At 38.8% G+C, this 243,793-nt stretch overlaps 3 protein-coding genes across 12 annotated transcripts; 1 reads left to right on the plus strand and 2 right to left on the minus strand.

The window, feature by feature from the left end:
- Positions 1-3,913: 3,913 nt before the first annotated feature.
- DERA (deoxyribose-phosphate aldolase) lies at positions 3,914-59,658 on the minus strand. Of its 3 annotated transcripts, XM_082764284.1 has the most exons (10): positions 57,804-58,505; positions 56,862-56,951; positions 49,965-50,062; positions 45,739-45,886; positions 44,184-44,279; positions 42,556-42,690; positions 35,121-35,249; positions 12,066-12,178; positions 8,327-8,476; positions 3,914-6,599 (listed from the first exon to the last, which is right to left on the minus strand). In XM_082764284.1, the coding sequence occupies exons 4-10, from the start codon at positions 45,803-45,805 to the stop codon at positions 6,543-6,545; spliced, it is 747 nt and encodes a 248-aa protein (XP_082620410.1). In that variant the 5' UTR covers positions 45,806-45,886; positions 49,965-50,062; positions 56,862-56,951; positions 57,804-58,505; the 3' UTR covers positions 3,914-6,542. The 3 variants fall into 3 exon arrangements, with proteins under 3 accessions (XP_082620410.1, XP_082620409.1, XP_082620411.1); XM_082764283.1 differs by lacking the exons at positions 56,862-56,951; positions 57,804-58,505 and adding an exon at positions 59,563-59,658 and having other exon boundaries at positions 3,915-6,599; XM_082764285.1 differs by lacking the exons at positions 3,914-6,599; positions 8,327-8,476; positions 12,066-12,178; positions 56,862-56,951; positions 57,804-58,505 and adding exons at positions 31,486-31,810; positions 59,563-59,658.
- Positions 59,659-61,024: 1,366 nt separating this feature from the next.
- Positions 61,025-70,384, minus strand: STRAP (serine/threonine kinase receptor associated protein). Of its 2 annotated transcripts, none has more exons than XM_082751898.1 (10): positions 70,097-70,384; positions 68,984-69,119; positions 68,133-68,214; positions 67,798-67,870; positions 67,134-67,230; positions 65,097-65,234; positions 64,382-64,518; positions 62,894-63,043; positions 62,304-62,369; positions 61,025-61,962 (listed from the first exon to the last, which is right to left on the minus strand). In XM_082751898.1, exons 1-10 carry the CDS (start codon positions 70,206-70,208, stop codon positions 61,901-61,903), a joined length of 1,053 nt encoding a protein of 350 aa, XP_082608024.1. In that variant the 5' UTR covers positions 70,209-70,384; the 3' UTR covers positions 61,025-61,900. The 2 variants fall into 2 exon arrangements, with proteins under 2 accessions (XP_082608024.1, XP_082608023.1); XM_082751897.1 differs by having other exon boundaries at positions 61,025-61,965; positions 70,097-70,382.
- A 37,404-nt stretch (positions 70,385-107,788) lies between these two features.
- EPS8 (EGFR pathway substrate 8, signaling adaptor) lies at positions 107,789-240,203 on the plus strand. Of its 7 annotated transcripts, none has more exons than XM_082768327.1 (22): positions 107,789-107,912; positions 144,999-145,057; positions 186,999-187,089; positions 188,175-188,248; positions 196,883-196,950; positions 198,908-199,069; positions 199,237-199,386; positions 201,618-201,700; positions 202,589-202,725; positions 204,090-204,163; positions 205,236-205,362; positions 205,727-205,815; positions 209,538-209,612; positions 210,210-210,358; positions 212,672-212,855; positions 216,973-217,106; positions 220,931-221,042; positions 221,924-222,067; positions 229,241-229,478; positions 232,931-233,111; positions 233,544-233,673; positions 238,791-240,203. In XM_082768327.1, the coding sequence occupies exons 3-22, from the start codon at positions 187,028-187,030 to the stop codon at positions 238,902-238,904; spliced, it is 2,487 nt and encodes an 828-aa protein (XP_082624453.1). In that variant the 5' UTR covers positions 107,789-107,912; positions 144,999-145,057; positions 186,999-187,027; the 3' UTR covers positions 238,905-240,203. The 7 variants fall into 7 exon arrangements, 6 of the variants coding, with proteins under 6 accessions (XP_082624453.1, XP_082624451.1, XP_082624450.1 ...); XR_014318202.1 differs by lacking the exons at positions 107,789-107,912; positions 144,999-145,057 and adding an exon at positions 108,099-108,472 and having other exon boundaries at positions 238,791-239,104; positions 239,137-240,203; XM_082768325.1 differs by lacking the exon at positions 107,789-107,912 and adding an exon at positions 108,099-108,472.
- Positions 240,204-243,793: the final 3,590 nt, after the last annotated feature.

Below are 243,793 nucleotides of genomic sequence, written 5' to 3' on the forward strand. Positions count from 1 at the left end.
AGGCTCATATTGAAATGGTAGCCAAAGATATCTGTAATTTCTGAATAGTCAAGAGACTCTTCCTGCAAGCTGAGGCATTAGTCATAGCTTGCAGGGCTTTTTTTTCACCCCCTTTTCAAACCTCCATCCCACGCTAAGGAATAAAGGAGCAAACCATCTAAAGATTATCCTTGTTTCATTAGCAAATCTGAACAAGACAAACTACCCATGCTAGCATGCCAAGAAATACCGTGGCTCCCAGTCCAGTTTCAGCACATCTTCAAGGTGTTTATTTAAAGCTTCTTGAGCTTTAAACAGGTATAGGCCAGGTCAATTTTCAGACCACAAACTTCAAGGAGCCCTTATAAAGCACGACTAGCAGAGGAGACTTGGTATGGCACTGTTTTACAGGGTGGCACTTGTATTTTCATGGATACTTGCCATCTGCAAGGACCAGTGTGGTCTGGCAGCCACATGGGGAAAAATGTTTGTGTAGATGTTCCCTGCTCTGCTGTCATCAAACACTGAAACAGCTTGTCTAAAAGGGTTGAAGAAACCAGAACAAAGTCCTTGGTGCCTAGATCTATAGTTAGAAGGGCATTACTGGATAATGTGATCCTACCAGATTGTAAGGTTTGTTTTTTTAAAACATTAGAGGACTTGCCAACCCTGAAGGGACTGAAAGGAGGATGAAGAGGAAGAAACTACCTGGATATGCAGCACTGCAGATTAAAGCTCGAAGTCCCAGAGCTCAGCACATGCCTTGCATCTGTGTAACATCCCTGCTGCTTCTGGGCTTCACCCTGAGAATTGCTCAAGCACTGTGTACCACCAAACATCCCCCCTGCACTCACATTAGGCTTCTCTTTATGTTCAGAGGGAAACAACAAAAGTTCCCCTTTTCCTTTACAGCTCTTTCACTTTCCGCCTAATGAAGGTGGAATATAAAATGTTGAAGGAAAAAGCAGTTTTTCCCCTACAGTAGAATTTCCTTTTCAGTTATTTTTAATCTGACATCTGTTTTAACATGCACTCATACACTACATTTATTTTAATTTTTTCCCTCCCTTGTGTTTTATTATTTACCTCCTGTTCCAAAGAGATCACAAAAGATTATACTTCCGTGAAGCAGTAACAGTGGTAGCAATGATCTCTCTTACTTGTGACTTCTCTTTTCACCCGTTTTCCCTTTGTCTACATCTTGCTGTCACTGCCCTCCCAGAGGCCTTGTTACAGTCGCTACCAGACGGGGCGATGGCATTCACGTTTTTTGGAATTGGACAGATTTGTGCTAACTAGAACACAAAGCCTTTCTTGTTCAGAGCCCAGATAGTCACACTTTGTTCTAGTTTTGCTCAGGCCTTTCAGTACATGAGAGCAAGAAACCCCACTCTGCCTCAGATGATGCCTGTGCTTTGAAGAAAGCCCAAGACTGCTGAACGCTGCAGAAAGCAGCCAATGCTGAGATGTGGCAGCCTTTAGCCAGAGTTGTGATGTGACACCAAATGTTTCATTTCCCTTGGAAATGAAGGTAACATCCTTAATCAACTTATGTGTGATTAAATTAAATGATGGAGAATGTAAGTTCTCCAGCTTCTCCTCAGAAGCTGGTTGCCTAGCTCTGAGCATTAGGGGCAAAAAAGTATTCTCGATGGACCAGTAATTGCTATAGACAGATTTAGCACCTCCCAGTCCTGCAGCCAGGCTGGTGACCCTTGGGGCATCTTCTCAGTCAGTAACACCTTAGGCTGGCTTGTCCAGCTGGCAGGCACAGCAGTGTGTCTTGTCAGACACCTCCTGCAGCGCATCTGCTCTCTGGGCTGCGACAGCAACAGCAAGCCGTAAACTGTGGGATAACCAACCCAGCCTTGGCCCTGACCTTCGCTGAGACATGGGAATTAACTTGGTTTGTTGGTTTGCTCATTTGTTTGATGGTTCCAACTAGTAAATAGGAGATAACTCACGTAAGTCTTTGCATTCAAACAGATCTCATGCTATTAAGTGAAATGGAAAATTGAGCTTATCAAGCTTTCCCAATTTTCTGGGCAAAGCATCATTCATTTGGGGGTTTGGCTTTATACAACACCGTACTGTAGAGAAATGACACTTCTACTAGCAGAGCCTGAAAAGCTCCTTTGTCTAGTCCTCCCACAGAGAAAGCAAGACTTACAAAAACAAGTGTAATAAATTTCAGTATCACTTCCTTGGGTTGTTAACATCCATTAAAAGTCCTTTGTTTTCATTTTGTTTAAGGAAGTAGTTCCAAACTGATGCTTTTCAGTTCAGTGTTTTCAAATGTTCCCTACGAACCAGGAGATCTAAAACCGTTATGCTTCAAGAAAGCTCTGCTTCCAGAAGACCATATTTCTGCAATTTCCAAGAATTAGCAATCCACAAGATGTCCCTAGTGCTCAAACCAGAGCCACTTAAAACTACTAGACACAATAGAAATGGTTAGAGCATCTTGTGGGCACTCCTTCTATCGATGTTAAATTGTATTAAAGGATATTACAATAACTGTGTCACAGTTTCTGTTGCTCTGTTGTTATTGTAGGTCTCACAGAAAGTGATGGAGCTGTAACCTGTACAGAATATTATGAAGGGTCTCCACAATATAGTTGGATGGAGCCTGATGGTCACCCATCACTTACTTACTCTTCCTTTTAAGGATGTGCAAGGACTGTAACCTTTTTTGATGCTTCTTTCTTTCTTTCTAAGTCTTACTGCCCCTCAACTTACAGTTCAGGCTCTCTAGGATTCTAATAAAAATGGTCAATTAGTAATTTCAGTTATGATGTCTTTGCATATTATAAATACTTTTATCCTTGGTTGCCCTATTAAATAAGAACTGACCAGATGGACATTTCCCCATCGTTTTCTCCTGGGTAGGTTGCATCTAATTAAAAGCAATTCCCTCCCTCTACTCCTACTGCACACTTTATATATCATCCAGATGTCAGCACTGGTAATTTCAGCAAAAGCACACCGAGATTTGGATAAAAGTTGCTGTTTCTATTTTTTTTCCCCCAGAGGAGGCAGGGAGCCAAAGTTCCAACTGAGCAAAATAAAATTAAAAGTAGATCAGCTCTTTCTGTCTCAGTAGCATGTGCTGAAGTATATAATGTATGTTCTCTGCTTCAGAAAGGAAATGAAAGAATGAACTTATACTACCAATGAAATAAAGATATCAAAGTATTACTTGCCCCAGCTGATATGCATGCTTCACATATAATTACTATTTAATATCTTTGTTTCCTACAAACAAGAAAAAAGCTTACCCTTTTTCCCAATTCCCTCTTCTTGTAAATAAGTTGATGCAGAATATTCTAGATTTGCAGTTTCTACTTGACTTTCTTCTCAAATTTATTCTCTTCTTTGTGAAGTGAAGTAGTTAACAAAATGAAGCTATTTAAAAACCTAAATGAATAAATGTTATAAAAATAATTAGTATACTAGACTGACTCGCACAAAACATATGTTATACTCTGAAATATATTTAGATGGGAGTGCATAATTGCCTATTCTTTTTCTAATGGCCTGAAGCAGAGTGCTAAATCTGAACTTTTCTCAAAGTCTATTCAGCCATGGTGCACTGCCCCCTCCCTGGTTACTGATTTCAGGTCCCCACCACCTTTCACATGCTTTGTGCAGCAGATACAGCCAGCTGCAGTAGTCCAGATAAAGTCTCAATTCTTCTTTGACAAAGGGAAATAAATAGCAGCAAACAGGCAGCCACGATGGGAAAGACGGAAGCGACAGCAGTGGCAGAGCTGGTCAGGGCGAAGGGCAGCATTACAAGCACAAGCCCAGAAGACCACACGGAGAGCACCTCCAGATCCCTGTGGGTGCAGGCATACGTCCTGCTGCCAGCCTCCGACGTGAGCATCTCTCTCATGGGGCCAGTGCTAGAATGAGCACCAACACTCCCATGGCCCTGCCCAGACTCTCTCCACCCATGCACCCATGGGCTCAGGAGCCACACTCGGACAGGCACAGCCGTCAGGTATGTTGCAGGAGTGCCACTCTCCAGCCCTGCCTCTGCCTCCTGGGTGGACCTTGGACTTGTGCTGCTGGACTTTGTAATGCTGAGTCATCTACTTATTCCTCAGGAAAACAAAACAAAACAAAACAAAAAAGAACAAAAAACAAACAAACAAGCAAATAAAAACCACCCCAAATCAGAATCATCTTTATTAGAATATGCTTACAGATTCTGCTACTTCCCTCCTCTCCCTTCCTCCCCCTCCCCCCCCAAAAAAAAAGAGAAAAAATATCACAGGTTTCAACACAAAAGATGCTTGAACAATTTTACTAGGAATCCAGTTTCTTCCAAAACACTGGATGGCTTAAAGCTGCGCAGTATTTTAAATTGTTGTATTTGTAACAAAAAAGGAAGCGACTATCAGATTTTCAGAAAGCCAGACCTTTCCATGTGCAGAATGAACCTCTTCCCACTGAAGCAAACCTACAGCAAGAGTCCATGTGCACATCAAACAGATAGGGAAAGGTAGGCAAAGGGGTGCATCAACAAAAATACAAATTCTGCTATCAATTTTGCTAATCAACTCATAGGTCCCATGAAAAATGGGAGGATGTATCCACAGGTACTCACATTAAATAGGAGGCATGGTTGGACCTTCCTCAATTTTAAGAAACATTAGAGTCCTTCCTCTAGAAACCAAATCATATCTACAGAATAGTTTCTATGTTAACACTAAATGTCTAAAGGACAATCAACCACAAAAAAAAGTGAACTTTGCAAGTGAGGTGACTCTTTCTATGACAGAAGCATTGAAGTACAGTGTAAACATTGACATGACTGGAACTGAACAGCAGCAAAATCCCTGTGACATGGCTGGGAGGGCATGACAGAGGGCAGGTCTGGCAGGCAGCTGATGGGAGGTGACTTTGTACAACAGACTCCACATTACTGGAAGTTCAGCAGCAGAGTTTTACTTTAAACACGCAAACAGGGACTGGACTTTTTCCTTCCAGAAACTTTTGGTGAGACCACAAGGCAAATCCCGTGGCAAAGGAAGGCAACTTCCCCTGAAAACAAACGTGAAAACAGCCACAGCTCAGTCTACTGAGCCCTCATTTGCTGTGTTGAGACCTAAACCAGAAAAAGCTTGAGAGCCTTGGGTGAACTACTTACTGGGAAATGAAGGCCTATTTTTAGTACTAAGCACGGCATATAGGATTATGATTTCTGTATATGTTGCTTCTCTGTTCTTTTTTCCTGCTCAGTTTTCCTATCTGTCCAATGTGTTTTATAGAGCAGTAGTGACTCAGGTGGTTTAACCAGATAAATAACTGAGTTATTATCTTTATGAAGTCAAGATCTCTTTGTAATAAATGTACCTCGTAGCTTGATTTACAGCAAAATCCTCCTCTTACTTCCCTGATGAGACCTACTTAAGTCAGTGAGACTAGTCATGATGATAAGATAATTAAGTTTTTAGTACAACTCTGGTTAGTGAGGAGAATGCAGCTCTGAAGTAATGAATCTACTAGCTCCAGTCTGATATTCAAAAGGTGTTGATAATTTAGGCATTACTCTTAATGTGCTCTGAGAAAAGTATTCTTTCATTAAAGCTGTAAACCCTGCATAGGCCACAATTCTTTTAAATTAAAGAAATGCTTTCAGAATGGCAAAGCTGAAGTTCAGACAGCATAGCAGTGACACCTGCAAACTGACAGTCAAACCCCCCTACATTAAAATGCAAAGATTTGCATGAATGTGTTTAAAAATGACAGGAGACAGGAATGGGAGCTTCTAAGCAAGTTAGACTAAAATTTTTAAGAGTGAAATGCCTAAAAATAGGCCCCTGAATGCATAGTTAGGCACCTATATAGAGGCTGCTTGATTTTCAGTTGTTCTGATCACCCAGAGCTCCCATTAACTTCAGGAGCAACTGTGGATACTCAGCTGTTCTAGAAATCAAGCCACCTTTATTCAAGGGTCTAAATATGGATGTCTGTGCCCAGGTTTGGGGGGAAAGAATAAAAAATAAAAGAAAAAGGTTTTTGTTACCAAGATTTTATAAAAGAAAGAAATAACCAAGTTTCATTTTCTCAGGTTACAATGCTTGAAATTGAATCAACATAACAATTAATAGTGCCACATATCTGTGCAGAAGATTTAGTCAGAGGTGAATGGAAAGCTGTTCCAAGATCTGTAGCTCTTAATTAGCAATCTGAAACATTAGTTAGATATTTCATATTCTGAGACTGCAAAGTGTTACCAGGCCACCTAAATCTTTTTCATAGTATTTCAGTGTTGCCATTAATAAGCTTTTCAGGCTGGTCTGAGGAAGACTTTGCAAGATTAACTTTGCAAATCTGTAAGTATTAACTATTTAACTGTTTCTGAATTACCATTTTTTCTACTTTTGGATCAAGTACAACCAGCAGACTTGAGCATATTTTTAAATACTATAAAATATGAAGAAGGGAGAATTAGGCCTTTAATTCTGTCAAACGCACTCGCTTGTCAGAAGACTTCTGAATGCTGTTTTTTTTAAAGACCTCTTTTAAAAAATAATCCTGAGTTGATTTTGCATTTAAGCCATTGCCAGGTCATGCTGAAGTGCATAAGAGCCAGTCACATGGTGGAAAATCTGCAAGAAGAAAGAAAATTCATGATGGAATTACACATGACTATAAATTTCCAAGTGCCATAGAAGTAATAAATTAAAGGCATGTCAGATGAAGATGATGGATATTTATTTGTGTGCGTGTGTTCATAAAATATGATGTAGTATACCTTCATATACTTGTTTATAGGATCTGAACTAAGGGCTCTTGTTGCCTTCCTTGGAAAAAAAAGTAAAAACTCCTGTTTTTAAATAAGCTTTCAAAAACAGACAAGTAGGAGACAATGCTTTACTCTCACTGTAATCTGATTTTGATGATTTTAGTATTATTTCTAATATTCAAAGTATTCAAAATTGTTTATGCTTTTATATGGTTCATTTCATTTTCTTTACTGTACTGCCTTAGGGCAGGAGGTTTCTCCATTTTCTGTGTTTTGCTTTTTTATATATTTCTTTTAGTGAATATAATGAATGGCACATTTTATGATACATGTTTTTAGATGGCAGAGTATAGCAGAGCTTTGGTCATGATTGGGGTCTTCGTGCAATCCCTGGCAGACAAAAGGATGCCACCCTTAAGAAATCAGAACAAGCTGTGTCACATACAGTGGCTGTCTTGTAAGACCCAGCAGTGATGGCAGTGGCAACACAAAAGCTCACACTGCTTAACCAGGGACATGATTTTAGGTCAAGTGAGAGGCAGAGACAGGCTGGCAGTGAAGGAAGCCAGTATTATCCTCAAAGCAAGAGGGAACCTGTGGGTTTCAAAAGTCTCACAAATATTCACCCAGCATCCTTCAGCTGTTATATTTTTCTTAAGACATGTCAGTATTTCAGTTGCTAGAAAAAATATGGGCAGAGGACTTAAGTTTTTTTCTCCTTCAGCCTCTTTACACAGCTCTGTTCTCCCACCAGCAGCAACAGCACAAGGGCTCCCAAACCATTTTCTTGGTTAGAGCTACTGTCACCTCATCTCCTGGGCTTAATGAGCATGACAGTGAAGTTCAGCAGCCCTAATGGTATAGTCCGTCCTATGAAGCTATGCCATTTCAATTACGTTGTATTCTTTGGGGTAGATCCCCTACTACAGTGAGGCAGGTCACAGGGCAGATAGGTCAGAATCTTTCTTCCTACTGGGAACTACACATTGTCACTGAACTACTGGGAACTACACTATTTGTCTGCCAGGAAACACAGTGATCTGCCTGAACAAAAATAAAAGCAATTACAAAAATGAGGCTTTGTAGGAAACAATTGCTTTTTCTTCCCCAGGAAATAATCAATATGTTAAAACTTCTCCATCAGCAGTACCATATGCAGAATGAGACGTGACTTTCTTCACAGCACGGAAATACACTGTGAACAGTTGTGACAGTGACACAAAGGGTCCGTACAGTATTCTGAGAGCCAGCTGAACTGGCAACAGACAGAAGTGCAGGGGAATGCACTACCATGTATTCTTAAAAGACTCTACATATGTACAAACTGAGCTCCTTTGCCTACCGCATTGTGAGACCGGCCCAGACAATTGTCCGCTGCCCAGAATACCAGATTCCCAGGAGCTGGCAATGACAGGCCAAATTTAAAACAATACTGGGCTGGAAGTGAACTTGTCATTAATAATGCATTAGATGTATGTTCTGTTACCTTCTAAACAGCATCAAAAAGTATATTCTGCAAAAACAGTAAGCTGGCACGTTTAGAAAGATAACACTTTCTCTTCCACAGTCTGAAAATTGTTAGCAACTAACCTGTTTCTCAATATCTTCCAACAAACTACTAGCACCCAGGCGAAAGAGCTCTGGCTTTAGCCACTCCACTCCCAGTTCGTCCTTCACCAGCATAAGCCAAGTAATAGCTTCTTTTGCTGTCCGAATACCCCCAGCAGGTTTAAATCCAACCTTTATAAAGAAAAAAAGAAATGCAATATACATTTTCATTCATCACAGCCCCAGAAGAGCAATCAGCATTTGTACACCAGCAGTCTAAATGTGCCTGTGGTGTATATAGCACATTCTGTTCGGTAAGTATCTGACTGCAAACAGCGTTAGGTCTGGACTAGTGCTGAGAGTCATCAGGCCTCAGTCCTCACTGTGAAAGACAGAACTTTTGCCCTGAAGGGAAGCAAGGCAGGGAGTAATACTTTTGACACCTCTACACTTTCTCAGGAGCTGGGTTTGAGAGAACTTTGCCCATAACACATACTAGGACAAGCAATGTAGGCAGAGCCAGGGATATCTGCATATCACCTACTGCCTGTGTTGCAATCTAATTCAAATAAATCACACCAAATATACATGCAGTAGTGTAACACCAACAATACTGAAATCAGGCATGTGATGCAGCTGACTTGTGTGAAGAGCAGCAGGAGAGATCTGTACTTTATAAAAAGCCTGTGTGCCACAGTTACACATGATTGGGCTGTAAATTCAAACTTATTTGGAGCATTTTCACTAAAATTTTCCAAATTTCAAATGTTAAATTATGTCTGTCTTTACCAGAAATTGAAATTGTTTTACAGGAACTGCAAAACTTCTCTCCCACCACACAATGGCTAAGCTTTCAGACACTACATGAGAGAAGTGTCATACTTGGTCAGGTGAACTGCCATGTATGAAAAACCTATCTTTAAGGTAGAGCATGCCTTGAAATCCATGAACCCATGAACCAACACTGAGGTGACCAGATGTGCACCCCTAATGCCAATCTTGGTTAAGTGCTATCTATACACATCTCATTCTAAGACAGAGGTTGTGATGCACAGTTACCAAAAGCCTGGTCAAAAATTTTATTGCTTGCATTAGCTCAAATGTTGGCAAGCAGCAGTTTCTTTTAAATTCATGAAAAATAAGAATTGGAAAAAAAGTGTTTCTTCATTAAAGAAGAAAATCTGCATATATACAATAGCACATAGTGATGCTTTCTACATTTCCCTCTCCCTCACATCTTTACTTTGGGTAGTCCTTCACTTTAGCCTCCTTCTGTAAGAATTATTGTTCTGGTTACTGTATATACATTCCTAAAACCTCAATGCATCGATGACTTCTTTGTACCTTATAGATATGATAGTAGAATCAAAAAGTATCTGTCATTTTAAATATGTTTGGCAATTTTTATAGGAATTTCAGGACAAACACACATAGAATAAATCCTTCTCTAACACTGAAGCATTGTGATAACAGCATATTTCCAATAAGATTATAAAGAACTATAACAGGAAAGGCTTGATAAATCCAAAACACAAAGACTGTGTTTTTGTGGATGGATGGATGCATGCATAAATGTATGCATACATCTGTTAACATTAGATTTCCAAAAGGAATTTAAACCACAGCAACTGGAAAAACATCTTCTAGACAATAAATTAAAATAGCGGGACTGTGTTTTCCCTCAGGAAGAGAAATCCTAATCAAATTCAAATTTAGATTTCTTCCTAGAAATATTACAGCTCTTTGAGGTAATCTGTGGGAAAAACAAGTAAAATACAGTTAATAAGGCAATTAAAGCACCAAGCAAAATTCCTTTCCCTTTTTTGCAAATTCTGAAAGCTCTTTTCTTTGGGGAAAAAAAAAAAAAAAAAAAAAAAAAAAGCTGACAAAGAAAAGCCTGTCTTCTCCCCCCATTTACCATCTTTCCAAATGGGGCATCTGACTGCCATAAAAACGCAAAAAGGAAGGGGGGTTATTTAATTCAAGAGTGGTATAAAGTCCAGCTACCACTTCCCTGCTGTTTCACAGTATTTCATTATTTTGCTTAATAAGTTCATCTCCTCAAGAATTTTCTCTTCACCTTATATTATTAAAAGTAATAAGTTTTTCTGGATTGGGGGTTTTCCCAACAGAAAAACCAATTTATGTATGTCCTTCAATAATGACAGGAAAAGATTATTTCCCATTATATTGCACACTTTTCATATCACCACCGCAGCTTATCATTCAATAAATGTTACTCTGCAACTTGTTCCTTTCCTCGAAGAAGTTTAATTTCTGTATTAACCTGTTTTTCCCAGCCAACGCCTTGCTAGAAAGCATTCCTACAGCAGCAAAATTAGTTTGTTAAAGATACCATTTAGAAATCTCTTGTCACTGATAATATTGTCTTCAGTTAATAAAGCACATGAAGTCAGTTTACATCTAATTCTCTGACATACACAGACATAAGCACTCATTCTTAATAACATATTTTATACCATGAATACACCCTTTTAAAGCAAAAGGTGAATTCAATATTTATATCCAATTATTATATGTACAACACTCTGCAGATGCGGCAGAGCCAACCACAGCTCCTGTATGCAGCACCTGTGCCGAGGCGAGTCACCTGGCCCAAGGGATCTGCCTCAGGTTGGCAGCAATGATGCTCCTGAAGAAGCAAGACTATCCAAGATGCTGGAGTTGTTCCATGTCAGAGAGAGATGCAGACTAGGGAAGGTAGGGGTGAAGACAGCCCAAGGATCCAAGCTGGCCTCATCTAGACATCTACAGAGAGGAGAGGGACACACATCTATCCTGCTGTCACCTGGTCCCTCAAGATCCAACAGCCCCTGAAGCTATCTCAGAGCTATCCCTCTATCCCACTGGTCGTCCCATGTCCTAACATTACACCTCGAAATGCCATCTGCAGAAGGGGCAGAAGGGTAAGCTGGAGAGGACAGAAAGTGACCCAGAAGTGGGGAGAGGGTCTTAGCTAAAAATACAGTCACCTTCCCCGAGGCCTCAGGAGACAACAAAGCCTACTGCTGTACATCTGCACCAGATCTAACTGGCGACATCACTTGTCCCCAGGATATGGGAGGCAAGAACTGTCTTAAGCCTTCCTGGAGAACCTCCTCTTTTCTCCCTGCTCCTCACTGCCACTGACCTCCCTTGACAGTGACCTGAGGGATAAATGGTGTAACGCTCTCTCAGCTGCTGTCCTGCTCTCCCTCCACCTCAGACAACAGGATCCAACTGGATCTGCCTTCTTGTTCCTTTGGAAAGCCTCTCTGGCTTCCAAGAAAAGAAAAGATCAAAATTTACTCTTTGGGTTGCCAGAACAAAGCCAGAAAATAGAGCTGTGTACACTGAATGGACTCTTGGTGGCTATACATTTGTATAGCTCCAATGAGGTTTATAGGAGCATGCCAATCACTGTCAGCTTGAGATTTATGGAGATGACGATTTAAATATCTTAAATGGTGAAACAGAACTCAAAACCAAATGCAACACAGGATGTATCAAGACTGCGTGAGCTTTTAGGGAATTAACTGACATTTAATCAAGGGAGGGAAGGCAACGGTGTCTTTTGGTTTGGGACTTTTGGTTTTTTAATTATTAGCAAATGGAAAGAGGAATACATGAGAGAAGTTCCACTTCCCATTACCTACTGCTCTATAGCCATGGAAGATAACATATGCAAATTTATACATTCTGCATTTTGAAAGCGTTCCAGTCTTATTTTCTTCTGAGTAAACCTGTTTGGTCTATCTTTAGAAAGGTCACAAGAATGTACCTTGTTGCCGGTTTGCCAGTAGAATTCTTTAATGGCTCGCATCATGACTACTCCGACTGGAAGGGTTGCATTTTCCACTTCCTTTCCTGTAGATGTCTTTATAAAATCAGAACCTTAAAGGAAGTAAAAAGGTGCATGATAGTTTTAGAATAAGCCACTGTGCACATATGTAGTTCATGCCCTCCAAGGATGTCCTCATCCTTCACAGCAATTATGAAGCATCCCTTTACACGTCCCTGTGGTGTTGATATTAACCTTGCACCAGCTGAGGCTGGAACAGGAAGGTGAGTTACCCATCCGGTTTCTGAGCAACTCAGACTTCCCAGGGTCTAAATGAACACCTCAGCTTTTAATCCTTTGCTCTAGCTATCGCACTAACAATCTCTTCAGGACAGTCCAATATAGTATATGTTCCCGTATGCACATTCAATATATACACGTGTTACATCTGCTACACACACAAAAAAGAAAGATATCAGATTAACCACAATAAAGAAAATGATTTCCTCTAAACAAATGTTGCATATAAACTAACATTTTAATACTTCCACAAGGATCTTTCTGAATAAAAACAATTTCCATCAGATTTGTAATTTCAGTTTGCATCCATTTAGTCTCATATTTGACAGTCTAGTATCATATCTCCTGCAGCTGTTTAAAGTGGAAGGAAAGAAATCCCATGTGTGTTTATGAAACCAGATGTGTAATACTGTAAATAGGGGAAAAAGTCCTTTCATTTGTATTTTATGATTGTAACATTGCAAATTACTATACTTAAAGCCATTGCCTGATATAATACAGTAACAAGGTCAAAAATTCTTATTTAAAGAAGGAGAGTTAGCCTTGGCTTAATTTTTATGTTTTCTCATTTTTATACAATATTCCTCACTGTCTCTCCTGAATAGTTGTGAAGTGTTCTTGTACATTCTTGCTGTTTCAGTTTGACTTAAAATGAATCCAGGAGCACAGTATTATGAAAAGCTAAGAAACTAAAAACAACAACAACAACAACAAATGCCTTGCAGTGTATGATCCTGCACTGACAGAACACAATGACAAAACTTCTTTAATTGCATTAGGGCATACTTCACTCCTGGGAACCTACTTAGAAAAGGTGTACTGTGGGATCATTAATTATCAAAAGTAATCGGGAGGAGAAGAGGGCTAATTCAAACACAGTGTAGTAGTGCATCATCCACTTAAGTCAATTGGAACTGCATCTGCTTCCACTTCAGATTTGGCTTAGGGTCCACTTTGTCTCTTATTTGAATGATGATGCCTCTGTGACATCCCCTAGAGTAAGAAAGGGAACTTTCACTACTGGCTGAAAGTAAGGAGTTGCCTAGACTACGTTTTTGACCGTGTGCTGCGGCATGCTCCAGAGACCTGTCTTTCTGATGAAGGCTGGCACACAGCTAGGTTTGAACCTGTTGGGAAGTTGAGACAAAGCCAGGCATGCTTCAGTGTCCTGTAGTTTAAATATAATTGAACTGTATCACTAACATTGTCTCCTCTAAGACCATGGCTCTTTCTGTAGGCTTCCCACCTAGGCATTGGTGTTTTAAGTTGCACCACCCTATGACATTTCCCATTCGAAAAAGAAGCAACTACTCAGGAAACAAGTTCTAACTCCAGCAAAGTTGCAGTTTGAAAAAGAGACAATTAAGAGTTGATTGAGCTTTACAAAGAACTGAGCACATATGAGAGATAGTTGAGTTATATATTTCAGAGCTACTCCCTTTCAGAGAGACAGTGTGGACATCTGATAGTCATGTTAAAACAAATAATAGTGGAAGTGAAACTTTAACAATGCCAAATTATATTTTTAATTTCCCTTTTAAAATGTAGCACTTAAAGTCCTTCAGCGCGATACTTTTCATTTTTTCTAGTATAAGGTAAGTCAAAGCTTTTATAAGTCTTATAATTACAAGTCTCTATGGTACAGTTTCATTAAAAACTTTCATTAAACAACAGCTGCCCTTGTATATGGTCTTCTAATCAATTTGGTCAAACAGAATGACTTCTAATCAGCTGTTGATAAAAATAGAAGATGAAATTTTAATTCTAATAGATTAACCACAAACTCAAGATAGTCTTCAAAATCCATCTAGCTCTATTCTCCAGTGGATTTAACGACTATTCAGCAACTCATTACTAAATAGAACAAGATGAACATTTTCCAGTTCATTAAAGAAATGTACTATGTATTTTTGCATTGTCCTCATGATTCGTTACAGGGAGTCTTAATTACAAGATAATGGATAATGGTTATTAAATGCAGACTCCAGTAATGAAGCTCTATTCATTTGCAAGCCTCAGAGACTGCAAAGAGGGGAAAATAAAATTACTAGCTTCAAAAGATTAACGGATCAAATTATTATTCAATTTTGAAAATCTCATTCAGACTTCATAGAAACAAGAAGAGATTAAAAACTAGTATTAGTACAAAAGTAGTGCATTTATATATTTATTTTTAAATAATATCTTAAGGCTATTACCAGAATAATCAGCTTTAGATGTGATTATTAGACAAACATACAGCCAATTTAGTAGCATCCTCTAACAATGAAAACAATACATTTTTATTTCCCGAACAAATTCTATTTATGATACAAGAGCTTCCTTGCAGGACTCCAGGCAGCCTCTCACAGAACTCAGAAGATGCACGCTAACAGAGAGCACCACAATGTACGTATTATTAGCGTGTAGATTTCAGTAATGAAAAGGGGGATTTAAAAATCAACTACAGCCATAAAAAGCAGCTCATTAAGTAGAATTTATGCCAGCCTTGTAATAATAAAAAGTGTTTCATCAATTCTATTTCTTACTCATGTTTTCAAAAACAAGTTTAAGGAACGAAGTTCAGCAGGAGTATCATCTGGAAATTTAGGTGATGATTTAGAAACCAAAATTTATCATGCATCTTCTCATCTTCCTATGAATGTGTACATGCAAATATCAAGGGTGATATTAAAATACATCCTGGGTCACTTTCCTCTTCCTTAGGGTATGTTACCTCACATTCACCGAAAAATTAAGTCAAACTTAAAAAATGAGTTTATCAGTGTAGACTTGTAGACCAGTGAGCCTGGAAAAGGCCACACTTTTTACTCTTTTCCAGCGTGTGACCACAGTAACGTACTACCTTACAAGGCAGTGAGTCAGGCACGACTCATTGAATCACTAAAGAGTTCAGACATCAAAGCCCTTTGAAACACAGCAGCATTAGATGCCTGTTTCAGCTTGGCTTGCTGCAAACCCAGTAACCCACCTGCATGGAATGCTTTACAGCACCAAGGCCCAGCAAACGTTGCTTTCGTGTAATTGGAGACAGAAATCTGTATAAACCAGAAGAAATGTGACCATTGCCAGTCTGTACATAGAAACCAAGTTCTCTGCACAGTTGAGAGCCAGGCCACTTGGGTTGTGGTCACATGTGTTGTGACATGAGCTGGAGTATTTTTTTAAGATACTAAACCCCTCTTCCTTTGCTCTCTCACCCTTCACACACATTTCAGCCACTGCACTCAACCAAAGGCCATTTAAAACAAGCCAGTTGAATTTGCACATGCTAAATTAAAAGCTGTGCCTTCATAGCTTGTTGTGTGAATCCACACCTAGAGATTAAGATGAAGCCCATTAAATTTATCTATCCTAGATACTTATATGGCCCTATTTAATGTTGTACCTGAGTGTAGTGCTGAGGCATACAGAAAAGGAGCGAGTTACCCAAGGCTTCTCGGCAAGCATTTGGCAGGGTAGGAATTGAACGTCCTGGTCTCCTGAAGGCCAGAATAGAGCTGGCACAACTGGCCTAACCCATTGTTATTCCCTCTGTCATCTCAGAACACCACAAAGCTTCCCAGTCCACGTAAAAATGAAGCACAGCACGAAAACCAGAGAATGTTATTTAGATTAGAGCATCCAGGAAACGAATTATGGTTCCATAATTAAGCAATAAGCAATAATAAGCAGTATAGCAATCGTGGAGTAATCACAACCTTTTGGTTGTGAAGTGCTTCAAATGCCCTTGGGGAATGATTATCTCCTGATAACTACTGACTCTGTGTTGTTGCCTTACTCTTAATGAAGAGCAAAGATACGTCTGGCAGTTCTAAACAATAGTTCAGAGACAGGCGCTTGCAGAGGGACAATTATGCCATACTACCTTGTACATACTTGCAATGAGCAGAAATGTATCTTGGTTGCTGCAACTCAGATAAACCAATATATAGCAGCACGGGGTGAACACATGCCCACAAGACTTCTAGTAGTACTGGCAGAGAGTCATGCTGTTGAGGGCACCTGCATAAGCCCCTGCTGTTTGTACTGGAAAAGTAGCAATGATAAAATAATACATTATCAAATATGCATAAAGTTGCATAAGCAACCCATCTTTTTATTTGTATGAGTACCTAAAATAGGGGTCTTAAGATTCACACGTGGTTACCCCGACTAGGGGCTACCAGGCTATCAACTCACTGAAAATGAGAGGCAGGGCAAGATACAAAAGGCTAATGAAGTAGCTAATTCTTGTTAGCTGAGGCATTGTAATAGTCCCCCTACATGTCCTACAACTCCAGCTGCAATATGAAAGACATTTCCTTCCAGCTTAACTTTGCTATTGAGGAGAAGAGAATACACATCCGTGACAACTCACTTGAGCAGTAGCTCACTGAGTAGCTTGAACTCCATCACACATGGCTACACTGCCAGACCACTTATTTAGGTACCTATACATGTTTTCATATGCTGGTGTCAAGCTACCATTTTTGAAATTCCTGGCTTATAACTTGGTATTTTGTGAACTTTTTATTTTTTCCAATTCTTTTCTGAAAAGTACCTGTATGAGGAAAAAAAAATTGCACCATGGAGCTCCACGTTTAAAGTCTGTTTACAAATAAGACAACCTTTATAATGACCCATCCTATCATCTCAGCTTCGTTTTCAAGACTAGAAATGGATGCTTCTTTTCTTGTACACCATCTCTGGTAATAGGCGATCTGCAGGCCAAATGATGCCCTTAGGAACACTTACGCACACACACAAAGGGACAAATTATTAAGTCCATACTTATGCAAAATTCCCTGTAGATGATCTCTGAAAGAATTCAGCATTGCTGAATTATGCATAGCTTGCTAATGCACTATTATAGTGTCTACCACAGGTCTCCATAGGATACTATTACTTAATTAGTATTAGTTTCTTGTGTGTTCATTTAAAATGTGTTTCTCGAGAAGGTTCAAAAGAAAGATCCACACCACCTTCTGTCACTCTGATATATATAAAAACAACTTCTGTTGTTTTTAGAACATTTCTTCCATTCCAATTCCTACTGTACACGGTGAAAGGGAAAAATAATTAACTGACATGTGACATGCTCCAATCTCAAAGGCCACAGCTGGGATTCTCGTCAGTGGTGGCTCTTGGCTTTGGCTTCAAACTACACTAAAACATACGAAAAAGATGCTCCCAGTTCCCTCCCATATTGCCAGGCTGGAATATGGCACAGGTGCAGGAGCAGTGCAGGCAGTTGTGCACCACTGCACAGTCATTCCTTGTCCTCTCCAAAGAAGAAGCAGCAGGACATTTTCCCAAGACCAACTACTGGGACCACATGGAAACTTAAGGAATCCCTATATTGTTTTCTGCTTGTTAAATTTCATGCTTCTTTACTGAGATTTTCATTTATACTTATTCAAAAACGTGTACCGTGCATTACACTCCAGGGCTTTACAGTAATGACCTATATTAACCTTATTTTGTTTTGCAGATGGCAATACTGAAATTGGTTAAGCAGTTTGCCTAATGACACATGACAAGCTAAAGGTAGAAAGAATAAATAAATCAATATATCCCAACACCTAATGGCAACTTTGCAATTATCACTGAGAAAAAAAATATACCTTTCCTCTCAGCTTATCCAGTCATAATGCTGTTATCCTTTACAGACAACAGTGTGGTTTGCCACTTGCCTCTGGTTTTGAGCAAGACACAAAATACCAAAATACTTGAAGAGCCAAAGAACCACAAACAACCTCCCACCCCCCAGAAAAATCCCCAAAATAAAATCTTTCACAAACTACACTGCAAAGCTGGAAACAGGATGGTGTTACTGATGAGGTAGGCATAGCACTGCATAAAATCTAGTGGAAGTGCACTGCAGCGCAGGAAAGCACAGAGCAGCAGACCCGCTCCCTCTCATTGCCACCATCATCTTCACTGTTACACTGAGGTGACCTACAAAAAAGGCAGTCACATCTTTCAACACCTCATTCCCACTCTTTGCTGCAAAGATAGCGATGGCTGAATTCTGCAGCTCACCCTAACATCCAGAAGTCATAAATTGCATAAAAAAGCTAAAGGTTATAAAATAACACATTGTCTCTGTATGAGGACGTTGACGTAGCCAGGGGCTATGAGGGGGAAGGTGACCTTTCCCTGCTCTGGCAGAGTGTTAGTATCACACATTCAGCAGCTACAGGTACGATGGGTGTTTGAGAAGGAACCACTGCATTCATTCTCATCACTTTATCCGTGACACACTGGTTGCTGCTAAAACAAGTTGCTGTTCCATTACAAAGCCACATAAAGGTTGGCCTCTCTTTTCAGATGAGATGCAGGCACTCAGGTTTTCAACACCCAGCCATGTGCTTGTACTGAGCTGAGCTGAAAAAAAAGTGGGAGAAGCTAGATTTGATTTGAAAATCTCACCCATTAAGCTTCCTCTACAAACATTGAATTGTATTGCATCATTTACTTGTTCACACTTAAAATAATCTAAACAACATTAAACTATCCTAAACTGTGATATAATTAAAACAGTAATGTTCTAGATCAGGCTTTTTCCCTGCTGGCATTCCTGGCTTTGGATCAATACATCTTAGTCTCACAAAATGTTGTCTAGTACATGACACAATAAAAATTGTGGCTAAAGCCCTGATATATCTACCAGTAATAGTGCTATGACTTGGAAGTAAATAATAAATATGCATGACTGTTTGGAATCACAGCACTACATGGCATATCGCATACCTTATTTTAGCAACCAGATTTAGTTTTGTGCTTTTTAATGTTGATAGCAACTCTGAAACAAATATGTTAACATTATATGTCAGTACACTTACATATTGTCTATTAGCTTGTAACAAAATTACTCAAATTGAAAAAGAGCTGCTTAAAATCCATTTGGAGATACTCCATACTGAACAAAGCAACTGGAAAATTAGTCTACTTTATCAAGATTAGAAGGTACTATGAATTTTAAGGATTTAAAATAAAATACATAATAGAGCCAAAATCATGATACTTCAATGTCATTTTGAGTGTTTTTCAACACTTCATGATAAAAGCAGTTTAAGATTCTGTTCCGACTCTAACCCAGAGGAAGGCGCAATTGATTTTTGAGATTTAAAAGTCATGTCTTAATGCCACAGTCAGAATCTGTCCAGCATTCAATTCTCCAGTTCAGCCTTCTCTTTGCCATGCAGAGGACAAACAGCCAGCATCAGCTGCTCATCCATACTGTCTCCTACATATAAGGAGGCAGCTAGCACAGGCAGAGGCTTCTGTAGAGCTTTTTCTGCACTGGGGAGATTTCCAGTACCAAAAGAACTTCCCAAGAGCATTTTGGGGCCAATGTCCTCCCTTTGGATTTGCATGATAAACACGAAGTGCCTGATCTCACCAGTCTCCAGTCTGTAATGCCTTTGTTTCCTCCTGGCTTTAAGAAATGGTATAGAATAGGTTACTTACAGACTTAAATAGCAAGCTGAACCTACCCCTTTCAGTAATCACGTGATTACTAGGAAAATGTTATGTACTTGGCTTAGTTTTTATGACACTTGAAATTCTTCAATACAATAAATTTATGAGCATGTAGACTCTGCCACCACAGAAGGTGTTGTTCTCCTTCTGATGCAACAAATACCAAAAGAGGAACACGCTGGAAGGCCTTAGTTACCAACAATGTAGTGTATTTCAAGGCAGAGTTGTTAAAATGGCAAGTGTCACCAGCTATTATTTCTTTCTCAATTACTATTATTTTTATAATATTACATTTAATATAAGGAGGTTGCTACCCCTCAGAGTTCTTCATTCTTCTCTTCCCACGTTGATAATTTGATATCTGGCAAAACTGCAAAGACCCATATGTGTAGGCCACAGCGTGGGGGGAGTTTCCAGTTGCTAACGGATGTTTTCACCACTGTCAGGAGGGCTGTCAGTTTTGGTATTCAGGGTGGCCTGAATATCAAAAAGCTTGCCACCCTAACAAACAACAGCAACAAACTGGCTGTGCAACCACACTCTGAGCAGAAAGCACCTCTCTGTTGGGGGAAAGAAATATAAGCTTCTGGTTGTTTTGTTTTGTTTTGTTTTTAAGAAGTCTTCTCTTCCCCCCAACCTCCTCCCTCAGTTGTATTATTAATGATGCTTACATTGCAAAATTACAATTTTATTTCAAAGGGATGCTTTATGAAGGTATGTTGGTGATAAACTGTCAGACTTTTTTAGCATAAGGATCTACTGAGAGCTACCTTTAAAAAAACAAAGAAAATCCAAAGAACCCTTAGGCACCACCAGAAATAGGCAGCAACTTATAAAAAGGTATTTAACATGCCAGAGCATTGTTTTTCATCCTCCCCTTTTCAACCACCTGTGTCCTGATCTGGTCAGAGACTGCAAATACAGTGAGCATCTCAAACCAAAAGTACCAAAAATCTGGTTAAATAACTGACTGGTTTTTGGTTAAAAAAACTGATACAGAAATGTGCATTTGGCTAGTCCACTGTCAAAAAGAAGATATTTTAATCTTCAAATCCACATGCTATATGTTTTACTTTTTTTTTCCCCAAAACCTACACTAAAAATATGTTATCATTTTGTATATTGTCATTTCATCCCTCTTACTGAAATACTGGGAATGAAAGAAATCATGTATCAAACTCTCTTTGTGCTAGACGTACATATACTCACAGGTATTATTGGAGAGTTATTAAATGTCACTATTCATTGAGACATGACATTTAATGTCTTTCTTACAAAAGAAAAAAAAAATCTGGCTAAAGTTTGTATCTTTGCATGGAAATATTTTAGAGCCTTACTATGATACCAATGGCTTCTTCATCCACGCTTACCAAAAATGTATTGTCTTCCCTCTCCATATGTGCTTGGTCCTAAGCACGCTCAGTTTGTATCACACAGAAGATAACAGCAAACAAAGCTACCCAAGGCTGAACCCCAGAGAAATAGATATTTGACTTGGTAGACACTAAGCCAGTAAACTCAAAGCCTTGAAGGATCAACGCTTTCAATTATGACTTCTAATGATATCTAAACTGTTATTAATGTTTTTTTGCAGTGACTCAAATTATTCTGTTAAGAGTGGGATCATGAGACATGCTACCATGTTTTTTTGTTTCCATACTTATTCTAAAAGAAAACTACGAAAGTTTAAACATGATCTGTATTTTTTTTAATAGAAGGTGCTTTTAATTAAGTAAATTTGAACCATGCTATGAGACTAAAATTCAGGACATTTAACAACCTATCACTTGGCTCTTCTCCCCATCATCTGTGTAGAGATGTACATAGTTCCATAAAGCAGCTACTTTTCAAAGTTACTGAATCACAACTGAAGTCACAAGGAATTGTGTGTGCTCAGCATTTCTTTACATCAAATCAGATATACGTATATTTATATATTTACATTGAAAAGCACCAGTCTGAAGCTCAGCATAGCACTGCTGCATGTATCTTGTCCATCAACTAACCACAATATCCTCTTTGCTAGCCATCTTCTTGTGCTTTTAAGGCACCCAGACATTAGCCCAAATCAGAGATCGATTGTCTCCATTTAGCTACATATCTTTTCAAGCATCAAACTGACTGAGTTAAAAAAAAAAAAAAGGCTACTAGTAACAGGAGGCTGTTGTTAACCAGCAAGCTCAGGTGGGTCCGTGTGTATAGAGATCAGAAGAAGATGCTGCTGCTGCATGCTGTTTGATTCTCCAATGTGAATTTATAAAGGGAGGTGGAAAGTGCAATATCAAGGAAATTATCAAGAATTAAAAGATTAAATTCCCAGGAACCAATGAAGTCAAAGAAAAATGGAATATGGATTCAGCCCTAAAAAGATAAAATTATTTAACAACTTATTAAAACAGTTCATCATCGTAATTAAAATCCAAGTGCCTACAAGGAAGTTGCACAAGAAAGGTAATTATTTATGAGGAGACTTTTAAAAGCCATTTATTGTGAATTTGGGAGAGAATCAGTCTGAAAGAGTTGGTAGTAAAAAGAAATTGTTTGTTTATTCATAAAACTTATTTTGGTCTAGCAAACCACTCAGAATCCCTAACATCTGCTCAACGGCAGCTGTAAGTAACATTAGGAACACTCAGCCAATTTATATCTTTCCTTTTTATTAAAAAATAAACAGGTATTTTTAAATTATTCACAAGTAAATTAACATAAAAATCAGTGCTGTAGCAACTCACATTTTGTGGAAAGGAGTCTGCAAGCTTTGTATAATCACGATGATCTAAACCTTTCTACGTTTCACTGACTACTTTAGTCTTTATGTGATGTCCCACCTAATTTAGCAAATGAAAACGTAGAAAACCTACAAGCCGTATCAGTCACAGCTATGAATAATACAGAACGCATCACTGATGCCTCAAATGCTGTATTAGCTGCCTCCTTCCAACTTGAACAGATTCTAGTCTTACCTTCCCTTTGCCTTCCACCATTTAAAACCTTCCCTCGTGCAGTCTCAGCTCTTCTCTTACTTCTGTCTTTCATGAAACAGACCTTACAATAACCTCAACTGGCACAACTGTTTGCTGAATTATTGCCAAGTAGGGAAATGTTAGTAATTAATAATTCTTTGTAATGAAAATCTGTAGCATTTCTATATGTACATTGCTAAGTGCTCTGCATGTTCCTGTGTATTGCAAAAAAATAGTGTACAAAAGGCACAGGAACCCCGTCATCCCTCAAGATTTCTCTGTACCCAACACACTTAAAAAAAAAAAAAAAAAAAAAAGCCTCTCTTGAACATTTCAGCAGAAAAATTCATTGCATCCTTCCTCTAGGTTTCTCTCATGCATTCAGTTCTTACTTCCTAATAGGAGCAACTCTCTGCAGATGAACTCATCAAGTAGTTCAAAAGCATGGAGTAGCTATGTTTATTTTACCAGGATTTTTTTGGTTTTACTTTTAAGCTGCAAACCAGCATTTCTGCAGTACACTCTGGAGACAGTTAGTTTACAGCTAAGTAAGCTGTAATTCTAACCCAGGCACTGGAAATCACTGGAAATGGCATAGCTACAACAGCACTGAGTCCATCCAGCTGAAGGTCCCCGAGGAGCCTGCCTTGAGGCTGCAACTGCGCTACAACTGTAACTGAGCAAACTGCTCTGAAGCTAAATCTGGTTACAGTCAGAGAAGCTGCAAACAGTACCTGATTACAACAGGAATATAACCAGTTAGCTATCAACAGCTTGTGCATGGTGTCTTGTTACCAGAGCACCGCACAAAAATCCTGCCCCTCTCCTCTTGCTGGGGACTAGAGGTCATGAGAAATGTGGCACCCGCTTCCATCACACCCCACCAAGCTGCTTTCTCATCGTGGGGCTTGGGTTCATTTCAAAGCTCCATTTATGTGTAAGGCTTTGCATTTTCTTTCAGCTATCTACATGTCCATTTTCCAGGACCAGTGGGAAGAAGGCTTTTGAAGATGCATGATTCATAATTTTGTTTTGCATAATTTAAGTCTAATGTGCTGCATGGAATATGGAACATTGCCATTTGTTTCCATTCTGGTCCTTTAGAGATGAATTAACAAATCTTGATAAATGACAAAATTTTACTTCTGCAATGTTTGGGATAAACTGATAAGTTGGACATTGGATTGGCAGTGTAGCTGCAAAGGTGACAGAAGGAAGACTTTTTGTTTATAAAAATGTCCTGGCACAGTCAAGGAGGAAGTTTTTCTACATTTCAGATTTACTGAGAACTCAACTTGAGAAATCAGCTGCAGTTGTACACTGCAGGGAAAGTCACTCTATAGCACAAGTGCTAGAGGGGGAGAAACATCAAAGGTGCAACAGACAATCAGATGTCAGATCCCTGTTGACTTGCCATGAAGACTATGGACTTTACTATCTTCTTTGTCTTTGAAAACTTCCCTCAAAAGCAGGGCTTTTACAAGAAGCTCTGGAATGCTGCTGCAGTTCGGTTACAAAATAGGCATGGTCAAAAACTAGAAACTGACTTATATGAGAGATGATAAAATTAAAAACCATCATTTCAAAAAAGGAATGCAAACTAAATAAACAAAACAGAAATGTTTCCCAGAGGTTGAAATTCCAAAGTATCGTGTCAAAGAAAGTACATGGTTTGCACTTTGGTAACACGAATCAAAGGAGCATAGAAAACCCAGGAGACAGACTCTAAATAATCAAAGTACCTACCAAGGAAGTCCAGGTCCCTTCACAACTCACCAAAAATACTGCAAGCAAACACTGGGGCAAGCTGGGAAAAACCATGAAGTGCTCTTTCCAAACACCAGTGAAATAAGCACATTCCTGAAGAATATTGTCATATTCCAATAGAAATATTTTCCTTTGAAAAAAAAAGATCGAGAAACCCTACTAAGATAAACTTTTGAATTGCAGTTAAAAACTTATAAGGAAGGGAAACTGTTAAATATAAGCTTAAATATTTGCAATTGAATAATCAATCCTGTTTAGCTCAGTACGGAACATGCTTGTAGTGACACACAATGCAGCAGCTAGCTTGGGTATTCAGCCTGTTCCTCTGAACTTAATGAAGTAACACCTGGAAATACAGTGTCAGCACTATTAAAATGTGATTTGTAAAAGTTAGTTCATATCTTTATACTGATCTCAGTATTTTTAAGATCCACTTTATTGGTAAGGAAACTACCCATAATCTCCTTAGGACTAATTTGTTTGATATGATTAATTTCTCTCCCATTTTAATGTCTCAGTATGGAACTCACTTGTGTTTTGTGTCCACCTCTTGGTACACTGCTTTGTTTTTCACTGCATTCCTGTTCCTTATGAGTAAATAGGTTTGTTCAAATGAGCATCTAAAGAGTTTCAAAATGGCCTCTTGATGTTCAAGATCACATATTCCTGGTGTATTTTTCCATTCAACATCTTTCTGTTTAGAAGTCTAATTTCACATTCTGCTATGATAGGCATATGCTTCAAAATAATTTCAGATCAGATCAGCCTGATCACAAGGCCATGCCACCCTAAAAGCAACACAAAAATCCCAGGACCTGTAACTGTAAAAGCATGCTGAGTTTATTTCCACATCTATATTAAGTTGCTGTTAAGGGACTGAATATTCTAACTGGTGTTCCTACTTGCAATCTCTTAAAAGATACTTTAATATTTCATAAGACAATTTTGTATAATTGATAGATACGGTAAATTAAATATTTATTTCTATTTTTCACTTGTTTAGTAGAATTTAACACCTGCTCCTAACACAATAAAAAAACAACCTGAAATATCAGAGAAATAAATAGTACCCTGTACATCTATTGATTTTACATAATATTTCCATGTTTTAAAATTACATTCTCTCGAACCATTACCTTCAATACCGGAGCTTCACAGATGCAAAGTTTTTTGCTATGAAGCCGTGTTATTTTGATGGCATGTTTGACTAGAACTATTCACTGTGCAACGATTTCTGAATCTGAAGCGATATGAAACTTCAAAAGTTTTAACTCAAATTCTAACAAATTATTTAACATAGAAACAAGGTTTCATTCATGGGGAAAATTAACGCAACAGGGGTGCTTTCTCACCTCTCTGCATCAGTTGTTGTAAATTGAAAGTATACCATTTAGATATTCCTTAATTAACATGCTCTGCAAAGATCTCGACTATCAGCAAAAGAAAAACACTATTCAGGCATTTAGGATAGTTTGTTAATAGAAGGCTGACCCCTCCCAGCAGTATGTCACACTGGCAGTACATGCCTACTCACTGTAACCTATTTCACACCAGTTTCAGAGGTTGAAGCACAAAGAATAGCCACTTTCTTATAAGTCAAGTAGCAGAAATCCTTGCAGACTAGGGTTCAAACCCTTAAAATACACCACAGGACAATGGAAGCCCACAGCACCTGTCCATGCTTTGAAGACCTGTGTTAAAGAAAGAATAACTTGTTGTATGATCCTCACTGATCCCGCTGTCTCTGTCTTCTCTGAGATCCAGTGACAAGTCCTGGGGAGATACCAGACTCCTTCTCCTCCACACTTTCTTGTAGGGGCATGTTGCTCATTCCACTGTGCTCAGTGAAGGGAGAGCACCAAAGCATAGTAAAACAGACATACAGGAGGCATAGCAACCCTCCTCCATTTAGAAGAATGTTTTGTGTGGAGTGCTGTGAAAACAGCTGAAGGAAGGTGACCTCCCCGCTGCTAGACAGTGCCAGTCAGTTGTGCAGTGCATGGTACCATCACTCTCAAGTACCATGGCAAGCTCTGCCAGCTCCTGCCTCCACTGTCACTTCCAGGACTGGCTCTGATAATCAGAAGCTCTCTCCAGAAAATTTCCAAAATTTCTCTTGCTCAAACTTCTCCATTTCAGTTGTGACTAAGGGTATTCCATTTTTATGCACAAACAAAGGAAAAATTCTGCCTTCTAATGAGAGGAATATGTTTCTGCTTCTATCTTAATTTACTAGACATCACGGAGGTCCTATGAAATGCTCAACATCAATTTTATGCATGGAAAAAAACAGAGAAGTTAACTGAGTCGTCAAAGATGATGGCAAGCTAGGAATCATTCTGCTATTTCAAACAATCCTAGCCATCTTCTGGTTTCCTGACCCAACCATGTTATTCTGTTGAGAGGTGCTTGGAAATAGCACAGTTTCTCTTTATAAGTGGGGAATGGGTGGCAGGAAAGTAAAGCAGTATTGTGGATAACACAAAATCAAACAAACAGGTATATTAAGAGCAGGTTGTCAACTGTTTTTGCATCGGTATGTCTTCTTTGACTTGAATAGAGGCTTTATATTGCTATTTCTGATTACAGAACACCATTACTAGAATAGGCCTTTCACAAAATTAGCAAACCGAGTCATCAGGCATCCTGGTATGGCAAATATGAACAACCCCACACAACCATCTCCCCTAGATATGGCTGTATATGCAAGCACATGGTTCAGTAAGCATGTAAGTAAATGTATAACAAAATGTGGCATTGCATGCATATCTGGGTTTCTACCTTAAACCACAAACAAATGAGGCTTTACTGTATGCACTACAACTCTGTTGTCCCCTCAAAGATCCTATGTACTTCAACATTTCTGTTTCTCTTGTATATTACTTCTAACCTCTACTTACCCATACAGTATTCTGTTGCTCTTTTGACTTTACTGAGAAGATTTTCCATTAGAGTCCACCCAAGTGTTTCTTAACCATTCCTTCACATTCCTTCATTTCTGACTCCCTATACATACATAATGGAGTTCAAGACAGATTTTTAAGTCTCATTTTGCATTCCTTCCAGATCTGCTTTATTCAAGACCAATACTGTTTTTGTGTTACTACTCTTTGTGTGGACCCTCATCAGTAATCCAGACCTGAGGATATTGTGATTGTATTGTTAGAACTTTTCAACTCCAAGCTTATCTATCACGCCTACATTATTTCTAGTGATTAGCTGCACTATCACTGTTAAGCTTGTAGGCAATTACATCGTTTAAGGGAGCATCCTTGTACTGTCTTTCTGAACACGCAGCTATCTGCATTTTTATACTACCGGCTTTTTTCTTCTTCTCTTTTCTCCCCACTCTGTACCAGAATAAATCGAGTCACTTGTTCCTGTGCAGATCTCTTTTATATAGATTATATTTAAAGACTTTCCATGTTGCCAAGAACATCTTCTGATCTAACTGCTAATCCAAACTCTTTTTTATTCTATAACAACATTCAAACTTTTGAGGCAGACTGTGTTACTCTGCAGTGCTCTGTATCTTGTTTTTTCCACAGCATGTTTTATGCTTGTTCCTTGCACTGAACTTTCAGTGATGTTAACCAGAGCTGTGAACATGCAGAACGACTGCAGACTATACAGAATGTGAGACATCTGCTGCAGCAAACAGACGGTAAAGTTATCAACAACCTTAGTGTTAATTAATGTCCCAATGAGTCTCATACAGCAGCCATACTGCGACCATTTCTACATTCCAAGGCAGTAACCAAGGCTGTACTCCTCAACATACCTGCAACACTGCATCTTCACAATGCAACGTGCTGAAGCAGTTCCAACTCTGCAAGTTCAAATTTATCTAAGTTCAAAATTTAGATTTGAACTTAGTTCAACTTTGAACAAGTTCAAATTATCTAAAAATTCTGAAGGAAGGCTTTGGACAAACGAGGTACTGTTTGCATGTGTTCACACAGAAGAGGGCCAATGCAAACATCGTATTATGCACTCAGTAAATTGAAAGAAATTCAGAAACGTGCTCGTGCCCATGCTAGGATCTAATCTGTACCACCAGAAGATCTCAGTCAAAGCATATTGGGAGTATTCTCTACCATTTGATAGCACAGGTGGAAGAACTCTCTCCACACTGTGCTTTGTTCTCTGAAGACAAGCAGTCAATGCAAGAACACACTGCATTTCAACATCTACCTTTTCCTTCCAGTCAAGCCAGAACAGCAAGAAATCCATCTTGCACCTTGGACTCACTCAGAGTCCTGCTTCATTCCTTCGAGAAAGGAATCACCACCAGACTGTGACTGAGAAAGCCTTAGTCACCAGTCAGACGATCAGTCCTCTTCCCATATATTCAGAAGAGTAAGGACTTACTAGTTTGCCCCCGGCTCTACACCAGTAAATCTAAACATCATCAGTCACCCTGGAAAGCACTCAAAGCCAGTTCACGTCTGTAGAAAGGAATTGACAGTTTTAACCTGGTCTGCTTTTAGAACACGACAGCCACACTTTACTCCTCATTTCTGACTGTCCCTTTACAGGGCAAAGTGTGTCTTTTACTAATACACAGCAAACTCAATACAGTTGGTTGTGTTTCGGATGCATAAAATGAGACACAGATTGGAATCTTGTTTCGTATCTGCTGCCCAGCCTCCTGCCGTGCTTTGCCTTTTATTTGCTCTGGGCTCTAATAACTACCTTGTTAGTATCAAATTACAGCTGAAGCTGTGGACAAATAATTAAATCAAACTTGTTTTTAAGCATAATGCAGCTCAAATGCTACTGAATAGGGCCCTCAACTTCTGGTACGAGCATGGGATTTAAAGCCAGGAACTCACAACTGATCACAGCTTAACTTTTGACTTGTCTGTTATGATCTTTATCTCATACTTTACAGAGCTATTGTGAGATTTATTCTGCTAAAGTCTGTGTGTACATGTACTTTGAAGATGCAAAGTGCAATCTAAGTGCTAAGTATTATTACTTATTCAGTAGTCTTGTTTCCTACATTAGTAGCATCTGCACGAAGCATGCCTAGATTTTCAATCAAATTTTGCTAGTTTGGTCTCCTCTCTTCTTTTTCATGAAACATTTGCTTGGTAGAACCTTTGCTTTGGACCATGACAGTCCACGTCCAGCAGCAGGAAGTGCATTCCTAACACTTAGAAGGCTGCTAGCATGTTTAAAGTCATACCATCTAACCTGGCTCCAAACAAATCTTTGCAAGATAGTGTTATAGCAACAGTTATTGGTACCTCAGAATTTGCGTTCACATTACCCATGCTAAAAATGTGTCTGCATTAATATTATCTGCAGTATATGTATCTTATTTAGAGATGGGCTAAAAACTTTGTGTAGCTTGGCATTATTCTGTGAAGTTCCACACCACATTTCTTGGACTCTCCCTTTAATCATTAAAGTGTTACAACTTTTCTTAAGTCAGGACTAGCCTCGTGTGTGGTGGGATGTTCTGGTCTTCAGGATTTTTGAGGAAACCTCTTCAAGCGGTACTCCTGTGTCTTGAGTTTTCTTAGGGGGAACCCTTGTGCCACTTATTCTCTGCTTTTAGAGACAAAGATTGAGTATGACAGCCCTCAGCTAGTCTCCCCCTGGATCTAAGCAAAGCCAGCCTATTTGTGAAAATGATTTATGGAAATGAGTGTGTACTAACTGGAACCACTGCAATAAGGTAGGTTGAAGCTTGGCAGGACTGATAGCAGGTTCTCCTAAGAACTGCAAAGCACATTGCTTCTTCACCGTTTAGCTCTATTATTTCTGCTCACTTTGGAATTAACAGTATCACAGGATCTACAAATTTCTGTGGGCAGATTCCACGTTTTAATTTTCTTCTTCTAAAGAAGGTTGCTTCAACCATCTTTCGATACTTTTTACAGGCTTCTTTGTGCTAGAGACTCTAGACATTAGTTTGCTTTAGCAATAAATCATTCACTTTCTAAATTCAATTTTTATAAGACTCAGTATCTCCACTTATTTGAGTAACTGCTTAATGACCTACAAAAAATTATTTGAAACCCATATGTTTAGTAGAGCTGCAGAAGAGTATACATCACTCCTTCCTGATCTTTACATAGGTACTTGTTTAGTTATTTATAATGAAAACAAATATCTTTCATATGTCACTGTTGTATTTCCATCAGCTTCCCAAAGAATGAGGTAAAGTGAGATGTACTGTGGAGACCAGCTTTGACAGCTAAAAATGACAGAGGAAGTTTTCACTTTCAATGCAAAGTATATTTATTTAGTTACTTCCACCACCTCTCCTCCATTTGTATACCTTAATGAATACAAATTCTTATATAGAACAATTAAGTTTTTGTAATTAGGTAATCTGGTTAAAACATCATTTTCCAAAATACAAACCTTAACTGAAATATGCAATTCAGTCATCCACATCTTTACTCAACCTTTCCCTTCCCACTTCAAATTTATCATCTTCCCCCTCCTTGTCTGACTTCTTTGGCAGTCTTTTTTTTTTTTTTCCAACACAAACATAAAGGCTTCTCTGCAATAATAAAACTGTGTACAAGACCTGTTTTTTATTTCCTTTTCTCTCTTTTTTTTTTTTTTTTTTTTTTAAGGCACCAAGGTGAAGAAACATAGTGTATATGTAGATCCCACTGGTACTGGGGAACCAGGCACTCCTATTTGTGTTCCTCAGAACTGTTTCTTCCAAGAGGCTCCAAAGATGCAGATTTGAGTGTTTTCTGTAGAAATGAACCTGACTCACACAAGTGTACACAAGACGTTGAAAACTACTGATTAGTTTGCTCTGCTCACTGTCTGGAAACTTTCTGGTAGAATCGAAGATGCAGTGAGTTACCCTTGGGAAGCTCAAGCACTCAGACTCACCATCAACACCTCAAGAAGCTCAAATAGTGGCAGTGCACATTACACAAAATGACCAAAAAAATCCCCGATTCATTGCTAAGAACTGATCTCAGTCAGCTTTCTGAAAAAAATGTGCTCCTTTGGTAGTCACACAGAGCCACGGATGTGCAGTCCTTACCTTTTCCACTATCTCCTCTTTAGCACTGCAAGAATTATTCTTGCCAGCTGACTCACTGTCCTTAGAGGGCTGTCAGCCTCTTCCAGCAGCACTCAGAAATAGATACTTAAATATTCCAGAAGAATTTTTAGCACGTCAGTCAAGTTGGTAAAGGGTTGGTTAGAAGAATTTAAGAGAACTGGGTGCCTGTTCCCATTCTGATGTCCTTCTCCCTATGTACTGCGCTAGAGAAGGAAGAAAAAGTAGACATGGTACTTCAGAGATACGGTTTCAGACACGGGAGGAGCCTAATAGAGGCCAATGATTATATTTACTTCAAATAGATACAGGTTATTACTGTATTCGCTGTGAAGCCACTCTTTTTTCCCCCCAAAGTTCTGGCAGGTGCAAGGATTAGCAACTTATACACAGGCATGTTGTACAAAGCACATTTTCTACAGCTGACCCCTTCCATCAGTGCACGGCTGGGATCTGTATGTCTTGCTGGGCTCAGGAGCTCACTGGGGTTTCCACCAAGTCCTGCAAGGACTGGGCTTCAGAGTACAGCTACAGACGTGGCCTATGCTATCACTTTTGAGCACAGACGTGTGCAGGCACACTGCCCCAGCCTGAGCGTGGCCCTTACTGTTATCTTAAAATCATAGCATTATCTTAAAAAAAAACAGTGGAGGGGCACACCTTTTACCTTTTACCTTTTGCCATACTTTTTCAAGTCAGTTATAGAATCATCTGTGCAGCTGGCTTCTCCAGTGGCTGAAGCCCCACTTGCTACCTGAATCAGACTAAATATATCATGCTGTTCTTCCCAGCACACACCCATCATTCCTCAAATCAGCATAAGGAAGCCTGTACACAAATTTTGAAAAGTTACTCGGGAGAGGAGACATCTGCATTGCATTCCCTGCTCAGTTAATTGCTTTGTGCAAAGCAGAGCAACTTTATCAGGAGGGACCGAAAACCTTAATGGCAAATACACTGTAAAATTCACCTTTGTGTGTGAGAACAACCATGGAGTGCCCAGGTGCCAGACATCCCAGGGAAGCTTTTTAACCATGGAGCTAGTGCTAAATCAGCACTGTGACACCTTCCTGTCCCCAACCTTCTGAGTTTCACAAATGAGACAGATGGGAAAAAAATATGTATTTTAATAAATGTTGCAACACAGATCAGTGCTTCAGGACCTAGGTGAGAGTGTGCATGCCCAGCAACAGTAATGTAAATATCAGTACAGATAGGATTTTGTGCTCCCTACACGATAGACTTGCATTATGTGCTGCACAGTGAAAACAGTTTAAGGATTACAAGCCATGTCCTCAGCTGCACAGATACAACCGTATACAAGGCAGGTCAGTAAACCAAATTGTTGAGGGGGTGGCAATTAGAAAAAAAAAAAAAAAAAAATCAAAGCTAGTTACCCCTTTCTGACGTAATTTGTATCAGTATTAATTTGATAACTCAGTTTACTGTGCAGCATGATGAGCACTTCTAACACCATAGCTGAAGGAGCAGCAAATTTGCAGACAAGTACGGGAACAAGTGGCCAGAGGTAGCAAGAACTTCTAAAGTAAGTTTTGCATTTGAATCCAATATACTACATAACTAATTTCTCCACATAAAATTAATCACTAGATTCAGGGTTATCAGAGGTGTTCTTTTTTACATTCAAATGAAAGTTCCCTGGACCTGACATATCCACTAGATCAGCTGCATTTTTCCTTTCTTTCTTTCTTTTAAATCATAACAGCAGCTACAAAAATATATGGACACTAAAGCTAGAAACTAAACCTACCATGCCAAATTACTTTCTCCCCAAAATATTACACATATGCATATCAAACAAACTTCATCTGGAATTTGAGTTTCTCAGCAGTTCTGACAAGTCAGAATCTGAAAATCTGGCCTTCAATACATATGTGTAGAACAAAAATACATTCTTATTTTTACACTTACAAAGAAAAAGCAAGAGACTGAAATAAGAAAATTACTGCAAATGCTATACAGATAAGTATCTTATAAAATGAGTAACTATGCAAGGAAAAATCATTAACAACAGGGCCATCTGCTGTATTTCAAGAAAATTACACCAGCAAAAAATCTGAAAACATTCTAATGCTTTACAAACTGAATTCATCAGTACCGTATGTTACAAAAAGTGATGATAATTATTAGTATATTAGTTTAAATGACAGGAAATATTTTTCTTATACCTCTTCTAATTAAAAGCAGTATTTGCTAGCATAATACTGATACTCTGTACCTAAGGATACTAATTGACATAGCAGTATAAAATGCCTCCCATTCCATTTGAAGTAGATAAGCATAGTGTTGTGGAAGGAGACAGTGAGGTCAGCAGCAAGTTGAATACTTATTTAAATACTGGAAAAACACTCAGATGACTTTTCTTGTTCTAAAATAAGAATAAATCCTAGGTCTGAAGAGCTTACACTAGGAAAAAAAATCAACGCAAAAAAGAGGGAAAATTTAGTTAGAAGACGGACTAACCCAGTGGTTCTTAGCACTTCTTTACATTTCTCTCTGTCAATATTCATGAGGTACCCTATTTCAAATGTGGTGGAAGAAGCAGGTCTCTAGAATGGCATCCAAAGAACGTTTTGCATCTTGGATCTTTGCATCTTTACAGTGAAAAAACTGTATTAAACCACAGCCCTGAAATCTTGTTTAAACTAAGTAAAATTGTACCAGCACTGGTCCAAAGTTGCAGAGGAATATACTGCTATAAACCTAGGCTCAGGTGGGTGCTTTGTTCCGTTCAGAGTCTGCAATGGATACAGCTATGCAAAAAGTAAGACCTACAACCTATATACAGCCCCTAGAAACTCCATCCTGCTCACGGGAATGTGTTTCTTAGCTGAAAGGTTCAGGATAAAATACAGGCATGCTCCTAAACATCAAGAGATGTAATTTAGTTTTCAAAGGCAGGGAAGACTGAACACCAATTAATAGTGAGTGCCCCAATCTTGAGTGGTCTGGTTATAACCTAGCACATTCCCACACCTGCTGTAGCACGTGGTGTTCTTCCCCTTGCTGCATTTCCAGCATAGTTGGGTACCCAAATCACACTCTCAGAGAGGTAGTTAGAAGTGATCACAAACCAGAAGGGGAGTTTTCAGTGGAATCTTCACAGAGAAATTCCCACTGCATTTAAAAGAGGTTCACAAGCCACCTGCCTACCACGCTACATCTGTATGCTCACCAACACTACCTGGAAAATCTACCTCAAATGTATGTGCCCTTATTAAACATCCCACGGATCAGACATTTGACAACATTATTTTTCCTACAAATCTTGTCGTTTAGCAGTTTTAAGTGTTATTTAACATTTCATGCCGTTTTTGTAGGTTATACAAAACAAGTGACACTTCATTACTACACCTGCAACTTCAGTAATTGCTGCATATTAGTTTTTGCCGACTATAGGCAAAACTAAACTTTCACGACTAGAATTTTTTAGGCTTCATGAATAATATAGCAAAGACATTCTTAGCTTAAAAAGAAGAACACACATATATTTACCTGCCATCATAGCTATCATGCTGGCTTTGTAGACATTAGCAAGGGACCCCAGTTCACCCGTCGCTAGGATTGTTTTCATGTGAGCTTCTCCACAGGCCTCACGGCACTGGCGGATCTCCTCATAGAGACCTGTGGATAAAAGCATTTGAAAATGATCAAAGTTGGCTGAGAGACATTTTCAAGTATGGCTGTAATTTCCACTTCTGGATTAATTTCCAATCTTATAATTAGTCATAGCACTCAAGAACTTAAGTTTTGTAAGTTCAATAAATTACATGACTGGAGGTAATTAACAATGCCACACAGTTTCAGACTTAACTTAATAGCTATTAATGTCGTTTCTCTCAAAACTAAGAATGTGCACAGTATGCCAAACACTCATGAATACATCAGGAGAGGAAAAAAAATGCTATGATATTCAAGATTGATTTTAAAACAGCTTTTTCAGCAATAAATTCAGTACTAAACTGAATCAGTACTCAGAGAAAGTTATGCTTTCCTGTGCACATCATGACACCATGCTCCCTGCCCCCTTCAGCCATCCATACCAAAGGGCTCAGCCTACAAGACAACAAAGGTGTGACCGATTTGTCTAATTACGGACCTCAGTGCCACTCGAGGTGCCCTGACCTATCCCCCTCTGGCTTCCAGCTGCTGCTCCTGGAGGCACCACGTCTGCATTAGGTCCTGTTGTACCTCCCGGAACCATGGGGCAGTCTCAGGGTCGGTCAGGGACTTAGATGCCTGTGTTTAGGTACCCGAATCCCACAGAAGCTTCTTGAAAATATGAGTTTCCTGAAAATATGCAGCCTAATCAACACAGGCTGCTAACACGCCTGGTGAGGAGAGCCTGAGGCCTGAGATAGCACCTTCATGGATCAGTGACTGCACAGCTCGGTGTTCACGAACCATCTCAGGTCACTGCACTGCCCGGGGGTGACCGAGGACATGGACTTACTGCACTTTTTCAAAAAAGTTTAGAACTCGCATACCTGGTCAGGAAATGCAATGTGGGGAGCACAGGAAAACCCTCCCACCCTTCTAAGCAAAATTCAACTGTTCTCCCCACAAAACTGTAAGCACAGGAAGATTAAAGGAGCTAGAAGTAATTGAAATGTAAGTGCTAGAAGCTGACCACTTGGGGATGATTAGTGTTAGTGGTGGGCAAATGCAGCTCTTACAGTGTACAGTCAACATTTCCAGAATCTGAATTAGAAAAAAAAGAAAAAAAAAAAAGATATAAAACAAGCAAACAGGATCCTTTGTAAGAGAGTGCTTTACACAAACTATACTTAATCTTCAAACACACACAAAAAAAAATAATCAAAAAGTTAATTTATAGGACGTAAAAATATGGCTTTTAACAAATCCATCTTGCTAAAAAATGTCCATGACCAATTTTTTTCAGCAATGTCGGCTTTCTTTTCCCCTCAGTCCTCAAGCAGGACCTGGAGCCATACAGGAAGATGCGCCATCCTGCTGCATGGCTGGACCTCCCCTCCACCTGCTATGCTGCCGAATGCTATTGATGCTGCTGGCACACCAGGCAGCCGGGGCTGGGATCACTGCGGTGGTCCACCGAGACACGCTACACACATTAGTAGACAACTGGCTAATGCACTTAGCAAGTCCCTTTATAGACACGAGGTTTCACCTTGTTTCTCAGTGTGTACCAAAGGTGTGAATTAATCAGTACTAGCATGCAGTCTAACATGTTTTATTGATCAATTGATGATACTCCAGAAACCTTCTACATCAAATCAAGTCTCAAAAAGGAAATACAAAGAACCTGTGCTATTTTCTTGTGCATTTGATAACACTGCTCATGTTAGATCCAAATGCAGTCTCTTTTTGTGGAATGACTCTTTCCCAAAGCCTTTGGAAAGCCAGAAAAAGCAGCTTTCATGTTCTAGTTATGGTAACAACAAGAAAAGATTCAAGTTTTCTCTACCTTTAAGATACACTGCCAAAAAAATGTCAAAACAAAATCAACAAAATGTACATTTAGGTTGGATTCCATGAAAAGGAATTATATCCCCCTAACTGTTTTTCACTGAAGTTAGTACTGCAGCTACTAAACTCTCCCTATTGTTGGAAAGTACTTTTATATGCAATTAGTGCCAAGATCATTTGAAGAGTCTTACTGTCTGATAGCATGCATCAACCCACAGACCGTAACAACTCAGGATCTTCAATCATCTGTGTCTATCAGGTTAGACGAGGTGGTAGAACAGTAGGTATGTTTTAATGGGGCCGGTGTGTAGGTAATAAATACTGTTCTCTATTCACAGACCAATTATTGCAAACAGTATCTGGCACCCATAGGACATTCTCAGCCTTACTGTAAAAGCAGAAATAGAAATGCAACTACCTCTGGGACACAGAAAATTAAGCAGACTGCGAACCCTAGTCCCAGGTCAAAGAGTGACTGCTTTGATACTGAACAAGTGCAAAAACTCCTACTCTTTTCAAAAATAAAAAGTTTCAGTACTTAGTCAGATTTAAAGCAAAAGACTGATAGCTTGATCATCCTGAAATTTCCCGTCAAATGTCTGAAGTGTGGTTGGAGTTAATCACACTTGAATATGCACTCACTGTTTCAAGAAGTCCTGGGCTGCCTGTAGGACAGTCGAGGCTGCCAAAAACAAACCATGTAACTACTCAGTTCTTTCTAGCTCAGTGCAGGAGAAGCACTGGACACTGGTTCTTGGACCTGTGCAGAACACCAGTAGTAGCCGGCACAGCAGATGGAGCTGCTCTGTAGTGTCAGGTTGTACTGGGTCTGGCTGGAATGTTAACTTTCCCGGCAGCAGCCCATACAGTGCCGTACTCTGTACTTGTAGCTGGAAGAGCAGTGTTATCACACCAGTGTTGTGACCAATCAAAGGGATATTCCATACCATGTGGTGTCACACTCAGCAATAAAAGGTGGAAACAGGAAGAAGAGGGGGGGGGGAGGGGGGGGGCTCTCGTTGAGAAGACGTTGGTCCATCTCTCGAACACCGGCTGCGTGCGTTGAGGCCTTGCGTCAAGGACGTGGTCAATCATCGCTCATTTGTGGGAAGTAGAGAGTAATTTCTTTCCTCTGCACTTCCATATAACTTTCATTTATTTTGTTTGTTTGTTTTCCTCCCTTCTTTTTATTTTTCCCTTTTTCCCCTCCCTTTTTCCCCTTTCCCTTTTATTTCCCCTTAGTTAAATTGTTTAGTTCATGGTAGTCTTTATTTAATTATTATAATTATTTCCCTTTAATTAAATTATCCTTATCTCAACCCGTGAGTTGTTCTTTGCTTTACTTCTCCCCCTCCTCATTTAAAGGAGGGGGAGTGAGAGAGTGGTTGTGGGGTTTAGCTGCCCAGCACGGTAAAACCACCACACAGTAGTGTCTGCTGTAGTGTCAGAAAGCTTTTAGGATAAATCCTTATCACAGAAAACCACGCAGGCATATATATTCAACTGTGAGCTAAGACCACCATCAAAGGGTTGCAAGCTATTCTTCCTCTGTCTGTTAAAAACAGTGGAAAATAATCAAGAGCTCTCAAACCAAATGGTCAATACTGTGTAGTATCTTGAATATGGCATTAACGCTATCCATATTAAATGAAGTCTAAGTCTTAACCAGGAAAAACAAAACCAAAAAAAAACACAAAACCAAACCAAACACATACACACACACACAGAGAAAGCAAACCAAAACCAAACCAAAACCACACACTAAGGAAGCCAACTTACATGTATAATATTTAGGGTCAGATGATCACTGATGTAGCGTGTAATACCTCTGCTGATTTAGCAGTTAAAAATACGTGACAAGAATATTTCTACTTTGCACCCATTTATTTAACGTATCTTACTGTTTTTATGAACTTTAAATCTGCTTTTATTTTATGAATTTATAGAATTTAGATTAAAAAACAAAACAAAACAGATTTGATAGGAAAGAAAAAATAATTTCATAGCTTTGGTTTTAATTCTGCTGTTGGAGAAGACAACAGTTGGAAGGTGCTTTCTTTTTTTTTTTTTGGTAAGTTTTCCTGTATTTCCAACTATTAAGTAAAAGCATTCTATTGATATTTAGCAGCTATTAAGTACACCAGAGAAAATGTGCATCTCCCTTCATTTCTTTCAAGCAAGCACCTTTACCAATTAATGTTAGCTATAATCTGCCCCAGATTATCTATGTGATCTTTCCTCTTTGGTCTAATACATTTGTTCTGAAGTCACACAATAAAGGGAATAATCTGTATCTTCTACACAGAACATGAAAATGTTAAAGGAAGAAAAAAAAACAGCTTAAATTTTTATGAAACAGCTCTTCTCCAAAACTGGTAATAAAGGCACTTTTTTTTTTTTCTTTTTAATTCATTTTATTTGTTGTTTTCAACTAGTCAGTCACATTGACTGATGTTAAGGGTAGAAACTGAGATAAGAAGGGAAGATGTTTCAATTTCTGTTAGACCAAAGATCAAGGTAATCATGTTAGGAAACTGGAAAATGAGCTGGAATCCCTTCTGTCTTGCACATTAATGGCAGGTTTGTTAACAAAATGACAAGCGCAAGGCTATCAGCACAACACGACTCTATCAGTTCTGCTCTCAGCCACATATGTGCAACTCCAGGCTCCAGTGATTCACATGAAACTGAAAACAGGATTTGGCTTCAAGAGTCTGAGCTGCTGCTGACAATGTAAGAAAGAAATTGTGCAAATAGACTTTGAGGTCCCAAATCAGCTTACAAATCTAGAAAATAGTAAATCCAACTATAGTATTTCAGAACAACATGTGCAATCCTTTTCAAGCCTCTGGATCAGGCAGTGTATCTTTTCTGTGTAGTTTATAGAGTATACAGCACAGAAGGTGTCCCCAGTTCCTGAACAAAGCCTCTGAACTCATGATTGAATAGTTATTAGCAAGGATTGAAAGGCAACCTTCAGAAAGGGGTTATATCTATCTATTTCATGGATGCAGCCATGCTAAAACTTCTTAGTGTATATTTCCTTTGTTTCTTTTTTTGTACGAAACTTTGATTGACACAGAGCAAATATAAACCGTTATCAATGGTTAGCAAGAATTTGGAAGCCACTGACACCACTGGCAGTTGTGGTATGTCCAGTTGTTTGCTAAAAACTGGAACTAGAAGTAACACTGGGGCAACTCCGACAGTTTTGAAAGTACAGCAACTCCAACATATGTATGGAACACATACCAGTTTCTTTCAGTAATTTGCTGGTCAACTTCATCACACTTTACATACAGCCTACACATCCTGTGGTTAAAGACACTATCTAAATTCTGATTTTTAATCTTAATTCATACTTTGTCAAGTAATACAACACAATGGTTGAGAAAACTATTGTAAAATATTATTGCTCTAAAAGCTAATAGCTTGTAAAAGGTATATACATATAAGCTCATAAACTTAAATCTCATTTATGGTTATTTTCCAACCTAAACTAGCTGCCCAATAAAGCTGTTGTCGTGTTCAGCACTATTAAAAACCTCTTAACAACTACCTCATAAAGAACAGACCTAAAAAGTATGTCCTGAATTTCATAAAGAGCCCCAATAATAAGAAGAACTGCTTTAAAAAAGTTGATATAATTGAATGTACACTAAAATATTTAATAGCCACACAAGCTTTTGAAACAAATCACAAAGCAACACTATTCTATCATGGCTACCCCAATTATGGCACAGATTAGAACAGCAACTAGAAATATATGAACAGTAAGATAAAGCACTCTACCAGCTGAATATTCTTGTCAATAGTATCTGATGTTCCAAAGAATGACAACATGAGAAAATAACCATAACAGTGTACTAACTAGTGTTTTAAGTATAAGCAAACAATTTGCCATAACTGCAAGGCAGCTAGAGTTTACAAAGTACCTTGAATCCAGTCATAGCTACAGCACTAGACATTCTTTTTCAATTTTACATATTAAACGGATCCAGCCTAGAGCCTGCATTTGCAATTGACTGTATGCACTAAGTTTATGACCTCTGCTCTGTGTTACTTGCACTTAACAGCAGTTAGTACCTCAAAGTCTGAAGCATGGTGACCACAGTTTTGTCAGAAATTTATGTAAAACAATTGCTGGCAGACTTTATCAGACACAAGTTCAAGTTGATGTTCAAGTCCAGTTTTCTGATCTTTTTTCAGTGTTGCTCAAAGATCATTGACTGTGGTCATTTTGTACCTACTCTGTAAGTCTCCCCACTGGAAGGCATCTCCTGGAGCGGAAACATGCTTGGAACTGCGAGTATGGACCACTACAAGATATAGGCACAGCACAGGAAGATGTACATACAACCTTCCTGCTAGCTGACACAGAGTTTGAACCATTGTTATGTCTTGCTTAAAACTGCTCAGTCACCTAGTCTCCACCTTCCAGAAGTTCCTGAGGCTGTACCTGAACTTAAAATAAATGCTCTAAAAGAAACAAATGACTGAAAATGCCTGTCCTCAAGAAGCCAAACGTTTGTAAAGCTACATGTATTTATGGGCAAAGGGATAGAGATGATAGATACAAAAGAGGTCAACATGAGTGAGTGGAAACCAGGATATCAGTCTTGAAGACACAGATGCAGTAACTTGCTTTTTTGTTCAATTCTAACTGCTAACTGAAAGAAGACAAAAATCAGAAAATATCTGTTACCATGATGACTGCATTTCCTTAACCAAACCCATGTACCACGTGTCCTTTATGGAGTCTTCCAATCACACAGGCTATTACAGTACTGCATTATACAACTAAATGGAAAATTCATTCCAAGACAATGATGTGTTTACCTTCACACTGAGATTAGTTGTAGAAGCATTGTCAGCACTTAAGGCAAACCATTCACAGTACATTAAGGACACAATTAGAGCAAAAACCATCTTCTGCATTATTGTTCTAACTAATTAGTTGTAGTCTACAGAACAGGAACATCAAAATAATATGAATAGTCAATATGTACCCTCAACTTTCAGGGAAAACCACTAAAATACATATTTTTGGTCAAATATTTAAATATGTATATTTAACAAGATATTTAGAGTCTCAGCCCTTTGGGGAGGGGGGGGGCTAACAAAACAGTTCAAAGACTACAGCATTCACTTTTTTTCCATTTCACTTGCTTTTTTTTTTTTTTAACTCCTACATGCAAAATCCTCAAAGACATAGAAGAAATGGACCTGAATTTTCAAAACATGAGGTCATACTGAATGTCCAACCTGACAAAACTTGTAACAACATTATTTTCAAAAATTCTGACCATTTGTCATAACACTGGTTTTATATAGCTCAGTGCCCTGGATTACACAGTCACTCTTTGGGGAGGGACCAAGTTATTCAAGCACTGATGTGGAAACTGGGGGAAGAGACAAAGAAAGAGCTCACACACACATGCGCGCGCATACAAGTTTAGGTTCCTTGCCTGAGGAGACTTACTTTCCCACTGGCCACTCAGCACCAGGCTCCTGCTAATGACGATGTCGATCTCTCTGGCACCATATTGCACAGCTAGCTTTATTTCAGCCAGTTTGGTTTCTAGAGGAGTTTGTCCAGATGGAAACCCAGCAGCCACTAGCAAGGATGCAGGAGGAAGAAAGTTTGTTTCATAAATTCAACATAAAATTTGCACTAAAGAATGCAACAAAGAATTTGAAAGCTTTTCTTTTTTTTAAAAATTAAATGTCTATCACAACTCAAAAATCTAAAGGCAGCTCATGTTACTGTCTCCATACACAATAAGCATTATCTTCCCCCAAGGAACTGATGTCCAGCAAGATACTACAACCACTTCTTGCAAAAAGGTCTCTTTCACATGCCTTAAATTTTTCCAAAATGTCCTACACAAGCAAAATATCTATGGCCTCCAGCAGAATTGAACAAACAAGGAGAGAACTCATACATGAAGCAACACATCTTATTAAAATTCTCTCCAATTCTTTTAAGAAGCGTTTTAAGTTTAACTCCCAGTAATACATTTAACAGCTAAATCACAATATGGTAAAAACTTTTTAATGTGGCCTACTTAGGATTTCCTTTATGATGTTTAAGTACAAAATCTAAAGTCAATTTGGAAATGCAAGAAACAACGGCTGTCAGAGATTCTCTCTGACACAAATAGATATGGTATTTATTTTTCCCTACACAATGAAAAAACGAAAAGAAAGCACAGAAAACATGGATCTTAGCATAAAACACCTGATCTAACTTCAAAGTTAACCCCTGCTTTGAGCAGGAGGCTGGACTAGATGACACCCAGAGCTCCTTTCCTACATGCATAATTCTGTGATCCTATTTCTTGCTTATTGTAGATTCAGGACTTGTCTCTCATGTGGTGACTGGAGAAGAACTGGTTCTATTAGATTTATGAGTACAAGTCCTGAACCTGCAGGCTGCTCAGCAAGCAATAACCCTTGCCTCTTCACACAGCTTCACTGAATTCAGCTTGTAGTATTACACTTAAAAGCAAAAAAAAAAAAAAAAAAAAAATGATGGGGGAAACAAAACAAATCACACAACCCAAAACTTGCATTAGAACTCCCAAAATGATTACTGTAGTTCTATTATTATTAGCAGTTACTTATTGTCTACTGATTCTTTGTTCAGCACACTATCTCAATTTCTTTTGTTCAGGCGAGGGGAACACTGTCAGGGAACAAGCTGCCCCGAGAAGCTGTGGATGCCCCATCCCTGGAAGTTCCAAGGTTGGATAGGGCTTTGAGCAACCTGGTCTAATGGAAGGTGTCCCTCCCCATGACAGGGGGGTTGAAACCAGATGATCTTTAAGGTTCCTTCCAACCCAAACCATTCTGTGATTCTATGATTCTGTATCTTAAGGGCCTTTCTGACAAACTTCCAGCAAAACAGACTTGGCATTCCTGATATGCTTGAAGTTGAAGCAAAACAAAAGATAACAACTACCAGAAGCAAATCCTTCTCTCTGTTCCTTTCCTTCCACCTAACTTCCACCTTACTCTCTGGAGAAAAAGCAAATAGAAACTTCCAGATTTTTCTACATATTTTATAGCATAGAAAGATTTAATTTTCAATTTTAAAATAAAACTTACCTGAAGCTACTGGTATGTTGCAACCAGCAGCCTTTAAGGAATTAACAGCATCAGCGACCCTTGCAGGATATACACAAACTGCTGCAACGGTAATACCTGCAAGAGACACAGTTCACTTCTTCATATGTGCATTTCCACCTTCTCTAGTGCAATCCATATAACAAGCACATGTGTATTGTTTGCATCTCCTACTTTTGTATTTTCATGAGGACCTTAAGCATCTACACTAGGGATATCTGTTTTATTGTTCATGCAGTTCAGGTGATTCTGCATATCGTTACCACATTCATGTTTCTTCACGTGACCTTGGGAATAAGTTTGCATTAGCAGGAGTTCAAGCTACAAGATTTTTATTGACAGGTTCACTGTTTAATGCCATACAGTAAAGACATTCTCAGTCAATAGGATACTATGAGAGAAACTGTTGCCAAGCTCCATTCTTACCTGTTGACCCAGCAGCAACTGAGCAGTCTTTATGTTAACGCAGTTCTACTGCATTTTTAGTTAAAATGCTATTCTTTCAAAGTCTTAGATAATTGGTCTCATATTAAATATTTCAGCCATCTGAAGAGTCCATAAATCTAGATAGCCTATCTTTGATATTTCACATATATGGCTAGAAACCAGACATCTGATCTCCCATTTTGGTTTTATACCATATGACTCTAATTGGTGGACAAAGGCCCACATAAAACAACTGAAATATTTCAATAGTAGAAGCATGCCGTGCATGTCACCAAGTTCATTCTTTTTGCTAGATCATCATAAGGCCAACATAGCAGGACAAAAGTCAAACAGCATTTGCTGACACACCGGTGATTGTATCTGGAAAAATTCTACTCAGATTTAAAGTGGTTTTCTATTGAGTCTTCGTTTGCTCTGAATTTGTATTGGGTTCAATCTTGGGTGTAACATTCGAACTTCAGACAGAGCCTGCTTGAGTAATGTCAGTGAAAGCTTTACCACTAGTTTGTAAGTGCTGTCTTCTTTCCTTTCAACTCTGTTGACTTAGCTGGGAATTTTGTGTGTGTATACATGGTACACACACAACCACATACATATCATGTATACATGATACACACACAACCACATACACTCACTAAAGGACTGATTCCTTAAAGCAGACTGGGCTGCAAAGATGTCTCCTATCATAATTACTCAAACAAGCAGGTAACAGATAATACTTTCTGAAGGAGAAATAACATGCTTACAAGAGTGGAATGCATCTTTTCCAACAGGCAGAGTAGCAGACTTGCAAACTTGGTAGTAACACAGAGCAACATCATCTAAGTGTGAAATCCAAAGTCACATGAACATCCTCCCTTCTCCAGTTTAGAAAGGACATCAGCAGATTAATGGAATATTCAATTAGTTACACCTTAATGCACTGTTATTAAAACACATACACTGAAGTTATACCACTTACAGCTTCAAAATCAAATTTGCTCATTATGTACCATAACTTAAAGTGTTTCCCTGACTCCATGCTTTACTGAAAATTTAAAAAAATATCAAGGAAATAGTTTTTCTACAAACAGAACAAAAATGACCATACCTTTATCATGCATATCCATGGCTTTCAGCAGATCCTCTCTGATGGGATGCTTAGCTTTGAAACACATTCTGTGAACATTTGAAGGAGTATCGTCACCTGAGAGAGTGGTAAGGTCTATACATGTGACAGCTTTCAGCAGCCAAGCAGCCTGCAAAGAGAGCGAAGGAAGGAATACAGTATCTCAGTTTATGCTTCCAAAGCCAAACTGACTTAAAGGATCCAGGAATCCAAAGCCTAGCTCTCACTCTAAGAATCAGGAAACGTATGGCATGTAATATGGAGGATGTGCAAAGAATGGTTTATGACAGACAGGGATGGCAGAAATTTTCATGTCTTAAGCAATATCTAATAGTACAGAAAGGATTTGGAATCAGAAGTCAGCTTTTTTGGTGTAAAAGCTAACTACCTAACAGGACTCTAAGAATCATACAACATTTTTAACTGGACAAAAAACATTTAGTTTCAAATCTAATTCTCTAAAACAAAGACAAAACCATCACCTATGTGAACAACCTTACTGTTTCAGTATGTTCCATGCTATGCAGTTCGCCTGTATCTTTAAAGCTGGTATGCATGGTAAATTATACATGTGCTTAAGAAGCAGCACAGGTTTGCAAACACAAATAACCAGATGAGTGTACATGTCAGCAATTTGTACACTTGCACATTTTTATGTCTGTTCTGCTGTGAGAGTGAAACATGGAAGCAATGGGAGGTAAGAACCCATGTTTCTTAAAACAGGATCTATACACCAGATATTTCCACTTTCTGTTATGTGAATCTGAGATAAAATATATATAAATTGTAATTATTTGGAAAAAAAAAAAAAACAAAAAAACAGCATAAGAGCTAAATTACAGGGCTAAGGCAGCATTTAGTTGAAAATGCAACAGAATATTAAAAGACGTATTGATCAGAGCACTGAACAAAAGCAAAACCAAAAAATTTTCAAGCTTTGTTGTTGAACAAAAATTGAACTTGAAACATTGTTTTGAAGTATTTGTTAAAGGTCTTCCAGTAAATTCTCATTTACAGTAATAGCTTCACTAAAAGTAGACATCTTTTGGTTGGCACTTGTTCAACAAGGGGAGAGGTTGCAGTAGCAAAATCTATACAGCAATATCACAGGCAATGCCTCCCTGACCATTCTGCTGTATGACATGATTTGTCAATATCTGCAGCAAAACTTCTTGCTTCTGCATGGAGGTATTACTGCGCAAATCTTAAGAGGCAGGCCAGCCTACAGACCTGTGCCACTTTGCTAATGGGAGTCTCCTTTCTAAACTTGTAGTAAGTATTTGTAGTGGGTTTACGTGGCAAGGTTTTGGTAGCAGGGGGCTATAGGGGTGGTTTCTGTGAGAAAGATCTAGAAGCTGCCCCATGTTTGGGAAGGGCCCCATTGTTTTCCAGATCTGAGCCAATAAGCGATGTTGTTTGCGCCTCTGTGAGAGCATATTTAAGACAGGGAAAAAAACGCTGCGCCAGACAGCAGCCAGGAGAGTCAAGGGAGTGAGAAACAGCCTGCAGGTGCCAAGGTCAGTGTAGAGGGAGGGGGAGAGGTGCTCCAGGCGCCAGAGCAGAAGTCCCCTGCGGCCTGTGGTGAGGACCATGGTGAAGCAGGATGTCCCCCTGCAGCCCATGGAGTACCACGGTGGAGCAGGGTTCCACGCTGCAGCCCGTGGAGGAGACCACGGTGGAGCAGGTGGCCCTTTACCGACGGAGGCTGCCGCCTGTGGAAGACCCCTGCCGGAGCAGATTCCAGGCCGGACCTGTAGCCCGTGGAGAGGAGACCACGCAGGAGCAGGTGACCCGGCAGGAGCCGCTGCCCGTAGGGGAGCCAGGTTGGAGCAGTTTGCTCCTCAGGGATGGACCCCGTGGTACAGACCCATATCTGGAGCAGTTCTGGAAGAGCTGCTGCCTGTGGGAAGCCCACGCCGGATCAGTTCATCAAGGACTGCATCCCGTGGGTGGGACCCCACAGCACTGGGGACAAGAGTGACCGAGAAGGAGCGGCAGAGAAGAAGTGCTGTAGACTGACCATAACCCCCATCCCCCCGTTTCCCTGCGCCGCTCGGGGGGAGGAGGTGGAAGAGGGCGGATGGGGGGGAAGGTGCTTTTGGTTTGCTTTTTTCCTTTGTTTTCTCACTTCTCTTGTTTGTTAGTTGTAGGCAATAAATCTTACCATCTCCTTATGCCAAGTCTGTTTTGCCCGTTACAATAATTATTGCGTGATTTTCTCGTCCTTATCTCAATCCTTGAGCCCTTTTTTACATATTTTCTCCCCATTCCTCTTTGAGGAGGGGGAGTGAGAGAGCGGCTGTGGTGGAGCTCGGCTGCCCACTCGAGCAGAACCACGACAGTATTACACCAAAAGCTGCTTTAGGGTTAGTAGAATGAGTAATGAGCTGTTACTGGCCTCTGTTAGTCTAAGCTTGACTGCTTGTTTCTAAGTGATTTCTACTTTTCCCCTATAATACTTTAGAAATGTTTTTCACTGTAAATGGTTTAAAGTATCTCTTCCTTGGATGCTTTTATCCTTCATTCAAAGGATTTTTTGTCTCATCTATCATGACATAAATCATAAAGTCATTAAGACAGGTGTAGCACGGGAGTTCCATGAACTAGTATGAACTTCATTTTTTTAAAGGGATTTTTAAAACATGTATCTTAAAATGCAGTATCTGAAGATAGCCAAGGTTACAGAATACCTTCTGGATCTTCTCACTGACAGTATAATGTCCAAACTCAGAAACACTGAATTGCTAAGTTTAGTATCAAGTAGGAAACTCAGGAAATGCTGAGCTAATCTCCAATCTTTAGTAGCTTATGTCTATCTTTTTATTTACTCATAACGTTCAAAGCACAGACTTCCAGGTTCATCTAATAGGCAGGAAGTTACTCGCTAGCAACTTATAGTAGGATCTTACGCAGTTCCCTCAAATTGTCACCGAACCATGGTCTACAAGATTTGTGCTCATCCTGAAGGTAGCTTCGGCCAACCCAGAATGGCTGCCTGACACACTAAGCTCAGAATGTCAACTATTTTGAGGATTTTCTTGAAAAAATAGGTATAATTAAGTGATTCTTGCTTTGTTCTAATGAGTGGCATTATCAATATTTCTCCTTGTTTGTTCTGCTTGCAGCACAGTTGTTTGGTGAACCTGGAATCAGCTTGTCCTTTGGACACCAGTTACAGCCCCACAGCTGAGAGCTCACTGGGAGCTCTGGGTCTACTCCATGGCATTTCTCAGCCTCTGCCTTTGGCTGAACACTGCCAAAGTGCTTATGGCACTCCTGCATCCAACGCTGCCTGCCAGAGCTGTCAGTAAGGCGGCAGAAGCCAGCACGTGGCCATGCCTTACTTGCTCTGCTTGGCAGCATTTGCTTACCTTGCTGAACTGACAGTTTTGCATTTTGATTCCCATCTACGAATTGAAGAAGCCAAAACATGCACCAGGTCAGTATCTGTCATTTCTGCCAGCAGGGCAGCAGAGGCTGACGGTAACTGCCAAGCCCCTCTAAACGTGTGTTCAATGAATACAAGACAGCCTTGTACAAAAGTTAATTTGCACCACTGGCTTTACAAGTCGCTTACGTGCATGAATGTATTTTATAGTAAGATGGACAATAACTGATTGTTTACCGTATCTTAGCAGTTGAGAAGTCAGCCCCCATAATGTACGTGGCCTCTTTTCTTCTTTTTCTCCCTGCCTTTCACCACCACCACCACCCCCCTTCCAAGTCTCATAGCCAGTTAGGATTTTTGAGTTTTAGGCAAGCAGTATGTAAGCAAAGAAATCACACATGTTGGGCATGTTTAAGTAAACAACAATCATCCAGGTAGGTCAAACTTGACAGGGACCACGACCATATCTTACAGCTTTAAAATTAAAAAATAAGAAGGCTGTGTGCAAGGAAGTCTGTCTGGGAAACAGAATAAATGTGGTGGGATAGTAATATACAATTTAATCCACTCATGAATAAAGATGACTGAAATTCATTTGCGGTTTTGCCACTCATGAGTTATAAGGTTTTTAACTTGTTTGGATAAACGCGTCACCTTATTCCATCCCATCATCATCAAATACAAATTATTAAAATAAGACACGGACAAGCACATCTTTTAAGTTTACATGCATCTTGAGCAAAATTCAATATTGCAGCCTAGAGAGGGAGAGTGACTGCTTTAAAAATACAGGAACAGAATGCATAAAAAGAGCACTTACTTGCCAATTACCTTTCACAGTTCTCCATTTCTGAATTTGTTCTGCATGCCTCACAACTGCAGGTTGGTTCACATATACTTTTGAGATCCAGCCAAGTTCTGGGGTGGGAGGAAAAAGAAAAAAAAGTCTCTCATCTATTTCTGTGTTATTTAATGTACCGCGTGGGAATTTGGATGAAAGTTGTAGCTTTGTTTGTGTCCTCTGAAGAGCACGTTGTGCTTTCATATCCTTTAAAGGGTTTGCACACTTCTCACCGTCCAAAACATCATACTACTAACTTCAGTCAGGGGATCTGTGAACTGGATGTTTCACACAGCATGTTTTCTTTGCTGTTAAAACTTAATTAACTTAAAGCTGGTGAGAGATGCTATGTTTCCAGTCCTGAACTGTGAAGTTTATTACACACATAGTAGACAAGAACACACCAAACAGCCTTCTCCCATTGCTTGCTAATTTACTGCTTGATTCCAGAGTACGGTAACATTTATTCAATCCTTTGCTTCTCTGCCTGCAACCAGGATCCAATGGCATTGTGTGTGTGTGTACCTTTGATTATAGGATCTCTATCCCACATGGCACCAAAAACTCTGTACAGACCTCTGTGTAATAATGCATTTAGGTTGTTTTTGTCTAGAGCTACTTTCACTGAATTTGCTACTAGGAGCTGGCTAGCTACAAGTCTCCAAATGTAGAGAATTCCTGGGCAGCACATCTATCTGCCTGGAAGCTGCTGAGATGTATGCCTGCCTCAGAAGTGTTCACCTTGCCAAGCACCCCAGGGGACTTGTTTCCCCATCTTCCATCTGTGAATTTCTTCAGATGCCCACTGCAGACAGTCTGGCTCACAATTTCAATGAGTTTCAGAATCCATAAACAATAACCAAGTCACAGAAAAGTGGATGCTCAACATTTACATAATAATGAAACTGTCCAAAACCAGAAGCACTAAAAAATGGTTACCTCTTAATGAAGGGTAACTGATAATGGAGAATTGATAGTTCAGGGCCTTGCATCTTGAAATTTCTGCTTAGTATGATAAACTAGAGGTGCAAATTTGAATGTTAATAAACACACTCAAATCCTCCTGCTCACAGAAGGATACAGGTAAAGGAAAATGAAACATCTTTAAAATCTCCCGTATTCCAAAACATAATTAATTCTTCTAAATATTATTCATATAACAAAACTATGAATATACTCTGAAGACAATATTAACGATCATCAACCACTAACCGTCAATAAATCAACCCCATCAGTGGCAATCATCGATTACCATCACCAGTTAAGGACTGTATATGGACACCTGTTCAGATATTAAGAGATAATAATTCTGGGTAATTGATTAATTATTAATCAATCAATTAATTTATTAAGTACTTCTCATCTCTGGGAGTATTCTTTCTTGCTGTATTAAGCTTGCATTAAAAAAAAAAAAAAAAAAAAAAAAAAAAAGCAGTTAGTCAAAATCATTAATTTCATACAGAAATCTTGTCCTGAGTTTTTTCTTCATAATTTTTAGTTTTAGTAACATATAAAAGCGCAGGACCAATACACCAGCCAAAATATGTGTAAATACAAGCTTGTTTTCCTAATGGGACTTACAGAAAACACTGGAGAAACCAATTTACAGTAGAGATGACTCAGTTGAAATGCAGGACAAAGGCATGAAAAAATTGGACTAAGCCTTGTTCTGTAAGTCACCTTGCGACTGCTTTTCTATTACCACCTATAAGTAATAACATAAGCCGTACCTGCAGGCAGGGTCAAAATGTTGACCAGAGGAAGTAAACAAAAGAAGGAATTTTAGGATTTCTAGTATCAGTCATTGTATGGTGAAAAAGGAGGAGCTAGCGAAGTTACAAACCTCTGTAACAACAAACCCTCATTAACTCTCTCAGTTTGAAAAGCCACAGGCTAATTCATTGTCTCAAATGCAAGCAGCTCATCTGGCACATAGAATGCAGCCGAGAAGAGCTATAGCTACAATACTTACGGCTAGATTGTTCCTTCTTTATGAATGTCAATAAATGTAAACCACAAACACGGACAGCTGAAATGTAAGCTACATCTTCTGCAGTTGCTTTAAGGTCAAGTCTCCTGGGTGATCAGCAGAGAACATAAAACTCTTCCCATGGGGCCACCATAGGCGATACTTGCCAAAGCCCATTGGAAAATATAAATGAATACACAGACAAATAAAGGAAACACAAACTCTGTGTAGTGATTCTCCTACTGTGTGCCAAGTGTTCAGGTGAAATCATTTAACCATATTCCAATTTGTCATGGTAACTTTTGAACTCTCCTGAGCATACATGATCTTTCAGCTCCTTTGGAAAATATGATAAAGTCAAAGAAGCCAGTTTACATGAGAAACTCAGCTTCTAACTCTCTAATAAGGATCCAGAAGCTTCAGTTAATCTACTCTAACCCATTCTTTCTACCTTACGGAAGACAGCCAAGAAATCAGACTTACTCTAAAAGCTACCTTATACACAAGAGTTTGGAAGAATACGAAGACAGCATCCACTTTGTTAAATATGGAAAATTTTCAACCTCTTGGCTACTGGAGCATAAACCTGATTTTAAGTGATAGAACAGCAGTTGCCTCCATGGGGAGGTTAACACTTTGTTACTTATTATTTGGAGAGGATTTAATCTAATATATCTTGTGCTGGACTACTAGAGACATACCGTTACTATATCTGGCCCTACCTGACCTTTGGGCATAGCTTCTCAGAAGGTCTGAGAAATCTGTGCAAGAAATGAAGTCCTGCACATTAGATTAGGTTAAAGGAAATAATCGAGGGTAATGCTTTTCGGGCAGTGGTGGGAGAAGTAATGTTTAAGAAATTCACAATCAATGTGAAAAAAGAGGTGGAAGAATAGTGGAAGTGAAATAAGCCACTAATTTGTTAACTCATATTCACCCATTGCTGCTTTTAAAGGAGTGGGTACCTGAAAGATGATATGCTTATTCTTATGGTCCATTAAAAAAACAAAACAAAACAAACAAACAAACAAAACCTCTGTTCAGAACCAAAAAGCCCCATATGTAAAATTTAGTTTTACCTGATCTCCTCAGAGTGGGAAATCACATGAGAAAGTCACCATATGCCAGCTCATCAGCAATATGCACACTCGGTTCTGTGCAGTACAATGAAAGACACTGGCTTAAACCCTTCGGTCTCACCATGCAATACATTTTACCTTCTGTTTTTAATATCTCGAGACCAGTCATGAAGGTAGCTGACACACGGTAACCCAATCTAATTTTTGTGTCTGAGATTTTCGTTTCCTTGAAAGACCACAGAATTTGGACGCCTGAGTCTTTTTTGAATGTGGGACATTAAACTGTGCACAGCTTAAAAAAAATAAAAAGCTTAAAAAAAAGAATATCAGAACTCCATGCAAAATATTAGGCAACTTACAAAGAGAAATAAAAACGCTGTAATAAAAAGAATGCAAGGCAAAGAAGGACAAAGGTTCTAGTAATATGCAGCAGCAGATGGAGACTCCTATCTGACACAGATCTTTTATTCAAGCCCACTTCTCCATTAATTAAAGCAGCGGGCAACTGAAAACAAGTATGTCTCAGTGTAATTGTCTCTAAATAGATTTTCAAAGTTTGCTGTGTGAGACCTCACTAGATTTTTAAATATAAGTGTCTCTATTCAGAAAAATCACTTACAACGCCAGCTTTTTTCTTCAATTAAAAAAAATCAGAATAAAACCATTATTTGAAATAGAACTGACCGCCTTTGGATTCTGCCCCTCCTCCACTCCCCCAAGCTTTATGATTTAGTATCTGGCTAAGAAAAACTATATTTAATTAGGCTCATTAACCTTGCAGTGTGAACACGTCTTTTTTTTTTTTTTTTTTAAATAAGTCATCTGCTAGTCATCTGCACAGTCATGTGGCTTCAGGGATAAAAGTAATTAAAGCAGTTACACTATAGCTAATTAGCCAATATTCTGTAATCACTCTTCAAGTTTACTTTTTCCTCTGAAGACATTTGAAAAAATCATATTCAACATCTTAACAGGAAATTCATCTCCTCCCTTTGAAGAACATGACTCCAAAAATACCAAGCATTTCCTCAGAAAACAATAAATAAAACCACTTCATTAGTATAATTACATAAATATCTAAGATATCTAACACATTCCTCATGGAAAGAAAAAAAAAAAAAAAAAGACTAAGCTTTTCAGAAGCTTTGGAAAATGTGTAGCTGTTACCCTTCAGATGGCGAAACAGAAAGCTAAAGAATGCCTGAGGCTGTAGTTTCACAAGCATTTCAAAGCAGTGCTGTCCCCAAAAGAAGCTGCCCCCCCAACTGTTTATTTCCTTTTCTGTGCCAGAAACAGCATGTGTGCTCCTGCTCTTACCATGAACACATGATAAAATGGGTAAGGAAAGTGATGAAAGCTATTATTTCTGGAGAAGCTAATGTGAAACTGTGTCCTGAACCTTCAGTGGAGAAATGAGGTATTCAGTTGAACATGGGCTGAATCCAGCTGGCCATGCAAAGTCTAAGAAAAACACTGAAGAGAGAGAAAAAAATCCAGGATCAGGTCATATTATACAACAGATTTGTTACCAAATAAGCTGTTTAGGGCTTGGGGGGTTTTCAGCTTCTTTGACATAGAAGCTGAAATCACTTTCCCATAGTAACTCTTGCCAGAGACCGATGTTATTTTCAGACAGGTCCTTCTTATATGGGAGAAGTTCAGTCTGCAAGTCATCAGCATTCAGGTACACAAAGGAGGACACCAAGGCACGAGCTCTGAACTAGAAATAAGCTCTACTGGCTCGCGATATTGGTAAGATCATATCATCTTGGCTATGGATCAGATGAAATGGCTCACAGCATCCTCCAAAGCACTTTGAAAACTGCTGATGAGCCTTTTCTCAGAAGGTTGGCAGCTCCACGAGCTGCAGAACAGTGGGAGCTTGCTTTCCTGCAGATCTCAGTCTTCTGCTTCCACCCTGCCTATGAAGACCTCTCCTTACCCCAGTAGCCCAGCTGTCCTGTTCTGGTCCTTATGACTATGCAGTAAGACGGGACATTATTACTTGGATAAAGCCGAGAAAAAAAAAAAAAAGTTGTAACGAGAAGCCACATAATTGCTGAGCTGTGCCTGCCTTTCACTCAGAGCAACTACTTTGGTCATTCTGCCCAGTGATTTAGATATTTCTGAGATATCTATCTTTCTTTCAAATTACAGCTGTCTAGCAGATTCAGTGTTAGAGAGGAAACAGTGAAGGAACAGAACCACTGTACAGGCTAAAACCAGCTATTAATATATTAGAACAGAATTATGCTGTCTTGAAAAGGGATGCAATGCTTCATTATCTAAATGCCACCTACCATCGGGCTAGCTCTCATATGTAAATGGCTCAGAAATACCAACTATAATTAAAAATATCAATTTAAACATAACAAATATATTTCTGGGCCCTTCATCTAGAGGGACTGAGCAACATGGATAGATTTTTTTTTTAATAGTCCAAGAACATACTTGGCAAAACAAGTGTAATAAATTATTCATTATTCAAATATATATGTGTGTGTGTGTGTATATACACACACAACAAAAAATAATCAAAGAATGATTTGGGCTGGGTGGTCTCTATCATCCAGTCTTTCATCCAACCTCCTGCTCACAGCAGGGCCAAATCTGAGCTCAGACCATGTTTCTCAGGACTTTATCCAATGGCGTTTTGAGAGCCCCCGAGGATGGAGACTGCACAGACTCTGGGCAACCTGCCCCACTGCCTGACTGTCCTGCATGAAGTTTTTCTTCATATCCAGTCTGAACTTCTCTGTCTGAGGACAAGTCTGTTGTCTTACTTCATCTCATCACGCAAGCCAAGAGCCTGTCTCTGCTTTCTTGATGCCCTCTCAACAGGGATGAGCAGGCTGTTGTTAGTACCCCTGAAGCCACCTCCTCACCAGCTTAACTCAACCCAGCTCCCTCAGCCTCTCCTCACAGGGCAGGTGCTCCAGGCCCAAGCTGTCTTGGCAGCCCTCTGCTGAACTTGTGCCAGCTTGTCAATTTAGTGACGTCTACAATCTTTATAAGCACCAAGTCTCTCACCTCCTCTAGGTTACTGAAAAAAGGTTAAACAAGATGGGCACCTGGCGAAACACCTGTATCACTCTACCTAGTACCAGCCTCAAAGGTTTTTACCCATTCAGGTATCTACCTACCCAAATGCCCCAACTTGGATACAATAATTTTGCAAGAGATAGCTTCAAAAGCCTTGATAAAGTTGAAATAAATGACATTCACTGCTCTCCCCTTGTCAACATAACCAGTCATTTTACTATAGAAGGCAATTAGGTTGGTCAAGCTTGACTCACCCCTTATAATAAAATAAATTGCAAAACTGTATTTTTTTCAACTGGCAATCAATTCCACTGTTGATCTGCCACATGACCTTGGGTCATTGTTCAGGCCATTCCCTGCTGAGCTGCCCGAAGGAAAATTTGTACCTAGGCACAAGTTCAGGATGCACAAGATGCATTATCTGCTGAGCTTTAAACGTCCTAATTGTCATTTTCTGCCTCTACCCAAGGTTATGGGACATCTTTCTCCATGACTTCTGAAGCTGCTGCATCAAAATTACATCTGAAGGGAACAGAAAAAACATGTGGCAGATGCCTACATCCCTGCAGTTAAACCCAAGGAGTACACTACTTAGCTTACACTACAAAGCAAATGCTCATTTACGTTTCTCACTATTTTGTTCTGAAGTGGCATTAAAAAGTTGCATCTGATGCTTTTCTGAAAAGTGATAAAGTACAAAGCACCTGGTCCATTATACTCAAGTGCCCTTAAGAGCAGAACAGGAGAGGCAGATTCCTTTCAGCCCTCATAGTCATCACGACATACCTGAGTATAAAAGAATGCTTCCGCAGACAGTCCCTGTGGAATGACAAACTTGCAAAAGTTCTTATCCACCTTCTTTATATGATTGCCTCACTGAAAATATATCAGAAATGCCAGTACATTAGACTAGTGATCCTCTGACTAGTTCATTCAAATCTGTGCCTTTATCTGCTTCAGATGTACCTATTCTTTTTAACAAGTAAACTCCTACTTCTACTGAGGAACAGTGATACGAAGAAAGAAAGGATTAATTAAGGCTTTTTACAAAAATGTATTTATTTTACTGGAAAAAATTCACATGGGGAAGCATTATATGCAATGATTTAAGAACAGTTTAGTTTGCCATTCGTGAATAAATAAGATGCTCTCTAACAGTGGCATCCAAAACACACTTCATAAATAATGACATCAGGTATTGAACAAAGAAATAACAGAAGCACAGAAAATAATTCAAATGAAATAAAGTATTTTTTAAGTAAAAGATATTTTACCACTAGGTGTCCCTATTAGCAAACACCTATAATGTTACAGAAAGCTCTGCAAGATATGGAGCAAATCATTTGAATTACTGTTAGAGCTGCTGCTGCAAGCAGGCAAAACCTTCAAAAGCTAACATGTAAAGTCACAGAAGCAGCGTGTATAGCTAGCAACCATGAAAGATAAAGGCAAGGGCTTAACACACCGCTTTTGACTCCTGTTACCAGTGAAGGTACTACACTTAAAATACAATACAGCAACTTACTTAAGATAATAGTACTAAAGTATTTCAGATGTGTATTTACTTGGAGACTAAATGGCAGGGAGATTTTCTCCCTTGAAGTGCCAGCATAAGTCAGCAAGCAGTTAGAAACACCCCCTGCAAGGCAACACCCTGCACCTCCAACCTGGGTTATTTTGACCACAGCTGATTTAAAGAAATCACTGGGAGGGGATGGCAACAAGTACCTGTGGATAAACTGGGGGCAGTGGCCTTCCCAGGTGAATAAATTGCAACTGGAATAGGCCGTGTAGTGCAGCCCTGAAGACATTCATCCCACCGTGTTCTCCCTTAATCTTGCACACAAGTTAACCCTATCTCTTGGGCAGTGGCATTACAGGAAGAGAAAATTACAAAAAATACATGGAAAGATTACAAAAATCAAAGATTATTTTAGTGGGTGCATAAACTAAAGACTATGCTTTGCTGGTTAGTTGTACACTGAGTACTTTTTCTTTTCTTTTCCCTATGGTTGTACAGCAAGATCCAGCCAAAAGATATCGAGGTCACCTGTCTCTACCAGTGATTTCATACTTGGCAGCATTGTCTTCCTTACGACTACTCCTCTCGCTTGGATGACAACTGTTTAATAAAACTGAACTGACTTTAGATTCAAGTTTATGGAGTTCCTGCACATGAAGGTAATTAACTGTAGGACTAAATTTACTGTAAGAAGTACAACACATGCCTAGTTTACAATAGCTGGAGCGCATGTGCAAAATTGCATGCTTTTTTTTTGTAACAGAGACAGAAGTTTTGCCACTGCATTATTAACACATTTGTGTCAGCAAAAAATATAATGTTCAGATGGTTATGCTTGAAAGAAACTTAAGCAGCCTAAGGATAAGGACATCAGAGAGCAACATGAGAGCTCACTTGTAGGAGCTGCACATCAGTCACTGCAGACAATGAAAACAGAGTTAGCTTCAACTTGTCCACAGGTTAATCATTCAAACTGCACACTAACTCTGTAAAAACGCCTGCCCTTGTGCTAGAGAGAGGAGTACAACCCCATGACCCTGTGCTGCACGGCCTCCTGCACTCTGCTTGCGCTGATTGAGATCTCCTCTTCCTCTGCTTCCACAACACCGCCCCTGTATCTCCTCCACTTAATTTACATCTCCTGCCACTGACCAAGTTATCACACCCTTCCAGGTGGCCGTAAAGGGGCCAGTCACCTCAACTCACTCCACCACTGCAGTTGGGTTTAGCTACACGGAGAAGTCAGAGAGCCAGGGCCACTTCCCTTTCCCAAGAAGATGTATTCAGCAGCCAGCAGAATACAAGTTCCAACTGGGGAGTGGCAAGGAAACCTTTATTGGAGGATCTCTGTCTTATCTGGGGTACTGCCACCTTTCTGGACCGAAGATCACCTGCAAACATCAGGAAAAGCCTGGTCAGCCTCCAGAGAGCAAGTGACAAATATGGAAAGGCAAAGTCCCGGGTTTCAAATCAAAAGTATTTTGAAACTCTTGGGGGAGAGAAAGAGAGAAGAGAACAACAGCAACAAAAGGTTTCGCTCAGTCAGAGCCTGGAAGGGGCACAGGAGGGGACCCAGCCCGACTGCATGCCATGTCCACACGTCCCACGGGCTCTGCTGTGCCCCGAGCCCCTCCAGGCAGGCAAGCAGGGCGCTGCGTGAGGGCAACCACCACCACCTTTTCGTACACTTGAAACAAGCGTGCTCGGAAAGCCTGACCGGCACCGGGCGCACAGCCCGGCTGCTCCGCGCCCCTCCGCCACGGGGCCCCGCTTCCCGCTGGGGGGGATCAGGGGGAGCCTCGAAGCCCCCGAGACGCGACGGGAGGCAGCCGGGACGGGAAGCAGCCCCACGGAGCCCACAGCCTGGGGGGGGGAGACTCCCGCTGCGGAGGCCCGAGGCCGGGCCGCCGCCGCCCCGCGTTGTCTCTCCCCGGCCCGGCCTTCCCCGCGGGCCCAGACCCTTACCCAGCTCGGTGCCCGGGTTTCTGGCCGCCATCCCCGCGCTACCGGCGGCTCTCCAGCCCGCCTGAGGCCTCCCCGGTCCCGCCCCGCACCGGCAGGAAGCGGCGGGGACAGCGGGCGGGCGGCTCCGGGCCGCGCCGTGCCCTGCCCCGGCGAGGCGGTGAGCCCGGGGAGCAGAGGGGGGAAGCCTGACTGCCCCCCATTTTTTAAGAGGCGCAGGCAGATGCCGCCACGCTGCCCCCGGTAGCCGGGCCACCGGCACGAAGCCCACCCGTGCCTAGGCAAGCCCCCAGCCGGGGCACCGAGACCACCGCCCCTTTGCTTTGTGTTACCCGCACAGCGGCCCCCACAAGGAGTCCGGCCAGCTCCGAGTTCAAAGTACAGTTCATGCTCCTCCAACACTTACAGAACATGCTCTATATAAACTTACCAACTTCGTAAAGCTTTCTGTTAACACCTGGCAAAATGAAAATCTAGAAACAAAGCCCCTGACAACACCACGAGTTTTACGGTTTTCCCCTACAGTTGCAACAGTGCAAATGCAGGAAAAAGAAGTATAAAGCATTATCAGTATCAAGACATCTTGCAACTTTAGCCCTACTCATTCACTGCTAGAAAAGAAACCATCAACTACAACAGCATCTTGTAAAGCTGTGAAGGGTCACAGCTCTTAGATTTGAGAATGCTGTTCCAGAGTTCCCTCTGAAGTGCTGAGCAGCCTACTTGAAACAGCACAAAGACCACTCTCTGTAAGAAGTTTCACTACAGCAGGGATAGAGCTCCTTGTTTTAAATGCACTTTTCAACTGGTAAAGTAAGCTTCTGGGTTGAAGCACAAGATTTGGAATCATCATAAGCCTTAACAGAATTAAGAGATGACTAAATCAAACTATTAGCTGTAAAGCAGATGAGTACTCATTCAGATAAATCTCAGTAAATATTTCAAAGTTATCTTTGGAGTTGTCACTGAACTAACACACCTTTGATTACACCATAATTTACTAAGAAACCAAGACTCATTTTATCATTCTTTATTATTCCCCATGTTACTGTTTCCACCTCCGCCACAGTAGACTTGGAGCTGGAAGGGACTTTTGGAGACCTACTGAATCGTAGGCCCCCGCATGAGCATGCAAAGCTTCATCAGGGCCAAATCCAGTCGGGTTTTCAGTGTCTTCAAGAAGGGAGCCTCTACATCCTTCCCAGCGTTTGACTGCCCTCACTGTGAGAGTATTTTCTCTATATAGAATTACCACTGTACAATTTATATCCAAGTTTTCACATGTTAAGCTTCAATTTTAACGTTTTTTTTTTTTTTTAGCTTTACTGGTAATCCTTTGGACACAAATCCTAAAGAAAGTAAGAACAAGAACCCACCTAAATGTACCTACGTAACATTTCTCCTTTTCACACAGAGCATGTTTTGTAAACCTTTTAGTATAACACCAAAGGAAGTGACAAGTGGAAGAATGGCAATATTTTCTTTAATGAAGAAAATATGATTTTGACCTGGAGAGAGTAACTTTTTTTTAATCCAGTTTAGAGGACTAAACCCAAGCTTTACACAGATTCATAGCCAACCTCTGAAATTTCTGTGTACAACCAAGTATTTCAGGCAGCACATTTAGTTTAGTAGTTTTCAATGCTTTTGATTTTAGACTCACTTTTACATTCAAACTTCAAAGAATAAAATAACACAAGGCTTACACATCAAGAACTTGCCACTCTCTGTACTGAACACTAAAACGTTCTTATTGCTTTCCCTCTGTATAGTACAAAAAAACAGATGTTAGAAAGGATTACACAATTAACTTGGCTGCTTTTCTATTCCATGAACCCAAGGCTAAAGAGTAAGATAGGAGTTTTGAGAGGCATTTTATTTAGACAACTGAAAACAGTTAAACATTCAGAAGCAGTGTACAATGAAACAAAAACCCAACCAAATACTTTTAGTACATTAATCCCCCTTCTTTTCAACTAAAGCCAAATCTTTCAGTTTTCAAGAAGAAAAAAAAAGGTAAAAGCCATTATATTTCTTCTCCATAATAAAGAAAACACACTACAATGAGTCTAATTGAAATTGGAGAGACTGGATCTTGGTTTGCACGCTTCTTTCGAAAGACAGTAGGCAGTTATGCTAAAAAGACAGCAAAACTCTACTACTTGTCTTCTTTTTTTGGATACTCAGTTCTCTTACAGACAACACCTAGCCACTTCCACCGCATTCTCATCAATTACTGCCCATCTTTGCCTTACGTAGAGAGCGCACTCTGGAAGGCTGCTGTTCACTGCTCACTTGATTTAGTCTTGTATGTCCATATGTTGCAAAACAGTTGAGATAATCACGCCTTAACTTCAGGAGTTGAGCTGTACACTGTATCTGAGTTTTCAGAGGCAACTTCTTCTGCTATGAAACAAAGAGGGTATTATTTAATTTCACCTTACCTATATAAACCAAAGAAATGCTGCAGCACCTGTTTTAAAGACCAGTTTGGTTTGTTTTCCCATTTAACCTGATTCAGTTATTCTACCACATCTGTTCAGTCTGCAGGCTGACAAAGCTCTAGTCACCAGCCCGACACTTATAGTCATTTTCAGAAAAATGCACTTCGATATCTTCTGAGAGGAGTGAAAAGTGACAGAAGGTACTTGGAGAAAACTAACTCTCCCATCCTAAAGAACTCTACCATCTCGACTCATCTTTTAACACCTAGCTGAGTGGAACTTGGCAGTTCAGTGCATTACCTATTTCCTCCTCTGCAGTTCCTGGAAGACTGGTCCTTGCTTTTGCTGCTTCTGCATTCTCCTCTTCTGCAGAGAGGAGAAAAAATAGTTAATACCTTCACTTACCCGACCAACATAAATCATATAAAAAAAAAAAACAAAAACACAACACTGTAGTGTTGAGGAGAACAAGCTGGGTAAGCAATTCCATGAATTGTTACTTCCTTCCAGTTTTCTAGAGAACCGAAGTGCAATATGAAATAAGCCTATTATAGACACTTCCTTCTAGAGATTCTTTTGTCCTCAAGTATTCAGAAAAGTACTTCATACCTCTTGTTCTTTAACATCAAAATATGAGACCATTTGCTTAGTTAGACACAAAGGGTCTATATTCATCGAGCTTAAAGATTTGAAATTAATTGATTAAATGACAGCTACAAAAGCAAAACCTTAAATCCAACCAACGTGAGGGGCTAAGAAGACCCTCAAGTGATAGTACAGATACTGTACAAAATTCAGATGTTATATACCACTTGAGATGTTACTGCTAGGTATTACCTAAGAATTGAATATGAAACAGCTAGTTTTACCACAAAAACAAACGCACTTACCAGGAACTACACACTTCCAAAGACCATAGGTTTTCCCTACTGTTGTCTGCCACAGCCTTAGCGTACCATCCTCTGAACCACTGGCATATAATTCTCCATCAGGGCTAAATCTCACACAGTGAATTGGACCAAAGTGTCCTTTGTAAGATTCTGGAAAAACATAATTTCAAGTATCAGTCAACAGCAGAAGTTAACTGGTAAAGACTGATAATAAGAAGAAAACAGAAGTATTGATGGGGGCACTTTCCCAGTATTTTATTCTGATGCAAAACAAAGCATCTTGCTTGCATAAGAAACAGTGTGACCAGCAGGGCTAGGGAGGTGATCGTCCCCCTGTACTCGGCTCTGGTGAGGCCACACCTCAAGTACTGTGTTCAGTTTTGGGCCCCTCGCTACAGGAAGGACATCGAGGTGCTTGAGCGGGTGCAGAGAAGGGCGACGAAGCTGGTGAGGGGCCTGGAGAACAAGTCCTACGAGGAGCGGCTGAGGGAGCTGGGCTTGTTCAGCCTGGAGAAAAGGAGGTTCAGGGGTGACCTTATTGCTCTTTACAGATACCTTAAAGGAGGCTGTAGCGAGGTGGGGGTTGGTCTATTCTTCCACGTGCCTGGTGACAGGACGAGGGGAATGGGCTTAAGTTGCGCCAGGGGAGTTTTAGGTTAGATGTTAGGAAGAACTTCTTTACTGAAAGGGTTGTGAGGCATTGGAACAGGCTGCCCAGGGAAGTGGTGGAGTCACCATCCCTGGAAGTCTTTCTAAAAGACTTTCATCTAAAAGACGTTTAGATGTAGAGCTTAGAGATATGGTTTAGTGGGGACTGTTAGTGTTAGGTCAGAGGTTGGACTCGATGATCTTGAGGTCTCTTCCAACCTAGAAATTCTGTGATTCTGTGAAAGTTTAGAATAACTGGTATCCCAGTGATTTAATATTAATATAGGATATTAATGCTATGCTAAACAATAAAACAGGTGCTTAAATCAAATTCAAGGCAGAAGTACAAAACAAGCCAGTAGCATAGAGTATACAATTTTGTTCCTTCAACCACTCACTGTGCATACATCTGTTTTTATGAGGATAGGATTAACGGACAAAGTTAAAAATACACTTAAAAACCCGTATTTGGCCAACACTAAGAAGAACACAAACGTATTACATTTTTCACACAACCAAGTAGCTGTGACTCATTTGACATAATGAATGCCATAGAAGACACTTAAGTTAACATACAGCAGTATGGAATGACTTAACTTTTTTTTTCCCAATAGGTACAAAGAGCTGTTTAATGAGGGTTTTAATTAGATCTAGAACAATAACATTAGATATACGTTAGATGTACTGAGAAAAATAACTCTTAAATGACTACATACTTTTTCATTGTCTTGCACAGCAAGCTATGCTAAGACCTCGTATAATAGTCTCATCTATTAGCCTCCGTCATTAATCTAATACTTACGTCACAACTCATTTTTCTATTATAAAAGGCAAACATACCTAATTCTTCTCCTGTGTTATAGTCGTATTTATAGAGTTTAAAATCTTCACCACCTGCAACCAAACATTCTTTCTCCGGGTGAAGTGATGCAGAATTGATTGTAGCAGGTGCTTCAAATGATTTAATCTGCTCTAGACTGAGGGAGAATTTTTGTGTTAAATAAAGGTCCTGAAAGCAAAGAAACTGATTCTACAAATCACAACTGCTTTTAAGAAAAACAGAAGACACCCACACAGTTTCCAAAACAAGTTTTAGTACCTGCAAGTCAAGTCCATCAAGTTAAGAAACTAGTTCATAGAAACAACTAGAATAAGTAAGACAAAAGGCTCACAGATTCAGAACTACTTACTGAAATATGCTTAAGAGTGTAACATGCTTTCTTAAAGACATCACAAAGGTTGTATAAATAACAACCTAGTTCCCTGAAAAGCTCACTAAACGGAAGCCTGGATGAAGCTCTTATTTAATGACAATTACAGTTGGTTTGAACTATGAAAATGGCACCGAACCTTTACAGCCTAGCATCCATCCCACAGGTAGTTAGGAACCTCTATTTTAGAGAAGGATAGTGGTTTTACACTTCTTCTGACAAGATTGCAAGCGAAGATATCAATGCACATCAGTTCTGCCGCTTTCATATTTCGGCCCTGTACTAGTTTTACCCACAATCAAACCCATTACTCAACCTGTGAAAATCCTGTGTTTTGTACTCACGTTTCTGCACTATGAAAAGCAATAGTCTTCCCATAGGTTATCACAAGTATCTGTCCTTCTGGAACATACTCCATGCTGCTCACTGACATTGCAACATTTAGTGCCTTCACTTCAGTCATAGTACTCCGGTCCCAGAGGCTTAACAGGAAACAGAAACACAAGGCAGACTCTCAGATTACTTCAGCAAATCATACAGCTTTTATCCCCATCTGTGGGAAGCTGTGGTTTAAAACCAAACAAAACAAAACAAAAAAAAAAAAAACAAACAAAAAAAAACAACAACAACACAAAACACACCTAATAAAGAAAGCCTGTGGTTTGATTCCACAGGGACCTTTGATTTTCAGTGGCATTCTTTGCTTTGCCTAGCTTTACATAGGTGAGAATTAAGGCATGGTTGCATTAAAATACTACTTTTGAAACTTCATGCAACAGTAAATGGTCCACATATCATTCAACCATTCAAGGGTTCTCTTACGAGACTAAAAACCTTATTATACATCTCCTGAAAAATAGTTTTCTAGAAGCAATGACTGAATATTCCATTCTGCCTTTTTAACTCAGAACACAGAGAGGTACTAATAGCAGTTTACCCAAATAACAGACTCACTTAATATAAAATTTTACCTAGGCATGCCAGAGATATCTAAACAGAAAACAAATTAAATTGTGACATAAGAAAATTCATAAATTGAGTGACCTCCACATTTCTATTTCTAAAATCTAAAGTAGAATTTAGATTTTAGATTTAGATTTAGATTTTTTTTTTTAGATTTTTTTTTTAGATTTAGATTTTTTTTTTTTTTTTTAATAGAATTTAGATTTCTATATCTAAAATCTAAAGTAGAATTTCTAAAGTAGAAAAAGAAAAAAAGGCAAGCATCTGGTCTGGTCTATCTTGAACATGAGGAAGGCAGGGGGCTTATAAAAAAAGATGGAGAACAGCTTTTTTGCTCAGACAGAAAATGACAGGACAAGAGGGGATGATTTTAAACCAAAAGAAGGGAGATTTAGCTTAGAGGTTTGGAGAAAATTCTTCACTCAGAGGGTGGTGAAGCACTGGCACGGAGAAGCTGTGGATGCCCCATCCCTAGAGGTGTTCAAGGCCAGGTTGGATGAGGCCCTGAGCAACCTGATCTAGTGGGTGGTCTAGGGGGGTTTTTATGATCTTTGAGGTCCCTTCCAATCCAAACCATTCTATGGTATGAAAACTGAAAAGCAATGGAGCCAATAAGGAGACTACATTTAGACTGTACCCGTGACTTCAACCCTCCCCTCCTTCTTTCCACAAACCCAGATTATTTCTCTGTGTTATAGATATTAGAATGATAAAACAACTAGGAATGAGATGATGCTGGTCACATTAAATAGAAAGCTGAAAAAGCAGCAAGGTGTATCTCCCATCTAGACAGCAATGTTTGAGGAAGGGTCTGACAAAAGGTCTGGAATTGCTTACCCAGCTTTCCTCACCACCGCAGCCAGGTTTGTCTACATTTCCATACATTTACCAATCCAGCATTAAGGAAACAAAACATTTAACCATGACCAGGAAGCCATCTTAAAGACATGAAAGCCTTCACAACTTACTGGCACAGCACAGAATGAAAGCTACTATCTGTCTATCACCAGAGCACTGATTCCAAATAGGCTTCCCAGTCTTTTATGCCAGACCCTGGCTAGCTCACACCTCATGCTGAGGTATTGCTGCCTTTTCTTCCATAACCAAGCCTTGAAAGATTCACATGTATTCACAATACTCATAATGAGTATTTTCTAGGATTATGAAAGACAAATTCAATCTGCTGTTCAGTTGTCAAAGACCACCTCTTACTGTCAGTGAGGACATGTTCATGGGGTAAATCAGAATTATTTGGATAATTATGTCTCTAACAACATAAAAGCATTTCGTTAGGCATGCAACCTAGGATCAAATCACCTGTGTTACTGATATCCTTTACCAGAAGGCAAAACGATCCTCTGATGGACCTTATGATAATAAACGAGCTTCTTCAAAAACTCAAAGTTATTTTTTCTTACCGAACAGTTTTATCGTCAGCTGAAAGAATCTGTTTGTCATCACTGCTCCATAAAGCCTTTTTAATGCCAGAAGTATGCCCACTGACAACATCAGGTTCTTAAAATAAAATAAAAGTATTTCAGTACATGTAAACACCAAAAATGACACCATGCAGCACTTTAGGAGCTCCAGTAATCTACACAGGCTTCTATTTATCAGAAACTGTAAAATTACTTCAAACACCTCTGACTTTATTTACAGGTCTTATTCCAGAAACAGAAAAACACACAAGTTGGTTAAGTTTAGACTATCCGATTGTCTCAACTTGAAAAGCTTCCCCATGTTTAAAACCGGTGCTATCTAGCTTTTTGTCAATCTTCAGTAGGTCAGTGTTGATATGAATTTAAACACTGTTTTAAAGACATGGAAACTTCTTTTCTTTCAGATGACTGAATTTAATTACCTACTCCCAATACGTCTGTGTTGAACTGAAACATGCTATCCTTGAAGCCCACTATAGATAACCTCTACTTCACTTGTAAAAGGATAAATTTAAAGATAATCTGTATCTTAGTACATCAAAGTGTTAAATGTTTGTAAAACAACGCTCGACTCTGTCTTTTGTGCTTCTGTGAATTTCAGAAGTTGTGTTTAATTTAAAAAAAGTTCTAAATGAAGACTTACCTGCTTCTGGCTTGCTCAAATCATAGATGCGCAACAATTTATCTTGTCCACCTGTTAACAGATAATTGCTATCCTGAAATAGAAGTTATAAAGTGTCAACTCTATTTTGAATTGAAATACCAGACTTCATCCATGAGTCTTAAAATAACCATTCTTTCTCTCACACAGTGTTTAAAACATCTATTAAATTTAAGCTTTGATCTTACAAACTAGAAGCTGTATGCTAGATTATTTGCCTATTAAAATACACACGTAAAAAGAAGAAAAGTAACTAATACCAAAACATACCCAAGAGCTTACCTCTCTGTTGAGTAAGCTATGAAAGTTTTTCATACCTGTGTAAAATCCACGCTTTTGACTATGTGTTTGTGAGCCAATGTGATTAGTTCGTCTCCTGACACAGCATCCCATACTTTGCTGAATGACAAGAAAAAACATTTACATTTTAGTAGCACCAGGATAAAACAGCTTAGACAGTCAAATTACCCCGTTTTTCCTATCCTACTTAATCTTTCCTGATGCTATTGTTACTTTTTTTAAAAAATAATGAACACTACATTACAATGAATTACAATACAGTCAGTAAGTATACCTCATGTTATTACTAAAGCTTTTTTTTTTTGTACTATACCACCATTTTCCTCCACCAGCTTCTTCAAGTGAATGCAGACTAAGTAGCATTTTATTTTAAGACAAACAAATGCAGTTCTCTGCAACTTTTACAGATTGGCCTGTATTATCCAGATTCAACCTGTCAAATATATTAATATAGACTGCAAACAGTTCAAACAAAGAAAAAAAACAACAACGAATTCATTGGTGTTTTTGCAAGTGTTCTTGAAAGAAAAAGTGTTTAACTGGTAGACACAAAAATCATTTTTTCAACTCTTTCTGGCATAACTACAGTACTAGAGTTTATAATTGAACAGAAATGTTACTCTTGCAAAGCAGTACAGTAATTAAGCATATTTGTCAAGAAGCAATAGTAGTTGTTCAGCATGACAGAATTAGCTATAGCTGCTTGCAAGCAGCTAAAATTCTTGGTTTTAATTTAGCTACTCATAAGCAAGCTAATAGTTTACTAAAAAACAACAAATGAACCAGTAACTTACTACAGCTGTATGTCACAAAAATGTGCTATTGCCTAAAATCAATATACAGACTTTAAAAGCAGTTAAGCACTTACGCTGTAAAATCTGCTGCTGCTGTAGCTGCTTTTGTGGCATCCTTGTTCAAAGTAGCACCCCAAACAGCACCTTTATGGCCTAGAAATGTGCCAATCCAGTCTCCTGTGTCGCCCTGACGTAGCATAGGCTTACCATCTTCACAAAAACAAAACCATTATTCAGGTAACAGGATAAAAAATGGAACTGTTTTAAGAAAAGATTCCCTTGCATGAAACAGAATGAAATTGGCAATGGACTGGCCTCCCTTACTGGCAGCACACTTAAGTTATGGACCCATTCTTTGTAAAATGGTTTAGCTGAAGAAATTAAGTATACAGCTGCACCTCCTGCATGTACCTAAAACTATGGATATTGGAATACTATTCCAGATGAGATACAAGTTTTCTTTTGGTTTTGTTTCTACAGTAGAAGGGTGATGGGTAAGACTGCCCAAATTCTCATCAGGCAGAGCAGTTCCTTTGATTTTGGTGGGATTTTCAGACAGTATGCAAAAAGGAGCATTTTGTTTATAACCGGAGGCATTTAAAACGTATCCAGAGATGTTGCAAAAATAAAAGAGGCTTGGAAAACCTTTCTTGTGATTATGTTTTCCAGGAGGCTATCAAAATATTATTCGCACGCAAATCAATACAGATGACGATGAAGCACTCCAAGGCGGAGAGGAATGTCCTTTTAAACACATGTATACATCCAGAAGATCTAAATCTACACGTATGAAGTGAAAATGCCCCTCACAAACGAGCAGAAGAGATGTCTCACGGGGAAGGAGGTGGACATCACCGCTCTGTTTGTAGGAAGGCAGCCGCCTTGGCTGAAAGGGAGCAGACTTTAAAGGCTGCAGGACAGGCGCACATGCAGTAGAAAGAGGCAGCTTCAGACCAGTATTTTTGAGTCATCCCTTCCCCTCCCTCCCCAACCAAACGAACGGGGGCTCGGGCACCCCGCAGGCTACGCTTACAGCCGAGCCCCCGGCTGGCCGCCCGCCTCGCCCTCCTCCTCCCCTTCTCCCCCTCGCAGGGAGGCGGCGGGGCCGGGCGCGGCCTGCGAGCACAGGGGGGCCCGGGGGACTCCGTCCCTCCCCGGGGGGCTCCGTCCCCGCCGCCCTCGCTCACCCTTGCAGGCGCTGATGAGGAAGTACCCGTAGGGGGTGACGCCGCTGAAGGCCAGGTCCACCACGGGCCGCGTGTGCCCGGAGCACGTCAGCGGGGTCTGCCTCATGGCCATGGCGGCGGCGGCGGCGGCGGGCGGGCGGCTGAGGAGGAGGAGGAGGAGGAGGAGGAGGAGGAGGAGGCGACAGCAGCAACAGCGGGGAGGGTGCAGGCGGCGGGGAGGCCGCGGGGGGGAGGCGGCGGCGGGGCGCGGGTCCCCTCGGGCCGGCCGCGGTGCTGCTGCTGCTGCTGCTGCTGCTGCTGCTGCTGGCGGCGGCGGCGAGGGAAATGACGCCGCGGAAGCTCCGTGGGGCCGGAAATGGCGGCGGGGGCCGCTAGGGGGAGCGGTTGACGTGGAGGCCGGCGCCGTGTCCGCCGAGGGGGTGGCCCCGGCTCCTGCTCGGTGTGGGAGGAGGGGGCCCGCGGGCGTCCCTAGGGTTGTTGTGGGGTGGTTGGGGGCTACTGAAACCGGGCCGCACGTCCCCGCAGCCCGTTTCCAGGCGGTTCTCGGTGCCCCCACCGGTGCTCCTCTGCTCCTTGCAGGCTCCACCACCAACAGCGAACCAGTCCTGCCGAAAGCAGGCGCAAACCATCAAAGTTTGGGGCGACTGCACTCACCCACTGTTGCTCTGTGAAGCACAGGCACTGTTTTCCCGTGTCTGACCGCCTGGTGTTCCCATTTGTCACCCCAGACTGCTTACAGCCACAGGCTACCCACATCAACCTTTTCCAGATTTCAGATATTTTTTTTTTTATTTTTTTTTCTTAGTGATACCACCATCTCACTGTGCTTTGATGCAGGCCTGTAGCTGAATCTAGCCAATATGCAGCTACAGTCTATAGTTGTGGGGCATTTCAATGCATCTCTGAAAGATTTAAAAGTAGCATTTAAAGTAATATTTAATTGGAATCCCCAAAATTTGTTTCTCTTGATAAGACTCGTTGTGACCAAAGAACTTTCTGTATTTTATCCCATCCTTAGGAATACCTTCGGAGATTAATGTATAAATATTTTTTATTAAAGTCACTAAAACTTCAAAACTTCCATACAATTTTATTATACAACAACATTTCCAAAATGCCAAGGTATATTAGCATGCTAAACTTCACATGTATGTTCTCTGTCTGTCCTATTCCTTGCCATGTCTTTTTACTTTGTAACTGGTCTGCTCTGGTCCTCAGTAGGGTCTTTTTTCACCAAAAGGTACATTTATGGGAATGGGTCAGAGACTAGGGGAAAAGACGGTAGGTGGAGATCCTTTATCTAAGCTTATATTTTAAACAGAACTAAACAAAAGATTTTGTTACTCTAACATTTTTCAAAGGCTAATGTAAATGCAAAATTCCACCACCTAGTTAGCAAAGCTGCTTGGGTTTGTGTTTTAAAACACTGTTCTGGTAGTTGATGATATAAAGTTTTTGAGTGGAAAAATAAAAAGCTAAGGGTCGGTAAAAAGAAAAGCTTAACATTAAATTTAAGTTACCTACTTAAAATTCAGTACTGAGGATGCTGAGCTGTGGTTAGGAAAGTTTAGTTTTAGTGATTTCATAGCTTTGATTGATTTCATCTTCCACAAAATTGGAGTGCAATTTTCCACCTTCACAAAGCTACAATATGACATCTTAGGGAGCTGTAAAAAATTATAACAAGCAGACAAAGGCAAAAATATTTCCAATTTGCTGAAAAGTAGATGTAAGTCAAAAAAGGAGAAAAACATGGAGATATGAAACCTGTAAAATCTACTAGGCCTAGCAAAACTGTGCATGCATTCCTAAAAACATTAAATAGGTTAATATTTATTTTTGAAGGAAGTTCTTCATATGCTGCAGGAAAATAAAAATTTTAGTAAGAAATATGATGGGGGTCCCTAAGCCAGACCCCTAAAAGGGAACTTTGACATCTAACATGGGGCCACAGCAGACTTTTTGCTGCTGTGTTTCATCCCAAGGAAATTATTTTACTGGGTGGAAGCCTGTGTATTGATCGAGTGGTATCAGCTAGTGCCCAGTTTTATAAAAGTTATAAATCTGCTCGGAAATGGGCTTAATATATGGACGTAGTGGTCCTGTGTTTCGTTCCAGCATTAGGTACGTGCCTGATGATTCCTAGTGAGAGCTGGACGCTTCCCCCTTGGCCCCAGCCACCATGCCTCTGGCCTCATTTCCCACCCACCAGCTCCCCTGGGCTGAACCGTAACACAGCAGCCTAAAACTGATGTTTACCTTATGCTCTGAGTATATTTTGATTCCTTGGTACAGTAAATGTACAGCCACATGGCTGGACAAGAGCTCTAAATACATCAAGTGTAGAAATTTCATTCTCTCTTGTCCTTTAGAGGTAAGATTTCAGAGTAATATAGAAGCATATCACTTCTTAAGTTGTAATTCTGCAAAGCATGGGCACTTTGGGGAAACATGATTAAGGACGTAAGGAAGTAAAGCTGAAAATAAAATCATCTACATATTTTCTTAAGTCAAATCTTTAATACCAAGATGGAAGATAGTCATTGAAAATCTCTGAAGTTTGTTTGAGGCCTAACTCAGGGTATAGCTTGCATAATTCAGCAAGCTAATTCATTTAGCAGCAGTCTCAGACTTTTTGCCTCCTATATTCCATATTCTGCATCTCTAGCCCAACTCCAATGAGAAATTTCTAACACAGAATTTCTTAAACTGAGCATCAGGAGGGGAAATAATATCATGGAGTGTGTTTGGGGTTGAGGAAGGAGAAACCCTTTGCCATGGAGCCATTGCACATTGACTGAGAAGTGTGTTCAGGAGGAAGCATTTCAAATAGAAACAAGCAATGATGGAAAGGGGAAGGGCCAAATATCCACAGAGCAGGAGCCTGCTGAATTGATCTGGCACTGTTAGGGGCTCTTGCTGAGGAGCAGAGAGGGTCATAACGCAGTATCTTCTGTCAGAAGTGCTTCCTCTGCTTGTGTTCAGAGCTGTAGTCTTCCTTCCTTCACTGGAGCCTGACAGCCTTTGGCTCTAGCTGCACCTCTGGCATTACCCCTGCTCCTTTGTAATATCCTCATTTAAATATGTTTATTCCTCACACTTTGAGAATCTGATTTAGAAACACACTAATGCTGTGCACTCAGGCTAGGCTTCTTTTAACACAGAGATTGTTAGAGAAGCTGGAAACTGTAAAACAGGCTGTCAGGTTTTCAAGAGAAAGTGTGGGAAACAGCAGGAAAGGTGGAAAAAGCAGCTATTTACAAGTTTAGCCTAGCAAGTTGGAAATAAAAGCAACTTTTTTGTTCGCTTGCTTGTTTTGTTTTGTTTTGGCCAAGGTGATTATATGTCAGACTCCAGTAAAGTAAGCAAGAAATTTCATTAAAAACTTTTTATTCAAAGTTTGTCATTTATCCATTTCATATCCAAATAACTGTCTTATAGTGTTAAATATTCGTCAACCCCAACTTGTCAGGAAGTAATCAGGGCCTTGTAATCATACAGAGAAATTTGCCCCATCACTGCACAGAATAACAAATATGCCAATCACACGTTACAAAGCACCTGGGCAAGACTCTTTTACTTACCATTTCTAATTCAGAGTATCTGCTTGATTAAACAACATCTTTCCACAGCTGGTGATTGAATTTTCTCAGAAATTGTTGCTGAACATGAATAAAGCTATCCTAGTGAAAGGTCATGATTCTAGTGCTGTGATTAAAGCAAATCAAGCAGAGATTGAATTAAGTAGAGGGTGTTTAGTGTACATATTTACATTTCCAAAGATTCCTTTCTTCTTATGTTAGATTACATTGTTGGAAATACCTCCTCACGCCACTAAGTGGAGCTCCTTGCATATCTATTAGCACGTTAACTCTATAGCTGATAGCTTCTACTTTGAGGTGACTTTTTGATGGTTACTTCAACTTGCTTGCACGTCAGCTTTGTAGACATAGCGCTGCAGAAGTTATTAGATGCTTCTCTGAAATGAATTGGCTCAACAGATTAATGAAAATCTACTGATGCCACAAGAGATGGCAGGAGCGCAGCCCCTTTTTGAGGAAACTTTGAATCCGAGTTAAACTAATGACTTGCAGATTTGAAACATTCAGTGTAATGTGCATGCATGTTGATGCTCTGTACCTCTGTTAAGTATTCCTTTGGAGAAATATACCCTACTAATTTGTACAGCTAATTTTACAGTAAACCAGTGCATATGATGTGCATTTATAGAAGAAACAAGGATCAACAAGCAGTCTTATAGCAGCTCACACAAGGCTGGGTGCAATGAAAGGGGACAGATTATCTTGCAGTGTTAATAAGGTAGATGGGAAGGAGAAATGGAGAGGAAGAGAGACATACACATCTGTTCCCATGCTCAGAGTTAGTGTAACCAAGATAAAGTGAAACAGCTAAGGTAGGGGTGTCAGGGTTATAGGTTATGGCTGAGGTAAGCCATTTCTGTTTCCTTTCTCAGCCACCAGCTTTGCTTTCTGGACAGTTCGAAACATGACTGAATTTTAAAGGCGGAAAAATAGTTAGGAATAATATAATATTCTTTTCCTACCTCTTTCAAGTCTCATATTGGAACTGCTTGATAATTCAGGCTACCTAAATAAATATTTACTTCTGAAACAAACAAGCAAACAAACAAAACAAAACAGAAAAAACTAGCAACAACAAAAAACTCATGTATTTCAATTCACAATGAAAGTGTATTGGATTATAAAGGCTATTCTAACAGAGAATTCAAATTGTCTGGCAGTTCACTTACTTTTCAGGAAACAGTTTAGCAAAATTCATGTTTTTTAAGTATCATCACATCTGTAATACCTCTCTCTGAGCTTACCATACTAAAAGAAGCAGTAGTACTTTTTTTTTTTTTTTTTTTTTCCAGGAATGAGCTTTAGTTAATTTGTTATTGTAAGCTGCTTTGATGTTTTCACCTGGAAGGTATTCTTCACAGTAGAAGATATTTACAATTATTGTTCTAAGAAAATAAAGCAATTTAAACATCAACCTGTAAAAATCAATAATAGCAGACAGCCTTAGTCCTACACTCCTGGGGGTAGGAGTGTCCAGAGAAGTGGTGGAATCTCCAGTTTTGGAGAAACTAGAGATTTTTTGAGAAACTCAAAACTTGACTGAACAAGTCCCTGAGCAACCTGATCTACGCTGTCCCCGCTTTGAGTAGAAGGTTGGACAAGGTTACCTCTGGAGTTTCTCTTCAGCCTATGTGATTTTATTTCATTTACTATTTCCTTTGAATGATGATTTTTATTCCTTCGCTACATGTATTTGCTCTTAGCCTTTGAAGATGAGTTAGAGCAGCTTTCAAAACTGTCTTCATGTTTAAGGCAAAACACTGTGTCTGAAAGGGCTGGCAGGTGTCACCTATACATACTTTATATTCAAGCATTCACCTGATTCCTCAGAAGCACATCCTACTCCACTGCTAAATTTTACAAGTCCTTCACCTCCATGCACAAGACATCATCTAACTTACGCTTTCTGTGCATTAGTGAATCTATATATCAGACGCACAATGCTGACTGATGCAGGATGGCTATTACTCACTATCAAATTGGATCATTCAGCAGACTCATACACCTGCTTCCTTTAGTCACACAACCAGACATAGCAGGGAGTAGATCAGTGACACTCTTTAAGTGACCTCCTTACATTACAATAATGCCAAGCTGGTGCAATGAATGCTTCCAGCAATGTCAAGAGCTAGAGCAAACAAAAAGAATACAGTGAAATTTATTTTGATAATTCCTGGTAGCTGTCAAGACCTTGACAGGGCAGGAGGTACAGAATTAAATTTATGTTCGCTTGTAGTGTATGTATTTTTTTTTTTTTTTTTTAGAGATACAAGCTTTGCTGAATCCAACAGTTAGAAAAGAAAGAAGCTAAACATCAGTCAGGCTTTATTGATAACCCTTTGCTCATCACTTTTTGAACAATCAGATTTTCTTTAGATTCCATTTCTGAGCACTCACACTCCAGTTGTTATACCATTAATATTAGTGGTACAGGACAAAGAAGCAAAATGCTGTAACCTCTGATAAATAAAGCTTCGTTTGTAACTTCGTTTGTAACATTTGTAAGCCTCTTCGCCAGGCAATATGACATTTTCTCATTTATCAGAACAAGTTGTGCAGAGCAGAGAACTAGAACACAGCAATATTTTTTTTGCTACTCCTTGTACAATAAATTAATTTTGAAAAAAAAAAAAAAAAAAAAAAAGAACAGTTTTGTTTGTTTGCTTATTTTAAAGTATTGGTCTCTCTTTCCTTTTAGAATACACCAGAAAAGTGGGTGAAATTGAAGATGGATGATAGTAAGAAAAGGATAAGAGAGAGTACTCATATATCACATATACTCATGTTACTTAGAATACTTACTAGATAAAATTTCTTTGCACAACAAATTCATACATTTATCTCTGCCCTAAGGGCATAAAAGAAAAACAACTTTTAAACAATTATTTTTGCTGTTCTGAGATTTAAAAACATGTCCCATTTCAAAACAGTTTAAAGCTACATTTGTCTCTGGACTGAATCCACCAATGTCATCAGTATTAGATCATGGATTCATTTGGCTCATGGTATTATGCTTGGAGTAACTACAGTTGTGGAGTTTTGTTTTCTTGCCAGGATCAAACTTTGAAAGAAACCAATAGCATTGATGGTGGAAGAAAATGGCAGTGGTTTTACAACTATGAGGCATGCCAGGGAGATTTGCAAAGGTTTCAGTTTTACTGAGATTTGGGGGAACGAATATTATTGTCTTGAGGTGCATAACATATAACTCCAAGGAGCTGAAAATATGTAACAGTGGAGTGAGTCAAAAGGAAAGGAGGTACCATGACAGTTCTTGAAATAGAACTTTACTTCTGGGGCTTATGCAAGTAATTGGAAATTCATTAGTGCAGTGAAGATATTTGCCAGTTGTGTTTCTGTGTGAATTTCAGGTTTGGTGTTGCATGTTATACAACCATGCAATACAAAATACAGACTAGGACTCCAAAGAATCTAATTATTTCTTTCTTTTTGCTTCTTGATGGTGACACAGGAACAGCTTGATGAGTTGAAGGGAGGTGTTAGTTATTTCACAGACGTGTCCAAGCTAGTCTGTACTAGGCATGGATCATCTGCAATCACTCCAGGATGCTAAAAACAAGAATCTTAATTATATGTGGATGCCTATGTGACACAGTTTTCATATAACATTTAATCTGGATGAAATAGTTTTATATGGAAGAGAAGTTTAGATTTAGGCTAGAAGTGGCTGGCTGTCACACTGGATAAAAATGGAGAGAAAAATAAATCTTTAGAAACCCATGCATACTTATTCCAGGTAAAATCATCATCTTTGCTTATACAGAGTCCCACCAGCTCACTGAGTGTGAACTCATAGGAAATCATGTTACCAAGACATTTCTGAAGTTACCTTCAGAGCCATCAATGGCCTTTGAAGAAACCTTATAGTCTAACTCCAAGGGAATAAATATAGGATCACGGACTCTGTGGAAACTGAGTGCTTGGTTCTGAACAACAAGGCATGTCATAGAAATTCATTGTAGGAGTATCTAAGCAAATAGAAGTATCCAGTTATGTATCAGCTCTTACAGTAATATTCTCTAGTTCTACTTGCCATTTTTGCCCCTGCTTTTATGTCTAAATCCTTCATTTCAAATTTTAATTTTTTGTTATTATTATTTTTGGTAAGGCTGTGCTTGAGTTTACAGATTTAGGTTGCTCCATCTTTGAAGGGAGAGTAAAATCAGAGAGAAGTATATTCAGGCATCTTACAGAGCCATTCCCTGGGATAGATGAGGCAATAGATGAAGGGGGTTTACTAGAGTATAGAGCAGCAGCGAGGCTTCTCATTTTCCTTCTAAGAAACTTTTGTCAATTGCCAAGAAGAAATATCTTACAAGGAGCTTGTCATTTTATGTAGATGAAATGGAACCAGTAACAATACTCTACAGTTCCTGCAACCCCCTTGAATGTTCTGACCACTCAAGGGGTGATAGCTACAAACATATTACAGATAAAACCCCTGATCACACTAGCAGATCTGAAGACTTCAGCTAGTATCTTTACATGAATAATAAAAGAACACTAAAAGTAGTTCATATGAATATAGTAATATAACCTGTAACATGCATCTAGTATCTTACCTATTCAAGGTGTGGAACAAATAACCACATGTGAATTAAGACATGGGAACAGAATTTAGAAATTAACAACTGGTAACCCACAGTAATAATATGAGTAATTTAACTTATCTTACCCTAACATCTAAGTGTATCAGCCAATCAAAGCTATTTTTCCATTAAAAATCTGCCCTGCACCTGGGAATGTGCTGTTACTACAGTTGGCAAGAACTACAGAGATTTCCATCTGTGGATCATTAATCAAGTCTGTGACAACTTGAAAGACAAAAAGCTGCTATCAGTTAGTTTGTCATCTAAAAAAAAAAAAAAAAAAAAAAAAAGTGTCAGAAAACTCTCTGGTGTGACAGCATCACTCAAGAGGCCAGGAGGCCAGGGACCAATTAATCCTATCTGAACAACTTTTATTCTCCTTGTGAGAATTAAAGTCCATTGGTGGTTGAGTAGTAAGACATGGAAAAGTAGTAAATTATGCATTAATACATTCATTTCATTCTACTGAAAAACAGATTTCTTCCACATATTCCATTAAACAACTGTCAGTTCACCATCTTATCTGTAAGATCGCCAGCACTTATAGGCACTGCTGACTGTAGATGAGTGTGAATTGGCTGTCTGGAAGCAGAATATTTTCTTTATTTTGATAACTGATATAATCCTTAACCTTCTGAAGACCTTCAAGCTTCTGCCTTGTGTCTTATACCCAGGTTTTGACACCTGTCTCTGCTTTCTCTGTTACCTGTCTCTTCTGCCTCATATAAGTTCATCCACTGAAGCCACAGCTGATTTGATGAACACTGTTTTCCTTATTGTTTTACAAATATTTTGCTAACTAAATTTATTTATTCCCTTCACCTGGTTTTGACCACTGAACTTGAGGACAATGAAGAAGAGTCCAGATAGAAGCTGCTTTTGTGGCTTCATAGGCAAGTGATCATGAGTTGCTTAGTCTTAGGAGTGCCAGCTGCTTGTTCAAATCTATTTGAGAAAATCAGAATTGAAGTAGTTGAAGGGATATGAGTGTGAGGGAAAACATAGTTACTGGATGTTTATTCAGATCTGTAATGTGAATAAGGAAATAAAAACAAACATACTACTTTCATACACTCTTGATCTGACTGCAAGAAGTATGGAAAACAGTGAGAGAAAGCATGTAAGTATCAAGAATAAAATTAACTAATGTATTAATTCTTTTTGGTGAGAATCTTTATACTTCTGGAACAAAAAACAATGCTGTACTTTTATCTCAACAGATATTACTGAAAATAGCTTGAATTCCACATTCAGTTACCACATCACTTGGCTTTAAGTTCATAGTTACAAAAGTTTTTACAACTATTTCCCTACTTGTATAATTCCCTAAACCAAAACCCAAACTGCCATCCCTAGACTTTCAAGTCTATATAAGGATTGTTTTCATAAAAGAAGCTAATATGAGTCTAAAATTACTTTTAAAATATTTTCCAGGAAACTAATTTTAGCTTTTTAAAACCATCTTCAGTAGAAACTTTAGATAAAATATTTTTGCTTAGAGATCTGGGTTCATTGAACTCTCACAAAGTCTTAACATATGCCCGAGCCAAAAAAACATGGAACAACAGTTCACACAAACTCCTGAGAACCAGATCCACTGACTCTGGTGGAGAACAAATATTTTTAAATTCATTTCAGTTTCTTTTATGGAGATAATCCGAGCAGTACCAACTAGCTCCTTCCACAAGCATCTTTTCTGCTTCTCCCAGGACAAAATGATAACATAGGAGTCAAAGACTTACAGCATCACAGTATTATGGCCTATAATTCTTCTCTGTAGCAACAGATCTGCAGGAGACCAAATGTTTGCTTTATAGTATGGAACAGGCTGTTGGAAAATAACAGAAATCCCCATATTTTTTTCTTTAGCCACAGTATTCTAGAGAACCCCGTAATGCACTGTCTCTAATGTAAATGTACAGTACTTCATTTAACATACTTCTTTTATTTATTTTGTCTTAGTAATCAGCTGCAGCCTTTCAGAGGATAATAAAATTAGTTTTTATTCCCACACATGTACAATGCTATCTATTATGACCAATCTACTTTTTTTTTTTTAGAGAAGCTAAAAAAAGGAGAAATACACAAGAGCACCCTTGTTCGAATAAATACTAGCCTGTCTGTATGGAATAACAATTACATGTTGAAGCTAGAGCAGATGTATGGGTGTGAATCACATAAGGGTAGGTTGGAGAATTATAATCAGCCAAACAGACTCAGGAATCAATCAGCAATGGGATTTTTTCTATGGTCAAACAGCAGATTTTTCTAACAGTATTATGAGGCAAGACAGGGAAAGTGATTTTCAATCCATATTTTTCTGAAAATCAATGTGGAAGTTCCCTAGGTGTAGGGCATGCTTTTGTGGTACATAAAAGCAAAATGAAATGTGAGATAAGGCTAGCATTGACAGCCACCAGTAAGACTGCTGAAGAAAAATTTGCAGACCTCTTATTTAATATCCTGCAAGAACAACTCCATATATAAGACCAGAGGTGTGGATGTGTATCCTCCTTTAAAGGGTAAGGTCAGCTTCTATATTGCAAATTAGCTTATAATGCAATCTAATGGTATGTTGTTATTCCCATTTGTGATGTTTCGTTAGTACTTTCCTACACAAAATAGTCTCAAAGCACTGTTTAAAACAAATATCCTATTTACCTACTTCATCATTTCTGCATTATCATTCAGAAATATTAATTCAGTGAGTTAATTCAATGTCTTTCCCAGTAGTGTGTTTCTTAGCCATTTTTTCCATTGCTTGTAAAACAGTTTTGCCTGAGACATCAATATATGCACACTCCCAAAGGGAGTTAAACATAAGAAGTTATGCTGCAAATTTTGTCTAACGTCAAGTCCTTTACTTTCCCCTATTTGTTTTGTATTTCACATGTTGCCAAATATCTTAGACTATTGGAAACAAACAAAGGCATATGTAAGCTAGGGGTTCAAAAGCATCCTCCAAAAACCCATCAGAAACGTCTTCCATCAGCTTCAAGAAATAAACAACTGCACCTATTAAGCTTATTCTTTGCTGTCAACCACAGCCTAGGAGAACTGAATAGAACTTGCAATTAGTAGTGATTACACAACATGACTTATGACTTCAAGCTGTTACTGTGGAACTTGATTGGGTGGCATTTATTTAGTGATTTTTTGTTCATTTCTCCAATATGTCTGTTAAGTAAGAAAAAATAATTCTAGCTAGGTGCTCTGTGGGCAGTCTCAGTTGACAATTCAAAACATAAAAGCAGAGGAACAGAACCAAGGACATTGCTAGGGGACTGCAGTGGATGTTGTGTTTTGCATCTGTTGCTTCTGCCACTCTTCTACCCACTCCATGTGGAGAGAAGGCAGTGATGCTTGTTGTCTCATCACAAACACATTCATCTACCAAAAGGAAGAGGAGATTTTATATGACATATGATATGATATGATATGATATGATATGATATATTCAGTTCATAATTAAAGAAGATTTCTCCACTATTAGCCCCTCTACAGAAACTCCATGTGCATTAACTGCTTCCCAAAAAGCACGCTGCAAGTCCTGGCAGTTAAGTGTTTCCTAGCCACTGAGTTAAAATAATCCAACATAATTTGGAAAACATATGATATTCCAGATTTTTAAACAATTTACAAAAGAAATACAAGTGTTTTCCAATAAGTATGGGAATGGTTATGTAACTTAAACCCAGTGATCAAAAAAAATCAAGCCTTTTAATTTGGAGTGATAGCTAGCATGAGACCAGACTTGTTTCCAGTCATGCCAGTGAGGGTTTGTACAATGATTTTAGAGAAAGTAAATTGAGCACTTCATTCTTTTTCCACAACCTTTACTAAGTGGACTTAAACACCGCGGAAGACTTAGTAAATTGAAGAAAAGATGGTGCATTAAAAAGCAGAAAACAAACCTAGTGGTTTATCATTCTGCTTTAAAAACATAAGAAGATGCCTGAGACATTTTTTTTTTTCTGTTGCAGTAAGACACCATCAGAGTATATACCATCTCATCTACAGAACTTTTAGTGCAGAAATTAGAGATCTTTTATTCCAGAAGTCTGAGAAAGTCATCTTGTGAATGTATACATGTGGAAATAATTACAAAGCAACACACCAGGGAGAGGAGACATGGTCGTTGAATCCATAGTGGTGCCTCTTCAGCACGGGTTACCTCTTCTGTTGGCACTCCGAAATCTCTGCCTTCCGGCCAGTCCATAATCTCTTCCAGGATTCCTGGGCGATTGGGTTTTCCCATTCGAGCCCGCTGTGTAATTAACGCTATCCACTTACTCCATGTAGCATCAGTTGCATGGTGTGTAGTGGGAATTTTCTCTTTGAACATCCAATGTAACACAGGTAGCCGTGGTGCCAAGAGGAGCTGTGCCTCTGTACCCACAACTTCTGAAGCAGCTCGAACACCCTCATATGCTGTGAGTATTTCTTTTTCAGTTGGGGTGTAATTGGCTTCTGATCCTCGATAGCCCCGACTCCAAAAGCCCAGAGGTCGACCTCGAGTTTCTTCTGGGGTTTTCTGCCAAAGGCTCCAGGTGAGCCCATGCTCCCCAGCTGCAGTGTACAGTATATTTTGCACAGCTGGTCCAGTACGGACAGGCCCAAGGGCTACTGCACGAGCTATTTCTTGTTTGATTTGTTCAAATGCCTGTTGTTGCTCAGGGCCCCACTCAAAATAGTTTCTCTTTCGAGTCACTCGATATAGAGGACTCACAAGCTGACTATAGCCTGGCACATGCATTCTCCAGAATCCCACGAGGCCTAGGAAAGCTTGCGTTTCCTTTTTGCTAGTTGGCGGAGACATTGCTGTTATTTTATTGATCACATCCATTGGAATATGGCGACGTCCATCCTGCCATTTTACCCCCAAGAACTGGATTTCCTGTGTAGGCCCCTTGACCTTGCTCTTTTTAATGACAAAACCAGCTTTCAGGAGAATTTGGATTATTTTCTTCCCTTTCTCAAAAACTTCTTCTGCTGTGTTGCCCCACACGAGGATGTCGTCAATGTACTGAAGGTGCTCAGGAGCTCCCCCTTGCTCCAGTGCAGACTGGATCAGTCCATGGCAAATGGTAGGGCTGTGTTTCCACCCCTGGGGCAGCCGATTCCAGGTGTATTGGATGCCCCTCCAAGTGAAAGCAAACTGCGGCCTGCACGCTGCTGCTAAAGGGATGGAGAAAAATGCATTAGCAATATCAATTGTGGCATACCACTTGGCTGCCTTTGACTCTAGTTCGTACTGAAGTTCTAGCATGTCCGGCACTGCAGCACTCAGTGGTGGCGTGACTTCATTCAGGCCTCGATAGTCCACTGTTAGCCTCCACTCGCCATTAGACTTTCGTACTGGCCATATAGGACTATTAAAGGGTGAGCGAGTCTTGCTGATTACTCCCTGACTCTCCAGTCGGTGAACCAACTCATGGATGGGAATCAGGGAGTCTCGGTTGGTGCGATATTGCCGTCGGTGCACCGTTGTGGTAGCAATTGGTACCTGTTGTTCTTCAACCTTCAGCAATCCTACGACAGAAGGGTCTTCTGAAAGGCCAGGCAGGGTAGACAGCTGCCTAATCTTCTCTGTGCTCAAAGCAGCTATGCCAAAAGCCCACCGGTATCCTTTTGGATCCTTGAAGTACCCTCTCTTGAGATAGTCTATGCCAAGGATGCACGGAGCCTCTGGGCCAGTCACAATGGGATGCTTTTGCCACTCATTCCCAGTTAGACTCACTTCAGCTTCCAGTACAGATAGTTGTTGGGATCCCCCTGTCACTCCAGAGATACAGGTGAGTTCTGTCCCTTGGTAGCCTGATGGCATTAAGGTACATTGTGTGCCAGTGTCCACTAAAGCTTTGTATTCTTGTGGTTCTGATGTTCCAGGCCATCGGATCCACACAGTCCAATAAATCCGGTTATCCCTCTCCTCTACCTGGCCAGAGGCAGGGCCCCTCTAGTCCTGGCTGGAGCATCTGCCATTTAATTCTTGCAAATGAGAGGTAGAGGTCCCTTCATCATGGTCAAGAATAACATCAGCTCTTCTACTGCCTCTGGGGTACTGCCCAATAGAAACCGGAGCAGCATTTCTCTTAGGAGCCCCTCTTCTTGCTGCTGTATTTCCTTTCAGTTCACGTACCCGAGCAGCTAGGGTTGAAGTAGGTACACCATCCCATTTCCTCATATCTTCCCCATGGTCACGCAGATAAAACCACAAGGTGCCACGTGGTGTACGTCTTGGGTACTCTCTCTCTTGAGCAGGCGAATGCTGATTCTTAGTGGCTGAAGTATCACTCTGTCTAGATGAGGGGGAATATACTTTCTCCACAAGCTTGTCAAGTCCTTTAGACAATTTCTCCACAGCTGAGACACAGGACTGTAGCGGAGCAGAGAGATTGTCTTCATATTTTTGAAGCTGGCAGGAGACATCATACATTGTTGGTCCCATCCCCTCATCCCAGTGAATTGCTGCCAGGGTACTGGCATGTGCTGATGGTGCACTCCGCACAAATTTACGCCACATGGATGTTGTGCACTGGACTTCATCGGGGTCTTGAGGTGTCTGGGCATTGTCCAAATCACTATAAATCATCTCCCGCACAGCTAATTCCCGCAGATGTTGGAGACCTTTATCCACAGTGGTCCACTTGCCTATGTGATATACAATATCTTCCTTATGGGGATATCTTTCTTTGATAGCTGCCAGGAGTCGTCTCCAGAGGCTGAGGGCCTGTGCTCCTCTCCCGATTACTTTGTCGATTACCCTTTCTCTAGAGAGGGATCCCAGCTGCTTGGCTTCATTGCCTTCTAATTGTAGGCTACTGGCCCCAGCATCCCAGCATCGGAGCAGCCAAGTGAGGATGTGTTCACCTGGGCGTCGACCATAATCCTTTCGTATTTCTCGCATCTCACTCAGGGATAAGGATCGAGTGATTTCTGATTCCTTTATGATTTCCGTCTCGTCTTCCTGCTGTTTTTGTGACGGCTCTGCTTTAGAGGTGCCTGCCAATTCCTCTTCTCCCTCCTTCTTAGGAGAGCCTTCTTCCCTTACTAAACGAGCTGACCTCCATTTCCATTGTTTTGACTTGACTATGGGGGCGACTGATACCATAGTTGGTTGGTCCTCTGGGTCAGCCACAGCGTGTGTTACTTGGTCATCAGATTCAGAGACTTCTTCCCGCTCTTCAAATTGCTGGATGATGTTAAACAGTGTTTGATAGGAATAAACCAGGACCCAGCACAATGCTGCAAGCTGTTGTTCTCCGGCATTATCAGGGTCAGGACATACAACTCTCAAACATTCTACCAAGTTTTTAGGATTTAGCACTTGCTCAGGGGTGAAGTTCAAAACTATTGGAGGAGACACTCGTGACAGGTATCTGCTAACATCATCCCACACACCGTGCCACTCACCACAAGACTGTTTTGGGACAGATTCCCAAATAAGTTTTCTAAACAATCGACTAATCTTAGAGAGAAAATGAAACCTGTTATTCAGAATTAGCAATAGCAATACATGGGTTACAGATGGATCTTCAAAATACTCCCAAACTGTTGTAATTAGCCCACTGTGAAAGAAGGGAAAGGTACCATTCCTGATATTATTAATAAACTGGTGTCCAGATGAGAAAAGGAAGGCAGTGTAGTTCTGAATATTCTCTGGAAGATAGTTTCCATGAAACCCAAATGATAACAGTGCAGAGCCTGAATTCCAGAGTAAACCCAAGGTCAGTGCTTGGCAGCACAGCGAATTAAAAAAAGTGAACACAGATTGTAGCACTTTGTCGGATCGGATATATAGGAGAAAGGAGAATATGACACGGATTGCATGGCATATGAACAAAGCTATTATTAACAGGACAATGTACATGGTTACTAGCAAGCAAGTGTGTTAGTTGTATGCGTTTAATCAATTCTATTGTTATCTCAACCCTTCGAGCCCCACGTTGGGCGCCAAAAAGGACTGTGGTGGTTTTACCGTGCTGGGCAGCTAAACCCCACAACCGCTCTCTCACTCCCCCTCCTTTAGATGAGGAGGGGGAGAAGTAAAGCAAAGAACAACTCACGGGTTGAGATAAGAATAATTTAATTAAAGGGAAATAATTATAATAATTAAATAAAGACTACCATGAACTAAACAATTTAACTAAGGGGAAGTAAAAGGGAAAAGGGGAAAAAGGGAGGAAAACAAACAAACAAAATAAATGAAAGCTATATGGAAGTGCAGAGGAAAGAAATTACTCTCTACTTCCCACAAATGAGCGATGATTGACCACGTCCTTGAAGCAAGGCCTCAACGCACGCAGCCGGTGTTCGAGAGGAGGACCGACGTCTTCCCAACGAGAGCCCACCCCTCCCCTCTTCTTCCTGTTTCCACCTTTTATTGCTGAGTGTGACACCACATGGTATGGAATATCCCTTTGATTGGTTTAGGTCAGCTGCCCTAGTGATGTTTCTCTCCTCACTTTTTGCCCACCCCCTAGGAGGGTTAGAGAAAGGCCCAATGCTGTGCCACTGCTGCTCAGCAGTAGACACAACACTGGTGTGATAACACTGCTGTTCCAGCTACAAGTACAGAGTACGGCACTGAATGGGCTGCTGCCGGGAAAGTTAACATTCCAGCCAGACCCAGTACATATACGTGTGGAAATAATTACAAAGCAACACACCAGGGAGAGGAGACATGGTCGTTGAATCCATAGTTGATGCAAGAACCATAAGGCAACTGAAGATATCATAATAGGTTTATACAACCAAGGCATGCATTTTCAATTTCTATCTAGGTTTTCTCCTTCGATTGTTAGAAGAGATGGAAGACACACCGTGTTTCTATTGCATTTATTATTATTATTTTCATTTTCAAATCTAGGTTACTTAGTGCCACATCTTTAAGTAAATCTCCTTGTGTTTTATCCTGTTGTGCTAACTGTGTAATCCAACCACAGCAGTGATGTCTGGGATGGCAATCTGTCCAGTTTTAACAGACAACAGCAGCCAAGTAGGAGTGTCACTCCTGGGTGACAGGGGATTCCCACTTCTGTGAATTGATTTTAAACACACATTAGCCTCTCATGAATTTGGTCTGAAAAACCTGGCTACTTGCAAAACTAGCCAGACACATCTTCTGATGGCTGATGAAGTATTGGCTTATCAATGGAAAATATGAGTTTTCCTTAGAGAAATAATATCACCACAGATTTTGTACAAGTAGTAGGATACTCAGGATAACAATGGGTATTGGAAGCCTCCCCATTTATCATGCACTTTTAATCCTCATATTTTTAGACAAAAATAATTGTCAAGAAGTAGTAACGCCTAGAAACATCCCTATTCCTAGATTAACTGGGTATCAGTACAATACAGAGAAGCTGACAATGAAAGGTCAAGACTTTCTTGTGGTACTAGATAGAAACAGTACATGAATATTTCATCTTTTGACAGTATTTTGATGGCATGTCTGACCATCAGATGCAGAAAACCTGTGTTCATTACAAAGTGAAACAGGAACAATGTACGATTTAGCCATTCACTGCTATACGGAGTCAGTCATTCCCTATCAACAGTGTCATGAGATAAGTAAGTAGCAACAAGTTCTGTTCTGATGAGTTGAACAAAAACTTGCTTCAATAAATATGGCACTACTTGGAAAAAATGGAGTGGTGTCAGTCATATATCAAGCATAATTGCTTGGATATGTAGTTTTCCACAGGAGAATTCATCATCAAAAATTCCACAGTGTATCAAGAAGAATTAATATTTCAATGACGAACCAGTTTTTCAGATCATCGGTGTGCCATGCCAAAATAAGAGTAGCTGCTTCCCAGATCTGGCCTAAGTAGCTAGTATATATTTTCTTCCTTCCATCCAGATGTTAATGTGATCACAAGCATCAGCCTATATATTAGGTCATAGGCAGCGTGGCAAAAACTCATTCTTAAACTTGATCCAATTCTCTGCATCCTGTCAGAAGAGATGCTGACTACAGTAGCCCATTAGCTACAGAGGTTGTCCAGAGGTAAAGACAACACCAGGGCTTCTGCTGCCAAAGAATGCAGCTGTCTGGTTTTCAGGGGGATTGAGAGCTGCAGCTATTCTATATTGTTCTGAACTGATCTTTTTTAGCTTCTGGTCTGCCAAGTTGAGGGTCAGATCCTAATCTTTAAAGCCATCACCAAGTTTTAATCTGTAATATTGGCAGGACATTGCAATCTACACTGCAACAGACAGTCTAGTAGAGAGTACAGTAAGATTAAAGAAAGATATTTTTTACAGAGGGTCTTCACTACAGAGTAATCTCTTCAAGGAGATCATGCACTCAGCACTCCTGAACCATAAAACCACTTCTAATATCCTTTCCAACTTTACCTGTCTTCCCTGCATTCTGCAGAATCTTTATGGCACAAAATCATATATTTTGTATCAGATATGTGGAACTGTGAAAATGTGATTACTGAGATTTATTTTCAGTTGAGAATGAACAAATCCACAATCACTGAAAAGTGACTTGCACAAAAAATATTATGGTGCTCATTTTAGGATCCTAATGACATCCTGGGCTTCCACTTCACAACCTGCTAATTGAAAAGCAGTTTGGCCAGTCCTCAGATATGAGTGATTTCAGATACACTTCCAGACCTATCTTGACAAAGATTTTTCCACTAGAACTGTGTAGATTCAACTTATAAAGTCAATCTTTACCAATGAAGAAAGATTTATGTCACGTATTCAACTCCCTTCAGAAATAGCCCCTTCTGCCCTCCACATATCCAGATGGGGATAATCCCCTGCAGCTGCTGATTCATGGTGAGGTTGCTCAAACAAAAATTTTATGTAAGATTTACATTTGCAATAGAGTGCCTTTAGTTGTGTGAAGGGACTCTTGCAAAAAGCTACATTTCTGTTTCATTTATAAGCAATCATCTGTGTTCTAAGTAGTGATGCATTGTGAGGAATCAGGTAACAGTGAAGATCACCTGACTATCCAACAGCCTACAGGTAGCTCTATTTTAATACTAAGAAGGAAGAGAAACAAGGAAGTATTAAGAAAAATACATACACACAGATGCAAGAAAACAACAACCAACCCCACAAATCATGATGTATTTATTTTGCTTTTAGTGGTCTGTCTTCTAGTAGACTAATAAGAGAATTCTTTCTGTTGGTATTTGTATGATAGTTTAGAACAGAAAGCAAAGACTGTCTTTTTCTTCCAATGGTACTTGCTTTCATACTCACCCTCCTTTTTGGCTAGCAACAGTGAAGTAACTGATTGTTGCAGATTAATTTTCAAACTTTCAGTAGTCCATGTTTTAACTTGATACTTCAGTTCTCATACTCCACTTTCATAAAGTTACTAGGTCTCACAGAGAGAAAAATAAATAAATATAAACCCAAGTGCACCTTATGGGCTTGAAGTTAAAGGAAAACTAAAAATATTTTCATATAATGTTTCACAGGTGGTCTGCATTATTTGTTATGTTTACAACTAGCAACTTTGCTGAAAATTCTGTTCTAGATATTAATTATTTCTGGGACAACTTTCTGTAATTCATATATAAAATAGTCTACCCTCAAAAACATTTCAAAGATTCCAGTTCTGTGATTCACTTGTGAAGCAAGTTATTTTCAATCTTTCCCATGATCTCAGTGTCATGGGATTTTTATTCTCTTGGAGCTATGATGACACAAATAACATTAACAATAACAAATGATTTATCCATTTAGAATTTATGATAAGAAAGAAACTCACTACCTCTGATAATTTGTAAGTGGGCATCTTTCTGTAAGGTAGCATCTTATACTACCTGCTGCCAGTACAAACCCAGATGTCATCAGCTGTGAAAGGCTGCATGGACTGAACTAGATGTCAGAGGAACTGCAGCACATTTACACCTTTTTCTTACCAGGTGTGCACACTCTAGGCAACTGTTGGACAGTTTTATGTAGCATGCTTGCTGTTAGTCTCTCAGTAATTCTATACATATAGAAGGAGAAATCACTGTCCCTTTGTCATGTTTTCCTTACTGCAGGTGGAGTCTGAGTCCACTTTGTTTCTGTTTTGTAGTTAAATTAAGAATGTGGGTTTCTTGGAACACCCCATACTACATTATGATGGCAAAATAAATACATCTGGAAGGAACCATGAAGGCAATACGAGTGTTCCCAGTATTTTGCACTGCTGACTTAAGCACTAGTCTCAGTGTGCCCCGTCCAGCAGCTGTAAGAAGCTGCTCTGGTGAGGCATGCCGAGTGTGCCCCAGCCCCACAAAGTCCCTCAAGGTCACTGTGAACCTCCAGCTTTCTATTTGGAAACTAAAAATACCGCTGTTGTGCACAAGCTTCTGTTTCAACGTTATCTCGCTGGAATTCAGTGTCAAGTGCCCCTGACAGGCAGATCACACACTGTACTTGGGAGGCACAGGCTTTTGCTGCATTGGGTTAAGTTCTTACTGAATCTCCAGTGATAAAGATGGAAATAAAGATGAATGGCTGTCCTATGTTGAAAGAGGAGTAACTAGGAAATGTGGTGATATATGCTGATTGATAGTCTTACTATGTTGTCGCAAAGGATGTTATGAATTAGTAGTAGAATATAACCCTAAAATTTGTCATAGTATGTACCTGAAATAAAGTCACCAGCCCAGATATTAATTTTGCATGTGGTCTTTTAATTAATTTTAATAGTAGGAATAAATATTTAATAATAAATATTTAATACATATGATAACTGTCTATTTCCTACTGTAGAATGAGACAGAATTGTCTCTTTCATTAAGCTTTAACTGTGATTAAATTATTTAAGTTATATACTGTTAGGTATTATGTAAGAACAAAATAGATTTTTTTTTTTTATTTTATTTTTAATCTACATTTATTGGATAACATTTTGATTTTTTGCCTAGCCAAAGGAACACACCTCTGTCTTAGCTATATAGGCTGTTTTTGTTATTTTGAAAATCTTTTCTGTATTTTTTCTTGTTTTTAGAATGTATCTAAATGAAGTTCTAATACTTATGATGGGGTTCTTATATTTTCCAGAAACATTTCAGGCTGAACAATTCAATTTAAATAATATGGTGTAAGGTATCTCTAGTTTGGATTCATTATTTTATTTTAGAGACTGTTCTGGTCTCTACATAGTCGAGGATAGAGGATAATAAATTCTCTTGCAAAAATGTGAAAAAAAATCTAAAATTGATAAAGATATAGCTTTACACATTTATTTCAAGAGGTGTCTACTTCAAGTCATTGCAAATAACAAGGAATAAGTCAGATTTCTTCTAACATTGTTTTGTTTTTGTTTTCACTCTCACAAACATTGGATGCAAAAATGGTATTTTCTCTGAGGCAGCTGTTGCTTTTCTGCCAAGGTCAGCTCTGCAAGCTAACTTTGTACTTTTCACATGGCTGTTTTGTGCTTCAGTGATTTCTCTGGTGTATTAAGAACAAACAGGCTCTTCTCCAATGTCAAATGATCATGCCTTCTCATTATTTCCCTGCTTCCACTTTAACCCATACAACTCTTAAAGCCCCAGGAAGATGCCCCCATCCCCTCATCCCACTCCATCCTTAGTCTGCCTGCTCTCCAGCTGCTTGACTGCTGAACTGAGTAAGAGCTGAAGGTCTGTCTGAGAAGGCAGGATTTAGGCTGTAATAAGAGGAAACTATGGATAAGCAGAAACCATTATGGATCCAAGAGCAGCAATGAGTAAGGTCAAGGATGCACTTGAATTTGTTCCTCAGAAAAGCCATGTGCTTACAGAATTGGTCGAAGATGATGATTGCAGTTGTTATAGGAGAGTGCTGTGTTTTGTTTTGTTCAGGGCCTAAAATGGACTATCTGTTCTATTGTAACTATGATATATTTTCTTCTTTTTTTTTCCCGTCTTAGGTGTAGGACCCAAATATTGAATATGTTTTTCAAAATGAAGTGGGAGCCAAATGTACCATGCAATTGCAAAATTTGAAGGTTCTTAACTCTGTTAAATCTTCACAGCTTTAGCTACTTCATCCTCAGTGTTACGAGTGTTGTGGTCTGGGCTGTGGTCCAGAGTGAGCTTTGGTTTAAGTGTTCTTTGAGAAATAGATGTAGTGATCAACACCTATATACTGAGATAGTACAAATGTGACATATATACTGATGGATAGTATGAATGTTGTTTCTATGCATATAAAGTTTCATGAAGAGCCAGCTGGAAAAGCTTGATACTTTCTGGCTTTATAATTCTGTAAGATAAATAAATTCTTCTCTGTTTTATATCTCTAACTTAATTATAAACTTCCTATTGTAATAAGTGCAGCTGTGGCAATGTGGGCTTGGAATCTGCAAGATGCTAGAGCAACACTTGGGCAAATGAAGTGCTGGTTGTTGGCAGAAAGAGGATCTTCATATGAGTCCAAGAGATGACTCAGTGGTAGAAAAGGCAATTTTAAGTTACCCCTTGTTGTGACTTATAAAAATATACCTAGAAGCCAACTTTTTCTATTTCCAAGTATCAATACAGGACTCCAAACATAACAAAACAAAGGAAAACAAAACAAAGGAAAACAAAATGAGAACTACCAAAACAAGAAAAAACAAAACAAAACAAAACAAAACAAAACAAAAAACCACTACAAAAATAAAACAAGAATGAGTCTCAAGAAAGTGAAATAAAGCATATTCAAATTCAGTCAACTTAATGAGAAATCAAGTGTAATTTATTTGGCATATTTCCACAATTTAACACAAACTGTAATACTATGTTATAATTAGTTAGCTGTGATTCCTATAAAGAGTTTATTGCTCTCCTCCTGGGGCCCAGGAGGAGACCAAAACCTCATTTTTGTCCAATGTGGTAAAAACTACATACAAGTGAGACAAAATTTAAAATGCAGGTCATTAAAAATCATATTCCTCTAGTATAAAATAATAAATCCTCTGAAGAGAAAGCTCTGCTGTTATATCTCTCAAGATTTAATATCCTTAAATATCTTAAGGATAGAAATTGATGACTGGAACAAGGATAAGGTCAATATAACATAATAAACTCAATGAAATATATCAATGAGCATGAAATATGAAAAAAATCACTTGCTGACAGAGGGTGATAGGCAACTGTGAGCTATTTATTTCCAATGTACTGTGCGCTCCACAGTCAAAACCGTCAATTTTGCTATCAGTTGTTCAAGTTCTGTCTTAATTTACTTCAATTCCTAGCTCATAAGGTATTATTTAATAGCAAAAATGAAATCTTCCTAATATAAAAACAAAATATTATGAAAAACATGTCGATAGGAGAAAAAAAAAATCCTATTTACTAATCGGTCTACTACTGAAGAGACCTTGATTGTGTTTGAAGTTACTTAGAAAAAATAATATTTTATTATTAGAAAAAATAATATTTTATTATTAGAAAAAATAATATTTTTTCACTAGGATAAATATGCTTTGAGCAATACTCTGTTTCCATATCTGGCATCAATAATAATAATAATAATAATAATAATAATAATAATAATAATAATAATAATTCATATTCAGAGAATAACATTTTTTATATAAAATGAAACTAATTCTTTGTTATTCTATAAAAAGACACAAACACTACTGTATTAAAATTATGCAGTCCTGCAATGAACCCTAACTTGTTAACATAAGCTTGTGTGCATTTCAACAGGGGTGTATGGTAAGCCATATTTCATACAAAGCAGAGTTCTAAAATAAGGTGATTTGAAAAGAAAAGGGTTTTCATTTATTTACAGACTGCAAAAGAAGTCTTGGATCATAAACATTTGGATCATAAAGCTGTTGGGACATGATGAGAGATGAGGGAATAGCCAGGGAGAAGACCTCTCAAGTTAATGTTGCTAGTCTTAAGGAGCAACTTGGGGATAAGGAAGAAAAAGGTTGGATATGGAAATGGATATGGATATGGATATGGATAAGGGAATTCATCATATTTGCGTTTTACATCAATATGTTAACTAGGCCTTGGATGAGTATGTGAAATAAAATAAAAGCAATAGAAGAACTGGAAGAGTTACAATAAAATGGACACAATAGTCTGTGAAACCCAAATCCAAAACAACTTACACTGGTAGGAATCCTTTTAGCTCCCAAAGACTAGGATACATTCTATTTGAGAACTTGTTCCTTACACTGCTGGGTTCTTTATTAAGATTATAGGATAACTATAATAATAATAATAGGCCTTTTAAATAATAATCATAATATACTATTGGAAAGGATGTTTCAAACACCGTCTTTCTCATTTTCTTTTCCTTGCTCCCAGATTTTGCAGGCATTACCATATTATTGTTGTTATTCTGTAGAACAGAAACGCTTCAAAGCACTAGAAGCAGGATTATGCAATGGCTAGACTAAATCAATGAACATGGATTGGCCCTACTCTGGGGAGCTTAAAATCAAATGCAGAATGAAAAACAACTGAATTTAATGTACAAATGCTTAAAAAAATGTGAAAACATGAGATAGCTCTAGGGCATTAGAGCTAGAGACAAAGTTAGGGACTGACTAGGCCATGGAACAGCTCTGCAATAAAGGACTTGGGTATCCTGGTAGACAGCCAGGTTTGAGCATGCATCACCAGTGTGCACTGGGGGAATGAAGACTAAGCACATACTAGGCTGTAGTAACAAGAAGATAGCTACAGATCAAGGAAAGTGATTGTGCTTCTCCAATAGTGCTTGTGAAACCATTATCTAGAGCAGTGATTCTGGTCTGGCCCTTGAGTAAAAGTAATATGGACAAACTGAAATGAGTCCAGTGAAAGGTCGTGAAGATAACTTATTTGAGTGATACGATGTATAAACAGGATCTGAGAAAACTTCAGCCCTAAGAACAAAAAGCTTACAGGAGATCTTACTGCTGTCTATAACTACCCAGCAAAAGCACGTGGAGGAGACAAGGTCAGGCTCTGCTCAGAGATGCACAAGGGAAGGATGTGAAGCAATGAGCACAGATAGGAACTTGGAAAATTTAAAGTAGATAAAAGGGGAAAAAAATCACTGTAAAGTTGGTTAACAATGGGACATGGACAGTGTGGAATCTGTATTTCTTGGAGACACTAATTCAGCTGTACAAGTCCCTGAACAACCTGATCTAACTTTGATGTTCACTTTGCTTTGAGCAGAAGATTGGACCAGATGACCTTTAGAGGTCCTTTCCAAACTGAATTATTCTCTGAATCTGTAATTTGCTGATTTTCATTTATATTAAGGCCTGTTTTACACCAAGTCTTGAAGTTTTGTGGGGCTTTCAAGTAAGTATATATAAATAAATAAATAAAATATGCATATAAGTAAATTAAATGGTTAATCTATGTTGCTGAAGCAGGGCAAACAAGAATCAGGACCACCGAATCCCAGATTCATCCATGAGAGTCCATCATGTAGGGTCACTGCACTGGGCAAACTGCTGTGTGGAGGAAACAAGCCACAGTCTGTTCTGCAAAAGTTTGCATCTATTTGAAAAGAGGAAAATTCACTCGGCTCACATCTGAGTATATGCCAGTGCTGGTCACTCCAATATCCAACTGGAGTTCCCCCCATATGGAGAAGATTCACTCAAACATAACGTTATCTTTAAAGCTTTCCGCTTTCTTGGCCAGTAGCTTCTCCAGAGAACTGAGCAGGGAATTTCATAAAATCCCCTGCATGTTCCCTATGACAAGCCTATCAATTACGTGTGTTCAATTGCAAGTGAGTGGAGAGTGTCTACTAGATTAGGTAATATAATGTCTGCCTGCCTCTCTACCAAAGGAAAAAAAAAATAATCCTGTCAAACTGTCTCTACCTGCACTTCCTGAGCAGGATGAAACACACACAAGCATTTTTCATTTATTGCTATGCTTTTGGATTCCTTCAAAACTGAGGCAGCATCCACCTCATAAATGAGGAAAGTTAATTGAAAATTGCTCTCAGCATACAGAGCCTGACACTGGGGAGTATTGTCTCTCTGTGCTATAGTGATTTGATTGGGGCTGCTGTCAGATGTTATATACTTTATGTTCGACTCAGTACTGAAAAACAGCCTTTGCTATTTGCCCTGTTCTCACAGACAGGGAAGCTCAATCCATTGTTCCTGATTTGTTTTGAATTGTTTCAGTCTTCATGCTGATAATTTAACAGCCTATAACTTAGATGAGGATAATGAGAATGTGTCTTTGGAATAATACAGAGCAAAGGCACATGGAAGCATAATTAATTCTAGTTTCATATTACTTTCTGTGTCCTGATTTATCTGTTTCAACAGTCACTTACTCTGTAAAGTTCAATAGTAATTTTGCAGTGTATTTTGCCTGCTCCAATGTCCCATCAATTGAAAATATCCTTTTGGCTTCAGTGGACTTTAAATTCAGTTTTATCACAATTCTCATCTTGGGATTTCAGAGTGTCTTGTAATTACTGCTGAATAAGTCTTTGTGGTGTCACTCTCCTCCCTGTAACGATTCACTTTATCCAGAGGGCAGGGTAGAGTTTGGAGGCAGAGAATAACAAATAAATGCAATACTAGCCATTCATCCTCTATGTGTGAAACCAGCCTCTCCTGTGGTTTCAGGTACAAAACCCTCACACTCCCTCATGATGGACCTGCACTTTCCTTTAGGATTATAAAGGATGTAAAAAGAAAAGAAATGATATTCTTATTTTTACCCTTATTCCATTTGACTGTGGTATGCATATAATACATCTTTAAAAGACAGTTTATTTTTTAAATGCAGATACCACACCATTTTAAATTGTCATGGAGCCTCTATTTTGAGGGAACTTTAGGAGAACTGTTAAAATGAAATTGTTGCCATTTTCTACAGCTTACAAAACATGGGAGCATACCAAAAAAGGAGGCAGTGAAAGAATTTTTACAACTGTTATCAAAACAATTTAGGAATAACTTTCACTCTGTGATAAAGATAAAGAGGTTGTTTGGACAGAAGTTTAGAGATACAAATATTTTAGCATTTCTACTTTCAAAAGAGTTTTGGGGTATTACAGTGGAAGTCCCACTGAGTATCTCATTTGTGTTGGCTTCATTTTTGTTTTCAGACTGAAAAGGAGGGATGTTCCAGACATCCAAGGTTCACTTTCTACACCTCTATTGGAAAAACAAAAAAACACACATGCACAAAAAAAGCCCGAAACATACCACCCCCCAAGTTTCAAGTGTAAGAGAAAAATGTCATAAAGCTGCAATATATATATATTTTTTTTCCTCAGATCTCACAAATCCAAAAATACGTCGTGGGTTACATATCCTTGAAATATGTTTCTGGTAGACCAGGTAAGCTAGCAGTACATTGGATAAATCTCTGTCATGTATTGCTGTCCTGTGGTTGTGAATCCAAAAGCTCTTTTGCTTCCCGCAGGGAGTCTTCAAAATTATCTATTCAGTTATTTTCAGCAACTGTTTGTTTGTTGGATTAACTCAGTTCCCTCTCTTCATATTTTTCTTGTAGTCCAGAAATATTTTTAAGAAGAGTGTGTTCCCACTACTCAGTATGTTTGCTTTAGAGGTTAAGAAATCTGTGTTGTGTTCTAACAGTTTCAGTCGATCTCAGTTTTCCCCTTTGTTCCCATACAGCTGCACTAGGCACAAGCACAGCCTGATCAAGACCATTCAACCCCCCTTCTTTAAATTCAACAACAGTCTGGGTGTCTCTGCCCTTTTGGAGCAGTGCATTCTGCTGGCTCGGAGGAAGAAGAAATTCTTCTCATGGCCAAATGATTGCTTATTCTTTTAACACAGGATAATGTAGAAAGGAAGAGCTGACATTATTTTTATTATTATTTTGTCTATTTTGGGAGGATACAGAGTCTCTTCTCAGCACGGTGGCCTGGTTGTGCTAGGCACTGTATATATACATAAGTGAGGACAAGTCCCTGCCTTGAAAATCTCACCCTTTTCAAAACTGAAACCACAAAAGATGTGGGGAAAAAAAAGGTTCTGTAAACAAGCAGGCTGATTATCATTGTGGGTAAGCTTCATTTTTTCCTTCAGCTCATTGAAAAGCACCCCTGTGAAGGGTCACAAGGGAAGGCGTCTCAGGTTTCTCCCACTTCAGATGTCGGTGGGGTGAGGAGGAGGGGATGCACTGCGATGCTAAGCTTCCACATGGGACCCCTTCTGCTGGCATGTCCACCAGCTGCAGCCTGGCACTATGGCTATTCCCCCCATACCCTTTCCCCTCGGCACCCCCTTGCACCTTATGTATGTGGTCATGGCAAGAGGGAGAGCCTCCACTGCTGCCTGGCAGAGGATTGGGACACCAGCTCCATCATGGGGACAGGGTCAGCTCTGCAGGCCTCACGCTCATGACATGCCATTGATGGGTTTATTGAGGACGAGATCTTTCATTTTTGAAGAGACAAACTTCATTTTTTGGATATCTAGCACTAGAGGGGCCAAATGACGAGCACCTTACTGCCACTGTAAAGGATAAAAATGCTTCTGGCCCGTATGCCACTGTGCAGCTGGATGTTGATGGTGCACTTACTTATAAAGGGGTGAGCAAAGTGCTAGGAAGTCTTGATAAAAAATGAAAGGAAAAATAGCAAAAGAGGGCAAGACTGACAGAGATGGCTTTAACTTCATGTTACGTGCAAGACCTTGTTATTGGTAAAGAGGAAATCAAGTCAAGAATTTTTATTCTAATAAAATTCTTAACACTAATATACAATACAGAGTTAGTAGTAGTTGTACCATTACAATACAAAAATATTCATGATCCAAGTTATCTAATCAATATAAAATTTGTCCTGTTGAGAATGCAGTTTAAAATTGTATACAAAATAACAGTCTCACAAACCTACCTCTCATTTTCCCGAGTTATACTCCTTTCCACTGCCTCTCTGAGACCAATGGATGATAACACCAGTCTTCCTTTTGGACAAAGCGTATAGCAGACTTGTAGCAAGACATCAGAGTCCCCACGGCCCTAGGAACATCACCAGACCTTGCTGTACCTGCCCCACTTCTCCAGGGCTCCCCACTTTGCCCATAGGCCAAGACCCCACATCAGACCCAGGGGCTTTCAGCCCCTGACCCAAGGATGCTGCAGCAGGGCCAGATCCAGCTTTCCACAGCTCTTCCCATGTCCTGGAATGACCTTAGCCTGTTCTTGTCCCCAGAGAGGTATTCAGCCATCCTGGGGCAGTGTCTGACCCTGGTTCATTCACCACATGTGAATGGTTTATCCCCTTCCCATCTCCAGCATCATCCTGTGTCTGTGTGTCTCTGGGCTACATCCTGTGTTCGTGTTTTTGAGGCTTCTGCTGTTCTCTTGTACCAGGGTTATACATTGTAACAGGGCTATAAATATGTCATAATACACAGGCTATCAGGTCATTGCTATTGTTTGTATAGAAATGATGATCAGGCCAAGTAGAGTTACCATATGATTATACCATATGATTTTCCTCAGCTCTAGAGCTAAGCAAAAATTAAGCAAATGAGGCAATAGCCACTTGGTAATTAGAAAATTTTTCTTACAACTACATAAACTGAAACAAAGTTCCGGGCAGGCCAAAACACATCTGAAGTCCAACCTGACCTGAGGCCTTGACACATTAGAGCAAAGCCAGAGGACTGTCCCAGTAATAGTGCTGGGTTTCTGGGCTAGGAGACTACAGCTGGAACACAGGGCTGGGCAGAAGGGACAGGCACTTCTTGGGGGTGGAGAGAGAACTGAGATTTGGCAAACAGCCACCCTGCCAAAGCAAAGTATCCACTGCCCAAAGGCACCCTGATGCCCAAAGGGACACAGGGGTGGATCTTGCAGTGCTATCTTCTCTGTTGTGACACCACTTCTGCAGTTACAGCTGAAAAAAATGAGTATGTTGTTGGCAGGATGGCAGTTAGAAGGATGGTGCCCTCAAAGACCCCTCCAGAAACCATCTCTGGACAGAGGCAGTGACCTCCAGCCAGGAGACTTCCTGAGTACTTTTTCCATGCCCTAGCCTTTTCTGCTCAATGTTTCCTCAGATGTGTGTAACAGCCAGTGGGACCCAATCCCCACGGCTGCATCTGTAGGAGAGAGACAGTGCCAAACAATACGAGCTTTCTTAAACCCATGGGATATAAACACATCTTTGCATTGTTTCTGCTTGGAAAAGTATGCATGTGATGTATGCCCTCTGAAATCTCTCATCCCCTCTTTAGTAGGCAGGACAATTTTGGAGTGCAGAAGGTCCTTTAGATCTCTGGAAGGACATAAAAAGATACATACTATACCTTTGCTTATTTGTTTAGTAAAAACGGGAAATATTTGCTTCTGAATACATACATCTGCAGTCTACTTCCAAGGTAAGGAACCCTAAGAGATTTTAAGAAGATAGTGGTGACAAATAAATAAATAAATAACATTAATAATAACAAAAAGCAATTAGCATTAATTAAATCCTAAAAATTCTTGACATGGAGGAGAACAGCATACAGTGATATTAGTATAAATTGTATGTGATGCTTCCCACTTATAAGAAATATGCACACTATGTCCTATAAACTAATAATTATAAACTAATGTTTGGGATATTTTAGTGACTGTGGAGTCACTGTCTTCAACTCCTCCAATTTACTTAAAGGTGTCTGATAAGAAGAAACATCTCACAAGGGGTTCAAAGGTCTTTGAGGCAAGATCCTAAACAAAAATGCCAGTGAAATCAGTAGTGGGCCTTAGGATAAATGTATGAGGCAACTAAAATAGAAAATTATTGTTGGCTTCCATAATATGGATTCAAAAATTGATTAAAAATGTGTGTTGACTGACATGTTATTTATATTCTCTTCTCTTGAAGTTCCATCTGTTGCTTTGCAGTGATTTCTGTAGCGTGCATAGAGCTTGGGTGATTTAACACAAGTAATTGAACCCTACCTTTCTAAAGCATGTTTCTGTTTGGTTGTGTTTATGTTGTCACTTTGTCTCATAGTATCATGTAGTGTGCTAGTAAACCGTTAAGATGCCACTGCAGTCCACTGCAGTTCATCTCGTGAGCTTTGCAGGTTGATTGCTTTTTCTAGGCAGATTTTTATTCTGTATCCAACAGTAGCTGTCAAACTGCTTGCTCAGTGTCAGACTGCACAAAGGCCCTGCAAGCATACTTCTCCTTATGCTCCACAGGGTTGCACAAAGCCTCCTAAGGTAGACAGCTTCCTCCCTTTCCCAGCATACCTGAGCAAACAGTTGTGACCACCTCAGTATGAAATTCACTAATGGCTGACTAATTATCATAATAAAGACAAGATTTAGACTCCTTTTTAATTATTAGCCTTCCCTGACTTGACATGTTATAAGCTCACAAAAGGTCTGCTTTGATTCGGTAGGATGTGTGCTTCAAATGCAGGTATTATCACAGGGTTTGGGGTACCTTAAGGCAAAATTACAGCTTGAAGTAATGCAGCTGCAGATTTGCCACATCTCTTACAGACTTAAGCAATTGTGAAATTGAACATTACATGTGTTTATCTGAAAACTGTGTAGAAACGAAACCGTCTCATGGGCACCTTCCTCCAGAAAGAAAAAGCTTGTTGAGTCTGGTTGCCTTTCCATCACATCATAGCCTTCTCCGTTCTTAAAATCCTAGGACTGTGCCTGTGAAACTGAATTCAGAGACCTTGTCTCATTTTTGTTTAAGGAACTTCAATGGATGGAGCACCACGCTGGCAGATTTGGTCTGTGGGTCCCACCATAACCCTACATCCATGTACACTGGATGCAGTTTGCCATTGCTACCTAACCTCTCCAGCTTTGCCAGTGCAGTGTGAGCAGAAATAGCAGGTCAAACACCCAAAACTCATGAGGTGCATGTATTCAAAACTATACATGTACACATACATACACAGGGTTATTTCATGTGCATTTATTTTTTTTATTATTTTCATTTCTGGGATTGAAGTTGATACTGTCTTTTAAATTCTGTGCTTTTAGGTTTTAGTAAAAACATATCCAGGTTTCAGGATGTAACTGTGAAGATTTGCAGTATTAGCTAAACCTTGGGGGCTCATTCCGTACAATGAAGCTTGTGACTCCAAATTCATTAATGCTAGCAGATAGACGATTTTGAGGTCTGTGGAAGAACTACATAAGCAAAAATTGTCACGGTATTATTAATTACTTCCCTCAGCTAGTGAAACAATTATTTGATCAGAACTAATCAAGTGTTTGCTGAAATGATGGAGATTTATTTTTTTTTCATGCATATGCAAATAGAGAACTTCAGATACCCTACACATTCTGTAAAAGGGTCAGGCAGCTAAACCAGGCCTTTCTGTCCTTAAAAGCAGGAACTGTGACTACTATTTGAAAAGGTAAAATTCAGTGCAAGAATGGGAAAATTTAATGAAGAATAACAATATAGTTTCAAAGTAATTCTGGCCAATCTATTGATTTTAGTATTGTGGTAATGATACTTTATATATTTCTTAAAAGTTTAATTGTCTCTAGCCCTGTGAATGTACCAAAAATGCTGTTTGTTATAAAAAAGTCTCTTCCTCTGACATTTCTGCTAGGGAATATGAAACCTGTGGGCCCCAAAGCCAAATAAAAATGTCAGCACCTTTTTTGTCATCACCTCATGATTCTTAAAGAAGTGTTTTAATTTTAGGTGTGTGATTCAAGAACTCTGGAGGCCTGGGATGAGCAGTGTAGTTAACATTGTTCCCTCTCATTCACCAGAGAAACATATGTCCAAAACCTCAGAAGGAAAAACAAAGCCCAGAAACTTATAGAAGTTTCAGGCAAAAAAGAAATTCTGGTGAAACAGATCAAATAAACATTTTCAATTATATATTCTCCTTTCTCCCTGTCCCCTTTCTTTTCTCATGAATATGAGATGTGAGGAAAATGTTATATCTGAAGTTTAATGCTCTACCTCTCTCTCAGTAAACATACGATTGTAATAAAAAACATCTGTCATGCTTCCCTATAAAGAGCACAGCATAGATATAAAAAGATTGATTGTCTGCATCATATTTCATTTTTGTCTCACTAAGATAGGCAAACGGAGGCATCAGAATGCATAACAAGGCTTGAGTTCATGTTGTAACCTGCAGTTTATTTGCTTAAATTCAATTAGAGTCTCATGCATCAAACACAGTTTAGCTCTTGAGAGAGGACAGAACAAAATCTAGCAATCATTTCCAAATATGCTGAACTTTACACACATGATGTCAGCGACTCTTGGATGTCTTTTCTTGTGCTTCACGTTTCTCTCATGACAGAATCCTTGACTTCCAAACCCAAGTGCCAGCTAGCAGCTAGTGACTGAGAAATGCACAAATTAAGGACTTGGACCTGACTCTACTCCTTCTGAAGCAAAAGCTCCCCATGCCTTCAGTGGGAGAAAGGTCCTCTACATTACTTCACTAGTTGATTACGATCCACAAAGGACTGTGTAGTAATGACTGCCAGATAATTCATAGTATCCCAGGACCCTTGTCTTTCTGGAAGGCTTTTTATCATCACACATTCAGCTTTAATCCCAGCCATAAATTTACATGGGTTGTAATTGATGCATTAGTAACTGGAATGGCTGGATGGCAAGTTTGTAAGTCATAGGTTACGGCAGCTTCAGGCTGAGGAGTTTGGGGGCTCAGATGTGATGATAAACAGCTGGTTTGTTAATCCCAGTCAGTTTACTCAAATAATCTCCTCCACGGATGTAACGATAATTAGGAGCAAGGAATAAAAATCTGATGACCCTTGGCAGCTAGACTAAAAAGCAAATCAGGAAAGAGTATATTTAGAGAAGCAAGCTCCAAATTAAGAGTAACAGAAAACAGAACACCCAGGAGGCATAATGGCACAGCCTCTGACTTGGGGATGCAGGTGCCACAAGGACCACAAGCAAATGATTGTGCCTTTCCTTTTTTCAAGACGTCTGACCTGTCTGCAGTTCAGAGTAGTCTGTCGTATAACATGGACTGAGTGATTCATGACAACTCTTTGAGACACTCATATCCATCACAGCTGCTTGGAGTCTCCACGGAGCCCAGCGCTGTGACTCCAGTCTGACAGACACCTTGTTCTCTTCTGATATATTCTCTCCCCTATCCTCGAGCTCTTCAGAAGAATCATTTCTGGTGCGGAAATGAGACTTTTGGGAATCCTTTGCACTGCTTTGGCTCTGTACCTGGGAAAAAGGCTCTGAGTCAGCCAGGAACAGTCCAGAGGCTTTCCCTGTGGTTCAAAAATATGTTTGCAGCTCTGTTTCTTTGAGGAGAGGGTTACAGACACGCTGGGCTCCTTCTTCCTTTGCAGGTTTAGGTCTTGGAGAGTTCTCTGCTTTGCTTCATTTTGCTGAACCAACCTTCTCTACAAGTAACTCTGTAATTTAATTTTAATCAACAAAGCACAAGTCTTACAATAAAGGAATGAATTAAAAAGTTCTTAATGTCCATGGGGAGAGAGGAGGGCTTTTTATAATTTTATTTTATATTCAATTTTCCTGGCAATAAATAAAATAAAACAAAACACCACTACAAATCAGAGTGTTTGCCCAAAGCTAGTTTTTGGATAGCAAAACTTCTGTTCCTAATTTATTTAGAAGTTTACAGAATCTTCCCAGCATGTTTAGACCAAATCAGCCTCACCAGTTTTGAGGCTGTTATGTTACAGATAGATTTACTACTCCTATTTATAGACTTACTACAGCTCTAAAAATATTTTTATGGCACAAAGGATGACACATTTAAACATAATATTTTAGAAACAGACACACCCCAAGGAAACTCCCGATCAGATTGTAGACAATTTGGGGACTAGAAGAATCTCTGTACTTATTCTTATCTGTCCCGGCCTGCATTGTGTTCTAGATGGTACCGTGGTCAGCCTTAATACAAACAGTCTTCTATAGTTTTACCTAAGTACCTAAGCAGTAAATAAATAGTCTTCCCATTTGGGATTTCTTTTTTCTTTTCCATGTTTTTTCAGCAGCACAAAGAATGGAGGAACACAGACTGCTAGCCAGTCTCTTTTGTTTCTCTCTCTTGCTGTGGGTTATTCTGCATTAAGCTCACATTTGTATGATCCTAAACCAGGAACACTTTGCTCGTTTCTCACCGTAGGCTTGTGCCTTAAAATCAAGAGAAGAATCAGGCTTGCTTTGTGTATTTCTCTCCTGAAAACTCTATGGTTACAGCAGGGTCCGTTTTCAACAACAGTGGAAATCCCGATATCCAGAGGTTAATCTAAAATCCCCAGGCTTGCTGCAGCCGGCATGTAGCATTTGAATACCTGCCCATCTATTTTCTGTACAGCCTGAATAATGGCTCTCCCCCTGCATGCACAGGTCTATTGTCTACATGCCTTCAGTTGTATAGACGCACATGAAGGAGATGGCCACCAGCTGTGGTGGGGCGAGTGGCTGTGGGGCTGAATTTCGGGTGGGAAGGAGGCTCCCAGCCCCCCGTGGAAGCCACTCGCTCTGGGTAAACCGTTCTGCAGGTCCCCAGCTGGAAAGTATCTTTAGGCTGCTCTATAACAGGAGGAAATTTCTTGGCATATTTTGTCTTTTCCCCAACCAGAAAAACACTTGTGAAATGTCTTCTTCAGCCCCTGCGTTACCATGCTCTGGTTTCCTACCTTCAGTGTTACGAGCTTCATAATTATATCGAAACTTTTTAATAAATGCCCACGCCTCTTGCACACACCCTGGTGAACATGTAAACTGCGTGTTCTAGGTAGGTACAGAAGCTGAATTCATCCTTCCACAAATCTTTCTGTCTTCCATTTATTCTTCTGGTTTCCCTTTTCTCGCCCTCAAGCCCCACTTCCTTCCCAGTTTCCTGTTGATTTTTTTTCTGTTCCCTTTAAATATTTTCTTCCCAAATAAAAATAAGCAACCCACAGTGATCTCCTGCATTTTTTTTCTGTCCTTTGTCAATGGGGTGAGCACTTCTCTGTGTAAATTGCTATTATTTACCTAGGGAGGCTGTGTGTGGTGATTGGTATCAATAGTTTGGAAATGTCAGTTCAGATGTCAGTGTTCCTGTGAGTGCTCATTCACACGAATGACCGAGGTGACCTCTCCATAACCTGATTTCTGAAGGTTTGAAGGTCTGTTGGAAACAGACTTCCTGTTATCAAGATAAGTGGAGGGTATCTATGCACTCATTCCCTGTTTAGGTGCACGAAAGCTGCTTCAATCCTCCCTCCCCACCCCCATAACTTCACTAAAGTTCTTTTTTCTCTTTCCTGCTTCCTGGAGAGCCCTCTGGACCAGAAAAAGTAGCAGGGACAGAGCCATCAGGAGAAGACCCAGTGCTACAAGGGGCTTTTCGAGTTCAGAGCTAGGAAGGAGAAGCTGGCTGAACTGCTTTGCTTTTTCTCCTGGGTTTTTTGAAGCTGGGTTGAGGTGAACTCCCAAACGACTGCGGGCTGAGGCCCCACCTCTCCTGCCTGATCCGCAGGCTCTGGTTACTGTCTCTTACCTGGTTCATTGGAGCCCGCAGTAAGCCTCACGCCTGCGTGCTGCCCACTGCCTTTGTCTCTGAACCAGCCCAGGAGCCTGGTGAAATAACAGAGTATGCAGCACTCAGGTCTTATTCTCAGGAAGATTTGCCAAACAGCCCCAGGTCAAGCATGAGCTAGCATTGCTTTAGAAGAGTATCAGCAACCAAACCACTGCAAACAGTAGCCGAGAAATATTTTCCTTTCGCCTTTTTGAGAAAGTGTTTGGGAAAACCGGTGTCTTTGCTGGAGAAGCCGTCAGGGGCATGACTCTGGCAGCGATGGCTCTGACTTCACCTGCCTCTGCAAATGAGTCATGGAGTGTTATAAAATGCAAGGACCTGCCAAGTCTCATTTCTTGGAACTAAGTGGAAATTGTAGAAAGCAGATGCTCTTTCACTAGTTTATACTTCTTCCGTGTGTTTTTTTTTGAGGAGGGCTGGCAATCAGAGAAACATTGCAGCATAAAGGACCTGTTGCTATGTTTCAATAACCGTGCCTCAATCCTGCAAATGGCTGTATGGATGGTTCAGACCTTCAGAGACCGGACTTCTTAATTTTGCTCTTTGTAAGGGATCTTGGAGAAACCTGGAAGCAGACCTGGGAACATAACTAAACAGGTTTTTAAGCCTTGCAAGCCAGTTCCACGGTATCAAAAACCAGGAACTGAACCTCAAAAAACTAGGTTAGCTATCTTATATGCTACCTGAAGGGGGGGTCATTCTTTTGTTTGTGTGTTTGATGCAGTCGAAAAATTTGTTTTCCAGCTTCTCTATGGAGTCACAAAAGACAGAAAGTTACTTGAAAGTGAAATCAGTGAAAATTGACATTCTTAAGGACTAGCCTGATCATAGTGGTGCAAATGGCTCATTATAAAAGTCATGAACGTGGCACCAACGTAGTGTCAGGGCTTTGGCTACCTGTCAGCACACCAGGAGTATCTGTGCACGGGACTATTCCCCCCTGCAGAGCGAAAGACACGTGCAAATTGTCAGGGCCGGGAGCGATGCGGTGCCAGATGGAAACAACATAAACAGCTGGGAGATTTCATCCGGGATTTCCATTGAGGACGGGAGACTTTTGTTCGTGTAGCCGACTCGTTCTACAGTCGGTTTAGAGACACCTACATCTTCGGGGATTTTGCTTTGGAGTCTGGGTAGGTTTTGTGCGTGGCTTTTTTTTTTTTTTTTTTTTTTTTTTTCGGTAAATGCTTTAGATCGTTTTAAGCAACTCATCCATCTCATCCCGGGTCCGGGGAGGTGCTCTAAGTAAAGTACACTGGCGTTTTGCAACTGACCAGCAAACCTCGACAGGGCGACGAAGCAGCAGGGGCTCGGCGGGCGGCCGCGCACCGCCACCGCCGGGCTCCGCGCTGCCCTCCGCGGGCCCGCCCCGGCCGGGGGCTGGGACCGGGGCCAGGACCGGGGCCGGGACCGGGGCTGGGGCCGTGGCCGGGGCCGGGGCGGGGCGGCGGGCCGGCAGAGGGAGCTCGGCATCGCTCCGCTCCGCTCCGCTGCGCGGCTGCTCCCGCTGCCCGGCGCCCTCCCCGCGCCGCTCGGGCACTTTGTCCGCGCCTGCCGCCCCTGCCCCCGGCCGGCGGCGGCGGGGAGCACCCCGGATCTCCCCCAGATCCCTCCTGGATCTCCCCCGAATCCCTCTCGGATCCCCCCACCGGCCGCCGCGTCGCCTCGAGCGGGAGGAAGGCGCCCGCGGAAGGTAAGGGTCTGGCGGGGAGGGGATTGCCTTGGCCCCGGTGTCGGCGCCCCCCACCCCTCTTTATTCTGCCCCCTCTCTTTTATTCTGCCTCAACCCTCTTTATTCTGGGCTCGTAACATGGCGAGCGAGGTGCTGGGCGCTTGCCCCAGCCTCCTCCAGGTGCCGCTGGGGCTGCTGCTGCCGCCCGTCCTCCTCAGTGGGAAACTGCCCCCGAGTCCCCCGGGCGAGCTCAGGACAACGCTTTGGGAGCAGGGGATGGAGCCTCGGCCGCAGCGCTTCCCCGCGTACACCTGCGGGGGTCCCCGCGGAGATGCGCACGGGCGCTTTCCCCCGGCGGTGTGCCACCTGCGCGCACCTTGTCCCCCGGGGAGGGTCTCCGGCCGTGCCCCCGAGCTCCGCCACCTCCCTCCTCACCTCCTCCCAGGTGGCCAGCCCGGCTCTCCCCGCCGCTCGCCCATTTTTCCGGAGTCTAAGGTGTTTTTTCCCGAGGTGGCGTGTGTTGGTGGTGGGTGGCGAGGAGCAGCTGTCGGGTGGGATAATCCAGCGGTGTGTGCCCGTGTTGCTTTGGTGCTCTGCCCTGCCGGCTGCCTTCTCGGCTGTTCAGTCCATTCTTGCTCTCTCTGCTAACTTTCCCTGGCATTCTTCCTCCTTCCACTCCTCTCATCGCCATGGTGTGCGCTTCTGTCCACATTGCACTAGTACACTAAGGGTGACCCGGGTGCATGGTGGAAAACAGGTTTGTGGCATTTCAAAAGGTGATATATGGTGCTCCATACCCCCTGCAACCTCTGTAGGGCTGGATTATGTCCATCAACAACAGCAAGGGACTGCAGCCTCCATGAAACCCTAGCCTGAAGCCAGCTAGGAGTAGACAACAGGAGAACGAGTGGAAGAGTTTTTCTTAAGGATATTTTTTTGCAAACCAACTCTCCCACCCCAGAGCTGTGTTTTGTCTTAGCTCATGGCTCTTGCACCCCGCGGGTTATAGACATGCAGCAGTATGACCTTTGGTGGCATCTGTTTACTTCAAGTGAAGTACTGAAGATAAAAATATTATTGCTCTAGGTTGTGTCTGCTGAAATATTAACCAAATGATGGATCTCGGATTTCTTTGCAGTGCAGACCGTGTTTTAATACAGCTTCTCCTTCCTTTTGTCATAAAATAATATGGTCCTCCACCCTTCCTATTGACCATCTTTCTTCTCTTTTGTGATTGTGAAATGTCTGTATGTCAGCTACAAAAATTGCTTACATGGAAGAACATAAATATGACCATTTTTGTCATTAGCAACTGGAAATACAGAATCAGCACTGTGTGAGCAGTCTTCTTCCCATGGAATACCAGTGGAAATGCTGCAACCAGAGTCCTTTGACAAGAGGCCTCTCCTAGACCAGCCCTAAAATTAGTTCCTCGTTTTCTCCCGGTGGCAGGGACTGTGAAGAGCTTACAGGGTTTCCAAGATGCAAGGGAGACGCAGCGTATCGTGGCTCAATTCGCAGTTCACGGCAAGTGTAGTGTTATTAGCATACAGGTGTCTTCAGGTAACAAGATACTGTGCTCAAAGGTCTATGGGAGCAGACCGGGGCTGCTGTTTGCTCTGGCTGGGGGAGGCTGTGGAAATATAACCGGCTTTGGACAATACTTGTATTGTCACATACTCACAGTGGCTGTGGTATTCAGTTACACGTTCTTTAAGCTCAGAATAAATGTTTTTGGTTGCATGTAATTTTGAAAGCACCCAGAGCATCTCATTAGGTGTAATTGGAGGGAGGTGACAACCCCATAAGGAAGCGAGTAGGTGCCTGGCTATACGCAGCAGTAACACACAGTCCAAGATTGATCTAAAGATACTTCTCTTGTGAAGTGCACAGACTTAAAAAAATGCAAAAGCTTTCCACCTGGTGACAACTAAATTCATGAAATATGATTGATTTTCTTTCTGGTCATATTCTAGTTGTAAATGGCAAATCACTCACGTTAACTGCTGTATTTATTCCCCCTGTGCATGAAAGCTTATTAAAACCTAAACATCTGAAGTTAAATAATTGGTGCCCTGAGGGTCAAAATAGATTGAGTATGTATGAACTTTTCTCTTCAACTATGGTAGTGGCATAACAGAAGACTCGAAGTCCACACAATAAAGGCTGCACTAAGAAAGTGCTAGTTAACTTTGATTTCAGTGTCTAGCACCTCTCTCATACTCCTAATTGCTGTGTCAGCCTGTCTTCTAGAACAGCGAATGACTGGTCGAAGGTGGGAGATTTCCTTAAAGAAGCAGCTTTCAACCATGCCAGATGGAAAAATGGAAGCTTTTGGTCTTTGAACCCTCCAAAATCTGGAGCACAGTAGAACCTCTTCTTTCTTTGCTGCATGGCTGGTAGCCAGAAAGAAAAGACATTTAACATCTCAGAGCTGTGTACCTTATGGTACAGTGTGCACAGCCCAATCCTGTTACCTCCATTCAAAGAGAATTGGAAAGGTGCTTTGCTTGTGTGTGCGTTTTCCACATATGGATAGGATTGATTCTCATATATCCTTTTAAATCAAGATTTCTTCTTGCTTTTTCGTTTAACAGCATCTGGTTCTGTGTCTCCTTTGTCTATAGGCATTCAGGATTTTCATTATTCTAGTCCTGAGCTGGGGTCCCAAAAAGGCTAATCAACACACTGTGACTGGGTGGCTTTGAACTGATTTTGAAGAAGCCTCTGTATTTATTTTGTGGTACAGAGAGCAGTCTGATGTCTGAAATATGGCTTTTGCTGAAGCTAGGGCAATACTTACTGAGCACCTGCTAAAACTGTAAGTCACTAAAAATACTGCTGGTAACTAAACTACCAGTACAGATACAGATATCTGTATATCTGAATATTCAGAAATACTCTCTGAATATTCAGAGTGGGAGAAAAAAAAATGAATAAGAGGCAAATACGTTGATTTCAGAGCTAGTTCTCTAGTTTTTCCAGTATTAAATGCTCTGCATTTGCAGAAACTAGAGTTCCTGCTTCCAGTAAGGGTTGTCACAGCTGCCATTTTATCTCAACTCCAGAATTAGACTCTGCTTCATCTGTTTATTTATGCATCCAACACATGATTTTCTCGTAGTTTCGTACATACCTTGATTTAACCCTGACACCTAGAAATTTCAGTTTCCCATCTTGGGTATCAAGTTATATGATAGTTGTCATTTGAATTTTATTTTTGGTGGGAATTTCAGCTGTTACTATGGTCATGGGGGGCTGCTGGATTTCCCGCTGTTATGCATGTACACAAACCTACGTATCCAGTAAAGTTTAATCTCAGTCAGTGAGACTACTTGGATTTGCACAGGTGTTTACTAAACAGAACTCTCAATTCACTGAAAGAGGAAGATGAGACATGGTGTCTTTTGTAGCATTTGGTACTTTAGTGATTCTGTATCATTTTGCTTGTTCCTATGTGAGCTTACTCACAGGTTTCTTGGAAGGATCATGGGGATGTGGGAAGAAGAAACCTTCACTATTTTGTGATTTATTTTTTTTCCCTCTCAATAGCACGTAATAGACGTTGAGGGGGTAAAAAATTAGTCAGTTAAAAATACAAACATTGTTAGAATTAGCTTTTGAAGACCATTTTTCATTTTGAGGTGTATCTACGAGCCCACATTTACTAACACATTGCTTAATTTTATTCACTAATTTAACTTCCAGTAAAATTTCTCCGTATAAGCCAGCTCAGGGCCTTGAATGCTACTAGTTGAACACATTCAACTCTTTCTTCCCTTCCCTTTCTATGCCACTATCTATGCAATTAAAGTTACTCATGCTGTGACTCTCTGCAGGAATGAGATCTGAAGTGGAAATAGCAAATTACAAATTACTCTGTTTGCATTTATTACCTCTGTCATTTTCTGAATAGACTCTAGCAACCTTATGCATTTTGGATGGACATAGTGAGCAGATGTCTCTAACTTCAAAGGTTTATCAGTAGTAATTTGCGTGGAATTTGTACATCTTGCATAAAGTTATGCATTTCTGTAGCGTTTTCTGTTGTGTAATGTTCTGATGCATAATGGGCATCTTTGTTACTAATGGTGTGACAGGGGATTCCAGTTGCATTTGTTTTTAATGCCAAACTGAGTGAAGCTATTTGACCAGCAAAAGAAATTGCAATGTTCTCTAATAAAACTGTGGGTTGTGAAATGATGAACCTGTTGTTCTGGAATACTGTGAAACCTTTAATGTTTCCACAGAACATTTAGGAAATGTATTTTAAGAATGGTATTTGTTGAGTGAGTATAGGTGTTGTGGATATTATAACTCCAAGCTGGCTTCATACAGGTAACTTGTCCTTTTTTTTTTCTTTTTTTTTTTTTTTTTTCTTCATCTTTTCAAGAATGTGTTGATTTGATGCAAGATAGATTTATCTTTTAATAATCCAAAATCCATTTAGAGATTTTATGGATGTTATAGATTACCATTGCAGGTAAGGGCATATCTGACTTTTAAGTGTCCCGTGAGCACAGAGGAGCTGAGTTCAGCTGGCTTAATTGTGAAGCTGCCATGGCTGATTTTGGAGCAGGGAGGTAGAATTTACCATATCTCCTGAGTGTTTCAGACTTCACTTACTGCAGGACAATCATTGTAAGTCTTATTTCTGTAGCTTAGGATTTATTATTATTATTTTTTTTATATCTGGAAAATAAAAGGATGACTCATGGGGATTTGTGTATTACTTTGATTTCTGCTCCGGCATGTAAAAGCATTTTTAAGATTTGACCAAGTAGAAAAGCAGGCACTAGACTTGCTGCTTCTCCCATCAGTACTCCCTTCTCCTCCCCCTCTTCTTCTAGAAATTGGCTCATGTGCAAAAAGAAGCTGAAAGTCAGATGTTAGCAGTACTTTTTCACTCTTCATTAAAACAGGTCCAGAGCCATTAGGAAAGGGAAACGATATGTAACATACCTCCCAAATTAGCTGCTTAAAACTTGATCGAAAAAACAGGAGATATACATGAGATCAGAGAAGTGGGTTTGTTCTTTCATACTTGCAGATGCAAGGTGAGATACAAGATTATCCCGATCTTATCAAAGTTATCACTTTAGGTGGAATTTGGCATTACTGTGTTTTGTTCACTTAATGGTCCTAGTGGTTTGTCTTGCATGTGAAATATGAACCTTGGTAAATGAGCACTTTCTTTCATTATGGAGTGGTTGAGAGGGTTTAACATTAATTCTCTGAATAAATCTGAATGCTTTTCTTGTGAAGATGAAGAACTCTTCTCATAGTTCTGATGTACTTTCTCTTTTTGCAATGCCACTGCTTTTTTTTTTTTTCTTTTTGCTTGCTTACACAGTATGTTTTATGTGTCATCTTCTCGATTTCCTTAGTCAATAACCTCTTTGTTTCCAGTGTAAAATATAATTTGCAGTAATTAGTGTTGAGAAAGCATGTTTTTTCCAATACATAAATAATGTAACAGTGTTTCAGGGGGGTAGATATTTGATTGATACAGGCATTAGTAAGAGTTCAGTGCCTTTGAAATTCCCATTGTATGTCATAAACCTGTACATTACAAATATTTTTATTATACCTATCATGGGAATTTAAGACCTTTGTTCAGAGCATGAGACATTCATGTCCCTTTTTCAGTTCTTCAGTGTCAGTGCATATTACAATAATATGGCAATAGCTGTGCCATGGAATTGAATTACGTTGTGAGAAGTTTGTGATACCAAGTTGTAATAAAATACAGCCTGATGATCTTCCATGCCATTTTAAAAATGGAGAAGTCAACCACATATAGATAGGCCTCTAAAGTAATGTACAGCTTTGCACAACGTGTCTTGAGAAGCATGTGACTGCATTATATTGCCTGCAGTTGGAGATATAAATATACACGTGTGGTTCTCATTTAGAATTTGGTGGCAGGCTGTGTATTTAAATACATATTTTTCTACTTTAATTTCAGTGTCATCTCAGGCTTGTTTTTCCCATTGCTTATTCTCTTCTCCACTTCTATTGTTATTTATTGCTTTACATTCTTTCCCATGCTGTGATAACCTTAGTGTAATGTTTCATCTCTTTTATTTCCTTCTCTTCCTGTATAAGGGATAGAGAACTGTCCAGGCATTAAGGCAGAGGACCGGGAGGTAGGAGGATCCTGTCTGTTCCTACTTCAGCTGCAAACTTCTTTATAGCTAATTAACTCTGGGCTAACTGATGATTAGCCTCTTAGTGCTGTTCCACTCACAGAGGACAGGACAGAGTGAGGAATCTGGACTTTGTACCTTACCGTCCATTAAGTAAATCACCTATATGATGAATGTCCTACCACTGACGAGAAACAAACACAGCTTCTCTGTTGTAGTCACTGTTTTCCTTCTGTTCCTGCTCCGGTGCTAAAGCAGTGACGCATTTTGAACTTTGCCTTCTGCTTTGGTCCATGTTCTCCCAGCTCAACTCAGCCCTTGAGTTAGCTCTTAAGGTTTTCCATACTTCCGTGCTTGCTCAAACCATGTTTCTCCGCCATCTTCCATAGTGTGGTCCATCCTGCTCTTGAGTCTGATATAACTTTAATCTCCTGTTTTATTTCTTCATGATTCTTTATTTATCCCATAAGGTTTCCCTACCCTTTTTGTTTTACTTTCACCTTCAGTTGTGTGTAGTGCTTCTTGTCTGCTTTGCATAATGCACTTCCCACCACTGCTTGCAACAAAGCTGTTCCTTTCTCACAAACCATTTCTTTTTTTCCCAATTGTGTCCATTTGTGCCATTAATCTGTATTTCAGTGTCTTCTGAAGTACATTTCAGATTCATTGATATCAGTGGGATGGTTCATATTTGAAATTGCATGGATTATCAAGTCTTTGTAGGATATGGCTTTAAAAGTAACGTATTCTCTAATGGTTTAATGCTGTATTTTGTCTAGGCAATAATTTTAAGCTCATTTCAAGCTGCTCTAGAGCTCAATACCTGAATAGGAGGTGTTAGTGTGTGTAGGCATTTTGTTTCTGTATGTGAGCGAGGTGTCTAATATACACATGAAAAATCTGTTCAATTGATGTCTTACTGAATATGAATGGAAGACCTAATCAGAAATGCCTTCACTAAGCAGTGGCATTTGTCCATTTCTACTTAGTATTTACAGCGTTTCTGACTTTAATCTAAGAAGTTAAATATTGCTGTGAAAGAAAGAAAATACGTTTGTATGTTTTTTAAACTGTGACTGTGCAGAACACAGCCACAGAGGGCGAGTTGCTTTTGAGGCAGTCTTGATGATGATTGATTGAAGTAGCAGTTTTGGGCAGTTTATCAATGGTTCTATTTTTCAGAGGGAGTTGATCTTCTAGGCTGGGGGTTTGGCAGATGTGATGGTCCTACTGGCCTGTTTAGTCCAGCATTTCATGCTCCGCAGTGGCAAGCAGCTTTGAGCAGCTGGCAGCAGTGAAGCACGTCTTCCCTGGGAAAATGTTTTCTTATTTTTATTGGAGAAGGTGTAGTGACAGAGCATGAAGGTTTATGTCCCATCACATTCTTTGGGTATTTTAAGCAGTACTTCTATAACTCCAAAAGTTCTTTGTTCTTTTCATCCATAGAGATGTCTACTCCCCTTTTTAACATCATCTCAAGATCTTAATGTTGGAGACAGCTGTTTTGTCTCTCTGCCTCAGTTTTCCTATTTATAAAACTGAAAAAAAAAAACTGTCTCTCTGGGAGGCTTAATTAGCAAATGTTTACACAGCCTTTTGAAGATGTAAAGCATCGTATAAATGCTAAGTATTATTATTATTACCACCAGCTGCTTCATAGTAATTGCAGTAATAAAAGTGTCAATGCTAGTGGTTGTATTATCCTTGCTCTAGCAGTGGATTGGTTTGCATTATTATTGGGATCCTGAGAGTCCTTCCGCTTCCATTGTACAATGCAGGAAACGAAACGTTCAAAATATTTGACAAGGTAGCCCACCCTGAAGTTAGTGCATAGGGTGCCACTTCACATATTTCCTTTTTCAATCAAGTTTGCATTCTGGAACATATTTTTCATGAAATCTTGCAAGCTTTCCACATGCTCTGACATCATCTGTTCACACTGTGTCTAGTGTTCCGCTCACAGGGGAGCAGGCTGAACAATGTGGACATTGAGGGTGGTTCGTGAAAGTGATGGTGCAGACTCTACTGAGGTACAACATGTGGGAGAGCTGAGGTGGGAGAAGCTGGGCTTCCAGCTATGAAATCTTTGTGAAGAACTTATTTAAAAGGAAAAGAAAAGTTAAAGTCCATAACTGGGAAAGAATGAAATGTCTTCTGCAGCATGACAGTGTTTGCACGTCTCAGGGCTGACTCGGGGGTGGTCTATGCTGTGCAGCGTCTGAGCTGATTAGAAATGAGCCAGAAGCAGTTGTGTCCATGATGTTTGTGTGTAAAAGAAGAGATCTTTTAGACATGATTGATAACTGGTAGTATAGGGAAAGAGATGCGGTATAAATCACAATTAGCCTTTAGTGGGTTTCTTTTTTTTTTTTTTTTTTTTTTAGGTTTACTTTTGTAAAACATCCATGACTTAATGCTGAGCTATTTTTATTAATGTTCTTGTGCTTATCTCACATAACCAGCTTGTTAAAAGAGGATATGAACACTTTTTAAGCCTCTGACTTATAAATTGTGAGAAAGAGAAAAGAAGATTGATTCCAACAGGCTTGAAGGTAGATTAATTTTTCTTCTAGCTAGTAAAATGGAAAGGGGAATAATTAAACTGAAGCCATAGTGGGGCACGGTTTTAGCTGGGTGGAAAATTATTAGATATTTCTCTAACATACAATTAAATTGTAAAACTTAAACCTAAAAGAAAACAAATTCAGGGGAATTCTGTTTGGTGAATTGATGGTAGACTCTCCTAGTCCTTTCTGTCTGAAGTAACAAGGATAAGAAAAAAATAGAATAATAACAAAGGAACACTGAGGGGGGATAATTATTTTGCTATCATATCCTGAAGATCTGAGGGGATTACTTGGTCGAGTTATAAGAAGCATCTTGTGCTGCTGGAATGTTGGGTAGGATTGGTAGTGATTGTGCTTTGGAGAAAATGTCTCTGTTCTTTTTACTATAAACATTTGAGATAAGATGGAAAAGTTTGGAAGAACACAACACATTCTGTGAGTTCTTTCAGCGTTCTTAATTGCTGATTTTGAGATTTCCATTTAATATTGTTGTTACTTATTTTGGGTGATTTTTAGTGAACTCCGCTTCACTAAGTTGGGTCACCAAAATGTCTGTAACAAATGATCATTTATTAGTCATACGTTAGTGTCTAATACGGTGCTTATTTAAAGTGCTAGAGATGTTTCCCAGTAGTTTCTGGATCAGTTGTAATTATGAAGACCTGGATGAGTTAACATATTAAAGAGGTCACGTGAATCTGGATCATGGGCAGCATCACTTCCTAGTGGCTGCCAGAAATGATGCAAAGTAGGAAAATGACTTAGTCCTTTATGATCCTGTGTATGCAAATTTTCAGACAGCTCTGAACACCATTAAAAAGCAAGAAGAAAAGGCACCAGCCTTCTTCTATATTCTGTACATTTAGGGAAATCTTATTTCAGAAACATCCATAAACTGATTACTTCTGGTAACAACTGATAACTCCTTTTACAGAGAAACAGGAGCATAGGGGTAGGCCATGTAACCCTGAGGCCCCAAAGGAGTGCCAGATGTTGGCTGGCAGGTTCACAGAATTTTGGAGCATACTGCTTTAATTGCTCAAAATATTTTCGATGGTGAAGTGGAATTAAATTCAAAGTATTGTATTAAAGTTTTTCTCTCTTTATCGTGTGAGACTGGTGATATTCCACTTTGAAGAGAAGTCTGTGTTTTTCTGAGGGCTGCAGGGAAGAGCAACTATTTTATGCCCCCTGCATACAGTAGTATAGCAATTTGATAGGAATTTCTTTTTCTGTTATCCTAGACTGTAACATGTAGTAGTATAATAGCTATCTTTTGAAGTATAGAAAATCTGCCTAAGGGGCCATCATTTTAAAGTCTAATATGAAATTCTGTTTTAATAAGGTTCAGTCCTTGCACATTTTAAATGCAAGGAAATGTGTATGTTGAAACCTCACTAATTCTTCATTTGCACAAAGTATTTGGCTCATTCCCTAACTGTCAAGGAATTAATGGTGTGCTTCAGTGAGATCTTGCATTGCTAGAATGTGGTTGTAAGAGATTCTACACTGCATTTGATGGTGCTTTATGAATTATCTTAATAAATAAAATGAAATTGTCATTGTCAAAGCATATGAGCAAAGCAATCCAACTCTGATGGTTTGTGTACTCACTCACTCACAAAATTAAATGATTTCCAGTGGACTTGCAGGCCGTCCATACAAAATGGGGAGCTTTTCTGTGTTATATTGTGCTTGTGACCAGTCAAACAATGGTGTAGCTGACATGCAGTCACTGTACTGCTGAGATGACAGCACCTCTCTTCTGTAATTCCTCTGTTGGCCTTGTACTTGGAAATGAAGCAAAAAAGGTAACACACACATTGGCGCATGTAATGAATTCAGATCCCTTCTTGAACCAGGACAGCATGACCTCTCACAATTATTGTATGGTAACAGGCTTTGAATGAAGTTGTTCACAGGAATGCCTACAGCAGAGATATCATGACAGTGTAGGCGTACCCAAGGGGATTTTAATTGTACTTCTCCAGTGCAGGAAAGGGGCTACAGTTGCATGGGATACTTTTGTCTCCATGCCTCTTGGCTGAGGACAGAGATTCTTGGTGCCACAGCTAAACCCTGTCTGGTACCTGAACCTGGGTGTGGTGTCTGCACCATAGACATGCCCGCTGTGTGCTTTTCTGCAATCCTGCACCTGGTAATGCAGACTGTGTAGAAGATAGTACACACTGCTTATATTTCAGGCAGATGGAGTCAGTGGGATAAAATTACAATTTCAGAATATCTACCTAGTTCTGTTGTGTTAGCTTTTTCAGATCGTAGCAAGTGACTGGAGGCTTGTTGTACTAGGCACTCGATTTCAAGAGAATTTTATTATTTAAACATAATGTCTATTTTTAAGTCATATAATCTATAAAACCTGTTTAAGGCCACAAGGGATCATTACATCATTTAGTTTGACCTCCAGAGTATATGAAGGAGGAAAGTTTCTGCCCTTCTATTTCTGGTAGGAAAATATAAAACAAGATTTCCTGTCCTTCCTTTTTGTCCATGATAGACACAATAATGTAAGCTGCCTGCCTCTGGCAAATATTGGTATTTTTCTCTAAGTACATTAGTGAATTTCTAGCAGTTCTGTGTTTGAATTGTGTGAATGCCAGAATGCGGTGCTACCCCCTAGATACTGTTGTTTGTATTTTTATATTTTTGGCACATAGGAGGTGCAGTACAGATTTCCACTTCTGCATATAGACCTTTCAGTCAAAACCTCATAGGCTAAAAGCAGATGATCTTGGAGCCTGTCCTTCTTTCTATCCATGCTTGACTGTATAAGTTGTATAAGCTCAGATCACTTTCTGAACCGCTATATACTTATGTGCATAATCATATACTTATGTGCATAATCATTTTTGGCTCACATAACTGGCTAAGACATTTGGCTGGAAAACATTTTCTAAGGGTTACAGGCTATATTGCCCTGTGGGAAATATCTGTGGAAGTGCTGGAAATAAACAGGAACCTCACCACCTTAGCAGATTTGACAATCTGGACCTTTCTACCTCCTAGACCATAGAGATGGTGTCGTACCGTGACTCAGATGTCCAGATGGGTGCTGTCCTCATATTCTCAATAATGGCAGCAATAACATTTTTTCTCCATAGTCATATTTTCTTTATGACTGATATTGAAAAAAAATCGCAGATGTTACTTCGGGCAGTTTAGTAAATTGAATGCACGATGACTGTGGGAATGTGTCACAACTGATGCAAGTCCAGCTTGGTCTTAAAACCTCCTTCACAGAGTTTTACTGCAATGATTTCTCTAAGATGTAAAAAGTGAATAGTAATTTTAGATATGACCTTGCTCTTTACACGCTCACAGCTTGTCTGCCCTGCATGGGACTCCGGCTTCCAGTAATGAGGAAATGTTCTGAGGCGGTGCTGTTGCCATGATGACTTACAGAAATAATGTCGACTTCCAGATATTCCCCTGTTTTTTCCCTGTGGTAGCTGTATGTCTTCAGGAATGAAATGACCTTAAAATGATGCAGATCTCAAGCTTGGGGTTGTTTTTGTGGTAGAGAAATGGTTTTTCATTGGTGTTGGGATGGTGGTGCTGTACTGATTATAAACCATGTGTGATTAACATTCTTGGTCTAAATTTGCAGTCTTCACTCTGGACACATTACCCCTCTAGAGCTTAGAGAAATGCAGTGAATCTTTGCTTAGGAAGGACAAAAAAAAATGCAGGGCGTTTACCCTCTCTTGCTTTTTCTCATTTATGCCTTTAAGACTGTTTGTATATAAATGCTTCACAGATAGTTTTTCAGTTTCTTTCCCATTTTACAACAGCTGCATGTATATATTTTTTTTCATCTAGAGCTAGTGTGTTTTCTAGGAAAACACATCTGGTTGTGTAGATATGTCTTCAGCAGTTAATAATTTCCAGAAAACAATACAATTCATGTACTGCGAATCTGATAAAGTGTAGGGTCTGGTGTACAGTAGTATTGAAATGTTTGTAGCTTGGCAAAAAGTCTTCTCCCCCTCATTCTTTGGATGTATTGAGCAGAAATCTTTTGTTTCAAAACTTACCAAGAGTTTCCTAAGACCTACCTTGACCAATTTCAATGCATTCTTCAGTCCTGTTGGAAAAGTTAAAGCTTGGTGGTGGTGTTCACAAAGGAGTTGCCCTCAAATGAGGGGGAAGAGGGGTAATTCAGAATGAAAATTATGATCTGTAAGTATTTGTTCCAGTGATAGTAATGGTGTAACTAGTCTTTATGCCTGCTATTAAATGCTTGTGAGATTAAGGTCTAAAATCTCAAATAGGAAAAAAAAACACCAAAAGCAATACAAAACCAAGAACAAAACCCAAGAAAAATCTAAATTATTTTATAAAATGGAATCTTGTGTAATATGTAAATATGTAATATGTAAATAATATGTGAACAATGTAAAAGAATTTGTCTTTTTTTTTTTTTTTGTCTGTCTTTTCATTCTAGTGTGAGTAGTGACTTTTGTTTGAAGTGTGTGCTATTTTAAATGAGCACTATTTTTCACAAGAGTTGTGCTGGGCAACATCTTAACTCCAGATGCAAAAGGAAATAAACCAAGAAAAACTCTGTTTATCAGATTAGAGTTTGAGAGAAGATCTAAAACTACATAATGGTCTCCCTTGTTTCTCCTTAATATTTCTTCATGTTTTTCTGCAGTCCTCGGGTACTATTTTATTTTGTTGGTAAGTCACTGAGGTATAAACTACAACGAAGTCTTAAAGCGCTTTCCATCTTCAAACCATATAGTGAAGGGAGGCTGAAAGTTCTGTAATGTTTCATATAGGTTGATTCTGACTTTATTCTGTTCAGATGTAGATTTCAGAGATTGATGTAGGTGTTAATTGAAAAATAGCATATTCCATGTACTTCCTATACCCTGGTGAAATAATGCGAAAATTAACCTCTCTGTTTTGAGGCTGCTCATTTTATAAAAAACTGAGATTGTTTGTGTGTAAGATTGGCAAAGTGAAATTTATGAAGCTAATAAATGAGGTGTGGCAGGTTATTCTCAATGTTACTATGCAGTATTGCCACAAACCTATTCTATTCTATTCTATTCTATTCTATTCTATTCTATTCTATTCTATTCTATTCTATTCTATTCTATTCTATTCTCTGTAAACTTCTCTAACTTCTTTTCCATTGCAGTCTGTCACAATTTCCAGTTGCTTGAGAAACCAAATAATCATCTGTCATGATTTCAGTATTGGCACCGTAGATGTAGGTGTGTGGTGAGTGAAGTAAGGAGTAAGAAAACAGAGCTGTTGACTGGGGAATGAGCAGTGTACATGACTGAGACTTAGGAGAACCCTCAAGGTCTTGTATCAAGAAGCCCTTGAATTTGCTTTCAATCAATTCTTTCCTAGACTTACCTGTTTAAAGGCTAGCAGCTAAATGGGAAGTACATCACTGAGGAATTTTCGTGGTTTTTTTTTTTTTTTTTTTTTTTTTTTTTATGGCATCTACTTTATGGTTGGAGCAGAAGATTTATATATCTATCTTTCTCTATCTATCTATCTATCTATCTATCTATCTATCTATCTATCTATCTATCTATTACAGTATGCAGAGGTTTTGGACTGGCTGAAGCCCCTATTGTTAGCTACCAGACAATGAAAAAGGCAATGACTGTCCCACTGGCCTAGCAAATCACATTTCCCAGCCATGATATCAGGTGGGGCTGTGATGGCAGTAGCAAACAGAGGTCTGGTGTGAGGAGTGTCAGTACTGCCACTCAGGAAACTAGAGCTGGTGGTTTCTGTCCCTCTTCTGCAAAGCACCGGGATTCTTCTGTCATATTTAGTTCAGTATGCTAAGTTTTGTGAAAACAATGAACTGGCAGACCTCCAGTAGCATGATTTTTATCTTGAATTAACAATAACTTGGCTTTCTTCACAAAGGCAAGTACTTATGTTTAAAACTAAAATTGCTTTCTCTTCTTGGGGATTCTAACATGTTTGCTAACATGTGAAATATACCTCCTTCCCACCCCCAATAATCTTACTGCTATCAGGCTCTTTGATCTGCCATGGATTTTAATGAGTCACTTAAAAACAGATATCTATTTTGGCAATTTGATTGTGATCCTGTCTCCGAAGTCAGCTACCATTTTGAGAATGACATCTGAGTCTGCCTGTGTTTCTGCATGACTGGAAACTGTCACTACTCATTTAAACTTATTAGTGTTGGAAATGGATATGGTGGTTCATCTAACACAGATGAAACTCTAGGCACTAGCATTCAAATTCAAATGTTGCTCCCACGTGTAAATGAAGATGGGACTGTATTCATGAGAGCTTGGACAACTGGGGGTGAAAGCTGCACTGCAGCTCAAGGGGGTGTTGGATACTTTGCCTACAGGTCACTAGAAGAAGGTTGTAGCATTTTGGGCAATTCAAGAAAATTCTGTGTTTGATTATAAAAGTTTAATACAGTAATTCAGTGCTTCAGCTGAAGATTACACCATGGAAGATATTAAATCGTGCTCTAAGGAGGAGTCTTAAGTTGTGAACACTCATTCTGAGGGGGGAAAATGAGCATTTGAGAAATGAGATAAGTAACTTTCTGACTAAAAGTTGAACCTCTGCTATGATTCTTGATAGTCCATGCATGCAATGAAGGCATGCAAAATGTTTTTCTTCTTTAAATACAAACCTGGAGAATGATTGCCACAACCCTCCATCTATCTTTAGACGATCTGAAGTGCTTGGGATGTACAAACATTGCTGGCACACAATTGCTTTTCTTATCTAAACAGGCTGAGAGCCAAAAGAGCAGAAAGAGACAAAAGGAGAACCTGGATGTCTGGGGCTGTAACTAGTGGCATAGCACTGCCACTGCTCTTCTCACAAGGCTGTACCATGCAAAACCATGTTTTAATTTATTCATTATTCTTCCAGTTTTTTATGTCTAAATACATTCCCTGAGCAGAGATTGTTTTGGTCTATTTAGGCACTCCTGTGGCTAAATACAAGCCCAGAGCTTGCTTGTATGAGGAGCATTTTGGCTGACAGTACTTTCACCATTTGAGACTAGTGATGTGCTAAAATGAACAACTTATGTTCCTGAAACTGTAGAAGTGACCTGGCAAAATGTGATTTTATATAGATATTTCCTTTCTTTCTTTTTCTCTTCTTTCCTCTCATTTAGCTGTAGATGAGTCTTAATACTGACAATGCCACGTGGTTACAACACTGTTTAACATCTCTGCAACCTGCAAAGAACATACACTCTGAAATGTTTACCAGTCAGTAAAATAGAACTTAAATTATAAGAATAACCAAATCCTGGTTTAACCTTTTCCTTTTCCCATAAGTAGAGTTCAAACTGCAGCAGAAATACACCAATCTTGTCTGAAACTGATGGCTAATAGAGAATGCAAAGGTGACTGTCAAGTTGATGGTGACAGGACAAACTAAATGCTCCTAATGGATTTATTTAAGACTGCCTCTCAACAACACATTTATTTCTCTGTAATAGATGACTTGTGGCTGTCTGTTAAACTATCAGGCTTTCTAAAGTAAGCTTACAGTTCTGCTAACCTCTGATGCATCGAGTTGGAGACTTTCCTCTCTTGACAGATAATACTATTGGGAGGAAAAGGAAGTTTTGCAACCCTTAAATTTCCTGAAGAAAAGAAAAAAGAAAAAGCTGTTAAGATTCCTTTAAAATAAATTAAAAACAAGACCAAAAAACTCAGTGACTCACAGCTTACAGGAACATCAGCTTTTTTTTCTCTGTGATGATAACTAGATAGATTTTTTTTCCCCGTTTATTCCAAAGGAAGGCAAACTTTGTCAGCGCTTTTTTTCTTTCTTAATTTTATTTATTTTATTTTTTTTTACAGCTGCTACACTTCAGTATCACAACTGTATTTAAAAGAATAGTATGAATTTTCATCCATTGGTAACATGAGGATGCTTTGGAACAATTACTAAAATCAACACTAAAGGTTTGAACATTAAATAAACGGAAATGTTGAGTCAGTTGAAAAATATATGAGGAATTTCCAAAAGACACAGTATAAATAACGGAGGTAGACATTCACAGAAATGCTTATAAAGTATAAAGAAAGACATTTTTATGTAGCAAGCAGTCTGCAACTCACTGGTTGGGATAAGAGTCAAAACAAAATTTGTTTCTGTAACACAGTAGCGAGGCTTTGGCTCAGATAAAAACTGCAATATTCCCTTATTAAAGCAGTAATGCTAAGTAGAGAATGTGGGATCTCTTCCAAGTAAAGTCACGTTTCCTGTGTGAATTAGTGACTTGATCTTAAAGAAGGATCTTGCCTGATCTGCCCTTGAGGTTGTGTGGCATTGCGCATTACATATTTTTTAAACTCTTCTGAGTTTAAAACTCTAAGAGTGTGCTTTTATCTATTAGACATGTGCTACGCGTAAAACTTTTAGTTCACAAGGACCATCTTGTTCTCCCTGATGACTTTTTGGACAACTTTTGGGATTTTCAGTTTTTGAATATCTGTTGCACATAGTGCTTGCTTTTGACCTTCAGGGAAACAAGAGTGTGTTTTTGATCTTAAGCATAGTAAATTTTTTGTTTTGCTTTGTTTTTCAGGCATTTGAAATAATGATGCAGTTATTAGATAGGTAACAGTAGTTATCTTGTCCATTTTGTGCTCACAATTGCAGTAGTACAGAGCATCAGAAACCCTGATTTGTCCTGGAACCTGAAAAGAAAGTTGCTATGGTAACTGGGCACTATACATCCCATTTGGGACTTGAGTTAGGTATGCCTATTTCATTTAATTTTCTCCTCCTCATGAAATGCGTTAAGTCTCCCAACTCCAATAAAAAGTCATGTTGGGTATGTTAAGTATCTCCTCACTCTGTCTGCCCGCCTCATGTGTCTTCGTCCTCTCTCCATGCCGTGACCAGGGCCGCTGCTCTGGCACTTTCCAGGTGCAGCAGACAGACATCAGCTGGTGTCCTGTGCCCAGCTGGGCCAACACTTCCTTCTGCAGCACCTCAGGGTTGGGGGCTCCTGCTGGAGTTGGTGCCTTGGAGGCTGGACCTTGTCCAGGGTGCCTCTGAAGTGTTCTTCATTGCCCCTTTCCTGTGCTGAGAGCTGTTGAAAGGGAATGTCTGTGTACTTAAAGGAAAGGAGGAACCTTGGGGGGATTGGAGTGTTAGAAACTGTTGTGTAAATGCTTTGTTGTTAGCTAGTAAGAATAGTTCCCTCCTCTTTCATTGTTATGCTCTTTTGCAAAGTTTTAATCAAAAGAGGCTTCTCTTTTAAGATGCAGGCACCTCCCACACGCAGGAATGTGATGGCTGCTCTCTTTCTTCTCCTGTGTAAGATGTTCTGTCTTACTTCGGGTGGTGTTTTCACATTCACTCTGCGGTAGGGCTGTGGGCCAACCACGTCTGTGCCCCAAGCACTCAACAGAGCAGAGCAGAGGCCAGATCGCAGATGATGGGCTGGGTGCCTCTCTGAGCAGCTTGCAGCTGTATTGAATTACTCTGGAGCCTTTTTTTTTTTAAAAAAAAAAAAAAAAGAGATTCTGGCTAAGGGGTTTACCACCATATGTGAGCTGTTTGTAGAGGGGCTCTCACATAGTAGAGAGTTTGGGTGAGAGAAGAAGGTTTGGGAGGGACAACAATCTCAGTTGTTGATTGTAGGTGTACTTTGTGTGCAAACATGCCAGCCTAACTAGTAAGGCCAAAAATTACTTGTAAGACTATTTCTTAACGTAGTCAGATCCTGTTAACTTGTTAAGTTCAACTTCTTCAGGATATATAATTATTTTTGTTTGTTGGGATATCTGTAAATATTAATCCAGTTCCAACTGATAGCTTCCTATTACCTACTTCTCATCATCAGTTTGTTTGCAGCATTGAGTGATGGCTGTGGTGCCTTTGGGGTAAAAAATAGAGCAGATGGAGCTTTCTTGAGCACAGACTTCCTTTTGGTCCCGCTTCTGGTGGGATTTCCGTAACTTTTTGATAAGTAAGAAGTTACTTTCCCAAGTCAGGGAGAAGAAAACTGTATCTTCCATATGCCAGGATATCTTGAGGTGATTCATCATCATCTTTTTTTTTTTTTTTTTCCTTTTTATTTTTTTTTTGGTCACAGATAATCACAGAAGCACAGAGGGAGATCTGTTTCTCAGCTAACGCTGCCAGTTCTTCTTTGCCCTTGGAGAATATTCTCCTACAGATTTGGGGGGTTATTTTTGTTTTGTTGTGGTTTTTTGTTTGAGCCAGTTTTAGTAAACAAGTTGAAGTTGCTCAAGGCTAGAGATACAAAGAAGTTCAGGGTGGTGACCTGAGGACTTGTGCTGAGACATGTTTCCAAACCAACTCTACTGCCAACATAGAAGCTATAGATAACTTGTTCTCTGTAAGCCTCTGTGAATACAATTTCAAAATACAGTGCTAGTACTTACCTCCAGGTAGGGCAAATAGCTAGGATGAAGGGGTTATTGTGCATGTCCACAGTTCTTTTTTCCTTACTTTTATGATCTTTCATGGTTGAATGTGGAGTAATATTTTGCATGGTTATAACTGGAAATCTGCTACTGATGCTTTGCATCTCAGTCCTGACTTGAATGCAAATAACCATTCAGTTAGGTAGAACAGGTATAGTTTATATCCCAGGGACACTGATTGAGAGTAACTATGTAAAGCTGAAGATATTTCCCTTCCTTCATGCAAATTTAGCTGAAAATATTTGCCCATAGCCTGCTCCTTCTTTTCTAGTCTTGCATAATGTGGAACATAATGGGTATTGTAAGAGCTTTCAAAGGGGAAAAGTATGATTTGCAGACTTTTTTTTTTTTTTTTTTCCCCTCCTGCTTTTAGGCACAAAATAAACGGAGAGCTCCATCATCTGCCGCTGTATCCCAGTGATTGCACTGGGAAGTACTCACCCATGTCACGTGGCTCAGGCTCAGAGAAGTTCTCTGGGCTATGCAGGTTGTGGCAGAAGAATGGGGTTTTCATTCCTGGTTTTGCAAGGAAATTCATAGTGAAAATAATACTGAAAACTATGCAGTCACAAAAGATTTGCAGATTTCTGAAAAATGATATGCCAAGTTAAAAGTTAAATTTTAGGAACTGTATAAACATTAATACATGCAGAAACTTTTATTTTCTTGCCTGGCTGGAGAACTGTCATTTTTCACAATGTAAAGAAGAATCCACGTGTAGCCTGAGTAACACACAATCATGTCGTACTGGAACTTTCAAATAGGACTTTTAGGTTTTATGGGCTCTTCATTGTATCAGCATTGTTTGGCTGTAGTGCAAACAAATTGTAAGTACCTAGAAAAGTAGACTGAAAAATGTGCCACACTTTTAATGCTGGGAATTGTTATGTCTCTGAGTAAGTCTTGTATGGAAAACATTTTTACTTCCCTCAGGAAAACAGGTGATTAAACATAATATTCTCATTTTCCTGTTCTTGCAGTATTTTTGCAGCAAGGTAATCATTTTTTATATATATATATATATAAACTCACACATGCCTACATTATGTGGTTCTGAAAGCAGTCTTTATTTCTGGTAGTTTCACATAAACCAGTTGAATTTTGGGGATGAAAATTTCCCATGGTACTGCTACTCACTGTAGAAGGGAGAATGTACATGTTTAAATTCCTAGCAGCATGTAGACAATGCTGTGATCAGAACTCTTTCTTGGTATCTTCAGGTATCTTTCTTGATATCCCAGCATTTCTGGTATCTGTATAAATAATGAATGGTTAAAGAGTGAGCCAAGTGACTTAAACTCCTATTCCTGTAAATACAGCATCTTCCTGCCCACCTTTCCTGTGAGGATTTGTTCTGATATTGTTTGCCTGTAGAGTATATTAGTTACTACTTTCACGATGGTAAATTGGTGGAACCCATGAAGCCACTGGTCCACTATCACAGCTAAGGAAATATATGACTGGTTAATAATTGAATAATATACAATAAAACTTAAAGCTATCATAGACAAGTACTTATGTGTTTTTAATCTGTAGGTGGAATGTGTCATCCCTCAGCAGAATAGCTACATTTGTCTCAAATAGAAGAAGTTATATGTGCAGACAGAGCATTTTATCTTTATTCTGCTGCTGTAGTTGAAGTCATCCTGCATCTACATTAATTTCCTATTATGAAAGGTTTAGAATTAAGAAATACTGGCCTGAGTGTCATTTTTCTGAAATAACTTAATGAATTGGCATGTAGCCTTGTCATCTCATGGTTGGTTGAGGTCCTGAGGCAATATTTAGTGTAATAGAATAAGTGGTGCTCCAGTTAACACAATCATCTCTTACGCAGAAAGATGCATTTATGCCTTTCAATACAACAAATCTTTTCACTGTATGTTTGGCTATTATTCTGTTAATTCTTTGTAGCGAATTGGAGACTGCCACATCTTTGTTTTCTTTTGGGTGGGGAAAGAGCTTTGCATGTTCTCTCTGAAAAGCCCAGAATTTGAACCCAGAAAGCTTACATGAGGATTATCTTTTTAAGGACTTGAGGATCCCCATAGACTTGCCTAAGCCCTTTAATCAAAGATTGAATTTTCAGCAGAATATATTAGTTATGTTTGTCTGAGTCCTAGAGGGCCAGTAAATCAAATTAATCTTAATTAAATTTAAGCTTGTGATGGAATATAATATTGTAAAGGTTAAAGTTTGAAAGAATCACTACACAAGCAGACCATTACTTTTTCCAGTGAAAATGTAGACAAATTTTAAATTCACATTTCTGTAAATACATTTTAACAGAATCATTTTTAGATCAGTGTTAGACTTTCAGTAATGTACTGAGTACTGTGCTTTTGTCTTCATGGGAAAAGTATTTTTCAGATCAGTAGTCTGAAAGCTCATTTAATAAGCTTATCTTGTCATACTAATGTAAATTGTTTAGATTGAATTAGCAACTTTAGTACTAATGTTAATATTAAAAACAAAATTACTATAGTGGATGTTTCCATATGCTAAAAATTTCTGTATGCCAGAAACAGATAAAGCTAAAAGTGGTAAAGATGGCCACCTACATGATTTTTTGTTTTGTGTGTGTGTTTTCTTAAATTGACTTAAATCTTCTGCTAAATTCCTGCAGTAAGAATCCTTAGAAGTAGTACCATGCAGAATTACTTAATCCACTGCAGGTGTCTGCATTAAAAAAAAAAAAGTCAGTTTAACATCTTTAGGTCTATTGATTATTTCTGAGGAAAATTGCTCTTTTGATTTAAATCCAATGGAAACTTTCTCTAAATGTTTGTCTTTATTAGGCCAATACTGCCCTTTTTCATAGTGACAAGGCATCTCTCCAGTTTCTGAAGGTCTTATTTGGTGTTCTTTCATATCTCTTCTTCTTATGTCTCATAACAAAATTTATGCACAAATATGCAAACAAATATAATCAGCAATGTCTTAAATTAGATTTCAGCATTCCAAAGCTATGAAAAACAGTATTAACTTCAGTCTTTTTTCCTAAATACCCAACTTTCAGGCCCTCGTTTATTTCTGCCTTTGGCCCATTTCTTCATACACCTGGTTTTAAAACACTTTATAGAAGCTTACAGGAAGTTTTTGCATAGCTTTTGCTTGGTGTACTCCACTGACTTAACTTATGTTTTTCACAGGCCTGTATCCCTGCTGGGTGACCTGAAGTAGCTGGTTCATGTTTGGTTTTCTTGTGGTATGACACTACATTGGTGACAGCGTTTTCAGCTTCCTGTGAAATGATACATTTTCCTTTAGAGTAAGACCCTGAGGCATCAAAAAGTTTTTCCTCCTCCTTTTCCATGTGTGTCTCCCCTCTGCATCCCTCTTTTTATTTTATTTTTTTTTTAATCAGTCTTTATTCCTGGCAAGCAGAGGGAGAGAGGCTGTGGTCACACCCAGGATCTATTCTTAAATTCTGTGTACAAATTGTTTTGGAGGTACAGATAAACAACACTGCTTCAGCTATGCAAATAACAGTGTGTTACCTGACTTACTGGAGGGACTTCTAAATGTTCACACTTCATCCCATCTCCTGCAGACAGCTGCCAAATGTTGGCCTCCAGTTAGGCTGCTCAATGTTGCTTTGATTATTAGGGTTAATCAGGACTCTCTCTCTTTTTTTTTTTTTTTTTTTTTTTTGTAATGTTCCAAAGAAATGAGACTTCTGAGGTTAATTAGTAACATTTCTATCTGTCTTTGTTTTAATATGTCTTGCCATAACAGAGGTTCAGAAGTTTGCTGAGCACCCTGTCACTCTTTGCTTTTGTTGGGTACTGAACAGGTTTTATTAGGCTATTTAAGAAATTAGAATGATGTTGTTAACTTCCAATTACAATTCCAACATATGCAGACATTCTTTATTGACAGGCAAACCTGTGTATTTAGTGAGAATTTAAAATTGGGCCCTTGCTGGCTTGGTCACAGCCTTCACTTTCTTCAGATGATCTGTGTTCCTTCTTCTCCTAACAGAAACATTGGGATTCCTTGCAGCCAAACAGACAGCTTCAGTTTAAATCATTTTTGTTGTCCTCTGCAGGTCCTGAGGCTGTAGGGTTGCTCTATTCCATGTGATATATTGCCAGGTTTCTGTTCTGTGAAAGGGAGGAGAGATGGTGAAGAAGAGAAAAAACTAACAATGGTTGTGCCTGGGAGCTTCTTGGGTTTGCACTAAACCTGCTCTGTGCACAGAAAAAAATGTTCTGCTTTTGCTCCAAGCTGAGTAATATATACATATGAGATGCATTTTGTGGTGCCCATGTTGGGTTTTTTTTTTTGATTCAGAACTGTGAACATTATATTTTATGGCTAAAATTGCAAGTCTGACAGTACGTTTGAATGCATAAAATAATGAGTTGATGTGTGTTATTTCAAATGGTTAGAGTGAATTTCTGCTTTTATTTTCCTGTTCTCCCCTTGGAATTCTGATAGTAAGATTAAAGTGGGGAAACAAAGGATTATGAACTGTTTATTCAGAGGGGTTCTTGTGCTGGAGTGTGTTAAGCGTTGGTAGTGCTAGTATATGACTTTTTGCAGTCAAGAGAAATAAACAGAATTAAAACAGCTTGCTGATATTGGCAAGACAAAATTTTAGGCATCCTCAATTTGATGGGCTAGCTTTTGTCTAATTTTTTAGTTTTGCTTCAGCATGGGATGCAAAAAAGACTCCTTTTGATCATGTAGATCTTTACTGTCTTTATACTGGCTGTGCGGCTCTGAATTGGTCTAGCTGTGTGGTTGGTTATTCTAACCAGGAAAAATAGTTTGGAGATAGAAGGGGTAGGCAGAGGGTTTATTAGAGCTGTAGAAAAGCCTCCACGTAAGTGTGGTAGATTTTTTTTTTTTTTTCCAGCTTGCATGGAAGTTGTGCTTTGTGTGTGTTTGTTTTTATGCATGATCAGTTAGTCTGGGATGTTTGTTTTTGTTTATTTTGTTTATTTTGTTTGTGGTGTAAATCCTGCTCTTGGCCTAATATGAATGCTAATTAGACTTTTGTACTTAAATATACCACCACTGCAGGATCAGAGTCTTAGTAGTGAGACAAATAAAAACACAGACAAGATAATATATGAAGGTCAGAAAGAAGCAATGACCATATCAAGGATAAACCCTCTTGTTCCTGAATTATAAAATAGAGGAAGAGAGATGCTTAGAAAAGTTGGAAGGTGACACTTTAAATGTTTAAACATAAGGATATCCTTTTTGTATACCCTTGCAGAAGAACAGTATTGCAAGACATTACTGAAACCATTACCTTTAGTACGCTTCAATAAAAGAAACATAAGCAAAGAAACATTTGTAACAGGTAAGTGGGGGGCTTTGCAGTTCTCTCCCTTTTTTTTAAGATGTGGGACCTTTTAGAAAGCTGTTTGCTAGCTCAGGCTTGGGAGTAGTTTGGTAAAAATTGATTAAAGGAATGTTAGTTTACCATAGTCTGTTGCAGGGCTCCTTCTGAGTTCTTGACCATTGGTGATATCTACATGCCCTACATGAAATGGAGCTAGGGGACCTTGTCTTATAAAAAAGGAACCATTGTATTTCTTATTCTTTTGTATGATCTGAGAAGACTATTTAGCCCAAGGTCTCCAGAAATACATGCCTCCCAAAATACTCAGATCTCTAGCACGTCCAGAGTGCTGCTCCAGACTGGGTTGCTCCTGGTGATTCATAGTGCAATAAGAACTAAGAACACTAGTAAGTGATAGCAAGAAGTATTACAAAAATGTGTTTTGATGCATGAATATGTTTCTTATAGGAAGGAATTAGTAGTTATGCTCTATTGGAATCAAAGTGTTTTCTTCTAAATGAATAGAGTGCCCCTAAGAAAATTGCTACCTTGTCCTTGTTGCAGACTAGTCAGACTTCAGATTCCTGAGTCTTCTTTTGACAAAAGCATGTGTTGCATTTTTATTAGATGTGATAGTTTTCCTAAAAGCTGGCTTATACATTATTTCAACTGCACTACTGGACTAATAAAAGCTATTACAAACATTGCTTTTCATAGTTGCATTGATTTATTTTTTGTTCTAGGATGATTTAACTTGTAACAGGGTATAGCAAACATCATTAAATTCTGATAAGCCAGTAATTCATAAAGTATAGGTCATACAAAAGATAATAATGAGTTCAAAGCCTGTGGTCAGTACCAGTGATGAAAGAGAAGAAAAATGATCATTTGGTGTTGAGTTGCATAACAGGTTGCTTTGAATTAGAGTGGAGGTTTTATTACCTTGATGGGTAATATCAGAAGGGACTGGAAAATGTCACTTATGGTACAGTGCTTTGATCCCAGAAGACTAGATGAACTCTTAGAACAGTGATGCTAATCAGGGAGAAGTTTAAAGGCATAGCTAAGAAATAGTATTTGAAAAAAAAAATGGAGAGATGAACCAAAAATCTTGGCATCCAGCTGTTCTGATAATGTGTCTGTACGTGATTCCTAGAGGAAGGATAGTGTGTACTGATGAGGAGTGTCTGGTTTTATGGAGTATAAACAATATGAATTGACATGCTTGAGAGTGGAAAAAAGTTTGATAAAAGTTTTAGGTGTTTCAGAGGTCAAGTTTGTAGTGTGCTCTATCTTCTCTTGAGATAAAAATTTCACAAATCCAAGTTTTGATATAGCTTGGAGCCAGCCTCAGATTACATCATGATGGGGAACCCTCACTCTGCTCCTCAGCTACAAAGATAAAATTATTGGCACTGAAACTGATTTATTACAACAGTCTGTACTTAAAATAACTTTTATTACTGTAGTGGCCATAGTGTGGTAAAAGTCCATGGGTGTATTGGTGAGGCATTTTACTTGTAGAAGTGATTTCAGAAGGCTGTATGACTTTTGTGCTTTCCTTGATATACCAGAAAAAATCAAGATCTTTCTGATGATGTAATTTCACAGAGTCGTAAGGTCAGGAAGGTCTGCTAAGTGCCTAGTTATAAATTTATACAGTCTAGAACAAGTCTGTAGCAATTCACTGTTCTTCTATTAGTTTTCTGCTTAACTGTCTTGTTACTGACTGCTCCTTCATGCTGCTTCCCCATCCTTCTTGTGAAGAGATTCTGTTTAGTTTTTCATAAAATTATATCATAGATCCTTTCTTTGTATCTCTAGAGGTCTCAAAAGACAAGTGAACTATAATAACAAATTTACACAAGGCAAGATTAGCAAGTTTTCTGAATAAGTTTCTTTGTTTGTGTAAGGCATTCTTTGCCTTTCTAAAAAGAACTGAAGGAACCTGACTTTTTAGGATACAGTGGGACAATAGCCTCAGTTGTTTCAGCTCTCATTGTACAAGAGGGCTACACTGTCTTTGCTTTAGAGGACAGCAGGTGTTCTGGTAGGCTCTAGTGCTGAGGTATGCAAAGGATGGATATTCTGTTTTTCTGCAGTCATGCGTATCCTTTTTGTTTCCCTGTTTCCATGAAATGTGATAAAATTGAACAAAAAAAGGCCATCAAGAAAAACCAGCAAAATTACTCTTCCCACTCGAGTTTCTGCTGTTCTAAGCACCTGTAGGAAACATTGTCCCCTCAGAAGCCAGAGGTAGGATGAAAGGAAAATAATGTTTTTAGGTAGTGCAGGAGAATGTAAACTCTCTTCATGGTGAATGGGGATATAATGGGTATTCTTGCCACAAGGAAATGCCTAGAAACAAGTAGGTGAAATGCTCTCTAAGTCACATTTGAATGTGTTAAGTCTGGGAATGGAGCACTGAGTGCTGTGCTCTGAACACCCCTCAGAGCAACCTTTCTCCTCCCCCTTCCCTCCCCTCTTGAAAAAAAGAAAGAAAATTATATTTCTTAGTACTTCTTCCAAAATCACATGTAATACCTCCCACACATCTTTTAAGCTGCATCAGTCCTTGCCAAAGATCTGAGAGTTGATGCAGTTTTTAAGAGCGTTCACAATCGTATAATCTCTTTGCAGGAGCAGGAAGAGAATTTGTGCTCAAGCTACTGTCATCCTTGTGTATGTTTCCCACTGTGATATCCTATATGCACATCCTTTTAAAGTCTGTAGATTATTTTATTCAAATACTATTAATCTTCCTGAAAAATATGCTTCTCTCAGTATTGTTTGTTTACTGTATGCATGTATTTAAAGACAAATATGTCTATTGTAGTATTAGCAAGAAATCCTGGGTCCGTTGAAATTTAAGACTAACTGGATATTGACTTAGCAGTGTGAATCTTCTAATATTAATCTTTCTTTACTTAAATTTAAAAGAGGATAATTTTAGAAACGCTACTGAGATGTGCCTTTCAGTTAGGAAAACTGGGGTTCTGTATATGAATATATGTGCTAGTTAACTTTTACACACTTGAATTTATAAGTAGACACAAGTTGGATGTATGAAAATAACTTTTTTAAAACCTGAGACTAATATATGTGTTTTGTTTTGTTTTGTTTTTTTTTAACCATTTGAAAATAGAATAAAAGTGGCAATGATTGCTTTTGAAATGATTACACCTGATACTTGCATGGCTCGAAACCTAAACATTGTGGCAGGAGGAACCTAAAAATAAAATAGATTTCATTGTTCACCCTGCAAGAAGTTGAAGCTGGGAAAAAGGCAAGAGTAGACAAGTAAACAGTCACTAAAACTGTTTATCACTGAGCTAATAATCCAAGCCTGTCATTATTGTACAGCCAAAACCAGGGAAGATAAAAGAATTCAAAGAGCAGTAAAAATGATAATTAAAAAAAAAAAAAAAAAAAAAAAAAGCAAAACTGAAACACTTCTGAACCTCTGCAGATGGACGATTTTTAGAAATCTGACTCAGATTTAGGAAACTGTATTAATATAAGTAACATGAGATATTACTTGTAGCTCTGTTGCCCTTCTATCAGGGCTTCCATCTTTCTTGTAAAATCACCACCTCTCCCTGATATCTCCTTCATGGTTTGGGGGGGAATTTATTGGTCTCTTTAGGATGACTCTTCTCTGTGGGATTGTAGAGCAGTTTTGAAATGCTGTTGTTAAGTATAATCTTTTAACAAGTGTCTGACATCTTTAAATACCCAAGTCTTAAGGAGGACTTAAGTACAAACCACTATAGCAATAATAATTAACAAATATTTGATTGCTTCAAGTTCTTTTACCTGTGGAATGTCAGCATGCTGCACATCTTATCTCCACTTTCTCAAACTGTTCTAGGATTCATCAAGAGAATGGAATGAAAAAAAGGAATGAATGGATTACAGCCATTCAGAATGCAATGGAGAAATGGTTTAAAAAAATAATAGTAAGAGTTGGAAAAAACAACAACAAGAACAACAAAAACCTTCCAGGCTATTGCTGTTTTCACAAAGCAGCTGTGGTCCAGATCTGTTCAGGTAGCCAGTTCTCCTCACTTTTAGGAGTACGTCTGTGCTCTCTTAGGATGAAGCAATGCCAAATTAATTGAATTGTTTTCTTTCATGAATTCATGAAGCAGATCTGGCTAGGCCATGCTTACTTGGATTAAATACAAGCAAAAATAAAGCTCGCGTTGGTTCAGGAAGTTTATTTTGTGGTTCTTTAGAGGAGAACATTCTGTCCCCTCTTTGCAAAACCAATACAAACAGTGTCTTGGCACAGACACTATTCTTTGTAGATACCTTACTTTAAATTATCTCTTGGTTATTTTGCAAGATTAAGTGTCACAGTTCCTGTTTCCTGGATGAATTCTGCCTGATATAATTGTGCTTTCACTTTGTAAGTCACATTTACGGATTCAGATGAACAACACAAATCCTCTAAACACTATTTGAGACCTGCTGATGAGAAATGCTTAGAAATGGTGACTATAAATTGTAGGAGAGTAAACACTGTTTATAAAATAGCACTATTGAAGAAGTGTTTATATCTCATTGTAGAAGTGATCATGTAAATGTCTTATGACTCATTACTGGAAAAAAGCTGTGGAAGTATAGAGTAGCAGTAAAACATCTATTGCGAGGGATTTTTCTTTATCAGGTAGTTAAGGAATTGCATGCAAGTTTTGTGGTAAGATGTCCTTTTAACTTTTGTATAATGTGATTTTTTATTTTTTTTTTTTAACAAGAGTATTACTAAGCTACTTCGGCTTGCTATCTAAAGGAGTATGGAGGACAATGCATTTCATGTGCTTATATTAACTGTTTCTCACATGTGAGAATTTGGCATGCACTGCTGGAATTGAGTGAGAGTGGGGAAAGAAGTGTGCAGTGCAGCCTTAATTAAACAGTGAGAAATCTCTAGTGCCCTCTTTTGATAATATATTCAGTGGAGCCAATTAGTGTGGGTCTTGAGTGATGTTGATAGGTTATTGAACTGATTCTTCAAGTGGCCGTAACTCCTACTGACTTGAGCTCATACTAGAAGGGAAATGAAAGATGTCATATAATTTGTAGGAAGCAGTACTACTTGTAGTAAGCAATATTCCCAGAGAGTGAAAAAAGCAAGCGCATATGCTATCTGAACAAATCTCTGCTGTAACAGCTTTGAAGTGAGGTGAAGTTTTACACACACATCTGGATGTAATTTTTGACAAAGAGCTATATTTAAAAACAAACAAACAAAACTCCTAAACTTTGCATTTCCCTACATTTAAATCCAAAAAGTATAATGTTTTGATTGTCATGTCAGTCTTATATCTTTTAGCAAAGCCTTTTTCTTATAATTAAGGGAGCATCAATTTTTCCAATTGATGGCAAGTCCAATCTGAACCACCCACACAATTATTTCATCCTTCCATCCCCCCATCATTATCTGATATTTTGTTTGCACAGTCATTATTCATTAACTGTGCTCATGTCCAGGGCTGCGAAGAGCAAAATAACATTAGCAAGGTGGAACTTGGAGAATCCCCACTGAAATCCATTTTTTCCTTTACTGTCTTTTATTGACTTTCAAATGAGAATCTCAAAACCTGTCACAAATTTTTGAGATAAGGAGCTTTGAAACAATGCATATAGTATTTTTATGGTACTTCCTTTTCTTAGCAGAGTTCTCTAGTTCTTCCAAACTGCTCAGAAGAATTGAATTCTGAGTAGGAAGTTACTGAGATCAAAAATAACTATTTGAAAAAAAAAAAAAAGAGGTGTACTTGTGTGTGTGTGTGTGTGTATATATATGCATACTGTCAAGTCTATTCCTATGTCTCAGAGATTTGTAGATAAGCCTGTTTGGCTTAGAGGTAACCTTTTCCTCTTGGCTGTATCCTCAAGAAGCTGAGTCTGTCCCCTTGCCCGTATGAAATACAGAGGCCCCCACATAAAGGTCTCACAGTGATTGCTGTTGAGGCTCTTTTGGTACGTATGGTGTTTTTCAAACCTTGATCTTGATTCTTTGGAAACTACCGTCAGCCCTCTCACACCGACCAAGGGTATTGGTAGGCACTGAATGTGCTAGTAACAGTACCTGGCTCTTAGACTTCTCCTCATCACCTGCCCTCATATTTTATTTAGAGGGCTGTCACCGTTATCTGTGTTTTGCTAGGGAGAAAATGCTCATAGAGAGGTTGAGGGTCTTGCACGAGGCCAGTGAGCTGGGAAAGGCCCAGGCTAGTACTGGGAAATGATGTATTGATGGAGGGCAGTCTGTGCTGCCTCACTGTGTTGTGCCAGTGTGTCGTCATTTCTTCAAATTAGGCTGATGTCAAACTTCAACTTGATTTGAAGTATGTTGAGCAGGTTCACTAAGTTATGAATTGCCTAGCTTTCCTTGAAACACTAAAATTTTAAATTTTTAACAGAATTAGGTGATTACCAGGTAAACTCTTGCTGTATGTTAGTAAGCAACTTGATAAAGTTCAGTATATGAGCTGATTGAATATGCTATTTTATATGTTAATATGGAACTGTTGGATCAATTCAGATTGACTGAATTGTCCTGTTGCCGCCTGCCCTGTCACTGGATTGACCTGCTGCAGCTTCTTCCTAATTCTGCACTCTCTGTTGCTATATCAAATCGATTTCTACATTTTAATTACTTTCAATTGGATTTACCTTAAAATGGAAAACACCAGTGCAGAATTGGCCCTGTAAGAGAGGAGGGTATGGGATCTCTCACAGAATTGGAATAATATCATAATGATCTTCCAAAGAGAGTAACTCATAAGAAAATACAACTGCAAATAACCACAGGTTTGGTAAAATGTGAAAGACTGCTCAGCCTTTGGGATGGTTCACCTATGAAGCAAGAAGCAACTTGTACGTACAACTTGTTGGAAGAAAGTGTTGGATGTGACTAAAGAAATGAAGTAGAAAAGAACTAAATGCATCTGAAATGTTGAATGCCAGATTCAGTATTGAGGGGTAGCATAAATTTGTGGAGAAAATGGGAGTATCGTAACGGTCACCTCTAAAAATAAATGATTAAGTAAAAACCTAGTGTTTGCTCTCTTCTCCTTCCTCTGCCTCTAGCCTTGGCTTTCGCATTATTCTTCCTTTCCTGAATTCTCTGTTCCTAAGCACCCCAGGGGCTCCTGCCCTACTGGTTTGTGGGGAGTTTTTCGACTTTTTTTTTCTCCTCAGTCCCAACACATTTTGTGCCATCTGCCTCCCATAGGGTCCAAGGTGGCTGCTGGTGCCTGGTGAGATCCATCCTCAAACTGTGTTTGACAGTAGAATTTAGCGTGGAGGTTGTCTGGGCATCTTGACTGTGAAGTTTCTGTTTGCTGTATGGAAGATTTCTTTTTGATATTACTTGTGTTTAGAAAGTTCCTGTGTTTGAAAGCAGTGGATGAACTCCAGTGGAGATGTACTTCTCTCACTCATGCAGCAATGGGAAACCAGGCTTTTAAGAGGTCAGTGTTTAGCAAGTCCAATAGATTGCATAATGCACAGCGGAATTGCTAAGCTGAACCTGTTTCCCCTCTATTTTTCCAGTGATTTGTCCTTTTGGGCAGCTGTCTTCTTAGTGCCTCTGGAGAGACCTCGGCCACTCATACTGAGTGGGCAGTGGCAGGGGCAGCACCTCCGAGGCTGCAGTGTGAGTCCCAGGCATGCGGCGTTTGCACAAGTGGTCACTGGCGAGTTGCACCTAAGTGCAGCTTCTCTCTCTTTCTGTCTCTTTAATAACTGTCGCCTTTTAGCAAATTGTGAGTTTCTGGATGCAAAGACTTGCCTTTCTTCCTTGTTTGTTCCCGGGAGGGAACTGATGAGCTGAGAGAAAATGAGACTGAGCCAGACTACTAGCTAATCTTAGGAAATCCTTACGCTTTGTTTGTATGTTTATGGATTATTACTTTTTCCTCTCCCTCCATGAAATGAGTAACATCCTGATTGAGGCCAAACTTTGAATCTGTAGCAGTTGGTGTGTCATGCTAGGCAGTATCACAGTACCTTTTTAATCAGAGGAGATTTCATACCCTGTGCCTTAGCACTTCATAGCCTGAAAATACAAGCTGTGGGGCTCTGATAACAGAAGTAGTGACTGGCTACTGTCAGCATGAGGATGATTAAAAATGAGTGTGTGAGTGAGCTTGTTCACTCCCTATCCAGCTGAATAGAAAATGAAACTCTCCAAAGCCTTTTATGTAAGTGTGTGGGTTGTTTTTTTTCCTATGTAAATCTCTGTGTGGCTGTGCACAGACAAACTTCATCCCCAGCTTCCTTTTGAAGCTGTTTTGTAAAGAAAGACTATACTTGTTTTGACCTTTGAAGCGTGATCCTGTCTTCAGTTCAATACTACATGTACCCTCTCTGCAAAAGATAATAGCTGGCAATTTCTTTTTGAGGGGAAGGTGGTTTCCAGTCGGTTTCTCCCATCTGTGATTTTCTTTTTCTTCATAAAACAATGGCAATCTGCTTCTTCCAGCAGCTGAAATGCTGTGATTCTTTGACAGCAAATGTGTGGAGTGCTGCCTTGCACCTTGTAACACCCTGCTTTATTTAAGACACTGTCATGCTGTGTTGACTGCTGTCTTCCCAGTAGTGTTGCACCAAGGAATTATTAATCAGATGCAGCCTGGTCTGCAAAACACACGTTCACTATTAAAAACAACGTTTGTGCCCTTAGCTATTGCTAATGACTCAAACATCTCTGAGAAACCTGAGGTGAAGTAGATGCTCTGTACGTGGATAGAGTCCTTTTAAAGTATCAGTACGATACAGCACAGCATCAGATACTAAATCTCCATATGAGTATCAGATTTGAGGATTGTTGCTTTAGGCAGAAGTTTAAAGTCATCTTTTTCAGAAGACAGGAGTTCCTGGTAAGGATGGGCACAGAGAGGGAAATATACCATGGGCTCTTATCCAGGTCCTTCAGATTTTTACTATGTTGTTATGAGTGCTCCTTGGAATATTTGGACAAAAATCTTGGAGGTTGGTGCTGGACTGAGATGTATGTGCTAACTTGATTAACTTGAAAATGACTTTGGCCTGAAAAGTCATCAGTGTAATTCTGGCTTTATGCTGGAGGAGGCAGAGACAGAACAAGGAACTCAATTATGTTATTTCAAGGTCCACTCGTTTATTAAACCAGGCTAAAACCAGTATGTTTTAATTAACGGAAAGTTTGGGAAAACAGATTTTGTGCTATTGTAAAGTAGCCATTGTATTTTTGCAAGTTACAAGATATGTGCCCTTAGGTTCACCTCACTCATTACTGCTGTTCCTCCTGCTTCAATGCAAGCATAACAGCTGCTGTCTTGGGAACCACTTAAGGTGTATACACTTGCTTGATACTGCTCCAGAACTCTGAATGCCAGAGCTTAAATAATACAACAACCTCAGCTGTAACTCTGGCAACCTTTAAGGGAAAAGTTCTTAAAATTGTTGCAATTGATTTTCTGGGTGCATAGAAATACAGGAAGCAAGATAGCAATTGAAGTGGTGCTTTTATTTAAAACTGCTGTCACTTGGGTAGATGCACTTTCTTTTCACCAGTAACTATTTTCAACCATTAGAAATACGAGACCATGAATTTAACAGAAGTCTAATCCTTTCAAGTAGATAAAATTATTCTTGTGCAGCTCAGTGGAAGCATGTCTGTGTTTTGGTAAGGAAGGTCCCATGATCATGAGTAGCTGCTGGCTGTCACATCTGTGATCCCAGTCTGTTTCCCAAGCCCGAATGCTGGCTTGAATGGGGGAGAAGCAAAAATCTTTGCTTCCCTATGGCAGGGGTGGGAAAGCATCTCTGTGTGAAGTTATGTCTTTTGAAGACCAAGATCATCAGGAAGGTACGTTGAAAACTCATTGCACAAATAAAGATCGAGTCAGCCAACGCCTGCTTATCACGTCAAGTAGTGATTACACCGTGACGTAAATCACTGGGTGCTATAAATAGGGTTGCCTGTGACTGCACTTTAGAAATGTGTGTGAGTTCAAATGTAGTTTCTTTCTTCCCTGAGAGCAGTAGTAATGCTGTGGGCCTAGAGCTTCAGCTGCAGCGTACGTGGTGAGTGTCCTGCAGTTTGGGTTAGGCTGTTTTGCTTTCTGCTTTAACCCCCCCCCCGTTGTAATCTTTATCTGTAACTAGAATTTTCTCAAAACTTTCTCAAAAACTTTTTTTTTTTTATTGATCATGTTTTTGTATTCATAAAGCTTTTTCTTTATGCATCCTTTTGTGTCAGCTGTATTAAATCGAGGTGATTGGCTAATACAAGTATTGAAGAACCAGGTAGATGAACCTCCTGCCTCAGCTCAGCACAGGTGCTGGTTGTTATTGAGGTGCTGAAACACCAAACCCCTCAAGCCTGCAAGTCAGTAATGATCAGCTATCAATGAGTACTTTGAAATGTTACAAAAATATTAGCTTAAGCAGTTGATTTGAACAAATCAAAACACTTTTGTTAGCCTATGTTTTGCTTGGCTCCATGGAATTGCTGAAGCTAGTTCAGTAGTTCTGAATGCTTCATCACAGCAAAATAGAACGTAATTCCTGATGGGAGTGAGATTTCACCTCCTCTTAACTGCTCCAATTACCTTTATTTTGCATTTTAAAAAATATTCCTAAGAACTATTATGTGTGTGGTTATTTTTGTTCTTTTTTTTTTTTTTTCTTCTTCTTATGATCCTGTATTTCAAAACACGTTTACTCTCTGTTTTACATCCTAAAGTTAGGGAAGGCTTTCTCCCATGAAGACATTCAAGACCTGGCTGTTCATGGGGGGGATTTGCCTTTGGAGAAGTACGGAAATGTGGGCATTGCAAGTGCTATCCTCGCCTGTGGTGCAGGTGCTGCCTCCCGTGTGCCCTGCTGCAGGCGAAGGATTGGTATCACAAGTGAGAGACCCGCTGCTTGCAGGGTGTCGACAACTTGTCATTACAGTGTTTCATCTCCTGCTTTGTGGCTGAAAAGGTTTAGAAACAATCATAATCTCTTTCCTGTGGTGACTTGGGGAAAGGTTTTGGTTTGTTCCTTATAGGCTCAGGGAGAGAAGAGAGACTCCACTTTTCGTTTCTGCTGAGTTAACAGTTATTTTTACCTTCTAGGTCAGACTTTCTTAACCTACCCAGAGCCATTAAGCTCCTGGGGAGGGAGAGTGGACGTGAAGAAAAGGAGCAGCAGGAGGGGGGTTGAGGAGAAGGAAGAAATGGTAGTTAAACAGGTTTGGGTTTTGCTCACAGGTGTGGTGTTTACCTTCCAGCAGCTATTTCTAGTACATAGGGAAGGTGAGGTGTTGGTAGGTATGTGTAAGCGTGTGACATTTGCCCAGCCATGTGGCAAGGTGAGGTTGCACATGAGTTGGTTCTTCCCATCCCTTGTAACAGGGGCTGTAAAAAAGATGTTTTTGTTTAATGTGTAACCCTGTCTGTTCTCTGCTTTGGGCGTGCATGCTGAGCTGATGAAAATTAAATTAGCAATGAGATCCAATTACATCAAAACAAAAGCAAGCAAGCAAGCCCCCCGTGGGGCGCAGGCAGGGAAGCACCCTTCCTCCTCGCTCCCTGAGGAAGGCACCTCTCAGGGCTGGTGCCTGCCCATGTTTTGGGAGATTCCTGTGGCAATGAGCAGCCTTCATGGAGGGCCTGAGGGTGAGCGTGCACCTGACTTACTTCTCCTGTGTGAAACAAGCTGCCCGTCACGCAGCACCAGAGCATGTGTTCAGGCAGCGGTCCTCCTGCTCCCCAGGATGAGTCAAGAAACAAAGCTGTTGTCGTAGAGCTAGTCGTTGACATGATCTTCACCCAGTGCTCATACCCAGTGCATTGCGTTACTTCCATTACTAGCAGGGGCTGGGTGTGATGGCAGGGAGGTGTGCATGGACATGGACAGGGAGTTGCAGGCCAGCTGAGACACCCTGCTTGCGCAAGCTGGTGATACCAAGCATGAGGAAGGCTAGCAGGGATGGGAGTACGCTAACAAGGGTGCTCTGCAGAAGGAAAGAGGGAAATGCTATTTATCTGAAAGGTGGTTTTATTTTTTTTCCCCTAGTGTTGCAAAGATTACATTTTCTGTACTGAGAGAGAAAAAGAACTAGGAATTGCCTGCATGTAAGTATTGTTTCTTCTTAACCTCCTTTTATCAATAAATACTAAAACCAAATATGAAATTCATTGCAGTTCAAAATATATAATTATTTTTCATTAGTATATAAATCTAAGGTAACTGCATTCTAATACAAAAGTGCAAATAAGAATACATGTAGGAGTATTTTACGTGAGGTGTGTGTACTTTCAATTGTGTGTGTACTTCAATTTCAGTGAAGTCTCACTGTTACAAGTATAGTTTGAGGGTACAGTTATTTGAAAGTGTTATGAATATTACTTGTAGGTAAAGAAATGCCTTCAAGAAGGTCCTGGAAATTTTGATTGATTTCAAGCATTGCTGCTAGGCTGAGAATAACAAGCATTTTTTTTTCACCAAAATACATTCCTGCTTCTCTGACCTATACATTTTCCCCCACTAGAAAACCCAGTGGAGCTGATAGGAATGAATTCCCACCTGAGGCAGCTCTCGGAGAATTTCCTTCCCTGTGCATTGCCTGTGTTTCCAAAGTTGGCAAAGTTGCGCTGTACATAATTTCTAGGAAGTGCCTAAGAAAAACTGAGTCACTGGGGATGATCTGGAGGCCATGACAAACACAGTGAAGTTAAAGTGTCTAAGTGTGCTGCATATTTCCTGAATTAAAAAAAAAAAAAAAAGTGTGAATTATTCAGTTCTGTGTCAGCTCCCCATCTCTTTAATAGGAAGAATCATGCTTGGTGGTTACACCTGTGAGGCTAAACGCTTTGAAGGTTGTCTTGTATCTTGACTGAAGCAGTAGCAGAGGATCACAGAGGAAGAAGAAGACATTGCAAAAGCAGTAAGGCCTCTCCTAGTACTCAAAGCAAAGCCGAGGAAGGCAGAGCATATGGCCCCATGCAGACCCGACAGGACTTCATGCTGGTTGAGAGCACCTGGGGAGGTGACCTCCTCTCCCTCCTGCAGTGTTTTGAAGCTTGTCATCTTCAGGCTTCCACCAGCACAATTTAAACACACTGTCAGCTCCTTTCAGTGGCTCACTTAGTTAAAAACTTCCTTCAGTGAGAATATATTTAATTATGTCTTCTAATACATTATTTGAGATTCTCACCTGGCATTCTGAGAATCTGGAGAATGCCACTAATAGAGTGGAGCCAGCATTAACAGGAATACATTAACAGCAGTACCATGTTCATGTTTTCTTACCAACTGATGTATTCTCCAAGGCTAATGCTGTACCTCCCCTACTTCTTTGAATTCATTTGTTCCATTTCAGTTCATTCTTTTGAAATACTTTGTGATGAATGGGTTCACTTTACAAGCCTGTGATCAGCAGCAGCTGTTCATAGTCATGGTTTAAATTGAATCCATCTGTCAGTGGGCTCTTTAAAGTGTGAATTTCACATTATCAGGAGACCTGGTAACAACAGGGCAGTATCTAGGTGTTGTTTGCCAAAAAGGATGGGCGGGGGGGGGGAGAGAAAGTGAAGTGTCCTGGGATGGGCTCTGGGATACCCTTTCAGTTTCCTCTGTTGTGCTATGCTGAAGCCTGGGGAGAGGAGAGCTAAATGGCTGCAAGTAGTATTTTTGTGCTGATGTATGGATAGGTGTTCAGAAGTAGGTTGTATAAACTAATAGGGAGATGAACCATGGTTAGCTTTCTAGAAACCATATGCAGTGCTGCTGGCTGCTTTTTTTTTTTTTTTTTTTTTTTGTCCCGACACTTTGATGAACTTCTATCACCAGCTCTTCCTTATTTGTTTGTAGCATTGGGGTAGATCAGTGTTCTTCAGAGGGATCACAGAATCACAGAATTTCTAGGTTGGAAGAGACCTCAAGATCATCGAGTCCAACCTCTGACCTAACACTAACAGTCCTCCACTAAACCATATTCCTAAGCTGTACATCTAAATGTCTTTTAAAGACCTCCAGGGATGGTGACTCCACCACTTCCCTGGGCAGTCCGTTCCAATGTCTAAAAACCCTTTCGGATGAGCTAAAGAGATGTGGCTTATTCAAATCAGCAAAAGGAGTCAATGCTTCCTTTTTTGCCCCAGCACATGTACATCATTTCTTAGTTTTGTTTGTACCTAGAGGAGGGGGGAGCATATCTGCTAAGGCTGCGTTGCAAAATGCATTTATGGCAATGTTAGAAAACGACAAATGGCCACTCACTGACTGCATTCATTGTTCTCCTAACTTAATGTAAAGGCTTCGGTGCTTAATAATGGTCTTAGTAAGTTGCATAGTGGGTATGAAACCCAGCTGATTCTTGGACTGCAGCCTTCTGGTCTTACCCGCAGGTAACTTCTGATGTTTTCCTTCTCTCCAGTTTCTTCCTCATCAAGACTATAGTGGGAGGACTGGATTGTGCTGTGGTATGCGCATAGATCTATGGAAAAGCATTTGTTACCAACCAAATTTTACTCACCACAAAATACCAAATTTTTAGCAAAGCATGTAATTTTTATTATATCGTTTCATTTTAGAAGGGACAGCCTTCTTTGCAGGGTCAAAACAGCACAGCCTCTTCTGCTACTGAAAAATCTCCTATTTCATAATAGAAGGATCATATGTTATTTCTAGTCTCAGGGCTCTGGCTGGTCTCTAGCTGCAAAGGGTACCTTTTATCAGTCAGGTAAATGTTGTCTGCGGACAGTCTCACACTTATGGGAGGCTTCATGCAGTGGTTTAAGTCCACACGTGTTTCTTCAGCAGCTCAGGAGGCTCTGGTACAAGCTTCTTGTTCTCTGTTTTACCATTGTGGTCTCTGAGCATCACTGGACAACAGCACAGCTGCCTCACCACTGCATTCTTAGCATAAGTGCCAAATCAGCATTTTAATTAACACTAAATTCAATTCTGGCAGAAGTACAGAGAAGGGTAAAACAAAACATCGAAACAAAAAAACACCCAGATTGGCTTTGTAAGCTTGCAATTGTCACTTGATGCTAGCACAGTATCTTTGAAATGAAGTGCCCATTCTTGTGTGAACAGAGAAGAATGTTGTAGTTTTTCTTCAATATATAGAAAATAGTACTGTATATACCAGAACCCGTTACTGCTGTGCACCTGATAAATACAGATGATTTTTTTTTTTTTTTAAATAGCAACTCATTAATGTGTTCCACATGGAGATGGTGCGAATTGCACATTGAGTGAAGAGATTGATTGATGTTGGCTTATGTTAAGAAAATATGGCTGGCAGAAGGAGTCAATACATGCTCTTTTTTTTCCCCTTGAAATGTATTGTTTTTCCTGCATGTGTTTAATCAGAGAACTTAGCTGGGGAATGTAATTGCTTTAGAGCTGACAATACCTTGTTATCTTCCTTTAAAATCCTTAGTAGTGTTAAAATATGGTTATTAAGATCTGGTACTCATTTGAATGCCTGCTTTGACGTTGGATTATAAACACACAGTATCTGTAAATTAGCTGCAGGCAAAGAGCAATCATTCAGTTCTTCGTCATTTAATCTCATAAAGACTAAAAGTTGTGCACCACTCAGCAAGTAAAAAACCTTTATCTGCAAGCCCTTGGACAAATAGGTGTCCTTCCACATAGCTGTTGAGCGGAAGTAGCTCAGAAAAGCCTTCGTAACCAAATGGCTGGGGCTGGCTAAGGAGTGCAGCAGTGCTGTCGTGGAGTGTGCTGGCTTCTGATTTAAGTTTTTCGAACTTCACAAGTTGGGCCTGAACAGAGGGAATTGGCAGGAGAGCAGAGGGGAAAACTTCCCCTTCCTGCTTGCAAATGTGGGAGCGAACATGAGGAGCATTGAAAGGCATTGGCAGGGTATGCCAGGCCCACAGAGTTGGAGAGGTAGCAGAGCTGTCTAAGGAATTAAATGCTCAATATCTTTTCTAGACTGTACTGACAAACAGGATGAAGTGGCTTTCTTTTGTGTTTGTTTTAAACAGGTTCTTTTCCTCTTACTTTTACAAATATTTCCTAAACAAACAAACAACAAAAAACAAACAAACAAAAGAAACAAAAAATCCTAACAGTACTTCAGCACCATGATAAATTTTAAACAGAAATGCTGATTGGTCTGTGCTATCTTTGTGTAGTCTTGTGTTATCTGTAGTTTCTCACTCAGAACTAGATGAATAATGTGTTTCTGTTAATACCTGTGACTGACTGAATTTTTCTGATGAATTAGTAGCATGAGCCAGCATCATTAGTGCTGAATAAAATATTCAGTTTCTTCTGCTTGGTATTGTCCACAAGGAGTTGCAAGTAATGTCCTAGTACCTGGTTTATTTTTTATCAGGTGTACAGGGCTGCTTTATTCCTGGAAATGTGGAGCTGTGAACAGGGTAAGGTTCAGTGTGAACTTAAGAGTTCTGTAACCTCTGTTAATTGCTGCAATACTTGATGAAGGTTCAAAACTTTAATGGCTGATCCAATAAAGATGTGATAGATAGCAAAATGTTGAAATTGCTAGAAACCCAGTTGTCAAGTACTACAGTCTTAGTAGATAAAACGATGAAGGCTTTATTATGGTGCCTCAATTTATATTGTAGGTACTGCAGCAGAATCTGAAATACTTCTTGGTGCCTTCTGGAGGTGGATTTTTTTTCAATTTTATTTATTTTGAAACTCTAGATGAAAGATCAGTTGACATATAGAAGATGTAAAACTCAGAGTATTTGCTATAATTGACTGTTGCCAGTTTCTTTACCTACAGGATTTCTGTTTAATGCAGCCTAGGCTATAAATGAATTTCCTAGGACAGTTAACTTTATTTTTTCCTTTGACAATCCTTTTGGTAAGTGAGTTGAAATGACTTTCTGTAAGCCATGCAGAGTTTCTTAGTGTTTTCTACTGAGTTTGGGAAGATTTCTTTAGAGGGAAAAGTTTTTAAAAGCTGCTTTCTAATTTTTATTCACAAACAGTTTTTTCCCTGAAAGCTCCATACAGTGCCCTGTGTAACCAAATAGCATTTAGTCATCTAGTGTTAAATACAGGATTACAAAGAGCAACGAGCTAGAGGTTACAGTTGTTTGTATTTAATTTTGAATACTTCATTACCAAACATACATCAAACCAATTTATATTCATCTTTTCAAACACTGCTGTGATGAAGTTGCACAATGTGAGATTTCACTGGGCAATATGAAAGGAGAATATGAACATCATCTTTCAGTTTTGTTTTTTTTTAGTGTGGGATGACAATTTTGGGTTTGCAGGGCAGTTGTCACAGATTGCCACTTCACCGAATTAACTCGGTATTGAGCCACAGCCATATATGCTGTGTGCAGCCATATGTGATGGTGTGTGTAGGTTGTTGTTTTTTTTGTTGTTGTTTTTTTTTTTTTGAGACACAAAACCAATGTCTGTTTCCTCTGTAGCTAACCTGTTTTCTTGTATTGTGTGGGCAGTATGTGTTAAGTAACCAGGCAGCTGCCTGAGGTATTACCTGCTGTTCTCTTGTAAGGAGAGGAACCCTTAGAGTGGGAAACGCTTGTCTAGGCTGGCATTGTGCCACTTGCTGCTGCTCCCCTCCTTGCAGTCTCTTATTCAGAGACATGTACTAGTCAGAAAGACAGGCATGGAGGACTGAATCACACTCTGTGATTTCACGGATTATTTCAGAATAGCCACTTTCCTGCTGACATAATTTAAATTTAACTCCTCTGTTGCACAATGGTTAGGTCAAAGCAAACCTGCAATTCTGGCTTCTGTGGCAAATGCTGCCCTGTTTGAAACTGGGAGTGTGGCAAGGCATCATGTTCATTACCAAGCTCCTAATACTCATCCAATTTCATCCCTGTCGGCGTCCTTTCCATAGCTCAATTGAGAGCCCTTGCTACCATACAGCAGCTGTGCGACATACAGTGTGTAACACAGTGCTGTCTGTGCTTTGTCTTCTGTAGCCACAATGCATTTCAGGCAAGGGAGGGCTGATGGCTACTTTCTCTGTAGGCTTATATGTTGATAAATAGGGATCTGATACAGCTGACATCTCACTGATAGGCTCGAATTGTGTTGAGTAGGATTACGTGTTCCTGAGAGTGCCTCAGGAATCCATGAGCTTTGGCACCTGCCTGTTTGGATGGATGTGCAGCTGGTTAAAGCTAATAATTAATGGAGACAAAATGCAGAAAACTATGGCAAATAAGGAAACACAAATTCCTTCCAAGAAAAGGAAGAGTAAAGTTCAGGATACTGGCAAGGTGTTCGTACACCTGCAGTTTTATAATGCTCCTCTGTAAGCACCAGTCAAAGATTTCAGTTTTTAAACAGGGAGGGTGTCATTCTTTGGTTTTCATGCTGATCCCTCAGCAGTGTTAGGAAGGGACTCTCTGATGTTCTTAGCAAAGGTCACAAGGATCACCTGCTTTGTTATGTGGTCAATCATGAAGTATTGACTGCTAGCAGATGCAAAATATTAAAGCAAGTAAATCAAACACTCAAGTTGTTATGGTTGTGTGTTGCAAAAGTGATCTCATTCTGTCATTTCTTGTCCCGTAGTTTTTCTCACTTAAATAATGCCATTGACTTTCCTTCTTGTGTGTAAGAATTTTTCATATAGTTCTTACTGATATTTTCTGTATGCTTAAAAACCAACATTCTCCTACAGGTGTTAAATTGCTTCATCTTATTCATGTTTTGAGAAGAGGCCCAAAGAAATTCGTATCAGAACTCTTTCTACTTAGTTATTATTCTTACATCGTCTTAAAAACAGAACACCTTTCTATTGTGTGACCAGTTAGAAACATAACGTCTTATTTTAAAATAGTTCATTGCTTAATGGATTCTATTATTTGAAAAACTGGAAAAAAAAATATCAGTCGTAAAGATTTTTCTTCATTACTTTAAAAAGCATGTTTATCTGAAAATGTTTAACTTGTTATGGTATGGAAAATAAAATTACTCAAGCAGCTGTAAGCCACAGTCAGCTTCCCATGTTCCCTCCCTCTGATTTCTTTCTTCTTTCTGCACTTCTGTGTACTCCATCTGTGGGTGTGTGTGGCGAGGGGTATCACTTTCTCTGTTCTCTCTTCCCTGGGCTCATTTCCACTCTTTGTTGGCAAAGAAACTCTTCATTATTGAACCAGGAAAATCAGCCAAACCTTGCAGGCACTGTTTATAATTTATTTTGAAGATGGGGTTTGATTGGGGTTATTGCAAGTGGGAGGAGTTCTTGAAATCTGTTGCTGTTCTGACACTTCACCTTTGGTTTGAACATCTGCTGTCTGCTCTGGGATTTTCCTCAAAATTTCTCAGGTGAGGTCAGTAGTTCACAAGCCTCTTTTAACCAGCCCTTTAGCCTACTGCCTTTGTACCTAGAACCCGGGTGGCCGGGCATAACTCAGTTTTGAGTGCACATGTCCTGTCTTCCTGTTACTTCCAGGACATGCACAACCTGTCACTTGGTGCTCCAAATTGCTCCATACATGGGTGTTACATGCCATGTTCGCTGTTGACATAACAGCGTGACTGTGTGCTGTTGATAGAAATTGTGAGATTAACTTTGTGGTGTACATAGGAAGCTTATGCCCCTGGTGCTTAAAAAAATCTCTTTAGAAAATCCCTTTGACGAGTTTGGTAGGTGTTTAATAGATGCTGTTGAAATGCTAAGGGATGCCAGCACAGTACATGTTAGTGATTTCATGTGCTTGGTTTACATTATCGAGAGGTTTCCTACATGTGTGCACTGGGATTTTTCAAAGCAGTCTAGACAAAGTAGTCCTGTACATTGTATTCATTTCACAAGGAATTCGGCATTCTGTTCTGCTTTGAAAATTTAAATTACCAATTTTTTGTGGAGGGAGGGGTTTCTTATTTTTAGGAGTTGCACTCCTAAAATGCCAAAAGGCATTGGGTTTGCCTTTTAAAAGTCCTTCTAATTTGTGATATCACAACATAATAAAATTGACCTCGGCCTTAGAGGTTTTGAAAAGACCTCTTTAATTGTCTAGATATTTGCTTTGTAAAATAAGTTCTTTACATTGAAATATGCAGTGATTTCATGTTTTGTTAATACTAAATTCATGATTCCTTGAGTTAAACTAACACTGCTACTGTGAGCAGCCGAACTTTGATTTTCTTCTCCCCTTTTACAGTGACATTCATCCTTGTAAGATTATAATGCAATGAATAGAAACCAGGTAAACGTTTACTTATTAAGTGAAGGAATTCTTGGTTAACGCCCTTGGAAAACTCAGTGAGGAACTTCACGCAATACCTAACTCATAAGAAGACGACACCTCTTTGCTGCTATGCAAAGTTATTTGTCATTTAGGGAAGAAGTCAAGCAGCATCTTGAGTGTCAGTAATACCTGACTGTGTGTTTAAAATATTTTTATTTGAGGTGGAGCTCTGAAACAATGTATCATTAGCTATGAAAGAATGTATTATTTGCTATTTTGGTATCAATTATCGTTAGTCAAAGTATGTTACAAAAAATGACTATGTGTCATACATTATTGATAAATATCAGACTGTTAGCCCTTTGACCATTTATAACCTATTGGAAATGAAGTGTCTTGTAAAAGATGACTTTGGGGGAACTTAAAACATTAACATTGGTTTTATTTTGTAGAACTTCAGAATCTGTTTCCTCTCAGATAATGAAAATGTGAGCTGTGAGTGTACAACCTCAATCCTAAAGATTTCCTTTATAGGTATTCGGATTTTTACTTTTATTTGTGAAAAAGTAATGAAGAACATTGCTTCTAACATCTTTCAGTGTACAGTAAAAGTCAGTGTGTAGTGTGTGTGGTGTAGTATGTGGTGGCAGTGTGTAGACTTCCAAGGAGATCTTACAGTAGACAATTTTTTTGAGTTTTGTATTGAAGGAGAGAACTTCTGACCTGTATATAGTGATTTTAGTAGTGCTTATATCGTTTGTAATCAAGCTGAATTTGTTTTTGAATGATGAAGACCTACTTGTTTTGAATGCTGCACTAAACTAAAAGGATGTTTCCATACTGAATTTTACCCCAAATCGTTTTAACCATTGACAGAGGAGCTCTAATGCCAGCCTGTGGTGAGAACAAGCAGGAATGTTCCTGCTTTTTTACAGGCTGGGAAAATGAGACACTGAGATATGAATTAGAGAGGGACCATAGCAAATCTAGTGCTGAGGAGGGAGGAATAAGACATCTTTTTTAAGATAAAGCTTTTTTTTTTTTATTTTTAATAGCAGTGAGGATACCCTTTCATAGGGGTGATGTGTACAAGTGGAACTGGGACATCTCTAAGGTGGAACTGAGTGGTGTTGCCTTTGGTCTGGAAGACTTGAAGTGATGCCTGCACTCTTGTTCAGCTGTGTCCGTGGCCCATCTGACACTTGACCTTTCAGCTGGGATAAAGTTAAGCATCTGTGGTACTGACAGGGAAGTAGGAAGGTGTAGTCTTTTCTCTGAGGAATTTTTATCTAGCCTAACAGATCATTCAAATATTTTTGTGTTGGCTTAGTGAAGTCACTGGATTCAGCTGTAATCTTTATTTAGGATTTAAGTCCGTCAATGGGCACTGAAGATAGCCATGAATTTACAAGGGGAGAGGAGCTCTTTTTAAGAGGGTGTATGGGGCCGTAGGCCACAGGCTTCCTGGAACTGGGGAAGGAGGGAGGAAAGAAGATGGACCCTTTGGGAAGAATCATAGCGTGGGTTTGGATGAGCGTGAGACACTGTCCAGGCCCTGTCCCTACAGTGACTCTGCACAGTTGCTGTCCCTCATTCATTCTTTTATGTGGGTGTTACTGTGCTCACTGCAGCACACAAATCCTCCATTAAGGAATTGGGATATACACCGCAAGGTCATGGCCAGCTTCATGTCTCCCATAGAGAAAGTAAGGGGGAAAAGGTACCTTAAAACACCTCTCCTCTCCCCAGAACAAAGAGTGCAGGTAGAGTGTGAGGGGTATAGGTGTTCTGTGCTTGACGCAGCATCTGGTCTCTCAACACAAGACCTCAGGTATTTTTCTCTCTTCCCTTCCTTTCCAGTGGATCTTGATAAATATTTATGACCAATCTGGACAGTAGCTTAGTGAGCTGTGTGCTCATTTTCATTTTGCTGTGTCCATGGCAGTGACTAAGATGACGTTGAGACCAAGAATTTCTTTGTGGTTTAATTACAGGTCTTGTTGACTTTCCCCTGCTGCTTTTCACCCATCCCTACGGCAGTACTCAGCCAACACCCTTTGTCACCTGCTATCTGCATTTTTAATTAGAGCTGAGTGAAACAAACAAACAAAACACTTATTTCTCTCATGCTGTCATCTGAAACCTTGCAATGCCTGCAAGGCAAAGAGCTTTGTACCTATCCGGGCTTCCTAAATCTGGTACTGAGGACCGGATGCTTCTGGCAGCAGGGCAGGGGCTGGCAGTGAGTCAGGGCTCAGCTGATTGTTGCAGGCTGGCAGCTTGCCCGTGCTGGCTCCCAGCTACCTCATTTAGGAAGATCAGGGACTTAAAAGTAGGAAGAAAACAGCTGCCCATCCCATAGTGACAAGGAAGGGGCTCCTTGTCCCAGAACAGGAAATAGAGTTCAGTGGATCCAGGTATGTTTGCTCTTAAGGTACTGTTGTCACTTTTGTTTCTCTGGTAAGCTTTTTTTTTTTTTTTATTTCTCTAACTGGAAATGGTTGAAGTGCTTATCAATGCATTCTTGAGCAATACAAAAGGTCTAAGTCCAAGCTAACTTATGACACCTTGTTCAGTCTGTATTTTGCTGTACTACAATAATAGAAACTCTTTCCAGTATTTATAGAAACACTTTGTACTCATTTTGTGCACTGTAGAGACAGGATTACGTCTGCGTCCACCTAGCTGTAGTCATGCCATGTCTGGCTAGGTCATTTTCACCCTGAGAAAGCTGAATATTATAGTGGTTTTTGTTTGTTTGTTTTTTAAGTTTTCCTTTGGAACTGAACTTTGAGTGCTGTTTTGTGTACTGTACCCTCACTGTTTGCAGTGGAGGAAACACTGGAGTTAATTTGATAAAGCTGCCAACCATTGACTTCTTCTCATGCCACTGAATTGCCAAAGAAGACAGCAAGAACATTGCTACAGGATCAGAGAAAATTGTGCTCAACTTAGGAAAAGCATTTGGTTACGCTTGGTGACTGGGCAGCTCCTTCTTGTTAACTGTAGGAAGAGGTTTGGGTTCTGAGGCTGCCGTGGTGCTCAGTGGCAGCCGTCACACAGCAGTGACTCACCAATGTGAGCGTGGGGCCACACCTGTGCTGTCGCCAGCTCAGGTCCTGCTGTCAGTGAAAACGGCAGCAGTCTGGTCCAAGAGCCAGACTGGTCCCTCAGAAGGCAGGGGTGCGTGGGTGGCAGGTGGACAGAAAGATGCTCCCAGGTATGTGCTCCCTTTTTTCTAGGAGGCAGAGGTGGTGAGCAGGATAGAAACCCTTCGCCATCTGGAATCAACCTGCAAGAAATTAATGGAGCCAGCTGAGCTGTGTCACTCTTGTACTGTTATGACTTTAGCCCTTTTAAAGTAATTATGCTAGATTTATTATTTTTTCCAAGTACATTTTGATCATTTTGGCTTCTCAGTTCATTTGTGAGAGCAGGCTTTCTGGTCTTCAGATGTAAGTGCGCTGCTGGATATTATTGTTTGACCATTGGAATTAGTCATCTAATTAAGGAGTGGTTTGACCACATATTCTATGTTTGACTAAATTGCTAAGAAATAACTTTGTGAATACTAATGATACTAAATGCAGACTGCATGGTCTGCAGTCCAAGTGCTTGCTGAAGCAGCTGCAACATTTTTGCCTCCAGTGTTAAGCCAGCCCCAATAATGAACGTTGTGATGCAGCAGAAGTGGCTTTGTGCATGAATTATGTGTACTCAAATCCTGATTCAAATGACAGAAGAGAAAGTTGAAAAATCCCCATTTGTTTTACTGTCTGCTCTTTGTGATATGTTGTTTTTCAATAGTTCATATGATATTAAAAAAAAATAAATAATAAATATCGCTCTAGAATGACATGTCTTCTGGAGATTTTACATAGCCATTTAAAGAACATTTTATAAGTTTGAATTGTAAAAAAATAAATAAATAAATAAACTAGGGAAGTACTATGCTTGATCCCTTTCCCCTGATATTAGTACTTCTAGTTCTGTTTTACACAATTCAGTATTTTTAGTTTTGATGCTTCAATAATTTATTTTACAATATCTGTATTAAATAGCTTAAATAACTATGAATATTTAAAAATCAATAAATGTATTAATTTGCAAACAACCCTAGTTGATGTGTTTGAGAGGATTTTATTTTTTTCAATGTATTTTTAAAATGCCCTGAATCTATGAAGCAATGTCCTGTGCATACTGAGCCATGTTAAAGGATTCCCAGTTGCAGCTCCCCTGCCTCTGAGTACCTTGAATTCAGAGAACTACTTGTGTGCAGTTGGCTGCAACCTCATGAGTGGTGATGACTACTTCAGATGCACCACTAATTGCTTTCCTGCCCTTGGATTTATTCTGTCTCTCAATTTCCTATATGTCCCCTTCACCCAGCATTCCCCTTCTCCTTTCCTGAAAAAGGAAACATCAATTTGTCTATGTTTTTAAAATATTATATAATTTCCTTTAGTGCAAAGGTAGAGTATTACTGAGTTCAGCAGATTCAACTGAAACAAAGTTACTTTTTCCAGTGCTGTTTTTAATTATTTTGCTTTATATAGCCAAAAAAAAAAAAAAAGCTACCTTTGGTTAATTTTACAGTGTGTAATTTTCTGTGCACTAATAAAGCTTGGTTTGTACTTTGAAAACTAAGTTGTGGACACTTTATTGTAACTGTGCACCTGAACTTGTGGAAAAAATACAACTTTTTTTTTCAAGTTTCTCTTTCTGAATCCTGATTTTTTTCTTCTCATTACTGTGATGGCTGTTCTGAGATTTATATTGGTGTGTGGCATTGAAGAATACTTGCTTCAAACTAATGAAGCTTGAATTACTTTCAGTGAATGATTAAAAAGGATGAAGTAGCAAAAGCTAGGTTTAATAATTGATCTTTTATTTTTTTAATTGCAAAACACTGAGAAAGAAAAGCTTTGTGTAATAGCAGCTATAAGTCTTGAAGTGAACAGTCTGCTCTTAGAGATGCTTTGAAGTGGGTGTACAGTAGGGATGCCAGTCTGTATTTTATTTCTTCATTTATGGGCATTTTTGTTTCAAAGCAGTTCTGTTTATAAGGATTACAAAAGCACTCTTAGAAACGGAACAAAGTACCAGGATTCACCAGAATAAATGTTTTAGCATCTTAATGTCTTTGCAGTTATCTAGCTTCTGTTACTACTTGTTTTATTAAAAGGTCTGTATTAAGAATTAGTTTACTTAAATTCCAAAGTAAGTAATCCCCCTGTGCTATGCTGAGGTTTTTTTGTTTTGTTTTGTTTTTAAAAAGGGGGGGGGGGGATAATATTATAACTTCACAATACAAAATAAATACACAGGTTATTTTACAGTATCCTTCTTGGATTTTGCAGAAAATCATTGGTTTAGCAGCCACCTAAAACTGAGTGGTTACAGTGCATTTAAGTGTACTTAAGCTGGTGCTGCCATCCATCTGCTCCTGCTTAGGTTTTTAAAAATTCAGCTCTGTCAAAGGGGTCAACAGTTTCTCCTCTGCCGTCAGCAACTTCTTCCTGCCTGAGGTTTTTAGGTGGCTTGCATGCATCTAAGTCCATGTAGTTAGTAACTCTCAACATACAAAATACTAAAAATGCGTAGAACTGGCTGGAGTTTTAAGCTGCATTTTGATATAAAAAAAGAAAACCAATGGTAAGGGAGATATTTGGCAGTTACAATGGGTAACTAATTGAGCTTGGAGACAAGTCCTTTTTGACAGGCTGTGGTCATGTTCTGACTTAGCAGAGCTGATTTATATTGGAACAGAGGAGGAAAACTATGGGATGTGAAACTGTATACAAGAAAAAATATGGTATTTTTGCAGCCCTTGAATTGCAAGCATGGGAACTGTTACCCTTAGGTAATTAGCTGTCCTTTAACTCTTTGATTACCACCATGGGCAATAGTGACCTGGTGTTCCCCTCAGCATTTGCACACTGTCCGGTGCTTTGCCTCTTTCCCTTGAGCCAGTACTTCCAGCGGGGCTGGATGCTTGCCTTCAGTGCTCTTCAGTCTTATCTTTCCTGTCCTTCAGTCTGCCAACTTTACTCATATTTAAGAGCCAGGCTAGTGAAAACCTTGTAATTGAAAGTGTGGAGCTAAAGACAAAATGAGGAGGAAACTGGCTTGTAGCAGCCTTTCCAGGAGTAGGATTGAGTAGAAATCCTGATGAATAAGGTTTCAACCTTAATGGTTTTTCTGTTTTAAATGCCTTTTTTTCTTTTCCCATTCCATTTATCAGTACTGGTTTTCCAGTCACCAGTTCTCTTCTCAGGAAAAAACAGGGTAGGCAAATTTAAGTTGTGATGAAAGAGGCATGGAGAAACACAAGTAAAAGAATTCTTTATTCTTGGAGAACTTCATTTTTTCTTCCATCTCTCTCTCTCTCTTTTTTTTTTTTTTCTTGTAAAAAGAAACAGAAGGTCTGTCTTCGCTTCACAAGGAGAGATCTTCTTTCAGCACTGTATTGAAGTACAGTGTGCTGTTAATCACTTATGTGTTTTGAGCAGGAAGAAAAAATCAGTCAGGTTATTCACTTCTGTGCTCAGTCACAGAAATAAATCTGAGACATGAAAGTAGGTATTTTGGTTTTGGTTTTATCCAAATAAAGAGAGAGGGAAAAATATTATATGTTGGTGACAGCTTTAATGCCCACATGTGAATACTTCAGTAACCATCATGTCATATAAATCCCAGACACCTGTCCAAACACCAGAATTAGTCTAGAAAAAATATTGTTATTTATTTTGCTACCTGAATTTAGTGTATGCTAAAATCAGTGTTTGCAGCTGAGCTTAAATACGTTTTAATTCTGTTTGTACTAGCAAATGGTTGAAAAATCCAGCACTATCATACTGATTATGAGTTAGGACACACAATTTTTTTAACTTCTTAAACAGAAATACAGAATGATAACAGACCAGTGGATGTGTTGAACCAAGAACCTGCCCGTGCAGGACCAGTGCTCTTTCAGTCTGTCTGCAGGGGCAGGGGTGTCCTTACAGGCTCAGCAGACGCTCCTGCAAACCTCTCATATGGCCAGAATGAGTTAAATTTCAAAAGCTTTTGCTGAACAGTTTTCCTGTTTCAATATTGAAAATGCTTATGTGAAACAACCAAGGGCATGTTTTTCCAGGGGGACCGAAGACTCTTAAGCTTTTGAGCCCATTAGCAGCGGCTCTTGCTCAGTTTGCATGCAAGCTGTGCAGACCGGGCGTGCATCCTCTCTGTTCCCTTGTGGGGATGCTGCATCTGCTTTGGAAGAGGCATTTGAGGGACTGCTCATGGCAGTGATTCCTGGATGAGGATGGATTAGTAGAACTTCAGGCCAAAAAAAGCATGTTTTTCAGCAACTTCTTTTTTCTCTACTTCCCTAGGAAAGGGTAGGAAAGCACCCAAATTCTTTCTGAATAAGTGGATTGAGCAGTGAAGGGCAAGGATGTTCCAAAGTTCTGTTTAAACAAACACAGAGCCCTGTAAAGCTTTAGTCACAATCATTTCAGAAAGCAGTTGATTGGATCAATGACTGTTGATTGGAAATACGAAATGCAGGTGGCAGAACAACTTTTAAATTCGGAGAGGTGGAATTGAAGGGATTCTTGCTACATATATAACACATTCCTTCATCACCTTATTTTCACCTATTTTCTTCCCTTGTTCATCCTCTCCTTTGCCACAGAAAATAGTGGTGGTGGGGTGGCGCTGAAGATATAGGCCAGTAGGTAGAGTTGAGTTATGGAAGCAGAAATGATGTCCTTAATGCTTGTTAAGATGCTGGGTCAACTGTGTGGTAAATTTATAAGATGCAGATTAAGATACCTAGCCAGTACAACAAGCAACAACACAGCTGTGTTAGTATAGTGATGGCCAGGCATTGTGCCTTTTAGGACTGGACCAAATATCAAAATGTACTGCTGTGGAAATAGAACAGTTTGTGAGACATCTTCAATGTATTTCTTCATTGTACCGTATGGATATGTGATCGGGACTCAAGCAATGCACAAACACAAAAGCTAATTATACATAAGGTTCATTTAGCAGGTAGGAAAATGTCCTTGCTTATGTTATGCTCATCAAACCCAAACAAGGAAACTAATTGTGAATTTAAGGGAACATCCACTGATACACTCTGAAGGTTTACTTCTCTGTCTTCCATATGAGTCATAAGAACTGGCAAAAAAACAGTGATTCCTTGTGAAACAAAAGGGAACCACATGCTGCCACTAGGCTGTCAGGGATATGCAAGGACATATTCCCACAACCAGTCTGACGCTTGCTTCCTGACTGAGAACACATGCTTTGCAAAGTCTCATGTGAGAGAAAGTAAAGCACAGAGAGAAACTGCCTACCTCCTGGGGTGAAGCTACACTTCATGATTTAGGAGGTTTGAAAGGAAAAAGTTGCAAAAAGTTTCAGAAAGGTGGAATGTGGCAGGCAGGGATAACCCCTTACCTGCCCTGAGAGAGATATAGTAGTTCTCTTATGCTTTGGAATAGCAATATGTCTTGCTTTCACAGTAATTTCTCACCAAAATAACCATTTATTTTTAACATTTTTCATGATATTCATATGATGACATTTGAGTTACTGTAACTTTCTGAAGTGCATATGTTCAGAGTTACACGTATGTGTGTGGATGTTGAACAGGTGGTATCCCTACGCATTAACAGAGAGGCATTCAAAAACAAACTTTCTCCCATACTAAGATGACACATCCCAGGCCTGCAGTAGTATCAAGATGTATTGCAGACTTGCAGTCCTATCACCTGCCGTTAATACTTTAATACTTTTCCTGGGACACACGTTCATGTTGCGTATCTCAGAGCAGCTCAGACAGCTGCCTTTATTATCAGGGTGAAGAAGAGGTAGTGACAGTAATATATAAATGCAGGAAGTTAAGCCTGTGGGAGAAGTATTTGCTCCTCACCCCTGGAGTGGAGATCTGACCAGAGCTGCCTTGGCTTGCAGGTAGGTGCTGGCAGGATTCAGTCCTGGACAAGAGACAGCTCCTCTGAGCCTTGAGGCATGGAAGCTGCAGGGCTGCCTTGGGCTCGTGATGGCTGTGCTGGTGTTCATCCCATTAAGACACAGCCTTCCATGCCAGGTAAACGTGGACAGCATCTCATTCTTGTAGGAGCTTCATGTAGCTAAAATACTTAGCAGCTTGAGACATAAAAAGCCACAAATTTGAGAGAAGTTAATTTAGCTTATTTTGTTGTATGCCAAAACCTGTTCGGAGGATCCAGCAGAAAGGACATCAAGCTCTAATCTGCTTTGGCAACATTTTAAGATACTTTCAATGTAAGGTAAATATTTTGTTGATGTGATGTCAACCATCCTCTTAAATTTGAAATACTGAAGGAATGGAAAGCTCTGACACCAATAATAATATGAAACTTTTAGTGGTTCTATTTCTGTTCTCTGCCCTGTTTTTTGATTCGCTTTTTTGTGTCATGAAATGAAATGGATTTGATGTATTGTGAGTACAAATGGAGAGTTCTTAGTAATATATACATACGTATGTGTATATATTAAGATATACTGCCTGCTAACTCGGACTCTGTCTGTTCAGTAAGATGAACAACTGTGTTTACTGAAGAGTTTGCTCCTATTTCAGTGAGGCTTCTTAGCTTAAAGAGTACAATACTCCTTGACTTCTTTATAAGACATTTCAGGCTTCATGTCATTACTTTTGGGTGAACTTTCTGAGGAAATAGCAGAGTGGCACTAGATAAAAGCACTGACTTTTACTGAGATACTAAGATACATGCACATCTAGATGTACGTATGGTACATGCTATGTTTAATTAAAGAGAAATAGTTGGCTTTCAGGAACTTCAGGTCAGATAATGGTAAGAAAATAACGGTGATGTATTTTGTCTGTGTCCTGGGAGGCTGTGGAAGCTAGGCTTCCTGTTTTGCTATCTGTTTCTTCTTTAAGAGGCCCCCTTATCTCTCCAGCGTCTAGGTTCCAAAGAGCAGGCACTGCCACTAGCTATTTATACTAAGTATTGTCAAAATAAACTTCAAAATATTTTAAAACCTCTCTTTCAAGCATACGTTTCCTCTCCTAATGTTCATAATAGTTTCTAAAAAAGTGGTAGCTTGCCAGTTGCTGAGAACTTGTGTGGCCTGTTTCTTTTCAATCATTTACTAACCAGTCTTGTAAAATATTATTTAGTCTCATTCTTTTAGGATCACAAGGTACAATAGATTTTCTAGTCTATAGCCTTGACTGAGATGATGAGCTGCTATTTATACGTAAGATGTGTGTTTTTTTATTCTACATACTACATGTGTAACCTACACATATAATAAACTTTGGCAAGAAAAAACATTTGTTAAATGTTTTTGTACTAGCGTATGTGCTTGTTTTGTTTCTGTAGTTTTTCCCATTTAAGATTGCTTGTATCTGCAGCATTTTATGAGGAAAAGCTGCAGTGCTTGAATCGGATAGTGATTGTTTAAAAGTAGCTTTATGAGGCTGGAGTTTCTGTTTGGCTCTAGATTAAACATTTGCCAATCTCATAGGCTGATCTCCCTTCCTGAGCGTTTTCACATCATAAAGTTTGTGCAGACCAAAGCGTACTCTGACATCGTTGCTTTATCATGTTACCTGTTAGTGAGTGGTGCAGTAAGGACCATCTGGATATGTAATTGAAAATTAATGAAGAACTTTGCTTTATATATGACACAGCAGTGTTCAGTTTGCTTTGCCACAATAGCATTAATATCCTATTGCAAACAGGCATGGAAGTAGTAGACCTTATTTATCTCACTAGGCAGCAGCAATCACTCTTGACTACACACAGGAGCCAGATCTGCTGAATGCGGAGATGCCTTTTTTATGTTGTTATTTATCAGACCAGAACTGCTGCCTTTACTCTCAAAGCAATTTATTTATTTATTTTGGAGATGCTATTTTTGCAGAAGAAGTGAAGTGTAAACCAATTTGCAGAGAAACAGCATTCAGAAAAAGTACTTCAAACATGCTTTTATTTTATGAAGTTATTTCCTTCATATTTTTTTCCCTGTTATTTCAATATCTAACAAACAGGTTCAAAGAAACATGCTATTTGGTGAAGTCATTTGTATGCTGCCCTGGAGCTGTTGATAAAATGCCTGTGATAAAATACTTGTCACTATGTATAGAAGTGAATCAAGGTAGAGTGTAGCACATGACCAGCACAGGGTTTTCAGATGCTTCATTTTATTTCTATTTATTTTTGTATATGCAAAGTGTAGTAACTTTATTTTTATTATTTTGTCTGTGGACAGAATTGCAAGAATGTTAATAGTTTTAGTAAATGCACGAGAAGAGAAAACCATTGTTGTAAATAAACAATGGGTTATGAGGAAAAGAGGAGCTACAGGAAATTATATTAGAGCAATGCCTTGTCTGGGTGCTGCAAGAAACTTTGAGATTCAGCATTAATTGGTGAAGAGAATAATTGCTACCAATTACTGAATAGATAATGTTTTAACCAAGGGGACAGGTGTGGGGGCAGAGGCAGGTTCAGGAGTAGCTGGTGAGCCAAGCCAGGCTGGGCTGATGCTGCTTACCCTCAGCAGAGCTTCCTGGGATGCTTCTGCAGCCATGCCAGCGGCTGGGCTTACAGGAAGCTTCTTATTGATGCTATTTAGTGTATGATCTGTGGCTCTTGGCCTAGCTTCTTACCATGGCTTTGAGACGTACTCTGAGTCTGGAGAGCATGTGGCATACAGTACTTTATTTGCTTAAAATGAATTTGAGATTACTTAAGTATAGAACAATCAATACAAAGGCTTGTCTGTGAAAGAAGCTGAGACCTGAGTGTCCAGAAGTTTGGAAATCACCACTCTTGGATACTAAGAAGAAGCTGTTAGAACCAACTTCTTAATTGTTGAGTTTTTGCTTACTCACAGAAGACAGGGGAAACTCTAAGAGGCTGGGAAAGGGCAAAAATACAAACAAACTAAACAATAAATGCGATCTGCAAGAGAATGAAAGGATTTATGGTAGTTTGCAAAGTGAAGCACATGTGAGAGTACATGTGAGATTTGAACTCTCCCCACCCTCTTCCTCTTACCCTTTGTGTATTGCTTTGTTTTGCATTTTCTTTATTTGGTTTTGAGTTTGATAGTTTTAAGATGCTTATGTTATTGCTTCCTTGACTTGCAGTGAGGGTTCTTGAAACTCCTGCATCTTCTTGTAAATTGCAAGACTTAAACATTTTTAATACAGTTGGTTTTGTTTCCAAAATGTAGATTTATTAAAATCAAATAGTGAAATAGTGTTTTAAATTCCTTGGTGAAATGACCCACCACTAAGGTCATTCAGCTGTGCTGCGGAGTGGAAGGGTCAAAGGAAGAATGTTTTCAGTTTGCTGTGAACCACTATTATCACTAGGGATTTTAAGCAGTGTGATTTGCTATAGTATCTGTGATTTGCTCAGAACGTTGTTGCTGTTGCTGGTGGAACAACAGTTATTTGATTTGCCAGTGTGGTCACAATGTGAACAGCAAGATTTGTTCCTGTCTGTTGGACACACCTTCCAATGCAGTTTGCTTTCAATGCTATCCTGAGTGACAGGATAGGGAACTATGACAAACTGTGGTGTAGGATGGTCAAACCATTAAATAATGTACAGCCTGTTCCACTTGGCATAGCTTCTTATTGTAGCCTCAGTATGTAGACAAAACCAAATGTATCCGGACATATTGAGGGGCTGCAATGCTCGCTTAAAAATGTGTGTGTATATATATATAAAGATATTATATATGGATTATGTACGTATAAATACATACATGGATTGCACTGATCTAAAATGATTTTGAATCCATAATGAAAATTACAGCCTGAAAAATCATCTGTGATAGATAGTAAATGTTCATTCCCTGTTTTACGCCAGAGGACAGCGTTTGTGGTAACTCAATCGCTCTCCTCCTCTCAGCCCCATAGTGAGGCCTTGGCTAAGGGGAGTTGTATAAACAGCTGCAGCAAGGCTCTTGTAAATACAGATGTCTTCCTGAACTGGGTTCTCTGGGTCACCAGGGACCATGCAAGCTGTACTAAATGGGTTTACAAGAACCTCTCCATGTGTCAGCCAACTGAGCTACACTGCTATCCACCAGAGAAATGCTGCTTTGACTTCTGGCCCCGATCCTTCCCCCACTACACTGTTCACCTTCCTCCTCTGCTCCTGCAGCTTTCTGTCCTTGCTCTGCCGCTTTCTTCTCAGCCCATTATTCCTAACAGGTTTCCTAAAATGCTCTTGAACTGTGTGTGATTCACAGGTTGGCAACTGTGCTCTTTAAAGATCTTCACTTCTGCTCTTGATCCTATTAATCCAATCAGTAATAGGATGTAAGCGCGGGACCAAGATGGGATAGCTTATTTTGTCAGCAGTCAGGAACTAATTGTTGATCACTTGCAGAATATCTTGTGGCTTGAGGAGTCATTTTGATTGTGTTATACAACTCATAGATCATATCTTAGTTTAACTTCAAAGTTAAGGCCTTGTTTTGAATAGCAAGTTGGACTGGATGACCTCCAGAGGTCACTCCCAATACTAATTGTTCTGTGATTTATACAAGTCCAGAAAGCATAATACCGTTAAGGAGCAGATGCTTCAAGTCAAAGAACTGGTGAATGTAATGCAGAGTCAGGAGGAAACAACAGGTGACTTACAAGCTAAAAGATAGAAGTTAAAGATCTGTGCCTCTTTTGCAGCTTAAGACACTTGTGGGCTGATAGTCAAATGCTACTGATGTACCACTATGTAACTGATAGATCCTAGAAGTAAAGGTCTGTGTGTATATTTGTGTACTGGGTCTAGCTGGAATGTTAACTTTCCCGGCAGCAGCCCATACAGTGCCGTACTCTGTACTTGTAGCTGGAACAGCAGTGTTATCACACCAGTGTTGTGTCTACTGCTGAGCAGCAGTGGCACAGCATTGAGCCTTTCTCTAACCCTCCTAGGGGGTGGGCAAAAAAGTGAGGAGAGAAACATCACTAGGGCAGCTGACCTAAACCAATCAAAGGGATATTCCATACCATGTGGTGTCACACTCAGCAATAAAAAGTGGAAACAGGAAGAAGAGGGGAGGGGTGGGCTCTCGTTGAGAAGACGTCGGTCCTCCTCTCGAACACTGGCTGCATACGTTGAGGCCTTGCTTCAAGGACGTGGTCAATCATCACTCATTTGTGGGAAGTAGAGAGTAATTTCTTTCCTCTGCACTTCCATATAGCTTTCATTTATTTTGTTTGTTTGTTTTCCTCCCTTTTTTCCCCTTTCCCTTTTATTTCCCCTTAGTTAAATTGTTTAGTTCATGGTAGTCTTTATTTAATTATTATAATTATTTCCCTTTAATTAAATTATCCTTATCTCAACCCGTGAGTTGTTCTTTGCTTTACTTCTCCCCCTCCTCATCTAAAGGAGGGGGAGTGAGAGAGCAGTTGTGGGGTTTAGCTGCCCAGCACGGTAAAACCACCACAATTTGGAATTAATTTTGTTTAACATTCTTGTTCTTAACTCTCCTAAAAAGAGAGCAAGCTGTACAATGTTTACTGCTAAGGATATGTAAGTATTGTGTGAGGGGAAAAATCAAGGTTAAAAGAAAAAGGACCAATTTGCAGCTTTTTATCATCTCTTATAACTCATTTATATTCCTCTACACCCATTTAAAAACAGTTCAGTAGGAACACGGCAATCCCACTTATTCACCAGAATAAAACTTTCAACAGTAATACATTGTTGTAGTGATACATCTCTATTTATTCATTTTGCACTTGATTCGTGCTGGTGAATCACTGATCTTTGATTTTTCATGCAACCAGGTATTTGTTTTGCTACTATCATCATGTGGCATAAGCACACCATTGCTTGTCTATAATGATATGTGTTCTCCTAAAATGTTGGTGCTACAAACATTTTTCATTTTTTTGTGGTCAATGTACATTAGCTACTAGTACATAACATGGTATTTTTTTCCTTGAAGTAGAACAAGAATAACTTGCTTTTGGAACTTGACCAATAAATACAAACCTAAAACGGTAAAACTACCAAATTGAAAGTCAAATCAACATAGGGGCTAATGACTGTTTTATACTTTCTGATATCATTATAGCTACTTAATATCTGGTCTGAAAATACCTTTATTTTCTGAAGATGGATGCTGAAGATTTGCTCTTTTAATTTCTATTATTAATGCCTGTATTACTCAGTTACACGCCCCCAAATTGTGACCTTCTTGTGACTCATGAGACACTTCGACTTCTTTTAGATCCTCTTGTGAGTGTGCTGACTCCAGTGGTGCAGGCTGTCCACACAAGCCATGCCATGAAGAGTCCAAATATTGCCCTGATTTGTGCCTTAATTTGTGTGATGCAGTTGCGTTTCTCAGTGTTCTGTTTATCCTCTTTTCATTCTTTTTTTTTTCCCCTCTTCTTTTTTTGCCAACCATAATAGTGGGAAGAAATAGTCTGTTCCTGCATTGAGTGGGAGATACCTTTAGGGCTGTAATGGGTGCTGCAATAAAGATAGAAATTCAGAGGCATGTGGGATGACATCTATTCCAAGCCGTGGAGCATGGCCACCAGTTTCAGGTTCCCTGGTCACTGGGGGATGGTGGGAAGCAGGTCGTTCTGCACTGCCAGGTGCACCCTCCAGCTGTGGTCTGCTTTGCTAGAATCAATTGCCAACATCCCTGCCAGGTCTCTGGGTTGCTTTGTTGCTAACAACCCAGAGGTGCCAGCTAATATTGCTGCCCTGGCTCCCAGGTTTATTGTTTTCGGAAACCTTTGGGTGTGTTTGGCTCAAGGGGAGTGTTATTTTCCTGTTCTTGCCCTGGCACACACCTGTGTGGGTGCAGGAGCCCGTGCTCGCTGCTTGAACACCTCTGTAGCCTACCCACATCTCCCCATCTCCCCAGCCTTTGCCCCAACACAAGTCATCTGCTGAGCTGGTGCTTTGGGAGAGGATCTATGCAGTGGAGGAGAGACATGCAGGTGGAGCTGGCCACAGCCAGCATCAAACAAGGGTTGGTGTGGTCCGTGGGCTGTTGGCAGGCTTTCTGACACCAGCGCACAGTGTGTGCAGTGGGTAGGGGTCTCATGGGGTGGCTTGGCTGCCCAAGCCAGGGCTTGAGCAGCAGCTTCTGCTGCCTGGGAGGGCTTTCACTGTCAGCACTGGCTCAGAGAACTGCTGGTGTGTGCCTGATAACCTCTCCTATTTGAAGATTCAGTGAAGAGACTATCAGCTTATGTTAGCCCTTCTGATTTGGAAGGTACCTTCCCTTTCTAAGCAGATATGTTTGTCCTCATTATTTTTCTAGCTCATAAGGTCCACCCCTTGTTGCTGTTTAAGGGTGGATATCTCCTGCTACTCACCTTGCAGCTCTTACTAGGTGCTGGTGGTTGCACTACAAAAATAGCAACCGGTGACTTATATTCATTTGTGGTGATAAATGACCTTGGAATCAAGTCTGTCATGAAATAAACTGTAAATAATTAAGCTTTACCTTGTGAAACCCTCGCTGAACCCAGGAGATTTCTAGTTGTAATCTCATAACAGTTAAAGTCTAAATCACTTCCTAGAGACTGTGCTTTTGTGCGGTAGTCAAAACAAATAAAAATTAAATGCTATGCATACCTTTTTTAATGTACATAACACAATACCCACCATACACAGCTAAAATATATATATATATAAAAGCTGATATAAATACAGAATTGTTAAACTTCAGAATAGGAACAGGCTCTCAAGCTCACTGTCTCCCTATTATTTTATTCTGAATATCTGTCAAAACTATGAAGTTTGGGCATCTTGAGTTCCATTCCAACCTGATATTGTCAGTTGAAATACTTGTCATTCATATCCAAAGAAAAGGGGTGGAAAGGTGACAAGGGTGCAATTTTTCGAGAGTAGGGAATGAAGTGGAAGATTGAAAGTCTCTGAGAAGAGTAAATTTCCCTTCTAAAACTTCTCTGCTAGTTCGGAGTATTGAAAGAGTCCAATCATTTCTCCTGATTTAGGTTTTTAAATCAAGCAGGACTAATATTTTGGGAGTTCTGAGCAGAACTATCCGTGAACATTAATGCTCAAATTACCCAGTGTGGGATTTAATCCTGGGAATGAGCATATTGTGGTGAAATAAATTATTTTCTGAGGTATTTGGAAGTGAGTCGTAAAGATGACAAAAACATCCAGCTGACTGCACTACTGTGCACAGAAATATTACTCATGCCATGTTTTTCTTTGAGAATCATCCTGGTGTGAGTCCCTTGATTGTTATGAAATCGGAATCTTTTTCAAAATCGGTATTAAGAAAAGGCTGATGGAAGCTGATTGATTGATCTATGGGTCCTTCATCCCCTTTCCCCTCTCTGGAAATTGGGTAGAGGGTGAGAAGTGAACCCGTAGCTTCATTGGGAGAGAGACTGTTTTGCATCGCATGATGCTCTTTTACACTTTTTTTACACTTCTAATTCATATCTTAGCATATCTTGTAGCTGACTGAAAAATGATTTCAGTTTCCAGGCAGTGTCCATCTTAGAAATGTGTTGTGACTACCTGTTGCATCCCACTTCTAAATAGTTCTGAAATGTCAACCTGTCTTCTAACAGGGTTTTCAGTAATTTTGGTAACATTATGAACCTCCTTTTTCTACTTTTATTGTAATTTGAAATATTGAGCTGTGGCTTCAAGTATTTTTTATATTAGCAATCAACTTTCAGGTGTTTATCTTCTGTGTACAACAAGACAGGGATTAAAAAAAAAAAAAAAGAAAAGAAAAGAAGTGAGATTTTTTCCTCTACCCATCTTTGTAGGCTTGGGGAGAGCAACACAACTAAGTTTATTTTTGTGGGATATGGACAGAAGGCAAAATATATTATTAAAAAATATAGTGTAGAAATGCATTTCTCTCTAGATAATACACAAATACTCAAAATTACATTTTACTGCTTACAGTTGCCTTGTGGCTTGAAATATATCCCAAATTCCTCAAGTTTTGTGCAATCTTTTCTCTTTTATAGAGGAATGAAAATGCACGAATTTGGAGCTGTGGCTTCTTCCTCCACCCATCGTAGCCCTTTGCTCCTGAGCAGGGGGTATCCAAAAGCCATTTCTGGTTAATGAAGCACCCTGTGCTCAGGCCAATAGTGTGAGTTAGGAACGAGAGATTTATTCCGTTCCTTGCCTCAGCTTGGAAAGTTTGGAAAATCATCTCTGGAAAAGCATTTGCAGTCAGTTTGGCAGTAGCTTGTATATCACTTGTGCCTAGTTTTCTGCATCATGTGTATCATCCTGCTTTGGAGTGCACTAGAGCATGACAAGGAGAGCTGGATAATAACAGCCTAACATAAGGGAAGTGCAAAGTACATGACACTACACTGTACGCTCTTCCATTTCATGAGCACATCCAGAAGCATCTCATCTCCTCCTGAAAAAGCCCTCATTAGAGCATCCTTATTATTATATATAGAGGGCAACTTAAAGACTTGCTTGGTAACCACTCAAAGAAAGTGAAATCTTCTGGAGTTTAGTGCGTTTGATTTAATTGCAGAGAACGAAGAGGCTGTGTGATGTATACCAGAAGTTTGAAAGGAGGGCCATTGATGCCGCTGGCTGAGTGCTGCCAGATCACTTTGTCCTTTCCTGTCACAGACCAGAGCCCTCTGGTCATGTGCATTGCAGCTGCATGGCTGCATCTGCTAATGATTAAAAGCAAAACGTATGTTTAGTGTTGCTTGAGCTTCTAGATTGCACCAAGCTGGAGGAAGAGAGTAGTGCCTGGCAAACTGGTGCCTCTGCTTCAAGCTGCCGTGAAAGTGTTCATGCAGGAGAGGTGATGCTCTGTGCATGCTGAGGAGCAGCCATCTGCTAAGCAGTCCAAAGCCTGGCCAAGGAGCCCCTGGAGCTCACCAGTTGATCTGGGCAGCTGGAGAAGACGTTAGGACACTGTTGTTTTTGTCTGTCTGTATGTTAATGGACACCCTCCCTCCCCACAGTCGATAATTTTCTCATATGTTCTTCATGGAGGCATGCGAATATTCTGAGGAATTCTTCCAAACTGAGCTGTTTGTGTTCTTGACTGGGAAAAGGCAGAATGAGGAAGATGGGGACAGCAGGGCTTGATTTGAAATTTGGCTGCAGATGCCCCGATTTGAGCCTAAAAATGCATGCACTTTTTCCCCATTCCTAGAGCAGAAGCACTTGTTATTTCCCCAAATGAGTGTTGATATTAGCATGACTCAAGGCTGTCACTGCAATCCCTGTGCACCTTTTCTTTAGCCAGGTATGAGAATCCAAACCAAGGGCCCCTGCAAATGCCTTGCACTATCAGGTGTGATTCAATTAATGTTTCTCTATCACAATTTTGACAGGGTAGAAGAGGACCTGATGGGTGCAGGTGCTGCAGGGTTGTGTGAGCAAGAGCAGGTGGTGGTTGTGCCCTCAGAGGACCCTCCTGTGCATCAGATACACTTTCTTTCCTTTGGGTACTAGATTTTCAAGAGGAGCTGCTCCAGCAGTCGAACTGGAGAGCAGTCAAGGCTTGTGCCCAGGGGACGGGTCTGGTCACAGGAAAAGGGCTGAATTCGCCTTCCTTCTCCATCTCTACCTTCTGTAATCCTCCACCTCCTCAAGCTGATTAGAGCACCCAGCTGACCCTGTTTTTATGTTTTAAAATGGGAACATACATCTCCCACTAACGTCACCTGAGAGGTTGGCACTGCCTGTGGCATTGCCGGCAATTTAAATCCGCTTGGAAGAACTGAGTCACAAATCTGAATAATAGCAAAGGAAGCAAATTTTTTGGATGTGTACTTTGCCGAAATGTCACCTTCAGTGCTCTGGACTCCAGCCATGCTGTTTTCCCTTCCATAAAGGGCACAAAGGTAGTTAGCTTGGCCATCTTGACTAGATATTAATTGTGCTGATGCCTTTGGCTATGAGCATCGACCTTGCTCTGCATGAGCAGAAAATGTCTCAGTAACCTCTCTGTTCATCCTGTGCAGTGTAATATCCCTGCAGAGCTGATAAGAGGAATAGCCACATAGTCCCCTGGGGTTGGTTAGGTCTATGGTGATGAATGGTGGCTGTATGGGGGCACAAGGCAGTCTCTTAGGAGAGCCGTGGCTCAGCTCTGCTTTGGGAGAACTCTTTACAGACCTCGTTGGTCTGTGCTGCTGACTGCATATTGTGGAGACTTTCCATCATCTTGTGGCCTCTCTTTGCAATAAAACTGAGTGAGAGCATCAGTGAAGTAATGCATATATAGCTTGTTTTTCAGTAAAGGCAAATCTGGAGAGAACAAAATAATTTAAAAAGTTGTTTAGGTCTATTTCATAAAGTGTAATGTAGTATCCAAGGAACAGGAGAAAAGTCTCCTTTCTGTGGATCTTTTGTAAAATCTGAGGCTATTGGACTAGGGAGTCTCTTCCTGGTTGGTTCATGGAGAAAATGTTCAAAATGTGACCCAAGCATGGGTAACTTGGGGACTAAGCTATTTGTTTGCAGATAAACAAATATGGGGCTGTCCTTCCCATTGTAAACCATCTTGTCCCTGTGCTAAATTTTAATTGTGCCATAGTGTCAGCTCTCTCGTGTGTGCTGGACTTCAAACTCAGGTGTCCCAAGGGAGTTTGAGATTTTTGTGTCTTATTTTTACTTCCCTGTAAAGTCAGAAAGAGGGCACAGATGACTGGAGTAGTTGTAGCTTCTGCCATTTCACCAAAGTCTGTGAAGATCTGCCTGCCTGTCAGATCTGTGAGTTTTCGGAAAGAATAAAGCAATAGCTGGGAAGCATAAATTGCCACATCTATTCATGAAGTCCCCTACCTACCGTAGGGAAATATGCTATTTGTAGCTGTCAGTGTTAATGATCTCAGTGGTCATCCAACCCAATCAGACAGGAGATGAGGACAGTCATGATGCTAATGGCAAGCTGAGTCACTTATTTAAGGGCCTTGAACAACATGGGGAACTGTTGTGGGGGCTGTGGCAGGCTTATTTTTTTCTAGAAAAACCTTGTTTTACAAAGTCTGCTGCAGATGTGCATGACAAAAGGAAAAGGAGGAGAAACACATAAGGCTGAATTAAACAATATGAGGAAAGAGAAGGGGTTATGTAAAGTTGAAGAAGCAAGGGGATATGGTTTAGAAAAACACTGAGATAATGAAAGATAATATATAGATGAAGTAACTGTAATATTTTTTCTTCCCCCTGAAATTTGCCTTGTGAGATCCTATGGGAAATGGAAGTTGACGTCTGCTTACTTTGGATAGTTGAGTTGGAAAAACAAATGAGATAGTATGCATGAGACATCACCCTTGTAGGCCTATTGCAGTGCTGATATGAGTGATAAGTTATAAAAGAGAGAGGAGGTTGCGGTGAGCCAACTCTTTATCAAACAAGACTGAAGGACAGGATATTTTTATAAGCCCATTTTAGCACTGATTGTGTGCATGTTATTACCTTTTATTCTTTTAAAAAAATTATTAAGCTAATGAATTGCTTGGGCATACTGTGCATAGAAGCAGTATCAAGTGAGTTTAAACTGCAACAAGGATTTAGAGTATTTATTGAGAACTTTTTCAGAGTAAGGCTAATGAGACCCTGGGGTACCCCAGACTTGGCTTTTAGCCTCTCTAGCTGGTGGCAGGAGGAGAGGTTGAGCAAATACTTTTGGGGAAGTACCTTGGCACAGTTGCTCCTTCCCTGAGGATGTGAGATGACTTCTTTCTTTCTCAGCCCCACTTTCTGTGATTGTGAAACTGTTTAGAAAAAATATTGCATTTGGTGGAAGGACATATGCATGGTAAAATCCGATGTGATCTGAGTAATTTTCCAATAACTTTCTTCTGGTTCCTTTGTAATCCAGGTCTGACCCAGACCTGCCCTAGGTTAGACAACAAGCGTCAGAGTCCTGCATGGAAGTGTGGATATCTAAGAGTCTTTGTCAATATATTTGTTAATTATTTATGCCACTAAAATATGAATACCCTTTAGTATCTTTTATCATTTTTAATTAAAGTGGAGTTCAAGAGGGTATATGCTTAACATTTGAAACCTATAAGGATAAAAGCTATTTTCATAAAAGAGCTTCTTTAAAAGCTTTTTGTTTTATTCTTTAGTCTTATTTTTCTGTTTTAGTTTCTCCTCACAGTAATATAAAGATACATGTATTGAAAACAAGTAATAAGCACTAGGAATGGCATACAGAAAAAAAAAAAAAAAAGATAAAAAATAGAGAAAAAAGTTCAGCTTTTCATAGGGTTTCAGAATTCTTCGGGTGTTTGCTAGAAGTGCTGGCACTAATCCAATGTGCTTTTATTGGCATGCATGAACAAATTATCCAGGACACAGCTATTTTTCTTACTGTAGTAAAAACAGGGACTCTGAATGGAGGCTTTGTGTAGGACAAATATTTTTCCTTTGAAACCGGGTAAGAGTTTAAAGTTTATCTAATGTGCCTTCTGGAAAAGGATATTTTTTCCTTTCCAATCTCATGAAATAGAATATATATTACAGTATAAGCAACTCAGAGCTCTGTAAACAAAATTAAATCATTGGTGAGGAGCTGGTGAAGTTTTATAATGAACAGGATTTCTTAGTTGCTTACAGTGTTGGGGAGAAATCTATTTATATGGGCCTTCCTCTTTCAAACAAGTTTCTGTGGATGCCCTCGCTCTAGCATCTTTTTCAAGGATATTTGTGTTTTATGCCCACATGAGTGTAACCAGGAGGAAAAAGGCCTTATAGATGAAGATCTCAAGGTAGCATTCGTTGTTTTAAGGACTATCTCAATGGGTAATCCTTCTTACTCCAGTTGAAATTGTAATTCACTTTGCAGTGATGTCATTGCTATGAAAGTCAAACAGCCCATGAAGTCTGTCAGTTCTGCTTGGTATCATATATTAGAAGTACCAAGGAGATGCAGAGTAGTTGAAATGTGTTTTTCTGGGAGCAGGGAATTGAAAGAGGGAAAATAAATAAAACCAACCAACCTATAGTGTCTTTGACTGTCAGTCTTGCAAGAGCCCTATAAATTAGTGACTCATCCTGAAAGCTAAAGAGACAACTTTATTCTTTCTTAGCACTGTAGGAAGGTAACCATATCTTTGAAAAAAGATTTTAGAAGTGTGTTTATGCCGTAGCACTGGAGTTAGTTCTAGAAAAATTCCAGAAGCGCGTGGAAATGAATAGTGCACTCCAGTTTTCCCCGGTCTATCACCTCACCTCTCCAAGCAGGAAAAAATCAAAAAACATTAGCACAAATGGCTTTTTTAGCTCCTTCCCTTTTTGCTCTCCACTTTACCACACACTCTTACTGCACACACGTGTGTTTCTAATAAAAGAACTAAGTGGAGAACAGTAATTCCATCTTCTAGAAGATTTTTGAGTGTTAGCTTCCTTCAAAACCTTTGGAAACTTTCTGAAAAACAGAGTTCTTCTGAGGTTTCCTGGGAGCAGGATGTAACGGGCCCCAGTCCAAGAATGAGGTTTCCATTGGGAGCCCAGCTGACATAATTAAAAAAAAGTAATAATTTGACCTTGGAAATGCCTCAGCAAAATGTTTTAAATTCAATGAATCATCAAATTGCAGTAAAATAACTGGTTGCAGCCTTTCAGAATCCCTTTCTAGTGATGCCTTATTAAATTTGATGTGGTAACCAGCAATGACAAATTCCTGGACAAAATTTTCTTGTGATATGTGAAAACTCAAACTCCACAATTAGAGGAAATTGGAGCCAAAACCGTTTTGTGCTGATTATAATTTGACTTTTTAAAAGGTTTATAATGTTGTCATCTTTAATCACTGAATGTTTGCTGGAAGCCTAGCGAATGATTCTAAGGGCATTGAAATTTATAAAACAAACAAAACTTTATACTTTTGCTTCTAAAAGTCAAGTCTGTAGCTCTGGCCATTCAAATCAGAGGCTGCTTTAGAAATGTGAATTTGTTAATTGGGGAAATATCACGTTTCTGTACTTAATCAAGTAGTTAAAAAATACTCAAAAACTTGACATAAGCTGAATATATGTTTTCATATCTGAAATGCATATAGAGGAAGAACTTTGCCCAGATTGCTGGAAGACAAAATTAGTATATGTATAGGGAGAAATAAATAACTGAAAATAGGAAAAATCAGAGACATTAAATGCCAGAATTTTAAATTGCTTTCCTTCCCACAAGTTGTGGAATCTGTTTCTGTTCAGTCTTACTTTGTTCCATGCTACCAAGGCTTAGTTACAGACATACACTGTTAATTCAGTAGTGGATTCTGACTTATACAGCTTAGTTCAGCATGTTCTTGTATACTTCACTTTGTGCTTAATAGTTGCTGTCCAATGAGAACTAGTCAGTTATCTATAGATTTTAAAATACTGCCTTTTGTTTACTCACTGCATTACAATAGAGTCTCTTTGGATTAAGTGTACATTAATGCAAACAAAAATGGATGTTCAAAATTTTTGGTGACCCAAATAATGATCACCAGCTGACGTTTGGGTGCAGGTGAGGTAGTGCGTGCCTGAAAGTGCTGAGAGCTGCATAGGCTGCATTCAAAGTCAAGGATCCTACTGATCATAGTCACACCTGTTTTTAACCCTAGGTGACATGAGGCAGTCCTTGAAGTCTGCTGTTGCACATTCCCCATTCAGAATTCAAAGCCTTGGAGAAATACTATGAGATGTAGAAAGACTGTCCATTTGGCTTTGCAGTTCTGTAAAAGCAAGCAAGTTGCACAGCTCTTGTCATATCTCTACGTTACTCCACTCTGCTATGGGACGAGAAATGATTTTGGATTACCTGATTGGTGTCAAGGGGTATTTCAATTAGAGGAGAAAACATATTTTTTCTAGTGCATACTTTCCAGTGACAACAAAATCTTATTGTATTTTTTTGCAGTATTAAACTGAACATGACAATTAGCTTGCTCATCACCCCTGGGTGATGGCAGTATGGATTCCTTCCTTCTTTCCAGGTGGGAAAATTGAACAGTTTTTTTAAAAGCCAGTGAGGCTGGTGTTAGGTCTTAAAATAGCTTCTGATGTAACTTGTTCTCCAATTCTCTTTAAAAATTAATTTTGTTTTCATCTGCCTTGTCTGTCTTCTGCCTATTTTCAAAGTCCGTGTGGTTTTGTTTTTGTTGTTAGTTTCCTATATGGATACTGAATCCAGCCCCCTGCTTATGGTGTCTCCTACTGTTAATGAAAAATAGAAGAGATAATGATCAATTGAGTGAGTGGATGGTGATTTAAATACAAATTTTCGGGAGCAGCATTTTTCTCACATAGATTAAAACACAGTAATTTTTTTTAGGCTCTTGAGTTTGAAAGAAATAGGGTTCCTGTAAAACAGGGTAAATTTTAAAGATAACATACTTTTCAGTTGTTAATGTCTTTCAACCAGCTTCAGTTAAATGTTGAGCATGCCCTGCTGTGAGGAAGGGCACAGAGGTTGCTGTCATACCATACATCTATGTAACTGTGTGGCTTTATGGACAAGTGTTCTGTGTTCTGTGTGTGCATGAAAAGTGAAAACCTGGTCTCTCCTGGGAGATATGCCTGGAATGAGTTCAAATACTTTCCAGGTAGCATGTGTTAATTTAGTACTTCAGTGTATAAATGATGTTGCAAGTTCATTGAAGAGTATTAGGGGAATATTTTTAAATTGCTTCTGAGAATATGAAGAGTCTACTGCCTCGTGAAGTGTTAGCATGTCTTGTTTAAGCCCAAAAACTTGTGATGGTGACATTAGTTTTAAAACATCTTAATCTAAACTCATGAGCTGTTACATATCAGCCTTGTGAAGCTTCATTTGCTGCCATTCGTGCACATTACTTGATCTAGATGAAACTAAAGACCTTTCTTAATTGGGAAGTTTGAAAAGTTAATCAGCATCATTGGAATACCTTATGTTAATTTTTTGTTTTAAAAGAAAAACTGTTAAGCTTGCAAGTAAGATGTGGATAGTTGGTTAAGCCAGTTTCATTTGGTTAACTTGCAGCAACAAGTAGTAATTTAACCATGAGTTCACTCATCTTTTGGCCAGATTAAGAGGAAATTTTAATCTGAAACAAAAACAACAGTTACAGACATATTCTTGTTCATTTTTAGATGTCTCTGCCATCTTTACTGTAAGTCTTCATTTTTTATTTTTAAATTCTTCTTATTTATTGATGTTTCTACAAGCACTTCACTGCAAGAAAATATTCAGAAGTAATTCGTCAGTTAAAGTGATAGCTTGTTTTTCACCTGAAAGGAAAAAATGTATGTTCAAATTTCATGAACCTTTTGAAAGGTAGTGTCTTCTGGGTAGTGGGAACCTTACTCTCATGGCATCTGGAAATAAGCACTCTTTGCAAACTTTCTTGCTGAGTTTTCTGCTGATCTATCTAAAAGTGCACAAAAGTATTAATATCATTTATAAGTTCTCCTTTTGAAAGTCAGATTGATGGCAAGCTGACTTTCAAATCAATGTCTGGAGTGCCCTCTTTTGAAATCTAATGATCTAGTTTGTAGTGTGCTGTATCAACAAATAGAAGGAAATAATGAAAAAAAAAAAAAAAACAGAGGGTGTGAGGAAGAGATATAAAGCTATGGTGTCTTTGCTATCTCAGTTGTATTCACTAGTTAGTGGTTCCAAACATTTTTATTTATTTATTTATTTTTTTAAATATAATAAAACCCGAGGAAATTATTTTACATCTCTCTGCAGGTGGAGATATTGAGAGCACTGTTGCAGCCATGTTGAAATAGGATTTGTACCCTCTGCTAGTTTGTGTGTCTGTCTGTGTGCTCTGAATTTTGGTGGATATTAAACTCGGATAGAATTTTAGTTTTCAGGTTTCTGTCTTGAAACTGCTCTATAGCTGTTTCTTGAACACTGGAAGGGGGAATTTAGTGATGGTGCTGGGCACAGCAAATGTGTTCCCAGCCTCCTTTCTGTGAGCCCACACAGTTGGATGCTGGCTCCTGGATGCAGTGGATGAGGCATTGAATTAAACTCTGGAGCAGTGTGCCAATGGCACTTCAAAGCTGTGGCCTCTTGAAACAGCTTATTCTTTGGTCCTCTTTATATACTTGAGCTAGACGTAGCATTGGCATTGATTTTTTTTGTTTGTTTTTATGGTAAATTTTAATTACATTTTTCTACCTCCTTCTATGAATTTCTTCACATGCCATAGCCACTTTCCTTTAGACTGTTCTTCTATATCTCTGGTTGTTTTTGCTTTTTTGTTTTGTTTATTTTGGTGTGTGTGTGTGTATATGTGGTGGGTTTTGTTGTGTGGCTTTTATTTTATACAAGATACTGGTCTTCCAACACTCTGATGCTTTCTGTAAGGTCTGCATAATTATCCTGACCTTAGTAATTAATACTTATCATGCTTTAGATGGGGTGGTTAATTCTCTAATTAAAAATATCAGTTAGTCATGGGTTTAATGCTTGCATATTTATTAACATTCCTTTGTAACAACAGAGATTTTAAGTCTATGAAGCTTTTGTATCTGTAAAACTGTTTTATTTTCTTTCAGTAGGGGTAATTATAAATCATGGCCCAGACCTGAGTGAAACGAATGGAAATAGGTTACCATGTCTGAATAAGAACCTGTTTTCAAGCAGGTTCTCTATTAGTGTGTCCATACAAAGAGCTAAATCTGTGAACAGGATCTATCTGAAGTTTATTCATTCAGTTTTTGCTTTTTAGCTTCATGTCTCTCCTTCCTCCAAATAGAAGATCCCTATCTTAAGTATATTGTCAGAATATTTTCTTAACAATGAATCACTGTAAAATACCATAAAAACAAAAAGAAAATTTATGGGACACTTTCTATATTGTTAGTTTTCCCAGCAGAAAACTTCTCTTTCAGCTAGCAATTCTTGCTCTGTAGCCTTGTCTTGTATTAACATATCCTGTCTCCTATGTTGACTGATAATTAAGTCTCAGAATTTTCTTAATAAATTTATCCTGTCTATTCTGCTGACAAGAATACTCCTGATGAATTTAATATGCTCCTACTGAAGGACTGAGGGAAAAATATTAAATATCAGAAAGTGTGAATAATAACCGAAGCACTTTTTTCAAATTGAAAAATCAGTGTTGATTGAACTCACTTGCTGCCCTGTTGTGTGGAGGTGAATACATTTATAAATCCCTCCTGCATGGTGCTATGTCTCCTGTCACACAGTGTCATCTCCCTCCTGGCCAGAGCCATAGTCATTCATAGGTCACCGTCACTAGATTCTTGAAATGCTCATACCCCTCTGTTCCCTGGTCTCAGTGGGCAGATAATATTCTATCTGTTCAGCTTTCTGTAAGGACCAAAATTCAGGGTGGGGGAAATGTCCACTCATTTCTTTAGCAGGAAACCCATTTAGCTACATTACATCCAGCAGAAGGGCTGATTGGGAATGCGCTGAAATCTAAGCTCAGGATGCAACTCAATGTAGATTTGTAAGACATAATGTAGCATAATGCCAATGGCCATGCTGGACAACTGGTCTAGATTCGGAGAAGACCTGAAAGTAACAACTTTTTCAAAATGAATTTATTGTGGTTATTGTACTTAACATGTTTACTTGAAGTTCTGATGCTCAGACATGGGTGTATACCAGAGCACCTGTTCTTTCTGAAAAAAGCTTCAACCTCCCTCCCCATCCATCATTAGTAAAGAGTGGCTTGAAAGAGGCAAAAGGGACAACAGCCAGAGCAATGGTGAAAGAAGGCCAAGTCTTTTGTCTTGAAATTGCATCACTTGTCAGGTCTAGCTTTCAAATTTGTGTGTTATGTTTACCATCATCTTTTTACTGTTCTTTCAATGCTCTAGTCCCCTTAACAGGAAATGGAAAACATTATACTTTGAACCTGCTGCCAGAGAAATTCTGATATCAATGTGAAGAGGATGGAAAATCCCCAATGATCATTTATGAAGCAATACCTACTTGAATGCATGTGTGTGCATCTTGATGTTTGTCTAAAGGCAGGATGCTGAACAGAGTGCAGAAGGCATATTTGCTCTTGGTTGTTGTCTGAAACGAGTCTTGAAGTAGAGGGCAGTGGCAACATTTCATTTGAGACCATCTGTGACTTCCAGCAGGACTTTCCCATTCATAAAATCTGTGGTTGTGGTGAAGATAGAGAAGAAGAAGTTACACACAAGAGGCCAAGACACCGATACAAAAGTACACAAAGAATAAGTGAAGAAGTGACCTTAGTGTAGAGGTACAAGGGGATTAAAAAGTACCAGTTATCATGTAGGAGTAACATGGGTTTGAAGGAAGGCACATGTGGGTGAAGAGGGTGAATCAAGAAGCAGCATGTGAAATATAAGAAATGAAACAGCAAGCAAGTTTGCAAGAACAGCAGCACTGAATGCTGCGGAATAGCAATGCTAGGCATTCTTATTGAAGCTATAGTGAGTTACAGCATAGTATGGACTCATCTGATATTTTGTTGTTTTTATTGCTCCCTCCCCCCCTCTTTTTTTAAGGGGAAAGGTTGGAGAGACAGGGTCCTTTTCTGACTTTGATACAATGTCAGATCTGCTACAGATAAGGGTTACCTTGTAATGGTCCACTTGCTTTTGTTTGCTGGAGTTACAGTCTGCGCCTGTTATCTAGCTGAGGAAGAATCTGTGTGTTTTTTGGGGCATGTGGTAACAATGGCGTGTGACTAATAACATTTTCTTAATCGGTAGATAATTACTGTTCCAGCCATTCTTGGCTTTCCTCTTCCTTCCCCCGCATCCTCCTCTCTTTAACCCTCCCGGCTCCTTGCATAATGTCTAAAAACCCCACACCACTCAGCTGTTTCTTTATTATTTTATTTTATTTTATTTTATTTTATTTTATTTTATTTTATTTTATTTTATTTTATTTTATTTATTTTCCATTTGATATTGTGATCTATCACTGGTGAGACTGATTGATTCAGGATGAGTGGAAAGAGCACCAGGGTCTTATATATCTCATTTTCTATAATGAGATAGTTCTGCCCTTCTAGAAAAGGGATTTTTAAAATAAATTGAGGGATTTTGTTTCCTTCAAATTCCTACTAGGAAATTAAATGGCAGGATGTGTGAGTTGTATATGTATCAGCTTGTTCTTGCACACAAATTATATTGCCTTCATTAGGATGCTGTGCTGTAAGGTGGGGAAGGTAAGGAGTATTTTAGGATTTGGGCATATTTTTAATGAATATTTATGACAAATGAAATCATCTTGTATACCACTGCTGTACTGCCATATTTGAGGTTAGCCCACTAGTAGCTGTCAACTGAAGAACCAAGTTATATTTTGCTCAGAAATGGTTTGTCATTTACAAACCTTTGTCATTTATGTTGCTGCTTAATGTTGGTATCTTAGAGTCCTGCCAAAAATAAAGCTGATGGCACTGGTGAAGTCCTGGGTGGATTCTTTTTCTTCAGTCTCAGATCCTGCCAGAAATTGATTGTTTTTTGTTTTGTTTTGCATTAAGGAATTTCCTACTTAAAGCTATTTTTCTCATGATATTGATTTTATGTATTTTTTAATATACTTCTACATAAGTATTTTAACATTTATCTCGCTATTTATTATTATTTTTACCTATTTTCTTATGAGTTTTTTCTTCCTAAATTCTTGCTTAGTTTTCCTGTTATAAAATATTTACTGTTCAGAGTAGGCTTTATTTCTTCTCAGGATTCTTAAAAAGGCATGATCGTACTTGGATATATTCACAAGTAAACTGTTGATACTTCAGGTCTACTTGAAGAGGGATTGTACAGTTAATTTTGAATGATGTTTATCTTAAAATCTATGGCACCAGTATATTTTACTGTGAACTGGTGAGCTGAGGTGAAAGGGAAGATTAAGGAGGAAGTGGAGTTTATTAATAGACTCCTGGACGACAAAAGTTTAGCAATGTGTGCTGGTTGACTTTTTCTGTGGGACTGTTTGTAAGAGATGAAAGAGTATTTGAGATGAAAAATACAGCAAAGAAAGATGTATAAGTGCATAGTAAGTGAAGCACTACACTTTGTTATTCTTTTATGTCTGCCTTGTCTCCATTATGCACCTAAGAAAATTTTAGTGTTTTCTTAAAATGTTTTTTTTTTTTTTTTTTTTTTTTTCCAGAAATATTTAGACTGAGAGAGATGAAATAGCATGATAATTTTGGTGGAATCATCACTACTGAGGACTAATTATGAATAATGACTGTGAAGGGTTAGATTTTATTCACATTCAGGAGCTTTCTTGAACAAAGTTATGAGAAGTACTGTGTAGGCTCTGGAATTGTGCCATCAAAGTAGTAATCTTGATGTTTCAAAAGCATTTGATTTCCTCTAATGGCATAAGAGATTGGAAATACTGTTGGCTTTACCCAAATCAAATAGAATATGGTGTTTTGTTTGCAAATCAGCTAAAACTCACTAAAAATTTTGTGCTTACTTGGCATAACAAGACTACATCTCCCTCTCCCTTCCCATCTCCCTCTTTGCTTTTTCCCTGAGGCAGACAAAACTTCTAACTTCGGTTTTGCACCATCACTTGATCCCAAATGCAGTTTTAAAGCTTTTTGTATTAATGCTAAGTGGTGTTACACTTCACAGCGAGCGAGTATTTAATCAAGGTATTTTCTTCTGATGTGAAAATTTTCTGTTCAAGGTCATTGTTGCTATAAAACTTGCAGTGCATTATGCTAATTTCAAAGACTGAAGCTTTGACTTTTAAGATATTACTTTGCTTCTACTTAAAATGTTTCACCACTATCATAAACTTAAGTGGAGTAAAAGTAACAAATTGTTATGTTGCAACTAATGTTGCTGATTAAGAAGAAAAATTATGTCAGAGAAGCAAAATAATTTTGATTTTAAAAAATGTGTTTGTTTGTTTCCAGATAACTTTAAAATGAATTGTTGAGGAATTTGTGATCTGAAAAATCACAGGTGGTAAATGGGTATAGAGAATAAAGTAAGAGTCATCTTAATAAAAGTATGCGTGGAAAGTATATGAAAAGAGGGATACTGAAAGATAATGGACATAATTTGTGGAAGTTTTATGATCCACTCACTCTTAGGAAGCTAATCCTACTGTAAATTGTTAAGCAGTGTATCAAAATTGAGCAGTGTTTGCAGATGATAAGAATTAATAGTGAATATGAAGTGTCAAAGAGCTTAATAACAGTGTGATCTAGAGAACAGCAGTTGTGAGTGGCTGTGGTCCATGTGTGTATTAGAATGGCACAAGGAGCGCACAACGACCTGGCACATCCTGCTGTATAAATGAATATTTCTGTTCTTTCAAGTCATGGGTCAATTCTAGGATGCTTCCAAAAGATTGTAATTGCTCATGAATTGAACAGTGCTCAGCATGGGGAGCGATTTGTTTTAGACAGCTGTCAAGTATTGCATTGTGTGAAAAGTGGCCTAAGAGCAGCCAAACATGCTACCAAATTAGGTATGTGATATGTTATTGGTGATACACAGGAGAGCTGGAGGTAAAATACACGTCTGTCAGTAAAGATCCTTTGCAAGGAGCAATCAAAGATTTAAAAGGAAAAAAAAAAAAAAAAAGAAAAAGAAAAAGATTATAAAGTATGTGCTTGCAGTAGGGGAAATAGCACACTTCCACATGGTGACAGTCGGCATCTAATCAATATAGCTCTGTTCTAGTTAGCTTTGCTAACTGCATCTCAGGTAAGAGATTTTGGGTAAGAAAGATATAAAAATGACTCTGCTGAGTGCAGAAGTCTCAACCCAGCTTTTAGGTCTTGAAATAGCAGAAGGCTTTGGAGCTGAGGACAGAATTCATTTTAGATTTGTGTTTCTGCATGAAAAAGGAAGGGAGCATAACACATACAAAGTGCAGTATGCACTATAGATCAATTGGCTGCTGCTTCATTGTAAAACAGTTAAATTAAGCAGTAGGCTGACAGTGATTCAGAAAATAAGCTGCTTGTAAAATGGCTTTAGTACAACAAAGCAGGTTGTGCTTACTTTTGGAAATGGAACATCTGTTGGATACAAATTTTATCTGACATACTTTTGAATATTTTGTGGAATTAAAATAGTTTATTCTAAGTTGAAATAGTTTTTTCTATTTAATGACTCTGGATTCTAGATAATTAATCAAATATGTACTTTATATACACATATGGAAGAATATTTGCTTATGGTAAATTCAAATAGTGATTTATTAATTGTAATATGAAAATCGTTTACCAGAGTCAATTTTAATTTCAATAGCATGATAATAAAGGGGCAAATTCTTTTAACTCTTTCATCATAGCTTTCTCAGGATTGCTATTATATGAGAGCTTCATTTGGCACACTAAACTTTCAGGAAATTACATGCTGCTAAAAAATATATATATATTTTTTTCAGTCCCAAAATAACTAACCTTGCAAGTTTCCTCCTGTGTAAACAATTGTGTTTTGTTTTGATAATGCATTTTTCTAAAAATTCAGCTGATACATTTTATAGAAGAAATATGTATCAAAAATTCATTTCTAAAGTTGCTTTCAAATAATTGAATTGTGGTTTAAACTCAAGCATGCTTGATTATTAAAGTTGCCATTTGAAACATCTTGTCCACTTCTGCAGCAGATGTTCTTTGCTTAGTTAGCCTTTTATTTTACAAGTTTTTCCTAAAGACTAGTCTAATGGTTTAGTTCACCAAATTATAAATTATTTGAAGCAAAACCTATCAAATTTCAACTGGGGGAAGTTCTGTAATAGGTCTTTAAGGTATTGCCACAATACAAGTAATAACAATTGAGCTTGTGGATGCAATTCCTTTCCCATTTCAGCCGTAACTTTTTCATTAGGTTTGTATTGCATCTGTATTAAACCTTCATCTTTTTTAGAGACTTCAATTCATTTGCTGCTGTTTCTTTTCGCAGATCACTTCCCTCAGTAAGTGACAGTAAGAATGAATGGACATATATCAAATACCCCTCCTGGTGGATATGGAAGTTATTCTCCTCAAATCAAGTAAGGTTATGCCTTTGATTTTCCTTCTATGGACAAAAAAATAGTTTTGTGCTTTTTCCTTACTCTTTCATTTCAGATGGAGCCATGATTATTAGAGTTCATTGGAATAATACAAAGGCAATTTCTGTGAAAGAGTGTTACAGCTTCCCAACTATGTTACCAAACTGATAGGTATTATCTGACTGATTTTTCTATCAGTGTAAGGGTAAAGTTGTATTAAGGAATGTAGTCATCTGGCATAGAAAAATAAATTGCTGTAGCCACAATATAATTCATACATGACTCAGAGAGGTCTTTGTATGCCTGAGCTGTTTAAGGCTAGCTCTGAGTGAATGCATTTTTGTGCATCAAAGATGAGGCTGCTCTTCCCATCTGTGAGAAAATACCATTTCCTGGTAAACAGAACTGAGAAACTGTTGCTTTCCTTGAAAGTGTTACCTTTTCTGAGATAGGAGGATGTTCCTTGTGTCAGAAGCATGGCACTAGACTTCATTCACACCACTAATGAGAACTGGCCTAATCTGATGCAAAAGAACATGTATTTCTGTATGGAGCAGGGCATCTGTGCTATCATCTGCTTCTTATATTGTTGTCCCTTTACAAGGAGTTTGTATATGAATCATTATTGCTGTTACACTAGAAGGAAGTTGGATTGTCTTTTAATTTGTTGTAGGCAGCGATATGCCTTTTATTTTTTATGAAAACCACATAAAACTGTTAAAAACAATTAACACTCGTGTACATAGGCAAAAGACAAAATCCTACTAAGTCTTTGGCGTAGTCTTCATTATTATTCCTTCATAGTAATTACTCTTACCTTATGGTAGTGTTTATATGTATACCATACCCCCCCGTGCATGATGTTGTATTAATGCAACAAAAAATAGCACATAAAGGCTTCCAACCTAAGAGAAATACACTTCATTATATTCATGATGCAGAACCAGTATCCAGTAGCATTACCTCTGTTAGCAATGTTGTAGGTGTGTATAGCCCTACATAATGGAAGGGTTTTATTCAATGCCTGTGTCTTTGTAGCAAATATATCTATTCAGAAGTTAACCAGAAATGTTTTTTCCTTCCAGTGGCTATGGCTCACCAACATTTGGTCAGGCAGAGAGGGAGCAGAATTCAAGAACAAGTGCAAAGGCTCTTTATGGTAAGATGGCATAAAGTCACTGAACTTCTATGTTAGAATTGTTATTTAAACATTGATTGTGATGTCTTGGTATATATTTTATTTATGTCTTTTGTATAGTATGTATACAAAACTGAAATGTGTATGTATATGTTTATAGGTATGTATATTATGTATCTGTCAATATGTATTAACAAAATAAAAGAATTAAGTGATTTTATTCTTACTAAAGTGATAGTTTTCAACAATGATTTCTGCATCCTGTGTATGTTCACTCGACATACTAATTATGCGTGCTGACAGAAAGAGTAGGTGGTAACAAACCAGCAAGAGACATTCTGATGATTATTTCATCTGCAGATTATTTTTTTGGCATGCATTTCACTATTTTCATTTTATATCATCCTAATCATTTTTCAAAAGTGCATGTTTTGCATGATGTGTCAGTAGTAGCAAGTATTTTAGCCATGTCCTTTAATCTTTTAAAATGATACCTGTATGAGGTTTTTCATGTCAAACATCATGGAATATTTGTATGTAAGTAGAATATGGGGACAAGTGAGTAAATTTGAAACATATAACAGTAAACGGCCTTTTACTTCTGAAATAATTTAATTCAAGTATTAACTGAAAATACTTACTGTTTAACTACTGTGTTACAGGTGGCTACTATAAAATGAGTTGTTGATTTTGTTTTACTGTCATTGCTAGTAGATAGATCAAAAAATTGCAGTAGTAATTGACAAGAACTGAATGAAGTAGAAGATTCAGTTATCCTGGAGATTCAAGTAAAGATACATTTCCACAACCTTTAGAGAGGGGTTTGTACATTTTACTGTTTCTGCTCAGTTTTATATACATAAACTAGGCTGTCAGTATCACCAACTGTATGAGCTGGAGTAAACAAGAAAAATACCTAAAACCTTCCTCAAATTCTAGGCACTTATATATTACTTTTAGGAATCATGTTACCATTCTGCTGCATCTGTCATGTGTCTTCAATGTTTTTTCCTTTGTCATGCTTAGGAATTTTGTGCATTCTGTCCCATTGTGCATTCTGTGGGAAGCAGTTAAATATAAAATATTTTATTATTAATTTATAATTAATAGCTAATGTATGTGTTTTGTTTGACCCGTGAGACTGAAAGACTATGAGCAGATTGAAGGCTCTCATTTTTTTTATGTATATGTATACTTCATGCAACTATACCAGTTATGTAAATACTTCAAGCCTATGTATTTAATAGATTCACTTATAGATATCTAAATAGTTTTAGTGGAACTAACATGGACCACATTGTGGTTTTTTGTTTTGTTTTGTTTTGTTTTATGAAAGCTGGCAATGTAATGCTAGCAGCAAATTTTGTTCATGACAAACTTCCTTTTCTGGAAGTCATTTTCTGAATGTTATTTGGACTAAAGTGCACCTATCCATGGATATCAACAGGTAGAAATGGTACCTGAGTTCCTAAGTCACCACTAAATCTTGAATGCAATTTTTTCCAGTCACAGTGAAGATCTTAAAACATCTATCTATCTATCTATTTATCTATCTATCTATCTATCTATTTACTTATCTACATATGTATATATATACATCATGGCATGAAGTTTAACTGTTGAGTCCCAGTGCTTATTTTGGTAAGGTCATTCATGATTATTCAGTCCTTCAGTCTTCAGGAAGAAGGCTGACTGCACTGCTGATTGGGAAAAGAGGCTGGAGTTTTATTTGTGTTACAGACAGTTTGGTTAAAAAACAGACTGCAGCCATTGCTATCTCTGATGTGGTTACCTGATAGCAAAAACTTGTTTGCAACTGCCTTTTCCTGTGTCAAATAATCTCTGTTTTGACGCATTTCCTGCCTGAAATGAAATGTTTTCTATTTGCATGATAAATGTCTCCCTGACCTAAGAGAAAGGATGCCCTCTACACATTCTTAGGGTTTTTATTTCATTATTCAATTCCTCATCTCTCCATCTGAAATGGGTTTTGGCTCGTACTGTCATCTGTTGTTCTAGCATTAGCTTCTCCATCTGTCTTCTGCTGTTCAGCACACAGGGAGACGTGCAGCATCGGTTGGATCCAATAGCCAGTGCTGCACTGGGAGTTTGCCAGTGAGTGACAAATTGCGGAGCAGCCCCCTTTCCCAGCAGTCATAAGCTAGTGTTTCACTCCAAATCGTTGGACTGTTATTCAGTACAGAATTGGAAGATTTTATGAAAGTAACTCTATCAGAAAAGACCAGGTGTTTTATATATTGTGTTTATATTCCCATGGCCGTGATTAGGTGCTAGCAATGAAATTGCATGTGTATCTTTGTATTGCTCAAATACCTCATTCAGAGTAAGAAATGTAGTGTAATAGGGGTCTGTTAAAATAAGCCAGCTGTGTAACATTCTTGTGTTATTTGATACTCAAATGAATTAAACTAACAATTGACTTCTAAACAATACACCTTCTCTGATAGCTAGCTGCATGTAGCCATCAGGGAGAATGATAGCAAGAGTTTCTGAAAGTGATAGTGTTTACTCCTCTGATACTGACATTTGTTTTTAAATCAAGTTTTGACCTTTCTCCTTGGAGGTGTAGATCACAACTCCTGCACTTTGCTCTGAGTCTCAGTTTTCTCCAGCTGCTGCAATATATTCTTAAAGGGGTATCAGCAATCAGTCCAATGCAACCATAAATATACAGTAGTACTAAGTATTGTGGTTTTCTGCTTGTCAATGTGTGGTAATAATTTACAGTTGTATCAGGATTTGTAGGGTAGTTTGTGAGACACTTAATCCATCTCCATGTGGATTGCTATCTAATTTCAGAGCTTTGTCTCTTTTTATACTATATAGACATTTTCCAGTTTCCCTATGGAAGGGTAAGATAGGATTCACTGTTATCCTCCTTTGCACTATCATAACTGGAGTGCTGATAACTTTTATTACATCTTTGATGCAATTATCGGGGGAAGTCTTGGCACAGGAACTCTTCATTTCTGTTCTAGGCTCTAGGCACTGAAAATTTGTTTGTACCTAAACATAGCATAGCCCTAACCAGCACCACTTGTGCTTTGAGTTATCCATGAAGACCCAGCCACTGGACTTTTATATTTGGAAAGAATTACTTAGATAAAGAATCTACCTAGATAATCTACCTAGATAAAGAATCGGATTTGTTTTAGAATCACAGAATATCTCAAGGTGGAAGGGACCCACAAGGATCACATCCAAATCCTGGCTTTGCACAGGACCACCCAAAAACCAGACCCTATGTCTGAGAGTGTTGTCCAAATGCTTCTTGAAATACAGCAGGCTCAGTGCTGTGACCACTGCCGTGGGGAGCCTGTCCCAGTGTCCACCACCCTCTCAATGAAGAGCCTTCTGATACCTTGCTGTGATTTTTCTGTGCTCTTTCTACTGGACAATGACAGTCAGACTGCGGTAGGATTTATTAAGCAACTTTCTGATTTGCCATTTAGCTGCAGTCTCTTCCAGTGGAAAAATGGGTGAGAGGATTCTATGTATGTCAGGTTCTGTACATAGCTCTGCCTCAAATGACCTTGGGCAAAGCTGGTATTTTTGTCTGAAACCATGGAGTAGTTACCTTTCCAAAGTATGAAATGGCCAGAAATAACTAGGGAGAGCACAAAGTTTTGTTGTAATGAGGGCAATAATGAGTCTGTGTAGGGTACTGCCTATTGTATTTTTGGCTTGTCCAAAAGCCTTTCGCTGAGAGTTTTTTCATTTGTTTTTGTTATCTTGTGTTTCTGTGGCTGCTTCCAAGTTTAGTATGAAGTCAGCACCCTTTCACATCTTTTTAAAACCATAAATGTGGTCCATCCCTGGTGATTGGTAAATGCAGTAAGTTCACAAAGACTAGAAGAGCCATAGCATCACTCCACATCAGAAAGAGGCAGGAATATTGCTTTCTGTGGATCAATATTTGTGTTCCTTTGAAAAGCTTAGTAACTAGTAGATCTTATAGTCAGGGCCTATAAGTGAAAAGCTGTTCTGCTTTTAAGCTTATTGTGCTTGCCTTGTGAGAGATTTTATTTTGCTCAGATTCCTCCAGGTTGCTTTTGCTGTATATAATTGTGATTAAGAATTTGGTGTCTTCTGTTGTGATTCTTTTTATCTCTGTTTTCATGCTTTCTTTTATCAGAGGAAAATATTTTAGATAAATTGTGTGCAGTGCATCAGCTAAGTTTGAACTTACTGTACTATGAAGGCTGCACTGTTTTACATATTGGATGTAAGAGCTGTAATAAATAGAATAAACAGGAAAAAAAAAGAAAAAAAGAAAGAAAAAAAGAAAAAAAGTTGTGATTGTTTTATTCATCATATCTCAAAGCCTCTGTTGTAGAATATCACTTTAACTGCAATAATTCTCTTCATGCTTGAAGGGACCCATGAGAGGCTGAGATTGATTGGGAGGATTAGGAGAGTGAAATGGAACATATAAAACATTTATTTTTTTTTCACTGTAAAGACTTGAACCCAGCCAGCACCTAAGGACTTACCCTGAGTGAGTTGCTTCGTCACTACCCCTCTCTCACTGCACAGTGAGATTGAGGAGGGAATAGAAAGAGCAAAAGCAAGGAAAAAGCTCATGGATTAATATAAAGATAGTTTGATAAATGAGAGGAAAAAGAACTAAAAACAAACAAATGAAATAAAAAAGAGCAATGCAAAGGCATTTTGTATAACATACTACATACCAGCCTCCAACAGGCAGATCAATGTCCAGCCAGTCTCTGAGCATTAGATACTTTGGAAAGACTACCCCTCAGTTTTATTGTTGAGCATGGGTTTATTGCTGAGCATTACTTTATATGCTATGGGCTTCTGGTCAGTTTGGGTCACTTGTGCCCCCTCCCAGCCTCTTTTGGACCATCAGTCAACTTGCTGGGGGCAGAGAGAAAAATGGAGAAATCCTTGATGCTGTGCAAATGCTGCTCAGCAATAGGTAAAACCTAGGTGTGTTATCAACACAATTTTAGTCACAAATCCAAAACACAGCACCACACAAGCTGCTGTGAAAAATTAACTCCATTCCAGCCAGACCCAGTACATTCAGTAAGTCAGCAAATTCATGAAAATTAGTCATGCTTATTTTAAATAGTAGGGGATGAGTTATTAGCATTTGAATATCATGTTATAAGTTCCTTTCTGAGGGCAAGGTGAGAACTTGCAGAGGTTTTTTAACCTCTAAACAAAGGTTAAAGAAAAACTTCTTTAGAAGCAACTGAAGAATTTTACTGATGCTAGGTTACTTATTAGAAGTTGTATTTTGAAGGGTGTATGATTCAGGATGGATGAGTTACCCATAACATCTACCTCCACCTCCTTTGTGTCAAAGTTGACAACATTCACAGCTACTACAGGCTAGTTTTTACCTCATTCAAAGCTAGAAAAATGTTGCAGCACTGAACAGCAATTAAGTGCCTGTGAGGTGTTTCCCCACACACACACTTGTGTATGTGTGTGTGTACATGTTGGTTTGTATCTGCAACAAGACTTGGAAGCCTCCTCAGGTTTAGTTTGCATGCTTTACTTAGAGTTTAGGTTGCACTGCTTTCCTGGGCTCTGGAGTCTGAAAGTCTGTAAGTGACATGTGGCTGTGTTTTTAGAAGAAGGGCTTGTTGGACGGACATCAAAGGGTAACTCACATCTCTAACAGGTTCTAATAAACATTCTGCCAGCATAAGTGTGTTTAAAATAGAAACGGGTAAATAGGAGCTGTTGCTGAACTCAAAGTAGACTGTCAGTTGTGGTTAGTATACTTTTTATTTGTTAACACAGACACTGACTGACTTTTGCTAATTCAAGTTCTGTTGAAGTTCTTGTTACTGTCCTGTTGTAATTAAGAACGCAGAACTTCGGGGGGTCTCCTTTGCTCTCAGACACAGGTGGTCATAGCTTTTATTATAGAATCATAGAATCATAGAATATCCTGAGTTGGAAGGGACCCTTAAGGATCATCAAGTCCAACTCTTGACACCGCACAGGTCTACCCAAAAGTTCAGACCATGTGACTAAGTGCACAGTCCAATCTCTTCTTAAATTCAGACAGGCTCGGTGCAGTGACCACTTCCCTGGGGAGCCTGTTCCAGTGTGCAACCACCCTCTCTGTGAAGAACCCCCTCCTGACGTCCAGCCTAAATTTCCCCTGCCTCAGCTTAACCCCGTTCCTGCGGGTCCTGTCACTAGTGTTAATGGAGAAAAGGTCTCCTGCCTCTCGACACCCCCTTACGAGGAAGTTGTAGACTGTGATGAGGTCTCCCCTCATTATCAGAAAGCTCTCTTTCTTAATACAAACACTATTATTCTCACCGTGACATAGTGTGTTAAAAACCTTGTCATCTTGTCCATTGTGAGTGCTGTACTGTTCTGTGGAAGAGGATGTGTTAATCAGTGCTCCAAGTGTTCTTGGATATCCTAATGCAAAACAAAATTTCTATGAATCAGAGCAAGGAATCTCTTGCAAAAGTCATTCTCTGTTTTTTAATTTATTTGGAGCCTTTACTTACACCAGGATGTCTTTATTTAAAAACACTCCAACTGTTATTGTTTGCAATATTTTTAATCCTTACAGTGGTTGTAAGATTTTGTATCCTTGTGTAATTTGATATCATTAGAAATAATGCTCTTTTTTCACCTAATAATAGTAATAATAATCAAAGTTGAATATTTGATGTGTTGTTAATTGAAACTTTTTTAAAGGGTATTTTCTTTCTTACTAGACAGTGTTTGACTATCATTTACAGTCCATTAAAGAGGGTTGTTAACTGATCCCCTTGGAGATGCAAAACATTCTATTGAGTTAAACTAGATACTATTTTTTTTAATTCCCTTGTTTTGTTAGGAACAGATGGACTTTACTTCTTCAGATCATCATCCAAACAAAAAAAGAAAGGTAGCAAGTCAGACAGTACTGCTTCACTGACTGCTTTTTTTTGGGATGAGCATGTGTGTGTCTGTTATCCTTAAAAGCATAACAACCAAACAAGATGCCTTAAATAACATGCTGCAAAAGCAGAAATATTAGTTACAATTGGAATCAGTGCAGGTCCTCTGTGCTGGGATTTCAGATATGGGGTGATGAAATTAAGACATCTGTTTTTTAACAATTCACACACCTAATTAAAAATTCTGATAATCCATGGCATTCTTCAATTTGGTGTTTGCATTGTGGACTCCTCTTGCTAAACCAAGCTGAGTAGCTGTGATAAGGGAGCAGGATAGCTCTTCTGTATGAGCAGTGTTTGTCATTGAGGAAGGGGCCCATCAAGCCAGGGAGGGGTTTCAAAAGCTGTGTTATCTTTCATGAAATTCATTGAGGATTGGAGAGGTAATGGGTGTGATTCTAAAACGTGACAAAATCCTTCCAGACATTACATCTGCACTTCTTTCCTTGTCAATACCTGAAATTCCTGTGTGAAGGAATCCAGGTCACAGACAAGCTTTTTGCAGTGTTGCTTTTATGGCATCCTCACTACAGGTCTCTGTACGTCACAGATCATGTGTTTGGTAGTAGGTAGCATTTTTAATTTTGCAAAAAGGAACTTATCTCTCGTGGTGACAGAATCACACGCTCTTATTTTTGCCCCAGCTACTCTAAATGGGTGTGATGAAATGAATGTAACTTCAGTTACATATATTTTATTCCAAACACAATCAAACTGCCTATTTTACTTGAAGATCAGAAATGTGTTTTGTTTTGTTTTGTTTTGTTTTGTTTTTAAATGCAGAATTTCCTTGTACTTCTTTTGAAGAAGTCTCCTAGTGACTTTTTAGACAAAAGTCGCAGTGTTTTGGATTGGGCACTTTAGTGGTTATGGAGGTAAAAAATGGACAAACCCTACAAATGTTTCATTCATCTTTTTTTCTAATAAAGTTGAAAAGTTTTTGTTTGTTTGTTTGTTTGTTTTTCAGCATTCATCTTAATTCATTATTTTGTGGTGTGGGTGTGTGTTGTGTCCTCATCTTGCATTTTCCCTTCCCTTTTCCCCTGGTTTGATATTAATCTATTGTATGTAGTTAAAGACAAACAATGTTTCTGATTTTGCAGCATTTTGTTTGTCAGATGAAAAATATTTGTGTTCTGAGATATTTAATTTGTATTTTTTTTGCTGCAGCTTTTGGCTTTTTTTTCCTTCCCTGCTTTCCATGTATTTTTCTACATTAGTAATTCAACAAACAGAATACTCTAGGAAGAGATAAGGAATGACTCAGGTCTTGTTTGTGTGTGACTTTGTTGTTTTCCAGATTTAGTATGAGAAATGTGTTTATATCAGAAAACACTTTTGCTTTCAGGTGCATTCATACAATTATAACAAACCTAGTTACCATGTTGCTACCAAAGTGGTAAGCCAGTGATTTTAATAGTCAGGCTTCCCAGTCAAGTGTTTTCCATCAGAGCTCTCCTCCCATCCGGAGACAATGAGACAAGAAAACTGGCTTTTAACATGGATGTAAGTACGATGCTTGTGCTGAACTATGTGAGCATGAAGGTTTTTCTTTTGAATACAGAAATAAAGAGCAGCTCACCTTCTACTTTCACATATATGGCTAGTCTTAAGCATCTTTGAGAAGTATCCAAAACACAGCATGATAAGAATTTGAAGGAATAATTATTCTTTCTTTTCTCCGTCTCTTTAGAACAAAGAAAGAATTATGCACGGGACAGTGCCAGCAGCATATCCGAAACTTCGCAGTATCATGTAGAGGTGAGACAAGGATGTATGACAAGGCAATGTACCAATTACAGCTTTTGGTTACACACAGTGATTTTTGCTTATGTGATTTTTGCTTATGTGATTTTTGAGGATAATATGCTTGAAGACATATGAATCTTCCAAAATATCCTGCCAGCCTGAGGTCACTTCAGAACAGATTACACTGAAATGTATCAAATTCTCTAGCTTTGCCATAACAAGCTGGAATTTTTATGTAGAAGAATGTAAGCAAAGTTGTGTGTAGTTTGGCAAAGGGACAGAGCTTCTCAATGGGATCACAGCTCAGTGTGTTATGCCGTCCTGTCTCTGAACCTGTCTCGTTGCAAGGATGAGGCAGAGCTGAAAAACACTGTGCTGTTGGAGAGGCACACTGACTGATATCTTAAATGAATATCTTGATCACTTATAATCAACAGAGGGGCTGGGATATTTAGAAAGAGCTGGGTACTAAGCCCTAAAAGCCTTACTAAGTCTGTTGTGTAGCAGTTTAACAAGTACATTTTGCCTGCACAGTTTCATCCCCAGTGAAAAATGCAAAATACATTGCTTCTTGTCTTAAACTGCTTTTCAGAAATACTGTATGCTGCTGTCATATCTTCTCCAGAAATAGCTATGTTTAAAATGTTCAGCAAAGTAAGCCTGGGTGCCTATACATCATCTGTTAGGCACTTTTGGTTGCAGTGCCCCATTCCATAGTTTCTTTGGCATAAACTTTCTCCTACTGCCATCAGAACACTGTCATAGGTTAAGATGAGTCTTGCAAAAACCTTATATTCTCAAGTCCATTTTAGCTGGGTTTTAAATTTAGCTGTAAGTTGTGAAATTGTATGCAGAAGTGCTTCTATCCCATGATCAGCTTCCAAAGAAACATTAATGTTGCTTTTAATTATCTGTCTGTTTTCAGTTTCTACATAACCATTCTCATACTCTACTGGCATAAAGATTAGTACTGGTATTTGAAGTCTAAGCCTTCCTGCACGAGCAGTCAGTAGAGTTTGTTTCACTTTTTAAAACACTTTGATTATATACAGCTCGTATCTACTCTTCTGTCTGTCATTACTAAGTGTGCTCTTTTCCTGTAACAGAAGAAAACTCACTTGATTCTTTTAAGTTATTTATAAAGTGGGTATGCAGGCATATATTAAAATTGATTCAACTTGAGTGAGTGTATCCAGATCTTTAAAATAAAAAGTGAAGTTAGGGTTATGCCTGGATTAAATTAAATAACTTTATGGGTTGTCTTGCATGTCTGACATGTTGAAGGGAAGTTGTCAAAAATTTAATGATAGAGGAACTAGTTGAAGTGATGTCTGTGAAGTATTGTTTAATTTCTAGACCTTTAATGGAATCTGAAGAATGTTCCAAATTGATGGTGAGCAAAAATAGTTCATATACTACATCTTTACTGTGATCTGCATAAAACAAGCAACTAGCCTGTCTGTAGGGTATCTCATTCAGATGCAAGCCCTTTGTGTTTGCCATGAGTGTGCTAACTGGCAGTTCTGGAGAAGATGAGGATGCTCCAGGTTAGGGTGGTGGTGAAAGAGTGTTGGCAGGCTGTTTCTGGGATGCTACTGCTGGTGCTTCTGAATTCAGCTTGCTATGAGACACAGGTTTTCAATGCTCAATAAAGCTAATTAAATACTCAAGATTCAATTCTAGCCATGATATGTGGAAGATGTTGGAATTTGCCTTAAAATGTAACCAGTACTGTAGTGAGGAAATGACAGGGGATGACAAATAGTGAGTTACAAAAGTCATTTAACTTAAAATGACATTACAGATTGAACAACCTTGCCTATAGCGTATTGGTGGGATCTGTCATAAACAAAGCCAATTCTATTCAGGAATTATTTGTATTGCTCTTTCATGACAATTTGAACACTGACATTGCCTATTGATAGGGAGAGTTACAGATTTTTTCTTCATTGTTTGTACCATTCACTAGCACTTAACGACCTTTGTTCTGGACCGAAAAGAGGCGATGATTACAGTAGATGATGGAATAAGGAAGTTGAAATTGCTGGATGCCAAAGGCAAAGTGTGGACTCAAGATATGATTCTTCAAGTGGATGACAAAGCTGTCAGTTTGGTGGACTTAGAATCAAAGGTAAGATCTGTGAGTGGCAGTCTCATTTTCAGAGGGAGAGAGAAGGGAAAAATGATGTATGTAAGGTTTGGTATTTTAATTAGCTTATTATCACTTTCCCTTTTTAACTCATGTAGCTTTTTTTTAATGCTTTTTTTTTATATATATTTTTCCCTTTCTTTTGGCAGAATGAACTGGAGAATTTTCCTTTAAGCACAATTCAGCATTGCCAAGCTGTGATGAATGCATGCAATTACAATTCAATTCTTGCATTAGTATGTAAAGAACCAACTCAAAACAAGCCAGATTTGCATCTTTTCCAATGTGATGAGATTAAGGTAAGGTGGTAATGGAGATTTACTGTGACTAATTTGAATGGGGGAAATTTCATGAATTAGCAATTAGAATGGATGAAATCAAATAAATGGATTCATAGTAAATAATTGTGTTCTTTTATTCTTACAAGTATGTTTCAAGGTTAATGCATTTATGATTTGAGCACTATTTTATGTTAGTAAATGCAGCAGGGTTTGTCTTGTAAGAGAGGAGTGAGTTATATATGTAAGCTGAATCTTTAGAGCATGTGCAAATATGTTGTTACTGTAAATATTGATTCTTGGGCTCTGTAGCTGTACATTTAGGTTTGCAAATGAGTAAAGCTTTGGAATGTGTATATGTTTTGTGTTCACGCTTCTGAAGAAAGTGGTATAAAATAGTTTGAGTTATCTCAAATATATTTTATAATCTGGAAAGAACTCATTCGGAGTCTTACCTAATCTTTCCCATTTTTCTGCTCTTTTTGCCATTGAACAATTAACCTCCTCTCTGTTTCCACATCTCTGCATCTCTGTCCTGCATGAGAGATAGTAAAATGGAAAATACTACTTGCAAGAGGGGCAAGTAGTATAGCAAGATTATAATATTTTTTTTCCAAGCTTTTAGAGTAAATATTTTAATGCATTCAGCAATACTTGTTTATTTCCAGGACTATAAATTTTGATGTGTTAGTTACTCTAGATAATTGGCATTTCTTTTAATTCTAGTCAATAATTTCATGGTTTCATTTTTTCCTTCTTTTTTTTTTTTTTTTTAATTCCTTCTTAGTAATATATATAATTGTCTTTGAACAGCAGATTGGTAATCACATTGTACAACCTTTTGGAAATTGCTACTGTGCTAGAGGTTTGAAGATGACCAATTGTGTTAATTCTAGTTTCACAGAATTTGTTGTTTCAGTGAGAAGTTCAGTTTGTAGTTTGCTAAATACTGCAGGGCTCCTCTTTAAAGTCTGTTTGGCCTCCCAGGGTGTAGAGGTGGTTGCTTTCCTTCAGATTTTCATTTTTTGAAGTTTTTCCAGTGTGTACAAATAAAAATACAGAGCGTATAAGCATGACTTGAAGTCTGGGATCCCCGTTTACTTCTGGAACATTATTTGAGTCTGTGACTTTACCCGATGTTCTATTCCTTTCCCATAAGACTTGGCTCTTCTTGAGATGCTGCCTTTTTACTGCTTTTGATCAGCTGTTACCATGAACCTCAGGAACCTCTGCAACAATAATTTATTCAAAAATATAAAATTATATTTTGGGCATTGTATATTCTCATAAAAAAAGTTAAATAACAAATATCAATAGTGTGATTAGTGAAATTCTTCTGTTATTCCCTCAAGTTTTTCTCCTATTCATTCTTTAACATTGATAGATCTTGGGTACAGTTCATTGTAGTCTGAGAAGTCTGTTAATCCCTTTAGTCACTAAATTCAAGGAAGTTTTCTGGTCCTGGCAGAAGTTACATGTTCCTCTCAAGAAATTTTTTATCCTTCATAAGGGGACCAAGATAGAGGTGGGCCTTGTAGAGTGAGCCATACATGGACACACTGGGGCTTTGACAGCCTGGATAGGAAATTAGTTTGTCAGCTGAAGACATGTAATGGAGCACCCTAAATCCTATGAGAATCCATGACCTATTTAATGCAAGATCTATTAAAATGACACCTTAGACATGTATCAGAATTTCACTTGTGAGCTGCTGGTGGAGGTAGGTACCTACAGATTAGGAAATGTTCTGAAAAATTCATCTTTTAGTAAACCAAAGAGAAATTGGAGGCTATTGTTACTTCTTAAAGGAGACTGTAATGCTACCAGTTATTTTCCTAATCCTTATGCTGCTGCTATCTATAGTAGTTTTGGTTATGTCCTTCACTAACGTGCTTGACAAAAACAAAAATGATGTACGTGGAGGATAAAATAACTTATGCAATAATTTTTGGCTTGGGATGATTACAGCTATTCAGACAAATTTGGTAGCTAGATGAAACACTCATCTGATGATAATGTTTGAGATTGGAACAGTTACAAAAATACCAATTCCCAGACAATTGCATTGTGTGTTTCTTTGTTCCGTTAGCATGAAATAATTTATCCCAGATTTATTTATTTATTTTAAGTGGGATATGATAAGGGATTCTCTAATCTAAGGATACCTTAAAAAAAGTGTATGATGAAATAATTATTTCATATGTCTCGTTAGTCTATATGAATATTGATGATTTCTGCTTCTGTCTCTTCAGGCTAGCTTTATTCATGAAGATATAGAAAGTGCAATCAGTGACAGCAAAAGTGGGAAACAAAAGAAGAGACTTGAAACACTGAGGTAAAAATCTAACTTCTTGGCAATATATAGAATCACCAACTCCCCAAGTCTATCTGCTGTTTCATGTTCTTTTTTTGCTAGTTGATAATATACTTCCAAAATCACATGTAGAGGCCTTGATTTAATACTTATCTCATGCTATTTCAATTTATAGCATGACTATTAACTTTCACAATTCCACCTTAGTGACTGGAACATCTGACATAAATGCAGGTTGCCAGAGAATAACATTCCATGTCTCAGTTCCACAGTTGGGTCAAATATACGGGTTATGAAGATGGTGAAGGGTCTAGAGGACAAGATATATGAGGAGTGGCTGAGGTCCCTTGGTTTGCTCAGCCCAGAGCAGAGCAGGCTGAAGGGAGGCCTCATGGTGGCCTGCAGCTTCCTCATGAGGGGAGCAGAGGGGCAGGCGCTGAGCTCTGCTCTCTGGGGACAGTGACAGGACCCAAGGGAACGGCATGGAGCTGGGACTGGAAAGGGTCAGGCTGGGTGTTAGGAAAAGGTTCTGCACTGAGAGGGTGGTCAGGCACTGGAACAGGCTCCCCAGGGCAGTGGTCACGGCACTGAGCCTGCCAGAGCTCAAGAAGCATTTGAACAATGCTGTCAGACATAGGATCTGTTTTTTGGGTGGTCTTGTGTGGGAGCCAGGAGGGTGATAGAGGTTTTGTTTTATTGGTGAATATTTTGCGAACCCCATCATGAAGTGTGTTTCCTATTACGTTTAATATATTTACACACCATGGTCTTGAGTACTGCTAATTTGGTAAGTGTGTTCAACAGCAGAATAGGTCTTTATATAGCCTCCTAGCCTTCTCTGATGAAGCACTAAAAAATAGAATGTTTTTGCTTTAAGTGTCACTTGTGGGCATCCTTTTCTTCCTGTAGGATGATATCCAATGCTGACAGCACCATCCCTCCACCCCCGCGAGCACCTGCCCCTGTGCCACCGGGGACCATCACCCAGGTGGATGTGAGAAGCCGTGTGGCAGCATGGTCTGCATGGGCTACTGAGCAGGGGGAGTGTGAGTATTTCTGCACAGCACAGTGATAAACACTTGTTCTGAGCAGTAGGTGTTTATGATCCTCGGTAATAACAAAAAATAATTCACAAAGAACACTTTCATGAAGATTACAGGAATTGAATGCACATAGAGAAATGGTTGTACTAGGTCACCCCTCTGTCCTTGCTGAGAGCGGACAGGATTATTCTCCCAGTCCAGTTTGAAACACCCCAAGCCACTGTTGCTTGATCTATGGAAGAGCTGTCTGTCATAATCTGACTTGTCATTTACTTATCATTTCTCTGAATTTCTGTTCAGCAACCTATTTACTTGTGTATAGTTACATGGTTGTATAGGCTATGAATTTTAACTTGGGCTTTTATGTGAACATAGTAACGCACACATTAATCAGTACTGTCATAATTCTAGTAAATTAATGATGCCCTATTTAGTAATAGGGAAATCATAGGCCAGACATTTCAGATAATTAAAAAATATAATCACTTGGATTATAATCTGACTGGAGATAAACATTATTTATTTATATGTTAATGACTAAAGTAGTTCATGTTTTTAAAACCTTAACCAAGGAATGCTGTAGAATTTCTGATATATTTTTTTCTTTAATCTCTAATGGCAACATTTTTATTTTGATCAGATTCCTTTGAAAAAAATAATCTTTAGAAACAATAAAGCTCCTTCTGTAAAACAGACTAATAATGAAGTAATCTTGGTTAAGGTGAGGGCTGTTTTTTGTTTTGTGTCGTTTGTTTTTTAATAATAGATACTAAAATTTTATAACTGAAGTCATTAACCATGACATCTTTATTATGTTTGGCTTATGAAGCTATATCACTCAACAAAGCAAACCAACTATGTAAAGAAAACCAAAATGTTCAGAAAAACATGTAATGTCAAGAATGTTTTCACCTTCTAATCTGCAGCATAACACCTACCTGGAGTAATGGCTAGTTTGTTCATTTGTTTGACTTCTCATTTGAAAAAAAAAGTTAGTTTCAGTAGTTTATCAAGTGCTCTGTCAGTGATATGAGTTCCTGTAGATCCCTCTATTCCATTCATGTGGATCTTTTCTAAAATGTGTTTACTAAAATCCTTCTTGTTAACAAAAGCAATATAATATTTATTTACTCAATATACAATGTACAGTATAATATTTATTTATAATATTTAGATTTGTCAAGGTCAGGTATTACAGTACAAGTTCATCAGGTTGTATAGAGTCCTTGTAAAGTGAATGGTACATTTTTTTTTATTTTTTATTTTTTACTGTAGAATGAATGGTTTCAAGCATAAGCTATTTAGGAAGTATTGTTTTTTAATTCTGCATATATGGATGTGTTATTATCCTCTTCCCTTTTCCACAGTTGAAAAACATAGACAATACCATGACCATGAAGAAACGGCAGAGATGATAGCAGCCAGAATTGACAGAGATGTTGTAAGTGATAGTGCTACTACAAGAGATGTTGCTTAATGTCTGTGAAATTTTGCAGCCCTATGTCTTGGGAAGACTTTTTCCACACGGGACATGCAGTTCTAGAGGAAAGCATTCTGGACACCCTATGCTTGTGCAGTAGACTTCTAAATGAATAGACAATTGTTCTTTTTTATTAGTATTTTTTCCTTAAAATGGATGGATGGTTGGATGGATGGATGGATAGGTAGATATTAAGTTTTCTGCTGTGAAAAACTAGAAATATTAATAGTAATTTTGTGAAGACTAAATTCAGAGACTATGTAAGGGTAAACTTTAATTCCATCAATTTTGTGGAACTTAGGCATGTGCAGTATCTAGAACATTAGCAAATTTCTGAAGACAGACGTACCATGCACATGCATAAACTAATCTTTATGGCCACATAGCAACAATATAGGACAGGTTCTCTGAAGTATGCAATATCAAATATCTGCTTGTTTGTTGTAATATTCTACTCTTCTACTCTGATGCTGCCCTCAGCAACATCAGGGGGTCTTGAGGGAAGCATGTTGGGGCCTGCTGAATTGCTGTATTCGTGCTTCCCAGGGGTTCCTTCTTTTTCCTCCACTTGCTCTATGGAAACAATTCTTCTAAGAGCACTACGTCTGTAAAACCACATTCAATAAATAGTTTAATACTTTGTGCTAAAGGAGATTATGAAGTTATACGGTTTAGGAAAATGCTGTCCTACACAAATAATTAGAATTTTTTTCACGTGCTGTGAGAGAAAATGTAGTGTATGAGTTAATTGTGTAATTCCAATCTGAATTTAATAATATTGATGTTTATATTTTAAAAACTTCTACTTGCCTTGAGTTTTGAAAAACAAAACAAACAAACAAACAAACAAAAAAAAACCTCTAAAATATTTTACAGGTATGTGAAGTTAAGAACACAATGAATCAAAATATGCAGTTTTCTAGCATCAACTTTGTACAGAGGAAGCTGCTGGTCTCTAAGAGTATAGTTCTTTTGATTTCTTGAATATTACTGCTACAGTTTCAATAGAGTAACTGTAATTTTTCTCTTGTAGCAAATTCTGAACCATATTTTGGATGACATTGAATATTTTGTTACCAAACTTCAAAAAGCTGCTGAAGCATTTGCTGAACTTGCAAAGAGGAAGAAGACTAAGAAAAGTAAAAAGAAAGGACCTGGAGGTAGGAGTTCTTACTGAACACAGTTCTGTTTCTCTAAGGATACCAAAGTAGATAGCAAATATGGCTTTTGTTGTTTTTTCCTGGAAGTTAGTAATTTTCTTTCACTTTAAGCACAAAAAAAGTCCACGCAGTATATTCTTAGAGAAAAATCTGTTAAAAATATTTGCTTGAAATCAGTGGAGAGTGGCTGATTAGAGATGCGACTGCAGAATATGCTCACTGTAGTGGTTCTGTATTTGCAGCATTTTGTACGTTGATAAATTCATTAATTATGTCTTTATATGTTTATTATATCTTTAATATTTATAGAAATTATGTAAAATATGAATGGATGTACAAAAATCTCAATTTATTTGTTCAACAGAGGGAGTTCTGACTCTCCGTTCAAAACCACCACCTCCAGATGAGTTTGTTGACTGCTTCCAAAAGTTTAAGCATGGCTTCAATCTTCTGGTAAGTGACTACTAGTGTAGAGAGGCATGCTATAACAGTTTTTTGCTGGTATAGTTAATGTTAAATATAATATGTCATGCCCTGTTGCTACCAATTCAAGTGCCCATTTTAATATATTGCTTTTCCATTGTTTTATTCAACTAATATGAAGTGAAGAAAGAAAATTCTTGTGAAAGATAGAGAAAAGAAAGAATAAGTAACACAATGGATTTGCTTTTAGTTATTTGTAAGTTGGGTTTCCGTGGATGTTCCTGCTTTTCCAGGAGGTGTGATTGCTTTATTGACTCCCCTGAGGGGGCTGCAGAAGTTCATCTCTTCTTTGGGAATGCAGTAGTCAGGTGTTGTCTTCTAACTTTCCTGGTGCCTTGTCTACATAGAGAAACCTGGTGGAGCTTAAATGCCCTGCTGATATAAGCCGTGCAAAAGTGGTCACACCATATGGGTAATTGTGAGTCTGGATCTTTGTTGTCTTGGTCTTCACTACTCCTTAAAAAGGAGCAGACCCACAAATGTCCTTTTCAAGAATGTCAGTAGACCTGGAAACATAATCTTGTTTAGTCTTTGTTTAGCACACAGGAAGATAGCTCAGTTGTTACTTGACTGACCTTGGCCCTCTAACTTTTCCGTGTTATCTGAGGCTAAACTGAGGCAAGAGCAGTGCCTGCCACCTCTGGCCAACAGTGGCCTTCAAAATGGCTTTGGGATGCTGCTCCTCAAAGGCTCTGTGCAGTGACAAGATAAAAATATTTCTTACTCTTTTAGCATTGTTGCATTTATTCTTTTCATGGCTCTTTAAAACCTTTTACTTGTGAAATTCAAGTTTAAATCATAAAAGGATTTCTAAGAACATCAGTTGGGATCACAGCTTTCTTGCATGCTTGCCAGCATCACCAGCTGTTGCCTTAATTTCGTTTTATTCAGTTATGCCCATCAAACTCTCTGTAGTTGTTGCCGTCATTACATAGGACCTTTCTGGCCTCAGAACACTCCAGCTGACAAACTGATGTCTTGTTGGAAGTTCTCAACAAGCGGAGGTGCTAACTCAAGAGCCTTCTCCCTGGCATGTCCTCTTCTTCAAGTGCTATTACTGGAAGGCAGCAAGTAGGACACCTTCAGTGCATTTACTTCCACATACTGACTGTCCCTTCCAATTGCTGGGGAAGCTATGCCAAAAAGAAAGTTTGTTCTCACATTCATTAAGTCAAATCTTCGTTCTTCTTCCTCTTGGGGAATGAATTCTGATTGCAGGGCTGTGGGTGTTATTTAGAAAAGTAAAGAATATATTACTTTAAAACCTCATTATCAAATGTTGTGATTCTGACCTTAGAGGACTGCTGGGGTGCAAGGGAAGGGGGAGAAAGGGAAAGGCAGGAGATGTCTTAGAACATGCTGATCTTTCTCAGTAATAGTGCCTGTAATGTTAATTTTTTTCATTATAATTTAATACTGCATTTAAATTAGTTTTTCACCGAGGAACACCCATGTATCCAAATCTTTATTTTCTGTTCAGGAGTGGAAGCAGTTCTTGTTTTGGTGCTGAGAGCATCTAGGACCTGGTTTCTAATGCTCTTTCATGAAGATCTGTGCCATACCGGTGTGTTGTTTCAATGTCATTGCAGAAGCCACAAAAACTTGAAATTTCCTTTCCTAGGCATTTATGTCAGACATGGAGAACTGTATAAAGTGAAGAATCTAGTTTAAAAGTAAAATTATTAGCTAGAAGAATAAAATCTTTGTCAGTAGAATGGAAACTGTTTTAAAATACTATGCTGGAAACTGCTAGAAAGTGCCTACCATTTGGAAAAAAAAATGTTTACAAAGACCAAAAGAAAGTTGTCACATCTGAAGAACAATGTATAGGAAGTTATTAGCACTAAAAACACATCCTCTTTGTTTCTTAACTTGGAAGCACACTCTAGAAGTTTTTTAAAACACATTCTGGCATGCTTGCTACTTCTAGAGTCTGCAGAGCTGATAGGTCATCACTAAATAAAAGGAATACTCCAAGAAGTTGTAGCAGAGAAAAATATGTATTTTCTTAATGCATATATTTATTTGGAAAAGCTTGATAATGGACAATATGTTCATGAAAACCATTGTTTATGGGAAGCACAAGAGAGTATCTGTTGCATGTTGAAGAACTGGTAATGGGTTAAAAAAGAACCGAAAATCAAAATGGCAAGTAACAGATAGATGGATAGAAACTCTGTTGAATGGGTACCATTCATCCATCTCCTCCAAAAACTTACGGATAAATCAACAAGCCACGCACAGTGTTGTGCAACCTCTCAGACTGCCTTTCTTCCTGAGAAAGAGAAATGATTAAGGTAATGTTTATAATTTTAAAGTAATTTCAGGGCTCTGAGGGACTAAGACAACCATGTATCCATGAGGTACCCCTCATGGGATATGGTAGGCAGATACATTTAACATTATACACATATATTATTAAATAATAAACCTGTAGACAGGTATATTAAAATTGAAGAAGAAAACATACATCTTGCAAAGCGAAATGATGCCTACAAATTTCTCAGATTTTTATTTTATGTCTAACAAGGTCACATACCCTGAAGTTTGTAATGAAAATGAGATGCTTTGAGTTCAAACAGAGCTTCCTAGACTCTTGCTTGGCAAAACAGAAAATGATTTATAAGCATGAAATGCCCATTCTCAAAGTGCAGCAAATTCAGCAGTGAAGTCCCATGTACACCTATACCATGACAGCCTTTGCTGTCCAACATATTCACAGGTTTTCGGGCAAATGGGGAGTGAAGTGACAAGATTTGGTGAGGCTACTAAGCTATTCTGGATAGTAAAATGAGACTAATCCTCAGTACAGAAATAGAGAAACACCTCATGATAGCAAATGGTGAATTTACAGATGAAATTCAGTATTGACAGATAAGATACAAATTGGAAAACATCATATATAGAATAAGTGAGAAAAAAAAATGTGGATGTACTACTTGTTTCTGTGAAAGTATCATCCATGTTCAATACATGTATTGAACGACCAAGTGAATGCTAAGAGACATCAGAAAAGACAAAAATGAACAAATACAGATCATCAATATGCCACTATGTTCACTGGCTTTATTTTGGTCCCAATACAGTGAAATTGAAGAATGTACAGGGAGGACAAGAATGCTGTAAAGGATGATTACTTAGGCTTTTCTTTAGTTTGGAGTAAAAAACAAAAAGAATGAGAATGTAATAAATCTATAAATGGTAACAAACATCACTGGAAAAAGGGAGGAGAGAAGGATTGATCAGTTTTCTTTTGGAAAAGAACTACAGGGTATTGATGAAAACTAGAACTGGCACATTTCCAAAGGAGATTGTTTTTTTACAAAGCATAGAATCCAGGTGCCAAACTTCTTATTTGCATAGTACATGCTAAGATTTACATGGATTCAAAAGCAATTGAGTGAATTTATTCACAAGAAGAATCCATCAATGGCTATTAATGTAAAACACTAGAATTTTGTACTTCTGGTTTCTGAGGTAATTACTGATGGATTCAAAATATCTTGGGGAAAATTTCTTATGAGTTTGCCTTTTTCTCACATTCTTCCCTTAACACTTGTTATTAGCTGATGTTGGAGACAAAGAATTGAGCTTGGATGGACCTGTGGTCTCACTTGAGATGGTCATTCTTATGTGAAGTATTTATTGTCATTAAAGTTAACTGTTTCTTACAATTTATCATTTTCCCTCAGGCCAAATTGAAGTTCCATATCCAGAATCCTAGTGCAGCGGAACTGGTTCATTTTCTTTTTACCCCACTACATATGGTAAGCTTTTATATTTTTTTTTCAGTGTTTTCCTTCAGAACTCTTGTATCTGTATACTCTATAATCTTTTCAAAGATAAAAAGATTAAAATGTTGTGTCCCTGGACAGTAACTAAGGAGAAATGTGTGTATTTGAGGATGAGGGTCTCTTCAGAAAACATGTTATATCATTTTCTGCACACACATCCATTTGTTAAATGTATTTATTTAAAATGTTTTTAGCTTCTAATGTTACAGTTTGAAATTATCATTTTTAATTAACAATTAAAAAAATGTGATAATTTATATAATGCAGGAGGAGAGTTGAATGCATAACTATATGCCTGAATGGAAGTATGTGTGATTTCGATCAGTAGATTAAAGTAACATTGAAATAGTGGGTCTAAATATAAATTAGTAGGTGATCAGAACAGCAGTTATTTTGCTATAAGTGTTTTTACTTTATCCATAAGACATTAGGACACATGTTAGTTCCTCAAAAATTATTTGTTTGTTTGAGTAATAAATGTATCCTAGCAGCACAGCAGATATATATTCAATGTAACTTCCTTACTTACCATATGTATGTTCTTTGTGTTATTTTAATACTTGTATTTAGGTGGTGCAGACAACAGGAGGTCCAGAGCTTGCTAGTACAGTACTAAGTCCCCTTCTTACAAAAGATACTATAGACTTCCTGCAATATACTGTCACCAGTGAGGAAGGACAATTATGGATGTCATTGGGTGACACGTGGACCAAAGCCAGGTGAGAAAAAGCTCAAGTTTATTAACACAATCTTAATCATATGATCCACCCCCAACAAATGTGTTACTAATTTGGTGGTCTTTGGACTCCTCACAGCTGTTTTTTGAAGTTTTTTGGAAAGGAACCCTTTAGCCTCAATGGGATTTGGGAATGGTTTGATTTTAGGGGTCACAGGGAGGGAGAAAACGTAGACAGAAATTTTTGTTTCCTCCATAGAATCTAGGAGAAGAGACCAAATTACATACATGTAGTCTTACATCATCATTTTTTTCTGAACTGTCCTTTGCATGCTTGCTTTACACCCTTATTTTTCCAACCCAATCATTTGGAATTGATTAAAAATCAGTTTGAAGAAGTTGATATAAAAAGTGAAAAACATGGAAAAAGAGGATACAGATTTCTATTTTCAATTTCCAATAATGATCAAAAGCTAAAAATTTAAATGCCTTTACTTCTTTAAAAGCATCATAATGCTATAAAGAAAATGCTTCAAACTTTTAAAGAGTGTTTATTGGCTGAGTCATGTTATGTGTGCATACCCTACATGTTACTATTATGGTTAAGCTTCACTGAAATTATTTTATGTATTTGTTGTTTTTGAGGTGAGTATATGGTTTGAAATTACTTAGTAAAATATGCAGAAAAAAATCTTAAATTGACAAAATGTCAATCTGTAATCTGTGGTAGATAAATACATGTAACAATGATTAAGCATGCAATTACTTGGACTGGAAACACACCATGTATTTTGAGTTTACTTGTCTTGCGCTTAGATTCCAAATTCAGAAATAAACGTCTACCAAGTAGATTTCTTACATTTTAAATTACATCAATAAAAAGTATTTTTTAAAAGTGACTAAGTGATAAAAGTGAATTGAGTGGTTTCCTTGTAAGGAAGGCTGCATAGAAAGCCCTAGAATATGGAGCGAGGAGCATCCTCATAGTAGGGAGTGTGTGATCCCTTTTTGATCTCACTCTGATGCTGGAACAATGTCCAAATACATCCCTGGGCCTGTTGTCCAGCCTGCTACTACAAAATGGGCTGGAAACAGTAATTAGATCCCCTTGTGACTGCCAGAGACTTTATACCAGAAAAGCAGTATCTGCTTGCCTTTACCTGCTCTGAGCTCTGCTGGCTTCACTGCAGCTTGTGGTGGGGCTGACTGTGGAAATTTCCATAGCATTGGAGCCCCATGAAGGGAAAATGGATTTCTGTGTAAAATCGTTGCCTCCTTGTCTTTGGAACTACCTTCATTATTATCTTAAGCCATACTGAAAAAATTGTGATTGAAAGAGAAACAGCTTATGTTGGATAGGGAAGAGTGAAGCACTTACAATACTGCTAGTTGACCTGTGAAGATTAGATATTTCAGTCTGAGTGATCTCAGTATACAGAGATACACTGTGGTGCAGTTTAGCAAGAGAGATGAATGATGAAACTCAAGGGTTACTGACCTACATCAGACATACTAATGGCATAATAATTGCTGACTGTTCCTGCAAGTTGTGTGGCTGACAGCATTTTTCCCTTAATTTTGAGCAATGTAAACAATGAGACTGTTAAGTCACTGTAGTGTCAGTTTCAATTTCTGCTTCCACTGTAAAGATACAGTAATTATATTGCAAGATGGTTCGTCATGCATGGCACAAAGGCAGAGCATGAAAGCATTAATTTAGGTACTTCATATTACAGTAGGAAATGCTAGTGGAGCACTAAAAAGTAATATTGTATTCTAAGAATATTAATCTAAAGTATAAAACATTAAATATGCTGATAATTCTTGTTTTTTTGTTTGTTTGTTTGTTTTTGTTTTGTTTTTTTTTCAGTATAAGCTATTCATTGCCTAATTTCTTTAAAGTGTTGCTTGGCCTAAGCTTCTGTACTTCATACCTAGTTTCAGACTTTCTTATACAGTAGGTGGTTTCTTTGAAGTCTTTTGTGTATTCCTTTAACACAAACAGAGCATTGCAACACTTTTTCCCATCTAACAGCTAAAAAAAAAATCCTAGATGTGTTTGTGATTGATTCTTCTATTACTCATCCTTTGCTAGGAGACAGGAATTTGTTGTGTTTTAGCACTGACAAGTCATTATGGCAAAAGTAGTTAGCTTATTGCTGTGCCTTGCAGAAAAGTAGTTATGGTCAATACATATTTTCTGCAAATTTTGTGTTCTAGCACAGTTGTATCTATACTGTAATGCCAGCCTGTCCTCTTCACTAACAAAATAAAAAGCATTTCAATTTTTAGAAAACCTATCAAAATAATATTTTTATGGCCCTTGACAAAGCTCTCTAATTTACTTTTCATACAGAGTGGACTGGCCCAAAGACCAGTTTATTCCACCTTATGTCCCCCGTTTCCGAAATGGTTGGGAACCTCCTTTGCTGAACTTCATGGGAGCTCCAAATGAACAAGAACTCAATCATTTGGCTGAGTCTGTGGCAAACTTTGCAGAGCAGCAGCGGAAGCAAGAAATCAAAAGATTGTCAACTGAGGTAGGTTAACTATGACACTGGTTTGTAAATTCGTGGAAAGCAACATAAACTACTTTCACAGAAAAAAACATTCTGAGACATTGGAGAGACAACATCAGTGCAATCTCAGTATATTTGCACAAAAGCTATAGAAAACCAAATATCTGTTTAACCACCAAAATGTAAGTAGGAAAAATATGAGGATTTTGCCTACTACCCTCTTTGAACTTGGTGTGTTTTCCCACATCAGTTGAAAGGACAATCCAAGCCCCTAAGTTTTGTTCTGGCCCTTGTCCTGTGCTTTCAGATCCCATTGACTTTGATTGTATATGCTTTAGGCAAATTTGAACGACAGTGTTTTCAAATGTGCATCCATGCACAGGAACATAAAGAAAACAAAACAAAAAATAGGGAGTTTTGAATTTTAATTGCTTGTTAATAAACGTAGGATTTAATATTTCTTTTATTGATTTTTTGATACTTCCACTGTTTTGCAAAAAAATATTCACCAGTGCTATCAGAGTAATGCCATGTCAGGTAATTTACTTCTGAAAAGTCTTGCCAGTTAGAAGAATTGTTGCACAGAAACAATTTGCTTTTCTCCCACAAAATAAGATCAATTTAGAAGGAAAAAAAAAAAGATATTCTGTTTGGAGAATGGAAACATGGACCTGCATCTAAAGCCTTCAGAGTAATCCGAGATATTCTTACTAATTCTGTGAGGGGAAAATAAAGGGACTGACTATCAAGATTTTACCTTCAACTTTTTCAGTAGAGTTGGTCAGAAAATGTACTTTGACTTATGTGAAAACTTTAAGAATACAAATGATTTATTTTTTTAATTCACAAAAAAAAAAAAAGCTATTGCTATTTTAAACATATGAAAGCTTTAATTTTGGAAGCTTTTTGGTTTTGAGAAGAGACAAGATTAAATTTAAGATTGTAATGTATTAAACTAGCTGTAGTTTAAATCAAAAGTTAGCTAGTCCAAGTTCCCCTGTTAACGTCTGTGATATGGAAGCACAGCTAAGAATTTTTGAGGTTCAACCCATAGAGTTATGCATCTTCCTTGGACAAGTTACACCGTACCATATTCAGAACACATCTTAATACTATTATATCGGATTTTATCTTAATTTTAAAATTGTGAGCTTGATAAATATGCTAGTGGCAAAAATGTGCATATGGAAGAAAATGCAAGGGCATGATTTTAGATGGATCACATGGTCGCTGTGTTTTTGAAAAATATTTGTCACAGTTGCCATTTCTGGTTTTGAGCTGAGCTCTGCTTTCTAGTGCCATGAGCATTTACCATATCCTGGGAGAGGAGCCTGCCATGTCATCTCTGTGCTGTGAGGCCCTACATGCCTGCACAGGGGTGAATCTAAGAAGTAAATCAGTTTCTATTTCATGAAGTTTTTATTATGAAAACAACCGAATTTCAGAATACTTTTATAGTTAGGGTATTTTGTCTGAGGTATGGGAAACATTCAGTCTTAGCCTTGTAAAGTTGAGTTCACCATTTACTGTTTATCAGCTGTTGTGGGATGGCTTTCTCTTGCAGAACAACTCTCATGTTGTCTTATTGGAGACAACAAAGTTTCTCCAGCAAAACAAAAAAAAACAAAACACAAAAACATTAAATGTGTCCATGGAAAACATGTCACAATGAAACTTTGTTTTGATGAAACTGCATTTAAAAAATAAAAAAGTGTACATGTATACCATGTAAAAAGTCTGCCAAGCAAAGGAGGCTAGCATGGTTCATATTTCATTACTTAAAACATTGTCTTTATGCCTAATAGGGTATACAAGAATAAATGCAACAAAAAGTATGTTATTGCCTGTGAGATTTTTCTGAGAAAAAAAAAGTGTTTAGTAAAAGTTAATGGGCACAGTAAATGAAATGTAGCTGTTCCTGTCATCTCCCCAAAAAAGCTCCATCAAACATTGCTTCAGGTTTTATAGTTTATGTTGTACTCCTTTTTAATTAATAAACAAACAAACAGAAAAGACAAACCAAAACAACACCCCACCCTTTCTCAACTTATATTGATATGTGAAAAGTGCAAAATAGTATTGAAAAAAAGGGGCACTTTTTTCTGTTATGATTATTAATGAATACGTATTTTTCTTATGTTATATTAGTATGTAATATGTTGAAACATTTGGGGGGGGGGGGGGGGAATACACTGAGATACTGTGTTTGTTTGTGTTTTGGGGATTGCATTCTTCTTGATGTTGGTAATGTTGGTTGGGTTGGTAGGTGTTTGTGCTGACTTTTAGCATCTTTGTCCTAGTCTTCAAAAGACCAAATAATAGTAGTAGCAGTAATAATAATAGTAATAATAATAATAGTAATAATAACAGTTCAATGGAGGCATTTGTGTGACTGGTACCTGGGATGTCAAGCCTTAGTTTCATGATTCCTGTGTGGTTTTGGGCAAGTCATTTAACCTTGGTACCTTGGCTCCCTGCACCAGTGCCTCCTGAGCACATCCCCTGTGGGAGAAGTGCTGAGCTGCTTAATAGCCGTGAAATACATTAGGTGCTCAGCTGGAAAAGCTGCACCAGTGCAAAATATCTACAGCAAAAGGAGCATCCTGAAGTGGGTGATACTAGAAAAATTATTCTTTCTAAGTCCATCAGAACAGCTTAGATGACAAAGAATACTGGAAAAATTATATGAGAATTTGTGTCCATGCCTTGCTGCTCATGAGCCCTGTGCCTCAGTGGGGTGGTGCAGGTGGAGGTGGAGGCTGGTCCTGCTGGGAGGGCATATTGAGCATGTGCACTGGGAAGCCTTGTTCATGAGGTGTTTTTGTTTTTTTTCTTTCCAATCCTGTATCCTAATATGTAGTTGCACATGCAGCTCCCACCAAGGGGTTTGAAGGTAGAGTCAGCTGAGCAATGGGGACTTCAAATGGCAGTGAAACAGTGGGGAGCTGGTGATGAGAGTCGAGTGAGGCTCAGGAGATGCAAATAATTTCTGTGTGAAGTAAAAATGAGTGCCTGCTTCCTGAGTGTCTTTTGATGTGAGTTATAGTCAGTGACACTTGAGAGTCTATTTTTCAAAGAGGTTATAGTCATGTATTTTTAAAGAAAATTTTGTTTGTTTTGTTTTGTTTTGATTTTTATTTTCTCTACGTGTTTTTAATTTCTTTTTACAAACACTCAGCCCCATAGGCAAGTGTTTCTAGGTGCCAGGTCAGGTACTTGGAGGCAGGCTTGAGGACGCTGGCTTTTCTGTAGCCACACAGCAAGAAAAAAAGGCCAGATTTGGCAACTTGTGGTGAATCTCAGCTGTTCTAGCTTGTTGTGCAATTGGATGGTGATATAAGAAAATGATCAAGAATGAGCATCTTCAATTTCATAATCTCCAGAAATGAACTGCTCAACTTGTCTTTCTTTTGGGGAATGGACATTAAAATAATTCTTACTAGAAGCAGAGTATCACTGCTGGATTTAAGGTAGTTTTTTTTAAAGGATTGCTGCTTTAAAAGACTTTTCTGTGTGTGCTTGTAATAAGTTGTGATTGTTTCCTTTAATTATAATCCTTAATTACATGAAGTATTACCTTCCTTTTTGCATTTCTTCTTTGACTTCAATCATGTTCTGTGAGAGGGTGACATAAATGAACCACTTGATATTATGATCCTGAAGTAGGGTGATAATTTTACTTGGGAGGTTTATTTCTGACATACACTTACGGTTAGCTAGCTAGAGTTTTCTGGCTTGAAGTGTACATATAGAACAAAAGCTCAGAGCAGTTTCTCAGTGCCGTTTGTTTTAAAGTCATTCAGGCATTGCTTATAACTTTTGTTGCTGTAGCGATACCTAAGAGATGACGTGGACCTTGCCCCAGAGAACTGTTTTTTTTTCTAAAGAATATCCACTGTAATATTAATGCAGGCGGATGACTTAGGACTGAAATTCTTTTATTCTTTTGATCTCTCTGCGTACGTATTTTAAATGCAGAAGCTATTAACTTTTCATAGCAGAATGTGAGCACCTGAGAACAAGGACATGGGAGTGCTGGCAGGGAGCACGGGGGCTCTGGATTAGGCAAAACAGGCAGTGTGTTGCTGTGTGTGACACTAATCCCCTCTTCGGGTTTTGTCTCTTCTTTGTCTTTCAGCCTCCCGGTGTTCCCGACTACCCTCCATCTGATGGGTATGCATTCAGTAACACAGTGTACAAAAGAGGGCCTCTGCTGGACCAAGGGGCAGCTGTTGCTGCCTTTAAGCAAACTGTTAGCCGACATGTAGATAGGTAACACTGAATCAACGTCGTACGTGGTGCTGTGGATAACTGTCCCGACTTATTGCTGCTGGGGTGGTGGTGTCTCTGTTCACCTCTGTTTGTGCCTGGCGCAGATCCTTATTTCTGTAAGGCAGCCACTCTGGCTAGCAGTGGCTGTTCTGCCTTTGCTTCTCCCAGGCACATCCATAGGACTCTTTCAGTATCATTTCTATGAAACATGTTTATGTATGCTGTTAAATTCTTGCCTTTGTCAAAAATGATACAGCAAAATTCCAATCTGATAGAGAACACGGGATCCTGCTATTTGGGTTTATTTTTTTTCTGTTTTGTTTCAAATTTTTTTAAAGTTATTCTTTGCTCTCTTTGAAAATACAAAGAATTACAAGTACACTCAGATTCATCTGTCCTTGTTTTGAATGATTGTTTGATTTGTTTAGCTGCTCATTTGCTGCTCCGTAGTATCCTGCTTTTGATGTTCTGGGCTGGTGTATGAATGCCCACTTCCAGAATAGTAACCGATTGTTTCTTCCGTTTTCACTATGAACAAAGCTACAAAATGTTTGCATAGCAACCATGGTCTTCTTGCACATCCTCTTTCATCCCCTTCATTTTAGCCTAAATCTGAATAGCTTAATGCTGAAACGCAGTGATCCTTAGAGTCTCAGCCCTGTCGGCATGGAGAATTTCTGCTGGTAAAAGCTGTGGAAGTAAATCAGTAAAGTAGTGCTAGAATTGTGCCTCCACACCAAACTGTATTCCTTATGCACCATTTGAAGAGTATTTTAGCTCATGTGCCATGGAAGATGCTTAAGCTAAACTTTTGTGATCAGATTGCTGGTAAAAACAGTGTTGATATGAGTCATAATTTGCATAACCCCTAATTTTTGAGCTACAAACTAAAAGATGCTGCTGTTAATCTGCACGCAAACAAATTCCCAAGTGGTGTGCAAGGTGAAGACTCCATTGTTTTTCTGAATTTTGGATTTATTCTTTGTAACAACAGCAACCATAATGGTCATCTCTAAACATTTTCTCTAACTTGGTTACTTTGAGGGTTCTTGTCTGAGGACCACTCAGCTTGCAATCTAAATGATCTGCGCTAGAAATTCTTTTCTCTTTTATCTGTAATGCAATAAGACCTGTTTTGTCCTTTCAGAGCAAGACTGAAAGCAATGCAAAGGCTGTTGCCTCTGTTTCAGGTTTAAAGAATGGGGCTTATTGCATTGACCCATTGATGATATCAGCGTAACTGGCTGTAACAGAATGAGTCATCCAAGCTTGCTTTGTAGTGGGCAAAGAGAAAGGAGCATTTCTAAGAATCAGGTCACGTCAGGTGAAGTCAGTCTTTTGAAAGATGTGAAATGAGACATGCAGTGGTGGTGCCTGTTTCTCACCACTGATGGCAGGAGGGAGTCTAGATGGCTGGTACTGATGCAGACATTTATGGTGTGCCACTATCTCCTGATCCAATGCGATGTAAACTTCCATTTGTTAACTGGCTCTCGTAATAAATGCCTGGGAGGAGTTCCTTATTGGGTGAAAGCTATTAATATGTATTACCCTTAGTAACTTCCACTTAAAGATAAATTGTAAAGCACCTATGAAGAAGCAGGTGCAGAGGGAAGGAGGTTTGGGGGAAAGGAACAAGAAATACAAGATGGATGTTTCAGCCACTGTTTGCTGGTCCTTGTTGAAAGCTGGCTTTCACAAGCAGTCTGAAGGCAGTGACTGAGCCACCCACTACCTGTGCTGAGACGTGCAGGTGACACGTTGTCCAAAGAGCACAAAATCAGAGAACTTGAGTGAGCCTTATGTGCCAGGACCTCCAGTAAGGCATGCTTTCCTCAGGTGACTTAAACTAAGCATCACGATCTTAAACTTCCAGTGTGTTACTAGCTATATCAGGGGCTCTGTCTGATGCTGAAAGAGCACTGAACAGTTTTTCAAAAAGTTGTATGGTGTTTCAAAACAGCATGCCATGTAGCTGTTTTTGTACTGTCATTTCTGGAACAGCACCCTGGGGTTCAGTGCGATCTACCATGTTCTCCTGAAGCGTGCACAGCAGAGCTGCAGTTACAGCATATCTGGCAGGCAATAGGAGAAGGCAGCAGCAGATTGGTGGACGGAAGCTCTGGGTACCCAAAGTAAACAGTTTGGCTCATTAAGGTGGGCTTGAAGTGTTATCATCTCTTCAGCAGTATATAGCCACTGTCCAGCCCGTGTTCTGGGGATATTGAGGTTGATTGCAACAGAGTGGGGTAAGACTGAAGCATAAGTGTATAAGTTGTTGTTGTTGTTATTATTATTATTAATATTAATATTATAAACATTAATAAATACATTTATTCATATTTATTGCTAATACTTATTATTATTAATGATAATAGTATTAATAATAATAATAATCCTTCCTGAGTTATGTCTTTTGGAGGGATTGGGATATCTAGCAGTTGACTGGGCAGGAAGACACAGTTAATAAAATGAGATTGGAAAGGCAGTCTACCAGTAATACTGCCTTCAGAGGTGGGTTAGTCATATCACCAAACTAATAAGAAAGCACCTCAAAACTATATAAATTTTGAGTGGGTGGCTGAAAAAATTGGGATTACTCACATGTCTCTAAACCTCATAATAGGAGTTATGAAGGCTGTGGTTTATCCCACGTTTTTCGCTCTCTCCTTTAAATGCTCTAAGTGTTCTGTCTTTCTTTCAAAATAATACATTTTCAATCTCAGTATGACTGCTTCTTTGTTCTGCTGTTCAAGTCAAGTGAGACAGTTCTCCACAGCCATGCAATAGCTAGGTAACTCCTGGATTGCTGAGGCACACACCTGGGATCCATTGCTGCACAGCAGCATCTGCATTTGTATCCCTGTGCTGTGATGTTGTATGCCAAGCCACTGTTTGTTTGTTTGTTTGTTTGTTTGTTTTGCTGTTTTTTTTTTTTCTCATTTGTTTTTGTTTTATTTATTTATCGTTGTTTTGTTTTAAGCTTTACTGTTTGGTAAGGATTTGGGTTTTTAAGTGTTATTTACAACAGGTGAATAATGTTACTGTTTCTTTTGGATGTATTTTGAGGGGGGTGGGGGACTTCTCACTTTGAAGAGGTAGCACATTAAAGAAACTAGTAACTTGTTACCCAAAGGCAATGTGAACAGATCTTTCCTCAAGGAAAAGAATGCTACTGATGTATACTGTGGTATGCTTTATTTTACAATGAACCCTGCTCTTAATTGATGCAATAATTTGAGATTCTTAGAGGTTATGATATATTATAAATAATGAAGAAAACTGATCTGCAGCAGGCAAGCATTTCTTGGAGTTCAATTCCATTGGTATCAATGTCAACATGACTTGAAGCTTAATTTATAATGAATGCTAGAAATACAGTTTCGTGCAAAGCACTATATACTAAGTGTATGCCAAGCATATTCATTTATTAGTATGGGAAATGATTGTTTAACCTACTGTAGTTCTCTATAAGAAATAAGACTAAATATAATGTGCATATTTATCTTAATAAAATGGCACCTGCAAATCCAAGTAATTATCATACACATTGCAAGCAGTGGGCCAATAAAGATTATCGGTTCTTAAGGTTCATGCAGCTCAACCACATTTTTCTTTTTTTCTTTTCTTGTGTATGTGTGTGATGTAATGTGATGTGTATGTGTTTAGTTAGTATGTTGTGAATAGACAGTTCTACAGCAACAGCAAGTTATGTTCTTTTTTGTTGTTTAAATGTTTTGCGGGTTGTTGAAGGAGGGCATTTTATCTGTATTTTTATTTGCTTGAATGTCTCACTGAACAATAGTCTGATCTCTACATTGCAGAAACTATGAAGCACACAATAAAACGCAGTCCAAGAAATATGCCAAATGCAAGTATGAGTTTATGGCAAGAAACAACAGTGAGCTTTCTGTCATGAAAGAAGAGATAGTAGAGGTAACTTTTTTGCAAAGAGATGACATAAATTTCTGGTACTAGTCAAAGCTGAGGGTACCTTTCCTGTGGGCAGCAGTAAGGACTTCAGTGTTTTTATCTAATTGATCTCCATTAGTATGGAAAGTTCAATTAATTTGTTTTGCATCGTAGACAAGATAAACAGAAATCCTGTGCTGACTTATGGCTCATTGCTCTGGAGATTCATGCTGTAATATAATTGTGTGTTTCTTCTGTCTTCTCATTTAAAATCATCATTTGGTAGTATGTAAATAAGTGGCTCTGTTAAACACTACCTGTGTACACACAATGAAAGACTGTCCTTTCCTGGAAGCAATGGTACCCTGAGAGACAGACAGAAATGTAGAGGGGAAGAAGTAACAGAGAAAATGGTGTGTATAAGGCTGCTCTGCTCATAGTCAGAAAACAAATTCCTGCTGGCCATTCTGCTCCAATTCCTTCTTTACTCAGAAATGCACTCTCCCCAAATTTGTGCCATTGCAGAGTCATGCATTTTCCCTTGGGTCGTTAGCAGTTTTTTCCTTTTGTTATCTCACAGGCTGTAGAGATGCCAGCCTCTCTGTACAAGTACTTGATTTTTATTCCACTGTGTTGTCCTGCACATGTCTGAGTTCACACAGGTTCATTTGCCTGCTATTCTACAATATCCTTTCTTGAGAGCCACATTTTGAAAAGTGAACTACTATGATGTAGAATTACTTATGGTGATAATCAAGGAAGCCTACAAGGCTGTGTAACATCTGTGTAAGATCTGTTGACAATCACAGAACCTGGCAAAGTTATGATTTTGTTTGGAAATCATGTAAGTGCTGGCAGGAGGAAAGTCAGAAAAAATATGTAATTATGTTACCAAATTATTTCAGATTCTGGATGACAGAAAGCAGTGGTGGAAGGTTCGGAATAAAAGCGGCAATGCAGGCTTTGTGCCAAACAACATTTTGGACCCTCTGAGGAATTATGAAGGTGATCTAGGATTGCCAGAACCTGTGTATACCCGCACCATCCAGGTACCATCAACTCCTTGGGAGACAAAATTTCTTTTGAAAAGTGTGTGTGTACTTGTTTGTGCGTTTACAAAGGAGGAAGAGATTCACAGCAAAGCTAAAATATTTTCATAGTCTACTGATATGTCAAAAGATGCATATTTCTTTTACAGGCTGAAGTTTATTTCTGTATTGCATGGAGTCTAACAAGAGAATAAAGTTGATAGAGATATAGCAAAGTCTTTTCCTTTAGAGCTTTTTTCTGGTTATTTACTTAGAGGTGGTAATTTCCACCCTAATGGATGTTTATGCATTTATTTTAATTGCAAATATCCTTTGTGCATTGATAGCTGTTGATGCCAAAGAAGGAGTTTGAATTATTTAAGGTAGGGTATTCTTTGTTACTTCTAGGAGAGTGAACACTAGTTTTTCTTTTTATTTCTTTTTATTTTCTCTCTTTGTGTGTGTTTCAATCTTAGTTTCAAATCTATTTAAATACAGTAATTTTGGAGTTGTAAAAAAACAGGTGTCTTTGCTTTTGAATTCACAAAGCAGGTATTTTCAATTATTATTCCTGTGCATCATCAGCAATTTAGTCTACTAAACTAATTTTGGTTTTATTTCTTTCACATTATAGTACAGAATTAAGTTTATATGTATATATATGTATATATATATGTATATATGCCGAACAGAATTAGAGGGTAAAATATTAAAAAACAAATAAACAAACAACACCTGTATCTCCCCCCCGAGTCTTACATCAGTACAGTTGTCTGCCTGAGTAAGGATTTAAAGACTTAAAGGATAAAGTTGTAATGTATAATTTTACACCAACTTTAAGTTGTCTGGAGGCTCATAAAATAAAAGATCATATTTTATAAGATCTGTTTTTTCCCTCTTATATCTAATGATTTTGAAAAATTAGGCAAACAATTTCAGATTAAGCAGAAATTCCAAGCCTGACTCTAAATGAGACTTTAAGTCCAAATGGAAGCCAAACTTTTGTTGAAACTTACAGTTGAATTAAATGTTATTTAATCTAATATTTGTTCCTTGTGCCTACATGTACCAGCTGTTGACTGAAAAACAAGAAATGCCATACTGTTATTGTTAATAGTCTATTGCAGACTCATCTAAAAGTTCCAGCTGAAGGTGCCACTGTGCCAAATTACATATACAGAGTTATCATGAAAGCTGCAGCTTTTGCAGTGTTTCCAGTCTTTCCATGGATATGGAAAGTCTCTTGATAAACAGGTTCTATGTTATTTCTCCCACAATCATGTGGAGGATGTATCCTGAGCTTGCTGGGCTTTAATCAGATCATTTCTGAGTTTTTCCTATGTGCAATTGTTTGCCAATAAGGTATGAGCTCTTTATAAATTGATTATGCTTTTTAGCTCTGTGTGAAGTGAAGCATGCATCTAGAGTGCTTTTCAAATCCTGTTTTAAAGATCTGACTTATTTTCTTTAAGTGCATGTAATTCTGTGTGTTTGGAATTTGCCAAGAAATATCGAGCAGACTAAATAAGTATAGAACTGAGTAGAAGTTCTTATACTATTTTTTATTTTAATGCACTGCAGGTTTTGATGTTTTCTATTTGAAATAATTACATGGCATAGGAAGTAGTAAAATAATCATTTTCACAAAGCATTCTCCATGAAGCCATGAAAATTAGGGACAGAGAACAACTTCTAAGATATTTTTTTCTTTCCCCTCTGGCAGGTTGTTCCCTACAGCCCATTGTTTATTTCAGCTGTAGCTTTATCGTATTCAAATGTGAGCTTTAAAAGCTGCAAAAGTATTTAAGGATATAATGAATTACACAGGATAAAGGAAGTCTTTACCAAGACATGTCAGTAATGTTGTTCTCAACATTATGTTGATTATGATAATTTTAGGACTGCTGCATGTACTCATTCATCTCTTTCTTTGTGATAGCTACATGGTTCGTTTGGGATCTTTTTGCATAACACTATTTTCATAACAATGCCAAGAGACATTGCTGCTGTTTCAGAGAGAAATGAGGCATTGAAGGGATTACTGACTGACACAAGGTCAAACAGGAGAGCTTCTGGGCAGAGAAGGGAAATGAAGCTGTTCCTATCAGTGCCTTTGAGAGACCCTGAACACAAGCAGGCTCTGAGTGTCTGGTGCTGTCCAGATTTCTGCCAGTCTGCTGAGTTGTCTTTGGTTTCCAAAGGACTATTTTCAAAGTGGTGTGCTAGCTGTGTCGAACACCCTGGTCCACTCTTTGTCACAGATAAGTGTGACGTACAAGGGAAGCATGTTTCATTTCAGGATAATGGACTTCAAAGCGTAACTGACCAAAATAGGCTTCCAGTTTATTATGAAGGATTAAGGATTCTTCTTCATAATAAAATGGATTATTTTTCCATTCAGTCATTTTACAGGCTGACACCCTTCCTCTGAGAGATGGATGCTGATTATCACAATTCTTCTCAGAGCTGCAAAGTTTGTTTTACTCTCACTCTGTTCCCTCTGTGAGTCCACATGATAGATTAGAACCTAATTCTTCTCTCAGCCCCTTTCAGGATCCAGATCCCAGATAGTTAGCTGAAAGCAATGAACTGATCCTATAGATGATACTTGCAGGACCATTTTAATCAATGTCCTAGCAATTTCACTGTCTTTGTGAGTCAGAGTCTGTAACATTGTTCTGGTCAGGGAAAAAAAAAAAAAAAAATCTGGAATTATTTCCAGTAAAACCCTTGCTTTTAATACTTCTGTAGATTAGGTAAAGCTTTTTGATGGTTGTTTATATCTTCCACTAATGTTAATTATACGCTATCAGTTTCCCTTGGTGTTGGTCATTTAGTCTGCCTCTATGGTGGAACAGCAGTCATACTTCACCATCCTCTACAGATAATATAAACAGTTTCCCAAGTGCTTGAACTTCTCCTTACGTACAAGTATTCCCAGAGAACAGACAAAATAATTAATCATGGTATTTCCTATTTTCTGTGCCTTTTGTAATATTTCTTAATGCTTTTCAAAAAGAAATATGAAAACCATAATTAGGATAGAGGTTTGTATCTTGCTGGGTATGTTAATTAATCTCATGACACCTTTTGTGCGGTGAGGCAGCTATTTTCTCGGTGATGTAAATGAAATCCTGAGGCACGGACAGTAAATGTTAAGCCAAATGCAGTCCTCTAGTATTATTTTAATAAACCTTGACTGTCCACAGAAATGATACGGTATATTTATGAGTCATGCTTTTGGTACGTAAACACTGAGATAAAAGTCTCCACTTCATTTGGGACAAGCATCCTTTGGGTTTCTTGGCGATCTACCATCAAAACCTTTCTTTCAAGTCTCTGTTTAGCAGCTCTTTGAAAATATCTCTCTGTGGGAAGTTGTTTTCTCTCAGGCACAGCATTTGTGCTCCAAGTTAGTGTCATAGTGCCATACTCATCTTTTGCCAACTGGTATCTTTCCTGCAGATCATGAATTGCTTGATAATGCAGAGATGTAGTTGCCAGGTGTTCATTTGTCATGGCCAAAGAGATGTCACAATTTTTGATCACGAGCCAGTATCTTTTTTACTTTGTTTCATATTGAATGCTCTTTAAAGATGCCATCAGACCAAGGCTTTTTTATGGCTTTAGAAGACAGGTTATTTTTGTGTCCAATTCAACATTGATCTAATCCCAAATTATGGGATGGCATTTATTAAACAGAAATGTAATGAATAGTTGTAAAAAAGAGCATGATTGCTAAAAATTAAAAGTCCACAGCGTGCTCCCCAAATATATACATATATTTGTAAGAAATGGGGACTATGCTTGGCTAATAACAATCTGTGTAAGTAAATTCTTTCTAATTTTTTAATTTGTTCCTTCTAATATATTTCTTTCCTTCTTGCAAGATTCTAGCAAGATGGATTTGTAAATCCTGTAAAACCGTAAATTCCTTACACCCCACAAAGTGTAAAGTAGGTGCCTCATAATAGTATTAGTAGTATTAATAGGCAGCTGTCTGATTCTGTGTAACAGCTGAGACCACCAAAGGCAACTCAAGTAAAAGACCTCACTTGAAATTTCCTTTCCCAGTCCTAGGTACTTCATTAGCAAATAAGGGGGTACAAGCCTATTCTCTCTGGTGACCAGCAATAGGACCCAAGGGAACAGTATGGAGCTGCAAGCAAAAGGGGAGGTTCAGGTTGGCTGTCAAGAAAAGGTTCTGCACCAAAAGGGTGGTCAGCCTACCCTGGGAAGTGGTCATGGCAGCGTTGAAGAAGCATTTGGGTAATGATCTCAGACATAGGGTCTGTTTTTTGCGTGGTTCTGAGTGGACCCAGGAATGGGACTCGATGATTCTTGTGGGTCCTTCCCAATTCAAGATACAATATGACTGTATGATTCTATGTCTGTCAGCAGCAATCTTTACCTTGTTTTGTAAGCTACTCAGTATTTTTAAACTCCAATAAATAGGCTTTTTTTCCCATACCTGTTCTGATTTAATTCTCAATATTCTACAGTTGTGACATCATTTGCATCATCACAAACACACATTCATCTTTTTTTTTTTTTTTTTTTTTTTTTTTAAATCTATTTCTGAGTTTCTGTCTGTCTGGATAGGTGCTTTGAAAAGATCTCATTGCTGATATGGCTTCACATATGAGTGTTGAAGTAGCCAATACTCCATTCATGGTCCAAAAGAAAAAAATGAGAATAGCTCATTATATGAGTTGCTTAGTGAGTAAGAATTATTAGCACTGATGTTCTTTTGTTTTTAAATTGCTAGTGTGTGTGAAATTTCAGGAAAGATGTGTGAGGCGGTTACTTTTTACCTTACTAACAATACTTTTTGGTATGATTTACTCTATTTTCCTCACAGCAATTGCTGGGAGAGCTTTCAGAGGTAACAAAATTACTATTCTGACTTGAACCTCAAAAATTACTCTTTTAGACTGTGTAGTTACCAAATTCCATAGTGCATGCTTGTTTTCTTTGTAGCAATGGATAGAAGTGATGGGATGAATATGTGGATGTCCTCAGAATATCTGGAATTAAAGAAAGAAATGTTAAAAAAAAAAAAAGTAATGTTAAATTGATTCAAGTGTATAATTGTTTTTTGTGCAGTGTTCAACAAAAATTGAAGTGTATTTCAATGTTGTTTCATCTTTAAATTTAGAATTTGAGTGATGTTTCCAGATCAGTTTTTATTTTCACTCCAGCATGCAGTAAGTCGTTTTGATGAGGCTTGTGATTGCAGTATGGGATTACATGTTTCAGAAACAACATTAGTATCATCTGTTGAGAGCTATATGTAATGTTTTGCTGTCACTTCTGGATTGTGACTGTGGTGACATGCAGTTGATGCATTGGTTTGTAATGAATCCTCTCTACCATAAAGAGGGGTGCTTTTTCTTTGCATGTTGGTTAAGAAGGCCAAGGACATGCATGGTGGTAGTAGTCTAGAAATATGAATCTGTGAACAAAAGGCAGATTTTATTTATATTGTTAGAAAATTTTAAAATCTGTGAAATTCTTAAATTAACATAATTTTGGATATATCAGAGTAAATCTCTATGTAAATTTCTTAAATATACAACATTCTGCTTGTTCTCTTATATTCTACATTTCACTTTTTTGGCATTTGAGATTTTATTTTAAAAAGTGTTTTATTGTCTTCACATCACAATAGTAGAATACTGAAAAGTCAGCTATATGACTTTTTTTAAAAAACCCTCTCCACGGTGCACTGCACCAGATGAACACAAAATGATCCATACAAATGTTTTTTACATGCTAAGAACAGAAACTGAAAAGGTTTAATGGAGAATGTATTGTAGGACTACTATATGTTTGCTTCAGTAGCTGACTACTACAATTTAAGTGAAAAATGATCTAAGAGAAGCAAAATACTTTTTTTTTTCCTAGGCTTTATAGAAACTGATGGGATAAATTTTTGGTTGGTGTAACCCTGTAGTGGTTAGTGTTTACAATCCCAGTTCACATGCGCTACAAAATGCCTCGCCCATCGGTTAGATGCACCAAGTGGAGGATTCCTGTATAAGGGCAGTTGTTGACATTTTATAAAGGTTTGCTTGTTGACAGGGCAGTGATGTGCTATTCAGTTTCTAACATATGGCTCCTACAAATATTTCTCTACTTGATCTGCCATAAACCCTCAGCCTCCAAGGAAATAGTAAATGTTATTTCAGGATGGAGCAATGAGTCTGGGGAAAGTACTCTTCTATTTTCATACCAAAATAAGCAGACTTCTCATAACTAAGAAATGAGACATCAGTACTGAGCAAGTAAACTTTAATATTAAACTTTCAAGCTGTGTTATTCTAAAACTGCAGAGAGGGAGCAGTGTTAAAACAGTGAGCTTTGAAATTGGAATTGGTGGAAAGAAAAAAGTAACATAAGCTAGTTACAAGTTTCTGGGCTTGCCTGTCATTGGGACTACTTTGAGAATATGCATGTCTCTTCCCGTAACTGGCACCATTCTAAAGGCAAAGGAGAGAAGAAATTATTCCCCCAAATTATTTTGAGGCATCTGCCAGCTAGCTATTAACAGCAAGATAATTTGCATGCTGTTAGAAAAGTTTTGGGATGAATTTATTCCAAGAATTGTGGAGTTTGTTTAATTGCATTGTTGCATTGAGGTGGCTTGTTAGTGCTCATACAAATAGCTGAAATGGCACTCCTGAATAGGTAGGAGGAGCAGGAACCTCTTAAAAATTGTCTGCAGCTTAAGAAACAATGTGTTATTCCAATTTGGTGACGTTCATAAGTTAAATCATTAGTCAGGCTTAGGTGTGGCTGGACATGTCCATTTTTCACTATTTTTAACATAACTTCTATAAAACATATGTTTTTATACTGATAAACTCCAACAATTAAAAAATTTTGGAAGTTGTTCAAAAGTGCCAGATAATAAAGTTCAGAATTTTAAAACAATTTTATTTATAGAAATAATATGTTTGAAAGAAATAAATGCATTTCATATGATGTGATTGTTCTGAGTTCTATGCCTGACAATGATACCAAATCAAGCTTTGGCAAATTTTGAAACTGTTTCTGGCAAGAAGGATGTTTTTGTTCAGTAAATGAAATCAGTTGGTGCAAAGCACCCCAGCTTTTTCTTCAGAAGCCTGAGTTTGTCGAACTTCTTGTCCAAGCTTTATTGTTGAACCAAGTCTCTCTGCATCTTTTCAGAAACAAAGGACAGACTATGCCGCAAAACAACCCAGTCCAGTTCCTGCTACTCCTTCACCACCTCCAACACCTGCTCCTGTGCCCGCAGCTGTCCCCCTCCCTCCAAGCACACCAGCACCTATACCGGTTCCTGTGCCCAAGGCGCCTGCAACCATCAGCCGCCAAAGCAGCACCTCTAGCGACAGCGGTGGTAGTGTCGCACGAGACAGCCAGAGGAACAAACAAGTTCCTGTGGATCGTAAGTTTGTTTAAGAAGCAAGAAAAAAAAATATTTCTACCATCCCTACATCTTTTGCTTAATCCTTGAATTCCTGAAAACCTCGTGTTTCAGATAAATTTTTATGAAATATTTCGCTTTAACCCCCTATTTAAAATACTGATTTTCTAACTACAGCGTTCTCTATACAAATATGATGGTGAGTAGGAGCAAAACACTTCTGCACTTACGCTAGGCCTAAAACAGCAGTACATCCTCTCGCTTTATGACTACTTAGGATCTTCAGTCAGTGGTTTTCAACACTGTAAATGCCCATGCTGATACTCTAGCTAATGTACATTGCTTGCTTGCAATGCATTATCGTTACTGCATTACAATCCAAATCGCTTTTGAAACCAGTTAGACTGTTACACTTCCATCAGTGGTCATCCATGTTTCTAAGGAATTTGTACCTTTCTGAAACATGTATCCAAGGCCTGCAACAGGACTTACAGGTCTGGCTGATGCATAGAAACCATGCTGTAATGGTGTTGTAGGAGTCTTATCTTTTATAATCAGGACCTCTCAGCTTGGTCAAAGCAACAGCAACTGGTGGGCCACTGAGCAAATTAGTGTGTCCTTGTCTCAGGAGGATGAGAGAATGTAATCCATAGCCCTTTAGCTGGAAAAACATGGTAACCTGCATCCAGCAGTGTGTGGCAGTCATGAAATAATCTGCTTTAGACATCCCTGTAATTTTAAAACATAGCTGCTGCTGAAGCTGCTACTGTGTATCAACTAAAAAGCAGTTTGGTTAAAATAACTTATTTAATCAGCCAATAATTTCTCTCCTAAATGTACTTTAAACACTGAAATTGCCTAGATTAAAAATAACTGAAACTTTCATGCAGGCATTTGCTATATCTACTAACACAGTAGCTGTTAAAATAATGAGCTTTTGCAGTTCAGGAATTGACAGCTTTTCCAGTCCCCTGCCTTATCAGAAAATCCGACTTCCACTTGAGCTAAAAACTGGAACTGAGTGTAATCCTTTCTGAAGAGGGCTTCTTTCCCCATCATCACCAGTGGATGGGAAGCACGCCTCCTTGGATATGCCTGCTCTGGCATTGCCTGGAGGTAGACCAGCTCCCTCCAAAGCTCTAAACTCAGGAAGGCTCTGTGACGTTTTTAGTTTTTTCATGGAACAGACTTTAAAGATTGTAATTATAACTGGAGTTGAGCCTTGCAGGAGGAATGTGCTTTGCTGCAGCTTCCCAAAGAAAGAGTAGGGCCTGCTTCTGCCCTTGTCCTCTGTTGGGTGATTTGACACTTAAAATAAAACAAACAAACAACAACAATAACAACAACAACACCAAAAAACAGAAACCAGAACAGTTTTAAAAGAGGTGTAAAGTGAGAATGAACTTCCCCTGTTCATGGGGAACTGTTCTGGCTGTAGGTATGAGGTGCAAAGGGTTGCTGTAGTGGTTACAAGACATGTTCTGTGGCCCCCTTAGGTTCCAGTGAGGCCAGAGGCCATGCCTGAGATTCGTGCCCTCACCGGGGGCTTTAACTCAAACCCACTCAATGGACTTCAGGTGCCTCAGTGTCCTTGGAAAATATCTGCCTCTGTGACAGTAATGGGCAGCCCTTGCTGTGCAGCTGCTGCCTGAGCACCCACCTCACCCTGCAAAGATCAGGGTACCGAGCACTTGGTACTGAGTGTATTTTGTTTGTTTATGGTAACGTATCAAACAATAGTAAGGATCTGTTACCTACCAGCTAAATATTTATCTTCTGATATAGTCTTGGTGTGGATAAAACCTAGGTCTTTCAAAGTCTGTGTAAATAGAAGGACGATAGCAATTTTGTTTCTGTCTTCCTGTTTGGGGAAAATAACTGGTGCATGCTTCATTAACATTGCCTAAAGGTTTTATTCATATATCCCCTCTCAGACCTTCACGTACCACTGAGCACGTCATTTTAGCTTCCAATTCACACTCTGGAAAAAAAAATACTGATGGGGTCTGAATGCCTCAAATGCTTTGCTAGAGATATTTGTCCACTTCCAGCCTGGGGCTATTTTACGAAAAGAAAAAGAAAATAGTTAAGATGAGGATTTTTCTTCTTCTGATGGTTTTATTAAAAAAAAAAAGCAAAAAAAAAAAGCCCTGTTTTTATTGATCCAACTGGCTAGAGAGGTAGATCCTTGGAAAAGTGTTGGGAGAATATAAAAGGAAAAAAGAGAATGAAAAATTTTAATATCTTACAGTTTTTCCGTATGATACTGTGTCTTTTTTCTCTGTTGCTGTCAGTGTAACAGGAGGAAAAGAATGACTTTTGCCACCTGAATGCATCAGAGAAGTTGATGTAGTTACTCTTTGTGTATGAAAATGTGACTGTTGAATAAAGGAAACTAAAAACAAGGAAATCCTGAGAATTTTCAAGTTCACTTACAGTTGCATGTCGAAGTATTTTTGTAATAAGACCAGAGTTACTGCATGGAGAGATTAAGGGTGTTAAATCATTATGTTCTCTGTGCCTGAGAAGATATTTGCACCCTTTCAGGTTCTACCTATTTTTTTGTGAAATCATCCACAGAACATCTTTTATGTATTAAAAGAAGTCAGTATCATCATAATTGATTGTGTGAAACGAATGAAAAGCATTTCAGTTTGTTGTCTGCTAATGGCCAGCCTTAAAACTGAATGTTTCAGACAAAGGGGTTCTGTGGGAATGCAAATTTGCATAATTTGGTTTTAATTAAAAATAAATTAAAAAAAAAAGTTCTTGCCCCAGTTCCAATGTCTCTGATATGACAGTCAGCTACTTTTTTTTGTTGTTATTTTTATATTGAAGTATGACATTGTGTCAGCCAACCATTGCTGCACTGCTGAGGCTTGAAGTGGATTCAAATTATCTTTTGTGGTCTTTTCTTAAAATCCCTTGAAAAAATTTATTAGTATACTAATGTGTTAGCTGTGAGGTGGTATGTTTCAGTAGCAGTGATTTTTTTTTTTTTTTTTTGCCTACGTTGATTTGCACCAAAAACTTGAGCAATGAAGTAATCAACTTTCCACAGTGAAAAGAATCTTATTTTCTTCCTTTTTTTTTTTTTTTTTTTTTTTTCATTTTCACGATATCATATTTCTGTTGGAAGAAACTCAAACTATGGCAATTGAACAACCTTCTGTACCCATTTTCCCGTACAGCTTGAGGGCTAGACTGCTCTGCATACTTCTGCAACGTCAAGTTTATCTCTTCTTTCTAGGGTCTCACTTGGATATATTTATTTAGCTTGTTTTGTTTTGCAAATGGATTAGGAATATCGAAATCTTCCCAGGGGATCAAGGGAAATAATAACTCAATTAGAGCCAATGAGTAAATCTTTAAAGAAAAAAAAATGTTTAAGATTTAAAGTGGAGTGTAAGAAATCACCTGGCTTTGGTAAAGCACCCTTGAGAATAATTTCTGTGGGGCACTTCTCTCTCTAGGCAGGAAATCCCAGATGGAGGAGGTGCAGGACGAACTTGTTCACCGGCTCACCATAGGCCGCAGCGCTGCCCAGAGGAAGTTCCACGTGCCACGGCCAAACATCCCGGTGGTGAACATCACTTACGATTCCTCGCCTGACGATGTGAAAGCGTGGTTGCAGTCCAAAGGATTCAACCCTGTGTAAGTTTGAGGACAAATGTAAGAAAGCTTCCAAAAAATGATTTTCCTGTCAGTAAGTTGTGTATGGTCTGCCTGCTTTTGAAATCAAGCAGCTGTCTGAAAATCAAGGCGTGTCAGCTGCACTCTTGGAAAATATTATTTGTTTTAGCAAATATATATTTATATACATATGAATGCATATATATATTTGTATATATTTCTACATGGCTATAGATATCTATATGTATTTTGAAAAAAAAAAAAGTGCGTATCAGCCTTCACCAAAATGTACTGGCTATGACAGGTACTGAATTGACTTGAAGTGTTCTTTTGCTTGCAGTTTAGACTTGATTCGGTAGCTCTGTTCTAGTGAGGGATGAAGAGAACCACCTTCTTCCCTTTAGCCCATTGTATTTCTGCTTATTTCTTGCTTGCTCCTTCTTGTGACCTCAGGACTGTTAACAGCCTTGGTGTGCTGACGGGTGCACAGCTTTTCTCCCTCAATAAAGACGAACTGAAGACTGTTTGCCCAGAAGGGTCTAGAGTCTACAGCCAAATTACGGTACAAAAGTCTGCTTTGGAGGTATGTATAACGCTTCTTACTAGCCTAACACTGGCTTGCTGATGTCTGAGAAATAGGATTTGAGTAACCTTTTTTTGTATGTAAAGAAGTAAATAGCTCTTCATGCTGTTCCCATCACATTGATACACATTTTTTTACCTGGGTTATTTGGTATAAACGCATTGAAACAGCATTCCTCAAAAAGACCAGGTGGAACCTCTGCCCTCTTCTTAAAGATTCCACAAAGTGTTAGAAAAAGTGTACAGTGGTATTCCAGCAAAAGAGGTTGAGTGTTATAGTCAGGCTCCCTACAGCTGCAAAAAGACAGGTGAGCCAAAAGGGACTTTAGGGAAAACAAGAGGAGAGCATGAAATGCCTTTCTTTCTGCTTCTTGCTCAGCCCAGTACATGGACAAACAGGTTCTCCAGGTACTTTTGGTGGTGATGTGTCAGTTTTGCACTATCTGCATAGAGGAGATTTGATTTATTAGTTGTGTGAAAGTGACAGAGTGAGAGTACGCTGTTGAATCTCATGGTCTTTCAGGTCAAAAGCTGGGGAATCTTTATTGGTGGATCCTAAGAGTAGCAAAATGCATTTGATACTGTGATAGCAGAATTACTGAGCCATAGACAAATACACGGTGCTTCTGTATTCATTGCTCTGCAACAATTTTCTTTAATTGCAGTGGTATTGTTCCTTACACTCCTTAAAATCTTTGATATTTGTGCTAGGGAGAAAGCTTATCAATTGAAAATCAGGAAAATACGAGAATTTTTTATTTTAATCTTGCTGTGGTAAATGGAGAAATGGACTAGATAATATCTAGAGTTGAGACTAGCCCACAAAGAAGCTATAATCTTCACATTCTGTTTAAAAGAAAATCATGAAAAAAAGATTAAAATATCCCTTTATTCCCTCACAAAACTAGGACTAACTTGGTTGATTTGAAGATTTAACTGCCAGGCCTATTTTTAAAAATACATTTAAAATTATGCATATCTTATGATTTACTGATTAGTGTAGAATAGAGAGAATTGCTTTCTAACACTGTTAAACTTGCGTTATTCCTTTTCTTCAAACCCTTTTTTCCTGTGAGAGGAGTGGAGAAATTTTTCACTTTTACTCTTAAGAGTATGTCACTACAGTCCAATGCAATCCATCACTTCCTAGTGAAGATATATGTGTATTCTTAAACTTTTCTGGAATGTCAGCAATCTTCAGTTTCATAAAGAAGGCCTTGTTTACTGAGATGGAAACAAGAAATTGCTTATTAAAATAGCTTTAAAACAATTTTATACCCATATCATCATAAGTAAATATGTTATGGTTTAAAACTTTAAAGTAGGGATTATTTTCATTTTTCTTAAATAGAATGATTCTTACAAACGTGTTTCAGAATGTCATTAAAAGAGAAATGTAATCTATATACTTCAGAGATGCTGACTTGTTGGAGGAGATAAAAGAAATAGGAGCTTTAACATGGCACCTGAAAGAGCATTTCCTTTTAAGAACAATGTGCCCTGCCAGAGGACCTGACTGATGTCCTAGTAGGGTGTAAAGCTAACTTCATGATTATGCTAGGCGTGTATTTGGGTTTCAGTTTCCATATCTAAGAAAGAACTCCTCACCTTTCTGGTGGAAGTCAAGTTGAAAACCAGAGATCCACAGGATTGTAGAGGTCTATCCTTTTTTCCTCTGTGCTGTTTCTCTGCTTGCCCCAGATAGGCTTACTTTGCAGGAAACTGAGGAGTTGAAACATGTCTAATAAATGCTCTACACGTGTTAATAAACAGGTCCTGAGAGTTAAGCAAGGTTGTTGGGTTTTGTTAGTGAAAATGTAGCGCAAATCCTTACTTCTGCTTCAACTGTTTGAGGTTTAACTGATGAATTCAGAACTGAAGCAATTCCTGATTGCTTTAGCTTGTGTGCTGCATTGCACAGAACGTGAACACACATCTTCCTTTTTGTCTATGCAGTATTTCATGTCACAGGTTTCACGAAGGCTATCCATGTTTAAGAGAATCTATAGGAATGAGTACCATCAGTCATTGCCAAAATGTCTATGCTACACAGCATACGTGAGCTTGTGTCTTCCAAATAAGGTTGTGTTTTACTGCTCAAACTAGAAATGTTTCTAATTACAGAAGTATTTAAGTGCACGCATACCTGTTGTACCTGTTGTACAATCAAGCATAACTGAATGCTTTTTATAAGTAGTTACTAGGTTATGGGCTTGACCAAAGCAATTGTCCTACAAGTGACAACTTGTCCTAGAAGTGACAACTTTACATGAAGTTTTGTAGCTCTGACATCCTTTCTACTGTAATCACTTGTGCTACTGTAATCATATTTCTGTAAATGACCTGGGTGCTAAGTATAAATAACAGTAACAGCTGGAGTCAGAACAAACCCATGCATTGTCTAGTGTTACAGAACTCCCTGCCTTGTCTTTGCTTGTTATTTCTACCTAGGATCTTCCACAAATGCTTCTCGATTCATACCATCTCAATTCATACAATCCCTGCCTCTCGGATTTGGGTCTGCATTCCCCAATACTGATAAACAGATCTTCACCTTTATGCAGCTGCATTTTTTTTTTATTTGTTATTCATATTATTTTTTATATTCTTCTGCCTCAGGCAGAAGAATTTAATATTTTAAAATTGGAGTTCCAGTTCTAATCATTACTGGAATTTAGTAATTTTACCTTTTTGAGGAAAAAAAATGAATAGGTACCATTACTACTTCTTTTTTTTTTTTTTTTTTAAAAAACTTTATTTTCATGGTAACTCCATTCAATCCTGAATCAAAACAGAGTATAAAACATCATACGAAGCTTTGTGTTGTACCTGTATAAACATGACCAAGGAACAGACTGTGAATATGGGGAAGGTATTTGGCGTTTAATAGCTTTCTAGGCCTGGCCAAGCAAAAGCAGAAAGAAAACTCTATGCAAGAACAGCATGTCAGATGGCAGAGAGCTGGCCATAGCCAGGGACAAACACTTCTTTCCTGTCAGAAGATATGGTGGTGGTAGCAGCAGCATCTCAGGAAGATGAAAGATAGGATGCACCACACGTTGTACTGATCAGATTACCCCTCTGAGGAACTGAGGTTGCTCCAGAGAGTTTCAGTTCACTTTTTATGCAACATATAAGGCATTTTAGCAAGTTGGCTAGTCAGCTGTAGGGATTTACTTTTTCATTGTAAAGTTATTATGATTTTTTTTTGTGTGCATTTCCTCAACCTTTGTTAAGCATTTCAAGTTCTGGTGTTGAAAAACATTAATCAGAAGATAAGCATAGAGATAGAATATCCTGAACACCACCTTTGTCATCTCTAGACATGACAAAAAGTTCAGGTCTACATTACTGTTATTTTCCTATTCCATCAGTGGAAAGCATGGCCACACTTCAAAATAGTTTATCTAGTATGTGTATCAAATTGCCTGGAAATAGAGCTTATTCTCTTGGGCACCTAGGTAAAAGGAAAAACACAGAGGTAGAAGTGGGATTGAATGATGGGGCTTACTGATACCTCATGATCTGGTTAGGGACTAAGTTGGGTAGATCAGAAGCCAAGGTCTAGCAGTCTGTTCCAAAAACTGTATTCTCCAAAGCAGCCCTAGGCTACTTAGCTATGTTATACCTTGTCTCAGCAGGATGTGCCTGTTGTGTTGGGCCACATGACATACTGCAATTTGTTTAGTTGAGCAGCATTTCAAGCCCATCAGTCATGCTGTTACTGATGGTATCAGGAAGGTAAACTGTTTCAGCCTTGGCTGCTCAGTCCTTCGCAGAAAATATGTTTCTTTATGACCTTTGATAAAGCACGTTGCCAGGTATTTGCTAACATTTTTTATGCATGATTTCAGTAATGGGTGACTACTGCTCTGTATCTGAAACCAAATGGGCAAGAACAAGATGAATTAAGACAAATACAGTGCCCTCTCACCTTCAAGGAGTCAGTTATACGCCCTTTGCTTTGTCCTTCCACCCAGGGAGAAGGGGAGAGAGCAATAGTAATTTAGCTAGGACAAGCCCCTCTCCCTGTAGATGCTCAACCTGTCTGCCAGGTAATAGTATCAGATAATGCATTGTAATGGATCTAACAGGATAAATCTAAATTAAACTTAATGTCATGAGATAAATTTTAAGAAATGAAGGATTTTGAAGAAGCTGAAGAATCAATGGAAGGATTTTTTCCCCATAACTGTCTTGAAACTTGTTTTACATATTTCAAAAACAGTTTCTGCTTCCTTATTGAGAGGATATTTTGGAACCTAGCTTTGAAGCTTGGAAGGTCATGTTACAGGCAAATAACACTAGCTGTTATCTTGCTTTATAATCTTCTTGCCTTATTCAAAGTCATGCGTGCTTTGGAAAGTTCTGCTCTAGTGGATGTGTCCTAGCCTTGTTAATAACTTCATTTACATTGACAAAGAAATCTGTTTGCCAGTAGCTCAGAAGAACCTTTTTCTTTTTTATTTCACTCTAAATGTGAATTAAAGCCACAGTATTGTTCTCAGGTAATACTGTTGCTAATGCACTAATATGATTCAGTTCTTATTGCTCTGTTCTGAGTTTGAAGACTGTGCATCTCTTCACAGCAAATCCATGATGGAGCATTGTGTAATTTGGGTTACTTAGATTAAGTATTCGAATCCTTACTTAGGCCGTGGCTGTGCAAACCCATGTGCATGCATGAATTTTTTGTTGACATAAATCTAAAACCCCATGAGTTTATGTGCTTTAATTTCTAAATATGATTGTCCTGATTTTTAAGTACTCAAGGGTGGAATCCTAGCAAACCTGTTGGACTTTAACTTTGTATTTACTGATGCTATATTTCACCGCTTAAATATCCGACATATGGGGGCTAGCATGAGAAGTAAAAATGCTCAGCAGTGTTAAAAGTCAAGCTGGCACTTTTAACAGTCTGCAGGCTCTTTTGTGGTCCACATTAAAGAATAGTGTAAATCCTTTCATATTCCCAATGTTATTTAACCAGATTCATAGTGTGTTTTTGTTTTAGAGCTGCAAGGTGTGTTTAACTTGTTCAAACATTAATAAAATCCTGTAAGTAGAACCTCATCCTGTGTAAAAACTCAAATTAACTGTTTTTTCATTTGTTTACAGGCTAACAGTGGTAGTTCAGAACTGCAAGAAATTATGAGAAGAAGACAAGAAAAAATCAGTGCAGCTGCCTCAGATTCAGGTGTGGAGTCCTTTGATGAAGGAAGCAGTCACTAAAAGTCTTTCCTCTTTTCTTTAATTCCATTGTCCATAGCATTATACCATCCAGCTTTGCGTTAGGAAGCAGTGAAGGGGAATGCCTTAATACAGTGTAATCCTAACTAGCCACCATAGAGAAAACTTACAGTAATCTCCCCAGAAGAACCTGCTGCTGGCTTCCCATCATTAAAAATTAACAGCTGAGAAATCCAACGGAAGTTCCTGACAGGTGAAACTATTAGGATTTGAGTCACTTACACCCAAAGATGGGCCTTGGCTTTAACCATTCCTTGACAGATACACTGGAATGTGGCTTTGTTTTTGATCCATCCTAGGAAAGCTGAGATAGCAATAAAAAGCATATCAACCCTTCAGTAATAATACAATTCTGAATTCCATTGCCAGCTTTGCAACTCTGTCTTTTTGGCTCAGTCTTTCTTGTCATGCATTCAGCTGCAGGATGTTTAGTTAAGTCGTTGTTGCCAGCAATCGAAGAGGAAACATTTAGGGAATGAACAGCAGCCCAGCATAGACTGAATCTTTCTTGCATCACTCCCAAGATGTTTTATTACTAATGAGGGTGTTTATAGCAAAATAATACTCTGTACTTTGATTTTATCTATACTTCACTCATAATGAACCATAATATTGCACAAGAAGGAATGAACAGAAAATAGTAATACAATTCAGCTCAAAGAGGGGGACAGATCTGCTGTTGGTAGCCATGAAACAATTTGAATTACTTTTTTTTTTTTTTATATATACTTGCATTTTTTGTTTGTAACTTAACCTGTTAAAAGAACAGTGTTTAATCTAGACTTTGTGTGTTGATCCCAGATGTCAGTTTTCCATATGTAAAAAGCTATTGTTCCATTATAAATCTAATGTTTTGGAAAATTGGATTCCTGGAGGCAAAAGTGGGAGAAAAGAAAACATCCTTTTCAGCAAATATTATTTTTGAAGATGCAATGATTTTTTTTTCACAAAAATATTCTGTTACTTCACATGGTTTTGTGATTTTATATATAATATATGTATTATATATAATATATAATATCACTTAATTTAGACAAATTTGATTATCTGGTTTGATTAAGTTACATAGTGCCTTTTTCACATGAATCAGCTTAGTCTGCAATAAACAGTATTTCTTGTTTGTCAAATAGTTGTATCTTTATGGCTACAAAGATGGTATTGAAATAAGAAAGCGTTCTTGATTTTTGCCATTAGTTTGCTCGTTTTCATAGAAGGAAAAAAAGAATCCTATTCATTTTTTCATAAAAGAAATTAAAATCTTAATAAAGGTGTTTAGTGCCATTTATTGTAAATGTCCTTACAAATATTGTTGTGTGTTGGTTATGTGTCTGTCTATAGTATTACATTCTACATATATTCTTTACACCTGTTGAAAGTACATCGATGCTACGCCTCTCATTGAAATGTGGTCTTTACCCAGAAATGGGTCAGGAAGTGAAGATTGCCTAACTGAAGATTCCAAACCCCATAGCAATTGCCAAGAATTTGACTTTTTTACCCAGTTAAAGAAATGGCAATTCCCAATTGCATTCTTCCTGCAGGAGACATTTGAACTGGACAACATGCATAACTACAACCATTCAACCTATACACATAGCTTTAGGGGAGAAAATTGTCTGTCTCGATGCCTGTCCTATTATTAAAACTTAAGGCCAGTCCTCGAAAGATAGGAACTGTTCTCTCAGCCAAGTTTAAAATTGTCTTTTCTGCACCTTATGTATATACCTAGTGTCCATATATACCAGTGTCCATACCTAGCTTGAAGCATGTTCGCTGTATAGTACAGCCCTCTGACTAACCATATAAAGGAAAATCTGAAACTATTCTTACAAAAGTTCTTCCATTACTTGCAAGTACAGGAGTAAGAAACTTTTAAAAAGATCTTTGAAAGTTGCACTTAAAAATTAGGGTCACTCTGTTTTCACATGCAAAGTACATCTGATACTATAAAAGCCATAGTGGTGGTTATTCGTACCTCTCAGTCCTTGTTAGTTACCAAAATATAAAGCCAATATTCATATTGTCTGCAAGTTTATTCTTGCATTCAACATATGGTTGCTTTTGCCCAAAGGGGGCACCAGATCTGAGACTCTAGACATTCTGGAGTTTGGTACACAGAGGTCTTGGAAGAAGCACCCATATTATCATCTCTGAGAGGAAAGAGGTAATTTTGCAGCTGTTTTTTGTTGTTGTTGTTTTGTGTGTGTGTGTGTGTTTTTCTTTTCTTTTCTTTTTTTTTTTTTTGGAATCTGAATGCGGGCAGTATGCTCAGAGACATCTTTGGAGATACTCAGCAGGTTAACAAGAAATCCGTTCCACATACTTTAGGGATGAGGACAATATTTTTCCCCTGTTTTTTGTTTGACTTTTTGCAGTTTTTGTTGTTGCTTTATTATTATTACTATTATAGTAATACCACTACAGCTCATGGTTGTATTTTACACTAAATTAGACTGCATGATTTCTGTGTAACAGACTGTGAAAACTGTGCCATTAAGGCAGATATTCCCCTTTCTGCTGGGTTTTCTTTGATGGTTTAAAGCACTGTAGGGAGCTTCGTACCTCCACTATGCAGCTTTTCGATTTGCAGCTGTTGGCAGTTACGAGAAAGCAAAAGGAGATTTGATTTAGGGTTAACCAAATGAAAATAAAACATTTTCTTCAAAATTCTATGTCTTAAATGAGAATGATCAACAATGGTCAAATGCAGTGTTTCATTCCAAATGTTTTCCGTAGGATTTGAGCAGTGAGTTGTTTGTTTGTTTGTTGTTTTTAACACTAATATTTTAGAAAGATGCAATGTGTGAAAAAATACCTTTGAGAAGGAAACAAAACATATATATTTTTTTGAGTGCCTGACAACATGTGAAAAAAGAGGAATCCCATTTGCTAACATAAGAATTGCTGCATATTTTGCTGTCTTCAAGGCTGCTTTTTTAACTGGGTGGAGGGAGAGAGTTTCAGCAGCCTATGCTCACTCAGCAGTTCTATGCTTTCTAAGCGCATACTGTGTAACATCAGCAAGTTACTTCTTCCCAGTCCTTTAGTCTGCTTCCTCCCCTGAGACAGCATGAGGAAAGAAAAAGACTGTGAAACCTCACATTTGATTAATAAAGAACATGTCTAACCAATGTTGACATGTGGACAGACAAAGTTGCTTACCATCTATTAATTCAAATGCTAAACAGTGCTTTCCTCAAACTTTGATTTATGAGTGACATTTTTCTACACCCTTTTATTACCCCAAAGCATTGTGTTATGGAAAGATTGGTGTTACTTGGAGCCCAGAAAAAATGTGTAGACTTCCACAATGTTGTTTGTGCAGAAATCAATGTTTTATGTGAAAGTAGGCATCCAAAATGATATGGTACTCTGAAATGTGCTGAACTTCCTGTGACTTTAAGTGTATTCACCAGTGTTTGGGAAATAAAAAGCATCCCTGGCAGTGTTGGGGAACAGATACTCATGATAACTGGTATGATGTAGATTAAGAAACTTGTAACAAGCAGAATTATTGTTGTTGTTGTTATTATTATTATTTTAAATAGTATGTGAATGCATTTTGAGTTTTCAGGTTGTTTTTTTTTAGGACATACAGATGACCAAGATACAGCCTGAATACCTTGTTCCAGCAGGTATATTGCACTTGTTTTCCTGAGCTGCATCTCATGAATAAAGGACACATGATTATGAATGGATATGCTCCTGGCCAAGCCACCATTTTGTAGGAACCCAGTCTGTCTATGATCATTTTCTCACCCGTGAAGTCTGTGCAATGTTTAAAACACAAAACAAGCAGCCCAGTGTGAGGAGTGAGTCAGGCACATCAAGCATAATTGAAAGAATGTGTCTGTGCTCAGCCTCCCAGCTTTGCCACAAGCAGTGGAGTTACGTACATGAAGTGCAAACCTGAGGAATTTTGCAAGAATGCTTTGTGTTCCATGTTTAACTATTTTGAAACATGTTGATTTTTTTACTGCTGCTATGTTAACTTCTAGCTAATAAGTGCCTTTTAAACTCTTTTTGTCTCTTCAGTATCTTTCTTTAGTCTCCCTGTGATTACATGCTTAGGTTGCAACTTTGAACTTTCACTTATTCCCCGACATCCAGACCAAAAACCAGTATCAGGATATTAGTTTGCGCTTCTATTTCTTGCTAACATTTGTAGATTAAAATAACAGGAGATGAAAGAAAACAGGGAAACTGCTTAGTCACCACTGTTGCCTGCCACAACAGTGAAAGCTCCCAGCCCTCCCAACCTATCTTTGAGTCTGTAGCTGCTATAAATGCAACAGCTATTGATATAGATCATATATAGTATCAGCAGAGTTGTTCTGTTCCCGTAATTCAAGAAATTCATTATAAAAAAATAAAAAAGGTTTGTTTTGACAGATATTCAAAACCACATCAACATGCAGGATGACTCCAAACTTCTTTTGGTCTGGCTTTCATTGACCAGGACAAGTGGCTGTGTATCGAGTCATGCTAACAGGCTCTGCATGCTGCTTCTGAGCCACACTGTCTCCCAGACACTCCTATTGCTTGTGTTTTGAGGAATGCCAGGAGAGGTGGTTTCCACTGCTATCCCAACACATCCATGTGTGCAGAGTTGAGTAATACACAGGGAAGGAAAGGATTTTTTTTTTTCTGAAGGAAGTTTGGTTTGTTTGGTTGTTTTTGATAAGAACTGATTCTGTGATGAAGTAGCTATTAGAGGAAAAATATACACCTGTTACCATGTAATTGGAGCATTTTTTTTACATGCATTCAAAAACATAAAACCAGGCTATTCAGGCTGCATAGCTTGCAGCATTGTGATTTTTGGCATCTTTGCAGCAACCTTGTACCCTGATATGGTCAGCCAAGGATCT

The sequence above is a fragment of the Aythya marila genome, assembly GCF_965140915.1.
Source record: "Aythya marila genome assembly, chromosome: 1".
In the NCBI taxonomy this organism is placed as follows: Eukaryota; Metazoa; Chordata; class Aves; order Anseriformes; family Anatidae; genus Aythya; species Aythya marila.

Excerpts from the sequence above, each read along its gene's own strand:
- DERA (XM_082764283.1), bottom strand. The coding sequence starts at position 59,593 with ATGGCGGCCAGAAACCCGGGCACCGAGCTGG. Across the intron at positions 50,063-59,562 it reads AAACCCGGGCACCGAGCTGG|AACTTGGCTGGATCTCAAAA; the intron begins GTAAGGGTCTGG and ends CTCCCACCCCAG. Across the intron at positions 8,477-12,065 it reads ACTGGCAAACCGGCAACAAG|GTTGGATTTAAACCTGCTGG; the intron begins GTACATTCTTGT and ends TTCTTTATAAAG.
- STRAP (XM_082751897.1), bottom strand. The coding sequence starts at position 70,208 with ATGGCCATGAGGCAGACCCCGCTGACGTGCTCCGGGCACACGCGGCCC. Across the intron at positions 65,235-67,133 it reads GCTGACGATAAAACTGTTCG|CCTCTGGGACCGGAGTACTA; the intron begins GTAAGAAAAAAT and ends TTTCCTGTTAAG. Across the intron at positions 64,519-65,096 it reads GCTTTTCATAGTGCAGAAAC|TCTAGAGCAGATTAAATCAT; the intron begins GTGAGTACAAAA and ends ATTCTCCCTCAG.
- EPS8 (XM_082768327.1), top strand. The coding sequence starts at position 187,028 with ATGAATGGACATATATCAAATACCCCTCCTGGTGGATATGGAAGTTAT. Across the intron at positions 205,816-209,537 it reads AGCATGGCTTCAATCTTCTG|GCCAAATTGAAGTTCCATAT; the intron begins GTAAGTGACTAC and ends ATTTTCCCTCAG. Across the intron at positions 229,479-232,930 it reads CAAACAAGTTCCTGTGGATC|GCAGGAAATCCCAGATGGAG; the intron begins GTAAGTTTGTTT and ends TTCTCTCTCTAG.